At 37.4% G+C, this 288,358-nt stretch overlaps 17 protein-coding genes and 1 pseudogene across 29 annotated transcripts in view; 6 read left to right on the top strand and 12 right to left on the bottom strand.

Moving 5' to 3' along the window:
- LOC306878882 (rho GTPase-activating protein 6-like) overlaps positions 1-7,590 on the bottom strand; it is a 40,105-nt gene extending 32,515 nt beyond the window's left edge. The window contains exons 1-2 of one of the 2 annotated variants that reach the window (XM_079431463.1): positions 7,506-7,590; positions 5,995-6,219 (exon numbers count right to left, since the gene is read on the bottom strand). In XM_079431463.1, the coding sequence (XP_079287589.1) occupies positions 5,995-6,087 (93 nt within the window). In that variant the 5' untranslated portion in view covers positions 6,088-6,219; positions 7,506-7,590. Of the gene's footprint in view, positions 1-5,994; positions 6,453-7,505 lie in introns of those variants that run through there. The other variant, XM_079431462.1, reaches the window with a different exon arrangement.
- Positions 7,591-10,804: 3,214 nt separating this feature from the next.
- LOC306883474 (NHS-like protein 2) lies at positions 10,805-88,065 on the bottom strand (the record flags this gene model as incomplete). Its single annotated transcript, XM_079438759.1, has 8 exons — positions 87,449-88,065; positions 29,192-29,344; positions 21,215-21,357; positions 16,282-16,471; positions 14,679-14,816; positions 11,917-14,397; positions 11,678-11,825; positions 10,805-11,126 (listed from the first exon to the last, which is right to left on the bottom strand). The coding sequence occupies exons 1-8, from the start codon at positions 87,711-87,713 to the stop codon at positions 10,805-10,807; spliced, it is 3,840 nt and encodes a 1,279-aa protein (XP_079294885.1). The 5' UTR covers positions 87,714-88,065.
- A 3,911-nt stretch (positions 88,066-91,976) lies between these two features.
- Positions 91,977-95,657, bottom strand: LOC306877586 (small ribosomal subunit protein eS4). The gene is made up of 7 exons (XM_079429435.1): positions 95,592-95,657; positions 95,052-95,129; positions 94,592-94,772; positions 93,074-93,171; positions 92,816-92,987; positions 92,560-92,717; positions 91,977-92,134 (listed from the first exon to the last, which is right to left on the bottom strand). Exons 1-7 carry the CDS (start codon positions 95,592-95,594, stop codon positions 92,033-92,035), a joined length of 792 nt encoding a protein of 263 aa, XP_079285561.1. The 5' UTR covers positions 95,595-95,657; the 3' UTR covers positions 91,977-92,032.
- Positions 95,658-98,971: 3,314 nt separating this feature from the next.
- On the bottom strand, positions 98,972-102,391 carry LOC306880134 (cbp/p300-interacting transactivator 1-like). Its single transcript, XM_079433461.1, has 2 exons — positions 102,140-102,391; positions 98,972-100,541 (listed from the first exon to the last, which is right to left on the bottom strand). Exon 2 carries the CDS (start codon positions 100,526-100,528, stop codon positions 100,070-100,072), a length of 459 nt encoding a protein of 152 aa, XP_079289587.1. The 5' UTR covers positions 100,529-100,541; positions 102,140-102,391; the 3' UTR covers positions 98,972-100,069.
- Positions 102,392-105,647: 3,256 nt separating this feature from the next.
- On the bottom strand, positions 105,648-129,073 carry LOC306880126 (histone deacetylase 8-like). The gene is made up of 11 exons (XM_079433446.1): positions 128,842-129,073; positions 128,472-128,524; positions 128,235-128,365; positions 126,679-126,820; positions 126,308-126,420; positions 125,496-125,573; positions 123,809-123,917; positions 123,518-123,690; positions 122,231-122,325; positions 113,559-113,664; positions 105,648-106,351 (listed from the first exon to the last, which is right to left on the bottom strand). The coding sequence occupies exons 1-11, from the start codon at positions 128,953-128,955 to the stop codon at positions 106,281-106,283; spliced, it is 1,185 nt and encodes a 394-aa protein (XP_079289572.1). The 5' UTR covers positions 128,956-129,073; the 3' UTR covers positions 105,648-106,280.
- Positions 129,074-129,169: 96 nt separating this feature from the next.
- phka1a (phosphorylase kinase, alpha 1a (muscle)) lies at positions 129,170-169,914 on the bottom strand. 2 transcript variants are annotated; one of them, XM_079433426.1, is made up of 35 exons: positions 169,642-169,806; positions 169,328-169,466; positions 168,383-168,541; positions 167,831-167,878; positions 166,604-166,772; positions 165,952-166,034; positions 165,759-165,839; positions 165,057-165,155; positions 164,769-164,915; positions 164,627-164,680; positions 164,384-164,506; positions 163,802-163,897; positions 163,587-163,694; positions 161,643-161,721; positions 161,409-161,543; positions 161,145-161,254; positions 160,796-160,940; positions 160,633-160,711; positions 160,373-160,536; positions 159,436-159,606; positions 158,675-158,763; positions 158,437-158,582; positions 158,199-158,352; positions 157,949-158,028; positions 157,780-157,858; positions 156,915-157,044; positions 156,711-156,812; positions 156,485-156,600; positions 156,302-156,340; positions 155,914-155,958; positions 154,791-154,952; positions 154,600-154,653; positions 154,308-154,508; positions 153,658-154,212; positions 129,170-129,466 (listed from the first exon to the last, which is right to left on the bottom strand). In XM_079433426.1, the coding sequence occupies exons 2-34, from the start codon at positions 169,403-169,405 to the stop codon at positions 154,039-154,041; spliced, it is 3,699 nt and encodes a 1,232-aa protein (XP_079289552.1). In that variant the 5' UTR covers positions 169,406-169,466; positions 169,642-169,806; the 3' UTR covers positions 129,170-129,466; positions 153,658-154,038. The 2 variants fall into 2 exon arrangements, with proteins under 2 accessions (XP_079289552.1, XP_079289553.1); XM_079433427.1 differs by lacking the exon at positions 156,302-156,340 and having other exon boundaries at positions 169,642-169,914.
- A 2,699-nt stretch (positions 169,915-172,613) lies between these two features.
- leap2 (liver-expressed antimicrobial peptide 2) lies at positions 172,614-174,465 on the bottom strand. The gene is made up of 3 exons (XM_079432943.1): positions 174,328-174,465; positions 173,722-173,891; positions 172,614-173,607 (listed from the first exon to the last, which is right to left on the bottom strand). The coding sequence occupies exons 1-3, from the start codon at positions 174,394-174,396 to the stop codon at positions 173,568-173,570; spliced, it is 279 nt and encodes a 92-aa protein (XP_079289069.1). The 5' UTR covers positions 174,397-174,465; the 3' UTR covers positions 172,614-173,567.
- A 4,720-nt stretch (positions 174,466-179,185) lies between these two features.
- LOC306882627 (bone morphogenetic protein 15-like) lies at positions 179,186-181,977 on the bottom strand. Its single transcript, XM_079437408.1, has 2 exons — positions 181,160-181,977; positions 179,186-180,755 (listed from the first exon to the last, which is right to left on the bottom strand). The coding sequence occupies exons 1-2, from the start codon at positions 181,503-181,505 to the stop codon at positions 179,947-179,949; spliced, it is 1,155 nt and encodes a 384-aa protein (XP_079293534.1). The 5' UTR covers positions 181,506-181,977; the 3' UTR covers positions 179,186-179,946.
- Positions 181,258-189,823, top strand: got2b (glutamic-oxaloacetic transaminase 2b, mitochondrial). The gene is made up of 11 exons (XM_079437393.1): positions 181,258-182,053; positions 184,504-184,678; positions 186,375-186,531; positions 187,013-187,141; positions 187,276-187,335; positions 187,529-187,690; positions 188,002-188,106; positions 188,241-188,391; positions 188,897-189,062; positions 189,143-189,293; positions 189,399-189,823. The coding sequence occupies exons 2-11, from the start codon at positions 184,596-184,598 to the stop codon at positions 189,519-189,521; spliced, it is 1,287 nt and encodes a 428-aa protein (XP_079293519.1). The 5' UTR covers positions 181,258-182,053; positions 184,504-184,595; the 3' UTR covers positions 189,522-189,823.
- A 1,084-nt stretch (positions 189,824-190,907) lies between these two features.
- Positions 190,908-196,701, top strand: LOC306884883 (sodium-coupled neutral amino acid transporter 7-like). The gene is made up of 12 exons (XM_079441114.1): positions 190,908-191,059; positions 192,144-192,608; positions 192,713-192,766; positions 192,983-193,127; positions 193,205-193,349; positions 193,539-193,637; positions 193,728-193,785; positions 193,954-194,068; positions 194,154-194,301; positions 194,393-194,592; positions 194,691-194,742; positions 195,491-196,701. Exons 2-12 carry the CDS (start codon positions 192,345-192,347, stop codon positions 195,606-195,608), a joined length of 1,398 nt encoding a protein of 465 aa, XP_079297240.1. The 5' UTR covers positions 190,908-191,059; positions 192,144-192,344; the 3' UTR covers positions 195,609-196,701.
- A 1,163-nt stretch (positions 196,702-197,864) lies between these two features.
- LOC306888035 (lysosomal protective protein-like) lies at positions 197,865-202,685 on the top strand. Its single transcript, XM_079446132.1, has 12 exons — positions 197,865-198,139; positions 198,837-198,948; positions 199,167-199,304; positions 199,374-199,535; positions 199,672-199,763; positions 199,842-199,926; positions 200,011-200,151; positions 200,246-200,382; positions 200,479-200,641; positions 200,731-200,820; positions 200,971-202,137; positions 202,460-202,685. Exons 1-11 carry the CDS (start codon positions 197,880-197,882, stop codon positions 201,052-201,054), a joined length of 1,464 nt encoding a protein of 487 aa, XP_079302258.1. The 5' UTR covers positions 197,865-197,879; the 3' UTR covers positions 201,055-202,137; positions 202,460-202,685.
- On the bottom strand, positions 202,511-206,972 carry LOC306888026 (cytochrome P450 2B4; the record flags this gene model as incomplete). Its single annotated transcript, XM_079446120.1, has 9 exons — positions 202,511-203,302; positions 203,553-203,694; positions 203,893-204,080; positions 205,162-205,300; positions 205,460-205,633; positions 205,875-206,035; positions 206,148-206,300; positions 206,448-206,610; positions 206,811-206,972. 9 exons carry the CDS (start codon positions 206,970-206,972, stop codon positions 203,094-203,096), a joined length of 1,491 nt encoding a protein of 496 aa, XP_079302246.1. The 3' UTR covers positions 202,511-203,093.
- A 1,085-nt stretch (positions 206,973-208,057) lies between these two features.
- LOC306887168 (transmembrane protein 208-like) lies at positions 208,058-210,791 on the top strand. Of its 2 annotated transcripts, none has more exons than XM_079444720.1 (6): positions 208,058-208,380; positions 208,528-208,623; positions 208,707-208,766; positions 209,363-209,499; positions 209,602-209,686; positions 209,781-210,791. In XM_079444720.1, exons 1-6 carry the CDS (start codon positions 208,375-208,377, stop codon positions 209,922-209,924), a joined length of 528 nt encoding a protein of 175 aa, XP_079300846.1. In that variant the 5' UTR covers positions 208,058-208,374; the 3' UTR covers positions 209,925-210,791. The 2 variants fall into 2 exon arrangements, with proteins under 2 accessions (XP_079300846.1, XP_079300847.1); XM_079444721.1 differs by having other exon boundaries at positions 208,204-208,380; positions 209,382-209,499; positions 209,781-210,784.
- Positions 210,792-211,163: 372 nt separating this feature from the next.
- Positions 211,164-232,692, top strand: LOC306887114 (katanin p80 WD40 repeat-containing subunit B1-like). 8 transcript variants are annotated; one of them, XM_079444640.1, is made up of 19 exons: positions 211,164-211,352; positions 212,789-212,922; positions 213,012-213,142; positions 213,225-213,342; positions 214,013-214,113; positions 214,249-214,290; positions 214,656-214,739; positions 214,856-214,971; positions 215,119-215,190; positions 215,266-215,416; positions 215,678-215,862; positions 224,144-224,325; positions 224,424-224,542; positions 224,617-224,835; positions 227,176-227,325; positions 227,537-227,613; positions 227,702-227,776; positions 229,013-229,129; positions 232,105-232,692. In XM_079444640.1, exons 2-19 carry the CDS (start codon positions 212,883-212,885, stop codon positions 232,238-232,240), a joined length of 2,115 nt encoding a protein of 704 aa, XP_079300766.1. In that variant the 5' UTR covers positions 211,164-211,352; positions 212,789-212,882; the 3' UTR covers positions 232,241-232,692. The 8 variants fall into 8 exon arrangements, with proteins under 8 accessions (XP_079300766.1, XP_079300769.1, XP_079300772.1 ...); XM_079444643.1 differs by having other exon boundaries at positions 211,168-211,352; positions 224,144-224,295; XM_079444646.1 differs by having other exon boundaries at positions 211,187-211,352; positions 212,833-212,922; positions 224,144-224,295.
- A 962-nt stretch (positions 232,693-233,654) lies between these two features.
- slco3a1b (solute carrier organic anion transporter family member 3A1b) lies at positions 233,655-251,082 on the bottom strand (the record flags this gene model as incomplete). Its single annotated transcript, XM_079444702.1, has 10 exons — positions 233,655-236,000; positions 236,471-236,535; positions 236,659-236,831; positions 242,256-242,391; positions 242,618-242,816; positions 242,935-243,099; positions 243,897-244,157; positions 244,316-244,414; positions 248,812-249,271; positions 250,945-251,082. The coding sequence occupies 10 exons, from the start codon at positions 251,080-251,082 to the stop codon at positions 235,624-235,626; spliced, it is 2,073 nt and encodes a 690-aa protein (XP_079300828.1). The 3' UTR covers positions 233,655-235,623.
- Positions 251,083-257,980: 6,898 nt separating this feature from the next.
- On the top strand, positions 257,981-261,137 carry gnrhr2 (gonadotropin releasing hormone receptor 2; the record flags this gene model as incomplete). Its single annotated transcript, XM_079435588.1, has 3 exons — positions 257,981-258,499; positions 260,280-260,484; positions 260,638-261,137. The coding sequence occupies 3 exons, from the start codon at positions 257,981-257,983 to the stop codon at positions 261,135-261,137; spliced, it is 1,224 nt and encodes a 407-aa protein (XP_079291714.1).
- A 1,186-nt stretch (positions 261,138-262,323) lies between these two features.
- Positions 262,324-272,185, bottom strand: LOC306888345 (WD repeat-containing protein 93-like; annotated as a pseudogene). The gene is made up of 14 exons: positions 271,928-272,185; positions 271,600-271,801; positions 271,462-271,526; positions 271,115-271,356; positions 270,756-270,840; positions 270,500-270,689; positions 269,716-269,786; positions 269,497-269,580; positions 269,238-269,369; positions 268,878-269,085; positions 268,524-268,584; positions 268,139-268,295; positions 267,474-267,663; positions 262,324-263,184 (listed from the first exon to the last, which is right to left on the bottom strand). The product of its transcript is annotated as a WD repeat-containing protein 93-like (transcript).
- A 1,255-nt stretch (positions 272,186-273,440) lies between these two features.
- On the bottom strand, positions 273,441-287,983 carry LOC306842959 (myocardial zonula adherens protein-like). 2 transcript variants are annotated; one of them, XM_079374191.1, is made up of 16 exons: positions 287,706-287,983; positions 285,892-285,952; positions 285,359-285,747; positions 284,532-284,606; positions 280,180-280,275; positions 278,540-278,677; positions 278,319-278,411; positions 278,097-278,210; positions 277,852-278,004; positions 276,944-277,069; positions 276,476-276,604; positions 276,301-276,395; positions 275,308-275,413; positions 275,090-275,173; positions 274,690-274,796; positions 273,441-274,600 (listed from the first exon to the last, which is right to left on the bottom strand). In XM_079374191.1, the coding sequence occupies exons 3-16, from the start codon at positions 285,425-285,427 to the stop codon at positions 274,264-274,266; spliced, it is 1,722 nt and encodes a 573-aa protein (XP_079230317.1). In that variant the 5' UTR covers positions 285,428-285,747; positions 285,892-285,952; positions 287,706-287,983; the 3' UTR covers positions 273,441-274,263. The 2 variants fall into 2 exon arrangements, with proteins under 2 accessions (XP_079230317.1, XP_079230318.1); XM_079374192.1 differs by having other exon boundaries at positions 274,690-274,751.
- Positions 287,984-288,358: the final 375 nt, after the last annotated feature.

Raw genomic sequence — 288,358 nt, 5'->3', positions numbered from 1 at the left:
GTCATAGATTATGAACGGGCTTGTTTACACCTGGTCATTTCATGCGTTTTCGCTGATTGGATATCTATCTGATTTGTTAAAACGTTTCAATTTACACATGGCCACAAAGTTGCAAAAAGGATATAAATCCGATCTTCAATTCCTGAGCTATATTTAAATGTAACGAAGTTCACGTCAACGAAATGAAAAGATAAGCGCTGCATTTTATTAATTATCAGCTCATTTCAAGACCAAAGGAGAGCAATAGGAGAGCACGTGGTATCAGCACTGGAAAGATAAGTTTGTCTTATACTTTTAATGAAGAGTATTGTGTTGATCGTCTGCATCTTACTTTCAGTTTCATTCGCAGCAGTTTGCGTGTCTGCTTGCTGAAGAGATACTCAGCTACTCGTTTGCGGCGATGCGTGTTGCATTAGCTCAGTCATATCTGACTATAATGTCATATAGCCTATAACACGGACTCACACGTTTATTTTTATTTTTTACATTTTGGGACAAGTAAAATGTACATATGTGGTTTCAACAACCAGATGCGTTTACACATGTCCAGTTTCGTTTGGAATGCGGCCCAGACCACCTCCTGAAGTGGTTTGAGCGATCGGATTTATATTACAAAACACATGAAGTGTAAACAGCTCCTATATATTTTTTCATGTTATTTTTCATTCAAATGAAGTTGTCTAATAGATTGTGTTTAACACACAAAACAGTGACACAGAAGTATAGAAATTCTACATTGATTTAAAAAAAAAACTGCGCTGGTATCGGATTGGATCGGAATTGGCCGATACTTTTCTGGATCAGATCGGATCGGATCTGAAAAAATGGTATCGTTGCATCCCTACTGCTATATTCATTATTACATCCAACAACAGAACGCCTCAATCGGTTAATCTGAGACATTTTGTTTTCCTCTGCACTGGAGTCGACACAATGGGCGGGTCTAAGGTAAGAAGGTCTTGTCAATCAACTATCGTGGGAGGGGCCTGTGTGCAGAACTACGTCATTCTGAAAGGAATCTCAGAACAGCCTGATTTGAGAAAGGGGATTTTGAAATAGGGATTTAAAAAAAAAAAAAAACACTTGGTGGATGTGTACAGACACTTCCAACACACATTTATGTTCAAACAACTTGTAAAGTGAATTTTGCATCTGATGACCCCTTTAAGGCTCGGATGCATTAAATGATAATGCATTTCCTAAGACAACTTTGATTCATAGTTTGTAACGCAAAGTGACACATATCCAAATTTGAAGAGAGCAGCAGTGCAAAATAAAAGATTCACTTGACTTCTCTCGGTCGTGTCACACAGTAAATCGGAAATTCAAGGTGTGTGTGGGCCAGTGTGGTCTCATTTCACCACTACAGGAGGACAGATTGCGTAACACGAGTCATAACTTGTCTTATTTCCTTTTTCTTTTATCCTTTCAATCCTCTTATCTTTTCTGTGCTTTATTATAACATCAAGCTGTTCTTCAAAAGATCCCTAGAGGTCATGGAGAGGAAATGCCATTTACAAAAACATTCAGCAAAGATGCAATGCTTCTCTAAACAGGACATTCTCCACCCATCGGCACAGCTCTCAACAGTTCTGCTCCATTATGCTGAAGAAACCACCACTGACTGACATCCACAATAAATAATACCCCTGAGTATGGTGGTGCTAGTGTTTTCTCCTTAAACAATAAATACCAGAAAGTACCACAACATTTTCCTAAACACCTGTTTGTCACTATGAACTGTGAATTTTACCTCGAGGTCATCACATGGAACAACTAAATTAAATTTGAGGTAATTTGATCTAACATTTAGCCCAATTTTACCTTACTCGGTTTGCATAAAAAGCATCTACTAAACAACAAGCAAATGGAACCAAATATATCTGTTCATCATGTAACAGATTTATTTATGTCATATGGATGACCAGCCCTTCCAAACAGGAAGAAATAGCAATCAATCTCACCATATAGGCATCGCATTTGGGACAGACATCATAACGATATTGCTATAGGCTGCAATCACTGTATAGTCTGGATTGGCACTATCTGCTTGTTTATTGATCAGTCAATCAATCAGCTATGGCAATTTATACATGCCTAGTTTTCTCTATCAGCTTACAGTGATGTAATACTGATTGTTAGATGTCTGTTAGTTGAGTGCACTCCATTTATGAACAAGTTTACCTCTTGACCCCTGGTCCCATACATTCTAGTTTCAGTTGACTTTCATTATACCTTATCTCTGCTGGTCAAGTAAACTCAATCCTAGCTATCCAATTTACTCCCATCGAGTTTTTTCAATAAAACACATAAAATGATTCCCTTTTAGCTTGCAGAGGCTTGTGACATGAGATGGTGACACATTGTCTGAAGATTTTTTAAAAAGAAGATTGAATTTGCTTTGAGGTTTAAAATTATGCGCAAAACAGTCTATAAAAACACTTGTAAAAAGAAAACCCTCTTTGTCTTTTAGGTCAGAAACTTCAAATACATGCAAGTATGGTCCAAATAGCCATAAACTCTCAAGAGGATACAAGGTTTTAAAGGCTTTCTGGCAACTTTTGACTTGTGTGTGATGCAACTCAAACATCTTAGACCATGCTCTTCAAATTCCAAGAAGATTTAAGCTCTAATTCTCTAACGAAGGCAAGACTTTTCAACACTCACATTCCACAGAATGGCCTTTCCACAAATCCCCCAGATAATACAGTAGTATTATTTCCAATTAAAATCATTATTAAGGCTATTGGTGTCCTTTCAATGGGCTTGACCATTAAATGTACCAGGAAGAGGGGCGGAAAAGGAAGTTCTCGGAATGTCAAACCTCCTTTGTTCTTTCATGTTCATAAATCATATGATAAAAACCTTTCAACATGAAATGTTTTGAGTCATGTGATTGCTCACTGAGGAAACTGGTGACAAGCTTTGAAGTATAGAGTTAAGATGTAACGGAAATAGTGACATTCTTCTGTATTGTGACTTACATCTGACTTTCTTCTTACCCATTAGTTGTTTACTAGATTCAGGCAGATCTGAATGCGAGTTTGTAGTCAGTTGTACTAAATGATTCGAAACTCCACATACATCACCAAAGAGTAGTTGAGAATGAGTTAAAATACTTGAAATAAAATATACAAGGTCAAAAGAAATAAAACATGGAATGTATGCATGGATGAATCCTTCATAATAGGATCAATAACAAGCATTTAAGGTGAATTTTGATTCCATGCTGACTTCCAACCACAGTTTTCAAGCTGTGGGTTACTTAGAGAGGAAAAGTGAGTCTAACAAAGTATGAGAGTGCTGGTGAGTTCATGCAAAGTCATGCCATGATGCCAGTGTTTCCTGCAATGTGTTACATGGCTACAATATAAAAACAAACCACAGCATGAACTGTATAGTTCGATTGAAAAATGCAAAATAAATGACAAAAAAAAATGAATATTCAACTCATATTTATACGTGAGCTTGAACTCTCCAGCTAGCATTAGCGTTAAAATGAATCATGACCTGCCACTATGAATTTTCATGATCATAAACGTTCAAATTAATTTCTTGAAGTGACCATCGCATAGACCATTTGTGAAAGGGTTGACTGTTGCTTAGAACTTTCCTGTAGCTCAAATAGTAGAGCATGGCGCTAGCAACGCCAAGATCATGGGTTCGATTCCCAGTGAAAGCAAGAGCTGATAAAATGTAACAACTGTAGCTTGAATGCAATGTAAGTCGCTTTGGTCTGCTAAATGCATAAATGTAAATGTAAACTTTGTGGCGTACCCTTCATGGGCGCAAAAATGCCATTAAACATTTGGCCACCATCGATCTGATGAATTCTTGACTGAACAAAATCACTGAATCCATCAGAGCAACTGCTGAATCAACATATACTGAGTTCCGTTTCAGTGCATCATTACATTACACTGCAAAGCTGTGACACCAGGCAATAAAAGATAAGGCATATTCTCTCTTTGTCTGTATATCTCACACTCGTGTCTTTGTTAATATTTATCCTTTTTTCTTGGCTTACCATAAGCCTTATGATAATGAAATGAAATTGATAAGCAAGCATGCCCAATCTAATAAAATTATAAGGAAAATAAGAGAACAAAATGGATTTCCCCTCTCATATTTTAATTCATAAAACATTCTAAAGTTTATGTAAATGTAATAGATAAATTACACCTGTCCAGTGGGTCCTAAAAAGGTTTGTGGAACTCTTGCATTAAGACATAGCACATCATCTTTCATCAATGGACCTGTGAAACTAAACCTCCTAGCGTAACACAGGTAGAATTCAGCTGGATAATGCAAGAAATTGCAAGCTTGTGTGGTGTTGTGTTTTTGTGCTACTTTTATTGGTTCAAACTATAAATCAGGACACATGGAGACAATCTAATCCTCATCTGCCTGCCTCCAATCCTTCCAACACCCCAATGCAGAGTTTTCCAATGTTCCAGCACATATTTTGTGTTTTTTCCCCACACAGCCTGTTGGCAAAAATAGTTTTCCAGCACTACCATACCATGGTTTTAAGTATGTTTGACCATATGCATTACTTAAGTTTGACACATCTATAAAACATTATTTGGACATGAGAAGCACCTCATTGATCAAGTACAGACATTAGAGATAGATCTGTTTACCTTGGCTAACACTGCAGGAATGTGCAGCACCAGAGAATGACTCTAATCATTATCCAGAAGCTCTTACGTATGTGAAATCTGGTGGCCCTGTTTTGTCTCCTCTGAGAATAGACTGAGAATTGCGTGTTTTACCTTTGCTAATGATACTTACAATGCAATGCCACAACGTGAATTTTAAAAAAAGTATGTCATGAGAAATGCTGTGGGACATGGTGCTTAAATTAGCACAGATGTCTACAGAAACGCTGGTTTTGCACCTGTCCTATTTCTACTAAAGAACACTGATGGCTATCTGCAAACAGCTGACAGCAGGATGAACCCTTCCCCCACACTCACAGCATATGGTCTTCATTATATTGTACACTGTCCAAGATGTTGGCCAATCCATCAAATCTTTGTACTTTTCCACTGCATGCTGTTTTGAAGCATAAAAGCAACTTAATCTATTTCTACTCAGGCTTTTACCACCAAGAGCAACAAACGATCGGATCAGCTGACGTGAATCCTGAGATTTCAGTACGTGTGTACTCTATATTGGCTCATTAGCTCATGTGACGTCCAATGAGTTTAATTAAATTTGCACTGTTCGGATTGGCTTGACGCAACGGGTGAAGAACCTATTAAATCAGCCTTTAGAAACAAAGCCTTCATTCTGAATTAATCGTCCTTCTAAAACTTCATTACATGTCATTTAGCAGAAACAGTTTGTGGGAATTGCAGGGACAGATCTTGTGGAGAACTTTGGGGTCAAATGTTAACGGAGCATCCACATCCAGAGCTGAACCTGCGATCTCTGCATCGCCAACCACGATTATCATTAGCAGCCAAACTGGAGTACACACGGGCTACTTTGTTACAAACATTTATATACATACTGAAACCTTTTTTGTAAGATTTTAAGATCCTTTAGTTCAAACTTGTAAGTGCAACAAAACAGTAGATATTTGTTTTATAGTAGTTTTGAAAAATTGTTCCTGGATCATGGATCAAAGTGCAGAAGTATACAGCCTACTTTATAGCATGTTTAATAATGCTGCTGACCCCAAAAACGGGTGATTTTAATCCTGGTTTATGCTGATGCTTTTAATGATTAATATGTACCGCCATATCTTAAGAAAAATGAAGAGAGAGAAATAAATATTTCAGTGGTGCAATGCTTATGTAGGTTGCTTAAAATAGGGCACATGGTTGAGAACGTGTTACTGAATATGAGTCTTAGTAGGAAAATATAAGACAGCATCAGAGTAACTTTAGTTTACAATACAATTACGTGTAGGGAATCGTACAGTTTGAGTCAGCGATAAAACCTGTACACATTTTGCATACACCTGTAGGTAATTCCCCTACTCACCACATAGTAGAACTGCATGTCCTGGCGAACAGGGTCCTCAGGCTGCATGACTGTAGATGAGGTTTTATCCGATCCCATGTAGAACAAAACCATAACACTTCCTGGGTAGACACTCAGATCAGGTGAAAACAGACAAAAACAAAAAAGCAGATCCCACTTGTTTTCATCAGTCAAACTCTGGATGGAGTGAGTCAGTCCATCTGTGGAGCAGCTCCTGTTTCTGGGCTGTTGGTAAGAGGTTCAGTGTCAGTGCTTCCTCTGCGTCTGTGTATCTGAGAAGTGATAGCAACTCTTCCTGTGAAAGTGTGCTCTCTGAGTGTGTCTGTGTGCACTCCAGCTGATAAAATGCGTCCTTACACGCAGCTCAGTGCAGCCTCTGCTGTGCTTCTCGCCTGTCAACAACAGGAAATGTGCCACTGCAGCTCAGAGTTTGACAAGCACACAGCCTTCACTCTGATGCAGCACCAGGAAGCACTGGGAATGCATTAGTATGGGCTGTGCCGGTGGCTGGGATCAGGTCTCACTTATCCTCCCATTCCCACCTCCTTAACTGTGCATGCCATAAAACAAAGGTCTGAATGTTCAAATCGGTGCGAGTATGACTATGTTTTATCTGGGTAGTAATTGCAGAACAATAACTGAACTTTGCTCCATGATGTGGATTATATGACTCAAGCAAGTACTATGATGACATTTTTTTATTGTTTATGGAGAGTGTATCATCTGTGTATAATTCATATATTCATATATTCCTTAACTGTCAAATAAATTGCAAGATTAATGGTCAAAATCTTGTGTGAATACATTTAATGCATTTAAAAATAATGCTTTCTTAAAGTCATGTCATTATAATGAAATATGTTTTCGTCAACAAATAGGCTTTTTTCCCAAATCTAATCCCTTATTTTAGTCAGTTATAGCAACTTTGTTTTAATAATCTCAAAACACATCTGAAAATCCCAAGTAGTTCATCTCAAAAATATAGAGATCATTTCAGAGATTCTGGTTAATGCTACCGTTCAAAAGTTTGGGGTCAGTAATTTATTTGTCTTTTAAGTGGATTCTGAAAAGATGCATTAAATTAAATTGTCAAATGTAACATTAAGGACCTTTACATTCATTTATGAAATTTCTATTTCAAAGTATCTAAGAATCGTAAAATATGTATTTGTTTCCGCAAAAAGACTAAGTAGCACTTTCAACCATTTTCAATATTGATGATAATAATAAGAAATATTACTTTAGCGCCAAATCAGCATGATTTCTGGAGGAAATGGAATAGCGTCCGCAGATCAAAGAATCAGCTTTGATCACAGGAATAAAGTAGCTATATTTAAAAATATATTGAAATACAAAACAGTTATTTTACATTTTAAAAATCTTTCACAACATTAGCCTAATGTTTTTACTTTTCATCAAATAAATGCAGCCTTTTTGAGCTTCTTTCAAAAACCGTAGATTACATTAGACTACTCAGCATTAAAAATAAATAAATTTATAGTTCAAAGTACCTCAGTGAGCTTTTGTTATTGCACACGATGGCCTTGTGGATCAGAAACATGTTCCTGTACGCAACGAAAGTGCAGCGGTGGATGTGGTTGCTATTTAGGTGAGCGCTGCACGCGTTTGATCAACAGCAGAAATGAAGGGTAAAAACAAACCCACAAGGGGGCAATATTGTTCAAGAGTTTGGTAAGGGAATGTGATCTAAGCTCTCAATCCTGCGGAGATAAACAAAAAGTTCTCTATAAAAAAAAAGGAAGTGTATAGTGTAAATTAAAGCAGAAAAAACACCACCACAACTGCAAAGGACTGTTATGCAAGAAAAATAATTTATTTTAATGATATACCTTTTACCACATAGGCAAGACATACTTCAGCTGATTAGAGATCTCACAGCAACCGTCTTTTCTGCTGGAGGGCGAGGTCTATAATATGCAAATTTTAAAATATGTCTTTCCAAGGAAAAAATAACAAAAATATAATTCTCATTATTATCTTGCCTTCCCAACCAGTCTTTCTTTTAGTCTCAACGAACAAGGGCAATCTGAACATTTTAAAGCTTTTTCCATTCTGGCAATCTGTCAAAGGACCATTGTGCCGGACTACTAAACTTAATAATGCATGTAAAATGTGACAAAAACTGAAGTCTTGTGTGTAATGCAGGGAGTTGTCTGCTTGTGATGTCAAGAATTGATTAAAAGTCGTTGGTTACTCTTGACAGCAGCCAGATGGTTGTTAACAAACTTGTTCCGGACTCCCTTTTTTCTCCCTTAGTTGGCACGTTTGACTCTCTTCTGTGTACTGAAATGGGATTCAGAATGAATCCCTATTGGCTATGTGAGGAAAGAAAAAACGGCTTGAGTGAAGCCAGTGAAACTCTAGAGAGGATCAGTTTGTCAAACACTTCTAATGTGATTAGAATATATATATATATATATATATATATATATATATGTCTCTCCGATGGATACTTGTCTCCCCTCTCTGGGATTTACATTATTGATGCACAAGGCTCTTAACAGTCCACTAAGGTACATTTCTTGAGTTCCATTTGTTTTGCCCATATAATACCATCTCTTTCCACTGTCCTCCCTCTCTCTTTTACTTGTACCTGTGAGAGTACTGTTGACATTGATAGGGTTAAGCACAGAGTACACAAGAGTAGTGATAAATATTATGGTAGTAAATCCTAAAAAGAGTAAAAGAAACTCTGCATACTTCCACGGAAGTGCAATACCAAGGCATTTAAAAACACAGAGGCTTCACGCCAGAGTACAAGGCAAATAAACACTGTTGTCAGACTTTTTTTCATTCACTAAATATTTAAAACAAGTGTCACACACTATTTTAATGTGGTGGTATTCTGTCTCTTTTTTCACGTTATGGTTTTCATATTGTCGGAATACCTGAACGACTAGTCTGAGAAGATGAACATCAAGACAAGATCCATCTTGATCTTGTTCCAGATTTAGAACAGATTTTTGCCAAGCACTTCCTCTCCTGGACTGCTGAGGGCGTTCCGGCTCAGTAGCACCAGGTTTCTGTCCATTGTCTGATTGGGAGCCAAACGAACAGTCACACGAGGAAGGGGAGCTTCATACGGAATGGTAAGAAGCAGCAGTCTCTTAAATCTCTGCCGCTACCTGCTGTGACCCTCTGTCTGCAGTAGTCTCCAAAATTCCCTTAATGTAGGATGACGATCAGTTTACCACAGGTGACCTGCTCAAGTCCTTGAGTGAATTACCACATTTGATCAAAGTCTACAAAGTCTTTGTGCATTCAAATGTCGATCTACAATCTGGTCTTGCAGTTTCATGGAGGGCAACCATTAAAAAACTACTTTAAAATTATGTTCTTTTTGGTCAAAAATTTAATCTAAACATAACACTTGTTGAGCGCTGCCTCACCCTTTCTTAACATTCACAGGCATTCATTGCCAGTGTCTGATTCATCTTTGATGCATAGTCTGAAATGGACATAAAGTGAGAAGCTTTGCACTTGGATTTGAATGTTCCTATGTCTTGAGAGATGATCTGGAATTGTGGTCACAAGTGTCTGGTTTTTCTGGAAAAAATGTGGAGAGATATATTAATTCGGTCATCATTTTGCCATCCATAAGCCTCAGTAAATCTTCTGCCTGATACTTTGTGTGTAGTCGAGTGAAATCTCTGAGAGATTATATGTACACTTGGACCATGATGGGTTTCCTGAGTTGCAAAGAAACCACTGACAGATTTACACAATGGACAGCCAGAACCAAACCAATGACCCTCTGGTAACACTTACTGGACCCTCTTCTGTAGTCTAATGTCGCCCCCTTTGGACTATCACTTTCTGTGCTATTCCCTCATGTACTGTCCACAAATTTGCTTTTCGAAGGTATGTTTTGTCTAGGACAATTTTGATTTGTTGTACGTTGTGCACAAGCATAACTATGTGCTGTCTGTTTACACTATTGGCAGTGTGGGAAGATCTCTAGATGTGGGTTCAGGTGTATTGCATTATGATGGTTCAATATGATCACTTCAATCCTTTGTGTGCTGTGAGCGTATAAAATAATAGGCAGTTTCCCAAGAATAGTCACAGATATAGACAGCTTTGTGTCTGTTGTGTCTTTGATCAAGCAGTTACATTTTCTTATATATATATATATATATATATATATTGTCTACATAGTTTTTTTACAGATTAAATAAACTCAACAAGACATTTATATGGCATTTCATATTTTTTTTGAAAAAATAAAACAAAAAAGAAAATATGGAAAATAACAAATATAGCTTTTTGTCTTGTAAACTAGTTCCTGTACTGGTGAAAGTGCTTCATTTTAAGGGGTACCAGACCTTGCTTACAACCTTTGTGGAATGTTTCCAACTTGTGTCATACTCTTCTCTCTCTGTGCGAGTTTGTGTGGTCTATTAAAATGCAATTGTCCTACTAAGACACTTTCTAGTCCTCCACTGAAGTGGGCAGAGCAGGCTTTGGCCACAAATATAGGCTGGGCTCCTAAAATAGTGAACAGTCTGAAAATATTTCTTGATGCCAGCTTCCATTAATTTCCAGAATAACAGATTTCTATGCCAGAATTTTGTATCAGTGGTGGGCTCCGTTTCCATTAATACCAACTATAGTCCGCAAAAATCTTACATCATCAGAGTGAGATCCCCTTGTCTTAAAGCAACAACTCAAACCCACTTAATTTCCTTCAACATGAGGTCTTTGTAAATTAAACCGTTTAGATGGGCAGTGGAGTGTAACGGAAAACCAGCCATATTGACATCCAGCATGTGGTTCTCTACAAGTGGAATCACTGGTCCTGTGGAGCTGGTTTTGGTGTGTTCGTTGCACTCCCATCTGGCTGTGACTGAGAGAACTCAGTGACTCGTCGTGCCAAGGGGTTTGTGCTCTTCAGCAACTCCATGGCAGAAACTCGGGTCCCGCTGCTAGCTTTGCTGCTTCTCTTCTGGAGAAGAGCCATAAAGTTCTCATTTCGTGAGCTTGACCTAGGAGTGGTCCCGAGGCCCAGAGTTCGGAGGTCTGTGCTACTGCTTTTCACAGGTGAGACCAGACACTGCCTGCTTCCAAAAGAATCCGTTGGTTCCTTGCGACCAAGAACTTTCCTCTTTGACCTAGGAAATGCAAAACAATGCAAATGTTGTGTAACCGTTTACACCAGGGTTCCTAAACTCTGGACTTGGATGGATCTGGACCCTGCAGATTTTAGCTCCAACCCTAATTAAAGACACCTTAAGAGTTACTGATTTGAAATAAACCACAGAGCAGTGAGACTCCAGGTTTGGATGTAAGAGTTTATAATTAATCCCTTTCCTATTTTTAACCTTATGAGCTACTGTTATTTAGTAAATAAATATATTAAATGTGTATTTTTTGGACAAATAAAGATTATTTAAATTAGAGGGCATCACAGACAGGTTTTCGTAAAGTGGTCAGCAATTAAATTAATGAAAAAAAATTGTAGCAATCAATTTACATGTTATATTGATATTTTTTTCAGTTGGAAAATTAAGTGGCTAATTGGTGACCTCTGAACTGGAAGACATGGTCCCAGATAATACAGTACAAGACCATATTTTTTATGCCAAATTATGCCAGCGTAATTCTAGTTAGAGAGAAACAGACAAATAAAGTGTCAGTATGAATGTTAAAGTACAAATTTTACCTGTGTATGATGGTGAAGAGGTCCTCAGTGGTGTGAGTAGTGGGTGTGTGGACGAAAACATCATCGTCTGTTTCCTCTGTAATGTGTAGTTTAGTCTTGTCAACAGCAGAGTTGTTCTCTTCCAGGATTTCTGTTTCTGCATAAGTTTCTGTGAAGCAGCATAGAAGAATATAAATGAAACCCCGAATTGACTATGGCTAAAAAGATATCTTAACTGAAAATGTAAACATATGTTTAACCTGTTACTGTCTCTGCTGGAGGTGCCTCTCTTTCCGTAATTTGATGAGAATCTGAATCTTTTGAACTGTCCTCTTCAGCTACCACATCATTCTCTTGATTTCCAAAGGTCTCAAAACTTTCAAAATTGTTATGGTTTCCATGACCCCTTGCAAGATCATCTTGATCTTCATCTTTAAGCAAATCATCCTCAATGTCAGATGCTGATGGACCTGTAGGTGACTGGGAAATGCGGTCGCAGAGTAGAGTTTGCCTTTCTGCTCCGCCATTGGTCTGGATGCTTGGAGAGGGCAGAAGAAGGACATTGGGTTTTTTCGGCACCGGAGGAGGTACCTTGGGCTTCCTTTTGTCTAATTCCGCTAAACAGGATATCGTCATTCTACTTGGAAGAGTCTTACTTTTGTCCTCTCTCTCTGGGCTACTTGGGGATGGAAGATCTTCTTCAATAGGAATCCCGTGCTCCAGATCAAACTCAGGGAGAGGAGGTACATGGCTGTGGAGTGGCTCTTGTGGGGCTATTGCAGATGTGCTGAGTGATGACTGAGCTGGTCTCTTAGGTTTGGGCTTTCGTACAACCATATAGATGTTACCCAAAGGCATGGGTCGGTCCACAGGGGAAGATGGAGGACATTCAGGTGCCAGAGGGGAGGATGAGGGAGATTTAAGCATCAAGTTCATGGGTCGTTTAGGTAGAGGCGGCTTCATCGCAACTGGTGGCTTTGACTGTTTTGTGTTCGAGGGAGTAATGGGAGGGCTGAGATCTCGACTTTGCTCTTCCTCTATAATGTCAGAAGAGCCATCAGGACTGTCCTCAAGTTCTGAGCGGCTTACTGAACGAAGTCGGATGTTTCGCAAGTCTGTTGTTGTAACCATAGGCAGTGAAGACTGACTAGGGCTCAGTTTACCTGGTTTGTTGGCTGTAGATGTGTCAGAGTGTCGGCGGCTGGCTTTCGGCTTGGGTTTGACAGAGGACAGATCCAGTTGAGTGTTTGCAGGTAGTTCAAATGAAAGACGTGAACGTGATTTATCCTTTGCAGAAGCTGGGAGGGAAGATTTCCGTTCTGGAATCTTTGGGCGCATCTTGCAGCCAACTGGAGAAGGTCCAGTGATGAGGGTGTTTGATATAGTTGGGGTTGGAGTTTCAGACTGGCTTGAGTAGCCACTGGATGGGGACATGAGACATGGGGGCTTGAAGGGGGATACCTTCGTCTCAGCCTCAATGGAGAGCAGGGATGGAGATGTGGCTCGTGAGGTTGAGGGTGAATTTAAGGATTCTGAGCTACCTCGCACCTTCATGCACTCAATCACTGTGGTACCTGTGGCTGTGCTTGAACCCGACAGTGAGTGGTAGGGATCATTGTTGGGCTTCCACTCGTTGAGCTGCCAGTGAGGAGGAAACCCAAGCTCCGTATCCCTGTCAGTAGGTTGAGAAATATCAGAAGATGTCTCCAAGCTACTGTGGGCCTGATCTGTGTCGTCCTCAGGCTTGACAATTAGGAACTCTGGCTGGAATGAATCTTGAATATGGTGATCCCGAGGGATAAAGAGACTTCTAGGTCTGCCATCTCTGAAGTGCCCTTCCCTGTGGTAGGAGCCCATTCCTCCCATCTCTGATAGGTTCTTCATCAGGGATACACTACGAACTGGAGGTGGTGGCTTTTTCTTAGATTTCTTTAGTGATATACTACGTGAGCGTGACCTCAGTCGACCCTCCGGAAGAAAGTCTGAACCTGTGGTCACAGAAACATTATCAGTGCTTGTGCTATCCTCTGAGCTGTTGCTCGGATATAACAGGGCATAACTCTCACCCTCTGGAACAACAGGGACAGCTTCACCTGGAGAACATATATTATCTGCTGAGCAAAATGATCCAGAGTCTGTTGGTGTTGAAAGTGAACGTTCACGGAACCTAAAGACATTGGACCGGGCTGATCTCTTCTCCTGCTCACTTTTGTTATTTCCTGTGCATACAGTGGAAGCTGCTCCCTCAGTGTCATTCCGTTTCCCTACAGGAACGCCACCCCCCTGTGTGGACACTGTATACACCCGGTGTCCACATGGTTCCGAGATGGAGGTGAAAGAGCTGGAATGTGACCCTGAGCTCATGGAGAGGCCTGAACTGGTCTGGGATGGACAGATAAGACCACCTCCAGGTGTTAGCGTTCCAGTTTTAGATATTGGTTGCTTGGAAGCAGGGCTGGTAACCAAGGCATAGTTGTAAGAGTCATTCCAGGAAGGAGAAAAAGTAGAACCTTTTGGGCCATTCCAGGAGGGGCTCGGGCACATCAGAGTGGCATGATCCATCATGCCTGATGGGGTCTTTGGGGATGGGGGGACACTGTACTCCAGGTCACTCCGGGTCTTCCGAAGGGGAATATGCTGTTGGCCTGTGTTCTCGGTGGTTGGCTCCAAAGATCTGGGTTGAGAGGATCCAGGAGAATAGGCACCTTGTATTAGATCAACAGCAAGAATTTTGCTGTCACCTAAAGACAAAATAGATTTTTTTAAAACATCATTTAAAACAGAAGTTTTCTGTTTATACTTAGATAATTTTTTGTAAAGATTCTAAAAGATATCATTCAGAACATTGTTAACTAAAACAAGTTTGTCAAAGCCTATGTGTGGCTCTAACAAACATTAGATTTTAGATTTACAAATTATTCTAGGTGGAAATCATTGGTCAGTGCCCATTGTCCTTTTCTTGTTTATTTCCTTTTGCACTCTATGACCCTGTCAGTAACTTGCCTAACTTCCTGTTAGTCACCTTGGCAGTGCAGCGTGACATCAGGGCCTGCAACCACACTCCTCGGGCGGCAAACGGTCTTTGGGTTAACCGCTGAATCAGTTCTAAAGGCGGCCCGCAGTTCGCTGCGCTGTGCGGAGTGCTTATCAAAGCACTGGCCTGAGGCAAGATATGAGATACCAGCTGTCAGGCTAACTGACAGTCTTAAGTCATAGATAAATTATGTTACCTTAAAACGGTTATATAAAAGGTAAATTATTAAATACATGTTAGAATTAGGCTGAAAAACATTAGCTATGACTGCCTAATCAGACTTGAGTAAAGGCAATGACAAACATTTTGGTCATTTATGAAAAAAATATTTTATGGATAAAAGCAATAGCCAACATGAGATAGATGGTTAGCTGGAGACTTGATCATGGTGCCTGATTGATCTGGAGAAATGAAATCAGACAGTGGACACTGGATAATACATCAAAACAAGAGCTATTGGATATTGACTAAGCACTACCCAATAGCAGATCTATGTAACTTTCTATCATTTCTGTGGGACAATACAATTCTGATGTGTTTTCAAGAACTGCATTGACTGGATGTTTAATCATTTTAAACACCCGGTGCAGGAGGGAGTGCTGTGTTAAATGGTCCACCATTCCACAATGATGAAAAGAACTGAACATAATGTTCTAATTAAACCCAGTTCTCACTATGTTCTTTACATGGATACCCCTTGTGTCGCTCAGAAAACAGCTCTCCCAACGAAACCTCATTACCTCCCAACATGTGAGCTGGCTTCATTCATGAAAATACCAACAAAAAGGAGGTGAAAGAAAACCTTTCTTTCTCTGGCCCTGTTACTCCCACCCATCCGCTACAGTTCTCTCTCTCTCACTCACTCTCTGTCTGTCTCTCACTCTATGCAGCTTTTTCTGCACCTCCTAGCTAACCGAAGGAGGGAGAGCTGCATGTTGCCATGGCAACAGCTACCTGTTCATTATCTTTCGCTGGTGAAGTGCACCACCACTTTGGGAATCAGACTCCAGGCTGCCTAAGCACAGCATTATTGGTGTTTACAGATCCAGCCACCTCTCTATTATGTTCAGGACAGAGAGGGGAGCAGGAAGGTAGTCAGGAGGAAGATGGGTGTGAGACAGCTGAGACAGAGAGGGAAAGTGATAGCTTGCTTTAAAAAACAGGGTGACAGCTAGAGAGAGGAGCAAATGCTTTAACATTTGAAATACATTCATAAGAATCGTATCTGATCTGTGAACTCTTTGGAAAGAGAGCATGAGAACTGAGAAACAGGGTTGTCTGTGGTAATGATGATGGTGATGATAATGTGAAATCATTTGCAAGATCTAAAACATCCAACACTAGTCCAGGCAACCTAGGACCATTTAGTTTACATTTCTTAGTAAGGAGACTCTATTGTTCAGTCAGTCTATGCTGTATACAGCAAAACATTCTCACCACTTTATATGGACTCATTTCATCAAAAAAGCAAATAGCTAATAAATTGTGGAAAGTTCTTAACATAAATTACACAATGACACCTCCAAACACGCCAAACTCTAAAAAAATCTTTAGAAGTATACAGATACACTCAACATGACAGTATGCCAACCTGTGATCTCAATGGGTACAAGGTGAGCTGGAGTATGTCGGCCCAGGTACCAGCGAGGTTTCTCTGCAACAGGTGGACTCAATGATGCATTCCAGCCTAGAAGTGACTTCTCTGAACCACAGGGGGTTGGGTCCTGTGCCCGGACCCCTAATGTTGTGGTCTCATCCTCACACACCTGCTTATTTGCAGGCTAAAGAGAGAGAGAGATAAAATGAGAGTATGACTATAAAACAATGATTAATTCCTAATTTTGTATTTGTAATGACTTATTACCCAAATGATGTATTCATTTAAACACTTCATTTCTAAATATGGATTTTGAGGTTCGTTCTACAACTACATCTTGGTAAATGTGAATGATTATATAATTAGTTTTAATAATTCATATTCTTTATACTGAAACACTGAATTGAGTTTTTATCTTTTTTAGCAGATGACTTGGCAGGATTTTTAAATTACAGCTTATTTACATGCTCAAAACCACCGACACAGAGAAGCCTGTAGCTGTTTTCACTCAGGGGACAAACCACATCTAATTAGATTTGCAAACTTTACACAAAGCATTAATGCTTTACAGAAAACAAATGAGTTTGTTGGTGGCACCAGTGGCGGCTGGTGAAAAAATGTTGAGGTGGGACTGTGGCACACTGGCACAGCAAACAATTTCACAATAACAATTCACAATAAATCAAAGCAATATGATTTATTGCAATGCAAACAAAGTTAACAAACATCTGGTTACCTGTTTATTCATTAAATCATCTCCGATCAGTTATTTTACCAGTCTGTTAAATTTTGGATACTTCCATGACTGATACAAATCTGAGTATAACCATGTACAAGAAAATCAATGTGGTGAAAAAACCTGCATTTTTTTTTTTTTTTTTTTTACTTATTTGTACAGGAATTTTGCTCTTCTCTCCTTCTGATTGACAAACTTCTCAACTACTTTCTTATTGAAGTCAGGAATGTCTTTGACCAGTTTCTTCTCAATAGAAAGCATTGCCAGAGCATTAAGGCGATCCTGGGTCATTGTATTTCTTAGGAAAGTTTTGATCCTCTTCAAAATAGAAAAGCACCTCTCTGACTCTGCTATTGTCATAGGCGTGGTGATTATGATCTTGAGAAGACTGACAGTCTCTGTGAAAGTACTTTGAAGATTGTTCTCAATGAAAAACTGGTACAGAGGAACTGCACCACTGCCAACCCTAAACTTAGGGTTCTCATAGATGAGGGACAGTTCTGTTTTGAGCTTGGCCTTGTTCAGCATGGGGTATGCCTCCACTGTTGTTTCAAGTGCTGATTCAGGAAACGTCACACTGTGTTGTGGAAACGAATCTCCATGCAGCAATGTTGCACTAACAAGGTGCTGGGTGAAGGAAAGCCGCTCCTTGGAATGAATCAGGATGGTATCACATACCTGTAAAACATTTTTATCAAAGTGATTCTGAGTGAACATAACATGTACATTATATTATTACTAATGTTTAAACTCCAGTATTCCTCATTGCACTTTACTTCTCCTGATCTTGAACTTGCTATAGGTTTCCTAAACAAAACAAGGTCTACAGTAGCATTTCAATAAATAATATCCTTACATGTAGCAAAAAATAGGTGGTTTATGTACTCAATTATTTTCCCATTTGTATGGATGACAGAAACGTCATCATGCTACTTGTGACTGATCAGCACTTTTTTGGTACTGTACATGACATGGCCCATCTGTTTTATAACTGTGATCTATACATTTTATATACTGAGGCCAGGTACATAGCTTTCTTAGATTAGTCTTAAAAGTTAGTGATGTAATTATTTTCTTCTACAGTTCCTATCTTTTTTAGTCAGTTAAATTAAAAGTAGACTTAAGTTTACTGTTTGGCTGACTGCTAGTTGGTCAAACTAGTGCTTAATATCTTAATACAGTGGCTAGGTTTATGCTACTGGACTGGTCTCATATAAATTCCTTTTATTTGTCACCAAAAGATGTTATATCCACTTACCCACAGAGGCAAGATAATGGCATGTGTTATACTATGTTATACTATATTCACAAAATAACACATTTACAAAGAGTCACTGCAAGAATGCTTATGAACAAAAAATTAATTTACATTTTATGGAATAATTATTTACAATATAACGCCCATACTAAACCTCAAACATTATGGATCTTGTTTTTGTTTTTGGGAAAACATAATACTTTTCACTCTTTCCTTGTTGGTATTTAATCATGTTTCTTTATAATTATAATCTATATGCCATCTTTTGTCTGTGTTTTTGTGTGTGTGTGTGTGTTTTACCTCTGTAGCTAGCCTCCGTTGTTCTCCTGGTCCCAGTGTCCTCGGTCACTTGTTGGGCTGGTGCTGCTGGTCAGATGATGCACTGTCCCCACACAGAAAGGGAATTGAGTCCCTGGTCCAGTAGATGTTAATAAATAATAATTAAAATAAATAAATAAATAGATGTGCTCTATGGCAATCATTCCTTTTGATGGCAAGGCACAATTGAGATTTCACAGACAACGAATCTTTCCAACAACAACAGCTTTATCAGCCAATAGTAAAGGGTGTTTACCTGATTGCTTGAATGTTGTTTGTGAATCCCTGGACAGCTGCTTTAATGTAGACAGGGTCGATGTTCCTCTTCTGCAGCTGGTTGAATAGCATGTCTACATTTGGCATGATCTTGTGAAACAATGCCAGGAAAAAACAGAAAGCCTCGTCTTCAAGCATCCTCGCAAAACCCCCTGACTCTCTGACAGTTGAGGAATCAAAGTTCCCTGAGTCTCTGATGATCTGAAAACATTTAAAAAGTTCATCCTTGTGTTCATACACAGTGTTTACAGCACGACTTTGGAAGTTCCACCGTGTTATAGAGGCCCTGGGAAGTCTGTGCGCAATCAAGCACGGCGATTCGCTTAGGTGACCTGGAGAAGGCAGAAAATCCACCAAGGTCAGAAAAAAAGTGCCGATTCTGGGGATGTGTGATGTCGCCTGCTTTATCGTGGCCTGATGTTTTTTTGGCCTAATGGTTAGAGAGTCGGACTTGTCATGGCCTAATGGTTAGAGAGTCGGACTCGTAATCCAAAGTTTGCGGGTTCGAGTCTCGGGCCGGCAGGGATTGTAGGTGGGGGGAGTGAATGTCCAGTGCTCTCTCCACCCTCAATACCACGACTGAGGTGCCCTTGAGCAAGGCACCGAACCCCCAACTGCTCCCCGGGTGCCGCAGCATAAATGGCTGCCCATTGCTCCGGGTGTATGTTCACGGTGTGTGTGTGTTCACTGCTGTGTGTGTGCACGTTGGATGGGTTAAATGCAGAGCACGAATTCCGAGTATGGGTCACCATACTTGGCAGTATGTCACTTCACTTCTTCACTTCACTTTATGATGAGGTTCAGCTGATGCGCGTAGCAGTGAACATAGTGAGCATTTCTGTAGACGTCCATTATCTTATGCTGCACTCCGCCGGTGCTTCCTCTCATCACAGTAGCCCCGTCATAAGTTTGGGCAATTACTTTGTTTTTTTTGTCCATTTGGTAGAATGGTACTTAGACTGTCCAAAAGTGCTGTAGCAATGGAGTCGGCGTTTGCGTTCTGGATGGTAAAGAACTCAAAAAAGTGCTCTTGGATGTTACCATTGGACCCTATGTAACGAAGCACAAGCACCAGCTGACAGCGGGTGGAAACGTCAGTCGTCTCGTCAGCTTGAAATCAGTTTGAAATCAGAGGCAGTTACTTCCTCCAGAATGTAATCCTTTACCACTGATAGCATAGAGTCCAACAGCTCGTTTTGTACCGTCTTTGATGTGCCCTTAAAAACAGTTGCTGTCTTAAGCTGCTCCTCTAGCACATTGTCTAGCGAGGCAACAAAATCCACTAAACCCATAAAAATGCCAGGGTTGTCTGACGAGTCAGTCTCATCGTGCCCACGCAAGGCCAACTCAAAAACCCCACAAAACTTAACACAATCCATTATCTTGGATAAAATATACCTGTTTTTATCCACCTCCTCGTTGTGTTTTCTTATCGCAATCCTGTGGCCATCGTCTAACTGAGTAGCGATGTTTACTCTTCCCAAAATGGCTAGTTTGACGGAATTATCCATGTGTGGCCTGGTGTTCTCATGTTTTCTTACTTTCTCGGACAGGTGCTTCATATCTCACTCCCGCAACTGTCCGTGCTGGATCTGCCCCAGTTGCTTTAAACAGCAATCACGGGAAACAAAATAAGGCATTAGCAAAGCATCCACATAGCCAGGCCTTTTTGGTGTACCAACGGGAAGAGTAGCTTTGTGTGTACTTCTTCCCTTTTTCGCTTGTCTGCTGTCTGATTAAGAGGTCAGGCTGATCTGGACCCAGCTCCTCTACCTTCAGTTTTTCTGCCAAAGTTCTCCTCTCAAACGGACATTGGAGTAGAGGTTGTACAGAGTTAGGTTCGTGTCCGGAATTACTAACACCCGAGTCCGCCATTGTCACATAATTGAAAATTGCGCCACTACAGACCAGCCTTGATTTTAGCAGCTTGGGGCGACAGAAAAATCACCCATTTCAGTTAAGATTTGAGGATGCTGATTGGCTAAATTTTATGTCATATCTTGAATATATTTATATTTTGAATCAGCATTTGACTAAATTCTACAAAGACGATTTCTCGATCGCCCCTCAGCTGAAATTGAGACGTGCTGACAGGCAGAGAGGTCATATGGTGATGGTGAAAACATATTTTTCACAGAAGATTTTCTAATATATCACATCATACAAATATACATTTAAATAATTTATATAATTATTATTTTGTGTGTGTGGTTCAGGGAGGGCGGCGCCCTAGCGCCCTCTATTGGCCAGCCGCCACTGGGTGGCACACAAGTCAGAATAAAAGACAAAGTCTAGTTTCATCAGTGAAAGAGCTAATAAGACAGCATACAAGTAGTTACCACAAAGACGAACTCCGTCTTCTTGTTGTTGAGTGAGGAAGGGGATCGGCTGAGGGTGGTTGACGTGTCCTCTGAGCTCTGAGAGGAAGGGTGTCTGAATGTCTGTCCTGTCACTCTGTTATCATACAACTGCTCCTCAAAATCTGAGTTGACACAGACACAACATGCTAGTTTTAAAGTTAGCAACAGCTCTAAAAGACACTGAAATCAATTAATAAAATCTCTCTCCCTCTTTGTCAGAAATCTTCCCTAGGTCTCTCGTAAACAGAATGATTACATTACATTCATTCCAAGGACTCCCCTCACAAGACCCCACCCCATTCTTGTAGCCATTTTAATCCCCCAAAACATTCTCCCCTCCCACTATATACTCAAAAACACACATACTAAAACACTGGATTTATCCTTTACTGTTCAGTAAGTAGGCACTGATTTGGCTATACTAGTATGTCCTCAAATGTCAAATACTCCCGTGTGAGGACATTTAGGTTGTTGAAAGGCTCATAAATCGGGCAAATCATGTTTAGCTTTAAATCTAAAAATGTCAACAGGATTACTGCTAGTGTTAGGTTAAGTGGAAGTTATTAGTGAATGTCATCTTAGTATATAAAACATTTTTTTTATTAGAGGTCCTCAATAATATGGTCTGTGTGTGGGATGGTGTTTAGGGGGGTTGATCCCTCTTTTTCCGAACTGGGATGCCGCACTCTTAGACTTGGGGTTGCCTAGCAATGGTGGGCTGTCTAAGACAATGGCATACCTCCGGAGTCAACAATAGGCTGTGATTGGATCATGCGATAAAACCCACATTCCCCATCCACGAATCAGTCTGAATGAACAATATAATGGCATTACTTGGAAGACTAATAAAAAAGTAAACAAACAACTACCACTTTATGGCAAAGTAAGACTTAAAATAATTTGTGGGACTTTTTAGTGAGTAATCAGCTTGGTGAAATTTACTCTAAAAAATGCTGGCTTAAATACAACCCAGCGCTGGGTAAAATATGGACGAACCCAGCGACTGGGTTGTTTAGACCCAGCGACTGGTTTACTGAACATTTAACCCAACTGTTGAAAACAACCCAGCATGTGTTCTGTCCAATATTTACCCAGCACTGGGTTGTATTTAACCCAGCATTTTTTTAAGAGTGTAAAGTAAATCTCAGTGTCCGTGACCAATATTTACCGAGCTTTGATGACTGATGATACGAAAAATTCAAAAATACTTCAAAGTTAACTATTAAAAAGAATAGCTGAACAAAAGTTCACAAATAAAATATACTGTTTGAGTTATTACTGCCTTGAGTTATTATTTTGGAATAAATGTAAAATGCTTAAAAATGCTAACTTGATGAGATTCATACTTGGCTTTAATAAACATAATATTGATTACATTGTTAATGTAAATGTATGTATGTGTATATATATATATATATATATATATATATATATATATATATATATATATATATATATATATATATATATATATATATATATATATATATATATATATATAATTTTTCTGATAGTGTAAGTAATGTTTATTTAACAAAGAAAATGTGACTGGGACATGAATTTACATTTGATTAAAAAAAATTTAATTTTGACTTTAAGGAGTCAGTAAAATTAATCAAATAGAAAGTAAAGGCTTCTACATCGTAACAAAAAAAAAAAAAATCAAATAAACACTGTACTGTAAAACTTTTCTATTCATCAAGAAATCCTAAAAAAAAAATTATAATAAAAGTATCACAGATTCCAAAAATTAATCTGCAAAACTATTTTCACCATTGATAATAATAAGACATGTTTCTTAAGCATTAAATCAGCATTTTAGAATGATTTCCGAAGGATCATGTGACAGTGAAGACTGGAGTAATGGCTGCTGAGAATTCAGATTTACCATCAAAGTAATATATTACATTTTAAATTTATTAACATAGAAAAATTATTTTTAATTGTAATAATATTTCGTAACATTACTGTATTTTACATTACAAATACATGAAGCCTTGTTCAGCATAAGAGACTTATTTTAAAAAATCTTACTGACCCCAAACTTTTGAAGGGTAATAAATAAAGCTCAGCCTAGTTGCTTATGATAATTTAAAGACTTGCAAAATCTGAGAATTACAATGGATGCAGCTAAGCATTCTTTGAAATTCATACTTAAGTAAGTTCCAACCAAGAGTGAAGAAAGTAAACTAGATAGAGTCAGAACTCACCAAAACACTGGTTGGTTCATACAAGCCTCTGTGGAAAGGTAGGCTTCAAAGACCAAAACTTCAAAGATGATGCATGGGAGTACCAGAAGCAACAGCAAGACTGAGTAAGTGTGTATATATGTCTATGTGTGTGTGAAGTTATTTCAAACACACTCTCCCCTCCTCCCCTGATCTGATCTTAGGCCAGTCAGTAAAACTAATGGGACTCAAAAATCTCCATTCTTATCAGCCAATCAAATGGCCCGCCTAGACAAGATGCCAACCACTCAAGCATGAATGAGTGGTCATGAATGACCTCAAAGCATCGCCTAACAAGATGCTCTCTGAAAACCACCCATTTATTAAATATGGGTCACTCCTTGTCTTTTGTATGCAGTAGAGGAATGGAAGAGGTCAAGAGCAACAATGCCCCTTTTCTTGTCAATTTGGGCAGTTTTTGTCTGGTCTGTTTTCCATTTGGTCTTTGTTTCTGTGAAGGAGATTTTAAATGTAATAATTTTCAAATTAATCATAAAATCAGTTGATCATAAATGACGACTAACATTTCTCTTTTTAACCTTCAAGTATGTTTTAAGGAACAGAAATGTTCTAACCTTTAGCAGCATTGCAATAATGAAACATGGACAAGATAAGATGGCTAGATGTCTGAAAATACTAATAACGATACAATCTCATGATCTGAGCAACAAGATGATTTGCCATACAATTGAGTATATATAAGTGAAAATATAAGTGAAAATTATGTAACGTGACATGATGTTACCTTAGCTATGTACCTCTCTTATATAAACTGTTTCTCTTTGATTGGTATGAGGTCCCCCAGGCCGCAATTAAACATATTCAAGGGCATTGCTTGGAGTCTGTCTGGTTACTGCTGCACAGCAGGTTAACTGGAGATCTACAGATCTTAGTCCCAAGTGATAGTGTTCAAAAGGGGCAAGACATTGCCTGACTCAGTAGGATGTCACCAGTAGATGCGCTAGAGTATCACTAGACGTTTAGTGTTGCCAGTAGATACTCCCAGCTAGTCAGGTGCATAGGGGAATGTCTACTACATTGCTTGTGCATAACTGAACAGAAATAATTCATAAGCATGGGGGGGGGGTATAAGTACAATGTCACTGATTAGCTTAAGCACTATGGACGCATAATCTCTTTAATGTTGCCGGGCCCCTTAGTTGGCTAACATTACATGAGTATGAAAGTGAAAGATATGGACAAGACACAGTGCTGTTTTCACATTAAATATTGTAATAATTTCACAAAAGAAATAATAATAACAATAATATAGCTTAGAAAATTTTAAATAGATAACCATGCCACAAAAAGATCAACCAGCATCAATATACAAACGTATTGATGTACTATATACAAACATTTTTAGTTAAGATTATTAACATTTTGCAGACAAAATCATTTTAATAGAAATCCATGTGGTCAGGAATTTCATGTGAGGGAAGATTTTCCCATGCAAATTTCACAATTTAAAGGTGCAGTACGCAATTTTTGAGAAACACTATTGGTATTTGAAATCTCTAAAACAAACATGCCCCTACCTGAAAGGACCACACCCTGATCCTGATAGCTCCACCCCCAAATTCACAACTATGCTATGCAACACAGACACCTCCCACAATCACGAGTAGACAAGCCCCTTACAGGTGGTGTATTTTGGTGCCAGATTCACTTTCAACCGTGTTTCTCAGAAATCACTTACTGCACCTTTAATGCTCTGTGTTAACAAATAGAAAACTAGAGTGTTTGAGAGTGACTTCTGTGTGAGCAACAGAGCAATAGTACATTGCTGTACTATTGACATTATACACTGAATCTTATTTGTAGAGATCGACCGATATATCGATTTACCGATATTTTTCCCGATATTTAAGCATTTTTTCATAATCGAATATCGGTTTTGTAATATCGGATTCCCCGATAAACACCGTCATCTTGTGGACGTTTTCAGAATTGCGCACAGGATCGCAATTGCAGCGCATCTGAGGGGAGACCAGACAGCAACGGCGTGCAGGTACTTGATTTGCTGTAGTTAGTAAACTATTTAATATTACAGGCATTAATGCACAAATTAGATGTATTACATAAATCCTTGATATATGGCCGGTTTCACAGACAGGGCTTAGACTAAACAAGGATTAGGCCATAGTTCAATTAGGACATTTAAGTAATTTTTATAAACGTGCCTTAGAAAAAATATTACTGGTGTGCATTTGGAAACAAAATAAAGGCACTGATATATTTTAAGATCAGTCAAAGCAAGTTTCTTTCAGTTGAAACAGCTCAGATTTATATTTTAGTCTGTAATTAGTTTTAAGCCTAATCTGTGAAACCGGGGGATATAGTTTAAATGCAACTTGGCTCTAAGAAATATGATAAATAAGATACTCTGTCAAGCCATGTCCCTATAAAGATAGGCTATAACTTTGCCTGAAATAACACAGCCATGAATTAGCACATGGTGGAAATAAAAGCGCTGAATTTAATTCTCTCTGTGGTCTATTAGTCTCGTGAAGTCGGAGTCACATAGATAATCCGTCAAGTCCTCTCCCAATAAAGACGTAACTTTGCATGAATTAAATAATACAGCCATGAATGATTGCATGTTGGAAAGAAAAGCATTGAATGCAATTCTCTCTCTGTTGTCTATATGCTCATCATTAGTCTCGTGAAGCCGCTTTCATATTGCAGTTCACTCAGCGGGTTGATGCTCAAGAAATGCTCAGCACGGCCACCGCATGTAACTTTTAACAAGATTCACTTTTTTGAAGCACCCTAAATTGTATTAACACTTACTATATAACCATTATTTCGTTTATAAACATCTAAATTAATACAACTCTATGGAAATTAATTATTTATTATCTCCGCGATCGATGGCAGTTTGAGTAGCCTATAGTTCTGTGTAAAGGCATAGATAAACCGCGCTGTCAGCAGCATAATTTAGAGCATGCCAGTTGAGAAATGCAATAAAATACAATGCTTGTTATATTCCAATATTCCAGAGAATATTATTCCGTGAATTAACATTATCCAGTGAATTATTCTTCACTCTTTATCCTATTAAACAGCTTAAAAAACGTTTTTTAAAAATGAAGTTGATATGACTCCTTTCCTTTATTTTCTCCATTTGAAAACATTCGACTTTCTATGTTCATTTTGCGTACTGCTAATATTAGTGTTGCTGCTAAAGCTTTTTATAAATAAAATGTTTTTCATTGTTGTAATACGAAGATTACATTTAACATGACAGGGCTCTAGACTGCGACCAAAATGGTAATTGTTTGCGAGTTAAAATTTGACGTGGTCGCATTTGTACGAGTGCCAGGTCTGCGCTACTCCAAATCGTCTGCTTCATACAGGCGCGCTGCCAGCCGCAGCACATTATAGCAGGAGTCAGATTTCACTGATCACGTGAAGAGAGGTGCTTTCAGCGCGAGCGCTTCGTGGGTAGAGCCTGGTTTATACTCGCCGCGTCAGCACGAGCGTGAAGGTGCGCGTCGCGGATGGAGCGCAACGGATGGATTTGTTTTCAAACTAAAGTAAAAGACCGCTTCTTAAACCAGAGAAGGTGAACGTGGTGGCATTCTTGTAAAAAAAAACATGCAAGTCCTGTCAGCTACAGCCAGTTTAGTTTTACTTTTCTTTTTGTTTTCGTTTTGAGAAGCTTGTTATCTTTGCTGTTTACCTCAGGTTATGCTATGGAGGCTTTCCTTAATTAAAAAAAAAATATATATATTAATATTTATTTGCTTCCTCAGAGTTTGCTAAACATTCTGTAATATACTAGGTATATAGTACAGCATGTGGTGTGTCCTATGCCATGCCTCGTCTTATTCGTTTTTGTTGATAAATGTTATGTAAGAGTTTGTTATTGTCAACGTACTGTTATTGTTGTTGCACTTTTTAATTAAGAATAACAATGAATCCATCTTTTGTTTTAGTCTTAAAAAGTTAAAGGTGTATAGATATAAGCAAAACAGACAATGATCTTTTCTTGTAAAATGTGACACCAAGATCGCAAATTTGAAAGTAAAAAGCACACGAAAAAAGGAATTCCTGTTCACAAAATTTAAATCACAAATAATACAGATGAAAAAGAACGAGTTGAATGTTGAAAACTTTCGTTACCATATAACTATAAACTATGATAAAAGTTCATCAGCATGCATTGATTAATCAAATGTTGTAGCAAAAACAAAAAACAAATTGCAACCAAATTATGTGCTCGTGCACAAAAGTGAGATCAGTGGGAAGAATGAGTCTAGAGCCCTGCATGAAAGACTGCTAATTCTCAAAACATTTTTTGTTAAGATGACTGAAAGGAGGAAAAACCAAAGTGAAGTATGGACTTACTTCACGCAGTCATTTATTTACTTTATAACAGTAAATAAATATCGGTTCTGCATATCGGTTATCGGGCACATAGACATGCAAATAATTGGTATCGGTATCGGTTATAAAAAATCAATATCGGTCGATTACTACTTATTTGCCTATGAAAATCTGATGCAACTAAACCTTTAGACTTTAAATGTTAAATATGTTTACTTTCAATTATTTGAATAAAAAGTTTTTACTAAACAAATACTGCTCTTGTAAACTAAAATTGTAAATGTAACATTGTATATTATTTATATTAATAATGTCAAGAATTGATAGTATTATTAATAACAACTGTGCAAACTGTGATATCAACTGGGGTTTTTTTCTTCAAATTTCAGTGTTCTTAAAGTTGAAAGGAATAAATATGTATGGCAGATATTCTATCAGGCTGTAACTACCATGTCTCCCCAAAATTTTGAATTACATTTACATTTATTCATTTAGCTGACGCTTTTATCCAAAGCGACTTACAATTGCTATATATGTCAGAGGTTGCACGCCTCTGGAGCAACTAGCGGTTAAGTGTCTTGCTCAGGGACACATTGGTGTCTCACAGTGGATTCGAACCCGGGTCTCTCACACCAAAGGCATGTGTCTTATCCACTGCGCCATCACCACCCCGTGTTAATGTTAAATCAGCAGGTTTTCAGCGACAGATTCTTAAACTTTTCTTGCTCCCCCATGTCTTGATATTTGGCTGCAACCTTGAATGGCAGACAGACTTATGCAAAGGCAAATTGCTGTTTATGCACATAGCACAGTGCCACAAATTCGTAAACACTGACCACCCACTCACTGTTGTTTAAGCAACAGCTGCCCAGCCGATCTTATGCGGAGCTTAAACCAGAATAGCATCTCATACCTCACAGATATATATTAATAGCAGACATCAAACAAAAAAGAGATAAAAGAGGGAAATTCAACCATGTACCACTCACAGCGGCAGGAGCCACAAGCATTGGCATATTCATTCAGCGAATAAAAAAGGGATACTCTGTGTATTATCTGCAAATGGAAATGAATCTAATGGATCATAAAGAAGGACAAAGTATGAGCCAGAAATAGAGGGGGAATGATGGGAGGCGAGTGGAGGGAAAACATGAGGATGCTCAGAGGAATAGAAAAACAAATAGTGCCTCTCTTACACGCACTGGGAAACACAGAATGGGAATGATAGTGGAGGATATTCACAGAGAGCCAGCATGCAAGGCGACGCAAAACACACACCCACAAAAACAAAATGAGAACAGATGATAGGCAGATCTAGGCAGGCGGACAATCGGGCTACACAACCTCTAGTGGCACTGAAACACACAGACGAAGCGCCGGCAGCTGACTCTCCTACCTTGCAGCAGACTCTGTAGGTTCAGCTGAGCCTCCTGGTGCAGTTCCTGCACACACTCCGGCCTACTCCACGAGCCGAACACATTCACATGCTGTTGCCATGACGATTGGAAGTGGGCCGTTCGTTTGCTCTCCGAGTCCAAGTTGGTGGTGGCTGGCAGAGAGAGAGATAGAGGGAGGGGAGAAGAACAAGAGATGCAGATAGAAGGAGGAAGTCAGAGCAAGAGAAAAGGAGAGAGAGAGAGAGATGCGGAAAGAAGGGAGGGGAGAGAAAAAGATACATAAATATAAACTGATACAATTTACATATGTTTTTATACATTTGCATACTATGGCAGCAGAGAGGTGGAAACATCCAACAGACCAAATGAACCGCACACTAAATTTGCAATCAAAGGGCTAACAATTAATTCATTACAGCCCTAATATGTTTTTCTATCAGGCAGTTTGAGCTGGACAACCAACAGAAAAGACATGCTGACATGCATTCATAGAACAAACAATGTTTTTTCTCTTGGTTTATGGCAGTGCTAAAGGCCTGCTCACACCAAATACATTAATAATGACAACTATAACTATAAAGTTTTAATAATCACTCCAATTCTAGAGTCCAGGATACAGAGAAACAATATAGTTGGAATTGCTTTCAAAACAAATTTCCAGCTGTGGAACTATAAAAACACTGACAGCCAGTCAGAATCCACCTGACTTTAAAGAGCACAAGCATCTCAAGCAGCATATGACAACTGCAGCACACGTTTATAATAAACAGAACATTACCATCCATTGGTTTGGACGCTAGTTATCATTATAGTTATCTTTACAGTCTTACCAGTTAGATTTGACTACTCAGATATATATTGATTACATATTACATGTGACTGTTGAACTATGAAAAGAATCAGAATAAGAGATGACAGCCCTAGTGAAAAATAAATATAATAACATGTTTTTGAAATACATTTATTTCATTCTAAGTATACTACAATGTACAAAGTATACTACTGCAAAAATATCCTGCAGTTGTACTTTTGGTATACTATACTGGTATGCTTAAAGGGATAGTTCACCCAAAAATGAAAATTTGATGTTTATCTGCTTACCCCAAGGGCATCCAAGATGCAGGTGACTTTGTTTCTTCAGTAGAACACAAACAAAGATTTTTAACTCAAACCGCTGCAGTCTGTCAGTCATCTAATGTCATTCAATGATACTCACGGATTTGAGAGAAAAAAAAACATACACAGACAAAACCAAATTAAACCCTGCGACTCGTTATGATACATTGAGGTCTAAAGACATGAAACGATCAGTCTGTGCAAGAAATTGAACAGTATTTATATTTTTACCTTTGATCTGTCACACCGACCAACTGTCTTGAGCTCGTTCACACAGCTGGCGCATGACCCGTCTTCTTCTTCTTCTTGCTTTACAGCACGTCGCAGACTCATAAGTGCATTGCCACCTATCTCTCAAATGGACCATTGACACTCTATATACAATCTCACTTAGGAGTGTCAATGGTCCATTTGAGAGATAGGTGGTGGTATCTCTCGTCGGCTGTTGTGAACGAGTTCAGTCGAGTTGGACCGTGCGACGAATGAGAGGTAAAAAACTATATAAATACTGTTCAGTTTCTTGCACAGACCGATCGTTTCGTGTCTTTAGACCTCAATGTATCATAACGAGCCGCAGGGTTTAATTTGGTTTTGTCTGTGTATGTTTTTTTTTCTCTCAAATCCGTAAGGACTATTGACTGACATTATATGACTGACAGACTGCAACGGTTTGAGTTAAAAATCTTTGTTTGTGTTCTACTGAAGAAACAAAGTCACCTGCATCTTGGATGCCCTTGGGGTAAGCAGATAAACATCAAATTTTAATTTTTGGGTGAGCTAAAGTCGCTTTAAAGTCTACTAAATTGGAACAACTAATTTTGTACTTAATGCACTTTAATTGTGCAGAAGTCCAACTAGAGATCTACTGAAGTATATTTGATGGTAAAGTGGAACTATTGCAAGTATACTTCAGGTACACTATAAGTATATTACATTTAAAGACCGATATTATTCAAAGATCTTACAATCCTCATCAATAGTGACATTAAAACACATTTTAGGCCTAATATGTGCATTGTGCACAAGTAGTACTCCAAATAAAGTTGAATTATTATTTTATATCAGTAAGTCTTGAGCAATATGTCAGTAAATTATGTTAATAGATTTGTACTATACTTAGTATGAAACAAATGTATTTTAAATATATAAATTTTTACTAGGGTGTTCATTATGACTGATAATCTACATAATGAAAAAATAAAATATTACTCTCTCAGCAAAAACGTCACACGGTGAGGTCTAAATGTAATGGTGTGGGCAAAATGATTCATACATTTTTAAGACTTTTATAATCCTGAACACCAACAACATGTCTTTATTTAAAGCGTACTGCAGAGAGACAGAAAAAGACACTGATGAAAAAGGACGCTCACTTATCTCCCGAGAGGTTAACTGAGCACACTTAATTACAACTTCAGCACTAGTTCTCCTAGAAGAAATTAATATGTTATTTCTTCCTCTTACATAACTCTGCCTGATTTTCAAAGCATAAAGATTGATGGAATTCAAAGCAAAGTCAACATGCTGAGCATCAGGACAAACAGAAGGGGCTTTAAAGGAGGGATGTGTGGGAATGGCTAAATAATATAGGAAAGGTGCAACAACAGTAGTTAGCCACTAGTTAGCCTGTTCTAGAAGTCATTCACACTATAAGTCTTCTGTCAGGATCAGACACAATACTTTTAAAATACAAACTCAATATACCTTATTTCAAACAACCTACATTTGATTTTGGGCCCTTCACCAATACAGGCCGATCAGTGTAATATTCATGTAAATAAAATACAATAAATCCACAGAATAAACTAAGTGACAAACAACACCTAATTACGTATTTAGTGGTGCAACAGTAGTAAGATTATGGAAACTGTCTCATGTCTAAAATCAAATCTTTCCATGTTTTTCATATCATACTCCCCATCTGAACTCCCCTGTACTCAGTCCCATACATGCTACGTTTAATTAGTCCAATGTACTCACCTTCAATAGCGGCTGATTAACTTGCATGAGCTGGATCTTTGAACTACAGGATATTAAACATGGCATGACGTCTCAGCAGCAAGACCCTTACATGACGACTCTAATGATAGAGGCCACTTGAGAAACTACTTGGCTTCTTTACATGCAAGTCTATCATGTCATGCAGGCCATTACGAACAGACTGTGTTGATTAAAAGTATATTTTTATGTTTATATTTTGGTGATACTAGGCCTGTCTCCAGAAACTCTAAATAATGCATTCATTTATCATGTTTGTTTGCTCTTCTAAGTGGCATATCCAGTTAAAAGACAACAACAGCCAAGAGAAAAATGGAGAAACAACCATGCTACTGCTGTTACCCACTTCAACATTTATAGGCATTTTGTTTTAACTCATCTCATTGTCATGGTGGAGCAACAGTCCGGAGGATATTTGTCAGACTTGTCTGCTAGTACAACAACATCACATAAACTGATGAAACTTAAAAAGAACTGGGAACTAAAGTCTCCCCAACAAAATTCGAAATAATCACACATATGCCTCCCTCTAGAGTTTCAGAAGAAGGTCTGTGCTCAGACCTATAAAAAATTTGCTTCAGTCTAAAATATATTCAAACATATTTCAATATGAACTTAAATATTCATCATCAATTTCTTAAACTCTGTAATATGTCATTTTTAATATTTCTACTAGTTATATAAAGGGTAACATCTGATAAAATTGATATTTTGATTAGACATAAATCTCCTGAGGAATATATGTAAATAGCTTTCCCAAAAATGATTGTGTCATCAGTTACTGGATTTTTTGTAATGTAGGTCATGTTTTTATAATTTGAAATGCGTTGCAACTTATATTCCAAAGCAATTTATATAATGCAATTAATGTTAAGCATGCAAAGTGTTGACAAGACAAGTGTACACACAAACGGCAAACATCTACAATTACTAACTTGACAAACAGCCTATCATCATCAATGTAGTCAATCAAAATTTAAGAAGGTACACAGCTCAGTTAGAATTTTCTGTTGTACAGGAGGGCCATGCCGGACAACCACCCCAACACGGTGGTACACCAAACTTATTTTTGAACATGCAAGTTTGCTGTTTTACATGGATATTGGGGCACAAGTGACGTATAAAGCCGTGATTGCATAATAACATAATTAGAAATTACTGATCTGTGAGTTTGTGCAGAAATGTTTTGTCTTGTGGGTTTTAGTTTTTATCTTCCCCACATTCAATTTAACACACTTTGTGTTTGTTAGGCAAGGCAAAGCACATCAAGACATTCGGTTTTGCTTTAAATAAATTTTGGCTTTGTGTTTATAATAAAGGAGGGCTTTTATCTAAACCCATAAGATTTGTGTTCATTTTTGAAATACAAATGAAGATAATTTTTTAATGAAACCTGAGAGATTTCTGTTCCTCTTTTGAAAATTCATTCCACCAAAGCTTTGACACATCTAAAGGTAAGAAAAGACATTGTAAAATGAATGCATATTAGTCAAGCAATTCAAGTCTGATGAGAAATGAGCTTTGACATGTTAAGAATTTGTAAATGATGACAGAGTTTTCATTTTTTGGTTGCGCTAATTTAAATTCACTTAAGATCACACAATATCAGTGGCATGAGGGGGATTTATGAAATCAAGAGGCAAAGTCTACCTCTGTGTTCAGTATTACATTGATAGTGTAATCATCCAATTATAGTGATGATGAAAACATGACAGGTGGGCATTATTAACAAGGTAATCAGCTTTCACAAGGCTTTTCACTAGTATGTTGTCCTTCTTCCCTCATATTCACAACACACTATAGAGGCTTGATAAGAACAGTTAAATTCCCCTCTCAAAGACCCCTCAGTTATATGTACATAAGCTAATAATTAGTGCATAAAATTAACATTCACTTCCATAAAATATTCTTTACTCAGTCGACACTGGGAGCTTTGATGAGGGATTCCCATTTTATTCAGATATTCCCATATTTTTATCCATAGCTTGACATGGGGATTGAAATGTAAGCGCCGTGTTTAGAAACATGGGTAACACTTTATTTCAAGGTCCAGTTCTCACTATTAACTAGTTGCTTATAACTGCTTTGATCATGTGACAATTTGCACTAATCATGTGAAACTGCTTATTAGTATGCATATTACTAGTAAATTGGCTGTTTATTAGCACTTATTGGCTATATATTACTGCCTTATTCTGCATGACCATGTTCTAGATCCCTTAATCCAACCCAATACCTAAACTTAATAGTAAAGTTTCATAGTAAAGTTGTGTTCCCTAATCTAAAGTGTTATGGAAACATGCTGATAAAGCTTGCACAGATCCAATATGAGTGAAGAACACACTTGTAAAATGGTGTCAGTGTCCCTCACCAACCTGTATCGGCTCACACAATTTTCTCACGTACACGCAGGAATCAAATTGTGTTTTTGCTCTGTGATTGTACAGAGAGTGCTGCCAAAACCAATTACTCTCACAGGATAATTATAGTGGCATGAATCCCAATCCAAACTCTTTCTACCCTTCACCCAATCTTTTCCTCTCCTTTCACTGATGTGTGAGATTGAAGCCTTTCCACATCGTCAAGCAGGACTAGAGCCCTTGATGGGTTTTTTACTGGGTGCACATAGAGAACGTACACAGCAGCACCGAACGGAAGGCGATAGTGATCTGTTACTCAAAAATGTCCGATAGAGTTAAGGAAAGGTTCATGACAAAACACACACCTGGACAAGCACCAATAAAAAGCTGCAAAACACTGCAGTGAATGAACGTGATTTACAACAGCAGTATGGTGTGTACGAGGCAAAACCAATCTCAGACCTCACAGTGATCGCATAAAACAGCCGCTCAATTAAGTCGATCAGCTAATGATGAAAACACTAACATCCGCACTCAGCTGCCACATCTACATGGAAATATTCAGCTGAGGGTTGGAACTTACGATCCAAGTGTGAACTCAACACATAAAGTGTAAGGCAGACTCACACCCTACATGGACACAGCTCATATTTATGGAAATAATATGTCTCTCTGTTGTCTTTCTCTCCATGGTAACTGTATAGTCTGATGGAGAAGCTGTGAGCAGTGAAAAAGTCTTATATTTGGAGCATATAGCTTTCTACTTCAGTTAAAGCCTGAGCTCTCTTTTCTTTCCTGTGTTGATGCATTTCCTATTGAAATAGTAAGATGGGTGGGACATGCCATGGACTCTGGCTTGGCCAGTCTTTCCTTTTCCTAGCAAAACTACACTTGACAGCTTTTACAATGGACGCAAGCAATGAAGACACTTTCAAAATGAATGAATTTCTGTCAATGAAAGGACATCATGTGCGAGAGACAAATGAAAACAAAACAAACCATGACTTGCTACTTGCTATTGCTAGGAGGAGGCAGGTGGTATTTACACTCATATAAGACAGTGATTTATTGGACAAAAATGTACAATTCATCAAAGTATCTGTCTATGTTTCCAAAGGAAAACAAGACAGGGTAGTGGAATGGAAAAAAGGCAATTTTTTAAAGGCTAATTCACACTGCATTGACGGATTATGACCAGTGTTAGTTGGATTTAGTTGGGCTTTGTAGTGTGTTTCCCCTGCTGGCATCTGCTGCTGTTGGTCTGTGCATGTTCAGTCATGGTTTGTCGTGGAATGTCTGAGAAGTGACGAAATGTAAGCTGGTAATTGTCAGGGTTGTGGGGAGAAGGGATGAGGCAAGGACTCAGTACTGCAGAGAATGGGCTTTTATTAATAATAAAAATAAACAAAACCAACCAAAACTACCCCGTAGGGGAAAAACAGGACAGCTGGTGGGCTTGGCAAGGCAGGACAGGGCACGACAAGGCAAGGCAGGATCAGAACACGACAGGGGAAGATACGACGACTAACTGGCACAGGCCTACAAACACAAGGAGATTATAAAACAAAACAAAATCACTAGCCATGTGTCAAACAGGACACGAACATGCAGCTAATGAGGAGACTCATAAGCTGCGTGTTCACAAAACATGACAAACAGGAAAGCATGCAGCCAGTGGAAAAAAAAAAAAAACAAGCTGCGTGCAACACAGAACAAGACAAAACAAGAGAAAGCACGCAGCCAAAGAACGAGCTGTGTGCAACAACACAACGAAAAAGCATGCGGCCGAAACTGAACCGCGTGCCGAACAAAACACACACACTCACAGAAGAGTGCACGGTCCGAGCGAACTCGAGACCGCACACTCCTACATCAAGAACAAACCTGGAGTGTGAGTGTCCGAACCCCGACACAAAACCAGAACTGAGCCTGAACAAGACAGGAGTGCCGGGATCCGAACACCACGCCCCAACATGAAACAGAGCACGCAGACGAGAGAGCGCGCAGCTCGAGCACACTTGAAGCTCTGCGCTCACCAAAAAACAAGACAAGAAGGGAGTGTCAGGGCTCTGTCACAAAACCATGAATAAACTAGACCGGAAGTGACAGAACCCTGACAGGTAATTGTCATCATCGGTCGACATATGTCAGTGCAGTGTGAATTAGCCTTTAAAGCGGTCATGATGAATTGAGAAATCTAAATTCCCTTGATCTTTTGACATATAAGAAGTCATTGTACTATAAAAGCATCCTGTAAGTTTCAGAACTCAAAACTTTGTCTTTAGTCTAATAAGAGCTTATAATGAAGCCAGTCTGCCAAAACAACAGCTTGAGGAATGTTCTACTCTATGATGTAATAGTGTGGCTAAACACCGCCTCCGCAGAAGAAGATCAACGCCTGTTTCTACATCGCTGCCTGTTTAGCCCTGCCCACTGATTTGTGCATGTAGTGTAAATAATGAAAGAGGATCCAAAGACATTTGTAAAACATTAGGAAAGAGTGGATGAATTTTTTTTTTATGAAGTTCCAGACCACATCAGTAAGAACTTGGTCCTTTGTTCACTTCATACTGTGGATTTGTTTACAAACAAGGCACAATTCAATGCAGGATTTTCAGAAAGACTGAAACTAAAAGATGGTGCTGTGCCAACTATATTGGATCCAACAGTAATGTTGCACCACACAAGTGTCAGTAATTGTTTTTATTACCTTGTCAATTGCTTTGTCTTTGTCTGTTATTCAGAGATCGTTTGATATGTACTTATTATGCATGTATTTATGCGTTTTTGACCTAAATCACAGCAGCGTCCATCTATGAAGGATGTAGGCTGTCAAACATACACAAATATTGCCAAGCATAGCAGTGGGCGTTTACTTAAGAGTCTACAATCCACCACGTTTATTCAAACAGAGCTTTCTGATGAGGGGAGTCAAAAAAGGACAGGAGCTTATTACTTCTAAATTATATTTTTTGATGTAAAAATCTTTATAATATTATAAGTGGACCTAAGAGAACAGTACACAATAATAAAAAAGGCAGTTCATGACCCCTTTAAAAGCTGAAGTTTGATTGCCCCCATTTTAGAACACTCTTTCTGTCAAGTCACTGGAAAAGACGCAAACACACTAGTCAAATACTTCTGTCTAACACATGCTTACATTGAAAAACTGGAAAAGCACTGCAATGAAACGCAAAAACATGTTCTGTTTGTATGGGCCCTAAGACATTTTTTTAAGGCTTAAATGCTAATCTTCTAAATTTGGTCAAGTAACCTTTATTTATGTAGTGCTCGAATACAGATTGTTTCAAAGAAGCTTCACGAAAACTTGGAAATCAATAAAAAATCGACATGTAAACCAACAGAATCAATAGGCCAAGTGTAAACTTCTTTAAACATGAGATGAAGTCAGTTTAGTGTTGGTGCAGTTCAATAACTCTGTAAATTTGATAAACTCTGAAACTAATTCAATTCAGATATAAGCAGCTCTACATAAGGCAATAGTGTTATTATTCAGTTCAAGTCTGTGTTGATTCAATTCAGTTCAAAATCATTGTCGATTTTGAGAATTTCATCAATTATGAAACAATATACAGTAAAGTGAAAGACATTAACTAAAAGCCACAAAACAACAATTTTGATATCATGGGGCCAGGTCTCGATGTAGAATAGAATAGAATAGAATAGAATAGAATAGAATAGAATAGAAGTGTGTAATACACGTCAGCCTGAGAGTAATAAATCATGTCCATTGTGTAGACTCTAGTTATTCTTACTCACACACACACACACATTAGAGGCATTATTTCTCTCATGACCACAGTCTCCTCTTCCGAAGTCGCATCAGTTAGCATACACAGATTCCTTGACACCTCCTCCATTCCACATGTTTTCCACAGAAACATGGCACTGAGTGTTGGTGAGGCTGTGATGTGTTTGCACATGCTGCAGTGTTGGTCTCAGCAGTGCTGACTGTAGTGACTGCCGCTTCCTCGCGGCCCGTTCTGCACTGCTTCACCCCTCCCCGTCTGTTTCCTCTGGTGCCAGTGAGCGTGTGTGAATGACAAGTGCTGAAAGACAGACTATTAGTGAAAGTGTGTCTATGTGTCAGTATGTCTGATAAACAAACACACACATGCTCGCACACTTCCCATAGAGGAAGTGTGTGGAGGATAGGAAATGTGAACACTGGCCTTCTGGAGTTAATCTTCCCCTGGTCCTCTTCTCATCCTCTCCAATACTCTTAACCTCATATTCCCTTTGGCCTTATCATCTAAGCATGTTCCTCTGAACACAAAGATTTCCTAAGTACAAACTATCCTGCAGATGAGTCCTAAATGTGGTTACATTATTCATAAGAGTGAAGCATTACAAAACACACTGGCAAGAGGCTATAGTGATGCTGTTTCTACATTTATTGACAGAATAATATGCAGTATTTTTTTTTTATAAGGCCTGAACTTTATTAAAAACAACAGTAAAATATATATGTAAATATAATGAGTTTTCAAATATTTTTAAATATAATATTGTGTCGGTCTCAAACAAAAAGAGTCAAAGTGTTTTCAACCTGCAAATGGCCTAAGGCTCTTTCACACTAAGGACAATAACCATAATGATAACTATAAAGTTTTAATAATAATTCTAATTCTATGAGAAAAGAAATGTTGTCCTTCATTGGTATGGAAGCTGAAATAGTTATCATTACAGTTACCATTCTTGGCGTGAATGAGACTTTACTCCTAATATCTCCATATTAAAAGTGCACAATGGCAATTTTTGCAGTAACAAAATTTCAAAAGTTCTATTTTATATATACATATTTTACATTTGAACCACAGATGGCAATAGAGAGGGCAATATTCCCAAGTGCACCTTGAAGCTGAAATATGTATAAATTAAAACTGCACCCTTGATCATTAAATCAGATCTAACAGCTACACATTTCTTACACTGGAATGAAACAAATGAATAGTACTGATTCAGTAAAGACTGAAGGCACGACAGACAAATCAACTGTCCCATATGAATTCTGTGCAGTGTTTGGTGCTAAATGTCTTTACCTTGTAAATAGTCTAATGGCACAGTAGTGGAATCAGATCACACATGCACAGAAAGTGGGATAATGTGTCACTCACAGGTCCATTTCTCAGGGGAAACACATGCTAAACGATGAGAAATTCACTTAAAGGCAAAAGCTGTGTCACTAACAGTAAAATTAATTTAAAGAACAAACTGTACATGCTCTGACAGCCTGTGTAAAGGAAATGGGATATCATTTAAGAAAGATGATAGCAGGATGAAGCAGATGTACAGCGCGTATACAGCTGACACAATGTTTTAAAGTCCCCCCAGAAAATCCACTGATCTGCAGCAGATAGTTAGTGTCCAAGCATGAGTGGGCTAGAAATGACTCAATCAAAAGGAAGGGCAAGAGCCATTTTTCCTCGAAAAACAAAATGAGCTCATGCTACAAATGCTGTGAACTTTTGTCCAATTTCCGGTTTTATGTGTGTTTGGTGGTGGCTGATGGGGATTAATGTGGTACAGTCATACTGTGGTGTCAGAGCCAAAGCTTAATCTGCTGCTTATAGCAGTTAGCACCATTATAACTCTCATTTAGTGAAACTTTTAAATTATGTCCAAATGAGGAATGAATCACACTGGCTACAAGCAGATCTGATGGAGAAAACACTTCAGCATAAGAAAATAAAAACTAAAGAAAACCTTAAAGTCTAAAAAAGTGATACAGGCCCATGTGAAATCAGAAGCTTGCATCGTATGAAAACCATAAAATTTCATGCTTGCTTTTATAAAGCAATCAGTCAGGGTTGTAGACTATGAGTCTAATCGACATTTTGATTGTTGTGATTGGCTGAGGTGGGCTCTATTTTCCGTCCCTTGCTGTGTTGACAAAAATCTTGAACAATCCCACAGGAAAGCATTATATTTGATGTCATTTGTTGCCCTGGTTTATTTTGGCTCCGGGTCCGTAGTATCCACTCAACCTGACTTCAAACTGGGCAAAAAATCCCAGGCTTCTTTGAGCTTTCACAGGCAGCACATTTAAGCAAAATTTACATATGAATATGAACTCAGAGGACTCAGTAGTGTTTGTGTGCATTCTCAGACATAATTACAAAAAATTGTACCATTAGGCTTGCTACTGCAGTACCTCTATCAGGACAACTTTGAAATGCACATTCTTTTCTTTATTTTACTTTTTTTATAAGATTTACTTTATGGAGTTTTTGCCTTTCTTATGATAGGACAGTAACTAGACAGGTAGCAAAGTGGGAGAGAGAGAGGGGGACAGGATTGGGAAAGGTCCGTTGAGCCAGGACTTCTCAGGATACCCTAACACAACAGTGCTATATGTCGGCATGATGCTCACATTTTTTTCTGACAGCCTATATGTTTTCTATGCCACATGTCAAAAATGAACACTATGGCAAACAAGTGTATTGGAAGCTTGAAGAAACCTCTACAATAGCAGCATCTAAAATAAGTTTTGATATCCTGTTCATGCAAAGACACAAGAGTATTTCACTGATTCTTGAGAACTGGGACAAAACAGGGTGCAATATTGAAAAAATAAAACCTTGTATTCAGACAAATGAAACTACATTTATATATCAAGCTACTGCTTTGATTTAAACTCCCAACGTTTCTTTTTTTATCAAAATATCTTACCTTGGACTGTGTAATATAATTTTAACTTTATCTTTAACAGCAATCAAGATGTTTGTAAAATTTCCAAACACAGTCTCATGTTAGCAGACAGATTACACTTTCATATGTGACCAACAATTCCACAACAAATATAAAATATCATAATGTAATATTATCAAAATATTCATCTGATGGAGGTGACAAAAACCTGAATTTTCAGTCTTTTTAACTATCAAATACATTGAATACTTTATAAAGCTTTCATTCAAAAATATTTGATTCACATTTAAGTATTTTGATATATCACTGGAACACAAATGATCTCAGAACAGTATGCTGTGCATCTGCTATAGTAACAAGGTAACTTTTGAAAACAGTTATATGAACAAATAAAAAAAGTTGTTACCTCTATCCATTTACATTCACCATATCTTAACAAATGATCCAAAAATGATCAGAACACATATTATCAGAATACAAACAAACTGTATTATGACTATATATGTTTTATCCAGTGTTTTGTGTTCCCTCAGCCTCATGTTCCCTGAATCTTATGTTCCCTCAACCCTGACTCTGTTAGAAGTGATGACTGTCAGTCCACAAAAGCAATACATGCTGTCAGGTCACATGTTTAGTATTTACACATTTTTAGAAAAATTAAACACAATTTTATATTTAATATAATTAAAAATGACTTGAAAACCACAAAAATATGATGACTTCACATTGAATATCAACTCATCATCATTGGCCCGTCACCACCATCAGACAATCAGAAAATCGGACAAATTTGCCATTTCTTTCACAAAACAAATAGAGTTCATGTAATAGCCATTTAGTTTTCTCTGTATGTTAGAAGCTAATAGAACCTGCTTCAGGAGAATAAAATGATCTAAACATTTCAAATAATTTCCTGGTGTTCACATATGGTTGTGACAGAAAATATTAACATTAGGATTAAAAATATACTAAAACTATCAAACTTGCCAGAGCCTGTCTGACATCGATGAGCTCTGCAGAGGTGGAATGTGGCAAGGGGGTCCTTTAGAGTGACAGCTGCCCCTGATATACACAGATTTTTGTTTACATTTTAATGAATGTCTGATATTGTTGAAAAACACTTGTGTCCTTGAAAAACAACCTTGCTTTGATATGAGATATTATTAAGTGTTGCTTTTGATAAAACAAGCTCTTTTTCATCATTAAAAAAACACTTCTATGCATTTTATAGCATATGAACGATTGAACCCTTCCCTTCTCTTTTTGATTTAGTGAGAAGGCAATGTGTCATAGATTTTATATAATAATGATACAATTAAATTGAAGGGGATAATTGTGTGAAATAAATTCTATTATTTATCCCTCATAACATTTACAACTGAAAATATATTCATTTTTAAACCTAATAGCAGTTACAATTGTTGGACATGTCCCTTGTCTCAAGAATCAGTGATTAAAGACATTTTCAGCAGAACAGAGATAAACAGAAAAAAATGATGATGGTACAGACTAAATTACAACAATCCTAAGTCAGAAAACTTTCTATCTGTCAAATTTAAACACATCTAGAGTTTTTTCTTGGCAAATTGAGATAAAGGAGTAAACATTTAAATAAAATTACAATGTACTCTAGTCCAGACATTAAAGAACACAGTATAATGCGCACACACACACACACACACACACTTTTACTTAGCTATTTAAATGAGGACATTACACAGACTTCTATTTTTATATACAAATAGTTATGGGTTTTGGAAACTAATCCTAACCTTACCCATCACAGAAAACCTTATGCATATTTACAATTAAAACAAAATGTATTTTCATACCAGTTTCACAAATGACGACATTCCCAAAGGGATGTTTTTGGAGATTTTGTCATGTTTAGCTCACATTAGGAATACATTTGTCCCCAAAATATGATTAAGTAGGTACACACTCAAGTAAGGGATAATACAAGCAAGGTGTGCTAATGACAAGCTGACTATATTTTCCCACTTATTACATACCAAATAAATAAATAAATTGAATGAAATAATTTAAACACAATAACTTGAGTTTAAATTATTTCATTATGTGAGAAGAAAGAGACCACAGAGTGATATGAGAGATATGAAGCTAGCACAACTATGTAGCAAATTGGTTGCCTGGGACAACAGTTAATTAACAGTCAGTTTTATAGTAGCCTAATTATACAAAAATATCCAACCCCAGTATGCCACAACTGACCAATTAAAGTAAAGTATTCCAGTGAGCTGTGTAATAATCACTGCTAATGCTTAGACCTACAGTTTATTCTCACATAATCAAGAAGAGTAGACACTAATGCCCTTTAGATAACTTCCATGTTCTATTGTCTCAAAAACATTACTGACAGGAAACTGCACTTCATCCACTTCCTGTCACAGCACACAGACTCTGTGATGAAAAGAGATCTTTGAAGGTGTAGATGAATGAAAGTAACAGGAGAAGTGGATACGGAGGCCGTGAGCTGTCAGCTCGTTCCTCAGGGAATGACTCTCATGGGCATGAACACAGAGGTCAAAGACAGACAAAGTCTGGAGGACGCTGCTCTAATGTGCTGACATCAGGATTTAGGCATCTAAAGTTTGTCCAACACAAAAGGCTACACTAACCTACTGAGGGGCAAATAAATGAACCTCAGTAAAGCATAAAGAAAAAATGACTTCTTCAGAGCTCCTTCCTATTCAGGAAGGAACACATAAGGGTGGATTAAGTGGATCTGACCTCCTTTAGAGATACTAGAGATACACAGACAGAGGGGGTTATGAAGACAGCCTGTGACTTTGGGGGAAAAAGTATCATGGAATTCTCATGGTAATTCCAATGGGTTTTCTACCAAGGCGTGGTAAAAGTAATCAATATGTGAGAAGTGAGCGGTTTAATGCAAGTCTTATAAATGAGACACAGTCTCTTGTGGACACATTTTATTTTAAGAACCAATTCTCATTATTGCTTAACATGCATATTACCAGCATATTGGCTGTTTATTAGTCATTGCAAAGTACATTTTAATACCTTATTCTGCATGACCATATTTTAAATCCCTTAATCCTACTCCTTACCGAAATTTAACAACTATCTTACTATTAATAAGCAGCAAATTATAAATACTTCGGAACCACAACACTCCAGATCAGACCTCATTCAATTCTTACAAATGTAACACACTGATTCTAATTATTTATTTATTTGCATATTATTATACATATTTATACAAGATTTTACTAATACTATGAGTGTTTTCATTACTACTGTTATTATTATTAATATCATAGAAACACTGAGCAATAATAAGATTATGTTGATGGAATGATGTTTTGTATAAGGACGGTAACAGTTTAATGAAGATCATAACACTAAATATACTTAAATATATAAATTTAACTAAATCTGCCCCCAACATATACCACACATGTTTTAATACACCGCATGCTGATTTTAATGCACCACACCCTTCTTTTAATGCACCACCTCAGCTTAGACATACATCCATATAGTTATCTTGAATGGGAGGAGAGAGAAAAAAATAACCCACCACTGACACAGAAGCTAGGATAGGTGTGGTATGTGTTGGGTATATGCTATTATTACATTATTATTACTATTGTTACTATTATTATTACTTTTATTATTATTGATATTACTGTTGCTGTCATCACAGAATATTGTTATCATCACCATCTTTAGTACTATTATTATAATGCATGTTAATACTACTTAAACATTACTATTATTCAGATTGTCATTGCTGTTTGCTTTCATCGCTGTTATAATCATTGCTGTTCTATTGCTGTTTTTGTGTTTTGTGTTCACCGTATGTTGTATGTTTTGCACTCCCAATAAAACAATAAAAAAAAATTAAAAAGCAGCAAATTATGAGTATACTGAGGCAAAAGTTGTAATTAATAGTTAGTTAATGAGAATCGGACATTAAAATAATGCATGACCCAATCTCAGTAACACTATTGACAATTAACCAATTGCACCCAATACCTAAACATACCTACTACAACCACTACCTTACTAAATATCAAAGTAAATTTGGAGTTTATAAGGGAAAAAGTTAATATTGATAGTTAATAGTTAACAGTGAAAATGTGTTGCTAAATCTAAATTGTTACCTGGATCATTGATTGGCACACGTGGAAACTGAAAGAAAATAAGCTGAAAGAGTGAATACTGGTTAAAAAATAAATTATGGGTCTATATCTGCAGAACTGGCAGTGTAGTTTTTGTAAGAGTTTAATTAAGGGTTGACCGATATGTGTTTTTTAGGGTCGATGCAGAGAACGATTATTAAGTAGACCGATAACCGATATTTTTAACCAATATATGTCTGGTCTAAAAATGAAAATGAATGTTAAAATTAAGAATAATCTTTAAATGCTTTTAAATTATTTTATCAGCAAATTGGTTTTGAAAATGACCGATACCGATAACCGATAAAAATGCTTAATATCGGTGCCGATGATCGGTCAACCCCTAGTTTAATTTGTCTTCTTATTAAATGCTTCTCTTTTCTGTCACTCTAGACAAACAAGTATCATTTATAAACTTGTGACAGCTCAAATATGGTTCATTTCCAGCACGGTATACGGGCTCAGGACAGAGGGTACGTGCAATGAGAGACAGAAATGGAAAGATCACGTGCAAGACAAGCTATGTGCAAAGAAGCACAGTGTGAAAAGTCGCAAATTAAAAGAAGAATGTGTTTGTGTGAAAGTGTAACTGGATAGAAAATGAGAAGGAGTTTGTGAGCAGCTGGCTTTTGCTGGAGTGTATGTGTCAGTGGCAGGATCAGTAGATGAATGATAAAGACAGAGGTTTGGCAGAAGTCTCAAAAAACCATGTGTGAACACACACTCGAAAACATACACATACAGACACTGGTTTAACCCTCGCTGCAGCTCTTTTCTCTCAGGCATTTAGACTGTCAGGCAACTGTGTGACCGCCTGGACTCAAAGGCTTCATTTAGAAACTCGTTTGCATAAAAATTCTATGAGGCTTAATTTTCTCTCCCATTCATTTTACATGCATAATTAGCCAGTGAGCTCTAGAAGCCTTCCGTAAGAGTGTGCGTGTAATGTATGAGCAGAGAAAGTGTGTGTTGTCATGAATATATGTGATCAGTGCAGCTTCAGCACATTTGCAGACTGGCCTTATGTGTGTGTCTGTGGGTAAATTAAAGTAAGTTTGTCACTGTTATTATTCTGAATAAGTGGGACTTTAAGCTGGAATTCAGTGCTGAAATATGAACCCAAGGAAGAGTGAAAACTGGAATGGCAAATGGGCAGCAGTCATATCCCAGCAACCCATATCTTGAGCTTCAACATGTTTTGTGTATGTGAGACTGTTATGAATCTCTGTGACCCAGGATCACTTTCACAGAGGTGTGTTATAATTCCATGAGCAAGGTAAACACACACTGCTGCACACACACACAATGGCACACAAAACGGTCCATTTACGTGCAGCACTCATATTACATCAATCCCATTAACTTTGTCAACCCAAACATATTATTTTTAAATCATCAACAGACTTATTCAGTGCAGACTAAAAGCATACACTCTCAAATCTCAAACTCATTATTAAATATGACAGACTACAACCTTTACAACAGAAATGCTGACAGCGTAAGCTCACAAATCCTGCTTCAGGAGAAAAGATGATCTCCCATCTCAAAGAAACCTTCTGACAGACGTCCTCCTGCATTACTGTCTGACCTCAATGCCTCTCTATAGAGCGTCTTTATACTTCCAACAGTCACGGTGGGTCTTTGAGTTTAAAATATTTAAGAAACGATCCTATTACACACTGTTCCAGTCATGGCTCTTGCGGTCTACACAGAACATACAGAACACATAGGATCACTAACCCTACCTGTTTTTCCTCTGAAGACATCTAGCCTCTCCATAATAACATCCATAGATGGAGGGAGAGTTAGAGAAAGAAATGCTCTAGTGGCACAGACCTAGAGTTACCAAAATCTGAGATGGGTGTGAGACACTGAGCGAGAGAGGGAGGGAAGGAGAGAAAGAGGCAGGATACATGAGTACTCAGTGTTTTAGCTTGTCCACCTCCCTGCACTATTGTCAATGCAGCACTGCTTTTTCCTTCCCATGCTCACGAGTGCCTTCCTGTCCTGCTGGAGGTGACAGCAAAACAACCAATGAGACATCTGGAAATGCTCACAGACGATCACAGCAACTATAAAGACCACAAAGTCCAACAGGACACAGCCACACTGAACATTAACCATCCGCTCAAGCAAAACACTTACCGGTGTCCAAAATTAACACTTGCCAAGCATCAACTGATGAGTTCATTGCCCATGGATGGTAACTTTATAAAGAAATGCAATTAAAGGCATAGCTCACCCGAAAATAAAATTAAATTAAAAAAAACTTATCATTCCAAACTTATATAAGTTTCTTTCTTATGTTGAACATAAAAGAAGATATTTTGAAGAATGCTGGTAATCAAACAATTGATGGTCCCCATTGATTTTCATAGTATTTCTCTCCCTAGTATGGAAGTCCATGGGGACCAACAACTGTTTGGTTCTTCATAAATTCATCAAAAAATCTTCTTTTGTGTTCAACATATGAAAGAAACTTATACAGGTTTGGAACAACATGAGGGTGAGTAAATGATGACAAAATGTTCATTTTGGGTGAACCAGCCCTTTAAATATAGGATAAAATGTACATAATTTACATCTGTGGTCGAATGTCCATCCTTTAAGGAGTTTTACATAAAAAAATGTTTATGTAGGATGTTTAATGAAAATAAATGTCTAAAATGAATGTGGTGACATTTATGCTACTGTTCAAAAGTTTGGGGTCTGTATAAGATTTATTTTAAATCAACAGGCTAATTTTAATTGAAGCTGATCAAAAGTGACAGTAAAATTAAAAAAGAAATCTAATAAATTTTTTTATATTCATATAGGAATTCTAAAAATGTATTGTGGTTTGCACAAAAATATTAGGCAGTACTGTTTTCAAGGCTGATAATAAGCACCAAAACAGCATATTACATTGATTTCTGAAGGATTATGTGACACTTCAGACAGGAGTGATGGATGGTGAAAATTCAACTTTGCCATCACAGACGTGAATTACTTTTAAAACATAATATAATAAAAAATATATTTTAAATATTTTATAATATTTAACAATATTTCTGGTTTCACAGTATTTTTTTTATCAAATGAATGCAGCCTTGTGGACCATAGATTATAATACAATAGTGAATGTGATATATTTCTCACATCTAGCTACCTAAACAAAAGTTTAAAAGAGCAAAATTGTGATGTGTCTTTTGCTTAACTGAAAGATGGAGACAGCTAAATAATATTATTGTGAAAAGACAAAATGTAGTGTATATTTTTTAATAAAAATAACTGAAGATATAATTATTTTTTTTTTTGGGGGGGGGGGGGTGAGTAGGGGTCAATCTTCGCAGTTCATTCTTCATTGTAGCAATGTGATGAGAGCATAACCATATTATGATTTCAGCAAAATAAAAGGGTGCAATTTTATTCTCAAAAATACAGATACAACATCAACACACATAAACAGATAACTAATACATAACATGACACAGAAAGTTTCATTATAAGACAGCTGCATTTATGTGTCCAAACTGTGTGACATCCAAGGTTAAAGACACAGATTAGGACCACTATCTCACATACACAAAACCAAAAGCACAAATATTCACACCACATATATCTGTGTTTTTGTACAAAACAGCCAGAACGACTGAACCAGTGGTGAGAAAAACACTCTAAGTATGGCATAGGTTGTACTGGTCAAATACAGGTTTCAAGTATTTTCACACACTAGGAACACCAGGTGTGTCTTACTTGATCGTCTGCTTGAATGTTGACAATTTCTGTTTATACATTGAAGACTACTTATATGCAGTTCTATGAGAAACTAAGACATCTCATAGGTTGACACAGGAACACACAGCCACGCACGCACACACACACACATACAGGCAGCATCGAACAGGCTTTCAATTGACTGGCAATACCACCTGTCCGTTGCCATGACAACAGCTGCCCAGTCTCACACAGTAACACACAGCTCTCTCTCTCTCTCTCTCTCTGTTCATGTCAGGGTACGGCCCTTCTCTGAGAGCATGACGTCAGACTGGGAGAGAAAAGTATGAATGAAAACAATGTGTGTATAGAAAGCAATGTGTGTGCAGAGCACTGTGTACTCCAGACATTACACAAACACACACATACATCACTCCTTGCTTTTGAATATCAGAGGGCTAGAGCTGTGCTCAACCATCAATAACTTGATCTAAAACAGCAGACTGCACACTCAGAGATAGTGGCATGAATCACAATCAGAAATACGAATCAAAATTATAATACAACCACTTTATTCCACATTACTGAAATGACACTTGATCCAGAATCTTCCAGTGATTCAGATTTAGATCATTCCAGTACACTGAAAAAGTATTTTACAGCGAACACTGGATTGAGATTCAGATTCTAAGATGCAAAATAAGAATTAAAAACAGTTCCCTTTATTCTGAATCACTTCTTTAAAAAACATCCAGTACTCCGAAAGACTCTTATTGCTATTTTGTACACTGGATCAAGAACCAGAAGCTACTATCAGTGATTGGAATCAAAAACCAAATCAGAACCACTTTTTCTGATTCACTGATTCAGAATCTTTAAGTACAATGAAAATAATACACTTTACAGCAAACACTGGATTCAGAATCAGATTCTGAATTGGGATCAAAAATCAAATAACATGCAGAATAAAAATCACTTTATTCTGAATCACTGGTTTAAAACACACAGCGCAAAGAACAAATCCTGGATCCAGAACCAGAACTTAGTATTAATAATCAGATTCAAAAACCAAATCAAAACCACTTTTTCTGATTCACTGATTCCAAAACTTCAAATACACTGAAAAACACACTGTTCAGCAAACACTGGATTCAGAATCAGAATTAGAATCAGAAAACAATAAGATTTGGAATAAGAATCCCAAACAGTATCACTTCATTCTGACGATCTGAAACCATCTACTAAAATACATGCCAAACTTAATGCTGGATTCAGAATCAGAAATAAGAAACAGAATCAGACAGATTCGGAAAACCAAACAGATTCAGGAAACCGTCACAATACATTACACAATGGATTCTGAATGAGAGCCAAGCAGCATTTAACAAGCCTACACTAAAAGACAAAGAGACGTGTGCTTGATTCTGATCCGTAAAAATACCATGACGCTACCTTGTTTTAAAAACCATACAGGCTCAGCTGGTGAGCTCTGTTGCCATGAATAGGTTCATCTCTACTTAAGACGTGTATGCTTTTGTGTCTCTAAAGCACTGGAATGTATCTGCATTCTTGTATCTAGGAGATTCTGGAGAGAGTGTGATAGTGTTAAAAGGGAATCGTATGTTTGCTTGTACCCGTTTAGTGTGCATGTGTGTGTCCTCTCTAATTCACAGATAAGAGACAGAGTGACAGCTCCCCATCTCTACACTTCCCTCCTCCTCTATCTCTCTCATCTCCCCATCCTGATCGTCTTCACCAACTGCCATCACTCCTCGTCTGTCTTAAACCTCTCTCCTCCCAATCCATTTCCCACCACCCCTTTCCCCTCTCCTCTCATCTTTTATTTTGTTTCTCATTCTCTCTGATCCTCTCCGACTCCGGCTGTCTTCTGTGTCTGTGTGGGTACACGCATCTTAAGGCTTTCGACTTCTTTGGTCCATTCCTTTTCTCTCTTTTTTGGATAAAGGGAAGAAAGCGCAAGAGGATTCAAAGAGCTCACAGTGATAACGAGAGAGCGAACAGTGATTTTAAACCCAGCGGTGACCCTGACTACAGAAGCAACACTGATTAGCCACATGAAACTAGTCACTGAAATTGATATCCTCTCACACGTGCACATACACACACACACACACAAACACACACACATGATGACATGTACAACACCTGAAGTGATGGTAAAATAAGAGCGTGGCGTTGTGGAGTGCGATGTAGTGCAAGAATGCGCGTGTGATAAATCCGTGCACACGTCTAGGTGCGACACAGGTACATGTGTGTGCGCTTTACCTGTTGCCCCCTTGGTTTTGTGCCTCCCTTTGGCCCGGCGTTGGGAATTGCCCATTGCTCCGTGTTTCCTGTCCCAAAACATCACCTCATCCCAAGGTTGAAGCCACCGGATTGACAATGACTGAGAGTGTGTTGGTGCGTCTATGTGTGTGAGCACGGCAGTGCATGCATGTGCATGTGCCCGCCTGACACGGAGCAGTCGGCGAGACTCTGTTTGTTTGTGTGAACGTGAGTGTGTGAGGGTGCGTGTGTGTGAGTGTGTGAAAGAGAGAGAGAGAGCATGCGCCCAATCCAGTTCGATTCCAGCCAGTCAGAGTACAGGCTCTGCGTTCATTTCATTGAGAGCCTGGGAAGGCTGAACGTATGGATGTAGGGAATACCGAAACAAGGAGAGGGATGGAGAGGGAGAGAGAAAGAGGGAGGGTGTAGCTAGAGGAGGGAGGTGGATGCTTTATCACCGCTGAGTGATTCTGAGGAGAGGTGGAGTCGCTGCAGTTGGAGGGGAAAAGAGAGGGGCGACAGAGGACAGACTCTGTGCACATGAAGAACATTTTCACACGCTGTATTGTAACCATCATCAAACCATTCAATGTTTTCTTCCCAAGAATTTGAAAAAATAACACCACATTTTATGGCAACCAAACTAAACAAAACTGAGTCACAAAACAGGAAAAGAGGGATAGTTTACCCAAAAATGGAAAGGCTGTATGACCTGAATGACTTTCTTCTGTGGACCAAAAAGGAGATATTTTGAAAAATGTCTCAAGTCTTTTATTTTCCATACAATTAAAATCAATGTTGTTTGGTTTCATTATATGGACAAAACAGTTCTTCAATTCAATATGTTCTAAATCAAAATCTCAACTGCTTGTTTATATGGTCACAAAATATTAAATATATTATCAATCAGCTCTTTATATGAAGTTGGATATATGAGTGTATACGCTATATAGCAAAACTCAACTGCTTGGTTGCTTATAGCATAACAAAATGTAAAGTATATTATTGCCTAGCTTTAATCTGCTAAATGTGAAAATACCTTCAAAAAAGTCATGAAGATATTAAGAGATTATTAACATTAACCTTAAGGATTTTCTGTAAAGCTGCTTTTAAACAATGTGTTTTGTTAAAACACATTGTTTAACTTGACTTTTGTAAGGAAAACTTGAATAATTATGCAAAATAATGTGTTAATGAAAATTTAAAAATGCAAAAACATTTGTGTATTATGCTCAATCATGTCTTAAAGTCACAAAATTATGGAGATCTGTAGCAGATCTGTTTTTCTGTATTGTGACATACAACTGAATGATACTGAATATAGATGGATATTCATTGGATGGAGGCAGATCTAAATGCCATCCTGCAAAGAGACAGGAGAGAAATATTTTAATTATTGGAGAGGTCTGGCATACATCACCAAAGTGAAGACTGTTGTTTCAGCACAAGATCGAGTTATGACATTTTGTTTCATTACAATTACAAGGTAAAAAAAACAAACGTATGCATTATGCATTGATGAATCGTTCACAATAAAATCAATAGCATGCATTTAGGAAATAGGGTTAATTTCCCATTAATGTTGACTTTAACCTTGTTTTCATTTTCCAGCATTTTGTGAGACCTCATTGTATTTATTTGATCTGCTTTCACAACACTCTACCACAGTCATGCCAATGAAGACTGCGAGAGACTGAGAGAGCGAGAGAGGGCATGATAGAGAGGAGGACAGAGTAAGGAGCAAAGATGCGGCAAACAGGGAGAGAGTGAGGGAAAAGAGAGGGAGAGAGAGATGAGAATCACAAGAGGCAGAGAGCTGGAGAGGAATATTGAGAGGAGGGGAGGTGGAAGGAGAGAGAGAAGACGTGGTAAGTAAAAACAGACGCTATAGGTGAGAAAGGCAAATAGAGAAAAAGGGTGGCTCTTGGTGAGAAAGGTGTTGTAAGGCAACGGCAGTGATAGTTCACCAATAAATACAAGCACACGAACACAGAGATCTGCTACATAGGAGCTAGTGTGTGTGTACGAGTGTGTTTACTGGAAAAATTTGTGATTGGTAGAGGAAGGATGCTTCCCAAGGACAGATGACTGTCAGCCCACTTTTTCCTGAAAAGGATGAGATAGGAACTGAGGGATGGAGTAATAAATAGCGGAGAATAATAAACGAGTGTAAAATCCTGTTATGAGCCTAGGCTGCTTTATGAGAGCGGCTTGCTGTCCGAGCTTCTGACTGGCTGCACACACACACACACACACACACACTGCAGTGGAGAGGGCAGGTCCCTCCCTCTACTGCAGACTGGAGGTTTAGCATTCAAAGCCACAACACTGTTCTCCATTATCAATTCATCACAGACATCTGTCTGGTAAACATCAAGTGCCCCGCCCCTTCACACACACACACACACACACACACACACACACACAAACACTCACACAGAGGTCACATCTGCAAATATGTACACTCACCTGCTCACACAGACCAAAAGATGCAGTGAGATCGATACACACTCTCATGCCATCATACGTGCACATTTTAACTCACACACACACACACACACAGATGCAACTGCCTTTTTGCAAAATAGATTTAAGACCAGAGGGAGTGAAGAATTTTTAAGAACATATATTTATAAGAACATCACACACAACATCATGTATACTGTGAATGAACACAAAATGTGTTTATAAAATAAAATTTTATAAAATAAAATAATTTATAAAATAAAAAGGCAGGTCCACACACACACACACACACACACACACACATCCCTCTCTCTCTCTCCCTCACACACTGCACACAGCAGCACAATGATTAATCAGCAGAGCACACACTCCAGTGACCAGGCCTGCCTCCTGCATGTTGATAATACACACACACACACACACACACACGTTTATACATTTATTGTTTATATATCAGGTTAAATTATATTAACCCCTACCCTCAAACCTAACCTAACATCATCAGACTGAAATATAAATATGATTCTGCTAATTTATGAGCATTTGTAACATAACATTCAGGTTATCTGATTATATTTTACTGTATTAGTGAGGCCATTTGCCCCTTGGTAGTATAACCGAACCTGTACACACACACACACACACACACACACACAGGTAGTTGACATATCTTTAGCAGTGTGACATTCTACACTTCATTTAAATCAATTGTCAATGACAAATTTGTGGTTGACCGAAAAATCCAGTGGTTGACCAGTTAATTAAATTCATATTTATTTTACATAATATCTGCGAGAATAATCGAAAATAAATCATTTGAAAATTAGCAAATTTGAAAACTTCTACTACTTCTAAAACTTCCTATTATGGTGTTTTCAAAAAATAAAGGCATAAATTAAAAGGATGTAAACATTCTAACTGTGTACTCAGTAATCTGGTAAATCACTGCTAATAATATATTCTCAAATAAAGACCAGGCAAAGCTAAATTTTCATATAGCAAACAGTGAATATAACATCAGCTTGAGACAGCGGGAAACTTCAGGTGACCAGGCATCCCAGGACAGTCCAGTATTTCAGCTCTGATTTCTTTATTGCTGAGTGATAGAGCAAGTAGTAGTCTTCTGATACACAAGAGTAGTCTAATCAAAGGTAGCCAATCACAACACAATTCCTATTGATTAACTTGCAGTTAGTGAAGGGTGGGATCTAGTGTCAATGATAGACACCGCAGAGGAGATCAAGTTGGACATGAAGATATCAAAGAAGCGTGTGTACATTTAACGAGGATCTTTAAAACGTAATTAAACTTAAAATTAAGATATGGCATTTGTGGAGCTCGCTTTTCCACTGCAGAGGCCATTTAAATGACAATATCTAATACACTTCCAATGGATTCAAAATTCAAAATCGCAGACATTTTACAAAACACCCACTCATACCTGTAGGCACTCTCCCCCTCAAACCCAAACACAGACAGGGTTTACTCTTTCACCTCAAATACCGTGTCAATGTTTCCAGGACCCTCTGCAGTGATCAAACAGCCTTCCTTTAAAAACAGGAGAGCGAGGAAGGAAGGGGCAGAGGAAGTGCTCAGGCAAAGACTGGCTCAGTTGTTGATCGCTCTGCACAGGGCAATCTGAGGTCAAACACACACTGACAATAACATTACCTGAGTAAACACTGCACAATTACACACACAAAAGAATGTTCATGTACTATTCATGCACATTCATACCCACTCATGGATACTTATGTTGCTGTTATACAGTGGAGTTCAAAAGACTGAGACCACATTGAAAATCTGTGATTCTAATTTGAGCCTGGAAATCGACAGAATGTTTTAGGATTTTGAAACATTTAAAACTAAGAAACATGAAACAAATTAATAGGAAATATGTGACCATGGATCTTGAAACCAGTCATAAGTAGCACGGGTATATTTGTAGCAATAGCCAACTATACATTGCATGGGTCAAAATTATCAATTTTTCTTTTATGCCGAAAACCATTACGATATTAAGTAAAGATCATGTTCCATGAAGATATTTTGTAAGTTTCCTATCATAAATATATTCAAACTTAATTTTTGATTAGTAATATGCATTGCTAAGAACTTCATTTAGACAACTTTAAAGGCAATTTTTTCAATATTTTGATTTTTGCACCCTCAGATTACAGATTTTCAAATAGATGTATCTCAGCCAAATACTGTCCTATCCTAACAAACCGATACGCCAATGGAAAGCTTATTTATTCAGCTTCAGGTTTCAAAAAATGTACCCTTATGACTGGTTTTGTGGTCCAGGGTCACATATTTCATGTTCTCACATTTCTATAGGCATCTAATCAAATAATCGAATCACATTGATCTTGTGACTGTGTCACATACAGTCAGATTAAAAAGGTCAAGATGCTTTTTGGATCATGCTGGAGAACATGATCATCAGGTTTGACACTAACTTTTGGAACTCATGCAGCTCGAGTGCTGCTGCCATTAAAGAAATGAGGGACAAATCTAAGACAAACAGCAAATTTTTATATCAATTTTACTTTTCACTGTTGAGATCACACTGAATGATATATCAGGTTTTACATGTTACAAAAATACAGTACTAAGGCCTGTTCACAAGAGAAGAATATTCAGTGAAGAATTTGGTCTGATAAACATTTTTATTTGAATGAACGGCTGTTGATTTGTCCGTTCAGGCTAAGCATGAACATTCGCATACTGTCAATCTGACAGTTTTTTTTATGGAGAGGTGTTCTAATCTTTTTTTTCCATTGCACTATGAATAAAGCTGGTCACCCAATGAGATCCAAGCTTTTGGTCACATGCCCAGAGCCACTGCTGTTACATAAAATAAAGGCTTGATGGCGCTTATGAGGAGACTGTTTTGCTAAGTGGCAGTGAATAAAATGTAACCTGGTGTTTGAAAATGACTTCATTTGGGTTTTGCAGAAGAAAGACATACAGGATTGAAGCTAAATGAGGGTGAGTAAATGATAACAGAATTTTCCATTTTGGGTGAGCTATCCCTTTAAAATACATAGTTTTGAGTGTGCAATGATGTGACTAAATGGGAATAACTCAACACTAACTGCAGTACCTGCAACATTAATCAGAAGTCATGTGAACAGCACCTCCATCTCTCAACTCAAGTGAAGCTGAAACATCACACAAAAACACGCTCTCACATCTTACTGATCACAGCTCTCGTCCTCTGTTCTTTTCACCTCATTACATCACATGAAAGCAGATGAATTTCTGAATCCAAAGATATGCAAATGAGCAACATTTAAAAAAGGGTCAAAACCATCCGATGTCAAAAGTCAAAACTGCTTTCCGGCGCTCCTCACTGATGCTGAATCTACTTCTATTGATTTTTATGTCCAAGTGGACAAGTGCTTATACAAGAAGAGGGAAAACAAGCTGATATCTTATATAGACGTTGAGAAACAGTAAGGATGATTGTAGTTGATACAGTAACAGCTGTCTATGACTTATCACTGTACTACAGGGGGTTGTCCTGCTCTCGAGCTGAAAGTGACAGCTGGCTTCACAGCTGCACTGATCCTATTGTTTTGCATCTGGTCCTGGACTGGAGAGAGTGTGAGAGTAAGATGAGATCAGAGCTGCTCTGCTGCTGCCATCTCTTCTTGTCCTTTTCTCAGACCACACACATTGAAGAGTGACCCATGCTAAATATGCACTTTCACTGTAACTCAGTCAGAATACCAGGATTGTTATTGCTAATTAAAACTAGGGTTATGTTCATTAATTGAGCTGAAATTAAATAGAATAAAATATAAACGTTAGATGAAAACCCTAAAAACTTAGAAACGTTGCCTTGCCAACTAACTAAAATTTTAAAAACCTTAAGTTGATGTACTAAAATGACTAAACCTGAACTAAAAATAAAGTTAATGTGTAAAAAATTATTTTTAAAAAATGAATAAAAAATAAAGTATTAAAATTTTAATTAAATAAAAGCTCATTCAAAATAATAAATACAATAACATTATGTAACTGATACTAAAATAACACTGCACAAAACCTGCTAAATATCTCTTCTACTGAGCTTTTCCTCTCATACTGTCCCTCTAAACTCTGAAATCACCTACTGTAGTGTTTTGTTTTCTTATGGAGTTAATAAAAATCAGATAAAAATGATGAGAGCGGCCCCTGGGGTCTATCAGTGGATATGCATGGCATCACATTTCCTCTCTGGAACGTGAACTGTAGTCGGCACGCAAAGTCCACCGGTGTGTGCGAGCACCTCTGCCATCAAATGAAATGAGCTAACCAAATCAGGCCTATTTACCCCACAGAACAAATAAACTACTGTCTTACTATATCTAGATTGGTGGCTCTCTCCACACAAATTGAATCACAGACACGGTGCTGGAAGCAGAGAGCGCGAAAAACGCTGTTTGATGGATCCAGGAAACAGAACAAAGGGGATAAATCGGGTTTTACAGTACCTTAGCGCAGATCCAGAGTGTGCTCAGATCAGTACCGTCAATCCACACTATCATTCAGCACCAATCCTAGTTCCTGTTTTACAGCATGAAATCAGATGCCCTACTGTCACTGAGAGGTGTGTATGTATGTGTGACGGTCCATGCTTTATCATCAGGAAGCTGAATCTGGAGCAGCAGACATCTGGCTGCAGATTGAGATTTGGAATAATTGGCTGTGGATTAATAATCCGACTCAACTGCTGGCAGCATATAGAGCAGCAAGAACATGGCAGATTACAAGCCCTAACTGTCCATCCACCCGCTGGATTACACACATCTAGAGTGCTTCAACTGCACTTCTCCTCTGTGCTCTTTATCGTCTACTTTAGTGCCTTAATCTGGTTTTCATACTCTCTTTCATCTATTTATGTATTTCAAACTCTCATTTCATTCTATTCATTTCATTTGATTATTCTGTGCGTTCATCTCTTTTAAACTCCTCCATGCAACGCTGGATTAGGGGATTGTAATTCCAGCTAAACTGATCAGTTTACTGGAATGAGAAGGAGGAGTGTGTTCTGCATGCAGAGCAGGGGAAGTTTAAGGGACATGGTTTTTTTCGTTCCCGCTCGCGCTATGATAGGATAGAGAGAGTGAGGTGGAGCAGCTCAAATCCTACATCAAAAGTCTCTGTGCAAACAAGGATGGCTGACCTGCTGCCAGAGACGGAAGCACAGGAAGATTTGCTTCTTGCAAGCAAAAACAGATGACAATACAGCAACTGTGTGGCTTGATTGACTGAATAATTGACTATTGTTTATGGGCTGATGATAGATGCTCGAAACTTATGTTTGAAAGGTGGAAATATGGGCTATGACTCATGTCTGTCTGATGCTCAAAATGGGGGATACAGAACACTAATTTTATAAAACAGATACATCGGCAAGAATGGGAATTAATGCAGAGGTTTCTGGAAAAGAGGAGTTCTTCCCAGAAAATCTAGATCAGGGATTCCCAAAGTTTCTTATGCCACAGACCCCAAATATAATGATACCCTTGTGTAAAGGCTCATTTGTGCAAAAGGCTAATTTATACTGGGGGAAAAAAATAAAAAAAATTAAATTAGCAAGAAATTACAGTAACGCTTTACTTAAAGCCTTTATGTATAATGCATTAAAAAAGTAGTTCTAATGCATTAATTATGCCTTGTAATGCACCAATGCATTGTACAATCTCATGAATGAAATCACAATACATAATAACACTTATCAATTCATTGTTACACAATGCATTAATTCTAATGATTTACGACAAGATATAATGTATTACAATGCACATTATGATTAATTATAATGCTTTATACCCTTTAATAACCCTTTATAATGCATTATACATAATTATTATACTTTATATACATAGTATACATTATACTTTAAGTAAAGTGTTACAGATATTACTATTGCATTTAGTAAGGATGCATTAAACGGAGCAAAAGTAACAGTAAAGATAATATTTATAATTAATAATTAATATTTATATTTATAATATTACAAAATCTCAAATAAATGCTGTAGGCTACTTTTGTTTTGATAACTGGAAAAACTATATCACAGGTTCCACAAAAATATTAAGCGGCACAACCGTTTTCAAAATTCAGCCTTGTCATAAAATACATTTTATATAAGATTTTATATATAGAAATAATACTTTTAATTACCTTTTTAGATTATTTTGTATTTTGTATGTTGTGTTTAACTTGAAAACGAAAATCAATATACATAATTAGAAAAAAATAATAATAATACTTTTAAATGATAAATAATATTTCAAATTATAAATCATTATAATTAGAAATAACTCTAATATTATAATTATAATTAAAAATAACAATAATTCACAATGTTAATGTTTTACTATATTTTTGATCAAATAAATGCAGCCTTGGTGAGCATGATAGACTTCTTTCAAAAACATTCAAAAATCTTTCAGATTCCAAGCCTTTGGATTATAGTATAAATAATCATCTCTGTTCTCTATATCTTATAATATCTGAAATAACTACTAAATGTATAATGAATTAACTATCAAATGTATAATATATGGCTATCAACAGAATAACATAATTGTGATTAATCTCATGGTTTCTAACCATTCTTTAGAAAACAAAATTAAACTGTACTAAATTTGTCATTTGGTAGATGATTTTAACCAAATCAGCTCATTCATTCCATGGAAATCAAACCCATGTCCAGATGTTTTAGCTACCGGAACACTGTTGCTCTTATTTAATTTACTTTATTCACTTGCAGCCACCCGAGGGCTCCCAGACACCAGTCTGCAAACCTCTGATCCAGATCTTTAGTTGATATGTTTCATCCACCCAGAAGCAATCCTCCTCACCAATCTGAATGGAGCTCAGACATGATGCTACTAGAAGCTCCTGGCACAATCACTGGGGTTCCCCAGTCATTTAGTTATGTAAGAGGAACCCCGGATCTGTCCCCTCAACTGGCACACTCACATACTCCATTACATAAACCTGTTGGTGACAGAGTGCTGATAAATGTCTTTGCTTTCTCAACTATACCCTTGTGTATGTGTGATCTGTATATTCAGAGAATGGCATGCTCTCACAGAAACGCTCTCGCTCTCTGTATGTCTGAGCCACAGAGGCAAACACACACACATACATTGTTAAAACATGAGTTTATAAGAAGACAAAAGACAGACTGTTCAGCAAGTGACAGAAAACCAAATGCTGCATCTTCACATATTAAAAAAGCCTCATAGAACAGTTTGTCAGTCAGCTTGCAGCCTTATGTTGTCTGGGTTTGAGGAGGTATGTGTGTGTTTTTCAGCATGTAGCTGATTTTGCAGGAATGCTTTCTTCCTCATTTCTGGGAGTCATAGCTCCGCTGTGTATGTTTAGCATTGCCTCTGCAAAAGTAAAGCTCATTTACACTCATTAAATCTATAAATATTTACTGTAATTATTTAGGCTGCGTCTTGAGGCTTGATGCTTTCTTAACTGTTAAATGACTGTGAAATTTTAAATATTTCAACAATAATTGCTCTATGCCACTAGCAGTACGAAATGTAATTGCCAAAATAATTAATGTTCAAAGAAATTTCCCAAACTCCAACCACCTCTTCCTTTCATTGTTTGAAAACATATGCCTGCCTCAAACTCATGCCTACACATCACTTAGCCTGTCACTTTTTACAGTTGCATCTGCATTTTTACTCATGTCCCTGTCTTTGTATAAATACCCATCAAATATGTAATTCCATAAATGGAATTGATGATAGTTTTAAACATGCTTAAAATTAAATTTTTTAACATTGCATCACAGCGCTAAAACACCAAACATCATAAGGAATATGGTAAAAATGTTTCTCACTGTGGGGAGAAATATTATTAATTTCATAAAAAAGGAAAAAAATATGTTGCAAGGTCCACTGTTGTATATTGTTTGTACACAAATTACTGTAAATAAACTAGCAATAGTGTGAAAAGTTTGTTTAAAGACTTGTTGAAAGCTGAAAGTCTGATATAAAGTGAATGTGTTCTTTCAGAAGACTTGGATTAAATTGCTTGATTTATTTGGATTACATTTACTTTGGCTTTATGAACGTTTTGAAGCATCTATGTTTTAATTTTGGGTGATCTATCCCTTTAAGATACTTAATTTTCCAAGGATGCCAATAGTTGAGGAAACACCCGTTGTCTTTATTTCCATATTAATACTTAGGCTAGGTATTCAACGAGGTATAATAAGAAACGGAACCTGTTTTTTAATAAAGCACCGTAAGCAAAAACCATCATAACCATCACTCACAGCGGTGACTGCAGATATAATGTGACCCTGTGCAGCACATCAAACAGCAGTTACCAAGATTAAATGTGACAACAGCAATATTGTTAATCTTCATATAAATGCTTGACTGACATTGACACTAACAGTGAGTGAAATGCAGTTAAAGAGTAAAATGCTTTAGGGAACATCTGTATGCTGAGTTTCTGTGATTGTACCTCCAGCAGAACTGTGCTAATGAAAACAAGGAGAATGATTGGATTTTCCCCATGAGACAAAACTGTATATTAGGATAAGACATGGTTTCGATAAGTCTGGCTCTTCTTCACAGTTGTCTTTTGACCATAACATATTCTGCTCCCTCGATCATTGCAAAAGCTGTGTCAGCATCTTTCGTTTCAGCACCTTCTGCCAAACCTACAGAGTTGCTCAAAAATCATTACTTCATTCCTACATGGGAAACAGAACCAGTAAAGGGAGGAGAAACTCTGATAGCACAGCAGGTTTCATTACTCCAACAGCTTGTGAGATCTCTCACGACATCTCTCTTCCCTTTGGCTCTTACAATACGCTGGCTTTCAGTCATCAGCTCCATACACAAACTTCTCCAAAGGCCTAGATGCTGGGAATTTGCTGTCGCTAGCCAGTCGTTAGTCATAAAAACATAACTGTAAATCTACGCTTCTCTCTCACTGTCATCAATAATTGTAAAAAACAGCTCAAATCCCAGAGACTCGAAATCGAAATCAAAGTTGCATTACAAAACAACAAAACAAAAATTGTCACTGAAAGCAAAACTTTTACTCTTTTATCTCATTCTGACAAGCAAGTTTGTAGTGACATTGGCACAGAAGCGTATACAAAACAAAGTTTACCTGTTTAACACTCACCTGGATCATAGACCAGGAGCCACTTGACCAATTCCTACAGGACAAAAGGAAAAGGAAATGGAGAAGGACACTAGCTTGTGCTGTTCTGCTCTACTGCAACAGAGGGTGAGGGGTGCAGAAGAACGTGGTCACGTTTAGGGGGCTTAGAGAGAGGAGGGATAGAGGGTGGAGTGAAGAGAAAAATGGAAGGAGAAACAGGAGAGAGAGCCCCCCTTCTTTTTAACTCATGACAAACTTTGTGAAAACCCCATGAACCAACCCTTGGAGGAGGAAACGCCTTCTATATCCCTCCTATCCTGGTTTCGCTCCCTCCTTTTTCACTCCGTCTTCTGGAGCTATTTCCAACTATATTGTGGAGAGATTAGTGGGGAGGGGGTTGAGGCCTCCAAAGCTCCTCACCACATAGATGTTATTGAAGAAAAGAAAAAAAGAATATGGAGGACCAGACTTTGCAAAGAAACTATATGTAACTAGCTACTGGAAGATTTGTTTGCAGTAAATAAATAATTCATTCCTTACATTTACAGTCATTCGCATTCCCAACACGGAGGAGGTTTGCAGTTTTAAGTCTTAAAATAATATTGTTTGAACGGGGGGGGAGGGGGGGGGGGGAGGGGGGTGTCATGAGAGGAGGCAAAACCATAGAAACGGATCAGAAAAAGCACAATGTATTTTAAGCAGAAACAGATGCACGAGCAGCAGAGATGGAGGGATGATGGATGAGAAAGAGCCTTTATAGATATGAGCGCAGGATTGCCAATACTATGAAGACCTCAGATTCACACACACATAAACCTTAGCCACACAAACATGCCTACACCATCTGGAGGCAAAACACAAACACAGCATAATGCAGCAGAAGACGATGACCTCCGAGTGAATCGTATGGCTCAGGTAGGAGGAATGGGAAAAGGAGGGAAGAAAGAGAAAACACATTTGAAAGGAGAACGTAAGGCTGGGAATTAGTTCAAGACTAGTGCACTGACTCTGAATGTGTTTGTGACTAAAATATCAGATCAGTCTGAAAGCAGCACATCTGATCTGATTACAGCAGCTTTGTGAGCACTGCACTAGCGTCCTGGGTGGGCACGGTGGGTAGAGAAGCAATCAGGGTGACTTTATACTGTGCAACTTTCCTACAGCACCAGCACCTGGCCCTTCAATCAGCCTCTCAGTTTCTCAACAGGCAGGAAGAAACAGAGTAACACGAGAGGAGAGAAGAGAGGGATGAATAAACTCAAAGAAAGAATGCCCTCAACTTAGCCATCTGAGAGGATTAGAACTGCTCCAGAGGTTAAAGATAGAACTTCTCTTTCTCATACGATCGCTTCTCACCTCCTTCACTTTTACACCCCTTCCTCTAAACTGAGATGATTCTGTGACTCCTGTGACCAAACATTTTGTTGGGCAATCTGAGAACCTGAGAATTATACAAGCAACATATACATTGCTTATGTTTTTAATATATTCATAATGTATTTAAATAAAATGGACCCTATTTACTTTGTTGGCGCACCTCCATAGTCTTGTAATGTGTTTGTCTTTGCAATCTTTAGTCAATATCTGAACATTTTCTTCTCTGATGACATCAGTTTGATGACTTTGACAGAATATCTTTAACCACTGGATATCAGTCTGCTATGAGCTAAAGACAGAGGTGTGCTAAAATCAAGCCCCACCATCAATTTTTTTCTTTCAATATTCTGTTTCACTCTGAAATAGGCCTACGTCACAATACACAATAAATTCAGCCGTAACTTGCAGTTCACACAGACATTAAGCAATATCAGACAAACAGTCCCTTTGTTTAATATCAGCAATTCTGATATTTTATACAACAGTTGGATAAACAAGATGCTTATATTGAATATCTTACATTTTAGACACAACATTTTCAGTTGCTTCATCTTTTCTTGCTTTACCAGTGAAAATAATTCAAACAAGACCAAAGAAGAACCGCTGCGCATCTCAGTTGTAGTGATTTGTTCCTTTTTGTGTGAATGAATCAGCGTGTTTTAACAAATAAGTTTAAGGAATGATTCAGTGAATCTCTCCTAAAGACAGTTGTTCCTGAATGACTGCTTTTGAATGAATTGGCTGAATGAAGGTTTCAATTACTTTCTCTTAAGTCACTTGTGGCCATCTACTGGTGTAATGATGTAACTTGTAGAAAGAAAAATCAAAATTACTCAAAAATTAACTAACATTTTTAGTTTTAGTACGCCAACTATCATGGAATTGAATGCACAGGAGGCAGCGTCTCTCTTGCTTCCCCCGAGCCTGTTGAGTCGGAGGCTTGGTGGGGGGTAATTGAGAATGAATGAGGAAATGTCATCTGCAAACTGATCTGAATTAATAAATAATGGTTAAAGGGAAAACTAATTAAACATACATAAACAGAACATCCACTTAGATATCACCAATTTATGTCATGTCACATTGAAACTTGAAATGACTTGAAAACATAATCTGGGAGGGTTTCTTTAGTGCATAATCAGTTTGGTGAAATTAAAGGTACATAATTACATAATTTTTCCATTAAAATGATCAGCATATATATATAGTACATGAAATGTGAAACTTGTTACAGCATTCATATAGTTATTTTGGAATAAATATAAAACAGCTTAAAAAGTACTTAATTTTAATAAATAATAATTATTAAACAACAATAACTAGATTGCATTGAGAAAATGCAAAAATTGCATTTACTGGAAAAAATGTATTTATTAAGTGTAACTGGAACATGAATTTATATTAAAAATGTGACTTTGCCTCCTCATTTCAGAACACTACTGTACACCACTGGTTTGCACAGACCTTACAAACAGCACAACAGTTATGATGAAGAGCTGGAGGCAGAGCTGCATCAAAGCATTTGATGTAGAACTGCGTCTTATCTTTCCAGATCCCAAGAGTCATAATAGAGGAAACAGAAGAAGGAACAAAAGCAGCATAATATCTCTCATTTCCTGTAATGTTATTGGTATCAAAACATGAATGCATGCTTGCAGACATGTTTTTTCATTCATATACGTAATCATGTGCATGTGATCATGCATGACGTCAGTCTTCTGCATACCCATGGCAAGACTATTAATAGTATTAAAATACACTTTGCATTACAATTTCATGCACAAAACCCCACACTCTGGCATATAATCCCTTAAAAGGAAGGAAATACTCAATCTACTTCAACCTACTAAGGCAAATGCTCTTTGCCTCTTTCTCTCTCTGCCTTACTCTTCATAATGTAAACAGCAGTGTAGACAACATAATCTCTCAGTAAAAAAAAGGCTTCTCTCCAAGGCCTGGGGCCACTGAGTCTGCTGTTCCCCAATCTCTCTGTACATAAGAGCTTTTACAAATGTAGGAGGGTGAACCATCCATCGGTTACGCCAGGTGCTTAATTGTGCTGAGATTTAAAATAAAGACCATAACAAAGTTCAAGGAAGTGATCACACAGTTCAAGGCAGTGATGAATAGTGTTATTCCCTCTAGTGGATGTGAATGGAACTGCACATGCTGCCGCAGTTGCAAATAAAAATATGTATATTTATAGAGTCGGCTCTTAAGAACAGACTTCCAGGTACAGTTTATGCTTATTGTTATTAATTTCAGGAAATCTATTCACAAAGATTTATTTTAATATCATCCATTTTACTCAACATTTTCTATGCAAAATATTCTCTAAAATATTATTTTGAAGGTTTAAGCTTGTTATTTGAAGAAATCGTATAAATGATACATTCTAGAAAATATATTCTCTTATTAATCAAGCAGCTGTTTTGAGGAGGACACCTGTAAAACATTTATTAAGAGATGAATGTACAAAAGCCTACAATTTTAAAACGGAATTGCTCTTATGTGTGTACTGAATGACTTGGTTTATGGTAAGATTTTTTCAATAGAGAAGGAAGGATAAATGGCCAGTAGAATATAACAATTCTACTGGCCATTTATTAAACACGTTCATCCATTTCTCTAATCAATGATGCCGTTCATATCCCAAGAGTCAGTCCCTGTCACTGATTCAAACTGAACCTTTTTTTCCAGAAAGCTAAGCAGTCAGTAACACGCAACACTATCAGTGAATTCTGAAGGGCTTTACAGACAGTAATGTGTGGGGATGACAAGCAGCCACTGAAGGGGTCACACAAAAAGGATGGGAGGCAGAATGGGAAGTAAATGTAGGAGAACAACAGAGTAGGTCATTTAAAAACAAGCACTTATCAACAGTTTTAAAGGTGTTTAGCCCTTAGACACATATACACACACCTGCTGTTTACGTCTCCATTGTCCTTTGCCTCTAGATGTGTGTGCTTATCCCACCCAAACAGACTGACAGATATAGAAAACCGCACTGAAGAAACAACAAACCAAAGACAGTTAAACAGTAATTAATCCATCACTTATGCAACACCTCAACCTAAAACCATTTCTGACTCAAAATCAACAAATCTGAGTTATCCTCAAAATCAATGACTCTTGGACGAGCATCACAAAATCTTAATATAACACCCAAGTGTGCGTATTTGTGTCTGCATTCTGCTTTCAGCACATCTTAGCAAATCAGACCTGCAACGTGGCATGAGTCCATATACCACTGAGAAGAAAGTGAAGGAATACACAAACACATACACATCCATGCAAATGTATACACATATATCACATTTGCAAGCAAATATACTAACCTTTTCACAATGATCAAAAGACGCAGCTAAACAAACAGTCCAACGGTATGTCAAACACATATAGAAACTGAGGCCTGCACACACACATACAGAATTACAGAGAGGAGGAGGAGGAGTTAGGCCTCCACATACACACACAAACACACACACACACACTCTCTGAGGTGGTGTGAATCTTTGACTGAGCTGTGCATAGGCTCCCAGCTGGCCCGTCTTTCAGTTAAGCACTGGGCTGATCTGTTCTCCAGTATATAAAGATGCCACTATCTCCATTCTCAATTGTCTATAAACTCAATTAAGTCTGTCAGACACTCTCCCTCCTCCTATATCCGTCTCCCAAGTCCCAACCACCCAATTTTCTTTCAACCCACCCATAATCTGCTTAATATCTCTGTGCCCTTCAGAATGATTGTGTGTTATTCAGCTTTATTATCTGTAATATTTGGTCACAGAAACATTGATTTTAGTGATTATGACCTGCTCAAGTGCAGACAGAGCTAGGAAATTTTAGTCAGCTGTTTGCAAGAATTCAAACACTGATACATTCGAGACACATTTTGAACACAGAGGCATGTGAGTGAAATGAATCAGTATGTAAGCAGGACTGGGTCAAACTCTTTCTAGATCAGGGGCCTCAAAATAGCTTAAAATGTTTTGAAATAAGACAAAATAAGTGTTTAAACATACTAAAACAACTAGAACCCCAAAAAACTATTACCTAACTTCTGGAATTCAACCATTTAATTATTTGAATTTCAATTGTAATTATTTCAGTTACTTATTTTAATCAATGGAAACACTTAATTTCTCTCAATTTAAAAAAGGGAGTCTTCGAATATTATACATACATACATACATATAAGCTTTCCTTAGTGATCTCAGACTTCTGGAACTCACAATAATTAAAGTGACAGATCACCTAAAAATTAACAATCTGTCATTGCTCATGTAATTGCTAAAACTGTAAGACCTTCTTTATTCTGTGGAATATTAAAAATTGTGCTGTCAATCGATTAAAAAATTGAATCGCGTTAATCACAGTCCTGGACTGTGATTAATCACGATTAATCGCAAATTCAGAATACTAGGATTTACCTGTAAATGTGTTTAAATAAAGGAATGTATGATAGTTTAAGGAAACATAACCTTTCACATCTCCGCCAGGAATGAGACATAATCCTTGTTATTCTTTTGCTAATTTTCCCAAAAATGAACCGAAGCTGAGTGAATACATGCCTCACAGACATGATAAATATATCTATAGAAAGCTTTAAATTATCACTTAACGGAAAAAAAACGAAAACAAACTCTTTTATTATAATCTTAATCATAATCAATAAAGATGCATTTCTCTCTAAAGGCGCGTCTAATGAGGAGACGGCAAGTCAGGATCAGCAACTTCATCCTTGCCACTCAGACTCTATTAGTAAATAATTCAAATATCTCCTTACTATTTCCCGCAGACACATTCATGGTTATGTTTGCTGGGGTTTTGCAGCAAGCTTTAGTCTATTGCGTGCATTTGAACGCAGAACTATTCAGCTGCGCTGAAGTCACTTGCGCACCTGCTGCTGCGGGACACTAAACACCGTCGAGCTGCTCTCAGTCGCGGCACGGTCTCGTGCTGTTTCCACCAGCGCGGCAATTTTTTTCATCATGGATGTCTAAAATACAAAAATAAGAAGAGACCTAAAACAGACCCGAGGCCCGGTCCGTGTCTGAATTCTGACGTGAAAATTGGCCCGAAGCCCGGCCCTAAGGGCGTAAAAAAGTTGGGGTCAAACCTTATCAAACGATTCATTTGCGTTAAAAAAATATTAACGCGTTAAAATTACGTTAACGCTGACAGCCCATCTATGTTTATTAAAAAAAAACATAGATGTCATTGGGCTCCAATGTTAATTGGCTCTCAGTGTTCTTAAGAATAACTTATTTTGTGTTCTGCAGAAGAAAATAAATAAAGTCGGCAGAATATTTTCAGAATATGTTTTGGATGAACTATCCCTTTAATATGATTTAATTTTAATGTACACAATATTTAGTAATTTATATACTTAAAATATTTAGGGGGGGTATGCACTATTAATTTAACAGTCAATGACTAGACGATACCACGAAAGAAGGAACAGAGAAAAGATGTGTTTTGTGTGTATTAAAACTGAGTGCATGAGGATTGAGCTCATGACTGCGGCGCACGCTTTGTGAGATGCATTCTGGGGAATTTAAGATGATAGGTTACATTCCTCTGGTGGTTCTCTAGTATTTATCCAAGCCAGTCAGTTCATTGTTTGTTGTGGTGTGACACACTCATTCTAACAGTTAAATTACTGAGCAACAACACATGTAATATGTACAATTCATCATGGGCCCATATACACACAATCCATACTGATTATTTTATAATACTAAACACTTCACTCAGACCTACAGCTAATGGAGAGCATGCTGAGTGATGCTCTAAAGACCTTATTGTGTGTGTCTCCCTCAAACCAGCCAGAGGGCATACTGACAAAGGCCTTCCCTTCCCATACACCCACTCACATAACCCTCTGTCACCACCATTAAATCTGACACTGATTGGTGTGTGTGTGTGAGTGAGTCAGAAATTCCACAATAAGGATATAATTGAGACAGTGATATTGCACACATGCAAGAGTGACACAAATACACACAACACTCATTTCACACTCAGAGCTTGTGTAAGTTTCAAAAATAATGTACCTTTCTGATCTAGTCTAACATGAGCTCTAACAACCACCTTCCATAACAGGGCCAGGGTTCAGACGGGTCTATATAGCCCATGCTGGTAGTTATCATAACTATATCTTTATGTTTTCTGCACATCATTACCAATCAAATGTTTTAGGTCAGTAATGTTTTATAAAGAACTTTTTTCAAGGATGCATAAAATTTATCAGAAGTGTGATAGTGAAAACATTTATCAAATGTCTGAAAAAAATCACAGTTTCCTCAAAAAATTTATCCGCTCAACAGTTTCAAATGTTGCTAATAAAAAAGAAATGTTTCTTGAGCACCAAATCAGCATATTAGAAAGATTTAAGAAGGATCGTGTGACACTGAAGACTGGACTAATGGCTAATAAACACACCATAGATGAATGCCAGTATGAATCCTTCAGTCCTTTAATGAGTGCACACAATAAAAACTAAAAATTTGGTTTGCCTGCAATGAGGTAAAAGTTGCTCCCATCTGATAGTGTCATATGATGATTGGAGCTGAAGGTCTCTAGGTTTTGGGTAGGATTAGGGATGTAGAATATGGTCATTTAGAATAAGGCATTAATATGTGCTTAATTAGTACTAATAAATGGCTAATATTCTAGTAATATGCATGCTAATAAGCAACTAGTTGAGACCCTAAAATAAAGTGTTACCATGTATATATATCATGTAGTCATGATATAATTTTTTATCATTTTGTCTTACATCACCTGAAATGAACAGTGAATAAACATTTCACAGTGCTTTAACAAAATGCACTGACTCACTGAGTGATGCCATTGTTCGCCTGAAGCCGTGAAAAGATATTTTCCATGGTATAAGAAGCGGAGCTGGGTTAACCAGCAAAAGAGAATAGGGCCACGGCCTCACTGCACCATTGGGAGGTGTGTGTGGTCAGGGAAAAGCTCCTAATGTGGGCCTGCAGCATCCAAGATGAGTCCGTGTGTGCCAGGACAAGCAGCCAACACGAAGATTCAGACTCAAAGGACGAGCGGAATGAAAGGCATGTAGTGAGGCAAAAAACACAGGTTATGAATTCATTCCCTCACAAAGACGAAAACATTTTAAAGAATGAATGGTGTTAAGACAATGACACGTGTCCAATCCAGACCAAATCCCCTAGAGCGTGAAGAAAACATTCCCATAGTCTTCCAGCACTGGTCTGGGTGGTCATCTCTCTCCTTGTAACCCTGAAAATCTCTCAAAATAAACAAAACTTATCTTTGAATAGTATTTAATGAAAAGGGTTTAGCGGGAAAAGCGATTTGGTGCCCTCTGCCTCAAGCCTCTTAGAGAATGTAAACAAAACAAACGGTGAAGAAACCTGACTGACTTGTTAAAAAGGAGAAAAACCCGTAATTCACTACAGACCATACAGATAGTGAGGATCGAAAGGGGTGATTTACCACTGTGTAAACTTCAATAACAATTCGATAGCTGGAGCAGGCTTATATTTAAGAAAATGGAACAATGGAGTGCAGGCATGGAGGGAAGAAAGAGAGTGTGAGAGAAATACGGAGAGAGCGCTATTGCTCTGGAATGGCCGCCTAGCTGAGATAACTATCAGAGCTGTGAATACGGAGCAATGGGTTGTTTTGTGCTGGAAAAGAGAGCGCTGTATTGGAAAAGGTTGCTTCTTTGTTGTCCACATAACTGGATTAATACGAACATGGAAAGTGGAAAACATCTGCTCAGAATTACGAGCCGTCGGGGGACGCCCATGCACCTCTTGCGCCTTGGAGCCTCACAAACACACGTGCAAAAAGACACACGTATGCACGCTCACATTTACACAATCCACACGGTGCTCATTTCCTACTTGGAAAGCAGCGCCAGGCCGTCAGCACCATTTCTTGAGTCTCGCTCGATACCTTCACTCCCATCCCCCCAGATTTCAGAAACTCAAGTGGAAGTTATAGAGGCCTTTCCACATCAGCACTAGAATAAAGTAGCCTAAAACATAAGCATGCCATCTGCACACTTATTCAACCAGATACTTGATCAGTCCTAACTCATTGAGGAATGTAAAACCAATGCAAACAAAACGGAGGGGATGACATCATTGCGAATGGAGGGGAAAGGAAGAGGGGCGGAGATTAAAGTGTTTTAAAGTGCAAGATGATGTAATTACAAGCATGAGTGTTGAGCATCAGTTCACAAGTTGGCTCATGACGGTCGTTAATGTAATTAGACATCATGGGGACATTATGCATGTAATGCGGTTACTAAAACTTTTTCACACCAGGTGATTTCGCATCAGGCTCCCATCCTACTGACTTTCTGAAAGTCATTCTGTCTGTTTCCATGGAGATGATTAGCTGACCAAACTTTCAACAAAGAGCAGATGATTCAGACTCTCTGTAGATGTGTTTTCAGATCTGCCTTCCTGTTAGGATGTTTTTCTTATCTAAATATTAATCACGTAACAGAATCCACAAATCTGCTGTAAGACCCACACTGGGCACATACTATTGAGACTTGTCAGCAGGCCTAGGGATTTAGCTATCCCAGCATGCCCGTGAATGGCGTATCATGGCACTAAGGCTGCAGAACACTCTCAGCGGTTTCCTCTAAAAATAAACAACAACGACAACAACAAACGCTGGGGTTAGCGCTGAGTTGCATCTGCCAAATATGAGCTAATGGCATCAGTCAGGAGGGTAAAAAAAGACAAATGCAACTTATATGTTACCTCAGTACAACAGGAGGAATTCAAGAAGTTGAACAACTGCAATTCCTGGACCACATATTTAATCCAATGCCAAACCATCCCTAGTAATTTAAATACTACCAGAAACATTTAGAGACTGAAAACACTGTTATTCTCTGTAAAACCCTATCAAAGCATTACCACAGATCTGGCCAGACCTCAGTGTTTATAAAGACTTTAACTGAGTAAAGAAATGGTCCCAGACTACATAACCTACTTTCCCTGCAAAACTCAGCGAAGCCAAATTCTGTTTGTTTACTTGAATATAACAGGAATGTATAGCCATTTTTACTTAAATGTTTACTGTACTGACACAGTACTGTTCAGAAGTTTGCTGTCAGTAAAAAAAATGTATGTTTTGAAAGAAGTCTCTTTTACTCACAAAGGCTGAATGAATTTGATACAGTAAAATCAGCAATATTGTAAAATCTGTAACACTTTAGTATAGGGACCAATTCTCATTATTAATTAGTTGCTTATTAGCATGCCTATTAATTACATATTGGCTGTTTATTAGCATATATTCTGCATGACCATATTCTACATCCCTAATCCTTCCCAATACCTAAACTACCTTACAAACTATTAATAAGCAGCAAATAAATTGATTATTAAGGCAAAAGTCATAGATAATGGTTTGTTAATAGTGAGAATTAGACCTTAAAATAAAGTGTGACCATAAAATCTTATTTCAATTTAAAATAACCATTTTCTTCTGTAATATATTTTAAAATCTAATTTATTCCTGTGATGGCAAAGCTGACTTTTCAGCAGTTATTTCACCAGTCTTCAGTGTCACACGATCCTTCAGAAATAATTCTAATGAGCTGATCTGGTGCTCAAGAAATGTTTTATATTATCATCAAAGTGGAAAACATAATATTTTTCTGGAAATCATGATACTTCCATTTAGGATTCTTTGACATTTGAACAGTACATCTGTTTACTCTCTATTGTGGTCCATGGGTAGTCAATTGTGGTTATGTGGTCCAGAATCCAAATGACAGTAGATAAACAGACTCACAAGGTAATAACCTATCAATTCAAATGAAACCTGTCCAATTAATCTTTATTAAAAACATCCAACCAATGTTTAAAAAGGGTCCTTGTAGAAACCACCAATCATGAAACTGTCTGTTCTGAGTTAAAAATAATACAATACAGCACTAACCAGTCGTGAAAGATCTCTTTTAATCTCATCCAGCAACACAAACTGAAAGAATAAAAGAGCATCTCACTCCTCAACATTCTGGACCCGTTGCCTGGACCAGAATCAGAAGACTTTGAGAAACACATTTCATGAAATATGGATTAAATGAAATGCAAGAATCTCACCCAGAATGCCAAAAACGTCTCTTAGTACCTAAAATGAAAACACAAACATCTAAACTGATTAGGTCACATTTCTCAGGCCTCCTATTAAGGCTTAAACCACAGAAATAAACAAATATACTCACTTGTAATTGGATTAAACACACCATAGATGAATGCCAGTATGAATCCTTCAGTCCTTTAATGAGTGCACACAATAAAAACTAAAAATTTGGTTTGCCTGCAATGAGGTAAAAGTTGCTCCCATCTGATAGTGTCATATGATGATTGGAGCTGAAGGTCTCTATGCCCCATGCCCAGAGGGCACAGCTCAATGCTCGGCTTTATTCTGCTGCTTTCTGTCTGTTTTAGCCCACAAAGCAAGTATGAAAAGAATTGCAGATGTTGAGTCAGTGAGCAGAAATCTGAGGCCTGGCTAGTTGATAAACAGTAAACTGATACTGCAGTCATAAGACCAACATATCAGTCCTCATTCACTAGTTAACATGTAAGAGATGGAGAAAAGATGCCAGAAAATCACCACCATTCCACATTTGATAACACATGCAATTAAAAGTGTTAACATTTACTGGCCTTACCATATACTGCATCACTGACTCCTTTTTCAGTATGTGTAAAACTCCCAAGAATTGTGTAAATGGTATAAATTCTTTATTTTTCTTTAATAATAATGTTTTATTTAATAAGAATGTTTTTATTATTATTGTTATTATTATTATTAAATCTAATTAATATATATATTAAGTCATCATACTTTAAATGAAAATATATTATAAAATGTAACATATTTATATGTAAAAAGGTAATTCCTTAGTTTATGTAATTCCTTATGCTTAAACTTTTTGTTTGATCAGTGGGTGTGATGGAATAGAGCGCATGATGAAAGAGCGACCAGTGAATACCTGAGACTGCAGCACATCATATACAGCAGTACTATAAACTACAAGACATACAAACATACTGAAGGTAACAAATCATGCACAGTCTCTACAGAGAGCACACACCTTCACCTAACAGTGTTAAAGAGCAGCGCATAGATGAGCACAGTAAAGCTCCGTTACCTCTGAAGAAGGGCATGGTGAACGCTGCCTCCGATCCCCTCGTTTCCCCCTGCCTGCCCTGTCCCGGAGACCTCCGCCTCCTCCAACGCATCACTGTACAGTCCACTAACCCACACAGCCTGTCTGCCGATCCTCTGTTCCTAAAGTTGTCTGTGCTGAGTAAATGACAATCAGGAATGTGCATTTTCTCTCGTGGACGGCATCATACTCTGAGCACAGACGCACACACACACACCTAACACAGGAGTTCACTGAGAATCAGGACAAGAGGATGCAGCTGCTTTTCCTTTCACACTTTTTCCCTCTCGCTCACTCTCATCAGTTCTGTGTCTTTCCATCCTTACTGCAGCAAATTCTGCAGCGTCAGCCTCAAATCACAGCTTACACACACACACACGCTCACACAAACAAGGCAACACTGTTGAAAATTAGCAACCAGCACATTCACACTGTATCACCACCGGTATGAAACACCTGCTGTTCTCACATTATGTACTGATGGATCTACCGCGTCTATATTAGTGGTTCTCAACTGGTTTTGTTTCAGGGCAGATTTCACTTAGGTGATGCAATACAGTGCCAAAAATTAGGTAGCTTTTTGCTGTTTTTTTCATAGGGGTAGAATATCATGCAATCTGTCCATGCTGGAAATATTTCAGCTACTACCTAATTCGGCTACTTCTACCAAGTGACAGACAAACTAAACTATTAAAATCTCTGGAGTTCAACATTACAGACAGATTTGACATTAACAACAATAAAATATAGGCCTATTATGTACCCAAAATCTATTGATTTGTTATCCTAAGTATTTAGTATGGTAAGCTTTTTATTATTTCCACTTTGCATTGTTTTGCTGCATTGTTTTACTCTATATGACCAGACCTGTGACACATTTTTCACTGTCATCATTTCATTGATCTATATCATCTACTGCACATGAAGAAATATGAATCATTATGTGTGTCCAAAGTCAGACACCTGGAAAAAGTGCAGTTACAACCCACTAATTAAACATCAGCAAACAAAGATCAAAATGTGATGCATTTTTTAAGTTTTTGATTTTTTTTTTTTATGGGTTTTTGTTTAAATGTCTGAGAAAAAAATCTGTGGTCAACACAAGCTCAAGATATTTTCACATTTTATGTTAAAACATAAAATACATCAGTAAAACCCCACTTGTGTTTTTTTAAGCACTGACATGTATGATAGCAAAACTTCAGAGGTTGACATTAAAAGTCATCAGACCAAACAGATACACTCATATACAGGTCCTTTTCAAAAAATTAGCATATTGTGATAAAGTTCATTATTTTCTGTAATGTACTGATAAACATTAGACTTTCATATATTTTAGATTCATTACAACACAACTGAAGTAGTTCAAGCCTTTTATTGTTTTAATATTGATGATTTTGGCATACAGCTCATGAAAAGCTCAAAAAATTAGCATATCATGAAAAGGTTCTCTAAACGAGCTATTAACCTAATCATCTGAATCAACTAATTAACTCTAAACACCTGCAAAAGATTCCTGAGGCTTTTAAAAACTCCCAGCCTGGTTCATTACTCAAAACCGCAATCATGGGTAAGACTGCCGACCTGACTGCTGTCCAGAAGGCCCTCATTGACACCCTCAAGCAAGAGGGTAAGACACAAAGAAATTTCTGAACGAATAGGCTGTTCCCAGAGTGCTGTATCAAGGCACCTCAGTGGGGAGTCTGTGGGAAGGAAAAAGTGTGGCAGAAAACGCAGCACAACGAGAAGAGGTGACCGGACCCTGAGGAAGATTGTGGAGAAGGACCGATTCCAGACCTTGGGGGACCTGCGGAAGCAGTGGACTGAGTCTGGAGTAGAAACATCCAGAGCCACCGTGTACAGGCGTGTGCAGGAAATGGGCTACAGGTGCCGCATTCCCCAGGTCAAGCCACTTTTGAACCAGAAACAGCGGCAGAAGCGCCTGACCTGGGCTACAGAGAAGCAGCACTGGACTGTTGCTCAGTGGTCCAAAGTACCTTTTTCGGATGAAAGCAAATTTTGCATGTCATTCGGAAATCAAGGTGCCAGAGTCTGGAGGAAGACTGGGGAGAGGGAAATGCCAAAATGCCTGAAGTCCAGTGTCAAGTACCCACAGTCAGTGATGCTGGTGTTGGTCCACTGTGTTTTATCAAGGGCAGGGTCAATGCAGCTAGCTATCAGGAGATTTTGGAGCACTTCATGCTTCCATCTGCTGAAAAGCTTTATGGAGATGAAGATTTCATTTTTCAGCACGACCTGGCACCTGCTCACAGTGCCAAAACCACTGGTAAATGGTTTACTGACCATGGTATTACTGTGCTCAATTGGCCTGCCAACTGTCCTGACCTGAACCCCATAGAGAATCTGTGGGATATTGTGAAGAGAAAGTTGAGAGACGCAAGACCCAACACTCTGGATGAGCTTAAGGCCGCTATCGAAGCATCCTGGGCCTCCATAACACCTCAGCAGTGCCACAGGCTGATTGCCTCCATGCCACGCCGCATTGAAGCAGTCATTTCTGCAAAAGGATTCCCGACCAAGTATTGAGTGCATAACTGAACATAATTATTTGAAGGTTGACTTTTTTTGTATTAAAAACACTTTTCTTTTATTGGTCGGATGAAATATGCAAATGTTTTGAGATAGGAATTTTGGGTTTTCATGAGCTGTATGCCAAAATCATCAATATTAAAACAATAAAAGGCTTGAACTACTTCAGTTGTGTTGTAATGAATCTAAAATATATGAAGGTCTAATGTTTATCAGTACATTACAGAAAATAATGAACTTTATCACAATATGCTAATTTTTTTAAAAGGACCTGTACTCACTAGTCTGCTTTTACACACTTGTTACTCCTGCTTTTGCAAACAGTTCTACTCAGACTTAAATAATTTCAATGATCTGTTGAAGGCTTAGTTGCGGTGGCAGTGAAACTGAGTTTGTTTATAGCCTAAGTTTAGATTTTTATTTTTATCTCTTGTATTTATGCTCCATATAAGTTGTGTTCATTTTTGAAGATTATCTTAATGGACAAAACCTGTAAGAATCCATACACTTTTGTTGGACACAGCTTTTTTTCTACAATAATCCAAAAGCCAATGGATATTTAGGGAACCTAACTATAAAAATACGTCATCCTTGTAGTACTCTACTTCTGCACACTATAACAAATCAAAGCTGGTTTACCCCTCTTGACGTTTAGGACAGTAACACAGTAAGAAATATAAAATCATATATTTTATAGTGAGGCACAGTCACTATAACTCACTGCTACACTGGCAGTAAAGTCAAATTTCATACACTTCATGGTGTATGGCTAAAGGAAAGAGCCAGCTACTCTCTTTCACTCTACATCCACAGCAGAATTTGACACCTTGAGTGATGTGATGGCATCCGCCTCTATTGCCCGTGTTTGTGTTATAGTCAGAAGCGCTCCGAAGACTGGAAATTAGTGGCCAGTGGAACCCGTTTACAAGAAACATGCTAGACCCACCAGAGGAATGTGGGTTTGGTGATTTGGCTAGAGATGTGGAATAAAAACCACTAAACGAAATCACTACACTCGCCATGCAGTGCATTTTTGATGCATTTATCAGATGGCTCGGCTACTGTCACGCTGTGATGAGTGTATAATTAAAAGACATATTCCTTGAAATGTTCACACGTATTTGTGTGTATTCACAGTATGAATAGGCAAGTGTATGTGTGTCGACTGGGTGGAGCTCGAGGCCTGTAGCGCTGCACAGCACAGGGGTGCGTTCACACATACGGTCCTCATTATGGCACCAGAATTAAAACTCAGTGTGAGCCTCAGCACTGGTACTGTCTGTTCATATACTGCACTCTAACACCTCTCTCCTCCAGAACAGACTGATCAACCTGCCTGCACAGTGTTAAGATAGGAATAACTCCCAAGAAGACGACACTATGAAGACTAATTTTTGCCCACAATTATGGGCTTTTATGATTTAAATTTTTATGGACCAATTTAATTTTCATTGTACACTTTTGACTTCAAAGTGGTTCTAACACTATTCCAAAAGTTCATGCTCCAGGGTTGAAAGCAAAGCAAATCCACTTTTAAAGGGATAGTTCATCCAAAAAAGAACATTCTGTCATTCATTACTCACCCTCATGTCGTTCCAAACCCTGTAAGACCTTCGTTCATCTCCGGAACACAAATTAGATATTTTTAATGAAATCCGAGAGTACCCGGGGAGCAGTTGGGGGTTCGGTGCCTTGCACAAGGGTCTCACCTCAGGGTGGAGAGAGCGCTGGACATTCACTCCCCCCATCTACAATCCCTGCCAGACCTGAGACTCGAACCCGCAACCTTTTGGTTAAAACTCCGACTCTCTATCCATTAAACGAAATCACTACACTGCCCCATAAGAATCTGTAAAACTATTCAGATGATTGAGGAAGTAGTTAACGGTGTTTACTGGAGATGTGATCTTTATGAACTGATTCAGTCTGATTTCACTGAAAATAACCACTTGAAAAGAAGTAAGAAATTGGATCATCCTTCTAAATCATGTTGTGCATAGTGCATATTGGACAATATAAATAATTTCACTTGATAAACAGTTATCAGGCTAATCATGTATTTGTATGCTACACTAGTACATAAGCTAACTATGTTCATTGTAACATACCTCATATCATAACGTGACTTTGGAGAAATTGTAATCAGGCACTAAAGACGGTATCCATAAAAAGTTCTTTGAATCTATGGGATCGCTTGGAGTTCAAACTGAAAGCCAATTTCGGAGGAGGGCCCAATTTCTTAAGAAACCACACATTACTAGTTTGCTTACTAACTTACATAACAACACCTTTCATCTACTAACAGCCTTGTTTCTGACCTAACCACAGACTCCACTCAATACCACAACGACAAACCCAATTACCACAGTAGGCTACCATCAGACAATGAATGGACTCAAATTCTCTGAGCATTTTATTAAACTTGTTAGGGTTTACAGCAGTGTACTGCACAGCAGTAATCAGTGTAATACAAATCTTGAATAAATACAGATCCTACAACTTTTCTCTTGATTTTGTGCCTTTTCTGCACTTCCTTGTTTCCCTCTGCTATAAGTTACTTCACTTGCTCTCCAACATCTGGAAATCATTTCTCACCTATTACAACACTGCCAGACTCAGGCCATTTGTTAATCTTGACAAGGAGCCATTCTCCAACTAAATATCGATTCTTTTATTGCTAAGTAATTGTGTGCTGATAAAACACTACAGTATCAGGTGTAGATGCAGACAAACTAGAGTTGGTGTGTTAAAAGGCAATGAAACGTTTCGAGTGCTGCTCTGTTTATTCATTCTCATTATCTTATGGTTGTGAGTGGTGGGTCAGCTGAAGTCCCTACAATATAAACAGAGGGATTTTGTTTTCTTTGGCTGCCTGGTGCTCAGACCATGAGCAGAGACTGAGACTTAAAGTGCACAACATGTAAAGCAGCATTCCTTGGAAATATCCTGCCATATTCCTCCAATCAGTTCCCAGTATGAATTCTCTCCGTAGTAATGGCAGCTGCTACATGGATCTATCACAGGTCCCATTACCCAGAATTATTCCCCCTTTGAGGTAACGTGAGGTCACTTCAGTCAAAGCTAATGCTCAGTACTTATATAAGAAGACCTGTTGTCTGGTTGCCATGGTAACAAGCGGATAATAGTTTCAGACTGCTTGTGGATGGTTTTTGAGATGGTATGGATATTTCTGGTGCATCTCCAGCTACCTTCACATAAACAGCTGCTTTTGCACAGCTGTTCACAATAGTTAGGTTTAATCATGCTAAAAGACAACGAGGAAGATGATGAAACATATTACAGTATGATGCAACGGTACACAGCTGCTAAACTTCACACAAACACTTTTCAAAGGTCAGTGGCTGGTCTAAGTCTGTGGGATGTGTTTGTGTGTGTATGTTTGTCAGGGCCCAGAGGAAATGTAGTTCCTCTCTCTCTCTTTCGATAGGAATCTTAAAGGAGAAGACAGAGTAAACACATAACATGATTCATATAGTGTGTGAATGTGCCTGACATTTCCCAACTTCTTCTCAAAACAGATTAATGTCAAGAATGAAAAAAAACGTTTTAAATATGGAGAATTACACTAAAAGCATAGGCTACCTAAAACTTGTAGAAGTAAACTTTAGCATACTTTTAAAAAGAGTACTTATTTGGAAAAAATAGTATTTTAAAGAATAACTGAATGTAATGTTATCAGACACGTGTATGTTATTTACCATAAAATTAAATATATTATAAGTTACATTTATATTATTATATTAAATGCAATTAGTGTGACATAAAATACTTAGGTCTTAAGTACTGTCATGGTTGGTCATGGAGAGCATTTATTAACAAAAAAAAGCATTGGGGTACAAAAATCATCCACATAAAGACAAGATTATATACAGTATACACATATATATATGCACAACACTAAACAAGATGCTAAATAAGACACAGGCTGAATCAAATGAGTAATGGAAATTAATAGGGATATACTTAAGAACTTAGGACACAAAGGGACACATTAACTAAACAGTGATGCCACCGAATGCAATTAACTATAAGTCTCCAAGCAGATGAATAAAAAACTAGATGTAACAATAAGTATATATTTATATGTAATTTCATAATTACTTGGTAAAAGTGTACTGTCAAATGTACTGACAAGCATTTATGGTAAACTAAATTCCAAAGTAGTTTCTATTAAAACTTGTGTCATGTATTTAAAAATATTTGTAATTACACTGTAATTGTGAATGGTGTAATTAAAATGATGAAGTTGCAATTTAGTTCATTTAAAATATATTTACATTAAATGTAATAACGACACACTACAGTTCAAATTAAAAGTGCTTTACATGTGCTTTATTATGTTAGTCAACATATCAAAATGAGTGTACTTTTTAAAGCAAAACAATAGATTATTAACACATAATGATTTAAAATATACTGTAATACTTTGCATTATTTGATATTACAAAATGTGTTAAGTGTGTTAAGACAGCCATGAAAGTGTAAACTCAAGTAGTGTTTTATTTTATTTTAACATTAAATTGTCTGCATTTAAAAAAAAATACTTTTATGCCTATGCATTTTGTAACATATACTAGAACAGTCACATTTAGATTTAGAGAAATTTAGCATTACATCACTTGCTCACCAAATGGATCCTCCGCAGGGAAGGATGCTGTTACTTGTGGATTACTGTGATTTTTATGCTTTTGCTTGAACTCATTAAATCAGTACACTCATTTTGTTGGCACCCATTCACTGGAGAAGAACCAATGGTGAGCAAGTAATGTAAGGGTAAATTAATTTCTCCAAATGTTCAGATGAAGAAACACACTCATCTACACCTTGGATAGCCTTTCCAGCAAATTTTCATTTTGGGGTGAACTATTCCTTTAAGCAAAAGTGTATCTGTTTTTGTAATGTTTCAGTGTGTCTGGGGGCCAAAAGCATGTCGACCTCTGCTACATTACAGCACTATTGGGTCATAGCAAGAGCTGGATGGACTGTAGTGTATTACACACACACACTCGGTCTAGTCTCAGAGCCAAACCCTTTCTTGCCAAGAGTTGCACAACTGCCTAGAGATGGGACGCCAGGACAGGAAAGGCGAGCAGTGACTTACATATGTTCAACATAAAAACATACACAAAATGTCTGCACAGCACAACTCTGACTTGAGAGAGCGTGCTGGAGCTGAGTTTCTCTCCAGATATGTCTGTAGGCATCTGGCAGACAGACGCACAATGTTATAGAATTTATGCGTCAACCCTTCTTAGCCGCAAAAAATAAGCACATTAAAGGAAGAAAGAAATAGAGTTTCTGGAGGTGGAAGCTCTTGGACTTGTTGCACAACTGTTGCATTTAATTTCAGACAAATTCAATATTTTTGTGCTTGGTGTTTTGTCTTTGATAAAAAGGTCAAAGTGAGAAATAATCTAACTTGAGCTGGGAACATGGCATTGTTGTCATACTATAGCGTGATAGGTGACACCTTCTTGTAACTATGGTTGGGTTTATGCAATGAAAAGGTCTGCTTGGGTTTTTTAGTCATTTAAAACAAAATGACCATTACTATGGCAACTCAGGAGCCCAGACCAGAAGAGCTGAAGGAGCAAATGAGGCCAAAAATAAGACAATTTTAAGTTTCTTCTCCATTCAGATGAATACATGTTTGCCACTCTGTCCTTGAACACATTGGCCCACTCACTTTTCTCCTTCCATCCTCCGTTTCTCTGATCTTCTGTCTCACTCATTCCATCTATCCTCTCTTGCTCTCTCTCACACATTCTTATTAAAATTCCAGTTAATCTCGTAGATTTTAAAAGACGCTGAAAAAAGCAATGGCTTCACTCAGTTCTGAGCATTCTTCACACTTTGCCACTAAAAGTCAGGCATATTCTCTCTATATAAATCTTCAAACATTAATATGAAAGTCACTTTAAGATTTACATACATAATCTGCACCAGATTCATGACTCTTTGCACATACCCATTTACAGATATAAGAAACTCTCAGCAAGGGAGACGAACTCAAAAAGATCAGAATATATCAAGTTTATTCATTTAAAAATACATTTCGAGAATTTCCAATTTGCTTATTGGCGGTGCTTGGGAAGAACAGTCTACTAATGGACATTAAACACAATATCATCAACTTACAGAAACTAAACACTTGCCAGCAGGGATACAAAGCAATGCATTTATATAAAATGAATAAATAAATGAAATCATACCAATAAACTGGTGAAATAACAAATGAATAACTAAAATCAATCACTTTAAATGCAATAGGCCTAATTTTTAATGTAAGAGTAGGTGTGGATTCTACCACTTCCAGTTATTTTTGCTGTCTGCTGCTTGATATTGCAAACTGATATTTCTTATCACATTTTAATTTGTTATCGGAAACATAAACACACTAGCTTGGAACACAAATGTTTTGATTGACCAATGAATCATTTACAGAAAATAACTTACTTCTGCACTGCAAAGTAAGATAAAGTACAGTATGAAAACATACATCAGTTATTTCATTTGATTTCCTTTAGACTACATTTGATTGTGTTTTTAAATCATTAGGGTTTTTTTTAGATTTAAGTAAGAGTTAGATGATGGCAAATGTAATCAAAATGTAAAAATAAGGGAAATAGCAATCAGAATCAAATATCCAACATCAGCCAATACTTATAGACTAAAAAATATATATTTTATTGATGGATTCTCGATTTATTATGCATCTCTAATATAAAAATTCAGAGATAAAAAATTTATCTACACCACAGTGTAGGAGAGAAAAGAAAATGTTAAAAAGCTGGAGCCATACCCTCCAGGCAACCCAAGTTTGAGTCCCAGGACTTCCGTCTTTTCCAGATCCCAATCTCTCCTCAACTGTCCTATCAAATTAAGCCCTAAAACTTAACTTAATAACCCACTTCAACCTTCTGTCTTCTGCCTTAACATGCACATACAGTACCTACACTTGGTCTTGTGACTTTCACGTGAATGCCTGAGGAATGAGGCAGTAATCGCTGGAGTTGAATGACATTCAGGAAGAGCTGAATCAACTGTCAGTTTTAATGCAGCTGAAAAACTGTCCCTGGTTCAGTCACTGTAAAAACAAGCCTCCAGTCTGCTCCTTCACCTCCTGTCCCCATCAAACAGTCTCCAGAGGGACCTGACCTCAGTTCCCACACCGCAGTGGGGAAGAGTTCCCAGCCAAAGAATCCGCTGCATACAGAGATTCACGTCATTTATCTTCCACATGTCAAAGCATGGCGGAAGTTCAAGCAGCTAATGCTTCACGATTACCGTATTAAACAAAAACAGTACCAGTGATCTCTTCCTGAACTTAGAGGATAATCTCCATGCTTTGTTTCTACTGTGGTCTGCCACTGTAAAATAATAAGGACAGAGGAAAAGAAGCACTCCAGCACTGCCAAACGTGCCGAGCTCAGGGTTAAGCTAAACAATACAGAGGCTTTCTCTGATAAGACAAAGGAAATGGATGGAAGAAATATTCTGTACATCTTCAGATGGTGAAAGTTGGCAAGGTTTATCTAGTTTCAGTGCACAGAGCAGTGTGGGAGGTGTTAGGGGGAGTAGATGCCAACTGCGTCTCAAATGCAAATGTGAAAGATTTAAAAACAACAGATTATAATGTGAAAGTTAAACACAAAGCCAAATGTGAATGTGTTGTTTATAAACAGTCTTTGTAGAATGGACAATGCATTTGTTTACTGTTCATTAAGAAGTGAAAGTGTCATTACCCTAATACTTGAATAGCTGTCAAATGATTTCTACTGACACGGATTTGTTCTGTTTAAACAAGACCATCTCTTGTTTGTTCACTAGGCCTACACGTTTGTGGCAATAGCAATTTTACGCCATCTTTCTCCCTCGCCAACGCAGCCTAGATTCACTGGCAGTAATAATAGTAAAAACTGACAACACACGTCACAAATGAATCTAAAAAAGATACTACAGCTGATTCTGTTCTCTTACATAAATGCATCATGGTGACCATAGTTTCCCAAACGCCACAGTTACAACAGTTATTGTTAGTACTATAAACCTGGTAACGGTCATAAAATTACATTAAACAAAATGGCAAAAAGACTACAAATGACATCTAAAGACGTCAAATTCATCATGCATTCGAAGAATTAAGTTATGACATTTAATTTTTTGGATAAAAAAATTAATCAAATTTGACAAAAATATTTTCGATTTTATTTAGAAGGTGACACTTTATGACATATTGTTCTTTATGATGGGATACAACGGAGCTGTAGCCTAAATTTCTCCTAAAACACTAAAATGGCAAAAAAAAGAAAAGCAACAGCACTTTCCTAAACACCTGCAGCACTGCAACAAACTGTTTAGCATACGAGGAATGGATTTTTTTGCTATGAGTTCATAAGTAAATGACAGAGTTACACTGGAGGTTAATTCATAAAAACCACATAAAGCTGCAGCTCTGTATACAATGTTTAATAACTAATAGCATAATAATATATAAGTTGACATAAAATATCTGAGCTATTATGAAATACTAAAAGTGATTAACCAGGAAACCTGAGACTTTTTTGAGAAATTGTTCCAAAATTCTTTATCATTTCGGCCTCTTATTTGTCAAATTGTGTTACTGACTGCATCAATATTTCATATTAAAAACATATTTTAATAATATATCGTATCATATTCCTTGGCACCAAATAAAAACACACCTGTTGAATAGTTTTCAATGTGGGTCAAATTTGACCCCTATAGGATCCCTAGAACAAACCTATAGTATGGTAGTATATTTGCAGAAAGCACAATGGTAAAATTCTTGATTGTTATTATTTAGTGACTTTGCACTTCATTTTTTTAGAACTAAAAACTAGGTTCGTGTTTTGAACAAAAAGACATTTGTTGCTTCTTTCCAACAGGACCATCATCCCTCCATCTCTACATATTTACAGCGACAGAAGAAACAGCTACATTTATATCTAAAGAATTAATAAAGACGTTATTGTTCTCAAAATATGCTCCGCAGCCCAAGAATGAAAGTCAAGTGATGTTTTGTTTACATAGTTGCAAAATGCGCGCGCGATGTTTTTCGGTGAACGTAAACACGAGTAAAGAAGACCTTGAACTTGACAATTAGCTAAGTGAGTAAACAAGTCAACCACACACATCTGTAAGTCAGCAAGAGCGTGTAAAGTACTGAAAAGGTCCTACTTTTGACCGGCGGTTTGGTGGCCAGTGCTGCGATGTGCTTCTGCAGGCTGACAAGTTTATTCTCCAGAGCTCCGGAGCGGTAGCAGATGGAGGCGAGCTCTCCCTCCAGCTCCTCCAGGATGCTCACCGACTGACGGGATAAATCCGACAGCTGCCGGAGCACCGCGCACAGAGTCAAGCCGCACACATCCACCAGATCCGTGAACATCGCACCGCGCCTCTTGCACACATCTTTAGGGACTATGGTCCTCTTGCAGAAGGGCATCTTTTCTGCTGTTACGGTAAACTCCCTTTAAAAGTGCGTGTTTCGCCAGCGCTGAAGAGTGTTGGCGGAGACTCTTGCTCGGGATTGCGCGTACAGTGCAGGCATTTTACGCATTGTAATTGACTGTCCACTGTGAGGAGCTCTGCAGCGCTCCAGTTCACACTAGATCACTGCAAATCACAGCTCCAAACTCCCATGAACTGCGCCTGAGACCTCACCCACTCGTGCAACAAGACCCTAGCTGAATCTTTCACGAAAACTCCACTGTGCATTCAGAAAGCAGCCATGCTCTGCGCATGCCTCACACAAATGCGATTTTAAAAGTGACTCCAACAGCACTAAGAACAATGGGAGAGATAAAAACTCTTTCTTGCAGTCTATATTCTAACCTTGCATTTGCCCATCCCTAAATACACATCTGGTCTAGTGTGGGTGGGTGGGTGGGTGTGCACGCTCCCCCACCCTGAACCAGAACTTGGCTCACCTAGATGTTTTGTTCATCCAGTCTTTCCACACTGGACGGCGAGAGAGAGCGTACAGTCACAGTGAAGTCAAAATGATGAGGAGAGGAGGGGAGAGAGAGGCTGAGAGTCCTCCATGTTTTATAATCTTATCAGGCATGTTTCTCCATGGCTTCATATGAAACCTTATCTCATACAGGGAATTGATTGGAAACATCTGGGTCTTGTTTTCCCTCTTGTTATGACTGTCTTCATTGTTCCTGGTTCCCCACCCCACTCCACAAGGCCCAAGTGTATGACAGGAACCACTCCTGGTGAACCTTCTCTTAACGGCAAACCTCCTCCCCCTCATTTCGTTGAAAGGACTATTTTCTACTCTTCTGTTCCTAGTTTCTTTTCATGTCTCCTGCCATAGACTGTTTCTGCCCAGTTTGATATGAGGGAGTGAGGTAGCCTGGCAAGGCTCAGATTTCATTTTCATAATATTATATTTTTGCAGTCAGAACCATGGGATAGCGGTAGCCAGACTCTTATTAACTTACGATAGCAGACCAGATACTGGGTGATAAATGAGGAAATGCTTCAAATCTGACCTAAAGTTTAATGTGATTTAAGTGATTTATTTTCATCATCAAATGTGCGATGACTAACGGAAGCCCAAAAAGTTATGAAATGTCAAAATTATGACATTGTATGTCAATCATTAGATACTAAGTCATAACAAGTTACAAAGTTGAAATTTTGTCATAATTTACTTTTTATCTCATTATTTCAACTCTGTCATAATTTTGACTGTATTCATTTTATTTTGATCTTTCAATGCGGGATGGTGACACAAAGTGAAAAAATCACCCTTTGGTAAATCATAAAAAGTCACAATTATGACATCACCACAATTATGATGGAAAAATATGACATACTATGTCATAATTATGAGACAAAAGGTCAAAATCGTGTGAAACCAATTCAAACAGTCAAACTTTTGTGTGATGATAGACTTCTCATTTTTAATTCACGAGTTGCCCCATCCGGTCCTAATGTTAAACGAATATGACTTCTTGTTCTTAATGAAAGCTCGAACATGGGGCTCGGCTTGAGCAGAGTTCAATGCCCCATTGTGGTACTACCTAAAGGGAGAATAACAGAAATAAGGAGGAGATAGGGAGGTGGAGGGTTTGCCAGAAGAATTGACACTGAGATGGTGCAATGAGAGCTGCTTATATAGGCTCGTAATGATGATTGACAGGACTGAATGTTTAAGCTCCTCCCGAACCTACGTTTGGAACTTAATTTTTTGTCATAATTTTGACTTGTGTCATAAGTGACTTTTTAATCTCATAACATCAACCTTTTATGGCATTATTATGACTTACCAAAGAATTTCTTTTATGTTGCAAAAACAGGCTTCCATAGATAACAGAGATAGAAGTCCATCAGGAGAGGGAGGCGGGTGAGCAGTTTGAGGATGATTATGCTTTCAAATGCAGCAGAATGTTTAAACTCAAGGACACCAGAGCCTGTGTGTTTTTAGTTTGTATTGCGTTCTGGCAGACAGCCCCTGCAATGTGTGTTGAGGTGAGCCGTGCTGTGCTGCTGTGGACCAGCAGGCCAAAGGCTGCAGGAGGAACAGGCTGAAGCTCAGCAGGACCCATATGGCCTTCTGGAGATGAGCCTCAGCTATGTGGCACAAGAGGAAAACATACACACAGGTGTGTTCCAATCTTATCATACCACAGAATCAACTAATCCTAAGGCAGCCTCATATATACAAATATGTTCTGTAGTTTAAAAACACCCACTCATTCAAACACTGCCAAAGCTAAGATATGACTTCAGCTGATGTTTACTGTTGATCTGAAATACGTCCTGCATATTTGATTTAGATAAATCTAATGACCATGTGCAAGCTCACCTTTAATCAAAGATTAAGTTTCTTTCAGTTTTAAAGCAACTTCTCAGATCCAGCTTTTCCTCATCTATGTTTTTACTACATTTTAAACTAAATGTTTGATTACAACAGTGGTACCCAATCCTGTTCCTGGAGATCTATACGCTTGACTAATTGTCTTCTTACTCAACATATTCCCTGTATTTGGCCCAAGAGTTCAATTAGGCATGAAGACAGCAGGTGTGTGTAGAACTTAAAAAATAAGTATATACATAAAATTTAGAGTAAATGACATGTGCATACATTATGTATTTAGAACATAAAAAGGTAGAACGCCAACAGGCCTAGATACACCTGGATTAAAATGTGCATAAAGAAATATTAGGGTGTGTGTGTGTATTTATATACATATATATTCTATTTATATTTCAACGTATATTAAAATAAGAAACCAATATTAGAAATTGAACAATATTAGAAATTGCAATAAGATTTCACAATATTGTTTTTCTGTATTTTTGATCGAATAAATACAGCCTTGAGCAGAAGAGACTCCCTTAAAAAACATTAAAAATCTTACTGATCCCTAATTTTGAGCGGCAGTGTATATATATATATATATTTTCTTTTTTTTTTTTTTTATACAACAGCACCAATAAATGAAGGGCTCACTTTGGAGTGGTACTGCACTCACACCACTAGATGTCAGTACAAGTACAAAAAAGACATCAGTTCAGCCATTCAAACTATTTACAGTACAGCTTACTCTGTGGAATAGATGTATGGTAACCTAGCAGTGCAGTAACAGCCATTAAGATCATAGGCAAACAAACAATTATCTCCAGTCCATGTATAAAAAGTGCTGAGGGAGGCACACGAGATTATACAACAATCTGATCCTAGAATGAGAAATGTTGCCGGTTTAGTAATTCATTCATCTGCAATAAAGATATTAAACAGCATTAACTAAGAGACTTAACTACAACACAAGGGCCCGGTTTCACAAACGAGGCCTAGCTTAAGCCAGGACTAGGCCTTAGTTAAATTATGATAATTAAGCAACTTTTACAAAAATGCCTTAGAAGAAAACATTACAGGTGTGCATCTGGACACAGAACAATGACACTGACATATTTTAAGATATGTCAGAGCAAGATATTTTCAGTTGAGACGGCTCAAACATACATTTTAGTCTGGGACTGGCTTAAAACTGTGTCTGTAAAACCAGGGGATGGTCTTTAAGATTTTTGTGACCATGTTAATTGTGAGTTATGTTATGCATGAACCTCTTCTAAGCCCAAGATAAATTTCTGCCTAGGGTCAATAAAATATACTTTACCTTAAACTATAGGAGCCTATCCCAACACCTACTACATATGTACTAACATGACATGAACACTAGAATTTCAATACTTCTAAATGTCTGTTCAGTAGTCCCTATGTAACAAGATTACACAATTTAGTATTTGTGATGCTTTGAATTAAGTGATAAAAAGCAGTTGTCAAAGTTTCACAAAACCCATCTTTGCACCAATAAAATAAAAAATGCAACACTTCATAATGACAAATTATATAGGATATTTAATTAAATTAACGCAATTCCACAGCACCAGAGTTCCTGAACATGATGAATGATCGGATACACTTGGCCGCAAATAGCGCTATGAAGCAGTATTAGTAATAGCGTGGATTTAGTGTGCTTTTAGCTCTGGCATTTATCAGATCTGGGACAGTCTTGCCCACTTGTCGCATGCACACGCACACACAAGTGGGCAAGACCACAAGTGTGGGTATAGAGACAAGTCCAGTAGATAACTTTTTGAATTTAAAAAATGATCACTAAATATATTTCAGAGTACCTGCAACAGAGTCTCTGAAGTCTTTCCACTTCATACATTTCAACAAAAGACAAGATTTGCTGTAGTTGTAAATAACCTTTTATTTGAAACCAAGGCGTTTCCTAGTCTGATTTAGCTGCTGCTCTGTTTGGCAGCCAGTCTCTTGTCTCTCTCCTCAGCAATGGTTAGGCGGATACCCTTTCCACGAGGCAGGGACACCCATGGCTTGTTGCCCTAATGACAGAGACACAGAATTAGTACTATTAACTTGTAATAAGGTAAAAAGTTGTTCGTCACCAAAAAATAGCACTGAAGAAAGCATGGGCTGAAACATCTGCTCTCTGGTCTGTTTTTAATACACTTGTCACTTTTGCATATGAAAAGTATAATTGGATTTTTGGTAGACCTTTTTTGGTCTGTTTTTTGCAGTGTGCAGACAAATTCAGCTACCTATTGTCACCAAAAAACTAATTTCAATTCTCACTTGACAAACAAAAAAACAAAACAAAAAAAAAGTGAATGTAGAAATGTGTGCAGCTCAATGAGCAGAAAGTTCCCAAATCCTCAAGTCTTAATTTTGAGCACTGTTTGAGCAAATACTGCTTGCTATCAGCCCATATTAAACAACATACAACAAACCGTTTGAATCCTGTACTCACCTTGCCGATGACGAAGATGTTGGACAGCCTGGTGGCAAAGCTGTTGCCAGTGCTGTCTTTAACATGCACCACATCAAAAGAACCAGGATGCTTCTCTCTATTGGTGATCACACCAATACGCCCCAAGTTAGCACCTCCGGTCACCATGCACATGTTGCCTATTTACACAAAGAGAAAAAAAAAAAAAGTCAATTAAGTAATGTGCAACTCAAAACAAAAAAAGTATGACAAAGTTTTAGACAATATGCTCACCAACCTGTCTCAAATTTGATGAAATCTGTGATTTTGCCAGTGTCCAGGTCAATGCGGACAGTGTCGTTGACCTTGATCATAGGATCAGGGTAACGGATGGTGCGGGCGTCATGGGTCACCAGATGTGGGATTCCCTTTGTGCCGATGAGGATTTTCCTCACCTTGCACAATTTGTACTAAAACAGGACAACAGGATTAGCTACAAAAAATCTGTCATAGCATCCATTATTTGTCATGTATTTTACAAGAACATTGAGCTCACCTTGGCCTCCTCGTTCGTGATGCGGTGAACTGTAAAGCGTCCCTTGACGTCATAGATCAGCCTGAAGTTCTCGCTGGTCTTCTCAATGCTAACCACATCTGAAAGAAGGATGGCACAACACATTTCATTAACACGTGACCATCAGATCACCACCTCAGGTATGTTTTATAACATCTTGATAAACAGCCTGCCGCATCACCTGAGGTGGAAAATCAGTCACAGCAGATTAACATCCTGTTGGCACCTACTAGGCAAGTATGGGCGCACAGTGGAAACGCTACGAGAAGGAGAGTGTTATGACAACACTGAGGGATTAGTCACTCAATGTGATGATTGTGGTTCAACCATCTGGTAAGATTCAGCTCGCAGGCTCAATTGTGAACGCCAGTGCAGAGATTTGTAAAGACTAGATCTTATTGTACTGAATGCAATGTACTCGGCAGACAACCATGAGACTGATATTTAAAAGTGTGACTAAATATACCACACATTTCTAATGAATACAATGACATGAGTGATGAAGCAGAAATTTTACATCTCAGATACATTTAATAAAATGGTATTCATAGACTAGAACATATAGGGTTCCACATCCTAAACATTGACTAACGTAAACATCAACCCAATGCCTCAATACTGAGACACTGTTATATGGCAATGGCCTAAACACGTACATGGAAGTGTAGCTGAAATTTTGCAGTTAGCTGAGATTGTTGAAAGTTAAAAAACATGTTGAACGAGCTGAAGAGCAACAAAGTTGTTTGTGAAGCATCTCAGTGTTATGCAGCTGGGGCACTTGGGGATTAGGAATGTTAAAGCACTGAAGGACTTCAGATATCACTGATTAAAGGTTCAGATATACAGTTTCAGAATGCAAAATGCTATTCTTGAATATTTAGGATGCCCACATGCTCCTTATACGGTCATATCTTCCCACCAAGTCTAAACAGTTTCACCACAAAATATCTTTTACAGTTCTCATGTCTTTAACACAGTTTGGAAGCATTGCTGTAGCAAATTATCTAGATTTTGCGCCAAAACTGAAAGCGTGATATGGCTTCGTGCACTTATAAAATCACTAAAGGCTGCAATTTGAAATTTAGTATACTTTGTTGTGCTGCAAGGCACTGCGTTTTTTTATATGCACCCAGCTCATGATGCAACATTCTCAGCATCACAGATCACAGCAAACCATCTCTGCACATGTGGTCAGTTTAACATACATTTAGGAAAGTAATGTGCAGCAGTTACACCATTTGCATAACTTTCAAAATGTTGTGGACACATGACTGCAGCATTTCACTGGATTTGTAATGAGAAACTCAAACTTAAAAGGTCTCCCCGCAGTTTTTCACTTCCAATTGAAGAAAACCGCTCTCATTTTACTATAAAATTAAGAGTTTTATACAGTCTAGCTGCATTACAATGTTAACCTGTAGGTTCGTGGGTGACCGCTAAAATACTAGTCCAGTGAATGTACCCAAACGCATCACTAGAGACGAGCGCAGCAGAACTCACCCATGAAGCCAGTGGGGTAGGTGACATCAGTGCGGACCTTGCCATCGATCTTGATGAACCTCTGCATGCAGATCTTCTTGACCTCATCTCCAGTCAGGGCGTACTTGAGACGGTTCCTCAGGAAGATGATGAGGGGCAGGCACTCCCTCAGTTTGTGGGGACCGGTGGAGGGACGAGGAGCCTATAGAAACCAAACATAAATCAATTCACTTCCATACAGCCTCACGTAACTTAAGTTTAGTGTATTGTCTTAAACATTATTGTTGTTGACTCAGTTAAAGCACATGACACTTTGCATTAAACAGGTCAACATGGTTTCTTACAAACCCTTGACAAGTGTATAAGTGTACATAATCCTACAGATTTATCTCAAAAGCGCGGTTCATTTCTTCAAATCTAAAACTCTTAACAAATACAAAGTAACTGAGGGTTATCTTTAAGAAAGAAGAGCTCCACTTACAAACACTCCCGTGAGTTTGTCCAGCATCCAGTGTTTAGGAGCTGCGACACGCTTCAGGTGCTTCTTCGGTCCTCGGGCCTGAGTAAGAATAGAAACAACTCAATTCAATAACAGAAAATCATTGTGTGCAGCCAAAGCGTGTATAAATGCACCTTATAAAGCTCTGCACCAACAACACAAGCTCGGCCAGGCGCGGCCTTCAGATCAAGTCTTGATATTCAAATACATAGACCACGAAACGCGCTATTTAAACAACGTAAGCTTAATATAAATTCAATTTCATATTTATTAAAACCACAGAACTAGTTTAAAGACTTGCATTACACCATCATGAAACAGCGAGCCGCCTTTACCGCTAAGCGGTGGAGCTAAGCAACATTTTAAACATTACATCTGCGCTTTAACGTGACAATTTGTGTGTGGTTCATCTTTAATGGGGTAAAAGAGCATTATTTGGAACACTAACGGAAGACTGCGCTCTTTAAAACGTTGATGTTTGTGGATTATTTTGGGAGGCTATCACGAATGAATTGCACTCACCATGTTGGAGTCTGCGGAAAAGGACCAGCCACTTCCTGTCAGCGGAAGATAAGCTCAACTACCGGCGCCGACGAGGGACATCGCCGCTACTGCTGGCAGCCGCTGCGAGCGTGTGCCATCCAGTGGGGAGGTCTATAATCACACTTCAAAACAACGTTTAAGATGATTTTGTGCTCTTTTACTGGATGTCTTGAGCCTTCTTCGATTACTTTTAATGTATAATTGTATGTTTCTTCATATACGGGACCTTTTGGGTCATTCCTGGTGCACACATTGTCATAATGACCTGGACCACAAAACCAGTCTTAAGTGTCTATTTTTTCCAAATTGAGATTTCTACATCAAGCTGAATAAATAAGCTGCTGAATAAATAACCATTGATGTATGGTTTGTTAGGATAAGACTATTTGAAAATCTGGAATTTGAGGGTGCAAAAAAATCAAAATACTGAGAAAATCACCTTTAAAGTTGTCTAAATGAAATTCTTAGCAATGCATATTACTAAACAAAAATTAAGTTTTGATATATTTACAGTAGTAATTTACAAAATATCTTCATGGAACGTGATTTTTTACTTAATGTCCTAATGATTTTTGGCATAAAAGAAAACTCAATAATTTTGACCCATAGCCTACAATGTATTTTTGGCTATTGCTACAAAAATACCCCAGCGACTTAAAACTGGTTTTGTGGTCTAGGGTCCCACACTGGCTCATTGTTATTTAGTCTATTGGGAAAAAAAAATCAGCTTACAATTCTCAAGGTATTCAAATCATAGTTTGCATTATTTTCTGACAATGTCACAATTGAGTGAATATCAGAGTGGTTTCTTAACTAATTTTACTACTTAGGTGCTATGCATGAAAATGATTAGGACAATATAGCGGTTTCTTTATTTTGTCCCCTTTCAATTTTTCCAATGAAACATGTTTGTCAATATTATTTGCAGTTAAATATACAGTGGTGTGAAAAAGTGTTGGCCCCCTTCCTGATTTTTTTTTTTTTTTTTTGCATGTTTGTCACACTTTAATGTTTCAGATCAAACTAATTTAAATATTAATCAAAGATAACACAAGTAAACACAACATGCAGTTTTTGAATTAAGTTTTTTATTATGAAGGGGAAACAAAATCCAAACCCACATGGCCCTGTGTGAAAAAGTGCTTGCCCTCTAAACCTAATAACTGTTTGGGCCACCCTTAGCAGCAACAACTGCAATCAAGCGTTTGCGATAACTTCCAATGAGTCTGTTACAGCGCTGTGGAGGAATTTTGGCCCACTCATCTTGGCAGAATTGTTGTAATTCAGCCACATTGGAGGGTTTGAGCATGAACTGCCTTTTTAAGGTCATGCCACAGCATCTCAATAGGATTCAGGTCAGGACTTTGACTAGGCCAAAGTCTTCATTTTGTTTTTCTTCAGCCATTCAGAGGTGGATTTGCAGCTGTGTTTTGGATCATTGTCCTGCTGCAGAACCCAAGTTTGCGTCAGCTTGAGGTCACGAACAGATGGCCGGACATTGTCCTTCAGGATTTGTTGGTAGACTGCTGAATTCATGGTTTCATTTATCACAGCAAGTCTTCCAGGTCCTGAAGCAGCAAAACAGCCCCAGACCATCACACTACCACCACCATATTTTACTGTTGGTATGATGTTCTTTTTCTGAAATGCTGTGTTACTTTTACGCCAGACGTAATGGGACACACACCTTCTAAAAAGTTCAACTTGTGTCTCGTCAGTCCACAGAGTATTTTCCCAAAAGTCTTGGGGATCATCAAGATGTTTTCTGGCAAAACTGAGACGAGCCTTTATGTTCTTTTTGCTCAGCAGCACTTTTCGTCTTGGAACTCTGCCATGCAGGCCATTTTTGCCCAGTCTCTTTCTTATGGTGGAGTCATGAACACTGACCTTAACTGAGGCAAGTGAGGCCTGCAGTTCTTTAGATGTTGTTGTGGGGTCTTTTTGATGAGTCGTCGCTGCGCTCTTGGGGTAAGTTTGGTGGGCCGGCCACTCCTGGGAAGGTTCACCACTGTTCCATGTTTTGGCCATTTGTGGATAATGGCTCTCACTGTGGTTCGCTGGAGTCCCAAAGCTTTAGAAATGGCTTTATAACCTTTTCCAGACTGATAGATCTCAATTACTTTCTCATTTGTTCCTGAATTTCTTTGGATCTCAACATAATGTGTCGCTTTTGAGGATATTTTGGTCTACTTCACTTTATCAGGCAGGTCCTATTTAAGTGATTTCTTGATTGCGAACAGGTGTGGCAGTAATCAGGCCTGAGTGTGACTAGAGAGACTGAACTCAGGTGTGATAAACCACAGTTATGTTTTAACAGGGGGTGGGCAAACACTTTTTCACACAGGGTTTTGATTTTGTTCTTTTGTCCTTCGTAAAAAAAAAAAAAAACCTTCATTTAAAAACTGCATGTTGTGTTTACTTGTGTTATCTTTGATTAATATTGAAATTTGTTTGATTATCTGAAACATTAAAGTGTGACAAACATGCAAAAAAATTAAAAATCAGGAAGGGGGCCAACACTTTCAAACCACTGTATTTTATCATTTTTGCCCTAAAATTTCTTTTTTTTTAGTCAGTTCCTTGACTGGTATGAATGACAGGATTAGCAGTGGATTTAATAAATTATATAATGTTTTGTGATATTAGGTTTGGCTTCAATTTCATCAAAACCAAGAACCAAGGTTTTTTTTTGTTTTGTTTTTTTAAGTTGATGTGCTTGTTTGCCAAGGGGAAAACAGTGTCTGTAGATGAGGGAAAAGTACATTTAAAAACAAATAGTCTTACATCGTTTAAGATAGGGGAAAAGTACTTGTAAATTCCAGGTTGTGAAACAGGGTTGTGTTATTAAGCAGGTTTAGGGCCAGTCATCCACTGGTCACCACACAATCACCAGACACACCTGAACTGCCTTATCTATTCTGTAGCATGTTTGAGTCTAATTAAATGTGCATTTATATGCATTTATATCTTGAGTAATGAATTCCAAGCATAGGTTTGGTATTAAATTGAACTGATCTGAAGATATTTCCGCATTAGCTAGACGGGATGGTGTAGTAAATAAAGTTGGCCACTAGATGGCAGTACTAACCAGTGTCATCTTTCGCGGTCTAGCGTAGGGTCTGACGGTGATGGATCACTGGTTATAATTATGATTTTAAAAAACGTTTTTCCGAGTTTAGCTTTGCCAGCAAGAGGTTTATAGATTATACTCCAGATAATATTAGCTTATTTGTTACTATTTGTTCATTTAAAAGTATATTTTAATAGTAAATACTTAGCTTTTATATTAAGGTTTTGTATTTGTTTGGTCAGTGTTAACCTGAAATCATTAAGGTTTTTTAAAAATGCGTTTATTCATTCATTTAAAGTGTTTTTATTTGAAAGATAAGCCAAAGACCTGTGTTTTGTAACTTTATTTTCTCACATTCAGGAAAAAAATGAAAAGTACACACTTTTAAATATAACAACGCTCTTATGAAGAAAAATAAATGGATGGAAGAAAAGTGCTAAACGAAAAATCTTCGATTAAGTTTCAGTAAGTCACAAATTTCAAAAACAGTAAAAAAAAAAAAAAAAGGAGACAGAAAATATCTGACAAAGTCCTCATTCAATGGGTAAATTGAATGCATATTTGAATGCAAATGTCTAATATACATGACCCAAAAACAAAAAGAGAACTGAATTAGTACATTTAAATTTAGAGGCGGGAAAAAGACAGCAGGCAATACTATTTTTTTTAAATGAACATTGACATTTTTCAGAGCATGAACCAATTATCTCTTGGAAAAAACTAACATATAAACATAAGGCTATCAGACCATGCAGCCTGAATTGTGGGGTAAACAGACACGTCTCATTAATATATTTAGCCATGGAAAACGTTCGGCCTGGTCGAGTTCCTCTGTAACCAGCGAAGCTTGCGATGACACGGCTTCTCGAGGGAATCTCTTGAATGATGGAGGGGCTCCGCTGAGCACACCAATTTCACAAATCACCTTCCATTACATGCTTGTAATACCATCCGACGGTAAGTCCAAATAGGGCTTGGAAGCCAGCAGGCAAGGGCAGCTGAAAACCTTTGTTTTAACCATATTTGCTGTATAGCTCTTCTTCCACTAACCTCACAATGAGGTGGCCTTTCAAATCCATTCCACATATCATGATGTGGATTTTATAAGGGTGTGAATGAGCTTTGGAAAGGCAAGGGGAAATGTCTTAAGGATGGCCATTTTGGTATCTGTGCTTAGTCCTCTGACTTCTGAAGTCTTTTTGAAATTCTTCCTCCACAAACAGCTCAAATAAGAGCAAACCTACATTAGTCTGCCTCCAAAACTGGAATTAACAGCTCTTGACAGTTCATATCTGACAGTTAAATTTTCTCTTCGTAGGCATATTTAGTAGCCATTATTTGGACACTTTGATTTTGAAGACCGAAGGAGATTTAGAACCTGAGAGGGTCAGCAGCCAGCCGGCACATCCGCAATGAAGTCAAACTCGTTCTGACCCAGCCATAGCTCTGGAAGCTCATTGGCACGGTCCAAACCCAGCTCCACCACAAGCGACATCAGTACTTCCTCATCGACCGGATCAGAATCAATGATCCCAGGTGCCTGTGAAGCCCCAGGGGTGGTGATCTGTCCTGGGCCCAGCATGGTGGCGCCGTACCCTCTACCAGGTCCAGTTGTGGCCGCAGAGGACAGATTCTGATAGTGACTGTTGAGTTTCTGGAGCTGCATGGAGGCTATGAGATGCTGGCCGGACTGCAGGCAGAAAGGTTGGGGTTTTCCTAGCACGGGGGAGCTGGGATGGAGGGCAGCGGAGGGGAACTGAGGGCTCGTCTTGCCTGAACCAGAGTAGTGCAGGAGAGAGAGCGAGTCACGATCCTTCATGGTGGCACTAGAACACAGGAGGCTCATTAGATGGACACACCTGAAGGAAAAGAAGACGATAACATGAAAGTCTCTTCAATACATCTTTTGTGTTCCACAGCAGAACGTTTGGAATGACGACTGGAATACATTACATGACTTTTGGAATCGGAATGGATTTTAAAATATTACGTATCATACATATCATAAAATGTTTCCAGAGAGGAACTAGACACCACACACGACTGAGGGTCACACACTATACCAGACTTTCAAGTCACTGCGAACACAAACTCATGCAGAAACTCATGTGTGCCTCATTGCAAGGAGTCGGGTGACAAATGAAAACAGTGCGTTTTAAAATCAGCTCAAACGATAAAACATGTTTGATATCCTCTGACTCTACGCATTCATAGTCTGAAGTTAAAAACATCTGTGTCCATCATACACTACACAATTTACTTTGAAATCTGTCAACTTGCATTGGCTCCTTCAAACTGCAAATCGAAGGCAAACATCTAGTGTATTCCAGCCTTAAATGAAGATTTTTGCCTTTATGCCTTTAACTGAGATCACAAGGCAAGAGTTTATCAATGGATCAGAAGGGCAGCAAGTCATATGACTTTCTGAGACTATTTGTAGAGATGAACCATTCATAATCCCTCAGATGTGGGGTTAATTATGGAGTACGTGACAGCATCCTGTGACTCCATATCCTCCTGCGTCTCACATGTGCTCGCACACACGGAGGACAAGTAATGAGGCACTTAATCATATGTGCTGCTCCACGCTCCTCAATCCCCACTTAAAGCCATTCTTTTGGGGAAAGGCATAATTGCTGAAAGCTGGCATGCAGCTGCAATGGACCTCCAGCAACGAGCAGCACACAGGCTCATCTCAGACATTGACAGCTGTAGGGCATTCATCTCGAGATCTTTGTGTTTAGCTCATTGTATTCATTATTCATGGCCTGGAAGCAGTCACATATAACACCATGAGCTCTACAACTTAATTAGACCAAGACAAATGTAAAAAGCGAACTTTGTGATTATCTGCAAAGCCCAACTTTAAAAATGGACTCTTCAAAATGTCCTGTGAAAAAGCATAATGTTGATCTAGTTACATTATTTTGAAAGCTGCCATTCAAACTGATAACCTTTTTTAGTGTCAATCTTGTGTCACAATCTGTGTGGTGCAGAACGGATCATTTCTCATTTCCTACTATCACTAGTCAGGGAGACGTTGTGGGTTAGTGGTGAACAGTCAATTATGAGACAAACAAGATTAAAACATTAGTTGGTGACAATCAACTAACTGATTTAAACACAGCTGAATTACAACCACTGATTAGAACCAAAACAGAGCTATAAACGTGTTGCATAATATCCATATTTAGTATTCAAGAGAGGATGTGCAATATGTAGTACATTCTAGGAACAAAAATTATAAAAGCTGTTTTTATTGATATCTTTCAATTATTTTCTTGCGTCATTTAAACAACAATATAAGCGTAATAATAACATAGCCTTTAATAACATAGCGTTTAATAACATAGCCTACCCTAGTTTAAACGTTATTGGAATGTGCAGAATGGAAATATAGGAAAGGTTTGTTTTTTTAAGTAAATTAAAAACTGAAATCGTTTACAGGTTAACTTACCTTTATAGGAGAAACGGTCAATTTGGGTTCGTGTTGCGAATCCAGTATGACTAAAGAACAAGACTTTTTATCATTTACAGAAATTACTATATGCGTTGAGAATGCACTGCATGAAAATCAAGCCGTTGAAATAGGGTGCTGTCGTATTTGGCAAAGACAGACACGCAGTCGACTCTGGACGTGAAGTTGCAGAAATGTTTCCCGTCCTGTTGCTGGAGCGCACCCTCAATGAACTGATACCGAATCAAAGGCATTAGCCTAAATACACACACTCGACTCTCTCAAGAGGGATCTGAGTCCGCTCCAAAACATGGCATGGATCATCAGCGAAACTGGACTGAGACAAATCGAGACTGCTGAAGTATAAACGGATTATAATTACAGCATATCAAGGATTACTTGACTCCGGAATTAAGATTACATTAATATTACTCGCCAAAGCCATATTTTTCTTATTTGGGAGACAAAAGTTAAAACTGTACTGGCATCAGGGGCGCCGCTACTGAATATGGGCCCCCTGGACAGCATTCACCCGGGCCCTCCTGCGAGGGGTGTGTGTGGGGTGGGGGTTAGGGTCTCAAATTAGACGCTCGGGCCCTAGACCGGCCCGTGTCCGAGATCTTGACAGAATTACCAGCCCGAGTCTGACCCGAGCCCGTCTTTTTCCCCTTCTCCCAAATCAGATTATACTGCATCAGCTATTAAAGTAGTTCAGTTTTGTATGTAATGGCAAAGTGATTCTATTTCGTTTCTTTTTTTATTAAGTTACTTTAGAAAAACGTTTGGAGCATTTTTTGTTCCTTAAATATTATTTTTTTCTTAAAGTAGCGACCAAGCGGCCAGCGGCAGACCGGCAGGCTGATCATAGCCATGTTTGATCAATTTAGCCTTCTCAAATCATCACGACTTGCCTAAAATAAAATCTATAGATATACTAAAACAGTTCAAGCATATAACAATGTTTAAATGTTAAACTTAAATAAATGTAAATGATAAGATAAAAGTGCTCTGTATCTGTAGTTTGTGCGGAGAGTGGAAGTTAAAGCGCAGGACATGGAGGCGCCAGCGCTACAATTTTTTTTCAATGGAAACAACTTACGCCGTAATTTTTGCTCATAAAGGTAAGAGTAATACATCATTCGGACAGTAAAGGGTCTACTTTTATGTGTGTGCACTAGAGCCCTGCAATGTGGCCCGGGCCCGACGGGCCCCGACTTTTTTCCGCCTCTAGGGCCGGGCTTTGGGCCAATTTCCACCTCATAGTTCAGATGCGGGCCGGGCCTCGGGCCTGTTTTGGGTTTCTCCTTATTTTTATATTGTAGACATCCATCGATTAGTGATGAAAAAAATTGCCGCGCTGGTGGAAACAGCACGAGACGTGCCGCGACTGAGAGCAGCTCCACGGCGTTTAGTGTCCCGCAGCAGCAGGTGCGCAAGTGACTTCAGCGCAGTTCAAATGCACGCAATAGACTAAAGCTTGCTGCAAAACCCCAGCAAACATAACCATGAATGTGTCCGCGGGAAATAGTAAGGAGATATTTGAATTATTTACTAATAGAGTCTGAGTGGCAAGGATGAAGTTGCTGATCCTCACTTGCCGTCTCCTCATTAGACGCGCCTTTAGAGAGAAATGCATCTTTATTGATTATGATTAAGATTATAATAAAAGAGTTTTTGTTTTCGATTTTTTTTATTTCGTTAAGTGATAATTTAAAGCTTTCTATAGATATATTTATCATGTCTGTGAGGCATGTATTCGCTCAGCTTCGGTTCATTTTTGTGAAGCGCTCCTGTTAAAGACGGCAGAAAGCACATCGTGTTTGTTTTCTTTGTTTTATAAAATAACTACCTTTCGTTGGTATTGTGAGTGCACACAAATACAAGTAGACCCTTTACAGATCCGAATGATGTATTACTCTTACCTTTATCAAAAAAAAAAAAAAAAATGACAGCATAGGCTATTTTAATTTGTTTCCACTGAAAACAATGCAAGTGTTTGAGCTGGTGCCTCCATGTCCTGCAGAGCGCGCTTTAGCTTCCACGCTCCGCACAAACTCAGATATAGGCTAGCGCACATTATTATTATAGCGCAGGTTTAACGTTTAAACATTGTTATATGCTTGAACTGTTTTAGTATATAGATATCATTCTTCACCGACTCAGAAATTAAACTGAACCGCATCAATTTAAAAAAAATTGTTTCGACCGAAACCGGTGCAAGCTACGTCTAACAAAACTTGAGCTGCTCATCTCAATATTGATTAAAAACGAGAAGCAGCCAAACGGCTTTCTTTTTCGTTTCAACGGGTTTGAAGGCCGCATCTGTCGTTATTCATGAAGACACTTCAGATGTAGATTAGGAGGGAAGTGACGGGTAAAGGAGCAGGATTTGCTCGACTCCTGTGGGAAACGTTATGCAAATGAAGACAAACGGTTTTGACATGCCCTGTTTGTCACAACTCAATAATTAATGTCATAAAGGACCGTTTTGTATAGAATAATGGCTCCTCAAATCATTCATTTCAGTCCAGTGCTGCAGACAAAAACTCTGTATAAATCTGTTAGCGATCAATGCAGTGAACAGAAGACCAGAGTGAAAGTTTGAACACTTCTCAGGGAAGACAGATGAACACTTTGCATAAAATTCGTTGGGTTGCCAAACATAAGACTATCACTAGATGAGCAGGTGCCAGTATACAAACATACTAATCCAGGTATGAGATTATCTTTTTCAGTTTATGAGTCAACAAAGGTGTAAATAGCCTGCTTGAACACGGAGTTTAAATCTTTCTCTAAAACAATTCCTCATTTTATTCAAGGTAATATATACTTTTTCAGACATTATTTTAAAACTTCTTTAAAAATATTTAATTTTTTTCAAAATGTTATGAATTTTACTTCAAAAATTAAAACAAATTGTAGGATAGCTGTATTCCAGTCATTTTGTGTATTGCATTTTTAATGCATTTGAATAACCTAATCGATCTGGACAGAAGAGTAATTAAAATTGGTATCATGTTATTTACTCAAAATACAGCTGCAAGTATTCAGTATGCATTTTTAATCTATTAAACTTGAAATGAAACATTATATTGTGCCCCTCCCCTCCATCCCTTATTTAGTCTTTCAAAAGCAACCTGCTCCAGAAAGCAGAGGAAAAATCAAAAGCAGCATCATGAAGTATCAAGACTGTTTGGTTCTACACGCATTAAGGTTTTAACAGGGCGAGCCGCTGAAAATCAGTCTGTTTAATTCTGCAAGTTTTACAGCGCTCTTTTGGTAGCATGGATCAGTTTATTGGGCTAAAATGCAATAAGCCCCATCTTTCAAAGCTAATAAATGACTTAATGAATCACACTTGGTGTGCCATTCAGAAAAACCTCTGCAACCAAGAAATCCATAAGGATCATGCTGAAAAGAACAGGACTTCCACATGTGGCAGCCCCCAGTAAAACACAAGGACAACACTCCCTGGAAAAAAAAAAAAAAGCCACACGATTTCTTTTTTGAATTTTAATATATAACAGAAAAGCATTTATACCCAAAAAATTAAAAGTTAACAGACAGCTTGAAAACGTGCCATTTTTGACTCGCTCGTCAAGCACAAGAAAATAAACATTGTGGTAAAAAGCATGCCAACATAAAACAGTTCATGAAGCCAATATGACTTGGAATTTGGTCATTAAATTTCACTTATCCAGTCCATAACAGGACAAGATATTGCAGTTAAATGTTATAAAAGATGGTTTCATTAAGGGGATGAAGCCAAAGCATAAAGATCAGTGACTTGCCATGTAAGCCATGGTTAGACATATTTCTGTGATGCATCTTTGACAAGGCTCTTTCAACCATTTGACAATATCGCATTTTCAATTGATCCCATCGTTAAAAACCGTGACATTTGTGACATACTGCACACACAACATATTGCATTCACGCTTTGCGCTTCATCCGAAAATGGCTTTGGATTTCTGTAAAAAAGTACACCGATTAAAAGTTTGCCCCAGATCCAAGATTGATTAAAACCGTTCATATGTGGTAACACAGGCCCATCTCTGCATTTAAAAAAACGTTCCCTGGAAACATTCAAGTAATGTTTTCCAAGCTCCCCTCTGGCGATGGCTCCGACATACTGTCTTCATTAGAGGAGCAGGGCCTGATTTGGAAACATGAGCTGGGAGCCCACTGCTAAACTACATTCTTCCTGATTCCCTGTAAACAAGCAGGGGAGGGGAGAGAGAGGGGTAAAGACAATTTTAAAAAATGGGTCAAAATGAATTACAGAAAACATAATACAGCGGAGACATCTGGTGTAATGAATGTAACTGTGCAAGATTTACAGATGAAATCAGTGCTGTCAAAAGATCTACAAAAACCCGAGGTGTCCACCTGAAAAAGAACCCACCACACTTTAAAGTCACAATGACAAATTAAAACAAAGAAAAAAGGATGCAAATCTGGGGGAAAAAAACAGGATTTCCTATGACGTCTCTTACAGAAGCACAAGCTATTCAAATATTTCTAAATCAATTTACATGGATTTACAAACCGCAATTTGCATTGGAATTGTGCCTGCCATTCACACCAACACTATACAGTTGAGCTGAAAAAGGACGTCCCCTTTGTTCTCAACCAGCAGCTGGTGTTTTGATAACATTATGGTTGGCTAATGAATTTGAATTTAAGGCACTAAAGGAAATCCTGGTTTTAAAAAAAGGAATCGACAGGAAACCATACTTTACAAAAGGCATCTTTATAATCATTAAAAAAAAAGTAAACTCTTTTAATAGACATTTTAATCCACAGTTTGTCAAAAAATGTAGATGAAGTCATGAATGTGGAGAAAAATCGCTCCCTCGTTTTCAGAGATTTAATCGGAAGTCATACATGTACAGTGACATTTTAACACTATTTTTAAACGCATCATGTCCCTTTGACTTTGAAGGCTGCGGTTCCGAAGCCCTTGGAACTAATTACCTTCAATTCTCATTTGAAATGAGCAAGCTTTTCCTTTCCTAAAACTCAAGTGGTTTCACATTAAGGAAACCCGTAAATGTTTATGAATCTATTTACATGTAGAATTCAGCAGATGTCTGATGATCTCCCGTCTTCATCTTTCCGGCCTACATATGCATGCTCTTTTCAAATATGGACCGTTTTCAGGGATGGAATCAACAAAAATGTCCAGTTTGTTTGTAGTCGGCTACAATATACGGACTCTGTTAACACCCACTGTTTAAAATTATATGGCCTTCACGACGAGATCGATAAACTCTGCAGTATTTGCTGATCAGAACCACTGAAAACAACCATTTATGGTGTTTACTCGTTTTTGCCCCTTTTTTTCTCAGCGTTTTATAACGCAAGGCTGAGTGTCGTAAATGTTACCCAGATGTGCTTGGAAACTCCAGTAATGTGTAACAACTGCAAGCATTTTTATTTATTACCTGCATTAATCAATTGCAGTTCTTCACAGAGAAATGGTTGTGTCAGAACAGCAAATGTTCGGGAAGGCCAGGCAAACAGACTTCAGGTAACTCTCATCAAACAGGTTGGCATTCATCTAGCATTTGCTTTGCTCATCCGCGCGAGTTCCTTTCCCTCATAAATACGCCGCTTATGTGACAAACATCCAACCACTGAGCACAACAGAAAAATCCTAATTAAAGAGTTTAACTGATGTGAGCTGTTCACTTGAGGTACATGGGGCTGTGAAAGCTTGTTGAAAAATGATACAGGAGTCTTTAGAAAACCCTGCACTTAATTTAGTGCCTAATAAAACCTCATCACAAACAATTACTTCCTCCTATTATAAACCCAACCATTTGACCTCTATCAGTGTGCACCACTGACCTATCCAAACAACAACTACAATTACCACAAACAGTGCCAGCTTAGTCCAAACCACTGGCCAGGTATAACACCACATATAATTCACCTGGCAGATACAAGTCTCTTGCCATTTGTCTCTTGCCATTTGTTTATTAAACTTAATTTTTTGCAATTCATTCATTCATACCTGTTCAATTTACTTGATTAAAATGCGCCAAAGCAACACAATGTTGTCCTAACTTAATTTCATTGTTCAATCCACTCATATACACACACACATATACATATACATACACTGTAAAAAAAATAAAAATAAAAATAGTTGAGCCAACTTAAAAATTAAGGCAACCAGCTTCAGCAGATTTTTGAGTTCTCTCAACTTGTTTTAAGTTTATTCAACAAAAAGTTGAGAATCTCCTACAAAAATAAGCTGAGAAAACTCAAAAATCTGCAAAAAGCTGGTTGCCTTAAAATTTTAAGTTAGCTCAACTTTTTTTTTTTTTTTTTTACAGTGTATACACACACACACACACACACACACAAATAGACAAAGTTTTTGACGCATTAACTGAAATTTTGCAGTGTTATTTTAAGATAAAATAAATGTTTTCTATTTTAATACATTTTAAATTGTAATTTATTCCTAATTTATTATAATATTTTAATTGTAATTTATTTTTATTGTAATGTTTTAGTAATCATGTAATTTATTAAATTGTTATTTAATTAGTCATTACAGTGTCACATCATTTATCAAAAACCATTCAAATTAGTTGATTTGGTGCTCAAGAAATATTTTTTCATTATCAATGTTGAAAATGGATGTGCTGCTTAAAATTGTTGTGGAAACCACGATAAACCATGATTTTTAAATTATTCTTTCCTGAATAGAAATTTCTAAATAACTATTTAAAATACACTTTTTGGTAGCATAAAAGTATGTCCATTTTGAATAATTTAATGCATTCTTACTGAATTAAGCTATGACTTTTCAAAGAAAAACAAATCTTCCTGACCCCAAACTTTTGACCTGTTGTAATTCAGAAACTTGTCTTCGTACTTGTTCGATTTCAGGAATCTATACTCTGGATACCTTACATAAGTTGTGCCACGAACAGGTAAAATGACAGATAATTGCTCCATAAAAACGCATTTTAAACTAAAAATACCCAAAAACAATTATATCTGAGACATAGTTAGAGGTTTTACATAGCGCATTTAACATACCACACGTAAATCCTGTGTTTCAACATGGCAGAACAGATGCCACTGAAAAGTCATATATGCCTATATAAACACACTGGTTAACCTAAAGAATCCATACAGAATCTAAGTACAGGAGTTTGTCAGTTCTCATAAAACTAAAGATGTGATGTGTCACATGCAGCACAGGACAATTATCGTGGCTCCAAAAGCTGTCCTCAGTACACTGTTTCACTCACCAATGACCCTCTGTAAGCAGAAGGTCCTGAAAGCCAAACTGATCTGGAATCTGTGCCCATGGGTGATAGCTTTGCACAGTCTTATATAGCAGTCTTAAGAGATGGGTGGAAACCCTAAAATGGAAGTTAAGCAGTCTGTGCCTTAAGCCCTTTTTAATTAGTCCCTAGAACTGCGGGACAGAGCAAACCCGTAGCACATGCATGCCCCATGGGCACACAAAATAAGCATGTTTGCACATATTTGTCATGTACTGTTTAAGGAATAGGCAAAACTCTCTCTAGCAGTAAGAGTAATGCTTGTCTATGAATATATCGTCTGAAAAATGTATAAAAATATCAATTTAGTATGATATGAATAAAATGTGTTTTCATACAAAGAAAACCTTCTCCTGCACAACAGCTCTTAAATCTTTTTCAAGCTTAATGTATGGTCACATAAGCCACATTTCAGTAAAATTTCACAGGAAAAAAGCTCCACTGTCTATTGCAGTGTAACGGTGCATTAAGCACCACTCAGCAAAGTCAATTTCAAATGAAGCAGATTTCTGTTGGGCGAATTCGTGAGACCAACTCTACACAAGTCGACATGGGGAACTTTTTCGCCCTCACAACAAACTCTCAATCTCACAGATTCTCATTTAAATGACTGGATAGCAACATGCCCAGCAAAAATGCACCTATAGAGCTATAGAGAAGGGGAATATTTTCAGCAAGTAACAACTTCAAATTTGGTCTGTTTATTCAGTTGTAGTCCAATTACTATGCATGATGTTGGATAAAGCTGATCCACACTATGGACTATGTCAGTCAGACGAAAGCCTTTGTGGTATTTTACTGAAAACTGTGCATGTTAACATACTTGAGGCCCTAGTATACTTCATAAATCCCAGGTATACATTCATTTTCCACATTTTCCTCTTCCTTTCATATAACAGCACATTCTGCTAAACCCCATCTGTAGTATTTCACAAAAAAGAAAAGATAAATGAGTTTGGAATGATATGAGGGTGTCTAATTGTATATGTGCAAAGCAACAGATCGCTGTGATACGCTAAACAACTTATGCCTAGATTTTTGCCCTACAATTTACAGTCTGGACATTTTGATACTAGTTGACGAAAGTAGTTTTAAAATCTGTTCAGATTGTTAAAGTCATGTAGTGTATTTCAGCCTTAAGTTGAAGTGAAGGTCAGAAATGAGGCTGTCAGACTGTACTGACTGCTTCCTCATACGATGAGGTGGTGACCTCTGAGGGACCTTTAGGTCAGCAGCAAAGATGCCTGTTCTCTAGAAGAGTAAGTGGAGAAGACGTTAAGCAGAGCAGGGGCCAGAGCGAGAGATCAATAAGATGTAAATGGGGAGAGAAATGTTTAGTCGTAATTGAAATGCCACTAAGTAGACTGAAGCTAAGGTGGAGCAGATGTGACTGTCTGTTTCTTCAGCTTGTTGATGAGTATTTAAACTCATGGGCTGCACAAAAGTCAAGGGTGGTTAAACAGGTCAAATGCATCCCATAAGGAGTGAGGTGATAAGAACGGGAGACCACAAACCGCCACCCTTGTCTCTCTCATAAACACCAGTGGTTAAGAGGGATGAACACTCATTTCTTTAAAGAGATAGTTCACCCAAAGATGAACATTCAGTCATCATTACTCATGACTCACAAAAAAGATTTTATCCATATGGAAGTCAGTCATCCAGAGTTGTTTTGGGCCCCTTCAACACTACTGTCTGGCCAAAACAACAAACATTATTTAAAATATCTTTTATTTTTTGGGGTGAACTCATTTAACACATCACACCAGTGGTGTTATTGTAACCTAAAACTAAAGCAATTATTTCGTTATTTGAAATAAAACTGATATAAAATGAATTATTAGATCAAATTAAATTAGAAATGTTGCCTTGGCAAGTAATTAAAATAAGTTATTATAAGTACTATAAATAAGTACTAAAATGACTGAAATCAAATTAAAAAATCTAATTGAATTAAAAATAAACTAAAAATGACAAAAACAACATTACTAAAACTAAAAATATAAAATAACAGATACTAGTCTTAAAATGTCTTTTTCCCCTCAATTATAAATATTTTTGTTGACATTTACTTCACTACATTTTAAAGAGAAAACTGATACTTTTTCTCCAATACATGTCTCCACATTTACAATGGCAAAGCTTAAAAAAAAATAAAATAAAAAGAAAAGAATAAATAAAAACAGCAAAAAAAGCTTTGTGGATCAGTCATAGCAATATCCAGTTTGCAAATTAATCTTTAAGTTCCTTTGAATCTTTACTTTTTTGTGAAGGGCGTTAAACAAACTCTCCCTTCATCATACAGTTGCAGCTTATATATACAGTGGGTACGGAAAGTATTCAGACCCCCTTAAATTTTTCACTCTTTTTCACCAACGTTTACCATCCAACCTGACAGAACTGGAGAGGATCTGCAAGGAGGAATGGCAGAGGATCCCCAAATCCAGGTGTGAAAAACTTATTGCATCTTTCCCAAAAAGACTCATGGCTGTATTAGATCAAAAGGGTGCTTCTACTAAATACTGAGCAAAGGGTCTGAATACTTAGGACCATGTGATATTTCAGTTTTTCTTTTTTAATAAATCTGCAAAAATGTCAACAATTCTGTGTTTTTCTGTCAATATGGGGTGCTGTGCGTACATTAATGAGGAAAAAAAATTAACAAAGGATTTTAGCAAATTGAGCATATTGTGTATATGCACTTTTTTTTAAAAGACAGTAGCATGAAATTTCATTTCAACATCATTTATTGCTGAATTAGGAGTTTATGGCTGTATGAACACAGACACATTATGAATCATTGTCAGCTATTAATTCATTCATTGGTATTGTAACTAGTTTTTTTAGATATAAAAATGTATTCAATAAAATGTGATGTAACATTCTGAACAAGCATGATCCAACAATGATCTACAATGACATGAGGACTTTTCATTTTTGGTGCGAGCAATCTCCTTGTTTGTTAATGTGGATATTTACAGACGGCAGCAACCCAGCACTAAGATGCAATCAGTTATCAGTTATTTTTAACACATTTACTGAAGTATTTTTCTAATGAGCTACTTTAACTTTACCTTAGTCAATATCCATAAATGCATCTTTACTTTTACTTAAATATGACGATTGGATATTTCAAACAACACTATAAAAATAACACGAAAATAACTGCACCGTACCATGAGTAAAGTGAAGGACTTTGTGAGACTTAGGTTGGCTTCTTTAAATCACATTTGTTCTTGCACACAAACAATGCCCATGTGTTAATATTCGGAACACTGCTTTTCCTTTTTTGCTGCCAGGTTTTTGCCCATTCACACAGATGTTAGAATGAGCTCAAAAGGAAAAATCTTGATTTTATTACATCCAAGGGGCATCTGAAATGTTTTTAGCTTAGCTTTGAAACATGTTTTTGAGTCTTAAGTCTATTGTCCCTGGAGAAGGTGAAAAGGCAAGAGTTTGCTGAAACCTCAAATAAACACACACACAGAGAGTTCATGCACAATTGCAGCCATAAACATATACAAAAGTTCTGACATATAAGAACTTAAAAACAAAACCTTGTGTCAAAGGAACAAACCAAACACTCTGTCAAGAAACCTCTCATAAATGTGTGGATAAGTGCGTGTCTGGGGCCCTGCACGTATACATGTGTGCAAATGTTCCTAGTTTAGCCAACTCTCATTCTCATCCCAGTCGCTCTCTTGAGACTCCAGCTTCAAGTTTCTAAGAATGCTTTGCTTATTTGTTTACTGATGACTGGGAACATCAAACAGACATGTTTCTCTTTTCTACAGCTGAGGAGAGCCTGTCACAGGGGACAACTGTGGTTGGTTTAAAGGTCTCCCTGGTCACTGGAGGAGGGTGGGACACAAAGTTCTTGAGGAGGCTGGAGGGACAGCTGGATGAACGAATGACTGACATGCCATCCTACCGACCATCAACGGTTTTCCAAATAAACAGACCATTACTTCAAATATTTTAACCAGCTTTGAAATGGACAAAAGTAATTCCATCTGTGGAAATGGTACTGGATTAAGTGTGGCGAAAGGGTGATATTCAGCGCTGGTGTTTGTGTTTGGTGAGTTTCTGGCTGTTATCATGGTGATTACCTTTGATGGTGCTGATGACCCGCTCCAGATGCTGGCTCTCGTTGCGGTCGGGTCGGCAGCTCGGGCTGATCTCCAGGGAATAATCCGGGCCGTATTCAGTGAAGTACTGGATTAGAGATAAGCAAAACATACTTAGTCACCATCACTTAAAATAATTCTTTACTGAAACGTTTATGATCAATGATTTATGTGAACTTTGGTCTAAATCCATGAAACACAAATGTTATGATGATATTATATAAAAGGATATTTTGAAAAATGTTTTTTGTTTTTGTCCATACAATAAAATCATAGGGGTTACCTTCCACCACACTGTCATATTTGAAATGGTCTTCAAAAGTCTTTTACTACAAGCTTGGATTATTGGTTTGAGGTAACATGAGGGCAAGGTGTATGATGACAGAATGTTTATTTTTGGGCAAATTATCAATTTAATTAAACATTATGCGTAATTATGTGTTCTGTATGTGACTCACACATCTTATGACTTGCACTCAAAGGAAGTGCAAATGACCAGCATGGCGACAAACCAATATTTCTCCAGCTAGAATAGATATCTGCTAAAAATAGTTTCACAATGACCTTTTAATGTGATCTAGGTTTCCTTCAATTAAACAAGTCCTGCTTTTGTGAGTTTTTCTCAGCTATGAAGCAACATATACTTAAATAAAGCTGGGAAGGTTTAGTCATATTCCATTTTCTTCCAAACACACACACAAATGTACATCAGCTTGCTGGATAGCTGTGCTCAGTCTATCACAGTGTTCTGACCCTTGGATTGAGAAGGCAAGCCAAAAACAGTTAAAGTTTTCCCCTATCATGAATTGCATCTGAAATACAATTAGAGATGCATTATGATTTTGAAATGGAAACTACAGGAGCTGGCCAAAAAGAGAGCCAGGCCTTCAAAAACACTCTCTGCATTGTGTTGGTAGGGCATCTAGTGTTTAAATTGGATAGAGATCAGATTTGGTTGTGTGTGTTACATGCATTAGCTCAACTCTGCTTTCAATTACTTGTCTTTTGTTTATCCGGCTTACCTCCGGTCCCAATGTGCTCCAACATGTTAGGGATTATACAACATACGAGTCTGTGAATGTGTGCAGTCTTGCATGTTTTTATGCACACACCTAAGTAATGTGGAAATAGGATGCACTTGGACAATGAAATTTGCACACATAATTAGTTTGATTATGCTGTTAGTAAGCATTCACACACACACGGGACACCACAGCATGCCACTTGTTTTCCCATTAACTCAACTTTTCCCAAGCAGGCTAATCTGAAACAGCACTGTCCACAGCTCTGTTGATTGTTTGGTTTGGACCACACTAAGATCAGGTTGAAACTTTATTTATTTAAAGTGTTACTTCACCCAAAAATAAAAATTCAGTCATCAATTACTCATGTTGATCCAAACCCATAGGACTTATCTTCAAAACACAAATTAAGATATTTTTAATGAAGCCTGAGAGATTTCTGTCACTCCATTAAAAGTCCATTCCACCTTCTCTCTGATGTGCATAAAACAAGCCATTTGAACTGATGACATAACATTTTATTTTGAGTGAACTATCCCTTTAACTTTTGCCGTGATGGACAAAAATTAACTTCAGTTTCAAAAATAGTTAAGTCAGATAAAATTAGACAATACAGAATAAGGTCAGCAGCTCCCTCCTCAACAGAGTCAAAATATGACCTAACACTTCATTGTCTCTAAGCGTCCCATCATAAAGGTGAGTTTAGGTTTTTTTCTCCTGACCTTTTGAACTTTGACCCCTTAACTATCAACACCACCCAGCATCCATTATGGACTTCCCCAAAGCTCATTTCCAGCATTTATTCCACTCCGGAATTCTGGGAGCCAGCTACTTCCCAGACGCAACGGCACAAAAAGTCCCACCCACAGAAGAAGATACAGAGGCCATACTAATTGTTACCATTGTGGCGTCACAAGTTTTCTTCAAGATGGATGAGATTGGAGAGACCTGTTGTCTCCTCTGCTCAAAATTCATAGTTGACGAAAGCTTTATAAAATCATAAGCTCTCAAAACATTCCCTAAATCACTGAACACAGGGTGTTTTTATCATCATCTTAAGTCAATAACATGGGCGGACAAACAGCAACTACTGTCTGAAACGCTTCCCTTCTAGATTGGTCAGTACGTGCGGGCCGTAATGAGCCAAACCCATGCTGACAGTCTGTCTGTCTCGCACTTTACGGTGAGGTACCAGACCTGGTTCAAAGGGCAAAACTACAGACAATGCAAGCATAACACTGCTGGCACTCACCACATCCTGTTGAACTTGCTGTGAAAAAGCTGGCAGCCAATGAGAACTTGCGTACGTGCATCAAAAAAGATTTCACAAATGTAGCAACATTGAGACAAGAAAATAAACCAGCTGAACTGTGACAGCAGACTACCCTGCTGTGCATTATGGGTCAATACAAATCAATTTGCAACTTTCCCGTCTAAATTGGTTCCACATTCACACATCTTTACTTTTCTCAATCAACACTCAGGTTCTCTAAAAGGTCTGTTCTGTCTGTTCCTGGTGGGGTCTTCACCTCCTCCTCAAGTTATTCAGACAGGACAGAAGACCTTACAATCCCTTTAGCACTGCTTGACTAGAGTAACCACAGCCGTCATCTTGAGATTGTGTTCATGTTAGCTGTCTGAGCTCATTAATGAATGATACACCTGTAAACTCTAAGTGGCTAAGTGTTTGAAATCATGGGTGGAGTACTTCAGTTACTCACTGGTATGTTGAAGTTTGTCGGTAAGAGACACTGTTCGTACAATTGGGGGAAGTGATGCAGATTGTCCATTCCTTCTAACCCCCGTCTGAATTCTCATGTGCAATGGAGATAAATAAAAGAACCACCAGAGAGAGAGGATATCTAGTCTATCTAGCTGACTAACTGCAGGGGGGAACAGAGCTCTGGGTGTTTGTTATTTCATTGGGCTGTGCTGAAAATAACTTGGCAGAAACAAGTGAAAAGAAGTTTTTGAAAAAAAGAGAGGATGTACAGATGTTGACTGGCCACAGCGCAGTGAGGGCCGTTTCCACCCGCGGGCTGAGCTGAGTCCCTGACAGCACTCAAACAAAAACACAGCAAATTTCCTACCACTCGCTGATAAGATTTGACCAGAACAAAGCCACACGTTCCCAGTCTAGCCAAACTGGCCATCAACAGGAACTTTTTGTAGATTTAACATTTTCCTGTCCTCTTAACTAATACAGATGAAGTTAAATATACAGTATAGTTTACCCAAATCAATTACTCAACCTCTTGACATTGCAAATTCGTTTTAAAAGATATTTTGAAAAATGTTTGTAACTAAGCTGTTTTGTTGACCATTTACTTAAAAGAAGATGGTCAAACTTTAGTATAGGGTCTAATTCTCACTATTCTTACATGCCTATTAACATATTGGCTATTTATTAGCACTTATAAAGCACATATTCTGCATGACCACATTCCTAATCTTACCCAATACCTACAAACATAACTACCTTAACTGTTAATAAGCAGCAAATTAGAAGTTTATTGAGGCCAAAATCATAGTTAATGGTTTGTTATAATGAGAATTGGACCTTGGAATAAAGTGACCAAGAAGACATTTGAGAATTATTATTTTTTTTTTTTTTTATGTTCCACTGAAGAAAGGAAGGCATACAGGTTTGGATCAACATGAATTTCATTTTTGGGGAAACTATCCCTTTAACATTTTCTATAACAGCTCATTTAGATTTTTGCCAGTAAACAACAATGCCAAGTTGTCAACTGTACAATCTCCATTCTTGTTTTAGAGTTTCACCTCTCTTAGACAAGAATAAAAGCTTTAGTCTCACTGAGAGGGTCTGCAACACTGGTTCACCCTCAGGTAAAATTCTCTCTCTTACAGTAGGTGTTGCTTAAGCAGAAATATCACAGCAACAGTAAACCAGAAGTTTCTATGAAACTAGATTTGATTATCAAACAACAGTAGTCAAAGACTTAATATGTATTTTCATTTCAACATTTTTTTACACCAATACACATTTTCATCTGGAACAAAAGATGTCAACCCAGAAAAGATACTGGTTGAAAGGGTTCAGATTCTTCATTGTTCTTTGGCACTTTAATCCATTTGTTTACTTTAAGCATTTTATTGTGCAGCGTTTTTTTTGTGTTTTATTTTAATGTTCAAGGTTCTTTTTACTTGGAAAAAAAAACCACTTAAACTTTTAATAATGAGCACAACACTGAAGTCTGCTTACCTTCTCAACCTGTATTTGTAATATAATTCAGTACCGTAACTGTGATAGCTTCAGCAGTTATTGAAATCTTTTATACCGTCGTATGCAAAGTTCTACATAAATCAATAGTGTGAGTTTAGGGCAGGAGTGATTTATTGAATAATTACAGTCGTGCACAACAGAAGATGTGCTTGGGAAACCTCTCTGGAATTCCATTTGGTGTTATTAGTGGCACAAAAATTACATACTTCACCTTTACGCAACAGCTTTAATGCCACAGCATGTCAGAGACTTGCATGTCTCATGATGTTAGTCACCCTAAAAGGTAAATAACTCACTGCTTCTGTTGCTAACGGTGTGTCCAGAGATACTATCCCAACATCTCAATCGGCTAAATCTTGTCTAGGTTTGTGCAATGATTTAATCAAAATCTGTTGAGACCGAAGAGAGATGCATTGTTGGTGCAAAAGGATCGTCAAAAAGTATCTGGATTGACACACCGTTGTCTTGCATTAAAAGGAGACGATGGTGCCTATTAATGCCAACAATGGTGTTTACCAATATCAGGGCTGTCTTGGCCCAAGCACAGCACAAGCTTTTCCAATTCATCAGCTTCTTAAAAAGAAACAATTCAGGTCTAAAAAGGCTCTGCATTTTTTCTGGGACTCTCCCTTGTGAGAGGACTGTCTATATTAGCCTCACTTTTTCATCTCTCTGTGTCTGTGACAGGGCCTGAAAGAGCTCGTTGTATGTCTCCACTCCACTCTGTCTTCATTGTTTGCAGTCCTGGCAGGGCAGAACCCAGACTGAGCAGTCTCAGCAGCTGGACCGGCTCGAGGGGAGAGAGAGAGAGAGAGCGCGAGCGAGCGATATTACACAGGTACAAAGTGCTTCTTGTTCCACCTCTCTTTTCCCAGCTTCTTCTATGCTGCAATACGCTTCTATCTTTTTTTATACCCCCATTGGTGGATGCCTCTCTGTCTTTTAACAGCCTTATCGCTCTCTCTGCCTCTCTCTCTCTCTCCCCCATCTTTGTCTTTATGGACTCACACTACAGTTAAATAGTGTTTTGTTTGGCTGGGATGGACACACAATAACAGTGCTGGTAAGGAGATGGGGTTCCTCTCTCTAAGAGGGGAGGAGAGAATGTTTCATGCTTTGAAAAGCCGATGGAGGGAACAATAAAGGAAAAGCAGCTATAGAGAGAAAGAAGAGGAAAGAGAAGGAGATGAGGAGAAGGGGGAGAAGGAGTGGTGGTCCTAAAACTCAAAATATGCTGTGGACCGGCAGAGTTCTTAGGGAGGGTTGGTTATGGCCGTCATATGAAGAACATAATGTTTGGAACCAAAAAATGCTTTCACCATTATAAAGAAAATAATAGAATAGAATAGAATAGAATAGTTAGTTATCAGGGCAAAGACCAAAAGCAGTCCACACCATGTACACTGACTGCATTGTAATGAACTATGAATATCAAAAGTTATAAGGTTTAAATTATAAAAGGTTTTAAACTACAAAAGTTTTCACAAAAAAAATCTGGCAAAAATGTTTTAGCAAAAAGGTGTTGAAGGAGTGAAAGCATTGCCAAGATACAGCATTACTGCCCATTTGTCAATGATTTTGAGGTACTTTTTGTAGGATACTGACTGAAGATTTTCCAACTTGAACTGGGTGAAGTCTGGACAAACACTCTTGGAAGGAATAGTGAACAGTTTTCAATTAAAGTTACAATGGACAATAAGCAGTTTGGCCAACACTGATCTGAATGAACTCTGAATCCCCAAAAATATAAAGAACCAGGAATTTATAACAAGGATTTCTGAAATTACAAAGCACATAATAAAATTACTAACCACGAGGTAATTACTATATAATTTCCCACTTATTTCACAACAATCAATGAATCAATAAGGTAAACATCAAAAATATACACTGTTTAAAAGTTTGGGGTCAGTGAGATAAAGGAAGAAACTAATCCGTTTATTCAGCAAAATGTTTTCAAATTAGGGGTGGGTTGCACCAACAAGAATTAAGATTAAATCTAGATTAAATCAAGGTTTATCTAATAATTCTGTTGCATCAAACTTTAAACCTTGTTTAAAAATAAGCCGATTTACATTTAAACCATCAGTTTGATCCTGGATTTATTTTATATTTAAGATAGATTAACTTTAATCCTGTTGCTCCATAACTTTAAACTCTTTAATTTAAATCTCAATTAAGGATTAACTTTAAGTTTACAGGTGAGGAGGTTTAAATACAATAAAGTGCACTTACAGTTACAGTATGTGTCTGATTGAACAAAGACAGAAACAGTGGGCGTGTCGTCAGGTCTCAGAGAGGTGTTTATTATGAATAAAAATGAAAATTAAAGCGCACTGAGCCTGCAGATCATGAGGGTCGTGGCAGCCTGTAGTAAACTCGCGTCTGCTGTCGAGTCTGGGACGTGAATCCGTCACTTATCTTGCTGCATCTCGTATGACAAAGAAAAGAAGACATGATCGCGGCCGTGCCTCGATAAGTTTTATTGCTTGCTTGATCAGCCATTTGATCAACGGTCTCTCTACGTAACGTTTTATAAAGACGGCGGATCTTTTACAAGTTTATTTCCTTTATCGACAAAAGCAACTTATTTCAGAGATGAATGATAAGGAATATTAACATTGTTGCTGATTAATTACATGACGAATCCATCATGGCGGAGAAAATTAATCGTAGATGGAGGTTTTAATCGCAGATTAGAATTCTAATTCCGATTTGTTAATCTCAGTTTAAAATTAAGTGGTGCAACCCAGATCAACGAATCCTTGATTAGCTCTAAACCTTGCTTAATTTAATCCTTGTTGGTGCAACCCACCCTAAGTTGATCAAAAGTGAGAGTAAACACTTTCAAAATCTTACATAAGATCCTATTTTAAATAAATGCAGTTCTTTTGAACATTCTATTACAGTTTCCAAAAAATAATAAGCAGCACAACCGTTTATAAACTATATGTGAGATAAATTGAGAAATATTTTGGTAACTTTTTAGTATAGGGAACAATTCTCACTATTAACTAGTTGCTTATTAGCATGCCTATTATTAACATGTTGGCTGTTTATTAGTACTTAAAGCACATAATTCTGTATGACCATATTCTACATCGCTAATCCTCCCCAATACTAAACTAACTTACTAACTATTAATAAGCAGCAAATTAGGAGTTTACTGAGGCAAAAGTCATATTTAATGGTTTCTTAATGGTGATAATTGGACCTTAAATAAAATGACCAATATTTCATAAGCAACAAATTAGCGTGACACTGAAGACTGCAGTAATTATGTAATATAATTAAATAATAAAATTGAAAAGTTATTTTACATAGAAATAATATTTTACAATATTGCTGTTTTACTGTATTTTTAAGATTAAATAAATGCAGCCATATGTGACTTCTTTCAAAAACATTTTGAATGGCAGTGTATAAGTCCATTTCATATGTTTAAGAGCCCTCGAAAAAAAAAACTGGCCCTTAGTAAAATATATAACAAACTGTAAAATGTACAAAATATATGTAGCAAAATACATATGCAATTTTGAATGGCTCTCAATGGAGGCGGCGGCTCCCAGTTACTCCCAACAGGGGTTATTGACTTCTAGAGCCAATTACAGGTTGACATCATTACATAATAATATTGTAACGTGTTTTTTTTGTTGTTTTTTTTATAAAAACAAGACAGTACAATATTTTGTAAGCCATCCAACAGAAAAAGAAAATCCCCGATTGACATGTCTCGACGTATTCCAGGAAGCTCAATTGTATTAATCATCACAACCGTCACTGTCATTAACGAACACCCTGGCGGTTATCTACACAGCTTTATTTTGGTTGCTTGCGTTGTGGAGAGGTCAAAGGTCAACATGACACAGAAGGTCATGTCAGCTGAAACAATGGCATCTTTTATTGCGGTGACCATGAAAGCGCTCTCTATAAACATTAAAAGACCTTCTTTGTGAGTTGGAAGAAAAGAGAAATATCAAACTCTCCCAGACCAACCAGAAGGCCTTTGCAGCCCTTCATCTCTCCTCAGAAACTTCTCAAAAAAAAAGCACTTAAAAGGGCTCACTCAACATTGGGTACACACATTCTCTTTCTCTAAGGAAAGAGAAAGAGGAGAGAGGGGCATAAACAGTTGAGGAAAGAAAAGCACAAGTCCCTCTCAGTCAACCGGTAGGGACAGAGTAGTATTGTTAAGACCCCTTCACTGGTGTGCACACGCACACACCCCTCCCTGCTCCTGAATCACATGAAAACAAACCCGGTTATTGAGAGGTGCTTGGACATCTTTGATTAGACCGGGTGACTCAGCAGGCATGGTAGAGGAAGAGGAGGAAAGAGTGGAGTTTTATACAGCTGCTGAAAGAAGAGAGAGAGTGGGGTCTCACCTCGTGGTCTGGGATCTCAGAAGACAGAGTCTGTCCTAGGACGGTCCCCGTCAGATAGGTCCAGCAGCGGGCAGTATTGGCAAGGTTATAGCCGCCTGAGAAGGACAGAGAGAGGCAGATTTGTATATGCAGGGAGCGAAAGAGAGAGAGAAGGGGGATTGAAGTCAGCAAAAGGGCTTCATTGTACTAGTGTAATTACTACCTTTCATCTAGAGCTTGGCTAGGCAGGTCTGCAGCTTAGAGCTCATTTCAAAATGGGCAAAAATCACAAAAGTTCACTTTCTTCTCTCAGCCCAACCCCCCTAGCCGTAACAACACACTAATAAACTTTTTGGCCGAGTCAGAGAGCTGGCAACAAGGACAGAAGATGTAGTTGTCAGTGTTAAAGGCATGGAGGGAGAATAAACCTAGACAACACTGCTGAATACGTCTGTCGACACGTTTTTAAAATGTTAGTTCACCAAAATGAAAACTCAGCCATCATTTACTCACACTCACGGCATTCAAAATGCAAATGGAGATGCATTTAATGTCGTCACATAACTTTTGCCTATCCAGTGAACGTCCATGCAACCAAAACTTGCATGAATAAGTACAAAAGGACAATGTAAAAGTAATCCATGTGAATCAAATGACTAATCACGATTAATACAAAATAAAAGTTTTTGTTTACATAATATATAGGCTGTGTGCACGGTGTATATTTATTTTAGAAGTGCACAGCCATGCATGTATATATTTAAGAAAAATATGCTGTTTATATATTACATGTATTTTTTTATATATATATATATAAATTTAAATTTTTGCATGTAAAAACGTAAATATTTTCAAAACATATACTGTGTGTATTTATATATACATAATAAATATACACAGTACTCACACATATATTATGTAAACAACAACCTATTTTGGATGCGATTAATCGTTTAACAGCACTATTTTATTTCAGCTTTTATTCACATTTAACATTGAACAATGCATGAATAAAAGCAGAAATTAAATCCATTCATCATATAAACCAAACATGTTCAGATAACAGATAAACCAAACTCTTCAGATGACATGGATTAAACAGCTAAACTACTTTTACGTTCTCTTTATAAACTGTGTGAAACTTAAAACTTAATTTGCGTGGACTTTGAATGGATGGATAGAAATTATGAGGGAATATTAAAAGAAAAAAAATCCTCCTTTGTGTCCAAAAGATGAACGCAAGTCTTTGGAATGACATGTGGATGACTAAACGATGATGAATTTTTCAACAAAAACAATGACACAAACCTCCTCCTAGAAGCAGAGTGGGTAACTCCCAGTCCAGTATATAGTTCAGACATTTTCCAACTCCAATGGGAGTCATATTGAAGGAGCACATGGGGTCACCCGCCATGGTGTCCGCTCCAAGTTGCATCACAACTGCTTCAGGGTTAAACAGAGCTTTGACTTCCTGCATCACACTGAAAGAAAATCCCCAAAAAGAAATAATATCTATGTTTAAATGACAATGAACCATGGGGACAAACAAAACATTGCAAAGAACTTGATTAGATGGCTGGTTACTGGATCTTTACAGACCTATTGAAGGTCTGGCAGTACCGATCATCACGGATGCCATCCTCGAGGGGTACGTTAACAGCGTACCAGCGTCCTTTACCCAGCCCAGTGTCAGTCACATCACCTGTGCCTGTGAAACAAATTATAATGACAACCTAAATTTGGTCTCTTTGAAGATCATTCATATGACTGATAGAACTGATGGGCCAGTATTAATTATCTACAAGTTTTACTGAGCATTGATGTTGTCATTTACAGTATTGTTCAAAAGTTTGGGGTCAGTAAGATCTTTAAAAAAAAAAGAAAAAAAAAATTATTAATTTCATTTAGCAAGAATGCATTAATTTGATCAAAAGTGACATGAAAGACATTATAGAAATAATATTTCAAATAATTGCTGTTCTTTAGAACTTTCCATTAATCAAAAAATCCTGAAAAATGTTTCATGGTTTCCAGAAAAAAACAATGAGCAGTTTTCAATTGTTTTCAACACTGATAATAAGAAATAAGACAATAAATCAACATATTAGAATGATTTCTGAAGGATCATGTGACTCTGAAGACTAATTCAGCTTTACCCTCACAGGAATAAATCACGTTAAAATATATTAAAATAGAAAACAGTTATTTTAAATTGTACGAATATTTCACAATATTATTGTTTTAATGTATTTTTATCAAATAAATGCAGCCTTGGTGAATCTAAGAGACTTCTTTCAAAAACATTAAAAATAGCTTACCGACCCCTAACTTTTGAATGGTGGTGTACTTTTCAGATGAAGCTGTTGCAGTGATATTAAGCTGCCTGCTTATTTGCCCAATTATAATTATTGAACAATTTTTAAGCCTAATTTCATGCTGTGTTTACTTAAACCAATTGTACTACATTACATTTTGTTTAATTGGCGTTAGCGCACCACTGCTGAAACTGTGCAGGGGATTTCCAGTTCCCAGCATGCTATGCATGGAAGTGGACTGGGAAAGAAATGTTCAAATGAAGTCTTATTTTTTTGAAGATGAAAAATTGGGGGAACTTGCTAGCGTTTAATGTTCTGTTATATTTGGATTTTTAATAGAGTTTCTGTTATGTTGGACTTTCGGGTATTACCACTGCGGTGAAGAGAAGAGCATGTGCTCAGCAAGTGGACAGGCTAAAATAAAGACTATGCTTTACTCAAACGAAAATTACCATGCAGTTTCCTCTGCTTCTGGCCAAAACCATACATTAATATATATATTTTTTTGCATTGCAATCAATTCAGTCAGGGTTTTGCCACAAGCAACTGAATAGAGTGGAGTTCTTAATTTCATTTTAATGTTAAGAAAATCCACTCCAAGAATGTCCACAAGAATTAATATGAATTCCGAATGTGTCATTTGTGAAGATCACTTATCAACTGTGCTTGGCAAAACCAATCCATTAATAAATCATTACGTAAATAATAATTAAATGGCATTACATCTTGCCTTCATAGAGCATTTGCCCAGTTACCTTTCCAAGCGCTATTGTTAAATTACTGAAGGGGCTCTCAGAGTCTCCAAGAAGCCACAGAGCTCCAGTCTCCGTTATCAGCTGGGTAATCAGACTCTGGGCGCTGGAGTGGAGCCTGCAGCTCCAGCTCTGGCATGGCTTGAAACATGACTGTCAATTAAGGGAATTAAAAGACGTGCTGGTCTTCACTGAGGCGTAGAGGCATGCCGAACTAACCTGGGAAGAAGCCAGGGGAGAACTTGTGCAGAGACACTGTCATGACTTTAGAGGTGAAGCTGAAAGCGTCCTCCACACCTGGAGAGGAAACAATGCAGAAGTCCACTTAAAAGGAAGGATATTAAATTAGGTCTGAGTAAAAGCTTGGAGGAAGTGCCCTTTTTTGTTGATGGATTTGAGAAATAACCTGAATTGATAACAGATAAACAGAAACAAGAAATGTGAGCTACTACTATCTAAATGTCTGGGTCAATCACAAATAAAGGATTCTACAAAATTACCTGGTATAAAATGTTTGAAAAACTTTCTATGCAGAAAAATTATATAATATTTTTAAAGATCTTAACACACAGCCATAAGGGTATAAAGTGGTTCTTTCTATGATAAAATGTCCTGTTGTATGTTGTTTTTTCCGAATGTTGTTTGCACCACATGATTTTAATTTGGTGGACAAAGACGTTTAAATTATTTATAAGCATTTTGTTACAATGTTTGTTTGTTTTTTGAGATATAGATTTTTTTTTACGTTTGTTACGTTTGATGTTTAATTTGGAAATGTGAAAAAACGCTCATCATAGAAAAGATGCATTGTGTGTATGAACTGCATTTTTAAAATAAATTAATTTAAAGTTTCTAATAAAATTAAGTGTCATGTCACTGACCCATCTAACATTTGCTCTTGGTGTTAATGTGAATTTGGAAGCCAGATATAAATCTAAAGCCAATTTGTGGACTATCTGTGGAAAAGCAGCTTGTTAAATGCTATTAACAACAACAGCCTGTTATGGTTATTGTCATGGAAGTGTTATTACCATCTCCATGGTGAAGGTCCACATCCACATAGAGAACTCTCTCATACTTCTCGCGCAGTTTGAGGATTCCAAGAACAGCGTCATTCACATAACAGAACCCAGATGCCTCGTCCCTAATATAACAACACATATTCAATCAGCTGCTCCAGTGACCCACTGAACAACGTCCGACACATACATAAACATTCATCTACAGTAAACAAGCTTGTATAACAAGCTTCAGCAATCAAACTGTAACATCAAAATTTGAACTTGGTTTAAGCCATACAGATCTTCTTAGTACTTATGTTAAAGATGCCACTGGCATCTCAATGATTGATGTGGACGTGAAACACAAGAGGGTGGGCACAAGGCCTGTTGTGCCGAATTACTTCTTGGCGTGATGCCACCCTCCGGCCCAGTTGATGGCCACATCACACTTTCCATCCAGCAGATTCTGGGCAGCAGTCAGAGTGGCTCCTCCAACGGCAGCGGCGTAATCAAAAATACCCTCCACCACCGGACAGTCATAACCTGAACAAAAGCGAGCGACAAGAGGGGGTGGGGGGTTGATAACACAGAGGGACAATGGGATGGTGTGTAGAGAGGAAAGTGAGAGGAAAGATAGTGACGGAGAGGGAGAGTGAGAAAGAACAATAAACACTAAGCAACATTAAAATAGATCCTTTGGCAAGAGCTTTGTTTCGCCCTCAAAAACAATAACACTATTCTCGATCCCTGGAGATTAGTATGAAGTGTCAGTTTGTCAGGCATTTAAATTACACATGGCTGTGATCCAGTACAAAAATTATACACCGATTGTAATAACTGGAAATCTGAGCAAGATTCAAATGTAATACTGCCTACTGCTGTAAGCAAGAGGGAACTGCATGCACTAACACAAGGGACACTACTAGCTTGGCTGCCCAAAAGTGTATAGACACCTATTTCTAACTCAGAGGGTTTCAAACTCGAGTCTAGGACCACCAGTGGGATGAAAAGGAGTGAAAGGTGGTTCCTTGAAAATTTCAAATTTAATTTTTAGGGCTGTCACATTTAACATGTTTACATACGGTAACAACTGTATCATTTAAATCAATTAGATCAATTAAATGATTTCTGAAATCATGAAATTAAATGAGATTGTGTCTATTATCCATAATTTTTAACAGTAAGAAACACCAAAGCCAAATTTGAATAGTATTTTGTAGTTTACTCACTGACAGTGTATGGCAGTAGTTCTCTGAGGCCCCCCACTGTTCAAGATAATATTCAGAGGTCCCCTCATGTACAGTAGGTGCCTCCTACATGTTTTCTTTGGTCCTTCTGCAGTAATTTTTTTAACTTGAAATATCACTTCAGGGTTATTATCATTAATTAAACTGTTATTATATATATTTTTAAACAATTTAATTTTGAACAAAAAAAAAAACATTGTATTTATATCACATTATTTTTTTAATCACAGAGTATAAGTGTTTAATTTTACATGAAAATATATAGCTTTAAAGCTGCTTTTATATTTTAGGAAAGGAGTTTTTTTGCAAGGGGTTTGTTATATTTTAGGGGCCTTGTAATCAAAATATGAAAATTTGAGCAAAAGTCATACAATTGTCTTTCAAGCCAGGCCAATCTGCCCAACATAAGCACCAACTGATGCTTGTGTCTTAATTCCTGCAGCCAGAAACAACGGTTGTCCACATACTGTCCAAACTCGGTCCTGGAGGGCCGGTGTCCTGCAGAGTTTAGCTTCAACCCTAATTAAACACACCTGAAGCAGCTAATCAAGCTCTTACTAGGCATACTAGAAACTTCCATGCAGGTGTGTTGAGGCAAGTTGGAGCTAAATTCTGCAGGACACAGCACTCCAGGACTGAGTTTGGACAGCCCTGCTCTAGGCCATGTAGTGGAGTAATTATGGGCCTAATCATCTGAATTCAGGCCTCACCCAGTCCAAAGTCAACAGACTGAGGATCATCATTGTCCCCGTCCTGGCTGATCTTGTGCAGGTGCTGTAGGTAAGAGTCTGTGTGAAACACCGCCATCTCCTCTATTGAAGCCACACGTGGTTTGACCACCCTAAAACACACACAACAGTTTCATAAACATCAGTTAACATTATTTACATACTAGAAAACACACTTAAATACTGAAAACTGGTCAATAACGCATAATCTTCACACACCTCATGTATTTGAATAAGCCATACGCCTCAATCAATGAATGCACCATACTCGCCTGTGAGAGAAAGAGAGAAGTAAAGAAAACCAACCATATACTCATCTATATTTTATGCGTTCAAACAATTACAATAATACTGTGTCGTACCTCGGTACTGTGATGGTTTCAGAAAATACATTCAAGAATCTTGTAACTTACCATGGTATTTATATGACACCAATACAATTAAAATAATTCCACGGTAACACAAGTGGCGCATGTCGATACACGCAAACACGATTCTTTCCCATGTTCATGTCTCTAATATACAGTGAGAAACATCTGCATGAAGCCAGAGGTGTGTTGTGTTTGGGAGTGTGTGAAGTTCATCTCACCCGGTTTGGCACTTTAGACAGCGAGTCGCATGTCTGGATGTACTCCGGACTGTAAACATACACCACGCTACGATTTCTGCTTTTATCATCATTACTCTCGCTTTTATCACTCATTTAAAACAAACTATTAAAATCAAAGCACCTCATAAACCGATACAGAGCCTCGCTCGTCAGTGCGCGCCGGCTGTTCTCCGACAATGAACGCCACACTAAAGACCTCCTTTTTCAAAATAAAAGTCCGTGGCTGCTCTCATCAAGATACTGTAATGATGTTTGCCGTTTTGGCATCTCTTATCTGATATTAAATAGCAAAAACTCACAAATGTCTGGGTTATTCAATAATTAAAATAATTTTATTTCATTAAGTTGTAAACTATTACATTGTAAGCAAAATAAATAAAAGTTACTATCCCATAACGGCTTCTTGAAGTACATGCAAACATCTACTGCTGGCTTGTAACAAAGACCACAAATGCAAGCCTAAAACACAACTAATGTTAAATACTATACAAAAGTAGTCGCATCTCCATTAGTTGTAGTTGTAAACATAAACTACCTTCTTAGTTTATGCAGGATAGCGCTTCATTTATGTGTTGGCAAACAAAAACCAAAAAGAACAATATAGCTGCGAGCAGCGATGACGGGCCCAAGCCGTCAGCATACGCCACCCCGGTGGCATCGATAAAACGGTGCCCAGCGAGCACAAGCATTACAGTAACCCTCTGGCAGTTTGGTTTTAAGGGATACGGCAATTAAAGGGTTAATCCAAACCATCAACTCTGTGAAACACACACACACAGAACAACATATAAAACTTTAAATTCTGTGAAAATATATTTTTCATTGGTAGTTGATGTTAGTTAATGCATTTACTAATGCTAACAAATGAGAAATTATTATAGTTACCAAAGGTTTTAATGATAAGCATTTTTTAATGATTTATTTTTCCATTAACTAACATGAATAATTTTTACTAACACAAATAAAGTAAAAAATATATTGTTAATATTTAATGTTATTTGTGAATTAACCAATGTTAAAAAACAACATTATTTAACTGTTGTTAATTTACATCATTAATAAATATATACCATTTAATGTTGAAATCAATGTTTTAATGTTTAAAATCAATTCCAAAATGTGTTAATATATTAAATTTTAAAGTTTTATCTTTTGAACATGACTATTTTTCTAACATTAAAAATATTTTGTTCATTGTTAGTTCATTGTAAGTTCATACTATCAATGAAGAATTAACATGCTGTAAAAAATTATATTTTTCATTGTTAGTTCATGTTAATTAATGCATTCCCTACTGTTAACAAATGAGACTTAATTATAAAGTGTTATCAAAACCTTTAATGCTTTATAAGCATTTTTTAAGGATTTTATTGAGAAGTTTAAACAGACTCTCTCTCTCTCTCTCTGTCTCCCTCTCTCTCCCTCTCTGTCTCCCTCTCCCCCCCCCTCCACACTCACTGAACTCACAGTCAGTCACTCACCCAGTCACCTACCGCACACATTAGAAGCACAGTGACAGGATATCTCTGATAAGTTTTAAAATTTTCTTCTCGCCATAGTGTACTGTAAATTCATGGAATTAATCACATATCCTCAGACTGTCTTGTTCTGTGTTTGGTGTGAATTTGTGGTTTCTGCTTGGAGGTGTATGAATTTGTTTACAGCCCGTTTTGAAAAAAAAAACACATTAAAAAAAAAAAGCCGACTTCCTGTTGGTCGTAGCTAATGTCTGTAAATTAGAAAGTTGTCCGGCTTAATGTGAACAATTTATGTACCAAGTTTGGTGTCTGTAGCTATCATTATATATATATAATCATTAATAATTATATTCCATTTAATGTTGATCAATATTAATTCCAAAATGTGTTAATATATTATTAAATTTTAAAGTTTCTCTTTTGAACATGACTATTTTTCTAACATTAAAAATATTTTGTTCATTGTTAGTTCATTGTAAGTTCATACTATCAATGAAGAATTAACATGCTGTAAAAAATTATATTTTTCATTGTTAGTTCATGTTAATTAATGCATTCCCTACTGTTAACAAATGAGACTTAATTATAAAGTGTTATGAAAACCTTTAATGCTTTATAAGCATTTTTTAAAGATTTAAAAAAAACAGACCCTCTCTCTCTTTCTCTCTCTCACCCAGCTCCTCAATCCACACAGTCACTGACAGCCCACCCCACCCCCACCCCTCACTCAGCTGCAGGCTGACAGGGAACTCTCACTCATAGAAGCATTATATCAACTCTCTGATAGTTTTTAAATTTTCTCCTCTGCATAGTGTATTGTAAATTCATGAAATTAATCACATATCCTCAGACTGTATTGTTCTGTGTATGTAATTTTTTATGAAGTGTTTGGAAGCTGCTCTTAAAAGATAAAAAAAAAAAAAAATCTATTTTTTTACTGTAACTTTAATAAATTGCCATTAAATCATCGTTCAAGATATCCTAAATCCGTCTGCAATTTAGCATCTTCAGTATTTTGGCATCATGAGAAAAAATGTTTGGTGTGATTTACGTGTTTCTGCTTTGAGGAGTATGAATTTGTTTACAGCCCGTTTAAAAAAAAAACCACATTAAAATAAATATAGCCGACGTCCTGTTGGTCGTAGCTAATGACTGTAAATGAGAAAGTTGTCCGGATTAATAAGAACAATTTATGTACCGAGTTTGGTGTCTGTAGCTAAAACTAACCCCCCCATTTTTGACAAAAGGTGGCGCTATAGAGTGCCTCTTCCACGCCCGTTTATGAGCTTTTTCCAGTGTCTAACTATCATTAAAATGGATATGTGTGTTGAGTTTTATGACATTCTAAACATGTTATCTGCCTCAAAATCACCAGAAACGAATTTTCAACTTTGACACTTTGCCATGGCAACATAATTTTAGATATCAATATTCCCTTCACAGTTTTACATCGGCCGTGTTTTGACATTATTCTGGTGAAGTTTGAAGCAAATCGAGTAAAAATAAGATGCTGAATTCAAAGCATTTTGAAAACGACACACTTCCTGCAGCCAGTTGGTGGCGCTATAACTTTCAGTCATAATAGTCACATCTATCCGATCGGCATCATACAACGAACAAATCTCTGAAGTTTGATCTACATCATACAATGTATGTGGACGTTATTAGGCATTTCCTGGGTCTCATTTTTCACCATAACTTCATCGCCTCGCCACGGGCAAACCGTTCGACATATCAAAAATATCTTCGCAATTTAGCGTCCCCAATGTCTTGAGATCATGTTCACCTAGTTTGGTGGCAATCGTATGGAAATCCTCAGAGGAGTATATCAAATTCCAGAGCATGTGCTTTTTAAACAGCCCTGAATAGCCGACTTCCTGTTGGGCGGAGCCTATGACATGCTGCATGGAAGTTGTTCAGCTCAATGAGTTCTATATGTGTACCGAGTTTCATATGAATACGTGCAAGTATGTGTGAGCTTTACATCAAGTTTTCTGACAATTTTCCAGGGGGCGCCGTAGAGCCCCTGTGCCACGCCCGGGTCCCAGCCTCAGCGGCGTCCTAATGGCCGCAGGTTCCAATGTGCGTGCCAATTTTCAAGAGTTTTCGGGCACGTTAAGGGCCCCGAAACCCTCCGGATAGTTGAAATAAAAAAAAAATTCTTAGGGGAACAATGATTCAATATAGCTGCGAGCAGCGATGACGGGCCCAAGCCGTCAGCATACGCCACCCCGGTGGCATCGATAAAACGGTGCCCAGCGAGCACAAGCATCACAGTAACCCTCTGGCAGTTTGGTTTTAAGGGATACGGCAATTAAAGGGTTAATCCAAACCATCAACTCTGTGAAACACACACACACAGAACAACATATAAAACTTTAAATTCTATGAAAATATATTTTTCATTGGTAGTTGATGTTAGTTAATGCATTTACTAATGCTAACAAATGAGAAATTATTATAGTTACCAAAGGTTTTAATGATTTATAAGCATTTTTTAATGATTTATTTTTCCATTAACTAAAATGAATAATTTTTTCTAACACAAATGAATAAAGTAAAAAATATATTGTTAATATTTAATGTTATTTGTGAATTAACCAATGTTAAAAAACAACATTATTTAACTGTTGTTAATTTACATCATTAATAAATATATACCATTTAATGTTGAAATCAATGTTTTAATGTTTAAAATCAATTCCAAAATGTGTTAATATATTAAATTTTAAAGTTTTATCTTTTGAACATGACTATTTTTCTAATATTAAAAATATTATGTTCATTGTTAGCTCATTGTAAGTTCATACTATCAATGAAGAATTAACATGCTTTAAAAAATATATTTTTCATTGTTAGTTCATGTTAATTAATGCATTCCCTACTGTTAACAAATGAGACTCAATTATAAAGTGTTATCAAAACCTTTAATGCTTTAAGCATTTTTTAAGGATTTTATTGAGAAGTTTAAACAGACTCTCTCTCTCTCTCTCTCTCTTTCTCTCTCTCTCTCTCTCTCTCTCCCCCTCCACACTCACTGAACTCACACAGTCAGTCACTCACCCAGTCACCTACCGCACACATTAGAAGCACAGTGACAGGATATCTCTGATAAGTTTTAAAATTTTCTTCTCGCCATAGTGTACTGTAAATTCATGGAATTAATCACATATCCTCAGACTGTCTTGTTCTGTGTTTGGTGTGAATTTGTGGTTTCTGCTTGGAGGTGTATGAATTTGTTTACAGCCCGTTTTGAAAAAAAAAAACACATAAAAAAAAAAAAGCCGACTTCCTGTTGGTCGTAGCTAATGTCTGTAAATTAGAAAGTTGTCCGGCTTAATGTGAACAATTTATGTACCAAGTTTGGTGTCTGTAGCTATCATTATATATATATAATCATTAATAATTATATTCCATTTAATGTTGATCAATATTAATTCCAAAATGTGTTAATATATTATTAAATTTTAAAGTTTCTCTTTTGAACATGACTATTTTTCTAACATTAAAAATATTTTGTTCATTGTTAGTTCATTGTAAGTTCATACTATCAATGAAGAATTAACATGCTGTAAAAAATTATATTTTTCATTGTTAGTTCATGTTAATTAATGCATTCCCTACTGTTAACAATTGAGACTTAATTATAAAGTGTTATGAAAACCTTTAATGCTTTATAAGCATTTTTTAAAGATTTAAAAAAAACAGACCCTCTCTCTCTTTCTCTCTCTCACCCAGCTCCTCAATCCACACAGTCACTGACAGCCCACCCCACCCCCACCCCTCACTCAGCTGCAGGCTGACAGGGAACTCTCACTCATAGAAGCATTGTAACAACTGTCTGATAGTTTTTAAATTTTCTCCTCTGCATAGTGTATTGTAAATTCATGAAATTAATCACATATCCTCAGACTGTATTGTTCTGTGTATGTAATTTTTTATGAAGTGTTTGGAAGCTGCTCTTAAAAGATAAAAAAAAAAAAAAAATCTCTTTTTTACTGTAACTTTAATAAATTGCCATTAAATCATCGTTCAAGATATCCTAAATCCGTCCGCAATTTAGCATCTTCAGTATTTTGGCATCATGAGAAAAAATGTTTGGTGTGATTTACGTGTTTCTGCTTTGAGGAGTATGAATTTGTTTACAGCCCGTTTTAAAAAAAAACCCACATTAAAATAAATATAGCCGACGTCCTGTTGGTCGTAGCTAATGACTGTAAATTAGAAAGTTGTCCGGATTAATAAGAACAATTTATGTACCGAGTTTGGTGTCTGTAGCTAAAACTAACCCCCCCATTTTTGACAAAAGGTGGCGCTATAGAGTGCCTCTTCCACGCCCGTTTATGAGGTTTTTCCAGTGTCTAACTATCATTAAAATGGATATGTGTGTTGAGTTTCATGACATTCTAAACATGTTATCTGCCTCAAAATCACCAGAAACGAATTTTCAACTTTGACACGTTGCCATGGCAACATAATTTTAGATATCAATATTCCCTTCACAGTTTTACATCGGCCGTGTTTTGACATTATTCTGGTGAAGTTTGAAGCAAATCGAGTAAAAATAAGATGCTGAATTCAAATAATTTTGAAAACGACACACTTCCTGCAGCCAGTTGGTGGCGCTATAACTTTCAGTCATAATAGTCACATCTATCCGATCGGCATCATACAACGAACAAACCACTGGAGTTTGATCAACATCATACAATGTATGTGGACGTTATTAGGCATTTCCTGGGTCTCATTTTTCGCCATAACTTCATCGCCTCGCCACGGGCAAACCGTTCGACATATCAAAAATATCTTCGCAATTTAGCGTCCCCAATGTCTTGAGATCATGTTCACCGAGTTTGGTGGCAATCGTATGGAAATCCTCAGAGGAGTATATCAAATTCCAGAGCATGCGCTTTTTAAACAGCCCTGAATAGCCGACTTCCTGTTGGGCGGAGCCTATGACATGCTGCGCGAAAGTTGTTCGGCTCAATGAGTTCTATATGTGTACCGAGTTTCATATGAATACGTGCAAGTATGTGTGAGCTATACATCAAGCTTTCTGACAATTTTCCAGGGGGCGCCGTAGAGCCCCTGTGCCACGCCCGGGTCCCAGCCTCAGCGGCGTCCTAATGGCCGCAGGTTCCAACGTGCGTGCCAATTTTCGAGAGTTTTCGGGCACGTTAAGGCCCCCAAAAGTGCCCGGATGATTGAAATAAAAAAAAAAAAAAAAAAAAAAAAAAAAAAAAAAAAAAAAAATATAGCTGCGAGCAGCGATGACGGGCCCAAGCCGTCAGCATACGCCACCCCGGTGGCATCGATAAAACGGTGCCCAGCGAGCACAAGCATTACAGTAACCCTCTGGCAGTTTGGTTTTAAGGGATACGGCAATTAAAGGGTTAATCCAAACCATCAACTCTGTGAAACACACACACACACAGAACAACATATAAAACTTTAAATTCTGTGAAAATATATTTTTCATTGGTAGTTCATGTTAGTTAATGCATTTACTAATGCTAACAAATGAGAAATTATTATAGTTACCAAAGGTTTTAATGATTTATTTTTCCATTAACTAACATGAATATTTTTTTCTAACACAAATGAATAAAGTAAAAAATATATTGTTAATATTTAATGTTATTTGTGAATTAACCAATGTTAAAAAACAACATTATTTAACTGTTGTTAATTTACATCATTAATAAATATATACCATTTAATGTTGATCAAAATCAATTCCAAAATGTGTTAATATATTATTACATTTTAAAGTTTTATCTTTTGAACATGACTATTTTTCTAATATTAAAAATATTTTGTTCATTGTTAGTTCGTTGTAAGTTCATACTATCAATGAAGAATTAACATGCTGTAAAATATATATTTTTCATTGTTAGTTCATGTTAATTAATGCATTCCCTACTGTTAACAAATGAGACTTAATTATAAAGTGTTATCAAAACCTTTAATGCTTTATAAGCATTTTTTAAGGATTTTATTGAGAAGTTTAAACAGACCCTCTCTCTCTCTCTCTCTCCCTCCACACTCACTGAACTCACACAGTCAGTCACTCACCCAGTCACCCACCGCACACATTAGAAGCAGTGACAGGAGAACTCTGATAAGTTTTAAATTTTCTCCTCTCCATAGTGTATTGTAAATTCATGAAATTAATCACATATCCTCAGACTGTATTGTTCTGTGTATGTAATTTTTTATGAAGTGTTTGGAAGCTGCTCTTAAAAGATAAAAAAAAAAAAGTTCTCTTTTTTCTGTAACTTTAATAAATTGCCATTAAATCATCGTTCAAGATATCCTAAATCCGTCCACAATTTAGCATCTTCAGTATTTTGGCATCATGAGAAAAAATGTTTGGTGTGATTTCTGTGTTTCTGCTTGAAGGAGTATGAATTTGTTTACAGCCTGTTTAAAAAAAACCCACATTAAAATAAATATAGCCGACTTCCTGTTGGTCGTAGCTAATGACTGTAAATTAGAAAGTTGTCCGGATTAATAAGAACAATTTATGTACCGAGTTTGGTGTCTGTAGCTATCATTATATATATATATATATAAACATTAATAATTATATACCATTTAATGTTGTTCAATATTAATTCCAAAATGTGTTAATATATTATTAAATTTTAAAGTTTATCTTTTGAACATGACTATTTTTCTAACATTAAAAAGATTAATAAATGCTTTAAAAAAAAATTGTTCTTTGTTAGTTCATACTATCCTGGAAGAATTAACATGATGTAAAAATATATTTTTCATTGTTAGTTCACGTTAATTAATGCATTTCCTAATGTTAAGAAATGAGACCTTATTATAAAGTGTTATCAAAACCTTTAATGCTTTATAAGCATTTTTTAAGGATTTTATTGAGAAGTTTAAACAGACCCTCTCTCTCTCTCTCTTTCTCTCCCCCTCCCCCTCCACACTCACTAAACTCACACAGTCAGTCACCCACCCAGTCACCCACCGCACACATTAGAAGCACAGAGACAGGAGAACTCTGATAAGTTTGAAAATTTTCTTTTCGCCATAGTGTATTGTAAATTCATGAAATAATCACATATCCTCAGACTGTCTTGTTCTGTGTATGTAATTTTTTATGAAGTGTTTGGAAGCTGCTCTTAAAAGATAAAAAAAAAAAGTGTTCTTTTTTACTGTAACTTTAATAAATTGCCATTAAATCATCGTTCAAGATATCCTAAATCCGTCCGCAATTTAGCATCATCAGTATTTTGGCATCATGACAAAAAATGTTTGGTGTGATTTCCGTGTTTCTGATTGGAGGAGTATGAATTTGTTTACAGCCCGTTTAAAAAAAAAAAACACACATTAAAATAAATATAGCCGACTTCCTGTTGGTCGTAGCTAATGACTGTAAATTAGAAAGTTGTCCGGATTAATAAGAACAATTTATATACCGAGTTTGGTGTCTGTAGCTATCATATATATATATATATATATATACAAATTAATAATTATATACCATTTAATGTTGATCAATATTAATTCCAAAATGTGTTAATATATTATTAAATTTTAAAGTTTATCTTTTGAACATGACTATTTTTCTAACATTAAAAAGATTAATAAATGCTTTAAAAAAAATTGCTCTTTGTTAGTTCATACTATCATGGAAGAATTAACATGATGTAAAAATATATTTTTCATTGTTAGTTCACGTTAATTAATGCATTTCCTAATGTTAAGAAATGAGACCTTATTATAAAGTGTTATCAAAATCTTTAATGATTTATAAGCATTTTTTTAAGATTTTAAAAAACAGACCCTCTCTCTCTTTCTCTCTCTCACCCACTGCCTCAATCCACACTCAATCCACACAGTCACTCACACAGTCACTCACAGCCCACCCCCACCCCTCACTCAGCAGCAGTGACAGGGAGCTCTCACTCAGAGGCAGGCTGGCAGGGAGCTCTCACTCAAAAGCAGCTCTGATAGTTTTTAAATTTTCTCCTCCGCATAGTGTATTGTAAATTCATGAAATTAATCCCATAACCTCAGACTGTATTGTTCTGTGTATGTAATTTTTTATGAAGTGTTTGGAAGCTGCTCTTAAAAGATAAAAAAAAAATGTTTTTTCTTGTTTACTGTAACTTTAATAAATTTCCATTAAATCATCGTTCAAGATATCCTAAATCCGTCCGCAATTTAGCATCATCAGTATTTTGGCATCATGAGAAAAAATGTTTGGTGTGATTTCCGTGTTTCTGTTTGGAGGAGTATGAATTTGTTTACAGCCCGTTTAAAAAAAAAACCCACATTAAAATAAATATAGCCGACTTCCTGTTGGTCGTAGCTAATGACTGTAAATTAGAAAGTTGTCCGGATTAATAAGAACAATTTATGTACCGAGTTTGGTGTCTGTAGCTATCATTATATATATATAAACATTAATAATTATATACCATTTAATGTTGATCAATATTAATTCCAAAATGTGTTAATATATTATTACATTTGAAAGTTTATCTTTTGAACATGACTATTTTTCTAACATTAAAAAGATTAATAAATGCTTTAAAAAAATTGTTCTTTGTTAGTTCATACTATCATGGAAGAATTAACATGCTGTAAAAATATATTTTTCATTGTTAGTTCACGTTAATTAATGCATTTCCTAATGTTAAGAATTGAGACCTTATTTAATGATTTATAAGCATTTTTTAAAGATTTTAAAAAACAGACCCTTTCTCTCTCTCACCCAGCTCCTCAATCCACACAGTCACTCACACAGTCACTCACACCCCACCCCACCCCACCCCTCACTCAGCTGCAGGCTGACAGGGATCTCTCACTCAGAAGCAGTCTAAGAGCTCTCTGATAGTTTTTAAATTTTCTCCTAAGCATAGTGTATTGTAAATTCATGAAATTAATCACATATCCTCAGACTGTATTGTTCTGTGTATGTAATTTTTTATGAAGTGTTTGGAAGCTGCTCTTAAAAGATATAAAAAAAAAAAAAATTATCTTTTTTACTGTAACTTTAATAAATTGCCATTAAATCATCGTTCAAGATATCCTAAATCCGTCCGCAATTTAGCATCTTCAGTATTTTGGCATCATGATAAAAAATGTTTGGTGTGATTTCCGTGTTTCTGCTTGGAGGAGTATTAATTTGTTTACAGCCCGTTTTTAAAAAAAACCCACATTAAAATAAATATAGCCGACTTCCTGTTGGTCGTAGCTAATGACTGTAAATTAGAAAATTGTCCGGATTAATAAGAACAATTTATGTACCGAGTTTGGTGTCTGTAGCTAAAACTAACCCCCTCATTTTTGACAAAAGGTGGCGCTATAGAGTGTCTCTTCCACGCCCGTTTATGAGCTTTTTCCAGTGTCTAACTATCATTAATACTGATATGTGTGTTGAGTTTCATGACATTCTAAACATGTTATCTGCCTCAAAATCACCAGAAACGAATTTTCAACTTTGACACGTTGCCATGGCAACATAATTTTAGATATCAATATTCCCTTCACAGTTTTACATCGGCCGTGTTTTGACATTATTCTGGTGAAGTTTGAAGCAAATCGAGGTAAAAGAAGATGCTGAATTCAAAGCATTTTGAAAACGACACACTTCCTGCAGCCAGTTGGTGGCGCTATAACTTTCAGTCATAATAGTCACATCTATCCGATCGGCATCATACAACGAACAAATCACTGAAGTTTGATATACATCATACAATGTATGTGGACGTTATTAGGCATTTCCTGGGTCTCATTTTTCGCCATAACTTCATCGCCTCGCCACGGGCAAACCGTTCGACATATCAAAAATATCTTCGCAATTTAGCGTCCCCAATGTCTTGAGATCATGTTCACCTAGTTTGGTGGCAATCGTATGGAAATCCTCAGAGGAGTATATCAAATTCCAGAGCATGCGCTTTTTAAACAGCCCTGAATAGCCGACTTCCTGTTGGGCGGAGCCTATGACATGCTGCGCGGAAGTTGTTCGGCTCAATGAGTTCTATATGTGTACCGAGTTTCATATGAATACGTGCAAGTATGTGTGAGCTATACATCAAGCTTTCTGACAATTTTCCAGGGGGCGCCGTAGAGCCCCTGTGCCACGCCCGGGTCCCAGCCTCAGCGGCGTCCTAATGGCCGCAGGTTCCAACGTGCGTGCCAATTTTCGAGAGTTTTCGGGCACGTTAAGGCCCCCAAAAGTGCCCGGATGATTGAAATAAAAAAAAAAAAAAAAAAAAAATAAAAAAAAAAAAAAAATAAAATATAGCTGCGAGCAGCGATGACGGGCCCAAGCCGTCAGCATACGCCATCCCGGTGGCATCGATAAAACGGTGCCCAGCGAGCACACACATTACAGTAACCCTCTGGCAGTTTGGTTTTAAGGGATACGGCAATTAAAGGGTTAATCCAAACCATCAACTCTGTGAAACACACACACACAGAACAACATATAAAACTTTAAATTCTGTGAAAATATATTTTTCATTGGTAGTTGATGTTAGTTAATGCATTTACTAATGCTAACAAATGAGAAATTATTATAGTTACCAAAGGTTTTAATGATTTATAAGCATTTTTTAATGATTTATTTTTCCATTAACTAACATGAATAATTTATTCTAACACAAATGAATAAAGTAAAACATATATTGTTAATATTTAATGTTATTTGTGAATTAACCAATGTTAAAAACAACATTATTTAACTGTTGTTAATTTACATCATTAATAAATATATACCATTTAATGTTTATCAAAATCAATTCCAAAATGTGTTAATATATTATTACATTTTAAAGTTTTATCTTTTGAACATGACTATTTTTCTAATATTAAAAATATTTTGTTCATTGTAAGTTCATACTATCAATGAAGAATTAACATGCTGTAAAAAATATATTTTTCATTGTTAGTTCATGTTAATTAATGCATTCCCTACTGTTAACAAAAGAGACTTAATTATAAAGTGTTATCAAAACCTTTAATGCTTTATAAGCATTTTTTAAGGATTTTATTGAGAAGTTTAAACAGACCCTCTCTCTCTCTCTCTCTCTCTCCCCCTCCACACTCACTGAACTCACACAGTCAGTCACCCACCCAGTCACCCACCGCACACATTAGAAGCACAGAGACAGGAGAACTCTGATAGTTTTAATTTTCTGCTCTCCATAGTGTATTGTAAATTCATGAAATTAATCACATATCTCAGACTGTCTTGTTCTGTGTATGTAATTTTTTATGAAGTGTTTGGAAGCTGCTCTTTAAAGATAAAAAAAAAAAGTGTTCTTTTTTACTGTAACTTTAATAAATTGCCATTAAATCACCGTTCAAGATATCCTAAATCAGTCCGCAATGTAGCATCTTCAGTATCTTGGAAGCATGTGAAAAAATGTTTGGTGTGAATTTTTGGTTTCTGCTTGAAGGAGTATGAATTTGTTTACAGCCCGTTTAAAAAAAAAAAAAACACATAAAAAAAAAAAATAGCCGATTTCCTGTTGGTCGTAGCTAATGACTGTAAATTAGAAAGTTGTCCGGATTAATAAGAACAATTTATGTACCGAGTTTGGTGTCTGTAGCTATCATTATATATATATATATATATATATATATATATATATATATATATATATATATATATATATATATATAATCATTAATAATTATATACCATTTAATGTTGATCAATATTAATTCCAAAATGTGTTTATATATTATTACATTTTAAAGTTTATCTTTTGAACATGACTAATTTTCTAACATTAAAAAGATTAATAAATGCTTTAAAAAAATTGTTCTTTGTTAGTTCATACTATCATGGAAAAATTAACATGCTGTAAAAATATATTTTTCATTGTTAGTTCACGTTAATTAATGCATTTCCTAATGTTAAGAATTGAGACCTTATTATAAAGTGTTATCAAAATCTTTAATGATTTATAAGCATTTTTTAAAGATTTAAAAAAACAGACCCTCTCTCTCTCTTTCTCTCTCTCACCCACTGGCTCAATCCACACAGTCACTCACACAGTCACTCACACCCCACCCCACCCCTCACTCAGCTGCAGGCTGACAGGGATCTCTCACTCAGAAGCAGTCTAAGTCTAACTCTCTGATAGTTTTAAAATTTTCTCCTCTGCATAGTGTATTGTAAATTCATAAAATTAATCACATATCCTCAGACTGTATTGTTCTGTGTATGTAATTTTTTATGAAGTGTTTGGAAGCTGCTCTTAAAAGATAAAAAAAAAAAAGAAATGATCTTTTTTACTGTAACTTTAATAAATTGCCATTAAATCATCGTTCAAGATATCCTAAATCCGTCCGCAATTTAGCATCTTCAGTATTTTGGCATCATGATAAAAAATGTTTGGTGTGATTTCTGTGTTTCTGCTTGGAGGAGTATTAATTTGTTTACAGCCCGTTTTTAAAAAAAACCCACATTAAAATAAATATAGCCGACTTCCTGTTGGTCGTAGCTAATGACTGTAAATTAGAAAGTTGTCCGGATTAATTAGAACAATTTATGTACCGAGTTTGGGGTCTGTAGCTAAAACTAACCCCCTCATTTTTGACAAAAGGTGGCGCTATAGAGTGCCTCTTCCACGCCCGTATATGAGCTTTTTCCAGTGTCTAACTATCATTAATACTCATATGTGTGTTGAGTTTCATGACATTCTAAACATGTTATCTGCCTCAAAATCACCAGAAACGAATTTTCAACTTTGACACGTTGCCATGGCAACATAATTTTAGATATCAATCTTCCCTTCACAGTTTTACATCGGCCGTGTTTTGACATTATTCTGGTGAAGTTTGAAGCAAATCGAGTAAAAATAAGATGCTGAATTCAAAGCATTTTGAAAACGACACACTTCCTGCAGCCAGTTGGTGGCGCTATAACTTTCAGTCATAATAGTCACATCTATCCGATCGGCATCATACAAAGAACAAATCACTGAAGTTTGATCTACATCATACAATGTATGTGGACGTTATTAGGCATTTCCTGGGTCTCATTTTTCGCCATAACTTCATCGCCTCGCCACGGGCAAACCGTTCGACATATCAAAAATATCTTCGCAATTTAGCGTCCCCAATGTCTTGAGATCATGTTCACCGAGTTTGGTGGCAATCGTATGGAAATCCTCAGAGGAGTATATCAAATTCCAGAGCATGCGCTTTTTAAACAGCCCTGAATAGCCGACTTCCTGTTGGGCGGAGCCTATGACATGCTGCGCGGAAGTTGTTCAGCTCAATGAGTTCTATATGTGTACCGAGTTTCATATGAATACGTGCAAGTATGTGTGAGCTATACATCAAGTTTTCTGACAATTTTCCAGGGGGCGCCGTAGAGCCCCTGTGCCACGCCCGGGTCCCAGCCTCAGCGGCGTCCTAATGGCCGCAGGTTCCAATGTGCGTGCCAATTTTCGAGAGTTTTCGGGCACGTTAAGGCCCCCAAAAGTGCCCGGATGATTGAAATAAAAAAAAAAAAAAAAAAAAAAAAAAAAAAAAAAAAATAATAATCCTTAGAAGAACAATAGGGCCCTGCGCCTTACTGGCTTGGGCCCTAAATATAGCTGCGAGCAGCGATGACGGGCCCAAGCCGTCAGCATACGCCACCCCGGTGGCATCGATAAAACGGTGCCCAGCGAGCACAAGCGTCACAGTAACCCTCTGGCAGTTTGGTTTTAAGGGATACGGCAATTAAAGGGTTAATCCAAACCATCAACTCTGTGAAACACACACACACAGAACAACATATAAAACTTTAAATTCTGTGAAAATATATTTTTCATTGGTAGTTGATGTTAGTTAATGCATTTACTAATGCTAACAAATGAGAAATTATTATAGTTACCAAAGGTTTTAATGATTTATTTTTCCATTAACTAACATGAATAATTTTTTCTAACACAAATGAATAAAGTAAAAAATATATTGTTAATATTTAATGTTATTTGTGCATTAACCAATGTTAAAAAACAACATTATTTAACTGTTGTTAGTTAACATCATTAATAAATATATACCATTTAATGTTGATCAAAATCAATTCCAAAATGTGTTAATATATTATTACATTTTAAAGTTTTATCTTTTGAACATGACTATTTTTCTAATATTAAAAATATTTTGTTCATTGTTAGTTCGTTGTAAGTTCATTGTAAGTTCATACTATCAATGAAGAATTAACATGCTGTAAAAAATATATTTTTCATTGTTAGTTCATGTTAATTAATGCATTCCCTACTGTTAACAAATGAGACTTAATTATAAAGTGTTATCAAAACCTTTAATGCTTTATAAGCATTTTTTAAGGATTTTATTGAGAAGTTTAAACAGACCCTCTCTCTCTCTCTCTCTCTCTCTCTCTCTCCCCCTCCACACTCACTGAACTCACACAGTCAGTCACCCACCCAGTCACCTACCGCAAACATTAGAAGCACAGAGACAGGAGAACTCTGATAGTTTTTAAATTTTCTCCTCCGCATAGTGTATTGTAAATTCATGAAATTAATCACATATCCTCAGACTGTATTGTTCTGTGTATGTAATTTTTTATGAAGTGTTTGGAAGCTGCTCTTAAAAGAAAAAAAAAACAAAAAGTTTTCTCTTTTTTACTGTAACTTTAATAAATTGCCATTAAATCATCGTTCAAGATATCCTAAATCCGTCCGCAATTTAGCATCTTCAGTATTTTGGCATCATAAGAAAAAATGTTTGGTGTGATTTACGTGTTTCTGTTTGGAGGAGTATGAATTTGTTTACAGCCTGTTTAAAAACAAAACCCACATTAAAATAAATATAGCCGACTTCCTGTTGGTCGTAGCTAATGACTGTAAATTAGAAAGTTGTCCGGATTAATAAGAACAATTTATGTACCGAGTTTGGTGTCTGTAGCTATCATTATATATATATAAACATTAATAATTATATACCATTTAATGTTGATCAATATTAATTCCAAAATGTGTTAATATATTATTACATTTTAAAGTTTATCTTTTGAACATGACTATTTTTCTAACATTAAAAAGATTAATAAATGCTTTAAAAAAATTGTTCTTTGTTAGTTCATACTATCATGGAAGAATTAACATGCTGTAAAAATATATTTTTCATTGTTAGTTCACGTTAATTAATGCATTTCCTAATGTTAAGAATTGAGACCTTATTTAATGATTTATAAGCATTTTTTAAAGATTTTAAAAAACAGACCCTCTCTCTCTCTTTCTCTCTCTCACCCAGCTCCTCAATCCACACAGTCACTCACACAGTCACTCACACCCCACCCCACCCCCACCCCTCACTCAGATGCAGGCTGGCAGGGAGCTCTCACTCAGCAGTCTAACAGCTTTCTGATAGTTTTTAAATTTTCTCCTAAGCATAGTGTATTGTAAATTCATGAAATTAATCACATATCCTCAGACTGTATTGTTCTGTGTATGTAATTTTTTATGAAGTGTTTGGAAGCTTCTCTTAAAAGATAAAAAAAAAAAAAAATTATATTTTTTACTGTAACTTTAATAAATTGCCATTAAATCATCGTTCAAGATATCCTAAATACGTCCGCAATTTAGCATCTTCAGTATTTTGGCATCATGATAAAAAATGTTTGGTGTGATTTCCGTGTTTCTGCTTGGAGGAGTATTAATTTGTTTACAGCCCGTTTTTAAAAAAAACCCACATTAAAATAAATATAGCCGACTTCCTGTTGGTCGTAGCTAATGACTGTAAATTAGAAAGTTGTCCGGATTAATTAGAACAATTTATGTACCGAGTTTGGGGTCTGTAGCTAAAACTAACCCCCTCATTTTTGACAAAAGGTGGCGCTATAGAGTGTCTCTTCCACGCCCGTTTATGAGCTTTTTCCAGTGTCTAACTATCATTAATACTGATATGTGTGTTGAGTTTCATGACATTCTAAACATGTTATCTGCCTCAAAATCACCAGAAACGAATTTTCAACTTTGACACGTTGCCATGGCAACATAATTTTAGATATCAATATTCCCTTCACAGTTTTACATCGGCCGTGTTTTGACATTATTCTGGTGAAGTTTGAAGCAAATCGAGTAAAAAGAAGATGCTGAATTCAAAGCATTTTGAAAACGACACACTTCCTGCAGCCAGTTGGTGGCGCTATAACTTTCAGTCATAATAGTCACATCTATCCGATCGGCATCATACAACGAACAAACCAATGGAGTTTGATCTACATCATACAATGTATGTGGACGTTATTAGGCATTTCCTGGGTCTCATTTTTCGCCATAACTTCATCGCCTCGCCACGGGCAAACCGTTCGACATATCAAAAATATCTTCGCAATTTAGCGTCCCCAATGTCTTGAGATCATGTTCACCGAGTTTGGTGGCAATCGTATGGAAATCCTCAGAGGAGTATATCAAATTCCAGAGCATGCGCTTTTTAAACAGCCCTGAATAGCCGACTTCCTGTTGGGCGGAGCCTAAGACATGCTGTGCGGAAGTTGTTCGGCTCAATGAGTTCTATATGTGTACCGAGTTTCATATGAATACGTGCAAGTATGTGTGAGCTATACATCAAGTTTTCTGACAATTTTCCAGGGGGCGCCGTAGAGCCCCTGTGCCACGCCTGGGTCCCAGCCTCAGCGGCGTCCTAATGGCCGCAGGTTCCAATGTGCGTGCCAATTTTCGAGAGTTTTCGGGCACGTTAAGGCCCCCAAAAGTGCCCGGATGATTGAAATAAAAAATAAAAAAAAAAAAAAAAAAAAAAAAAAATAAATATAGCTGCGAGCAGCGATGACGGGCCCAAGCCGCCAGTGCATATGCCACCCCGGTGGCATCAATAAAACGGTGCCCAGCGAGCACACACAATACAGTAACCCTCTGGCAGTTTGGTTTTAAGGGATACGGCAATTAAAGGGTTAATCCAAACCATCAACTCTGTGAAACACAACACACAGAACAACATATAAAACTTTAAATTCTGTGAAAATATATTTTTCATTGGTAGTTGATGTTAGTTAATGCATTTACTAATGCTAACAAATGAGAAATTATTATAGTTACCAAAGCTTTTAATGATTTATAAGCATTTTTTTTATGATTTATTTTTCCATTAACTAACATGAATAATTTTTACTAACACAAATAAAGTAAAAAATATATTGTTAATATTTAATGTTATTTGTGAATTAACCAATGTTAAAAAACAACATTATTTAACTGTTGTTAGTTAACATCAACAATAATTATATACCATTTAATGGTGATCAATATTAATTCCAAAATGAGTTAATATATTATTACATTTTAAAGTTTTATCTTTTGAGCATGACTATTTTTCTAATATTAAAAATATTATGTTCATTGTTAGCTCATTGTAAGTTCATACTATCAATGAAGAATTAACATGCTGTAAAAAATATATTTTTCATTGTTAGTTCATATTAATTAATGCATTCCCTACTGTTAACAATTGAGACTTAATTATAAAGTGTTATCAAAACCTTTAATGCTTTATAAGCATTTTTTAAGGATTTTATTGAGAAGTTTAAACAGACCCTCTCTCTCTCTCTCTCTCTCTCTCTTTCTTTCTCTCTCTCTCCCCCTCCACACTCACTGAACTCACAGAGTCACTCACACCCCACCCCTCACTCAGAAGCAGTGACAGGGAGCTCTCACTCAGCAGCAGCTCTGATAGTTTTTTAATTTTCTCCTCTGCATAGTGTATTGTAAATTCATGAAATTAATCACATATCCTCAGACTGTATTGTTCTGTGTATGTAATTTTTTATGAAGTGTTTGGAAGCTGCTCTTAAAAAAAAAAAAAAAAAAAAAAGAATTCTCTTTTTTACTGTAACTTTAATAAATTGCCATTAAATCATCGTTCAAGATATCCTAAATCCGTCCGCAATTTAGCATCTTCAGTATTTTGGCATCACTAGAAAAAATGTTTTGGTGTGATTTCTGTGTTTCTGTTTGGAGGAGTATGAATTTGTTTACAGCTCGTTTTAAAAAAAAACCCACATTAAAATAAATATAGCCGACTTCCTGTTGGTCGTAGCTAATGACTGTAAATTAGAAAGTTGTCCGGATTAATAAAAACAATTTATGTACCGAGTTTGGTGTCTGTAGCGATCATTATATATATATATAATCATTAATAATTATATACCATTTAATGTTGATCAATATTAATTCCAAAATGTGTTAATATATTATTAAATTTTAAAGTTTATCTTTTGAACATGACTATTTTTCTAACATTAAAAAGATTAATAAATGCTTTAAAAAAAATTTTTCTTTGTTAGTTCATACTATCATGGAAGAATTAACATCCTGTAAAAATATATTTTTCATTGTTAGTTCATGTTAATGCATTTCCTAATGTTAAGAAATGAGACCTTATTATAATGTGTTATCAAAATCTTTAATGATTTATAAGCATTTTTTAAAGATTTTAAAAAACAGACCCTCTCTCTCTTTTTCTCTCTCTCTCACCCACTGCCTCAATCCACACAGTCACTCACACAGTCACTCACACCCCACCCCACCCCTCACTCAGCTGCAGGCTGACAGGACCTCTCACTCAGAAGCATTATATCAACTCTCTGATAGTTTTTAAATTTTCTCCTAAGCATAGTGTATTGTAAATTCATGAAATTAATCACATATCCTCAGACTGTATTGTTCTGTGTATGTAATTTTTTATGAAGTGTTTGGAAGCTGATCTTAAAAGATAAAAAAAAATAAAAATTATCTTTTTTACTGTAACTTTAATAAATTGCCATTAAATCATCGTTCAAGATATCCTAAATCCGTCCGCAATTTAGCATCTTCAGTATTTTGGCATCATGATAAAAAATGTTTCGTGTGATTTCCGTGTTTCTGCTTGGAGGAGTATTAATTTGTTTACAGCCCGTTTTTAAAAAAAACCCACATTAAAATAAATATAGCCGACTTCCTGTTGGTCGTAGCTAATGACTGTAAATTAGAAAGTTGTCCGGATTAATAAGAACAATTTATGTACCAAGTTTGGTGTCTGTAGCTAAAACTAACCCCCCCATTTTTGACAAAAGGTGGCGCTATAGAGTGCCTCTTCCACGCCCGTTTATGAGCTTTTTCCAGTGTCTAACTATCATTAATACTGATATGTGTGTTGAGTTTCATGACATTCTAAACATGTTATCTGCCTCAAAATCACCAGAAACGAATTTTCAACTTTGACACGTTGCCATGGCAACATAAGTTTAGATATCAATATTCCCTCCACAGTTTTACATCGGCCGTGTTTTGACATTATTCTGGTGAAGTTTGAAGCAAATCGAGTAAAAATAAGATGCTGAATTCAAAGCATTTTGAAAACGACACACTTCCTGCAGCCAGTTGGTGGCGCTATAACTTTCAGTCATAATAGTCACATCTATCCGATCGGCATCATACAACGAACAAATCACTGAAGTTTGATCTGCATCATACAATGTATGTGGACGTTATTACGCATTTCCTGGGTCTCATTTTTCGCCATAACTTCATCGCCTCACCACGGGCAAACCGTTCGACATATCAAAAATATCTTCGCAATTTAGCGTCCCCAATGTCTTGAGATCATGTTCACCGAGTTTGGTGGCAATCGTATGGAAATCCTCAGAGGAGTATATCAAATTCCAGAGCATGCGCTTTTTAAACAGCCCTGAATAGCCGACTTCCTGTTGGGCGGAGCCTAAAACATGCAGCATGAAAGTTGTTCAGCTCAATGAGTTCTATATGTGTACCGAGTTTCATATGAATACGTGCAAGTATGTGTGAGCTATACATCAAGCTTTCTGACAATTTTGCAGGGGGCGCCGTAGAGCCCCTGTGCCACGCCCGGGTCCCAGCCTCAGCGGCGTCCTAATGGCCGCAGGTTCCAATGTGTGTGCCAATTTTCAAGAGTTTTCGGGCACGTTAAGGCCCCCAAAAGTACCCGGATAGTCGAAATAAAAAATAATAATAAAAAAAAAAAAAAAAAAAAAAAAAAAAAAAAAAAAAAATAAATATAGCTGCGAGCAGCGATGACGGGCCCAAGCCGTCAGCATACGCCACCCCGGTGGCATCGATAAAACGGTGCCCAGCGAGCACAAGCATCACAGTAACCCTCTGGCAGTTTGGTTTTAAGGGATACGGCAATTAAAGGGTTAATCCAAACCATCAACTCTGTGAAACACACACACACAGAACATATAAAACTTTAAATTCTGTGAAAATATATTTTTCATTGGTAGTTGATGCTAGTTAATGCATTTACTAATGCTAACAAATGAGAAATTATTATAGTTACCAAAGCTTTTAATGATTTATAAGCATTTTTTAATGATTTATTTTTCCATTAACTAACATGAATAATTTTTTCTAACACAAATTAATAAAGTAAAAAATATATTGTTAATATTTAATGTTATTTGTGAATTAACCAATGTTAAAAAACAACATTATTTAACTGTTGTTAATTTACATCATTAATAAATATATACCATTTAATGTTGATCAAAATCAATTCCAAAATGTGTTAATATATTATTACATTTTAAAGTTTTATCTTTTGAACATGACTATTTTTCTAATATAAAAAATATTTTGTTCATTGTTAGTTCATTGTAAGTTCATACTATCAATGAAGAATTAACATGCTGTAAAAAATATATTTTTCATTGTTAGTTCATGTTAATTAATGCATTCACTACTGTTAACAAATGAGACTTAATTATAAAGTGTTATCAAAACCTTTAATGCTTTATAAGCATTTTTTAAGGATTTTATTGAGATGTTTAAACAGACCCTCTCTCTCTCTCTCTCCCCCTCCACACTCACTGAACTCACACAGTCAGTCACCCACCCAGTCACCTACCGCAAACATTAGAAGCACAGAGACAGGAGAACTCTGATAGTTTTTAAATTTTCTCCTCCGCATAGTGTATTGTAAATTCATGAAATTAATCACATATCCTCAGACTGTATTGTTCTGTGTATGTAATTTTTTATAAAGTGTTTGGAAGCTGCTCTTAAAAGAAAAAAAAAATGAAAAGTTTTCTCTTTTTTACTGTAATTTTAATAAATTGCCATTAAATCATCGTTCAAGATATCCTAAATCCGTCCGCAATTTAGCATCTTCAGTATTTTGGCATCATAAGAAAAAATGTTTGGTGTGATTTACGTGTTTCTGTTTGGAGGAGTATGAATTTGTTTACAGCCTGTTTAAAAACAAAACCCACATTAAAATAAATATAGCCGACTTCCTGTTGGTCGTAGCTAATGACTGTAAATTAGAAAGTTGTCCGGATTAATAAGAACAATTTATGTACCGAGTTTGGTGTCTGTAGCTATCATTATATATATATAAACATTAATAATTATATACCATTTAATGTTGATCAATATTAATTCCAAAATGTGTTAATATATTATTACATTTTAAAGTTTATCTTTTGAACATGACTATTTTTCTAACATTAAAAAGATTAATAAATGCTTTAAAAAAATTGTTCTTTGTTAGTTCATACTATCATGGAAGAATTAACATGCTGTAAAAATATATTTTTCATTGTTAGTTCACGTTAATTAATGCATTTCCTAATGTTAAGAATTGAGACCTTATTTAATGATTTATAAGCATTTTTTAAAGATTTTAAAAAACAGACCCTCTCTCTCTCTTTCTCTCTCTCACCCAGCTCCTCAATCCACACAGTCACTCACACCCCACCCCACCCCCACCCCCACCCCTCACTCAGCTGCAGTGACAGGGATCTCTCACTCAGCAGTCTAACAGCTTTCTGATAGTTTTTAAATTTTCTCCTAAGCATAGTGTATTGTAAATTCATGAAATTAATCACATATCCTCAGACTATATTGTTCTGTGTATGTAATTTTTTATGAAGTGTTTGGAAGCTTCTCTTAAAAGATAAAAAAAAAAAAAAATTATCTTTTTTACTGTAACTTTAATAAATTGCCATTAAATCATCGTTCAAGATATCCTAAATACGTCCGCAATTTAGCATCTTCAGTATTTTGGCATCATGATAAAAAATGTTTGGTGTGATTTCCGTGTTTCTGCTTGGAGGAGTATTAATTTGTTTACAGCCCGTTTTTAAAAAAAACCCACATTAAAATAAATATAGCCGACTTCCTGTTGGTCGTAGCTAATGACTGTAAATTAGAAAGTTGTCCGGATTAATTAGAACAATTTATGTACCGAGTTTGGTGTCTGTAGCTAAAACTAACCCCCCCATTTTTGACAAAAGGTGGCGCTATAGAGTGCCTCTTCCACGCCCGTTTATGAGCTTTTTCCAGTGTCTAACTATCATTAATACTCATATGTGTGTTGAGTTTCATGACATTCTAAACATGTTATCTGCCTCAAAATCACCAGAAACGAATTTTCAACTTTGACACGTTGCCATGGCAACATACTTTTAGATATCAATATTGCCTTCACAGTTTTACATCGGCCGTGTTTTGACATTATTCTGGTGAAGTTTGAAGCAAATCGAGTAAAAAGAAGATGCTGAATTCAAAGCATTTTGAAAACGACACACTTCCTGCAGCCAGTTGGTGGCGCTATAACTTTCAGTCATAATAGTCACATCTATCCGATCGGCATCATACAACGAACAAATCACTGAAGTTTGATCTACATCATACAATGTATGTGGACGTTATTAGGCATTTCCTGGGTCTCATTTTTCGCCATAACTTCATCGCCTCGCCACGGGCAAACCGTTCGACATATCAAAAATATCTTCGCAATTTAGCGTCCCCAATGTCTTGAGATCATGTTCACCGAGTTTGGTGGCAATCGTATGGAAATCCTCAGAGGAGTATATCAAATTCCAGAGCATGCGCTTTTTAAACAGCCCTGAATAGCCGACTTCCTGTTGGGCGGAGCCTATGACATGCTGCGCGGAAGTTGTTCAGCTCAATGAGTTCTATATGTGTACCGAGTTTCATATGAATACGTGCAAGTATGTGTGAGCTATACATCAAGTTTTCTGACAATTTTCCAGGGGGCGCCGTAGAGCCCCTGTGCCACGCCCGGGTCCCAGCCTCAGCGGCGTCCTAATGGCCGCAGGTTCCAATGTGCGTGCCAATTTTCGAGAGTTTTCGGGCACGTTAAGGCCCCCAAAAGTGCCCGGATGATTGAAATAAAAAATAAAAAAAAAAATAAAAAAAAAAAAAATAATAATCCTTAGAAGAACAATAGGGCCCTGCGCCTTACTGGCTTGGGCCCTAATAATCCTTAGAAGAACAATAGGGCCCTGCGCCTTACTGGCTTGGGCCCTAAAAACTGAGTTTCATGCTTAATAGTCCATCGTCAGGATAGACACTACACCGAATTTTACCCAAATGAAAACAAGCCTGTAAAAGGACAGATTTTCACCATGTTGTTAAACATTGAACACACTGCATTTCCATTCCTCAGCCTCATTTTCATTCCTGTCAAATATGTAGCTTCCCTGTCTAAGGCCTATTAAAAACCTATATAAAGGACTACTGAATGACAATATCAAACTGTGAACTACCAAAGAATTTGTTCAACAAGTTTATTCATTCTTGTTTAAAACCGTAGCAGATTTTGCTTTCACACTCAAACACCTAAATAACTGCTCTAAAATAGTGGTCTTTTTCTTTGTACAATAAAAACTATACTATTTAAAAACTTCATGATATCACTGTACAGTACAGGCGCCACTAGGCAGGAAGTCCTGGACGTAGGTAGCCACAGCTTTAGTGAGGTAAGTCATGGTGCCAAAGCGACCGCTGGGTGCAGTGTCATACAGGAGCCGGCAGATGCCCGTAGAGTGATCCTTTTCTAAAATACTGTCCTCTGCACCAAGATCCTTCTGCAGTGACGAGAGAAAGGAAATTAAACAACAACTGATGTTAATATGACAAATTAAATCATGTTACTAAAAACATTTCTGATAAATACCCATACCTGGTCCTTGTAGAACATGTCATTGGCAATGTGAACAATCTTCTCTATGTGAATGATGCTGCCAATGCTTTGAATGTCCACATCTGCCAGCATTGTAAGTACCAGGATCCCCTCGACCAGCAGCTGCCTATATTCAGGCTGAGGGACACGGTTCAGGACCCTTTCCACATGTACCGCAAACTTAATCTCACCCGGGGTCATCTGGAGAGAGGGAGAGATACAGACAATGTTAAAGAAAGCGATGAGAGGAACAGGTGAAATTATTTTTAAGACGCATTTAATGGTCCTAAACCTCTCTTGTAGTAGATGATGGAAGCACAAAGCCTTCTATTGAAAGGCCATGACACTGTGGGCAAAAACAAACAAACAAACAAACAAACAATAAATTAATATAGTCCACCGTTCTGCATATAAAAAAAAACTGTTGCTATTACAGTCTATTTAACATTATTAGCATAACGTTTCCTCTCAAATTCTTCCAACCTTCTGCAGAATCTTCCAGACTTTTTGATAGAAGCCTACAGGAACTCTGTTGAGCGCACCATCAAGCCGCCTTCTGCGCAGCCACTGGCCCTGCCGACTGTCCCGGGACGCACCAACACTGATTGAGCTGTCAAATGCATCAATTGAAGGCATCCGGTACCTCTGTAAGTCACATATTATTAGCACAGGTCAACAATCTGCGAAACTGCTTGGTAGTATGACATACTAGTGCTGCACCTTTAAACAACAACATTATGCCTATTAGGTGACTAATAAAACCAGCTGTTGACTTAAGAACTAAATTACAAGACACCCCTTTCCCTTAAGAGTTGTAATTCTTGTGTAAATGTCATTTAGTTTTGAACAGTGTATTTGTATATCAAGACATGAAGAAAATGTATATCATTGATCTGGTGACTGGGAAGGCATGTGACTTCATTCTGGTGTTTACTGACACCAAATTTGAAATGATTTAATAACATGGTTTCGAGAAAGTAACATCCTGGTATATGGGAACATCATTAAAACAAGGTGGTGGGAATGTGGAGAATCTAGTTTATTATAATAACTTTGTATTTCTTGGCCAAAGAATGTGTGCAGAGATGATGTATTTTTGTAGGCTAACTCAAAAGTTATGATCACAACTTTTATGAATTTTGAAGCCTTAATACAACTGCCAGAAGCAGAAACCTAAACAGAGACCAAAAATTAACTATATCACAGTCACATGACCGGGAATCTTTTCATCTTAATTTAAAATCTACAAGTTTGAATGTTTGAGTTAGAATAGTTTGCAAGGGTGCAAGTATAAACACAGAGGATGTCTCGACTAATAAAATACTGACTAGTAGTAAAGGTCATCGCACACTGCCTCCATCATAAAAAAATTTGGATCGGGTTCGATTTTCTGCATTTTTGCATCCGTAGCAAGCATTTTGATAGGAAAGGATGACGAATACGAAAAAATGCATATGAAAATTCCTTTAAAATTCCGCTAAGTTTTCCTTTTCACTGCTGAACAGGTATAAGTATATATAGGTATAAGTATATACTTACTAGTCTGCCTTTTATTAGTTCACCACACCCGTTTACCTGTTCATTGACTTAAGAACTGAGAACTTACCCCTGACTCCATGTGCTCAGTGTCGAAAGACTGACTTGAAAATGTCTACAAAGGGAAAAGACAGACAGCAATGGGGGTGGTCAGTTTTATGAACTTCCTAAATGACAAAAATCTTTTGAGCCCCATTTAACAATTATGTTCACATCACCCGTGGAATTAAACTGCTTGCCATGCACCTTCAGACCCCATGAAACCTGTATATTCTCCTTCATGTGACACACAGATTCAAACTTCAGATGTACCATGGATTGCCTCCCACAGCATTAAGAAAATGAACCCACCAAATTAAGCAACTAATGTCAGTTTGTATCTTGACTTTGAGTTTCTGAAGTTAATTTGAGATTAGACCAGTACATGAGACTGAGTCACAGCTCATTAGACACATCACCTTACTTTGGATCGACCATGACAGTCGAAGTTCTTCCAGCTGAAAATATTTAAAAACTATTAAACACAGTCATGACATATATGGTCACTATAATATTCACACAAATTTATTTAATTGTGCATTTGTAATATCTGGCCTCTGTATGTTTTTTTTATTTTTTAGTCTGGATGCGCGGTCACCTACCATCTTCATTTCACTCTTCAGTTTGCTGATGCCTGCACGCTCACTCTTGGTAGCACCAACATTGCCGACCTCATGGATGGAGATAACAGGACTGGTGCCGGGCTCAACAGATCGAACTGAACAGCCAGCATACACACATCCAGACAATCAAACCAATCAATATCAATGCTAAACTTATATTTTTACACAAACTACACAACACAGTAATTCTCATGAAATTACTCACCACTTCTCTGAACACCAAATTCTTTGCCACTCAAAATGTGGTGGAGAAGATTCTTCAACTCAGAGGGACTCAGTTTCATCAGACTCTCAGTTGCCTCCTCACCTTTGATAAACATAAGACATATTTTTTACTTAGGAAATTTGAGAACGTGCTTTTCATTTCTAAAATGCTCTTTGAATACACAATGAATGATAAATGCAGTACCTGAGCAGTTTAGAGACTGTGCCAGCTCAGTTGCCATAACTTGAATGATCAGGCCAATCCTCAGGCGAAACATCTCACTGAACAAACTGGGCTGTGTTCTGATGATCATTGCTAGGTACACTATGATCTCCTAATGCATACACAAAAACAAACACTTACTGTATATGGAAAACAAAAATGATCTCACAAATGAAAAGATCAAAAAACATTTGGTAACACTTTAGTATAGGGACCAATTCTCACCTATAACTTGTTGCTTATTAGCATGCCAATCATTAACATGTTGGCTGTTTATTAGTACTTATAAAGCACATATTCTGCATGACCATATTCTACATGCCTAAACCTACCCTATACCTAAACTAACAACTACCTTAATAACTATTAATAAGCAGCAAATTAGGAGTTTGAGGAAAAAGTCATATTTAATGGTTTGTTAATAGCGAGACTTGAGCCTTAAAATACAGTGTGACCAAACATTTTATAAGCAAGGTCTGAATTGAATAAGCAAGCACCGAATTTCATAGAAGGCTTTATAGAATTTGAGATGTTTATGAACTATTTTGGCTAATTTGATGAATCTTTGCACCATCAATATGAACATATTAGTCTCATAAAGTTTACAGATTCTATGTTTGCTTGGTCAAAGAATTTTCAGAAACTACTGTTCGTAAGTTTAGGGTTGTTAAGATTTTTGAAAGAAACCATGATGCATTTCTATGAACTAGAAATCTGTTGTAAGAACATAAATGTCTTTACTGTCACTTCTGAACAATATAATGCATTTTTAATTTGTTAAATGTATATTTTGCAGACCCCAAATGTTTGAATGGTAGTGTCAAATCAGTGTATGCTTGCATGTAACCTGTGTGAGGATGGCAACAGTGATGTTGTTCTCGCTGGCTTGATCAATAAGTAAGGCCAATTGGTCAGGAGGCAAAGGCCTGCAGAGAAACATCCAGATCACCCACATGCTAACAATATTGTGCAGCATTTTGGCGTCATCTGCACTGTGAATGACTATGAAAACTCACGCAGTAATGGTCTTCTCCCTGGGCTCCGGCGGTAAACCCACGGTCAAGTGCTTTTGATGGGCCAGCAAATCTGAGCATGCCTACAAACATGACCATCAGGCAAAATAAAGAACAATTCATGAAGACATCCTGTGTATTTAGTGTGCCAATCTAACAAAAAGATCATATGTAACATTTCTTGGATATGAGGAATGCAAATATCAGCCGATGGTATAGTTTCTTTTCCACAATCTTGCATTTAGAGCTTTACCCAGTCCAGTTCCTCCACTTTCTTGCGTAGCATGCCTGAAATCATACGGATGAGATCCCAGCAACGCAGATCTCCTGCCTTTTCATAGAGCTCCACCAGCAAACTCTTGACAGTGGTGACATTCCCATGCAGCTGAGTATCCCAGTCCATTCCCCTGTGAGAACACACATTAGAAATGAATACAAAAAAAGCACAGACAACTCTTATAACTTTGATTCAAATATGGCATTGGACTTACTTGTCTTTGAAAAGGATGTAGAGGATGTCGGCCTGGTCATGAAGGCTCTGAGCATCTTTAAGCGCCTGGACTAGACCACTGTAGTCAATGCCGCCATGAGTGTCCCGAGGCAGGTTACTCTCAGAGGACACGAGCACCTCGGGACTCTACAGAGAGAAATGAAAGATATTAAAAAATTGTGTGTCATCTCAGTTTTGCATTTTTAAAAGATCCTTTGTCTGTGTGTGCATATACACACATGACTTGTACGTTGTCCAGGGAAATCTTTTAGATTAAGTGCAGGCTGAGGGGAGTGGAAAAGTTTATTGGGAAGATACATGTTCACATCTGAAATTGGACAAGAAACAGAAAAAGACAGGAAAAAATGAATGTTAATGTATAAAGACAAATGGTGTACTCTTTGCCTTGTTAGACAGATGAATAATTGGTTTGTGTTGCTATCAAACTACAGTTTCTTTGTATTTTTATTAGGCCTCTATTGTTTTTTTAAAGGGACAGTTCACACAAAAATGACAATTCTGTCATCATTTACTCACCATCATATCATTCTAAACCTGTACAAATTTCTTTCCTCTAGAAAAAAAAATATATATTTTGAGAAATGTTCTGTGTTGTGTTGGTCCATTCAGTGGAAGTGAATGGTAATGAAAAAACAGTATCGTCTTTAGTGACAAGGGGTATTTACATGATGACAGAATTTTTATTTTTTGTTGAACTATCCCATTCAAGTTAAAAAAGCTACAGGTATCTCGAACTGCTAATCTGTCAAAGCACTTGATGTAACATGGCCACATAAAACTACACAGTTAAGCTTTTTAACTATTTTAATGTAACATCCTCCCATGCTTGCATTTTTACTATTGCAATGATTTACGAGCAAAAAGTAATTCATTGTTGATCAATTCCATTGAAGACTAGTTGTTGCACCCCTAAATATTACCCTTCAACAAGTAAGATTTCAGTTTGAGCACAGTAGTTGTTGATATTGAGTCCACTCACTGTGGATTTGGAGATCCTTGGCTTTGTTCATGAGAGAAACCATCTCACGTGTCTTAGTGGCTGCAGCCTTGAAGCGACTCAGTCCTTTTGCCCGTCCCTCGACTCTAAGCCCCCGCTGAGGCACCGCTGCAGTCAACAGTTGGTCTAGGTATTGTGCTAGATCATCTGTATCTGAGAAAAAGGGGTTAGGAGTCAGGATTTGAAAGAAATGCATGAGAAAAAAAAAAAAAGAGGTTGCTAGATTGTAGGCGACAATAAGCAGCAAGACATTCGAGAAAAACATTTTGCAATTCACCAAACTAAAAGTGCTTTTGTGACATTACAGTCTACAGCCCAAGTGTAAATGCATTCCTTAGAGAATAATTCAAGCTGTTCATTTCTAATCAATCCTCCATTTCATTCCTCACTAGAAATGCCACAGATCCTTGAATAAAATGCAAAATTAATATAAGAAAAATGCACAAATCTTGAGCAACATAATGCGGTTTTCACACTGCAAGTGCTCAATGGAAATGATCAACAACAAAAATAATCACAATGAGAACACAACTTGCAATGATGGCAGAGAAAAAAGGCTGAGAAGCCAAAGTAAACCAGAAGAGTCAAAGGTCAGAGATGAGTACATGTTTCCTGAAGAATATTCTTCATTGTGCAAACTGTTTAGAATAGATCATTTAGTTAGCAGGTCTCCCTAAAGACTGGATTCAAAGAGATCAAAATAAATAAAATGTGACAACTTTTACACCAAAAAAATGTAGTCTATACCTAAAAGTAAAGTAAAGTGAAAGAGGAAACTAAGAGTTTATCAATGTGAGCTATTCAAATCACAACCCTACATCAAGGACTTGTCCTACATCAATTACCAAAATGAGTATTTGACCATTTCAGAAGTCAGCGTCAAACAAAATCTCTTCATCAGGATATTATTTCCCCTTACCATCATTGAAGCTCAGGTCATGCACAGCACCTCTAAAGTAGCCGTCCTCAACATCATCATCTTCATCCCAGACCCTATTGGAGCGTGTCTTACCACTATCAAGGAAGCTCAGATGAGCGCAACAAGATGTGGTCAGGAACTCAGATAACTTGCCGGTCTGGATTCTAGCAAAATTGAGAGCAGCGAGCAAGTAAGCTGAGACTGCCCTTGAATATGTAATGTTGATGACATAAAATTTATTTATAGCCTCATTTTCTGACCTTGCCCCTCCAAAGTAGCCATCCTGTAGTTTCTTAAGGGTAGCCAGCACAGCAGGGTCCAAGTCTGTGTGTTCATGGTCTAAGAAGTAACACAAATTTCACACCTCACATTTAACATTTTTGAGATGAGTCCACATTATCAGAGGTGCCAGTTTTCACTCACCAAGCATGGTCTGGGAAATGGGAAAGGTGACGGTAGGACGGCCAGTCATCCTCCAGCGAGAGGAGAGGTAGGACAGGTCTGTCCGCAACATTTCTACGATCATCTTGTTGTCCAGAGCCAGATAGAACTGCTGATGATCTATGAACTATAGGAAAGTAACAAACACAGAATGTGAAAAGACGGAGAGAATATGAAAAACATTTGGCATTTATATTAAAAGCTGTGACCATCTTTCTCTGGCTTTCTGCCTCACCAACTTATTTTATTTAACTTTTGCTGGATGACAATCAGTGGCTGTCTAAGTCAGCATAAGGCTATAACATGCCTATTTCAGCACATTATGAAGAACCTGAGGTGTGAAGCTAAAGATGGTGTTGCGGACAATGTAAAGCTTGGAGGTTCCTAACACGCCAATCCTACGGTAAGGTCTGCCGGTCAGCCCCAGTCTCTCATTACGCCCTTAGAGAATGATAAACACACACATATATCCTAATTACATTTTCTTCTGCAAAATAAAAAACAATTAACAGCATTGAGTTAAAAAAAATAATAGCGTGTTTTGTATTACTTCATACAAGTGTCAAGTGAGACCTTATGATGTACCACTTCCTACCTAGTCTAGCATAAATATGGCTGAGAACTCGAGATGGTTGCACTCTGATAGGGTGGATGTCTGCCACGGTCTCCACAGCAATCCCATTCTTCTGCAGGAGTGCCTTAATATCATCATTCTCAGCAAGGATGGACACTTGTCAGAACAAAATGAAAACATCAGGGTAAATTTCAAACATGCAATACATAACGTGGAATAAAGTGTAAATGGTTAAAAAAAAATGTTGAAACATACCTTGTACAACAACATCTGGTTTAGGGATGGTAGAGAACCTACGGTTTAAAGGGTCTATCTCTCCAGGAGCCAAAAAACCCTGAAATGGAAAGGAAAAGAGAATTTTGAGATTTTTATCATACTTTTACAAATAGAACTTGGCACAAAGACTTCAAAGAAGAGGTATAGCAAATACATTGGGTAAAATAAGTATTGAACACCTCACCATTATTCCCAGTAAATATATTTCTAAAGGTGCTGTTGACAAAATTTTCCATTTTCAGTTAGGTGTAATAAAATGGATTGACAAGCAAAAAGTATTGAACTACTGAAATTTATTAATGCTAATAATATTTAATACTAAAAGCCTTTGTTGGTAATGATAGCTTCAAGACGCCTCCTGTATGGAGAAACTAGTCGCATACATTGCTCAGGTGTGATTTTGGCCCACTCTTCCACAGAGTCTTCAAATCTTGAAGGTTTTGTGGGCCTCTTCTTTGAACTCTGATCTTTAGTTCTTATTTTCTATTGGATTCAAGTCATGTGATTGGTTGGGCCATTCTAGGAGCTTCATTTTCTTTTTCTGAAACCAATCGAGAGTTTCCTTGGCTGTGTTTCGGATCATTGTCTTGCTGAAATGTTGACCCTTGTTTCACCTTCATCATCCTGGTACTGTCGGTGTTGGTACTGAACCAGCTAATATTAATTTCCACTGACTAGGGGCAGGATTGATTTCTAATTACTAATAGATTTCAACTGGTGTCTTGGCTTTCTGTGCCTTTTTTGCACCTCCCTCTCTTCAGGTGTTCAATACTTTTTCCCTGTGTCGTTCCATTTTATTGCACAACTTAATTTCTGAACTTATTTGTTTTGTTTTCTTTGTAGCCACCTACGATGTTCTCCCCACACCCAAGAACCTAAACCAGTGGATTGGAGAAGATCCATCATGTCCTCTCTGTCAAACCCCAGCAAGGCTAAGGCATATCCTCGTCGGCTGCAAAACCAGTCTTTTCCAAGGACGTTACACCTGGAGGCACAATCAGGTTCTGAGGCAACTGGCGATTATCTTGGAAGGAAGGAGAACCACCACCAATGCCCTCCCTCCTCCAACACCTGGATTCTCAAAAGCCACCACCTTCGTACGAGCAGGACAGCTTCCAGTAAAACCAACTACAAAAATGGAAACAACCCTGTTGGACACTGCCCGGAACTGCAAAATGCATGTTGATCTGGACCAGAAGCTCAGCTTTCCACCTGAGATAATTACAACTAACCTCAGGCCAGACCTAATACTGTGGTCAACCTCACAAAAGTCCTTGTTCATCGTGGAACTAACTGTGCCATGGGAGGCTGCAATTGGTGAAACAAATGAACGAAAAAGACTGAAGTATTCAGACCTAGTGGCCAAAGCAGTACAACGGGGATGGCAAACCCAGTTGCTCCCCGTAGAGGTTGGGTGCAGAGGTTTTGTAGCCATGGCAACAACCAGGCTACTGAAAGGGTTGGGAGTCAGAGGACAGGCCTAACAACAAGCCATTAGGTCACTGTCAGAGGCTGCGGAGCGAAGCAGCAACTGGCTGTGGATAAAAAGGAAGGATCCCAAATGGGCTTCAAGATGACCTAGAGGGGAGCGCACCTGGGATGCCAGGTGTTGCTGTTGAGCCCTTTGGAGGTGTCGTGGGCCTATCAACGAAACACCAAGGAAAGAGGGTACCCACCTGATGACCCCAATAAAGTGATTACCCCTACTCTCCACTCAAGATGTTAGCAAAGTGCCGATTATTCTAAGGGATTGTACTATCAAGTCCTATACGCTCTACTGTATGTATGGATTACTTACATAATTTGTACCGACATCTGGTGAAAATTTCAAGTCAACAGCACCTTTAGAAATATATTTACTGAGAAAATGGTGACGTGTTCAATACTTATTTTACCCGCTATACATGACCTGTAACTTCTCACCTCTGCTAAAAGATTGCCAAGGATATAAAGGGACTGGCCCCACTTCAGAGGGCACTTTCCCATTGGGATTCTCTCCACCGTGTGTGGATTAACATACTCTTCATCCACCTAAAATCATTTAAAAGGTTGAATTCACATTAATCCAGTGATATTCATTGCTATTCAGATTTTTTAAAATGATCATCAGTTTAATTGGTTATTTAGGAATGTCTCACCTTATCTGGAGGAACGCTATAGAGTTCAGGCAACAGCCGTATTCCATCCTTCTGTTTGATCATGGTACCTTCCAGGGCTTCCCGATACTCCTGAACCTGAGAGGACAGAAATGTGGAACTATAACCTGCCTGCTTCTGCAGCACAAACATATTTTTAACCTCTTGAAAGACTCTCTCAAGCTTCGTCTTTGCTGAAATCCCTAGACTAGCTGCCAGAAGGCACCAGCATTCTAAACTACATGGGTTTTACAATCTGAACAGACTCCCAAGTTATTACAAAACTCTGAATCATACAGTAAACTCATGCAGAACCAAATGAAAACAATGTGTTCTAAAAGCAGTTCAAAAGTATTAAACATGCGACTGGATGGAATTATAGTTTAATACAAGACCATTTTCTGTGAAATCTGCCCCAAATCTGTATATTTTGTGACAGTATCTTTATCCACATTTTGAAGCAAATAAAAATTAAACATCATATGCAAAATATATTGTAATAGGTTTGATAAGAAAACATCTTATCACATTTACATCACTCATGTTTCCAGAACGAGACTGGCTAAAAATTCTGAATGAAATTACCTGCTCTGGACTGTTGATAAAGATGCCATCCAAGATCAGATAGGTCCAGAAAAGTGGCCACTCACATTCAATGTTTTCAAAAAGCTTCAGCTCAGCAGATTCATAGTACAGCCTGTTGGGGTCCTATAGGAAAAAATTAGGACATGTATTTTTAAAAAGTAAATAAAAAAAAATAATATATATATATTAATTTAGGTTATTACAATTTGTCTATGTATTAAATATACTGTGTGATATACTGACCTCTTTAGGAGTTTTGTGGCCATCTCTAAGGAAACGACAACAGCCATATCTTCCCTACAGACAAAAAGAGTGAGAGTGAGAGTGAGAGTGAGAGAGAGACAGCTGTTAAACAAGTTCCTCATGTCTGAGATCAAGTTCTGACCTGGAGTTTGGAGATGATTTCCTCCTTAGTGATATTGACTAACTCCATGTCTTCCACAGCAAAAGCTGGATATGAAATGATGGACAGGAGGCCAGCATCCACCTCTTTAGACATTGAAGCTCTGGGCAACATGGAGCTCAGAATGGACTTGAGAGGAATATGTGGTAGTAAGGAAATGGTTTCAAGGAAAGGAAATGGTAATCATTTTAATCTTTTTTTATCAAGTCAGTTGATGACGAACACGCATGCATAGGAAAATTCAGAGCACTACAACCTCTATAGCCTCACCTGACAGTGCTGGATATCATCTGCTAAGATATGAACCACAGAGTCAGGTCCCCCTTTGGCCCCAAATAGGTTTAAGTCATCTAGGGCTTCGAGTGCTGCCTGCAGTTACAAAGGGTCCATTGTGGGGCTGTTACAGTATTCTGTCTTGGCAAGAATCTCAATTCAATGGTCACAACAAAGCCGATATTCATTCAGTGTGTACTGAAATCCAGGGCCACAGACAACAAATCAGGCATAACCTTCTCTGCCAGACATGACCTTTACTCTTGTGTTTAGTGTTGAGATCATTGAGGCTGCCACATTTTTTACAGATTTTCTAAATTCAAACCAGTACAATGTATTAAAAGGGCTAGTTCCCTGACCTTAGAATCGTACTCAGTCTTCTAGGACAGAGAAAGAACAACTAGAATCTTTCTGCTCTGAGCAAAGTGTCACAATAGGAACAAACAGAAATGACACACGCTGGAAGGGAAAGCTGGGAAGGAACATTAATACCAGAGAGGCCATGTTGAGGTTATATTGAGTCACGGTAATATGCAGTGTTCACAAGCACATAACATGAACACCCCCTCCCCATCAAGCCAGTCTGAGAATTCTCAGCTGCTCAGAAGAGGACTGACAGCATTAGGTGGAAGTGTGGAGAGAAAGAGTGTGACAAAAAGAAGGACAATTCTTTTGTCTATTTTGTTTCATCAAACTCACTTTAGCCATCCCGATTGAGCTGGCATTGAGCTCGGGGATCCCCTGATTGGTTTTATCTCCTCTCTCCCACATCCCATAGTCCTGAGCAATCATAGGAGAAAATGCCATTTAGAGACACAGTGTCAATTACACACTAAAATGACTAAAATACACAAACATATAAGGCCTATGTGATCGATACTAAGTGACTTACAGCCACTTTGTAAGCAGATTCAACGTAAAACAGCAGATTTTGGACCACATCCACCTCGTCCTGAGTGTACACAATGTGCAGCCCTAAAAGGACACAAGACATAGCAAAGGATATGTGGGAGAAGATCCATTAATGCTAGGCTCAGTAAACTAACAGTGTCCAATCAGATTCCAGTATTTCTCCCCTAGCAGGTTTTCTATGACTAATTGGACATAGGTAGTTTAGGGCTGTACAATAACAACAATAATCATAATTGTAGGTTACTTCCTTTAAATATGAATTGATTTTGATCGTTAACAGAATTAACAATACAGGTAACTCAAAAATTTAAAGTCTGTCATCAGCCTGTCAATCTGTTTGATTAATCCAAAAAGTAATCCATGTGAATCGAGTGGATTAATTCGATTGCATTGCGTTTACTTGTTCTCATGCATCAAGCAAGCACATTCGCGCCTCAGTTCACCATATTTGATGGGCTCCATGCATGCGTGTTGATCAAAGTCTGTATAATCTTTATTATTTATTCAATTACTTGTGCAAGCCTACTAAAGACTATATTATGTGGACAAAAAGAGGAACAGAAAGAAAACTTTTTTTAGAGGAAGATGTGAGTGCCTTTAAGAGGCGAGCTCTAAAGCGAGACCTGGAGTACCTGAGGCAGTCATCTGAGCCAGGAAGAGAAGAAAGACCGAGGTAGCGTCGAGCTGGAGATGCCCCCATTCCCCGTCACCCACCACAGTGGCACAGGTCTTAGTGTTGTACTTGGCATGGAGGCTGTCCAAAGTGCTCTTACTGTATTTGAACTTCTCCACTTTGTCCAGCTGCATTGATAAAATGTTAGAGGACAAGCGAGAGCACTTCAGAGCACAAAAATTAACACTTCAAACAATATATAATAGACAAAGCAGGGCTCGACATTAACGCTTGTCCGGGACAAGTGAATGTTTTGGACGGGCAAGTGAAAGAGAAATGTACTTGACCAACTACTTAAAGGCAGTTATTATTGTTTTTGGTATTGACTTTGTTTATGATTTAGCCTTTGTTATAGGGGTGTGCGATATATATCGTTTGCGATAATTTCGTAATTGTTGTTTTAACGAGTGTATTGCAAGAATCAAACAAAACACACATACAGAGTGCACACGTAAAATCGTCTAGGTTAGACTAGCTCACGTGCAAGAGCGTTCTTTCGCCGCATGATTCAGTATTACAATGCATGAAGAATGATCAGAAAATTCAAGATGGGAGCAGAAAATGTATATTTATATAATTTCACACGAAAGTGGGTGCATGTGAGATTCAGACAGATTGCATGTACGTGCATTTGTATATTTGTGTGCACATCTTCATGTACACTACAGTTCAAACGTTTGGGGTATGTAATCTCGTATGCTCACCAAGGCTGCATTTATTTGATTAAAAAAAACACAGTACAAACAGTAAAACATTATTATAATTTAAAATAAATCAATAAAATATCAGTGTTAAAAATAGTTAACTGTTTAATATTTTTGTGGAAAGTAAAATATATATTTTCAGGATTCTTCAATAAATTTTAAAAGAACAGCATTTATTTGAAATAGACAAAAATACAGAATAAAACTATTAATTTTATTTTTTTTTGTTTTTTTAATCTTACTGACCCCAAACTTCAGAAGGGTAGTCAGTGTATAGTGTATGCATGCATGTTTATTGGCTTATGGCCTAAATTACAGGCAGATAAACAGAATGGTAAATAAAACATAAATAAAAAGGAAGGTGCTATAAATGCATGCTTTGGAATGTACAGACAAGTCTGGCTGTTGTATATCTTACTACTGTATCTTTTTTATTTTTTAAGCATGTAGTGTGGAGGCCAAGGGTTAATGGCGGGCAGTACCTGTCGCATGATGCACTGAAGAATTCCCCTCATTAATTTCACCACACTCTGAAAGAAGAAGAAAAAAAAAAAAAAGAGATCAAGACACACAGACTGACTACAAAAACAACACTTGGACACAGGCTCAACTGTGACCTTTCAGCTCTTCATTTAATAGCACAGGCAAGAGTAACATGACACATCAGAGCCACTGTAAAGAGACAGCTTAGATACACTGACACATACACACAGTCATGAAAAGACAACTGACCTTTCTTTAAAAAAAAACATGCATGGAAGTAAATAATACGTGAATATTTTGGTATGATTTTAATGTAAAATCATTCAAATGAAACAACAGTTGCCACAAGTGCTCATGTGATCATAAATATTCATCCAGCAGACCATAATGAGTCTGTGGGTTCTTTCTGGGTTCTGTATTATACGTTCTCATGAACAAATGTTATTACTTAATAAATATATTCATAGCTGAACTGGATTAATAAGAGTACTCAATCAATTGATCCTAGCAGAATCAATAACCAACGCACTGCTAAAACTCCCAGTTTGTACCTGCTCAAGCTCATAGGCTTTAGCCTTGTCTTCATCACGGTCTGCGTTCTTCCTGTAAGCCAAACTGAGAGCCCAGACAGACAGGATGCTGTAGACATTGTCCCTCACCCAGGCATCAGGCTGCTCTTTGCTGGCTGGTAACAGACCTGTCACTGGGTCCTACAAGTTATCAATACATTTAGTTAAAAATATCCAGTGCTCAAGGTACTACACTAAATGTGTAATAAATACGCAAGCATTACTTTTACCACATAAAACACAAACACATACTATATATATTATAAGCATATATTACATAAACTATATGTATTATAACTGTATATAAAACAATATATAAAGTAATGTACCATTCAAAAGTTTGAGGCTTAGTTTGAAAATTAAGCTTTATCATCACAGGATTAAGTTATATTTTAAAATATTTATTTAAATTGTAATAATATTTCACTATATTCCTTGTTTTATTGTAGTTTGCATCCAATAAATGCTGCATTGGTGAGCATAAGAGGCATTTTAAATGATACTGTATATACACCTGTGTAAGACATTCCTGGGCAGTTTTCCCTTGTGAAGGTACATTATTTATACACATAAAAACAGGCAACATGTCTGCTACTTAAGTCTAATACTTGAAATGAATTTAAATTAATTTAATAGTTAATTAAATACACTATACCCCGGTTTCACAGACAAATCTTTCTAATTTTGCTGGCAAAAGCCCTGCCCCTGATATCGCATACATGTGTAGACTTGATCTTTTTATTCATAAAAATAGAAAGCTTTTAACCCAACACTAAACTGCACTACTCTTCTCTCTGCATGAATAGAAATCCAAGACAGACCGAAAATATCTCCATATAAGGAATGCAGACATGTTTAGTAAAAACACAAACTATTAAGCGAAGCATCAACAGTTGAAGGAGTCCGTGTAGAAAGGCAGACACTCACTTGGTGACGCAGAATAGTCTGATGAACTATCCGCGCGTAGTTGTCAAGTTTAACTCCAGAATTGCTGCGACTCCTCATTTTAGTTCCTCCTAGCAAGTTTGCGAAAAACCTTTATGCTTCAAAAACCACCAACATTCTCCTGCAACAAACCAATATGAATATTAAGAAGAGGAGGTGAGCTGGATGAACTTGAAACCGAGTTGTCAAACGGCTGCATGCATGGTGTTTAGAAACGCTCGCGCTGCATAACACAGTGTTTACAATGCGTGCTTTTTCCGACAAAGCTCGCGCAGATTCGGTAAATATAAACAAACCTGATCACTAAAAGGCAAAATCCGGAAGGAAAGTAAATTACTCGCACACTCGCACTTATACTGAAGCCAGTTACAGTCTGCTGGGAGGATCTTCCTACTTTTCAAAATAACACCAGTGAGCTCAACTTATATAATGTGGCATAGCCGACAATTTTTTTTAAAGGGAAACAGTTTATGAACTAGTCTGAAAAAGCTTAGGTTGATGGAGTAAGGTAGTAAAAACTTTCACCTCAGAGATTAAACCACATCTTGTTAAAATAGAGGGGACATCTCGTTCCTGACGTCATCTGCGTGCACATTTGAATCCGTGAATCCATGTTTCTTTTGCATTGACATGAGTATGATATTAGGACAAACTAAAATAAAGATTTGCTTTTTTTATACCGTTTAAAAACGAGATTGAAAAATTCACAAACATATTTAAAGTTTAAAAATTCAGTTTAAAATTTAACTGATGCTAGAAAGAAAAAAAAAACAATAGGCCTATATATAAAAAATAACATAAAAATATAAAATAATTAAAATCCCTTGTTAATTCATTTTAATAAATCATCCCCCGACAACTTGTTTGTTTTGATTTATGTCTCTTAATAAATTAGTTATTTTCTTGCTATTATGATTGTAACACACTTTGCAAATCATCAGGCCTATGTATAATTCTTTGTCATAGTTTTCTTGTTTTGAGAAATATATATATATATATATATATATGAATCTGTTTTGTTACATGCATAACATTTAGACGAATCCTCAATTATTTTCCTTTGCATGAAAGTCACCAAAAGCACTATATATTTCCTTTTTTTACATCAGTAATATCATAAGGATGTGTCTCGCATGTGTCCACTTAGTGGCAGTATACTCACATCTTAACATGTGTCTGAGACAGATTTCCAATCATTAAATTTACTTGAAGGAATAGTTTATTTGTTCATTTCTTTGATTGCTTACATCTCATCTTGTATCCTCTGAGTTTCAAGAATAATTATCTGATTTTGTTCTGTCTGCTCCATTCATCATTTTTCACGCCTCCTCTCTCTCAGCTCTAGTTCTGAATGGTGATTTGTATCAAAATCTTATCTTTGCTCTATCACAGCTAATCTTGACTTGTTATTTTGATATAGCCTACCTAATAGGCTATATAGTTATTTCTGAAAAGTTATAATTACGTTGGGATGTTTAAGATGGTTCATTTTTAAAAATCCTTGCCTTTTTACAGAAAAAAATGCAGATGTGGTTTTAAAAAGGTAGAGCAAAATGTATTCTATATTTACAGAACAATCTGTAAATTTTTCAGTTTAAAACTATCATTTACAAAACTTTAACATAGGCTACTTACATCCTCATAAGGTGGTAAAAAGAAAGCCACAAGACAAATCAAAGTAGCATTTCCACAAACTGAAGTAAATAAGGTACGCATGTCATACACACAAATACAAAACACCATCATGGTAAAACATGACATTAAAATTATGCAATAAACATTCATTTAACAACATAAATTGTAATCAACTACATGAAAATAGTAAGGGAACTTACCATTAGCCAATTAACAGTTTTTGCTGAGACATTTTTACAGTTTTCAAAATTGCAAATATATTTTTCAGTGCTCTTCTTTATTATGGTATGGGTCATCTACTAGTGTTTAGAGTTTTTGTAATGAATGCTCATAATAAAAGAGTTTTTGTTTTCGATGTGATTTATTTAGTCAAGTAGTAATTTAAAGCTTTCTATATATATTTATCATGTCTGTGAGGCATGTATTCACTGACTTTCAGTTCATTTTTGTGAAGCGCTCCTGTTCAAGACGAGACGGCAGAAAGCGCATCGTTGTTTTCTTTATTTTATACAATTATTTTATAACTATTCTGGCATGACAGTACCCAAATAAACCACAACATTAACACTGATGCATGTGTGTGAAAGAATGTGAGCATGTGTATGAATGACAGCGTGTAAACTCCATTTCTACTAAACACATTTTACATTTTGTTTTTACAAATTTTGCACTTACAGTTTGTTTCATATGCCATGAATACTGATCATGCATCACTGTCAATTTTCATGATCTCTTTAGCATAATTGATGTAGTCATGAAGAAGCCCCATCAGCACAGCAAGTGATATCTTTTACAACATCCAGGGCAGAGTCCTTCTTTAATATCACTGTTGCATCAGTTTGGGGGAAGTGTCATTCTCCTATATTTTATAAAAAGTTTTGTTGATATTGTGAGTGCACACACATAAAAGTAGACCCTTTACTGTCCAAATGATGTATTACTCTTACCTTTATGAGCAAAAATTACGGCGTAAGTTGTTTCCGTTGAAAAAAATGCAATTGATTGCACTGGTGCCTCCATGTCCTGCGCTTTAACTTCCACTCTCCGCACAAACTACAGATGCAGAGCACATTTATCTAGGTTTAACATTTAAACATTGTTATATGCTTGAACTGTTTTGGTATATCTATAGATTTTATTTTAGGCAAGTCGTGATGATTTGAGAAGGCTAAATTGATCAAACATGGCTATGATCAGCCTGCCGGTCTGCCGCTGGCTGCTTGGTCGTTACTTTAAGAAAGAAAGAAAAATATTTTAGAAGGGGGAAAAAGACAGCCTCGGGTCAGACTCGGGCTGGTAATTCTGTCAACCTCTCGGACACGGGCCGGGCTAGGGCCTGAGCATCTAATTTGAGACCCTAGCCACCCCCCACCCCACACACACCCCTTGCAGCAGGGCCCAGTGAATGCTGTCCAGGGGGCCCAGAATCCGTAGCGGCGCCCCTGATCACACCACAGTCTTGCATGACAAATCTATAACAGTGATTGATGTCCAGCTATTCAGGCCCAATTCACGAATATTTACATTTTTAAATGCTCTGACAGAATTAAGGTTTTCCTGGAACTGCAACAAAGTGCATTGAACTGTGCAACTGTATGCAATAAATGGAGTTCATGATAAAAAAGCCATTTTCTCAGAACGTTTTTATTTCAGAACCCCAAAGTTCACTCATATGAGACATGCACATATAAAGTTACAGTACAGTAAATATAACGTATAAACCTTATAGTCTTATATAGTCAGATACATAAAAATGGAGCTTTAAATGAACTGTTGAGTCATACAAAATGAAAAGAGAAATACAATAAATAGTAGTCCCATACTGAAATGATGCTTGTAAATCCTGATCTATGAGATGAGGTGGAGATACTTGAATATAACAACATAAATAGTGACAGGTAAATGAGACTAAAATTAAATAACACAAACGTGAGCACACAGATAAAGGCAAAGGATGGAGGCAAATGGTTAATAATATCTAGGCACAATCAATAATGGCAACCTTTGCACTTTCTCTGTCCCCTTTTCTCCAGACTAGCTTTGGTTCAACGACATTTGGGTTGAGCTAAGGCACTAGCTGACACATTTGCCTACACTTGCATATAGCTTACAAGTAACATGATCTAATACAACAGACCAGTTTCCATGTTTGGACTAAGCTTAGTCCTGAGATGAGCTATTTGTGCCAAAGGCTATTCTCTGCTCTATGGTCATCCAGGGAAATCTGGTTCAGGGAAACTGACCCAAAACACGATAATTTATCACCTTCCCAGCACCACCTGAAATACGTCTATCGAAAATCCCACTCATAATGCTTCTTGTATATAGCAATACCATTGTGCAAGTGAATTATGAGGTTTATGTTGATTTTCTTTGCTCTCTCAAAAGAGTCCACATGTTACATGTACCTTAGGATAAGCACAATCTTGCAGAACATTACCTATTGCCTCCTTTGTGGCTTACTATATGTCTAACTGATGATTAACTGCATTGCACATTCGGTTGCCTCCTGTTGCTCACTGAATCAAGCTCTCGTCATGCATGATGGTGTGAAAACGTCAGATCAGAGAAGGAAGGAGTCTTCATTTTAGGAATTGATCGGTTGGCTGTAGGAACAGTGGCCTTTTCTGTGGAACAAAATAAAACTTGAGAATCGGTAAAACTTACATTTCTTGTTTAAAAATATATGTTTGAAAGTATTGTTAGCAGGACAAAAATACTTGATGAAAAAATGCATTCACCTGCATATTCCTGTCGAACACTCATAGTTGTTTTGGCAGTAGGCGCCGTGAGGTTTAGTACCCATGATCCTCCATAACGGGGTCATTCGAGCCGTTCTCTTCAGTGACCTTTGAACTTCCTGCACAGAAGTTGAAGGTGTATCCGACTTTGGCACAGGATTGCAGGTCACCTGAAACATACAATGCATCATGAGCTCTACTATAATAAAAGGTAATATCTGTTTAATAAAAAAGATACAATTCTACAACTGTTTCTTCATAGTTTACGTAGTTATGTTTTGTGAGTTTGGACTATTAGGTTAATAATATATCATTTTAATTTTTCAACAAAATCTAAATGAATGAATACAAGTAAAACAAAATTATATTTGACAGCATCATGGCTCCTTTAAAATAGCTCCACCTTTAAAATATAATATAAAAAAAAAATAAGCAATAATATTAAATACTTATTATTTAAATAGTACAGGTTAATAATTAAAATAAAATTAGTATTTTAGGTGATCTAAAAAAAAAAAAAAAAAAAAAGATTCCCAAGTGAACACAATAACATATCAAAAGTCAACAGTTTACGGAGCTATGAACAATGGAATTTTTCAAATTTACCTGCTGGACAAGTACCAAAAACACAAGGCACCAGGCGAGAAGAGCCCCTCTGTGATTGTGATCCTGCATGCTGAATGAGAAACGTTTCAGTTGCTGTCACAGTGATCTCACAGCGACACTGACGACCGAGACGATGCACTGTCTTATATACCCTCCAGTCAGCAGAAGAGAGACTCTCTCTCATCCCTTTCTCTCTCTCTCTCTCTCTCTCTCTCTTTCTCTGTCTCTGTCTCTCTGCTTTTTCTTTACCAGATGTGGCACATGTTTGCTTAATGTTTGTGATTTGGATAAGCTGTCCTCTGGGGCTCTGGGTGAGAATGCAGCCAGAGTTGAGAGAAGCAAGTCATATTTTTGACTTGCTTGTCAGCATTTTAGAGTTCAGTGATGTTTTACCAGAGTTTATTGAACTAGACAGTTATGCAGTGGTATTTACTAATATAAAAACAGGTTTAAATATGTAGATGAGATGATACATGTCAGATAGATTCTAAGGCTTCTGAATCAACATTTACCATCCTGTTTCTTCAAAGTTCCTTTGACATAGTTCTTCTGTCTGCCTTTTATCATATCCACATGCACAGGGGCCTTGAAAAAGAACAATGGCTGATTAGAGGATCTGCTGTCTTTTAATGAAGAATAACAAATGGACAAAAGCACAATGGAAAAAAAGTCGCAGCAAAAGTGGCAGCGGGTCAGACATGAGTCGAACCACTGATCCAGCTCATCACAAAGGTTCCACACTGCATCATGGTGTTTACTGGAAATGATGTTGCTTATCATCTTGGGATTGTCAGCTCACATAAATAATACCCAGCACTGTTTCATAAGCTGGTGGCCTTGTTTTACATATTTCTAGCATGCTCGCTGTATTGGTCATAGTATTGTGATAGAGCTCAAGGTTGGAATTATCAAGGTTCTGCAGGTTTCTTCTTGAGCGAGAGGCAAACACGATTTGTTCAGATCAATGTTGCATCTAAAACTATATTGGTTAAGTGTTTATTGAGGTCAAGCTCAGTATACTACCTGACTAGGACTGGCCTTTCTTCTTTATGCTTGTGGTGTTTACACTTCTGTTCAAAATTTGTTGTTTTTTTAAGTAATTAATACTTTTATTCAGAAATGACAAAGGTTAATTGATCAAAGGTGACAGTAAAAACATTTATAATGTTACAAAAGTTTTTATATTTCAAGTAAAGGCCATTTTTTTAGCTTTCTGTTCATCAAAGAATCCTAGAAAAAAAAGTACCAGGGTTTTCACAATATTAAAATATTAAGTGCAACTGTTTTCTTCATTGAAAATAATATGAATTGTTTCTTTATTTTGTCTTGTTTATCATTTATTTTAAATGATTTATTTGCATTTATGATACAGGGAGAGAAAAACAACAAACAGACAAAAGGGTAGTGATGCTGAATAATAAAATAAATAAATATATACTCATATTAATAGGCCTACATAAAAGTAAAACACTGAAATAAGATATCACCAAATTAGCTTTTTGGAATGATTACTGAAGGATCATGTGACACTGAGGACTGGAGTAATGCTGCTGAAATTTCAGCTTTGCCATCACAGGAATGAACGGCATTTTCAAATATATTCAAATAGAAAACAATTATTTTAAATTGTAATCATATTTTACAATATTATGGTTTTTCCTATATTTTCAAGCATAAGAGATTAATATTAAAAAGTCTTTGAACAGTAGTGTATAGTTAATAACTCTGAACTCTTTTTTTATTATTATTCACAAAGTCAGAAATGCTGGCTAAGACATTACTTGAATAGTCAAACTTGTGATATAAGGTGTGCGATTCAGGCCACTGTAAACATATACGTTACAGCTTTTGAAATGTAAATCTAGCTTGACGAAAAATAACCTTTGAGACATTAAGCAGGGTTGGTTGAGTAATCAGCATGAAATGAGGTGAACAGAAAACCACCAATCATGTGTTATAATGATCAGGAAACTTTTCTGTCAAGAAATCTGTATCTAGCTCTATCTGCACAGACATGACTCTTCTCAGATCACTGTTAGTATGATTGGGGGAAAAAATTATTTTTTGGGATTAACACGAATTTGCAGTGTAAAATGCAAATGAGTTCACTTTACATAGATTTGATGAACAAACCCGGAGGGTTTTTTGGAGATAATTCTGTGAAATGAACTACAGATGATGGAGCAATACTGGAAAATTCTATCATTTGAAAAAGATAAGAAACTAAATTCCTTCCATCAGTATAAGAAAACCTTTCAGGGGTTCAGCTGCAGGGGAAGAACTACCGTAGGTCTATATATTCATTATCCTAACAATCTCTCTATATGAATCAAATGATGACAACTCTTCAGGGTGTTCCTTCAGTGCTCCAGGGTCAAGGTCAGCAATCGTTGTCCCCGTTTGACATGTTTGTCAGTTTTGGCACTTAGTCAAAAGATTGCAGACAAAGTACACCATCCCGCCGGGAAGTGAAACAATTATCAGTTGCCAAAGAGGAGAAAAGGGCCTTGGCAGATTCATCCAGTTTTATTCCATCCAGTTTATAGAATATAGTCTACCTGCGCTTACATCTGTGCATCTAAAGAGCTTTAACTTTGACTCATGTAGTTCAGTTCTAACTTCTCTGCTCCTTTGTGACAGAAAAACGAGGGAAAAAGTGATATAATACAGATTACCTTTGTTGATAGGCTTCTCTATTCGATAACATCAAGTTTATATAAAGGTAAGCCTGACCTATGACCTTCTGATTAACATAAAATGACCAATACAGTTTGTTTTTCTTGGAGATAGATAAATTGGCCTCAACATAAAGCAGAATGTTAAACAATATACAGACTTAGATTTATGAGGTTTCATTTGTGCCAAAAAGGACTTGATTGCTTTGTACTATGCATTTTTCCACGTCTACAATCATTTTGCATTTGTAAAGGTTAATGAATAAATGATAATGTGTATGTTCTTTGTTTATGCCATCTTGTTCTGTCATTTATGGGAAACTATTTCCAAAAGTTATGCCATATGTTTGCACCAAAACACAATCTGTTTGTTTCTAAACATATTATGACAAAGTACAAAGATTAAACCTAAGGTCTGTAAATTCAAGTTTATAGAACAGAAAGAAAAAAATGCTTTAAAAGTTTTAGAAAACGAATTATTTAAAAAAAATAAAAATAAATCTATTTGTTTACATGGATATCTGTTAAAATGTGTTTAAGAAAGCTCACTGAGAGCAGTAATATATAAAGCAACAGGTAGGACGACACAAGAAGACAAACACAAATAGACCACAGAGATAAAACAGTAGATATAAATGTACTGTACAAAGTCAGTTTTTTTGGGACAAATGGAATGGCATAGAGACTTTTGACTCCTCTGTTCTTATAGGAGATTTATGTGATTTAAGGGGTTATGTTGTAAGACACTACAGTATGGTTTGGCTTAAGATCCCAGACCTTCTCTACAAAGTCCATAGACAATAATCCATATTTCTTATCGTACTGCTCAAAGTGTTGCTAGGTGTTTAGCAATGTTGTACATGCTGTGTTTCACACTGTTAAAGGGATGTAAATGAAAAAGATCGATTGTATGGACATAAAACACTGAGACATTGCTCAAGTTATCTTCTTTTATGGTCCACAAAAGAATGAAGTTCATACAGGTTTGGAATAACATAGAACAAGTAAATGACAGAATGTATATTTTTGGGTGAACTGTAAACTCTAAGAGCTGCTCTATAAAAACAGGTTTTGGCTGATGGCTTTTTCCAGCTCAAATTGTTGAGGACAATCCACAACCTTTTAAGTTTCTCTCATGTCTTCTTGCCTTTGTGTCTTTATCTGACTGACCATCTTCGGACAGAGATGTTCTAATTGGCCTCTGACTGCTATTGTTTTGTGGTTGTAATCAGTTCTGCCATTGAGACGCTGCTGAATTTATTTCTTACGTCCTTCTCAGTTTACCTGAGCTCACAAGTTCTTCAGTATTCATTGTTCTGTGGTGCACTGTTGTCGCCCCCTTCTTCCAGGTTAGTTTTTCTGATTCAGTGTTTGCTAGAGTAAAGCAGTGTAGAACTTTCTTTAGTTTATTGTTCTATTATTGTGTTGAGAAAGTTATGCCTGTTCTGTGAATTGTCACCTTGTTCCTCTTTTCGATAACAGGCCACGGACTGTGTGTGCTCCTCCTGACAACGCTCGACAGGCACATTTGTAAATACACTTTGAGAGAATCTTTACATTACATTGTGGGGTATTTAGAACCATCACGAATGGTGGCTTCCTCATTTTTATAGAGTTGGCAAACTTTCACTCTAACTGTGTGTGTGTGTGCGTGCATATATATGAACCAGAAAAATCTGAACCATTTTAAGGAGCTATAGATATGACAAATCACATTAATTTTCAAACAAACTGCAAAATAAAGAGCACTTTTTTAAAGGTACTGTATATACATTGTCCACAGCAATTAAAAAATATATTTTCCATGTCCAAAATGCCATAGAGCAAATGTTTGCTAGTATTCCTCATTCGTTTAAATGTGTTTGGTAGCCTACGCAATAGGCATAACATTAAGACTGACACAAGGATGTTCAAAACATTCTTCCAGCATGTCAACATCTTGCCCTGATATTGCAAAGAGACTGAGCATTTGCATAAGGTTCTGAATGCACTTTTACCCACATTTACACCAGCTCTATAACATCAAAAGAAGCCAGTTCAGACCAGCATTCCTGCACTCATGATATTGACTAGAGCTGAAGCACAGCTGGGGAAGAGCGTCCTCTACTGACCAAATCTAAGCATAACCAAACAAAAGAGAGGCAAATGACCACACAAGCATATGTAAGTTTGCTTTCTTTTTTATACAAAATAACTATTTTATTTAATCATATTTCATCATGGGATTAAAACAATTTTAAGTTCATTGATTTTAATTTCTCCTCTAAGAAATACATCTATGCAAGTCTCTCTTTCGTATACTTAGAGGATGTCTTCTTTGAGGTAGTGCAAATTTGGCATTTGCTCCTTTTCTCCGCTTGCTTTCAAATGCTGTGCCCTTTGTCAAAGATGGACAAAATCTGTGCTTTCAGAAAGAGAGTACAAATGCAACAGACCACAATATTAAAGCCTATAAGTCAACAGATAGGGCTTTCATGCTTCGTTATTTTTTTCTTATCCATTTTCCTATTTTCTTTAGACAGATTTTCAGTACAGTGTTTTCAATAAAGTGCCAAAATTTTCCATCTCCCTCCATAAATACATTATGAAAGATGTCACATTAATACACACTACACAGAAACCAAAGAACATACATAGACAAAGAGTAAATAGAAAAGAAAAATTACATGATATTAGCTCATTCATTTAACAATCAGAATCCACTTATTAATACCTACATCCCCAAAAAGTCAGGTACTGCGAGAGATGAGACTGAATTGACCACTCTCCACAATTCCAGTCTTACAGAAACCTCTCTGTGTGAGTGATGTTAGTACTGCACACGAAAAGGCAACAGGCAAATCAAACCCAATATAGCCATTCCTTCTCCAACTGTGCTGGTACAAATTCACATCGTCCTTTAGGACCATTCAGTTCTTGTCCTTATCTGACCCTGAGCCCAAAGTCATCTGCAGGTGCAGGAATCTGCAATCATATCTTCATATTCTTTATAAACTATGTTTCCGTTCCTCTCCATCATCAGCACACTGACAGGTTTGTATTTATAAGGAACACAAGAGGGCAACGGGATATCTGCCACACCAAGCTCGCTGATGAACGTCTGCATGATCGCGTGGTTGGGTGAATTGTAGCCGTAATGCAGGATACGAGGGCAGTCTCCCATACAGTAACGAGGATTGTACTTGTGGGGTGCAATGATCCAGTGGTCCCATCCCAAATCTTTGAAGGCCACACGGTAGGAGTGTAGCTTGCACTGGTTTTTGGCCACGCTGTTCGGCCCTTGCTTGTAGTTGGGGATGTCAGAAACGATGCTCCCAGGTTCCTTAGACCGACGGGTCCTGGGGCGGGAAAGGGGTGTGAAGTACTTCCCCCACTCCACAGGCTGCTTGTTCTCCTCCAAGAAGAGCAGCAAAACAGGAGCTCGAAGGTGGTGTTGAGGTGGGAAGTGTTTTCGATGTGTAATGGACCTGGCATGTTCTTGTTGTGTGCATTGATAATGGGCAAAGAGGGATACATGGCCATCTTTCGACTCAGACACGTGGCTTGTGACATTAGATTCGGTCCACAGGCTTCGAGGACCCATAATGACATGGTCACCTGCAGGAAGATCTTCAAGAGACGTGACTCTTGCCTCACAGATAAAAGGAAGATGCGATGACACAGGCGACCTTAGGTGCATAAAAGACGCCCTCACCAATTTGTCCAAAGAGAGGTTTTTCAGTTCATATTTCACTGTGTAGGTGTACTGAAGGTCTAGTCCAGTAGTGGTTACAGATAGGAGAGAGACAAAGAAAATAAATAATCAGACAATAGGCCTAAATGTTTAAAAATACACCTCTAGTAGTTATTAAGACCTCTTAATAATAAAGGTTACAACAGGAGTTTTCATTACAGCAATGCCATAAAAGAACCATTTTGGGCTTCCAAAAGACCCTTTAAGTAAACAGTTTTTAAAATAACTTTTTTTGTGAAGATAATATTTTAATCATCTGAAACGGATTTTTCCACTATATTTGTACAATGGAAAGACCCATAGATGTTAAAAGTTCTTTGTGGAACATTAGAACGTATGATTAAGCATCTTTTGTAACACATAACATAAGGCATCATGCGCTCTAGATGTACTTGTGTATATGAGATGAGACAGAGTGATTTACCACTTGAGGTTGGGATGAAGTGCTTTTCAGTGGTGGACGCTTGAAGCAGCCTTACAGTGTTGGAGCCAAATAACTTGTGCTGTTTTGGTCGTCCATCTGCATCCGCCGCCATCCTGTATAGACTTAACATGAGTCGCATAGCTTCATCTTCAGTTTGGCTTTCTAGGAAAGGTCTAAAATTAGAGTTCCTCTGTTTGGGGTGTCGATGTGGGCGAACTTCTGTACTGGCGACGCCAAAATGTGACGGAGAGGCCATGTTTCCGGCCACGCGGGCAGATAAGTGCAGCACAAACAACCAGAACAGTGCGCAGAGTCTCAGACAGGTGTGACTGCTGCTAGCCTTCATGATCTGCCCCTCGTACGGACGAGTGCCACCTGAAAGGCTACCATCGTCTAAGACAATCAGCGGGCGGAATTCAACCTAAACATCACCTGAGCTCGACAACCTTTCTGCTGCACCGCTAATCGTGTGACGTCATGCCCAATTACCTGTCAGACGTCAGCGCTGATCTCTTTTGCTCGTGCGCCACATGGTCTTTAAAGGGGACCTCTTATGCTTTTTTCACTTTAAACTTCCATTAGTTCATAATGTTGCTGTTTGAGCATTACATGGATGTGCAAATTTACAAAGCACAATGTCCTCAGGGAGTAAGCGCTGTTTTCTGAGTTTTCTCCTCCGTTGAAGTCGCGTTCCGGGGCGGAGAGGGGATCTCTTTAAACAGTGGACTAAAAACAACTCCTGGCGACAGTGTAAAGCAAGCAACCCAATTTAGCGGAGTAACGGAGGCGCGAGCATAAAGGCAGACCTCTTCTGTTCTGGAGCAGCTCATTTGCATTTAAAGAGACACAAACAAAAACACACGTGACGCGTGGGATTCAACCAGCAAGAAAAAAGTAAGATATATGAAATTACAAAAATAGCCTATTGTTTTATTTTGAAGAGAAAAGAGATGCTATGTCCCTCTTACTTGTTATATTGTGTAAGTTATTATGATGTATCCAAATAATCAATGTTGTTATATTTTCCTTGATTTTTATATCCATGTATTTATGATTTATTCTTTATTGACTTTCTAAAATTTATTTTGTGTTTATGCTTATCTTAATCCTCATCATAAATTTATATTCAAACAATGTTACTCGTTATCTTTTATTTTTGTTTGATGTATGTTCATATGTAATAGTATTCTCCAAAAATATGAATGTTATGCACATTTTATATGGGTATGAAAAATATGTCTTTCTTTACAGGTGTTTTATTAGATATCTTTCCACTACTGCCTGGGTAATAATGTTTCTCAGAATTAGTCATTAAGGGTACTAGATGTAGAAACTGTGTTATTGTAAAATTTGATATTTAAACCTGGTGATTTGCTGTATTTGTTCTAAAGGTGTGAAAACCACACATCTATTTTAACCTCAACATTTGACTGGTCACGAGGTCCTAGCCTAACCTGACCTACTGTAGTCAATATTACTACAACAACAAATGACATTATGGATGAGTAATTCCATTCGAATTCACATTGCTGCTATTATGACATAAATAAATTTGTGGGCAAATACATATGAATACGTCTAGGCCTGTAGTCATGGAATAAATTTACCTTTCAGATGAATCTCTTGTACTGGGAATGCGATTTCAAATTTATTACTTTGACACTTTAAATATGGGTGTGTGTCCTGGTATTCAATTCATTATGAGGACCAAATGTCCCCACAAAGATAGTATTTCCAGTAAAAAATGACCTAGTGTGCACATTTGGTCCTTATGAGGAAAATGTATTTTATTTATTTATTGAAAATCTAAAATGGCAGAAAAATGTAGGTAGGGTTAAGGTATGGGGATAGAAAATACAGTTTGTGCAGTGTAAAAATCAACATGGAAAGCACAACGTGTGTGTGTGTGTGTGTGTGTCTGTGTGTGTGTGTGTGTGTGTGTTGTGATATGACTGATGAATCACCCTGTATATGCTACACTTATCTAAATATATTACGATTTAAAAGTAAATGCAAATTGTTTTTAAGGGGGACATCTTCCCTTATCTTATCCTAGTATTTCTAACTTTCAAACTAATAATTTAAGCATAAAATAGTGTGGTAATGTTCTAAAAATGAATGTTATAAAATATTACAAACAATGTTATCCATTATCTTAACAAAATACTAAGTAGTGGCATACATGCTAATAGTATAATACATGCTATATACAAACAATAAGGCATAACAATCTAAATAATGCATACATAATTGTGTATTTCTTTATGGAGCTTTGACACACTGGCTTTCAAAGGAGCAAAATTAAATTTACATTTTAGATGTCATTCAAGATATGCTTTTATCTAGGGTCACTTAAAAATTAGGAACATCGCATGCCATTCAACCATACAATTGAGCAATGTAGTTAAATGAAACCTCTCTAGCCATGTAATGCACACGTGAAATCAACAGTCTGCACTCATTTGACAATTGTGTGTTAAAACAATAACTCTTTTTGGGCCCTTTATTTTTCATGTATTGATTCAAATCACTATTAGAAGTAATGACTATTAATTAGTATATGGGCAAAATCAGTGTTGGGGGTAATGCATTACAAGTAACGCGAGTTACGTAATAATATTACTTTTTTCAAGTAACTAGTAAAGTAACGCATTACTTTTCAATTTACAAGAAAATATCTGAGTTACTTTTAAAAAAAAGTAACGCCAGTTACTTTTGTCCCGTTTATTGACTGACAGTGCGCTGTGTCATGCTGTTACTGTAGTTCTAGACTAAATGTGAATGCATTAATTCATCTCACTCGCAAAAAACTGATTTAGTATTCATCAAAATTAATTAAAACAAATGCAGAGATTAATATAGAATATGATCCAGTTCAACCATACTAAGCAGCAAAAATGACTTTAGATAAACTAACAATTGTGCTTTGTTGTTTTTTTTTATTGCTGAAGAGTGTTGAACCTTCTTCTCCTGCATTCTACTGCACAGACGTGAATTTACTCTTCCTTCAGCCTGAGGTCTATTCATTACACTTTTTAGTGTGAAAGGGCTTTTACATTTGCTATGATTAGAACTTCTTGTATTAAAAACAAGCCCTGCTCATATTTTAAAAGTAACGCAAAAGTAACGTAACACATTACTTTCCATAAAAAGTAACGAAGTAACATAATTAGTTACTTTTTTAGGGAGTAATGCAATATTGTAACGCATTACTTTTAAAAGTAACTTTCCCCAACACTGGGCAAAATACCCCAAAGCGAACCCTACAATAATTCAGTGTCAGAAACACAACTGAAATCTCGGTTTTAATCACGATCCTGTATTAATCATCCACCTTCCTCTAGATGGAGCTGTCACTCGGCACAGTGTTGCTCGCTGACAGCCGCGTGTCTGTTTCCACTCAGTCTGTGCTTCAGCAGCAGCAGCAGCAGCAGCGATGGCTCTCCTCAAAACCTCCAGGTTCATATCCTCTGCTGGCAGTTTTACACCGTCTTTGGCTTCCCTACCCATTCGAGCCAGGTAAGGGAACTTCAAATAACCCGTCTTTAGTTTTCTGTGACCAGTATGTACGTTTTTAAGAGACTGAATTACTTTAAATGGAATTTTAATACATACGGAATGAAGCATGTTTTTGTTATTTTATCTTAATAATATTAATGCACAAAATTCATTCTTACAGTTCACGCCATGAGATTTGTGCTCAACATCACACACACATGCTGTCAAATGAAGCACTGCAGCTCATGTGGGTGTCGCCAGATATCTGTGGCATAGGCTGCCTTTATTATCTTTAACATCTTCAAGCCCATTTCTAGCAGCTAATGGATGATAGAACTAATAAAGTACAGCGCATCTCCGTGAAACGAGCACTCCGCATCCTTCTGACCTTCATTTAGCATAAGTCAAGAAGTTCAGCATTGCTTTTCGTATTCTGCATTAATTCTTGGTAAGAGCTCTATACTAACGGATTTAGGAGAATACCTAGTATCTCGTGTACTGAACAAATGAATGACTCGCACGCGAACGCTATAGCGTGCTTTTTGGTCTCACTAGGTGTCCTGTGCGCTCATTGGGTGAAACGAGCAGGTTAGCTTCCTGATTGGCCCAGCTTCTTCCGGGTTCCTCCGTCGAGAAATCATGGTAATCTGTGTCCTTTTGCACCACGTTTGGAGGGCAAAGCAAAGCAAAATGACGAACAGAAGACCAGTAACCTTTATTTAGTACATTACGAAGTTTTTCTGAAGTAACACAGCCACTTATGCCACACCAAAAGCCATCATCTCTACATATATTGTAGTTAACACAAAAGGGTTATAGATTCACAACCAAAGCCCTCTTCCATTTTTATTAACAGATTTAATAAACGTTACTCTGCTACTTGTTCATATAAACTGATCGATTGTACAGATTGTGTTTTTAAATTTTCTGTGTAATTTATGCAACAAACAAAAGCTCCTAAGTATTGTCAGCTACTAAGTCAATAGGTTGTATTAAAAACACATAGGATAAATAGCACTGTGACACACAAGCTATGCAGTAGGAGTTTTTGTAACTTGATTCCAGAGCTGACCTTTGACTCCACAGGAGTGCACAGCCTCAAATGCATACTTTGCTGAACGTACAACCATATAGAAGAGCATACTGATAGTATCATGAATGGTATTAGCATCAATAGTAGTTGTTGTTGCTTAGCAGCAAGGTAGTGAATTGTTTGTACTTGTTTGTCTGTGTGTAAGTGTAAGTATGCAGAAAGTCACTTATGCATTGCTCATTAATGTAGCCGTTAATGTGCATGTTTTATTGCAAGGCCTTGTCTTGAACATTGGAGGGGAACAATGCATTTTTTTATTGTTGGGAAGATGGATAGTAATGGTCTCTTTTATTTAAGAGAATTAATTTTAAGTTTGGATTATCTGATTTACCATGCTTGATTATTTTCTGGGACCTGGGTGATTATTTTATTTATTTTTATTTATATATATATATATATATAAATATAGATCTAAATGTATGTTGAAAATATACATACATATATATTTTTAAATATACACACACACATATATACACTATATATATATATATATGTGTGTGTGTATATTTAAAAATATATATGTATGTATATTTTCAACATACATTTTGATCTCCAAAGATTGAATAGTTGGTAGCATTATTTTCAGTAAAAAATTGATTGTCATTTATTTTTTTATTTTTGTAGCTCATGGTGGACTGAGGTGCAGATGGGACCCCCTGATCCCATCCTGGGGGTGACAGAAGCCTACAAACGGGACACAAACTCTAAGAAAATGAACCTGGGTGTGGGGGCATACAGGGACGACAATGGCAAGCCGTATGTTCTTAGTTGTGTCCGCAAGGTATGTACCTTTTCTGTGCCAGCACACATCTAAGTCTTTGCGAAATAGTTCTGTGAGTTTAAACCTGGTGACTGCTTTTCAGAGTAGTAGTGATTTTGGGGGAAAATAATACTCGCAGTGGTGTTCTTTGTAAGATGGTTTATTAAGGTCTTAGGGGGCATGTCTGTGACTGACCAATAGTTTTCAAGGGTACAGATGTTTTTGCATTAGGGTTAGTCTGCTCCAGTGGCATTGGCAAAATTCAGGGGGTGGTGTGTCTGTGTTAACATGCTTTTGTTTTTCTCTATTTCTGCAAAGTCACCCTGAGTTGAGTGATTTGAGAGGCTGCCTCTGTTTAAGCAGTATCCACCAATAACATTCATGACCCTCAGCTTTGTAACTGTGGAGAAGTCATCGTAAACATTCTGTGGAAATGTTTAATCAGTAAAAATGTAGTGAGTATTTATTTTAAATTTTTTTAATGAAGCATGTTTTTGTTTAGGCTGAGGCTCTGATTGGCTCTAAGATGCTGGATAAAGAGTATCTGCCCATTGGAGGTCTGGGTGACTTTAGTAAGGCTTGTGCTGAGCTCGCACTGGGGCCAGACAATGAGGTTCTTAAAAGCAAGAGGGTGAGTAAGTTTCTCTTTGACCTATTGGTTCTTTCATTATTGTATTAACTTTAACACCTTTGACTGTTTTTTTTTTTTTTTATTAATGTTTATTTAGCATAACACTTAAATTTGATTTTCTTTGTCTTTCTTAGAGCATTACTGTCCAGACAATCTCAGGCACTGGTTCTCTGAGTATCGGAGCCAACTTTCTGGTGTGTATTTCATTCATTCTGTTCATTCCTTCAACAAACAAGCTTTGCAGCTGTTTATCATCTCCACATTGAGAAGAAGGACATTTTCTTTGCCTTATATAGTATTACCTTAGAATATGTTAGAAGAAGCAAACACGAATATAGTAATTATATGTCATGTGGTAATTGTTTATCATGTTTTTTTCTCCATTAGTCACAGTTCCACACAGTGGCAAAGGATGTCTATTTGCCGAAGCCATCCTGGGGAAATCACACCCCTATTTTCCGTGATGCTGATATGCAGCTGAAAGCATACCGTTACTATGATCCTGCTACCTGTGGCTTTGACTTTACTGGAGCACTCGATGACATCTCGGTGAGCCAGCATCACACAGTACACTTTCCTATACAGTCTTATGAGCCAGTAAAAACTTGTGTAAAGTTACAAATTCTATTTTAAATAAATGCTGTTCTCTTGAATTATTTGAATTCATTAAAGAATCTGGGAAAAAATGGATCAGTTTCCACAAAAATATTAAGCAGCACCTCTGTTTTTAATGTTGATAATAATAAGAAATGTTTCTTGTACACCAAATCAGCATATTAGAGTGATCTAGTGACACAGAACTAGAGATGTTTGTCTGTCTGAGATGCATTGAATGTTTATCATCTTTTCTTGACCTACAGAAAATTCCAGAGCATGGTGTAATCATGTTTCATGCTTGTGCTCATAACCCCACTGGTGTCGACCCTCAACCAGAGCAGTGGAAGGAGCTCTCAGCTCTCATCAAGGTGCGTGTGTTTGTTGGGGGGGGGGTTATCCCTCATGCCTCCTTCATTTCACATAGGCATTATTTGTAATAGCAAAAATAATGAAGTTGAATGTTGAATGTTGCTTCACCAACTTGTCCACTCTCTCTCTGCAGAAGAGGAAACTTCTAGTGTTCTTCGACATGGCCTACCAGGGCTTTGCTAGTGGAGATATTGATCGCGATGCCTGGGCTGTGAGATACTTCATTGAGGAGGGGCACAATGTCCTCCTGTCTCAGTCCTTTGCCAAGAACATGGGTCTCTATGGTGAGTATATTGTGTTGGACACTGCATTTACACTGTAAACCATTTCCTTTTTTTTTTTTTTTTCTACCAATATCCAGCCCAGATTGGGTCTTGATGTATGTTTAAATAGCAAAAAAAAAAGAAAAACATGACTCGCATGTATCTGAAATCTGGTTATCTGACCTATGAAGTCAGTGACCAAAAAGCAATACACACCTTAGATACACTACCGCTCAGAAGTTTTAATGGATTGAAAGAAATCAGCAATATTGTGAAATATTTTTGCTATTTAAAATTTCATTTCTTTTGTATTTTATTTTCTAATATATTTTATGTTTGTCACAGAAAAAGTTTGCTTTGATGAATAGAGATATTTTGTAACAGTGTAAGTCGTATTTGATCAATGTAAACCTTGCTGACTAAAAGTAAAATATTTAAAAAAGCAAAAAACATATTGACCAAAAACTCTTTAACTCTTCTAATAGTTTTATACACCACCATAATCATACGACTGTGTTTGTCGTAGGTGAGCGTGTTGGAGGGTTCACAGTGGTGTGTGCTGATGCTGAGGAGGCAAAGAGGGTGGAGTCTCAGCTGAAGATCCTGATTCGCCCCATTTACTCCAATCCACCCATGAATGGAGCACGCATCGCCTCCACGATACTCAACACACCAGAGCTGCGTTCTACATGGTGAGACTTGCTTGCATATTCCTTAATAACTTGCTTTTATAAAAGTTCATGCCTTTTTTGACATGCGTGTGTTTCTGTAGGCTGGAGGAGGTGAAGGGTATGGCCGACCGTATCATTAAAATGAGAGAAATGCTTGTGACTAATCTGAAGAAGGAGGGCTCTACTCACAGCTGGCAACACGTGATCGACCAAATTGGCATGTTCTGCTTCACTGGACTCAAACCTGAGCAGGTACAACTCTTTCATACTCAAAAATTTGAATATTTATGCATATGTATAATTAAATGTTGTAAATTGGTACAAGCTCTAACAGTAAGAGATGCTATTGTGTTTCAGGTGGAGCGTCTGACAAAGGAGTTTTCTGTTTACATGACTAAAGATGGCCGTATCAGTGTTGCCGGTGTGACCTCTGGAAATGTGGGATACCTTGCACATGCCATTCATCAGGTGACTAAGTAGATCAAACTTATGTTGAGACAAGAGATTGGTCTACTGGTCCTGTTTCTGTTAGTCCGCCCCACTATTCCTCTTTGGACTCAGATCTCAGCTTCACTTCATTTGGCTGTTTTACTAGGTCAACATGAATCCCGAACATGTTCAGGATGTCTAGTGGTAACCATCTCACAGGATCTCTTGTAGTTCTGTTACTAATAAGCACATTTGAGAACATTTTTCATCCTGTTAAAATTCTGTATGAACTTTATTTATTGTGTGAGTGAAGTAAAATGAACAACAATAATAAAGGGTATTGTGTCCATTTAATGATGTTTTGTTAATTTCATTGTTAGGGGACAGAATAAAACGCACACACACACTGTAAACCACACTGATACTCAGTAAAATTACAGTCCCTTTTTTCTTTAATGAAAATTAATTTTAGATCTAACCTTTGTACTTATACAAAAAAAACGTTTTAAGAATTTGAAAGTTTTTAAAATGTAAATTTCAAGGATTCTGCCCTGTTTAGGTTTCTAATCAAAGTCATATTTTGCAAGCTAATTGATAAACTTACATTTGCCCTAAATTAAAGAAAGATTTTTATTTGAAGATTATTTTATTTGGTGATGGATGAATGGACAACATGCATTCAACACTACAGTTTATGTTTAATAAAATTGACAAATCTTATGTTTTTAGTGTCAATTTAAATTGGAGAAAATTATGTGGTAATGGGATTGTGCACAAAATGCGACTGCTTGATATTACGTATAATTAAAATTTGTAAACAAATTATTATTTTTACAAACACACAGTGCAATCATTTAATAATACATTAAAAGAATGCAAAAATATTATATTCTCTACACAGTATGATAGGTTTTCATGCTTCAGAGTTCCTAGTGGTATAGGTATCCAAGTAATATAAATCTGAAATTAGTCCAAAGGGGCATTAAAGACAAAAAAAAAAAAAAAAAAAATGACACTTATTAAAGGAAACCTTATCTATAAATAACTAAATTTATCAGAAAATATTTAAAATGTTATACTTTAAATATTTAAAATGTTAATACTCTTATCAAATAATAATAAAAAAAAACATTTTATATAACAAAAAGGACTGTCCAAAAGGGAAACACGTATGTTACACAGAAGATTTTCTCCAAAATATTGCAACGTGGACATATTCCCAAAAAAAAGTGTGTGCAGATTGATCCACAACATTATAGATGGTGCAAAGTGGAGCCTTATCAGAAATGTTAAACTAGATATTACATATCGGTGAATAAAATACAATGGACTACATTACCCATAAGCTGGTGCTGCGCCGATTGATCGGTGTATGACATCAAAGTATCGCGAGAGCGAAAACCGTATGCGTTCGCATCGCTCTCGCGATACTTTGATGTCATACACCGATCGATCTGAGTCGAACACACCTATAGCTGCTGTGTAAGCAAAACACAGATCTCAGCTGAGGCGGCAGACACATCTTTATTCCTCTTACTCACTGGAAAATATCAGTACAGGACAAGATCAGCGAATAACATACACATGAGGTTAGACACTTTTGCTTTATCACATCGGGAGAGTTTATCATCTAAACAAATGCAGTGTTGCTATGAGTCATGTGATTGTTCGGGGTTTGCCATTGCATGTTTTGTTTACCCTCCTAGAGCAGTGAATATAGAGCCTATGATAGTTATGAATTAAATAAATTGCCCAGTAGTTTTTGATCATGACTGTCAGTTGCCTATTGGCCTGATGTCTTGATTGAATCTTGAGTTAATTCATTGTTATTGAGCAAGATAGTTAGGATAATCCCATTAAGTTACATTGCTATAATACTGACAAACTTCTACCACTATCTTCTGTGCGTCCTAGGACATTTAAGATAGAGATTTCAGGAAATATTCGATACTCAATACACTATTGACCAGGTTTTATTCTAAAGACAAGGTTCAGACAATGCTGCGTTGTTTCTCCTGTGGACAGCATATTTCATTTCCTCATCACTTGTCTGAAATTTCTGCTTACTGATCAGCTGAGAAATACAATGTGTCCCGTGACTCCCAGACATGTCCTAAAGTGCAAACCACACTGGTTGTCGTTTTATGATGCTGAACAACCGTTTTAGTCAGTTTGTGAAAACATCTTACAGACAAGTCAGTAGCAAATACATTACTCTTCAAAAATAGTTTTGAAAGAGATTAATACTTTTAACCAACAAGGATGCATTCAATCAAAAGTGACAGTAAAGACATTCTATTTTTAAAAAAGCTGTCCTTTAGAAATTTATGATCATCAGATCATCCTAAAAAAAATTATCATGGTTTGCATAAAAATATACAGCACAACTCTTTTTAACAGTCATAATGTTTTGAATTTGAACATTGAATTGTTATTTGAGCACCAAATTGGCATATTAGAATGATCTCTGAAGGATGATGTGACACTGAAGACTTTTGAAATCTATTAAAATAGAAAGCAGTTATTTTAAATTGTAAAAATATTTGTTTGATCAGCGGAGTAATACAGTTATGTCCTGTGAAATCAAATTTGTCATATTTCATTTCATGATACTCATAAACCCTGTCCATTTGTTAAAAACTGAAGTGATATTTGTCCCCTCTTTTTTCACAGGTGACGCTGATCACGAAACACAACAGCCTCTCTGTAACTGTGGACCGCGTGGATGTGTGTTAGCCTAGGTGTGCGCTTGCACCTTTGCCCCCTCAATGGTGGCAGGCAGCTCTGACTGACAGCACAAGTGTGTTTGCCTCTACTTTTGCCTTATGGTGTCCTTGTAAGTTTATCTGAGAGTGTGTGAGAAAAGCAAGCGTCATGTCGAGGGCAGACAGGGCGATTAACAGTGAAGCGGGTGACTGGGGCTACAGTGAGGATGCTGGTGAAAGAGCATGGCTCCTGCAGAGCCCCAGTGTGGACTCCATCCAACCACCTAATCAATCAGACGACAGAAGGGGAGGGATGTCATTACTTGGGGCTGTGTTTATAGTGGTGAATGCTGCTCTGGGAGCCGGACTTCTTAATTTTCCTGCTGCTTTCAACATGGCGGGAGGCGTCACAGCCGGAGTGACCCTTCAAATGGTGAGATGCACTTAAGATACCATACAGTGTTCACTTGAAGTAGAGGTCTCTGTTCTTTGAAGTTAAATTCCAAATGAGCCTTATTCAACTTTAAACTTTCACAGTGTATGATGACCTTTATCATCACTGGGCTGGTGATCTTGGCTTATTGTTCTCAGGTAAGCAATTATCTGTTTCAGACACATCAAAAGCTTTCAAAGGCACAATGTAGTAAATCACTATTTACAAAAATCTTGAGATTAATCATCATATAAGTTAATTTTTTATATATTGACAGCTCTAGCTTCTTTAAAAAAAATCATTGAATATTGACTTTGTTGACCAAAGAATTGCAAAGGCAGAAGTCCACTGCTTTAAACTCCACATTTTTTTAGGTGAGCAATGAAACAACATATCAGGAGGTGATTCGCGCCGTGTGTGGGAAGGTTCTTGGTGTCGTATGTGAGCTGGCCATTGTCGTTTACACATTTGGCACCTGCATAGCCTTCCTTATTATTATTGGAGATCAGTTAGACAAACGTAAGTATGCTCACTTATATATAGATATGTCAAAATAGTCTAGAGAGTTGTCTGATATCCTGTCGTTCTTCCTACAGTAATTGGCGCAATATATCATGAGTCAGAGAAAATGATTAGTTCGCAATGGTACACAGATCGCAAGTTCACCATCACTTTGACCTCAGTGCTGATCATACTTCCTCTGTCCATACCCAAAGAGATTGGCTTCCAGAAGTATGCCAGGTAGAAACCAGGTCTTGTTTTTTTTCTCATGTTGTTTAACTGAGTTATTGATTTATGCAGTGCAGTGTTATGTCACAGCTGTGATTAGTGCAGATGCTTTTGCTTAAATTGCACTTTTGATTATCCAAGATGTTTCTGAGTATTTGCTGGTTAAATTATTCATGCACATTTGTACTGATTAATCTGTAGCACCCTGAGTGTTATCGGCACCTGGTATGTGACAATCATAATCATCGTCAAATACATCTGGCCCGACAAAAACGTTTCTCCAGGAATCATCCCAGTCAGGTCAGCAGTACATTTGAAATAGTTATTTGAGTTACATATTACAGAAGAGACTGTGATCACTACTGTAATGTGATGTTTGTTATCCTTCAGCCCTGCATCCTGGACCGATGTGTTCAATGCCATGCCCACAATCTGCTTTGGTTTCCAGGTGTGTGAACTTTACAATTCAAAATTTTGGGGTTGGTGAGATTTTTTTTTAAATGATTTTAAAAGTCTCTTATGCTCACCAAGGCTTCATTTATTTGTTCAAGTGCCAGTGACATGTCTGAATTCACTACTTGCGATTTGATCATTTTCCTCACTTTCATGTTCCCAGTGTCATGTCAGCAGCGTTCCTGTTTTCAACAGCATGAAGAAGCCAGAAATCCGGCCTTGGTGGGGAGTTGTTACAATCAGCATGATCATCTGCCTCTTTGTGTATACAGGCACAGGTGTGTGAACTTCAATTTGCTGAAATATTCTAATGGTAAAGTGGGCAGCGGGCGTTGTAATGTTTGGGCTTATTTTTCTCCGCAGGTGTCTGTGGCTTCCTGTCATTTGGCTCAAGCGTAAGCCAGGATGTTTTGATGTCGTATCCATCTGATGACATTGCGGTGGCCATTGCTCGAGCCTTCATCATCATCTGTGTTGTTACCTCATATCCAATCCTGCACTTCTGTGGAAGGTAACAGGCTTTTGTGGTCTATAGATGTGTGTTTATGAAAGATGCATATTCATAGTCAAATCTAAAGAAAACGAGTCTATTTGTGCTTTAGGGCAGTGCTGGAAGGTTTGTGGTTGCGTTTTAAAGGAGAGGAGGTGGAGACAGATGTGGCCAGGGAACGGAGACGGAGAATACTGCAGACACTCGTCTGGTTTTTTCTCACATTAATTCTTGCTCTCTTCATTCCTGATATCGGACGAGTCATTTCACTAATTGGTGGTTTGGCTGCATGCTTCATTTTTGTTTTTCCAGGTATTACAGTTAAATTGTTCTCAGACTTTACTTTTTGCTTATATCACATCAGTGTTTTTACCAACAGTGACTGCATTTATTCTCCTGTTTGTCTGTAGGGTTGTGCTTGATTCAGGCAAAGCTTTCAGAGCATGATGTCAGATCAGCCAGGTAAACTCATGTTTTACTTATTAAAGGGAAAGTTCACCCAAAAATAATCATTAATGAATCACCCTCATGTCAGTTTAAACCCATAAGATACATTTGTTCATGTCCAAAATGCAAAGGAAAAAATTTATGAAACTTGAGAGATTTCTGTCTTTAAGACCATTTCACCAAATGATGCTTCAAAGAGACGTTGTAAAAAAGGAATTCACTTTAATTAAGCAACTCTTCTGAAGAGACACCATCTTTATTTTGATAAATAGAATTAATTTAGGCTTCTAAACATCTACACATATAAACATTAAACAACGCACATACATACAGCACATCAAAAATGTTGATTGATGTTTGAGCTTCTGCTGTATGTTTTTTGATGAATAGTAATAAGTGAACAAAAGACTAAACAAAATTGGTTCATTATATATAGCAGTGATGTCTCTTCAGAAGCCTTGGATTAAACTGATTGATTCACATGGATTGCATTTACATTAACTTTTTGAAGTGTCAGTTTCGGTGGAATGGTCTTTCAGTGGAGGGACAGAAATCTCTCAGGTTTCATTAACAATACCTTCATTTGTGTTTCGAGGATGAAAGAAAGTCTTGTGGGTTTGAAATGATGTGAAGGTGAGTAAATGATGACAAAATTGTCATTTTTGGGTGAACTTTTGGGTGATCTTTTATCAACAATATTCAGCAATGCCTAAAGTTTTGTGTATTCAAAGATGAAACTGATAACCTATTTATTTCTCTATAGTTGGAAGGGAATGGTGGCCTATGGGGTTGTTATGGTTACGATTGGTGCTTTCATCTTTGGCCAGACGACCACAAATGCCATCTACCAAGATATCATCAATCATCCCAGCAGCCCATAGGCGGCTTGTTGTGACCTCATGAATATTAGGCTATGAACCAATAAAGACAAATTAAAAACAAGGGAATGAAGCCTGTCCAAATCGTGTCTATCACTGACCTCTTTGAAATTTCTCATATTGTAAAGCGCAGCAGTGCCACAGAAGTCTGTACCTCTTGATGTAGTGGATCATCCACCTGCATGCAGCATCAAACTCTCTGCTCTGGCTGTTTGTGAATGGAGGACCCCTGTGAAGCACACTATACTTCACTATTTTCTGAATGGATGTGGACATTGTTTAAATCCTCCAATGTTAGATCTTCCAAATATAGCCTCTTTTAAAATGTATGTTTGTTTTTTGTCCATTCTCTTTTTTTAATTTTTATATATATATTTTTTAAGAGACTGATTTTACAAAGGCCTTATATACTTGACATTGCAAATGTGGTCAGTGTTCATAATGTTTACCCTTAGAAACTTTTTTTTCTTGATGACTTGCACGGCCAAACATGTAATTCTACAGTTCCATAAGATCTGAGAAGACTAATTTTGTGTGTGTGTGTGTGTACCACTTTAGATCAGAAGTGACAATTATTTAAACTGTATTTCAGAAAATACTTGATGAATGGTTTTTATTTTCATTTAATGCATTGTTGTTTTAGCCACATCTTCTGAATGTTTTTTTCATGAAATTGTTGCTTAGGCCAGTGGTGCAATAATCTCTGATTTTATTAGTTCACTGATACTTCAGTGAGTATAATTAAGACTAGATGGCTAACTGAAAATGAAAAAATTATTTTGTGTTTATTTAGTTTTAGGGGAGAAATTCTGGTACTGACGTGTAAGAATGAGTATTTATAGGTTCCATTAAACCATTCTCCTAACAGTTTAATTGTGCAAGTCACAACTGTGGTGTGCTGCTGACCCCTTTTGTACCACATGCTCCAATTCTCAATAATGCCTATATATGAAAATTCCTCATGGATTTAATCAGTAACACTAGATGCATGTTTGCTTTTCCACAATCATGTATTATTGTATGTTTTACTGTTTCAGTGCAATCACTAAAGGGATGTTCCACGATAAATCTGCAAACTGTTTTTGTGCTCCATTGTGAACGTTTTTTGTTGTTGTTGTTCTTCAACTCTCATGCATGCAACTTAAAAGTACAAAAAATATTGAAATACACAGAACAAGTAAATGGCTGGCCACATACTAAAGGAAAAGTTTAAAGTAGTAACATTAAGTACATTTAAAGACTAATGCATGTAATTGGGACAGGGGCATGATGGGTTTTTCCAAATATCTTCTACAGCACTTCTTGAGGATGAATTAGATTTATTGTGTTTTACTGATAACTTCATTATGAACGGAATTCATCCAACTACCTAATTACTAACTACCAACTAAAAGTCTGAAATGCCTTTTTTGGTGTAAGTATCCTATCCATTCATGCTTGGTCAGTTTGGATGTCTGAATTATAAATATTGTTCATCTTGTTCAACTATACAATATTGTACTAAAAAAGCAATTTAAACATTGCTGTTGACAAAAATTGCACTGCGTTTTATTAACAGATGATTTCTTTGGGGATGCATTGGAATTTGAAAGGAGGGACTATTAAAAAAAAGACTTAGCTTAGTAACATATTTCAGGTTTTATTTTAATTAAAAGAGTAAACCTTTGATAAAAAAAATATATATATAAGTAAAAACATGCTGTGTATGAAGAAACCATCATGCATAATTATACCTGTTCATTTTCATTTGCATATTTTGGATAACTGCAATAACATATCTGCAATTAAAGTACTGTTTTAAGCTACGAGTACATCAATCAATATTATTCTATAACAATTCTTCAAAAAGTAGCAAGTTCACAAAATGTGTTGTAAGACATGTTTAACTTATTTTTCAGCATAAACCTTTTTAAAATCTCTGGTTTTGTTAATGAGGGTTAGATAGCCTATTGTAGTCTGTCTGCTCATTTGAGCATTTGTTAAATAAAATATTAAGTAATTTTAAAAAGCAATTATATTTTATACTAGGCCTATTTGCATAACATTGCTCTTCTGTATTTATTCTGCCTACATTAGCTGATTCAGTAAAGTAATTTGTATGAATCTGCTATTTGCTATGATAATCCTTAATCTGATCAGAAGGAAAAGCAGGACAAGAAGGTGACAGTTTGCACACATTTACACACGGATTCAGCGATAACTACTTGTGAGGGTCTGGTTATTTGGGCGGAGTCTAGGGGTTTGTCAGCATCACCTGACGACTGTTAAAGTCATATGACAGTCAGAGGAAGGGAAACGCATACCGCTGGGTCGCAGGAGTCTTCAAGCCTTGTGTACAGGTCGGTGTCCATCAGGCTGTGTGAAATGTTTTCTCTGCGTGTCTTCTTCTGTCTTCTGTCCGTGTCTGTGCATGTCGCGAACGGCATGTATGATCCAGATGAGGTGCTGGATCTGCCGGGCATGTCTTTCAAACCCAATTACCGCCAGTGGTCAGGATATCTAAAGGCCAGCTCTGGCAAGTTTTTGCATTATTGGTGAGTTTTATTAGTACTTTCTCTTAAAGTTATCAGCATGAGAATATATGTAGCATGTTTTGTTTGTGAGGATAACGATACTATTTTTAGGCAAATGGCGTTTCCGCATTCACGCCGAATGAAACATTTTAAGCTTTATTTTTATTTATCTTTTCAATATTTTGGTGCTATCATGGTCCTTTGAGGTACTGTGATGACACTGTAGTGTATATTACAATATTCATATATGGTTTGGTTCCTGTCCAGAAAAGTGTAAATATATATATATGTGTGTGTGTGTGCATGTTTATGAGGGCACAAATTTGTATAATGACATGGGTATGACAGAGGTATTACAATATGAAGGTGGTTTATGAGGACACTGCCTATGTCCCCGTAATTCAAAAGGCTTAAAAAACATACTAAATGGTGTTTTTTTGAAAATCTAAAAATGCACAAAGTCTCCTGTGAGGGCTAAGTTTAGGTGTAGGGTTGGTGTAGGGCAATAGCACACACAGTTTGTTCAGTATAAAAACCATTACGCCTATGGAGAGTCCCCATAAGCCAACGTGTGTGTGTGTGTGTGTGTGTGTGTATATGTATACTGAATTGTTATTGTGAGTACTAGTAGTAGTGTGTAAATAGACCTTCCTCTCATTTGAATGTTCTTAGTTTGAGTCTCTTCATTATTGCATTAAAGAGAGAGTGTATGTTATAGGTTTGTGACGTCTCAGAGGGACCCGCTCAAGGATCCAGTCGTGCTGTGGCTGAACGGAGGGCCAGGCTGCAGCTCTCTGGATGGGTTTCTATCAGAGAATGGCCCCTTTCATGTATGTTGATATTGTCTCTTTTTTTAAGGAATACGTATTTACAATGCACTGCTCATAAGCTCGTTGAATCTAAAAGAGCTAAGAACAAAAGAGATGTAAAGATTACAGAGTGAAAAACATTCATGTAATTTCAAGCATTGAAGTTCTAAATTGCGTTTCTGTACAACACAAAACCATATATATCTCAATAAACATTTGTGTCTGTTCTGTGTTCATAGGTCAATGATAATGGAGCCACACTTTATGAGAACGAATTCAGCTGGAATAAAATTGCCAATGTTCTTTATCTTGAGTCGCCTGCTGGAGTGGGTTATTCTTACTCAGATGACCAAAAATATCAAACAGATGATGATGAGGTAAGTGTCTAAACATTCATAGACATTCATAGCCTATAAAGACAGGCTTAAATGTGTATTTTTCGTTAGGTGGCAAATAACAACTACCTGGCTCTGCAAAGTTTTTTCATCAAGTTCCCAAATTTCACCCAGAATGAGTTTTTCATTTTTGGTGAGAGTTATGGAGGCATCTACGCACCAACACTCAGTCTGAGAGTTGCCACTGGAGGTCAACTTAAAGTGAACTTTAAGGTAGGTTTATTATGCTTATTTCATTTTTAAAATGTAGTGTATAAATGTAACTTATGTTGAGTACTTGTTTACTAATATTTGAAGATCTGTTATATCTATTATGTTTTTTTTATTGTTTATTTTGTTTCTTTTGGAGGGCTTTGCTGTGGGAAATGGCATTAGTAGCTTTGCACTAAATGACCAATCACTAATCTACTTTGGCAACTATCATGGCCTGTTTGGAGAACAGTAAGCTCATGTTTAATGCAATACTGAATGTATATTTTGATAAATGTTTTTTGATTTTAAACACTATTTTGCTTGTAGGCTGTGGAAGGATCTGAATGACAACTGCTGTCAAAATGGAGTCTGTAATTTCTACAACAATTCTAAAGAGTCCTGCTCGCATGTGGTAACGTGAATGCATCCACACATGCTCACAACTCTTGTACAGCCTTGCCATTATTTAAGGTGACTAGTCTTCTGTCTATTGCAGGTGTCACATGCATTTAATATAGTCTATAACTCTGGGTTGAATACATACGCGCTGTATCTTGACTGTGCTGGTGGCATCACACCTCGGAGAGCCATGATGCATCTTTTCAGAAACTTCAGGAAGCATTGGGAAGCTAATAAGGTGAGTTTTGTTCGATCTAATCATGCAGCCTTCCAGTCCACTTTGATAAACTTGATAGAACAAAGGAGAAATGTACTTTCTTTTAATTGTTCAGTTAGTAGGAAGTACTCCAAATGTTCAAGGAGTGCCTCCATGCATCAACAGTACTGCTCAGATGAACTGGCTTAACCGAGGGGATGTGAGGAAGGCACTGCACATTCCTGATGTACTACCCCCATGGGACATCTGCAGGTAAACAGACACCTGTTCTCACTTATGGTTTCAGTGTGTGTGCGCGTGCATGAACGCATGTGTGCAGCTCATCCTGAGTTCTTCCGTTTTATGCAGTGACGCTGTGGGAGACCAGTATCACACCATTTACGAAACTGTGAAGGATGTCTATGAGAAGCTGCTGGCTTTGGGTCTGAGAGCTTTGGTCTATAATGGAGACACTGATATGGCTTGTAACTTCCTTGGGGACCAGTGGTTTGTTGAGCAGCTTGGACAGAAGGTAAGATCTACTGTATGTTCTGTGAGATGTGATGTTCTGCAGAATTTATAGCGCCTTCTAAGTTTAAAGTTGGGTTTTTCTTCTTCAAGGCGAGCACACAATACCAACCCTGGATTTATGATAAACAGATTGCTGGATTCTACCAGCAATTTGGTAACATCACTTTCCTCACAGTCAAGGTAAGTTTCAGGCATCCATGTAGCCTGTCTTGCTCCTTTCCTAGGTGTAGTTATACTTTTCTTAATTGCAGCTTCCGTAAGATCCATTGATGTGCAGCTGCTGTTTGTGAACGCTTACATGTACTAAAGCACACAACTCTGCTCTTCCAGGGTGCAGGTCACATGGTTCCTCAGTGGGCTCCTGGTCCATCTCTCCAGATGCTACAGAGTTTCCTGTCCAATAAGCCTTATTAAACTTCCTCCTGACCATGCCCTGTCTTAAATCGCCAAATCAAATTTTTTTTTAGAAGTGGTCTGGAATGGATTTTAAGAAAGTGTGATTTTAAGGAAACTGTTGAAATGTGGCATGAAGTTGCACATTAATTTTCTCAGGGACTTTTGTGTGTTTGGGAATTTCGAAATGCTTTTTGTATTAATTGTTTGAATTGTTTCAAATCATTTTTTCTTTGAACACTAGAGGTAGTTTTCATAGTCATGTTTATTATAGCAAAATCCCAATTGTAGAAACACTTTTTAAAATGGTATTAGTGGATATCACATGGTTTTGAAATGATTATGTCCTCAAATCATGGGTTACTGTTATGGGATCTGTTAATTGAATAATAGGTGAGATGCTCTTTTATTTTTTTTACTGTACTGAGGACAAATATTTATAGTCTTCATTTTGTTCCTGCCCTTGATACACTCAACACTGAAACAAAGTTATACTATCCTTAATGATCTTGATCTATGGTTATAAATGGTTTACGATCGTATCTGATTGTCAAATCGTCTAATAAGGATTATATGGATGAGCAAGTAACACTCGATCAAAGATACTCCTTCAGCTATGTGGAAATCCAACCCAAGAAAAGTAGAAAATTAAAGTTATTCACCTGGAATCAGTATAAACCATGAAATAAAAGGCTGTTTTTAGAGTAATTTGTCGGTGTATATCTGAATTGATTAAGCTTAATTGACTAATGATATAACCACAATAACAAGTATTGACACAAGAAATGAAAACGAACTGATTTGAGTCATTTCCCTGTTGTGTGTAAAACCTAAATGAGGATATGGACACACATACAGTAACATATGTGTGGTAGAGTAAAAACAGAGACAGGAAATAGATTATAGATATCAAATGTGATGCTGGGCAATAGAGCTCCCAATAGAGGACAGTTCAACATGTTATCAGTTTAAGTTGTACAGTAGGTGGCAGTATATGACACTTTCGCTTGGTCGTATCTGAAGAAGAAAAGGCGTGAAGTCAGCATTCACTCGAGCCTGGTTGAAACACGTGGTGAAATATTGTACGAAGAGGAGAATTATCAGGTAACGCAAATGTTAGTGTTTGTCAAAGAGTTACTTTTTGCACTGCATGTTTTTACTGATCTCTGTTGAGTGTAGAAAACTGTTATTTTTAGTTCTTGTGTTGAACTGCACCGTGTTTAAATTTCCGTGTCTGTGTGACTCTGGGAGCTACGCCGCGGTGCAACAGTATCTCTCTTTCTCTACTGTTTGGGCTTTATCTTACTGCTGCTTCTGCCCTCGTGAAAGGAGAAACAAGATATAGTCTGTTCTTAATATGAGCTTGATATACAAGCTTCTTTGTTGCTCGAAATGTCAAAACTTTCACCGTTTCTTTGTTTAACAGCAGCTGGAAGAACACATGAATGTAAAAGAAGAGGAATCGTGCTCTTGGATGTTTTGTACTAAGGAGAGATATCTTTTTCATTTTATAAAAAAAATACATTTACAATAATTCACATTAATTCACAGCCAGTCTTTTGTAGTCATATATGTACATATTCCGTATGCTGAGCTTTGTAGCAGCTTGCAATATTGTAAGTGGTATTAACTTTTTGTATTAAAATGGTTTTAAAAACAAATGAAAAATGATTATTTAAAACACTACCTGTGGAAGTCTCATGATTGCATAATAGTTCTGCTGAACAGTTGTAAATAATTGTTAAAAGAGGCTAAATGCAATAAAGCTTTCAAGCTGTGATCAAAGTTTCATCAGTAACATGAATATAAAGAGACTGGGGCTAGTTGGCACAAGAGCTACAATCTCAGTAACTACATTTCCTGGCAGAGATTTTGTATTTTTACAACTTAAATTACTTGCATATTTAATGTCTTGTGCGTCATAAATTTTCACTCTTGCAGAAAAGCTGACAATAGTATATGTTTAATAGCAGATGTCATAGTTTACCCTGTGTGATATATAGTGTGACAACATAGCCCACTATTGGCTTATATTGTTGTCACTGAAGGGCAATATTTGTTCAGTAAACAGATTTACTAGTCTGCCCCGGTGTACGTAGTTGTACAGTCAGACGGTAAGGTTTCACTGACTGTGTCCCACCAAATATTAATTTGAAGTCCGGTTCTCCTGCATCCTCTGGCCAGACCAGACGAAATCGCCGCAGCACCGTGACCAGGATGAGGAAGAGCTCCATGCGAGCTAGATTTTCTCCTAAACACACACGAGATCCTAGAAAACAAAGTGAATGGACATTATACAAACACACCATTTGTTCTCATTCTACCACACGGATATTGATTTTTTTTTTTTTTTTATGTATCGTTATAGTGATACTAATGTCTCTGTGTGTGAAATTAAACAGCTCAGGGACTGCCACCACTGACACTAGGCTAAATGAGTTGCTATTGATAAATATCCACTGTGTTTCATCATTTAAAGGCCTCAAAACACTGTTTAATAAAACATATGTAGAACATACCTGCAGAGAAAGGCATGAATGCATCGGGCTTCACAAATTCCCCCTTCTCATTCAAGAAGTTTTGAGGGTTGAATTCATGGGGAAACTTCCACTGACTTTCCTCTCTGAGAGCAGATGACAGATAGGGGATGATAACTGTCCCCTGGAAGAACAAATGTTTCGTTTTTTTTAAACAAAATTAGCAATCCTCCCTTGCTGTTTAGGTGTTGCAATAATAGTTTGGTAATGGATTGATTAGTTAGGAATAAATAATGGTTTGTTGTTTTTTTTTATATTGTAACTCTACAACTGTGATACAAAGAAACTGCAACTGCCATACAGTAATTATAGTAAATGTCACCTTTGGGATGTTGTAGCCCTGGAGCTGAGTGTTGGTTGTGGCGGTGTGAAACACACTAAGAGGAACAATGTCACCAACACGCTGACCCTCATGAATCACTGCTTGAACATAAGGCATAGCGTTTCTGTCCTCAAATGTGACATGTTCACGATCACCAAGGACTTCATCAATCTCACGCTGGCATTGTTCTGAAAATGTATAAATAGATGTTAAAAGACACAAGTACACTAATGCTATGAACAATACACAGAATCCAGATGCTTATTTTGCTGCACATTATGCATAACCCATTAAGAAATCCAAAACCCAGCAAGGGAACATTTTTGCTTTTTCATTTTTAGAAACACACATTTGCAATTTAAAAACAAACAAAACACATTACCCCATTGCTATAATTTTGGGAAAATTTAAATATTCAAATAATTCACAAGTAATCTTTAGCCAAAAAAGGGAACATGGGTTTAATACGTGGCAGTTCAAATCCGTCATAATAAAAACCTGAAAAGTCCCTTTTTCAAGATACTGTTTTTATTTTAAAGGTAACTTCAAATACGTAAAATTGAAATATGCATTACAGATCTCGAGAACAATGTATTTCTTGCATGTTCAATTAATCATAAACATTATTTTGCATCCACCTGTGGGACAGGCCTTAAGAAACTAACAGTACAGGCAGTAGGCAATTAAGATCACAGTTATAATAACTTAGGGCAGTAAAAGGTTGACTCTGAAAAACACCAGAAGAAAGATGCCTATACTTGTGTGAACATGCCATAGTCGTGCTCCAAGAAGGCATGAGAACTGCAGATGTGGCCAGTGGCCACAGCAATAGACTGCAATATCTGTATATAAAGACGCCAATGACAGTGCTACAGGGAGACAGGAAGAACAGCTGATAGTCCTTGCAGTGGCAAACCGCATGTAACCATGTGTCCCCCCAGAAATGTTCGGGAATGTGAAAATGCCATTGTGGGAGGGTGGAGTAAGATCTCACAGCAAGAACTGGCAAATCTGGTGCAATCCATGAGGATGAGAAGCTCTGCACTACTTTAAGCAGCTGAGGGACACACAGAATACTGACTGCTACTTTTAATATTGACCCGCTCTTTGTTCCAGAAACTGAATAATGTTTACTCATTATTACATTTCTGTTTGTAAAATGCTGGAAATAAAAGCACTTTTTGTATGTAAATAATTTATTTTGACACAAAAAAGTTTTTTATATCCCTTAATTAGAGGGGGTCGACACATCTTACCCACATTCCTTACCCTGTATATGAGTGCGAGTCATCAAATAGAGCGTTAAAGTGCGGAGTGTGTTAGAAGTTGTTTCAGTTCCAGCCGCAAACAGGTCAAACAGCAAAGTGACCATCTGTGCGTCATCAAATGTGGTGCCTTGATCTGCTCTCTGAAAACAAAATGATCCACTAACAAATCACTGTAAATCAAAGAATATTCAACTCATATTGTGCTGATAAATTAAAAATAAATAAATATATGTATATATATATATATATATATATATATATATATAATGCACACACAAACACTTATGGGTATATCTTACTTTCTCCATCTCCTCCAGGTAACAGTCAATCAGGTCTCTGGGCTCCGCAGTAACACGTGACTTCTTGTGCTCATCCACAACTTTAAGAATGTGATTTTTGATTCCCCCAAAATACTGAAAAGCCTTGCAGAATGGCAGTGGGAAATTCCTTAATATTGGGGCTATTTCGTAGAGCTGCAATTTAAAACAAAACATTAAAAAAGTCAAATCATATGTCTATCAACATTCGGTCCATTACTGTAAGTGTAAAGACAAATGTATAAACAGCAGCGAAGTACAAAAAGCATCTTGTTTACAGAAAATGTAAATAGAAGTAATACAGTGGGCGGAGTTTGTGTAGATACCCTTTAGCAACAAGGCTGCATATTTGCATTCAGTGTAAATAAACAGTGTCTAAACTTTTCATTGTATTTACCATTGCCCATTGTCCAATGACAATCTTAATAAGTTTTTCAAGGTTTGTGATCAATGTCTGGAAATATTCATCCTGATAATTGAAACGTGACCCAAAAATGATTGAGGCAATGATGTTTGAAGCAGCTCGGTGGTACATATGTTCAGGGTCAATTGACTTTCCTGGAAGAGATGTAGAGATAAAAGAGATGTGGGATCTCCCACTGAACATGTGATTGCATAAATGAACTATGTTGATATAAAGATTAAAGGTGTCACAGATGATTGTATATACCAGCAGATTCCTCCAAATGTGAGCAGATATATTTGACCTCCTCCAGAATCCTCTGCTCCATACTTCTCTTTCCAAGACCAAAGTTCCTCAGTGTGGTCAGAGCAAAGCGTCGATGTTCCCGCCAACCTTCTCCGTAATTTGCCATGATCACCCCTAAATAAACAAAGTAATCAGTTAGGAAGCCTTTAAGCCCAGCAGGGAGATTTTCAATCTAAATTTTTTATATTCTCTTCAAGTGCTGTGCACTTGTCTGTGTTATACGAGTAGTATGCTGGCTGCATTTTGTTTAAACTGCATTACCTTTGCTATTTGTTACATGACTGACCATCATGTTGTCTGATCTGCCAGCAAACTCCGCCGCTTGTGTGATCAGTGCCTGTCTGATCATTTTCTGACCTGTCAACACCACTGCCGGCTGGCTACCAATGAAAATCCCATAGATTGACCCATAGCGCTGAGCAAACTGCACAAAAATATTCATGTTGAATACCACAGACTCACAGCAGCATGTTTTTGCTGTCATATTGTATGAATGAAGTCTGATTTCCTTTCATCAATTGTTTCCAGTAACCCATTCAATGATTTCAGTGCAAGTTTCCTACCTCTAATTATGTATTTTCAATGCAGCAGTCTCTAGTGTGTGTTTGAGACTGATGTGCTTACCTTGTCAAAGTCCTTTAATGGGTTTGTGGGGTCCAGCTGAAGCAAATTTCCAAAAAATGGAACAGGAGTGGGTCCAGGGGGGAAGTTTTTGGGTCGCTGAATTCTGAACCGCAAGCACAGAAGAAAGACTCCGAGACACAACAGAATCAATACAGTCAACATGGTTACTGATCTACTGGACGGCCCATCTGAAACCTGCTATTTAAGGCAGACAGAGAACTGATACGCATGCACACAAAAGTCCTTCTTTAAACTCTGCTGAACTTTTTAAACTTTGTTGAACTGGAGTCAGAAAACAGACTATGTAGGTGAAAAGGTAAACAATAATTAACAATATGGTAATATAGCAAGGTAATGATACCTCCATCAGAGGTCAATATCACCATGTACTCTTGATAAAGTTGTTCCTATAGGTTCATTATGTAAACATGCAGAATCACACTGTCCACACACTGTTTTTGCAGCATTAAAAACTTTTTTTTCCAGTCCAAAATAGTTTTTTAGATATAATTTAGGAAGTAAACACTAAATGTGTCTTTGACTTGATTTAGTGTTTTATCACACGGTGAGGCTTTATGATCACGTGCTCTTTGAAATGCAAAAGAGAGTTTAAAATGAATTGTATTCTAAAAATGAATTGTATTCTGTAAATTATGTTTAATTGGTATCTTTTCAATTTTATCCACCGTGACTCAACATTGCCTGTACCTATTCCAGCGAGGCACAACCTCAGGCAAACTGAGATTAAGCCAATGTTCAGATTTCAGCATCAGGTATCCTGAAAATAAAATGAACTGACAACATTTTTCAGAGTATTTTCACGCTATTCAGTTGTGAGCCAATGTAAAGTCAAACTTTGCACATTGTTCACAACAAATTGTTTTTAGACTTTGCTCTTGGTCTTTGGCTTATCATGGGGAGATGGTAATAGTATGTCCTTCAGCATGGGGACTTTGTTTAAACCTAAAACCCTTTTACTTACTGGGCAGTGACTTGAAAAAAATATTGATTTAATCATATCATATCAAGTCTGTTGTGTTATTTAGTCTTTGGTCATTTCAAGAATTTTCGTTCTAGTTTTTAAAATGTGTTAAACTTTTAAAAATTTACGTTACCTCAAAAACAATCTGACTAATGACCTCTAACACTTATATAATATATAGTGATAAGGAGAAACAAAGTCTTTTTTTTTCTTCAACCCGAGGGGGCTTCCTGTTGTACCCTATACCTTTGGTATCTGTAAGGCAGTTTTGGAGGAAAACTAAAAATACATTTAAGAACATTGTTCTCGAGTCTAAACGTTGAATACTGTACAGACATATTTATTCAAAATGGAAATCGTTAAGTTTGTCTTAAGTTATCACGAGGTGGCGTGAAGTCCAGGTTTTTTTAAGGATCTGACTGTGACGCATTTTCCAAGCGCCGGAAACGTGCTCGCGAATGCTGATGTGTTATTAGTTTTGAAGATTATTCTTTATAAGATAATCAGATCCGTTAGTTTTTTAGATGCCTGAAGAGAAAGGCGTTATCGGGTGAAATAGTCGAGAAGGAGAACTCAGGCGAGATGGCGGTATGAGACAGTCCTGACTAGCTATTAAACCAGAAACATTATTAATAACTGTGTCTTTAAATGTATTCATGTGATCGCTGTATACTCTAACTAGCGAGATTTTCTGCGTGTCAGTGCTGTCCTGTTAAGTAATATGTGTCTCTTTAGCCGAAAGGAAAAGTTGGAACTAAAGGCAAAAAACAAATTCATGACGAAAACCAGGATACTCTCAAGTTCTACTGCAGAATCATCCTGGGAGCAAACGTAAGGCATGCATCTGAGCTTCAGTCTGCCTTTATAAATGTGTTTCATGTTTTTAATTGATTTATTTGTTGTGTTCTTTTCAGGCTATTTGTGTAGCAGTCAATCTCTTGCTCTTTTACAACTCATCTACATTTTGGACATGGGTGAGTCAGAGTGTGATGTGAATAAGAGCATCATTCAGCATATGTATATTTAGTGCTTTTGCATTCTTTGGCGTGTGTGAGCAAATCTTGCAGATGTTGCATGCATATCTGCTCGTGGTAAATAGACCAGAGGTTTAACATCTTTTAGATGCCATGGACCCCCATAATTATACGTATGTGAGGGGCCCCCATTCTAAAATGTATGAGGCAGCTGTATTTTGTATGTATAAAGACCCAATTTATACTGTGAAAAAAAAATTTATATTGTTACATTATACATTTTTTCTACTCACTATAATATGGTAATGTTAGGTGTATTACTTATTTAAATGTTTATTTGCATCTTGTTTTTTGTATTTTATTATTATTATCTCTTAACTTCTCTATGGCCCCTCTAGCACTTCTTTGCAGACCCCAGTTTGAAAAACGCTTAAAAGACAATAATGCCCATCTCTCCACCTCTAGAGCTTTGGTAGAAGTTTTATGTAGACCACTGTATACGTTTTTTTTGGTCAACAGTGAGATGATAAACTTTTGGTAGTTTCCAATCTTTTGGAAAATGTTATTCACTTCTCTCTTTGTCTCCCTTGTACCAGTTCTTTCTTCTGTTCGCAGTGGCGGTCTACATTGGCAGTTACAGATCTATGTCAGCAATGGCCAAACCTGCATTTGCCGAAGATGGTAGCTTGCTGGATGGAGGGATCGACCTTAACATGGAACAGGGAATGGCGGAGTGAGTTGGCTGTTTAATCTTTAATTTTTATATGGTGTATATTTCCAGACAATGATTAATACTCCTCATGACCATGACTAATTTTTTTATATTCACATGCAGACACCTGAAGGATGTGATTCTTCTTACTGCTATTGTTCAGGTCCTCAGCACTCTGTCATCTTACTTCTGGTACTTCTGGCTCTTGGTGAGACTGCATAATTGCACTGAGTGTAATTACTTTGAGGTTTCACAATTCCATTTTTACTGAATTCGTATTGTTTGCTTTCTCTTCACATCAGGCACCTGCAAGGGCTTTGCATTTATTGTGGGTGAACTTCCTGGGCCCCTGGTTTTCTGCTGAATCTCAGGGAGCCCCTGAAGAGAACGAGAAGAATGACAAGAAACAGAGGCGACAGGAACGACGACAGATGAAGAGATTCTAGACTTGTTTGTGTTTCATTTTTTTACATGTATTATACAATTACAAATCATGCAATCTAAATTATTCTGAGATATTTGAAATGACAGGTTAGTCCAGACAATAGATGGGCATTGTAAAGTGTCTTTGACTTTCTCTCACTTGTTATCTGCTGCTCCGTCCTTTTCAGCCCTTTGGTTCCTTTCTCTCACTTTATGTCCATCTTAAAATCTCTAGCTCAGGTGTGCCTCTGAGTGGGGCTCCACATATTTTTTTCAATCATAAAGTGAGTGAAACTCACACAGAATGCCTTTGCTTACTATAGTGAGCTTTCATATCGTTAGTTTCAGTTGCTAATGAGTACTTTTTAACAGGTGCAGCTAGATGATCCATTGACCTCAGCAATTTAGACCTGAGGCTGTACGAGCTTCACCAACCACATGACGTTTCAAAGCACTTGGCCTTTCAGAAAATATTGCTGTGATTGTTCAGTACGGGGGAAATCATGTGCCGATTCTGTATCAAAGTTAATCGTCTGTGTGATGTGGTATTCTGTTGAAGCTATAGGTGCTGCCTTGATGCAACGCCAAAGTAGATAAAGATAAAAAATAATTGACCTTGAGTGGCAATAAAGGACTGTCTGGTTACATATTTTTACCTGTTCAAATGAAACTATACTGCTTTATGAAAGTTGGATGGGTTAGTATCAAGAATAACTTTTAATAAGCATGACCTCAGTATTGACCAGCCCAAAATCAATTTAACGTTTCAATGGACTAAAGAAATGAGCAAAGGGAGATATAAACTCTGTCTTGACAACCTGATTAAAATAAGTTGTTTCAGCTGAAATTTATGGAGACTCACTGATTATAAATAAACTCTTATAAAATGAGTTGATGCAAATTTTCTTCTAAATTGATAGAATAATTTCTCAGTTCCTGGTTCATTCGGACCCAGTCCTGGATGAGCGAAGGACAGCGGAATGGTTTTTTGGGCAGTGTTCCTGGGGGCTGTCCCAATAGTACATGCTTTGGATGTCAAACACACCTGATTCAATTCATGAGCTTTTTAGTAGTGTATTTAAAGACCTAAAATATATTAGATGATTACTATTGAGAGGCCCACAGAATTTGGCAAGAAGTTGTTTTCCGTTGTGATAGCCCCTTGTGCTGCACAATTTGAATGTTTTCCTTGGCTGACCTTCAGATTGGATTCTCTTCTAAATGACTTATTAAATCAAGTGGTAAATGAAGCCTGCTGCGGTACCAGAATCGAGAACCACTGTAATGTGGCTAGTGGCCATAGTTCTACTGCGCATGCGCACTCGGATCTTTTCTCGTCCTAAACTAATCTTTTTTCTTATTAGAGCTGATCTGATCTGTGTATCTATCGGCAGACTGCAGCCATGAGAGCCCCTATTTAACCCAGACTGACCGTCACCAGCACAAGGAAGGTAAGGGGAACTGTTGCTAAGCTACCGCTAACGTTAGTTAGCAACCAATCAGAAACAACATGACAACAGCAAAATTTAAGTGAGTAAAGTGGGTCGATGCTTGTCGGTCGAGTGTGTTGTCGTCAACTTTTATCTCATAAATATACGCCAACGGTTTCTGGACTTTAACAGCATCACAGAACAGATAAGGCAATCAGGTAAATGCAGGATAAGTTATTTGTTTACAGTTCAGATTAGTTCGTTAGCCACGTTGTGAAGCTAACTTAGCGGAAAGTTATCCAACAAAACAGGGTTGAGTCTCTAACCAGTTAACTTACGACGTTTATTAGAATGACTTGTTAGTAAGGCTTTTAACAGAGTTAAATAGATAATGATCGAAAGTAGATTGCTCGCTTTCAAATTGCTAATTTTCACATAAATTGCAACTGCTCTGATACAGTCTCGCGTGGCAAAGTGACTTCAACTGGATATGCGTCGATGATTTATTGAATCTTGCAACAGTTTCGGACTTTGTGTAAGTGGTAGAATATGTTTGTGTTCGTAAATGTTTTGTTAGACTAATAAGGTTAAGTTTCAGCGTGAAAGAGCATAGTTTGAAATGGCGATACCTGGCTGCTCTTTGTCTATAAACGCCTTGCATTTGTCCGCTATGTCGCGATAAACATGATTTTGCATCAAATGACTGCTTTAATCGGTGTTATTAACTCTAAAGAACAATGTGAATTTACTATTGGGGTAAGTAACCTGGCATGAGAATAAACTAATGTGTAGTTGCCAATGTTATAATTAAATGGCATAATAAAATAATTAAAATAAAGTCATAATAGCAACACTATGATTTTTATTATTTCACTCCAAAAATAAAAACGATTTACTCAGCAAAGAAAAAAAACATTAGTGTCTACAAGTTATTCATTAACATAGGCACAAAAACGTTGATGTTCAAAATAATACATTGTCCCAAATCACTATTTTCCAGATACACAATATTATATTAGTTAACCTCAAAGACTTTTCGACTAAGATGCATATCTGTTGATATTCAGAAGAAATTTTGAAACTAAGAATAACAGCCATTCATTAAATGTTTTGAGATGTTTTCGAGAGAAAAAAAAAATGGATTTGTAATTAAACAAAATCTTGCATCTATAACAAATTGGACCCATATTTGACCAAATCTGACATGTTTTAAAATCCAGTAAAATAAAGTTGTATGCATCAATTTTTTTTCTTATAGATTCTCTACAGGCAACTGGACATAATACAACTATAATTTAAGATGCATTCATGCATTAACAATTAGCAGAATGGGATGTGATTGAAAAGGGACACCTTTTAGCATAGTGGTGTGTCCTGAAGTTTAGAGTGATCGTTATGCACAGCATATTTACTCAGTCCTTTGTCTGTCTTTTGAATAAATTATATAATTTTAACAGATGGACAGAGAAGATAAAGCAATACCATCCCATCCCTGACATAGGTGTTGGTGAAATGAGCAGAGTGAGTTGACTCAATCACACAATCATCACGATGGCTCTCACCAGCACTACTATAACATCATGGAAACTGCGTGAGTACACAGCAGGATGTTTTAAATGGTCAGGACCTCCATTTGAAGTTCTGGTAAATGTCACTGGCTTATTCATGTGTGTTGTTCAGAGGAGATTGTGGCTCACTCCAGCAATGTCTCTTCACTGGTTTTGGGGAAATCGTCTGGTCGTTTGCTGGCCACTGGTGGCGAGGACTGCAGAGTCAATATCTGGGCTGTCAGCAAACCAAACTGCATTATGGTAAAATCCTCTGTTATTTGTTCATAGGAGAGAATTAAGTGTCTCACAGCTCTTTGATGCAGTGTTTGTCTGTGTTCTGTAGAGTCTGACGGGCCACACCAGCCCAGTGGAGTGTATCCAGTTCAACAGTTCTGAAGAGCGTGTGGTGGCCGGTTCTCAGTCTGGCTCTCTCCGGCTTTGGGATTTGGAGGCTGCTAAAAGTAAGTGGCTTTTGCACTTTCGTTAACAATCAATAAGAAACCGGGGGATTCTCTTGAAACCAATAAAGAAAATGTGGAGCTTATGTTGATGTCCAAAATAAGGAAATTAGGGTCCCACTTTATATTGGGAGTCCGCTGTGTATGTCAAATTAAGAAACGCACTTCAAAATTCAAAGTGGGTCTGTAAAATATTGTAATGGTCCTAAATATAGACTTCATTTCATTTATGGAAAAAATTTAGTTTTTCTTTAGGGAAATGAGGCAGACATTTCTTGACCGGCTTTGAGATTGATTTGTCAATTAAGGTTGATTGGGTCATTGTTAAAAATGTGTCTGCCTATTTTATTTTTTAAATTAATTGATGTTCTGTGCACTGATGGGGCACCAGGTCAACATTTGCTGTAGAGATGATGTAGAAAAACAAAATGAAAACAATGCTATTTCACAAAGATGTAGTGAAATGGCATTCCTTTCACTTTCTGGGATGATTAAATTAACCTGTTTGGTGGAAGAGGTCCCGTAGTGATCCTTCCACTCTGATCCTTGAAGACACACAGGGGCCATCTGACCAGAAACACTTTAAGCAAATTGTTCAGAGTATGTTTACCTATTGCTAAGTTAATTTCTTTGTGTGGTGGTGTTTTTTTTTTTTTTTTTTTAATATATGAAGTTCTGCGCACTTTGATGGGGCACAAAGCCAGTATCTGCAGTCTGGACTTCCACCCCATGGGAGAATACCTGGCGTCTGGCTCTGTGGATAGCAATATTAAGGTGTGTTAAATGCATTTGCCTTGAGTGTTGTATAGAAAATTTTATTCTCTCTCATTTACTGATATAAGTTGATATATCGTTGTGTGTATTTTTTTGAAAGATTAACTTTCATGTCTTATCATCTTTCTTGTTTAGTTGTGGGATGTGAGAAGGAAAGGATGTGTATTCAGATATAAGGCAAGTACAAGGCTGATGGTGTGTGTGTGTGTACAATCAGAAGCCAGGCTAATCACCCTTAACGCTCAGTTGTGTCTGAACACATGATTAATCTGTGGATTAGTGAGGCGCTCTCCATCTATCTTGCTCTACTGTTTTGCACAATTGTCTGTTTTGTGCTTGTTGCAAGATTTAGCCTTTTGTTTATGCACTTTAGCTTTAAAAGTCTTGAATATTTTGTTTAAAATGCATTAATGGCACTTATGAAGAGGTTTTGTGTTTAAAGCACTTTAGTTTAGAAAGTTTCTCTTATCTGTTACATATGCACAAACTCTTAATGAATGTGATGATGACCTTATGTGGTTAATATGAATGTCTCTTGGCAGGGTCACACTCAGGCTGTGCGCTGTCTTGCCTTCAGTCCTGATGGGAAATGGCTTGCTTCAGCCAGTGATGACAGCACAGTAAAGGTGAGAACTGTGCTGTCCATCTTGCTTTTGGAAGTGATCTTGCCTGGATGAATGAAGAGGGCTTTTTTTTTTATTTATTTTTTTTTATGTGTATGCATATTCTGTTCCCCATCTAGCTGTGGGATCTGATAGCAGGCAAGATGATCACTGAATTCACATCACACACATCAGCAGTCAGTGTTGTGCAATTCCACCCCAATGAGTACCTGCTCGCCTCTGGGAGTGCAGATCGGTACTAAGTGTTTTTGTGTGTCTGTGTGTGAGGTTGTGTTTGTCCTTCTATAAATAATGCGGCTTAAATTAAATGTGTTCTGTGCTGCTTTTGCCCATGTTTGTTATCTCTGGCACCCTCTTTATGGGTTTTGTATATTTGCTGCAGGACTGTTAAGCTGTGGGACCTGGAGAAATTCAACATGATTGGCTCGTCAGAGGGCGAGACGGGAGTTGTGAGGTGGTTATCTGTTTTCCAGTGGATATGTTTGTTTTTCTGTTTGACGCCCTAGCTGAATTCTCTGCCTTTTTGCAGGAGTATATTGTTTAATCCTGATGGTAGCTGCTTGTACAGCGGCTCTGAGAACACACTACGAGTGGTTGGCTGGGAGCCTGACCGTTGTTTTGACGTAGTGCTTGTAGGCTGGGGCAAAGTATCTGACCTGGCCATCAGCAACAACCAAATGGTTTGTACTTTTATACATAATCTTTCTTTTTCATTTTACATGCAGACATGAGTGGGAGCTGTACTATTTTGTGAACTTGTTCCTCTTGCTTTCTGGGATGATTAAATTAACCTGTTTGGTGGGAGAGGTCCGTCGTGACCATTTCCACTCTGATCTCTGAAGACGTGTACAGGGGCCATCTGACCAGAAACGCTTTGAGAAACTCTTTTGGAGGAAAGCTTTAAAAGGCATTTTAACAGTTTATATCTGTCTCTTGAATAGATTGCGGTGTCCTACAGTCAAAATAATGTGAGCTGGTACATTGTTGATCTCAATCGAGTGAAGAAGTCAGGATCTGTGATCCAAGGGCTGATTGAGGACAAGCCGATCCCAGCACCCACATCTGCAATGGGAACAACATTAAGGCGGAATTACGAGCGACCCACTACATCCTGCACTGGACAGGAGTGAGATTTCTCTTTTTTTTCTTTGTCTGATGTATGTTACATCCACTCATGTAGACCTTGGAATGTTACTTCTCAAAGAAAGTCAGCATGGTGTTTTTATACTCGCTGTAGTTTAAACATGAACTGAACTGAAACTTTCAAGATTTTTATTTGTCACATACACAATTATACAGGGTATAACCAGCAGTGAAATGTAGGTCAGGTCCGTTCCAAGGACAGTGCAATTATATAGAATACAAATATTAAGGAAAAGTAGAAAAAAATTAAAGAATAAAATAACATAAAAGATAAAAATATAATATAAATCTAAATGTGCAGGTCAGTATGTTGACTTAAATAGTAATAAAGAGGAATGTGCAAAAAAAAAAAAAAAGTTGTACAGGGTATGTAAATAGCAGCAATATGAGTTAGAAAAATTATGAATAGCTTATTGATATTTACATGGAGTCAAGTTATGTTAGAGTTTAGGAGCCTGATGGCCTGGGGGAAGAAGCTCCTCCTAAGTCTCTCAGTTTTTGCCATCAGGCTACGGAAGCGCTTACCAGATAGAAGCAAAGTGAATAGTCGGTTAGCAGGGTGATTTGGGTCCTTGAAGATTTTAACAGCTCTGTTTTTGCAGCATTTGAGGTAGATGTCCTACAGAGAGGGGAGAGCAGACCCTGAGATGCGCTCAGCTAAGCGCACAACTCTCTGTAGTGCTTTGCAGTCCTGATTGGAGCTGTTTCCATACCACACTGAGATGCACTGAGTCAATACATTTTCTATGGTCCCTGAATAGAAAGTTTTCAGGATTGCTGGTGAGACCCTGAATTTCCTCAGCTGTCGCAGATGGTACAGTCTTTGCCTGGCTTTCTTAACCTGTGTTTGGATGTGTGTAGTCCAAGTCAGGTTCTCAGAGATGTTTACACCGAGGTACTTGAAGCTACTCACCCTCTCCACAGGGGTCCCACTGATCATTAGAGGAGTGTAGGGCTGCTGCTGTCTCTTCCTAAAGTCCACGATCAGCTCTTTAGTTTCTCTCACATTCAGAGAGAAACAGTTGTCCTGGCACCATGATGTGAGTCTGTCTACCTCGTCCAAGTATGCGGTCTCATCGTTGTTGGAGATGAGGCCCAGAACCACAGTATCATCAGCGAATTTGACAATGGATGTGGAGCTGTGAGAGGACACGCAGTCATGCGTGTAGAGAGAGTAGAGCAGGGGACTCAGGACACAGCCCTGTGGGGCTCCTACGTTCAGAGTGATGGAGTTTGAGGTGAACTGGCCAACTTTCACCACTTGAGGTCTGCCGGTGAGGAAGTCTTGAATCCAGTCACAGAGTGAGGAGTTTAGGCCGAGGTCTGTGAGTTTAGAAGCCAGTTTGATGGGGACTATAGTGTTGAAAGCTGAGCTATAGTCAATGAATAGCAGCCTTACATAATTCCCATTGTTGCTGTCCAGGGAAGAGTGTGTGAGGGAAGAGTGGAGGACGTGAGAGATGGCATCGTCAGTGGATCTATTTGGGCGGTAGGCAAACTGAAGAGGGTCCAAAGTATCAGGGATGGAGGAGCAGATGCGGCTCTTTACAAGTCTCTCAAAAACCTTCATGACTATAGATGTGAGGGCAACTGGGCGATAGTCATTCAGGCAAGAGGGTTTATTGTTCTTTGGCACAGGGATAATGATGGATTTTTTGAATGAGGTGGGAACCACGGAGGCATTAAAGATAGAAGTGAACAAACCAGCGAGCTGATCGGCGCAGGACCTCAGAACACGGCCCATCAGGTCCGGCTGCTTTCCTGACGTTAACTTTCTTTAGCGCCCTCCGAACCTCATCCTCAGACACAGTGATTACAGGATTATCGCTGCTGAGCAATTCCATGGAAATGTCAACCTTGCCATGAGATTTTTTTTCTACCAAAATAACAAAACCCTTTCAAAGTTGTCCTTTAAGGTCTATATTTTATAGTATTGATGTGCTGTCATGGAAATTAAGAACATTGCTTTGTTTATTCACCACATATGTGGTTTTCACAAATAGAAAAGGTAAATTTTCAGTCAACCATATTTCATGCTTTCAAAAGAGGTATCAAATACTCCCTTTTTTTATACTGTTAACGGTAAGCATTTTGCTGAAAGATGGGGGGATGCATGAGAAATACTCTCACTTTACGACAGCACTGCCTTGTACATTTATAAGCGATTATATTTAGGGAGTCATGACGTCACGCTGTGCTGTCTCGACCGTAACGATTTAAATATAAAGTTTATACTGTATAATAAATATTAATACAAATAATGTCAATCTTCATATACAAAGCCAAAATGTCCATGCTAATTATGATGGACAGTTCATATCACTTACTTGCTCTAAACAACCTTAATTATGCGTTACGGACGTGACCGTCACGGACGCTTCATATTAAATCATGCCAGCTCATATTTGTTCACCATGCTGTTGATATTAAAATCACTGGCTCACATTAAATTGATCTCGGTTACTGTAGGCTATATCAGAACATTTCAGAAACCAATTAATTCTAGTAACATAAAAAAAAAAAAAATTTAATAAAGAGAACATTGAGATTTACATATCGCCATAATTAAATTATTATAAATATAATTATTACAGTTTTTAATAGAGAGGGACGAATAGACGTGCGCAAATGTTTACTCAGCTGATCGCCTATGTCCTACTGTACCTTAAACTAAAGGACACGCCTCTCATGATGGCGCGTTTTCCCTCATTTTCTTTCCCGCGCGCGCGCCCTCTGTTGACCAAGAGGAGTTATTTCTGAGGTTAATGCAGATCTTCTATTTCTGGATAAATCTACTTTATTTGAAGTAAATGGTAAGTAATTTGATATTTACATGTACATTTTAATTTAGAGAAAAGTGTATAAATTACAATAATAAATAAAATATCTTGAACACTGGCCTGTGCATAATGAAAGAATCAGTTCAGTTTTAACTTTTTTTTTAATTTATTTTTTTTATTATTATACTATCAATGTTAATAAAAGTAATTAATATAATACAACAACCAATAAAACTATATGCAATAACCAACAAAGAAACAACAACAAAATGTAATTTTACTATATAACTCTCATCCTATAGCACAATGGCAAAAACTAATACTGAAAGACAAAGGGAATTCAGAGAAAGGAAGAGGAATAATGAAAATTTCAAGGAAAAGGAGAAGAAAAGAAAAAAAGCAGAAAGAAAAAGAAAGAAAGAAACACAATCAAAACAAGAGGCAGAGAGAGTCAGGGAGCTTGCTAGAGAAAGACAGAGGAAAAGGCGTTTGCTGAAGAGGTCACAGATTCCTGCTTTACTCCAGGAGTCACCACAGAATTCACAGTTTAAAAGGCAAGGGACTAAAACGAGCACTCGGAGCTTTACCTAGCAGCCCTCGAAAAAAATTTACAATTATAAAAAAGATTGCAACATCACTGTGCCTTCTTCCAGAGAAAAACAAAATGAAGCATGTGACCGCCACCACTACTACATATGATCATGTCAGAGAATTCTATGGGAGAGATGACATCTCAAGGCAAGCACCAGGAATGAGGCATGTGGTAACAGTCAGAGAGGGAGGAATGAAAAAGAAAATCCAGAAACGGCATTTAACAATGTCTATTCTAGAGGCATACCGCTACTTCAAAAATGAACATCCGGAGTCTATAATTGGAAAATCTCAATTTGCTGAGCTTCGACCATCTCATGTGCTCCGGTCTTCAGACACTCCAAGAAATGTGTGTCTTTGCCGATATTACAAATATTAAGTTAGCCCTGGACTGTCTGCAACATGTCATCCCAAGGCAGGCATTCCAGAGCACACAGGATTTTGTTGAACCTGTGGCCTGCGATACAGATAGTCCCCTCTGCATGTTAGGACAGTGTGCTGAATGCAGGAATGGCAAGCTCTTGGAAATGTGTACCCTCTGTAACATCCCAGAAGAAGATAAACAAATTAAGGTAACCTGGTACGCATGGGAAACCACAGAAGGGCTGCCAAATAAGGTCCAAAGGAGTGGCACACTAGGTGATGTACTTAATTTTCTGAAGACAGCGGCTACAAAATCTGTGCATCACTGTTTTGTTAAAAAACAGCAAAGTGGATTTTTCCAGGCCAAAAAACTGCAGGCAAAAACAGACCAGGAAACTGTAGTGCTGCAAGTACATTTTGCCGAAAATGACTCCGCTGCCTACCAAGACCAAATCCAGTCAGCACACTGGCATCAGAAGCAGGTCACAGTGTTTCCCTCAGTCCTGTGGTCTGATGGAGATCCTGAGTCATATGCTATAGTGAGTGACAGTATGGAACACGACAAGAGGTCTGTGGCAACCTTCCTCTCCAAGATTGTGGAGGATATTAAAATGAAACATCCTGCAATGAAAGAGATTAACATATTTAGTGATGGAGCTGCTTCTCAGTTTAAGAACAAGTTCATCTGGTGTTTCATGTCAACTACATTCAAGGAGCTGTTTCCAGCTTTAAAAGTACAGTGGCACTTCTTTGCCACAAGCCATGGCAAAGGTGCAGTGGATGGCGTGGGAGCAACAGTGAAGCGTGCAGTTAACACTGATGTCCTCTGCAGACAGGCAGTCCTTGTGACAGATGCTGCTTCGTTTGTAGCTTCTGCAAGAAAGAGTTGCCCAAACATCAACATCAAACTCATTACATCCAAGGAAATCACAGATTTTATACAGCATCATAAGCTAAATGAGAGATGGGCCATTACCTCAGCTGTTCCAGGCACTCAATCAGTACATCACATGGAGCCAGTCTCCTGGGGAGAAGTGCGGCACAAAGTCTACTCCGAGGCAGAACAGTCAGGTGTCCATACATTTCTGTTCTCGGAAGTCACATCTGCTGAAAGCCCCGTACACCAGTCCTCTGAGCATCAGTCAACAGCTGCAAAGAACATCAAAACCGGAGACTGTGTCTTGGTCCAATTCAAGGCAAACAAGTCATTCAGGCAGTTTGTGGGACTTGTTAATAACCGAGAGCAGGAGGCACTGGAAATAAGTTTCTTAAGAAGGAATGACAGTGCTGGATTACTGTACATCTTACCTGTGATGGAAGATAAAGCTTGGGTGACACCTGACCAAGTGATTGAGACTTTCAACCCAAAAGTAGACAACAGAGGGAGGTATCACTTTGCAGAGGCAGTCTTTGCAGTATTGAAAGAGAAAAAAAAATAGAAGTCATCCAATTAATCACATTTGTATGTTTGTTTTGCCTTGATTGACATTAGCTTTTACATTTGATAATTTCATCTTTACAATATTTAATAGCATGTAAAAAGTAAAGACTGACTACAATTATTTTTTCTTTTTGTCTACAGTGAATTAACTTATTTTTTTTTTTTGTAAGTTTCTTATTCACAATTCATGCTCATAACAGTGATCGATATACTGTATGCTCACCTTTTTTGGACATCTGTTTTACAGAGCTCTTGTTGCTACAAAATCCTCAACGCTAGTGAGTTACAAATGTTGACCTATGTAAAAAAAGTTCATGTTTATTTATCTTTCAAGTATTTCTTAAAGATGTTCACATTAAACAATAAATAAATACTTTTATGCTCACCTTTTTTTGGACATCTGATTCACACAGATCGTTTTGCTGCATCTTAATCTTCTTAACATCCAAATGCCAGCCATTAAACTTAGTAAAACATAACTACTAATTAAGTAGTCTTTAGAGACGATAAATAACATGTAGATTGCTCTAAAGCATTGGCTTACACTGCAATTATTTTAACAAACATAATGCAGCTATTTTGAATCACGATTGGGCATTTAGCAACGCAAACTGGGAATAAACATTACCATCAAACATAATATTGCCATCATTGTGACACGACTGTATTTTGCATACCATTCTTCACACAGTTTGACGAGAATGGGTTGCACAGACACAGGCCTACACAGTACACATATTTCAATTCACTGAAGCTTGTTCTGAGTGTTAACCGCGGCGACCTCCGGGACTTGGCAAACATTTATTATAGCTGATTATGTATATTAGCAAATTCTATATTATTCGGGGTCTAAAGTAAACACCACATTAGCAAATAATCATGTCCAAATTCAGTTTTGAACACATCCGCACTGGTTACATTTTAACAGCTCACTCGCGCGAACACAAGCTAGGTGATTTCAGTTTAAATGTTATTAATTGCGCAATCTCACCATACAGATGTCTCGGAGGGAAATGTTTGATGGTTTAAATACCCAACCGAGACCCAGAAATAGATCTCGGTTAAAGTTTTTAAAGCATTTTATCTGATTTTCCAGAGTCAGACAAGTGACAATTTCAGATCTGTCACGTCCGTAACAATGGTTTTTCCTCATAAATGCAAAAATAAAATAAATAATTTGTGTTCCTTTCGGCTGGTTTTATTTCTTTTGGCTTGTGCACTTGAATTCGCAGAATTTCTACAAAGTATTTAGACTCCCAAAAACTCAAGTCCTTTTTTGTCACGTCCGTAACGCATGCATATTTGCCTGATTTAAAATATAAAACGCGTGCATAGACGCTTAAACTCTATGGTTAGGGGTTTAGAAAAATATAAACCGATGTTTCAGTATATTGAAATATAAATTCTCTGAGAATGTAAATGTTAACAAGTTTTTACTGCAAATGTCACGTCCATAACGCTGGAATTGCTCTGATCTGCCTGCTGCTTCCTGACGCGCTGGACGACAGAGTCGCGCCACCGCCGTTGCAATCGAAATTGTTTCCGAAGGCACAGATGGTCCTCAGTACCTGCCACATCCGTCGAGAGTCATTGAGCTGGAAATGAGACTCAATTCTCTCCCTGTATCTGTGTTTAGCGGCTCTTACTGCGCGTCGGAGAGCATAGCACGATGCTTTGTACTCGCTCATATTCCCGGTCAGAAGAGCCTCATTGTAAGCGGCAGTGCGTGTGTTAACCGCAGCACGGATTGTTCTGTCCACCCACGGTTTCTGATTGGAGAATGTCCTTAAAGTTATTGTTTCTGTAGCTTGCTCGGTTAGCGTGTTTACAAAGCTTAATGCTACATCCGTGAACTCGCTGACGTCAGAAGAACTCTCCCGGAACATGTCCCAGTCGACGTCATCAAGAGCCGCCTGCAGCATAGCCTCTGAGTGGGAGGACCAGCGCATCACTACTCTCTGCACCGGAGGATCCTGAACGAGCCTTTGTTTGTATTCCGGTGTGAGGAAAATGGCGGCATGGTCCGATTTGCCAAAAGCCGGTAGTGAGCGGGCTTTGTAGGCATTCTTGAACGGAGTGTAGCAATGATCCAGTGTATTTGGTCCTCCAGTTGGACAGGATACATGTTGATGGAGGTTCGGCATGACCTGCTTGAGGTTGGCTTTGTTAAAGTCCCCCGTGATGATAAAGGCAGCGTCAGGATGTTTGTTAATGTAGCCGCTGAGCACATCGTGAAGCTTAAACAAAGCCAAGCCAGTGTCTGCCTGTGGTGGAATGTACACAGCAGTAACAATGATCGATGAAAACTCCCGGGGCAGATAAAGTGGGCGGCAAATAATGGAAAGATGTTCCAGATGAGGCGAGCAGGAACGCGACAGAATGGAGATATTCCTGGGGTCACACCATTTCTTGTTGATCATGAAACGCACACCTCCACCCCTGGATTTACCGGCCTCTGCTGTTCTGTCCGTCCGAAAAACAGAGAAGTTATCACTTGGCATAACCGCAGTGTCCGGGACCGAGGACTAAAGCCACGTTTCTGACAAACAAAGGATGTTACAGTCCCTAATGTCCCGTTGGAAACTAATCCTGGCTCTAAGATCGTCCATCTTATTCTCCAAGGATTGGACATTTGCGAGCAGAATGCTTGGAAGAGGAGGACTGTGAGCCCTTTTCCGGAGTCTATCTCGAATTCCAGCACGTTTCCCGCAGCGTTTCTTGATCCTTTGCCTCGGGGGGTTATTGTTTATCTCTGCGTTCCGAAGAATCTCCAGTGGCCACTCTGGGTTCGTGGCTAAAGTGTCCTGGAACAGGTTAGTGTAGCGGTTTTCCAATGTGTTTCTTTGTTATAGGTGATCAGTGCCGACGTGAAATGTGTAAAAAGAGAAGGTAAAAGTAAGTAAAGTAAATAAAAACACAATCTTAGCGGAGGGACCTGGACGGCGTCTGAACTCAGCGGCGCCATCTTGTATTCCTTGAATAGTATCTATATCTTCACATTAACAATCCAAAAAAAGAAAGCTTGTGAGTAGGGTTGTCTGATATTTTTTAAAAGCGTTTAAGAATTCTGATCTTCTGTGCTTGTGTAGGATGAAGCAGAGTTCAGAGGCTGATCGCCGGAGTCCAGAAGGAGAGAGGAGAAGTCCTAGCAGTGAGGATGAGAAAGAAGACAAAGAGAGCAGTGCAGAAATCACCAACCCAGAATATTATAAAGAGATCTTTCAGCCGCGCAGTGTCATCTGTGAGTTTTTAGATGCACAAAATACAATAGGTTAGGCAATTTTCACACATGCTGCTTTACATGTGCCATGGTATATAATCTAATTCTCTTTTGTTTCTTGGTCATTCCTGTTCTGATTTTCCTTGCAGCACGTACACCACCTAAAAGAACTGAACCCTTCCCAGCTCCCCTAGACCACTCTTTCTCAGAGAGTGTACTAGAGAAACCTGGCCCGGCAGTTAAGATTGTAACTCCAGTAATTGACAGGGTAGGTTTTCAATTTCTTAAATGTCTCTTGATAGTCATAAGTGTAGGTTATTTATGATGATTATGTATTTTCAGGCAGGACAGTTGAAAGGTCCCATTATCTCCTCTACTCCAGTACAAAGAGTTGAACCAACTGTGATCGCTGCTGCTCCCCGTCCAGTAGCTGTGGTTACCACATCAGTGACCTCTCCCTCTCGTCCTGTTGTTACGACCACCAAACCTAAACCTTCTACAGGAATCATCCTCTCGTCACGTAATGAGCCAATTGGCCTCAGTGCAGGGGAGTTCCTTTCTGTGAGTTCATTGGATGTTTAATGTTACTGTCTAGCACTATTGTTCCCTTAAGATGATTCTTTTTGTATTATGCTGCATTCATGTCGTGTCTGAATTGCTGTAATTATTAGAGATTATTGGAGCTACTGGAGCTGTTCCCATCCTTTTGATAATTTTCTGTTTCTGTGGTAATGTTCATAACCCTAAATGGATCCATGTGTGGCTTTGTTGATAAAGATAGCAAAATACTTCATCACTCCCAATTTGTCTCATGAAAAAAAACTAAAGAACAAAGTGCGCTAGGGTATACGGTGTGTGTTCGTTATTATAGCCAGAGTCAGCTGTCACCAGTCCAGGGTGCTTTTGCACCAGAGGAACCTTTTCATAGTTCCTAGAACTGTTGGCAGTAGTTCCCGCTTTTTGGCATGTTCTCACCACAGGAACTAGGAATGTAGTTCTAGCAACTCTATTTGGAGGAACTAAATTAAAGTAACTCCTACTTCAGAGTAGGGTCTAAAACCGTTCTATAGGAACTACCAGTGAGGTAAGTGTACGCTGATTGGGCAAACGCATGTGAAACACCACCTACCCGGCTTTAATTTTCTTTTTAAAGATTTGTTTTAATTTTTTTATGCCTTTATTTGGAAAGGACAGTGTGGAGTAGACAGGAAAGCATTGGGTGAAGAGCGAGGGGAGTGGGATTGGCAAAGGACCACAAGCCGGGATTCGAACTCGGGTCGCCGTGAGCACACTTGTGCTGTATGTTGGTGCACTAATGCGAGGCTATTGGTCCCGACTTACCCGGCATTTTTAAAAAGCAGTGTAAATATTTACTCCACAAACATGGAAAACGGCAATAACTGCATACTGTTTTCTCAGCATCGATATATTCTGCAATTTGTCATAGGAGATTTAGTCAGTTTTTCATGCTCTTTCAATCGCGTAAATTTGCGTGAAAATTCTCCTTTATCACAAAAGCAACAAACAACTCTGGTCACTGCATTCTCCATTCATGGTTGTTGATGTTCGTAAATGCTGCGAATAAAGACGTCGTTGACTGCCGCTTCAGAGTTCCTGCTACAGGTGCGAATGTAATCAGGAAAACGGCCTGAGGAAGAAATTGGTTCTCTAGGAACCACCTAGAACCTTCCTAGAACTATGCAGTGCAAAAGCACCTTTATATACAGTTGGGCAAAAAAGTATTTAGTCAGCCACCAATTGTGCAAGTTCTCCCACTTAAAAAGATGAGAGAGGCCTGTAATTTATCATCATAGGTACACTTCAACTATGCGAGACAGAATGGGGGGAAAGAATCCAGGATATCACATTCTGATATTTAAAGAATTTATTTGCAAATTATGGTGGAAAATAAGTATTTGGTCAATAACAAAAGTTCATCTCAATACTTTGTTATATACCCTTTGTTGGCAATGACAGAGGTCAAATGTTTTCTGTAAGTCTTCACAAGGTTTTCACACACTGTTACTGGTATTTTGGGCCATTCCTCCATGCAGACCTCCTCTAGAGCAGTGATGTTTTGGGGCTGTTGCTGGGCAACACGGACTTTCAACTCCCTCCAAAGATTTTCTATGGGGTTGAGATCTGGAGACTGGCTAGGCAACTCCAGGACTTTGAAATGCTTCTTACGAAGCCACTCCTTCGTTGCCCGGGCGGTGTGTTTGGGATCATTGTCATGCTGAAAAACCCAGCCATGTTTCATCTTCAATGCCCTTGCTGATGGAAGGAGGTTTTCACTCAAAATCTCACGATACATGGCCCCATTCATTCTTTCCTTTACACGGATCAGTCATCCTGGTCCCTTTGCAGAAAAACAGCCCCAAAGCATGATGTTTCCTCCCCCATGCTTCACAGTAGGTATGGTGGTCTTTGGATGCAACTCAGCATTCTTTCTCCTCCAAACACAAGTTGAGTTTTTACCAAAAAGTTCTATTTTGGTTTCATCTGACCATATGACATTCTCCCAATCCTCTTCTGGATCATCCAAATGCTCTCTAGCAAACTTCAGATGGGCCAGGACATGTACTGGCTTAAGCAGGGGGACACGTCTGGTACAATGTGATTTCCTGGATTCTTTCCCCCCATTCTGTCTCTCATAGTTGAAGTGTACCTATGATGAAAATTACAGGCCTCTCATCTTAAGTGGGAGAACTTGCACAATTGATGGCTGACTAAATACATTTTTGCCCAACTGTATCCCTAAAGAGTCCATGTTCGTACATTAAGGGATCATAATACTTAAAATGGACATTGGTACCTTTTTAAAAGGGCACTGTACTGACTGATTTTGTACCAGTATATAAAATGCTGTGTGATTTCGGAGTAATGTGTCCATTTTAACAGCATGCACGAAACGCCAAAGCCGGCGTGATGGGAGATGATGAGGCACTAGCACAGATCCGAAAAGGCCATGACACCATGTGCGTTATGCTGACCAGTCGATATAAAAACCTGGACACGGTACGCTCCGTCTGGGCCAGTGGTGATGTCAAGGTAAGTGCTACAGCACTCAAGCTGATGAGCTTTGATAAACTGTGGGACAGACAGATCGTAATGAGAGCTCTGTTACTGGCTGATGGATAAATTTTACTGCTACACATCGAAAATGTATTTCTAATGTAATCTAGTAAATGCTGTAATGAGCTATTATTGAAAGCAGCAGTACACTAAAAGCAGTGTTTGCATTTCCCTTCATGTTGCCCAGACTTCCCTGGATTCAGCGGTATCTATGAATGATCTTTCTATTGTGGTGGACATCCTTAACATAATCAACCTCAAACCGTAAGCCATCCATACACTTTATCGCTCACTTCTCCTGTCCCACCATCATTTTTAGCAGAAGTTATAATAAAAAGTTATTCTTTTTCAGATCACTGTGGAAATTGGACCTCTGCACGTCCATCTTGCCACAGATTGAGGAATTACTGCAGAGCAAATATGAAAGGTGACTTATTAATGGTTATGACCTGTCTATTTTAATTAAAGTCTCTAAAGTAGGGCTGGGTGACTAAAACGATAACGTTAATTATCGTGATATAATCTTCCTCCATAAAACAATATCAACAGTTGTATATAATATTACATAATACAGATAATGTTTATGCGCCGAAAGCAGAATTAAATGGCACCACTCATTTCAACCACACCACACTGACCATTTATCCACTTGGCTCAAAGCTCGACAGAGCAAGTTTACTAGCTTACATATGCGTTTAATTTTAAAGTGTCGGTCAGATGACCACTAAACAACGCTGTGAGATCCGGTGTAAAGCTCTTGAATTCCGCGAAGAACACGAATGACTCGCTGATTTAAACTAGTTTAAATCCAGATGAAACTGCTCTGACAAACAGGAGAAACGCTGTGCAACGATGATGCAGTCAGAAAGCTTTTCAATCTACAAATCGCCATTTACCATGGATTTACTTACTGCACCATGTATTTGTGGCAGAAACATGGGATATTCTTATAGAATTGTATCACATTATTGATAGACATGTATTAAAGGAGTAATGGAATATAATCAGTATTTTCGGATTAAGCTATAGCGTTTGTGCATTTACACAATGTATTTAGACGATTGTTTTTAGACTCAAGCTACTATTGCGGTCAACTCAAGCTACTGTCAAATGTGCATATCTAGTAGACAATGTAATTAATAGTGCAGCCTGTTGAAGATGCACGTCATCAAAGTCGGGCGACACAAACCTGTTTCATGACTTGAACGATCTAAGCTAAGAGAGAAAAAGATATATATATAAGGAAAAATGACTGGGAGTGTTAAATTAAAGTGTTTGTCATTTACACAATTAACAGTCTGGTTTCTACAACTTTCACTTTGGAGCAAAAATCTGCCTTTAAACTTGAAAGAAAAAAAGATTTGAAATGTGATAATTCTCATCATCGACTGATATTAAAAATTATCGTGTCTTGTGTTTTTTTTTTTTTTTTTTTTTGTGGGCCATATTGCCCAGCCCTACTCTGAAGGGTATTTTGATGGAGTGTGATGTGTTTTAACACCTTTAGGACCATAGATTTTTATATCTATAATTTGTATTTATATACATATTGACAGTACGTTTATGGAAATAAATGAACAGTGCAAGGTTTTGTGAGAGCCATTTATCAGAGTCCTGTGCAAATACAGTGATCAAGTAACACATTCTCCTTGTCCTTCAACAGTTATGTACAGACTGGTTGTATGTCTTTAAAACTGATTCTGAAGCGGTTTTGGCCATTAATCTCGGACACGTTGACTGCTCCTCCATCAGTAGGAGTGGACATTACTCGAGAGGAGAGGTTAGTACCTAACAAATGCCCATGCTGTGTGGTGTTTTATTTTTTTTAAATAAATGGCCTTAGTCTCTGTGTTAGTTTACATTCCTTGAATACAGCACACAACAGTGGCTGTTTATTTAAAGGGGCACTACACTATTTTTGAAAAAAGGATCATTTTTCCAACTCCCCTAGAGTTAAACATGAGTTTTACCGTTTTTTGAATCCATTCAGCCGATCTCCAGGTCTGGCGGTAGCACTTTTAGAGTAGCTTAGCATAGATCATTGAATCTGATTAGACCGTTAGCATCTTGCTCAAATGACCAAAGAGTCTCCATTTTTCTGCAATGATATTACACGGCTCCTGAATATATCATAACTAGTTACCTAGCTGGGGACTATTTTCAGACGCTGCGTAATATCATTGCGCCTGCTGCACCCTTAGCACGGCAGCAAAGTTACTTGATTATTACACCAGAATGAGAGTATAGTTCCTAGCCATATCGGCCTAGAAAATCGCTACTCTTCATTTTCCGTCAGTCTTTGTACATGATGTAACTACAGAAGAGTCAAATTTTAAATAGGAAAACTATCAAAACTCTTTCAGGGTTCCCACGCGTCCTGGAAAACCTGGAAATCCTGGAAAATGAATGACCAATTTTCCAGTCCTGGAAAACACATGGAAAATGAGAGAAAACATAAATTGTCCTGGAAAAAAATCTTGTTGTCCTGGAAAATTATTATTATTATTTTAATGTCCTTGGTCATTGCAGAACAGTTTACAAATGGTCTAAAACAATTAACGTTAGTAACAGAAAGCGCTCTGTTCAGGGACGCAGAGTTTTGACACGTGAGTAATCTAGCTGTGACGTAGTGACGCTGTCTTGTGTTGGCGTGGCAGGTGCTTGTTAGAAATTAAGTGCTCGAACGTTTTCAGCAAATGTTGTCTGGTAAGTACGTAGCTAATCTTGTTAATGGGGGTTAAATGGATCGTAGTTCCGTGATCCATACGGAAACAGTCCGCACCAGTTTGCGGATTAGTTATAAAATTTAACCATCACAGAGTAAAAGTTTATCAGTTGTACATGTTTTGTCTTGCTCGTTTACACGCTCAAGCAATTTCAAACGATTCCATCGTGAGAAGTGGTGAAATAATTCGGTAACATTACTTGCTCAATGTTTTCTTTGGACACACACACAGAGAGGCATTTCAGACAGCGCGCGAAGAACAAACTCCTTCCTCTTTCACATCGTTTATTTATTTCTTATGTGAATGAAAACCGCTTACTTAGTGTTTCGTTGCCCAATGAATCATTTGAGAAAGCGATTCAATGAACCATTCATTAAGACCGTGATTTGCTGCCACCTACTGGTGATTTTAGTGTAATTTTTAAAGTGTTCTTTTCTCTTACTATTCAAAATTGTATTTTATTTTAAAACATTAAATTCATGATAAATATGGATTACTGATCAACTACGATCCATTTAACCCCTAATGACTGAATACTGTCAATAACATATACAGTAAATTAAGACAAATTAAGAACAAGGAGGGATGTAAAAAGAGATGGTAATAAAAATAAAGATACTAGAGCATGTAATGGCTATTCATTGCATCTGTAACATTTCTGATCTTGAGTTACAGAAATAAGCAACACAAATGTCAGGGAGACAGTGCAAGTTTAAGAAGGAATGGAAAGAAGATCCCCAGTTCAGGGAATGGCTAGGAGAAGTATCGAGACGGGGGTAGCTGCAGCCTGGAGCAATGGGCGTGCTGAAAGGAGGCGTTCCGAAAGGTGAATCAGTACAACAAAATCTACCCCTAACCCTACCCCCACACCCTGACAGACAGCTTTGTCGACCAATCATTAAGACCTTTCTCCACGCCCCTACCTTTTGGCACGCCCTAACCTTTCGCCACGCCCATTGCTCAAGCCTGCAGTTATCCCTACTTGGAAGTATCAGGAGATGTGCAAAGGGCATATTGCAAGTTTTGCAGGAAATCCTTTGATGTCGGTAACATGGGTCTGTCAGCACTAAAGAGTCATGAACGAGGGCAAGGCCATATAAAAGTTGCTGCACAAATGAAAAAAGAGATAAAAATTACAAATTTTCTCAGGGAAGGGGCTTCTGAAAACAAAGGACAGGACATTTGCGGACAAACTAACAAAGACCTACAAGCAACCACTGTAGATGTAGAAAGTGTCAGTCAGCTTTTCAAGTGTCAAATACAAATGAAGAGGCAATGTGCTCAGGCAGCTCAGTGTGTGTGTTCAGTGCAGTTCTGATTTTATAGTTAAGTCATAGCCATAATGTGTATGTTTTTTAAAGACTTCTGGAGGGAAGAATGTATTACTTTAGGCCATGAATATGTGATCCATGTCTTTTATTCCCGTCGTAATGAAATTTGAAATGTCCTGGAAAAGTCCTGGAATATGAACTCTGAAAAAGAGTGGGAACCCTGTCTTTGGTCATTTGAGTGAAATGCTAACGGTCTAATCCGATTCAATGATCTATGCTAAGCTACTCTAAAAGTGCTACCGCCAGACCCGGAGATCGGCTGAATGGATTCAAAAAACTGTAAAACTCATGTTTAACTCTAGGGGAGTTGGTGTTTTTTGGAGTTATTTTTTTCAAAAATAGTGTAGTGCCCCCTGTAAATAAACAGCTACTGTTGTGTGCTGTATTCAAGGAATGTAAACTAACACAGAGACTCTTGAGTTGGAAAATGAGCCTATTTTAAAATTAGTGGATTGTTCCTTTTTAAACGAGAACTTGAACCATGTATCAGTTTTATTGTGTGCTGGCTGATCTACTGGTGACCCTGAGTTTAATCCAATTTTAGTTGCGTTGTTGGCCATGGGCAGAGTACATTTTAATTAAATTGTTAATGTTAAATTTAGCTTCTTAATGAGACCATAGATGCAGATTAAGCAGGTTTTAATTTTTTCATGGGACTTGAATAGGTTTTTATGGGACTGTTGTACTGTGTTTTTCAGGCATCAGAAATGCAAAGCGTGCTATAAGCAGCTGAAGAGCCTCAGTAATGTAGTGAAGAAACGGGCAGAGCAGGTTGGTCGTCATGGCAGCACTTTCAAAGAGCTACAACTTCTTATGGCCCCATTGGACTACTGACACACGTGTGCGCACACACACTCCTCAATCTCCAAACATGAAGCTCAGTCAAAGACTCCATAATGTGGCAAAGCACGGAGCTTCATGACTGAACTTGAATGGACTTTTCACTTGGCACTTAAGTATGTGTGCTCACACAAGCACACTTTGGAGTGAAGTATTTGTGTAGGCTTCAGGTGCTTATTTTCCTAGTGGCTAAATTTTGAATTTCTTTTTCATTACTTTGAAATGCACTACTTGTTTTTGTAAACACTTGTCAATAATAAAGGACAAATTTCATTTGAAATTCCCAAAAATATTTAGTAGTCTAGTGACTTTTTAAAAAAAGAAACGTATGCTTGGTATGCTTTATTCCCTTTTTTTATTATTATTATTATTATTATTCAAAGATTTACCATGGAAGTCAATCACTTAAAACTGCAAAAACAATGATATAAATCTGGTCAAATTTCATGGGTGAAATCCAGTCTTTTTTGAAATAGGAATCCATGTGATCAAGAGTTGTGAGGGACAAAAGTTCTCTAAGCAGACCTTGCTCCTTTTCAAATATACCACATTGACCAACTGAAAATAGCTTGGTCTGACACTGACTTCTGTGTAAGTGGTCCTTCAATACTGCACAATATAGGTATTTGCGTGAACACTGCAATAAATGCAACACATTTTTACACAAGCACATAATGTATTATTAGTAAGAACACAATGAAGTCATGAATAACTGCAAGGTGTTAGACTCTATATGTGTCTTTTTAAAGCAATTTTAAATTCCTTGCATGCTACTGTGAAATCTATGTAAAGCCTTTTAGATTTTTAGATGCTACAGACATAGGAGATCATGCTTGTAAAACTGAATGCAAAGAAATCAGATTTAAAGCAAATGTGTGTGTATATAGTTGCGTGTATTTTTAGAGCCCCCTACACTCAAAGGGAGTTCACTGTCAAAATTAGGGGATTACAGTATGGTTTTGAAACTTTTTAAGGTGAAAACTTAAAGGTAGTACATAATGGATTGAAAACATTAAACCATTTATTTATTATAAAGAGGCTAATGTTTTCAGCTGTGTAAATGAGAACAACCTACTAATGCTGCATTTATTCAGTACATTTGTATGGCATGATATTAGCAAAAAACTGATACTGACTTTGGGGTTTAAAAAAAGAATGCAGAAACGGTCCTGTTTGCCTTAAGTTAGAAAACAAGTGCAAGATACATTTAGACATGTTGTGAAGCATATTCCATAATCTGAAACAACTTTCCGTAAAGCACAAGGTGCTTGTAAATAATTCAGTTTCATATTCATTTGCTATAATCCTGTTCTGTGATAAATGCTTTGTGCAGAGACCTTTGCTTGGTCAACAGAGAAATTTTATAATAATAAAATAAATAATAATAAAAATGCAGAGTCCATGTTTTAGTGCAGATAGTTGTTCATGTAATTTTTTTAAACTCGTACACCTTTTATGGTCATTACACATAAGCTTCATAATACAGACATGGGTAGAAAAATATACCACAACATTCCTCTGTAAGCATAACAATCTCCATCTGCAATTAACAATAATATATATTTTGTCCAAAGTTAAGACTTGTAACATCACCTGTAAAAGCCTAAAGCATCGCTATGTTCTACATTCTGGAAAGAATAGACTTAAATGTCACTATGTACAAGGTGTAATGGTTGCTTAATATATCACATATGTCTACATACAATACAATAAAGCATCTCGCGGTAATATACAATTCCAGCATTATGAAAAACTGCCTCTCGGAGAGAACTCAGAACACTTAAATGGCATCACTTTGGCACTTTTACGGCAATGAATTATCTATAGAGAGGAATGATTATATAAACAATGACATCATTCTTATATCATCTCATTTGTATTGACACCGGCCTCAACATTCAAGCAATCAAGCGTTTTGGCGTATATTGCAGTGCATTAAAATAATGTGCTTGGGAAGCCATTTACATGAAGGGTGATAATGGGTTTGGGTTTTGCCCTATGTGGGTCTCTTCAGTGTACTTGCATCCAGTAAACCATCTTTGAAAAGCAGCAGAAAAACAAATCATTTTCCTCTATAAAGAGCATTTAGCTTTATTACATTACCATATATCCACCACCGTCCTGTCCTTTTTTTTTTTAACATGTCTTTTTTTTTATATATAAAAACATAGAAAATAATTCATAAGTATATTAAACAAATCCATAGGTCCGATGTCATACAAAAATGTTTTAATTTTTGTTCATTATTATTTTATGTAACTCAGATTAATATTTTAGTAGTTCATAAATCATTTCTTTGTTTATTTCTTGCTTCATATATTGCAACATTAAAGAACAAAAAAAAGGTTTTGCTACTTACTGTTGTAAAACCTTGTTAATTCTAGCATTTGGTCTTCCAAGCGAATTTCCTTGAACATATTGATGACAGATTGGAAGAAAAAAGTACGTAAGGTGCCGTAATACTATTATAAAACACCACTTAAGAAGATGCTGGAGTAATAGAAGGGAAATGTCTACCTTCACCAAAACAATTTCTCTCTTTAATTTCCATGCGCCTGCTCTGATGCATCAACATGCAATACCTGCATGCATTGAAATAAATCCATCCTTCCATCCTTCAATGTCCTCTGCTTGATAACAACTATTGATTAATGTTGCATGTTGCTTTAGTTTAAATCACTGCAGGTGACAAATAACGAGGCATCACAAAACTAATGAGCCTTTTGTCTATTCAAGCTATACATTTTCACAGACATGGGCCTAAAATGTTCACTATTATGTTTTTAGGTTGATTAATAGGTTACATGACGTGTGTGATCTCTGCACTTGTATCTACGTTTTTAAGTCTAATGCCTGTACAGAGGAGATATCGAGTAATAACATCAAGCTTTCTAAGACCCTCCATAAAAATAGACATAAATTTCCATAGCCTCACAATATTCAAGTAAACGTATTAGCTAATATCTCATAGAACTTATATGCTAACGTTCTTTACATTTCTTAAAAAAATACTAAAAAGACCATTCAAAATGAAACCTAAAAAGGTGCTTGTATATGTAAACTGGGGCTAGTTTTGACTTATGGAAGATTAATTGTTCAGTTTTGGAACTGCAGCCTAGCACATCCCCTAATTTGATGGATGTGTTTCATCTCCTTATCATACATCCAGCATATACAAGTCCTGACTACAGTAACAGTCAAATTCATTTGGCTCTGTTTAGTCAAAACACCCTGGATATGCTAAAAGAGTGCCTATTTCTCCCAGGCAGCGGGAATGTGCAGAAATTGGCTTATATATGGACTTTCTTTTGAATAAAAGCGATATGAGACTGAATTAGCATGTGCATATAGGCTGGCTGGCCCTCTTTGGGGTGGGACTATATGGCTGACTCCATGTTCTCGCTCCATGCGTGGTCATCTAGGTTGTAAATGAACTTGGTGCGGTTGGAAGGGTTCTGCACAATGTCCTTGCCCAGATTGTCCAGGGTGAGGTTGGAGGCGAACAGCTGGCTTGGGGTCAGGTAGTCCTCACAGTTCTTAATGTACCTGGAGTAGTTCTGACGCAGACACTGCCAGGTGACGGCATAGAGAATGAAGGCGCTGGATTTGAGAACGATAGCGATGCTGACATAAATGTAACGGTAGGTTATGTTGTCATAAAGCATGCAGGCCCCTTTAATGCCGCATACGGAGCTCCATAGTAGGCAGGTGGAGTCAATCCCAATGCCAAAAATCAGAGGTGGAGGAATGAAACCTGGAACATGGAAAACATGGCTCAGTGTGACTGTATTGTACTTGTTTCCAATGTCCTGATAAGATTTTTGCTTTAATGTAAAAATGTGCTTTTATGAGCTTTACAAATTTGTTACCATTCTAGAGTTTTTCATTTTGAAGAAAACATCATGTCATTTTTAATGTTACAAAAGATTTATGTTCTTTTGAACTTTCTATTCGAAGAATCCTTATGAAATGTATCCCAGTTTCCACAAAAATATTAAGCTCCAATGTTTTTCAATGCTGAAAATAAAAATGTTTCTTGAGCACCAAATCTTACAGACTCAAAAACTATTGTAAAAATTATTTTAAATGGTAGTGTATACTGTGTATGTGTAGTGTAACCGAACTATATAATTATAAAGATGCATGCTTAAAATAATTGTAAACAAATTGTAAAATTATCCTGCAGAGACACTGTAGGTGTTACTTGTTATTCAAATATCTTACCCAGCAGCCGGAGCAACAGGAAGAGAACTCCAAGGGCATATGACTTCAGCTCTGGGCTCACAGTTCTACAGACAACAACAACTGATTGTTTATTACATTGTAGTTCATTATGATGTGCAGATGACAATTTGATTGATTAAGACTCATTAACATTTTTTTTTTAATTCAAAGGATGTCAGCAGCATTACCTGATAAGGATGATGACGGATGGAGTCTGGGCCATGGCTCCGATCATGCTGCATGCGCACACAACTGCTAAGAACGTGAGGAAGGCCTGCTGACAGCCTGGGCTGGAGCACTTTCCCGGCATGGCTGTACCAGGCCCGTCGCCATGGGCGATGCACTTACAGCCTGTCAGATTCTGAGAGAGAGGAGGGAGAGCAGATCTGAGTGCATATTTCATGATGGATCTTGAGCGCTGCTCTGGGGATTTCCAGGCGACCATCAAGAGAAAAAAACAACCTAAGATTTGAGACAAAGGGGACCATGGAAGCCCATTTCCACCACTGAACAAAAAAAGAAAAAAATGGTAATTCTGACTTTTTATCTTGCAATTCTGACTTTTTTTCGTAGAACTGTGTTATATAAACTGACGAATGTGAGATATAAACACACAATTGCGAGAAAGACAGAACTGATGGATAAAAACTCAGTAGTGCACAACACAATGAAATCTCCACAACACAGTGAAATCATCACATCACAATGCATAGGACTAATTTCATTGTGTTGCGGCATGTTTCCATTGTGTTGTGCCAATTTCGTTATGTTGTGGCTTGTTTCTGTTGTGTTGCAACTTGTTTCCGTTGTGTTGTGCCAATTTTGTTATTTTGGGACTTGTTTCCATTGTGTTGTGCCAATTTCATTATGTTGCAACTTGTTTCCGTTGTGTTGCGACTTTTTTCTGTTGTGTTGTGGCCTGTTTCCATTGTGTTGTGCCAATTTCGTTATGTTGCGGCTTGTTTCTGTTGTGTTGCAACTTGTTTCCGTTGTGTTGTGCCAATTTTGTGACTTGTTTCCATTGTGTTGTGCCAATTTCATTATGTTGCAACTTGTTTCCGTCGTATTGCGACTTTTTTCCATCGTGTTGTGCCAATTTCATTATGTTGCAACTTGTTTCCGTTGCGCTGCGGCTTGTTTCCATTGTGTTGTGACTTGTTTCCATTGTGCTGTGCCAATTTCATTATGTTGCAACTTGTTTCCGTTGTGTTGCGGCTTGTTTCCATTGTGTTGTGCCAATTTCGTTATGTTGCGGCTTGTTTCTGTTGTGTTGCAACTTGTTTCCGTTGTGTTGTGCCAATTTTGTGACCTGTTTCCATTGTGCTGTGCCAATTTCATTATGTTGCAACTTGTTTCCGTTGTGTTGCGGCTTGTTTCCATTGTGTTGTGCCAATTTCGTTATGTTGCGGCTTGTTTCTGTTGTGTTGCAACTTGTTTCCGTTGTGTTGTGCCAATTTTGTGACCTGTTTCCATTGTGTTGTGCCAATTTCATTATGTTGCAACTTTTTTCCGTTGTGTTGCGGCTTGTTTCCATTGTGTTGTGCCGATTTTGTTATGTTGTGACTTCTTTCCATTGTGTTGTGCCAATTTCATTATGTTGCAACTTGTTTCCGTTGTGTTGCGGCTTGTTTCCATTATGTTGTGACTTGTTTCCATTGTGTTGTGCCAATTTCATTATATTGCAACTTGTTTCTGTTGTGTTGCGACTTGTTTCCATTGTGTTGTGCCAATTTTGTTGTGTTGCGCCTTGTTTCCATTGTGTTGTGCCAATTTTGTTATATTGCCACTTGTTTCTGTTATATTGCGACTTGTTTCCATTGTGTTGTGCCAGTTTCGTTGTTATGACTTGTTTCCATTGTGTTGTGCCAATTTCATTATGTTGCAACTTGTTTCCGTTGCACTGCAGCTTGTTTCCATTGTGTTGTGACTTGTTTCCATTGTGTTGTGCCAATTTTATGTTGCGACTTGTTTCCATTGTGTTGTGGCAATTTTATGTTGCGACTTGTTTCCATTGTGTTGTGGCAATTTTATGTTGCGACTTGTTTCCGTTGTGTTGCAATTTGTTTCTGTCGTGTTGTGCAAATTTTATGTCATGTCGTGACTTGTTTCCATTGTGTTGTGCCAATTTCATTATGTTGCAACTTGTTTCTGTTTTGTTGTGGCTTGTTTCCATTGTGTTGTGACTTGTTTCCATTGTGTTGAGACAATTTTATGTTGCGACTTGTGTCCGTTGTGTTGCATCTTGTTTCCGTTGTGTTGTGCCAATTTCGTTATGTTGCGACTTGTTTCTGTTGTGTTGCAACATGTTTCCGTTGTGTTGTGCAAATTTGGTTATGTTGCGACTTGTTTCCGTTGCCAATTTCGTTATGTTGCGACTTGTTTCTGTTGTGTTGCAACATGTTTCCGTTGTGTTGTGCAAATTTGGTTATGTTGCGACTTGTTTCCGTTGCCAATTTCGTTATGTGGCAACTTTTTTCCGTTGTGTTGCATCTTGTTTCTGTTGTGTTGTGCAAATTTGGTTATGTTGCGACTTGTTTCCGTTGCCAATTTGGTTATGTTGCGACTTGTTTCCGTTGCCAATTTCGTTATGTTACGAATTGTTTCCGTTGTGTTGTGCAAATTTGGTTATGTTGCGACTTGTTTCCGTTGCCAATTTCGTTATGTTGTGACTTGTTTCCACTGTGTTGTGCAAATTTGGTTATGTTGCGACTTGTTTCCGTTGCCAATTTCGTTATGTGGCAACTTGTTTCCGTTGTGTTGCATCTTGTTTCTGTTGTGTTGTGCAAATTTGGTTATGTGGCGACTTGTTTCCGTTGCCAATTTCGTTATGTTACGAATTGTTTCCATTGTGTTGTGCAAATTTGGTTATGTTGCGACTTGTTTCCGTTGCCAATTTCGTTATGTTATGACTTGTTTCCACTGTGTTGTGTAAATTTGGTTATGTTGCGACTTGTTTCCGTTGCCAATTTCGTTATGTTGCGACTTGTTTCCGTTGCCAATTTCGTTATGTTGCGACTTGTTTCCGTTGTGTAGTGCAAATTTGGTTATGTTGCGACTTGTTTCCGTTGCCAATTTGGTTATGTTACAACTTGTTTCCGTTGTGTTGCAACAAGTGTTGCTTTCGTAAACGAAAATTATGACTAAATATTGTCGTCAACGAACCTTTATCACGTGACGAAAACAAGACGAGACGCAACGTAAATGCTGGTCAAGTGACGATGACTATAATTAAATATATAATGCAATATTGTTGACGAATAAAAACAAGACTAAATGTGGTTTACAAAATAAAAACTATGCTAAAATGTCTCTTCATTTTCGTTGACCAAAATATGACGAAACAAAATGTTATAACGTTATTTCGTCTCGTTTAGTTGTGTTATTATTATTATTTTGCAGTATTTCTGTTTCCCGTGTCTCTTCTGGGGCTGCATCAGGTTGCACTGCGCAGATGCAGGCAACGTCACTTCCTCAAGCCCCACTCAAGCATTATTTAGAAGATGACAACAAATTTGTTAACATGTTTGGTTGGTAAAATAAATGTTGTAAATTCAAATCAGAACGTCTTCGTTGTCTGGAATGGATGTATTCTTAAGTCTATAAGGTAACAATAATATAATAAGATAACCTTGTTTGAAATGGGTTTGGCTAAAAGAAAATTTTGGTTTCGTCTGTACTACTAGCCGCGCAGTGTGGGCCGTCAGGGGAAGCAGGGCCTTCTCTGCTGGACCTATAAAAAATTAAATTGTGTGATAAATGTTTTTATTGATTATTTAGGTATCATTTTCATTTGTTAGTTTAGTTGAGGTTGATTGAACTGGAATATCCTACATAAAAAAAGTCAGAGGCCAGCACTACAGATAGTGCCACCCTTTTGTTGAAAGACGTCGCATCTGATTTGTTACAAGCATTAGTGACAGAATCATCAGCTAATCAAATTTTGACTTTCAATGACAGCCCGCCCTCTGGGTCCAGCTATGTGCCCAGTGCTATCACCAACGTTAGACCGTCCCTTTAATCAGGGATTTCCAAGGTATGAACATGAAAGTAAACGAAAAGAAAATGACAGCTGCAGTCATCGGCGCCTACACCAGATCTTGTTGCCGATCTACTAAAATCGTCTTTTTCAAGGCGCTCTTTTGCAGACAAAAGAGAATAACTGAGAAAGGAAGACCTACACCCAAAGTGAATTCGCTAACAAAGGCCTGCAAAGGTTTTATGCGCCATTTCAAAGATTGCAACTATGAGTGGCTAACAGATTGCACCGAGCACAAGTTATTTTGTTATGCCGTGTTTACTTTTAAATCCGAGTAAAGGGGCATGGAATGACAGACCCATGGACTTTATTTACAAGTGACAGGTGAGTGCTTTATAATTTGATGAGTATTGTATCATGCACATTGTTATGGAGGTGTAGGTGGTATGTTGATAATACTGTGGTGTGGTGTGTGGATGTCCAGAGTTTGTACAGTTTTGCTGCTTTGGGTGCGTCGTCATTTTAGAGTGACATGAATGTGCATAGTGACCCGTGTATTGGCGGATTACTTTTACTGACCATGTAGGGAAATTTACTCTGCATTTAACCCACCCCAATCTAGCCTACTATTAAAATAGTTGATCAGCCGTCATTGTTTGTTGAGAGCCTGTGTGCGGCGTTAGCTGTAACAGAGCTGTGTAAGATGTGTAACTTGCATGTAGTTTACAGTTGCTTACTGAAGGCCCTGACTAAAACCCCACGGTATGCCACTGCTACTAGGTTCTTATACTATATTTACTGGGTTAAATAGAATTGCATTACTATAAAGAGACTAAAATGCAGTTTTCATTGACTAAAACTAGACTAAATGTCATCGGTTTTCATCGACCAAAACTAGACGAAAATAGTCTAATAATTCTGACTAAAATGCTCAGACTTTTAGTTGACTGAAACTTGACTAGACTAAAAAGAGTATGAACGTGACTAAAACTAATAAAAACTAAAATGACAGCTTCACACAAAGACTAGACTAAAACTAAAATTAAAACAGGCCGCCAAAAACAACACTAGTTGCAACTTGTTTCCGTCGTGTTGTGCAAATTCGGTTATGTCGCGACTTGTTTCCGTCGTGTTGTGCCAATTTCGTTGTTGCAACTTATTTCCATTGTTTTGCAACTTGCTTCCGTTGTGTTGCAGCTTGTTTCTATTGTGTTGTGCTAATTTCGTTGTGTTGAGACTTGTTTCCATTGTGTAGTGGAGATTTCATTGTATTGCGCACTACTGAGCCACCATACTTTCCTGCAATTCTGACTTTCTTCTCACATTTGCAAGTTCATATCTCATAATTTTGACTTCTTTTCTCTGAACTGAACACAGAACACAATAAATTCACTATTGCTAGTTATAAAATCCAATTCTGAGAGAAAAAAATATTATTTTTTTTACAATTGTGAGTTTAATTCAATAATATAATGCATTTGAAATTGCAATTCTGCCTTTTTTCTCAGAATTGTGTGATAGAAACTCGCAATCGCAAGTTTTAAAGTCAGAATTGCATGATATAAAGTCTCAAACGTGTTATAAAGTCAGAATTACAAGATATAAACTTGCAATTGTGAGATAAAATGTCGCAATTACCTTTTTTATTTTTATTCAGTGGTGGAAACAGGATTTATAGGGAACTTATGTATCTAAAAGAGGAAAAAATGAGCATGCTCAAAAGCTCTTATTTCAATGACCCCTGGAGGCAGATGTATGTCTGAGTTTACTGATCTGTATGAATATGAATAGATGTGGGAGGAGACTCACGGTTTTAGTGCAGCCAGCCAAGCAAGCAGAGAGGTAGGTAATGCCGTTGGAGCCACAGACGGGGCTTAGAGAAGACGTGTAACAATTACAGCCTGACAGGCATGCGGCCTCCATCCGCTCCCATGAACCTAGACTCCTAAATGGAGAGAATGAATACGGGATGAAAGAAGGACCACATGTTCCCCTTCAAATTCATAGTTTAGTGAGTCTGATCCTCTGTAAAATTAATGCTGCAATTCAGCTTAGTGCTTTTGTGATTTGAACACTAAAGTCTTTATACTCTGAGTGTCTGAATTTATTGTCAATTGTTGTGGATCATTAAAAATTTGTGTGAGGCTTTTATGGTGAAGCGCTCTACTCACTCGTTGCCATAGGCAACAGTAACCCCAGCGACTGGGCCCGTATCACAGCCAAGGAAGAGGAAGGAGACGTAGCAGGCCGTAGAGATGATATTGACTAGCATAGCCAGACGAATAGCCCCTAACGCAGACAGATTCAACTTCTTCACCAGGAGTCCACCCAGGAAAATGCCCAGACAAGCACAGGGGATTGCTGTCATACCTGAAAACTCACAGATTTGATAGGCAGCTTTCAGTTACTTGCAGGGATTTCATATGAAACAGCATTTTATGAGTTGGATGTTTTTGTGCAGTTTTGAAAATATTCAGTATTTGTCTACCTAGGAGCTGATTAGCGGAGGACGTTGAGAGGTTGAACTGCTGTTCGAGATATTTCCCTAGGAAGGCAGCAAATCCAGCCACCACAGCGATTTCCATGCAGGCAGCGAGAATGACACAGGTGAAAACCGGGTTGGACAGCAGATGCTTAGTCACCTTAGGGATAACTGAGAAGAAATTAGACTCATATTAGTGGATGATCAGGAAAATATGACATTTTTAAATTCCCATAGAGAATTATGTAATCCAGGGGTTTAAAAATGTTCATGTCAAGGATCTGCACATTTGATGCCCCCTTTTAAGGGGTCCTTTTATTAAAATATGATGACAGCTACTGATTTTTATATTTAAAGAACCATTTAAATTGTGTAAGAAAACATTAAGCATGATACAATAAAGACAACACTTCCCAAAATTGAATTACTGGCCTTATAGTATTATAAAGAACTTTATAAATATGTACTTTAGTTTATATATTTGTATTAGAATTTCATAAACCATTTTAGCATAAGGTTACAACATAAAACTATTTTAATTTAATTTTAATTTAATTTTAATTTATTTATATAGAGCAAAAAAAAGAAAGAAGTGTCTTTAAAACTGGTCTACAATTAATTGTGATAAAAAAATAGGAATATAAAATTAATGTGTTAAAAATATTGCATTAAACATATTAAAGTCTTTAACATGCTCTGTTTGACAAATTTTATATAAATGTTACATTATAATACAATACGTTTTATTTTTTCTCTCTGGGGGGTCCCCAGACCCCTGTTTAAAAATCCTTTTTGCAATCTATTTACAGCATTTGGAGAAACGAGTCTTGTTCTAAAACTACTATAAATAATGAACTGACAACAATGATAAATCAAACAAAATGATTATTTTATGTACGATTGCCTATAAAACACTAATGCATGATCTGTGTGTGTTTAGACTCTCTTTGTCTTGTCCTCTCTCTCACCCTGCAGGTGCTGGCAGCAGGTGAGGCCAGTGTTGATCTCTGGGTCATCTGAGGCTTTGACTCCTTCATACCCCTGCACCAGCTCAGCAGGCAGCATGGCCTGTTCACTCTCACCCCCCGGGCCCTCCCCAGGCTCGTTCAGCGACTGCGGGAACCCAAACATGAAAAACGAGGCGAGGAAGAGGAAAAGGCCACAGATGATAAAGCCGCCCCACCAGGCACCGATCCAGCGCGGATCGTCAGGAGTGATGTCCAGCGTGGCTGTTAGGAGCGAACAGAGATCTGATGAGATATTTACTGAGACACCATGTTTCATTACATGTATTGATTTAACAGCGTGCCTTTATGTAAAACCACTTACAAAAAATAACAAAAGTCAATCATATTTCAGTGTATCCATTTTTGATGCCAGCACTCACTTGTGTCAATGAAGGCTGCATCAACATAAACTTTGGTGCACAGAGAGCCAAGAATAAAACCACAGGCTGGTCCAAACACCAGTGTAGAGAATAAGATACCTGTAATGCAATACCAAAGACTAGAGTTATACTAGACAAAGAAGTTATTCAAGAAAAGTAAATTCATTCATGCAAAGTCTTTGCTAAACTATTGTCATTTCACTTAAATTAAATTTGTTCAAGCCCTTGACTCAAACCCTTCAGTTAACAAGGCGTTAGCACTAACCATCTAGCTGCTTATGTAAATAGCCTCTTTTTAGGGCAAAATTTTAGAATTTATTATTATTATTAGAATTATTACAGAAGGAGAATTATATCATATTCTATTCAGAGAGAACCTTAAGTAAAAGTAAAAGAGCTATTCATTTAGTTATTTTGTACATTTTAAATATTCTCTGCGTGAAACAGTTAATTTACATAATCTACTACATCATCATTGCAATAACCGGCACCTGATGCGTTTATGTAAAATCTGATAAATACACACATTTCTGTTGATTATCATATCTCTACTAAAAGAGTAGAGGCCAATATATAGATTGTACATGTGTTGGTACATGTTGTACCATCAGCTGTATACCCTTCAGCGAGTAATTATCTGTCCAGTCACAGAAGCAGCACAGCATAATCATTAACAGAGAACACTGAAGTACACAAACAGCCATATACTACTATAAATTAACGTGAGAGATAATGAGACAAAGCCGATGGGATAATCTTGTTTCATCCTGAAGGGGATTATTTTGGGATAATGACAGACTGTTCATTCTCTTATGCATTACATGCCTATTTACCAAATAAATACACTACCATTCATAAGTTTAGGCTTGGTAATGTTTTTGAAAAAAGTCTCTTATGCTCACCATTTGCATTTGCACCAATTATGCACCATACAATCAAATCAGTGAAATATTAATTTTAAAATAACTATTTTCTGTTTTAAGATAAATTTAGAAGTAATTTATTCCTGAGATTCTGAATTGGTGCTCAAAAAACATTTCTTACGATATCAATGTTAAAAACAGCCGTGCTATTAAGATTTCTCTGGAAACTGTGATACATATTTTTTTCAGGATTCTTTAAAAGTTTAAAAGAACAATATAAGATTATAAAAGCCTTTGTCCCTTTTGATCAATTTAATGCATATTTGCTGAATAAAAGTATTACTTTCTTTAAAAAAAAAACACACTGACGCCATCAAATTTCAGACTGAGCTAAAATTATTTTATAATTAAAAAAATTCTGCATACTGCATACACCCATCGGTTTAGACAAACACTACAATAATATTACTGTAATGCTAATACTGAGATCCTCAAAGGCCATTTTCACTCTATTCAATAACTGAGATGCAAAATGTTGTCAGTTGTGTTTGTATGAACAAGAATAAGTGAGTCTGTGATGTGATACAAGAGACATGAACATAGCACCGGTTTCAGTTACCCGGAAGAACGGTCTGTTTTGTTTGTCATAAGTGTGCTGCAGTTCTCGGACGTTTCTCAAACGGAAGGCTGCATCCTCCGGAGATCGCATTTGTAGGCTGCATACGTCACAAAGATCATCTTATTTTAGAATATTAACAGTTATACATTTGACCATTATTCTTAGTTATACATTAAGTGTAAATTGTTGTAATATGCTTTTGACTTGTAATGCTCAGTTAACTGAAATAAACCAGGCTTGATGACGTATGCAGCCTACAAATGTGACCTCCGGAGGATGCAGCCTTCCCTTTGAGAAACGGCGCTCGTTTGCCACTTTAAATGCTTGAGCGCTTTAAAACAGTATTCTGATTGGCTGTTATTGTTTTTATCATTCTTCAGCTGGAAAGAATAATTTTGAAAGTGATTCCAATGATATCGTTCTTGTGTCATTATTGTGTAGTTGTGGTGTGGACTTAACTATTCTCATTGAATTAGAATGATTATTAAAACTTTTTAGTTACCATTATAGTAATCATCCTTGGCCTTAACTATGGAAAGAATGAACCTCACCTCCTTGCTGTAAAGTTAAGTGCAGAAAGGTCTGTAACAAGACCTTTAATGGTATATTTGCTCTGATCTTTAAAAAGTGGTTTAGTTTTATCCATTAGCCTGGATGAAATTGATTAAGCACCTTAGATCATGTATGTCAGTCCTAATGTTACCCCTCACAAGAGAATGTAATCCTAGACCAGTTCTCTTACTCTGGTATTCAGTATGAATACAGATGCTGGATAATTCACTTAAAACAGATAGGCCTTTCTGCTTGTGCCTTTACGAAAGACCCAGAGCCTCTGTGATCAAACAGCTAAATAACTTGATTCCACCATGCCCACCAGCAAAGACTGTCTCCAAAGAGGATGTTCATGTTTGTGCTAGTTTATATTTTGCTTAAATGGGAGATAGGTCCAGTTTAAAGGCTAAAAAGTATTAAAAGAAGTAAAATGAAGAGAGAAAGAAGCTTGCATGGGTTACACAGACAAGTCAGCTCAATGCTAAAGACATCAGAAACACTGCAGGAAAGGAGATAAAGCAGAAATGCTGTAAAAAGCACACATGGAAACCCCCAGACATTCACAACTATCTTCTGGGCCTTTGAACGCTACTCATCTATGATAGTCATATATTGATCAATTTCCATGCTAGGGTTTTATATCAGGATATTTTTAAGACATTAAAGTCTGGGGTTGATCTGTTCCTTATTTGTATCAAATGTATGGAGAATCATTGTAGTCATGCGAGAGAAAGAGAGTGAGAAGAATAGAGAGAGAGGGAGAGTGAGCTGCCTGGGGGTTGACAGAGCAGCCAGCACACATTAGCTTCATAGCAGAAGTAACAGGCACCGAAGGCCATTATTGCTTCTTGTTTACTCCTTAACAACATGGCAACAGGAGATTAAGACAGTGGCGCACAACACTAAACCAATGGGTTTAAGCTTGATACTTGGAAATTTCCCAAGTGAGTTCCCTGCAAACCTAAATTACTATAGCTATTCCAGCCATATACAATATCTATGCTCTTTGTGTATCTTCATACAATAGCTTTCTGCCAGAGAGTCCTCCAAGATTCAGGATGCACTAAGGATACAACCTTTTGTGGCTTATAAATCATTAATAATAGTAAGTGCTGTAATTGCTGCAACGGCAGGATATTGACGGTACTGCTACATGATATACCCTAAAACAACAACAGTACTTTGTAGTGTTTCTTTTAGTGTCTGACCAGCACATTTACAGACACTTTTGCAGGGGTTCAAGTAGTGCCATTTGAGGGCCTTTAAAATACAGCTTCTAAAATATACTGAGTGAGATATCCAAAGAGTCTTTCTCGGGCTACTGTGGTAACAAACACAAACTCTCTAGGTCCAACATATTACACCACTAGTTCACTGTTTCCTATTGTTTGGTGTAGATGCTGGTGATTACCATGGCACCTGGTTCAAGTGCAAAAGGGGAGCTTTTTAAGCAGGTGCTATTGGTCTCTCCTAAAATGGAGTAAACCAGATTAAGGCAAATATGTCTGTTCAGAACAATCTGTAACATTTTACAATAATGTTCTATATATTAGGTGTTGTGAACCAACAGTGTACAATACTTTTTTTATTTTAGGTAAAACTTTACATTTGTTAACATTAGATAATATAATCTAAGCATGTTAATCATAGTTTGTGTTAAAAATTTACTTTATTGTTAATTATTATATTATTATTTACATTATTAAAATCAAAAGTTGTATCTGATCATATTATTTAATAAATACATTTATAACTCAATACATTTTTACTTTACTAATTTTCTATAATAGACAAAACTGAACAATTTACAACAATCAAAATTAATAATACTAATGATAATTTATTATTATTATCATTATTACTGCAATAATTATCATTGTTTTAATTATTTTCATAAAGGTTTTTAATAATAGATTTAATAAAGTATATTATCTCTGTTTCTTATTAAAGTAAAAGAACAAAATATAATGTGTGCATGTTTCATATTGTAGTAGGCCTAGTGAAAAATGAAGTAGTGCTGAAGTCCAACTAAAGATCTACTGAAGTATATTTGATTGTGCTAAAGTGGAACTACTGCAAGTATACTTTAGGTACACTTGCATTTAAAGACCGATATTATTAAGATCATACAATCCACATCAATAGTGACATTAAAACACATTTTAGTTTAAGAAATGTGCATCATACATGAGTAGTAAGTAGTACTCCACATAAAGTTTAATTATCATTTTATATTAGTAAGTCTCAAGCGATATGTCAGTAAATATGGTAATAGATTTGAACTATACTTAATATGAAAAAAATATATTACTTTTTTCACTGGGGAGAATATAGCAGTAAAATAAATGAGCTACTGGCTAAGTTTGTCATCTACAATACCGATGATGTCAGGGTACTTTAGCCTTACTGATGGGGCTGAGGGGGTGTACATAACACAAAAAGGTTGTGCAGATCACTCTCACCAATATAAAGGGAAGAGTCTTCTCGTCTGACGTGATCATCGATGTAAGACACTCCCAGAGGCTGCAGGGGTGTCGCTCCAATCCCCAGAAGCATTTGAGCTCCGATCAGCAGAAGGTACATCATGTTGGTATTGGTTCTATTCCCACAGATGTAACTAGGATCCGAGAGCCCTGCTCGACTAGTGTTGGAGCACACATCCTTTCCCTGTCCCACAGGTCGTGACTCTCCAGACTGATATTCATACTGGTGGGTCAAGAACTCAGGCAGCGCTGACAGTAACGCTCCCAGAGCCATCACGATGCCCCCACAACCAATCAACCGCGGCCGATGGGCCCTGGCCCCAAAGTAGCTGACGAATAGGATGAGGGCAAGGTTGCCAATCTCAAAGCTGCTGGCGATCACACCCACGTCAGCGCTCTGCAAGTTGAAACGTCGCTCTAGCGTGGTGAGGACACTGACCTAAAATATAAAGAAACATACAATGTTACAAAGCTGTATGCACATTTGAACTGACACCAAATCACTAATTGTCTTTAAACTGAAAAATCTATATTCAAAACTAACAATAATTCATTCATGGCTTAAGGATCTTAAACAACATAATAGATTGGTGAGATTTTGTTGAGAACACAAATGCAGTATTGAAGGTATAAATCAAATGTAAACATCCATATGAGTGTTGACAAATTGTAATTATTATGGACTTGGACTTTGAGTATTTTATACAATTATTTAAACAATTTAATAGTGTGCCATTCAAGTCACCTTTCATACATAACATATTAAATACCTCAGATAAAGCACAAGGTAGGGCAGAATTGTTCATCAGGCAATTTCATAAGTCATCGCTAGGGAAAATGATAAATCAATCATATCGCTTTAACCCAACCCTACAGAGCAGATGCATTCATGTAGTGATGTAATGTGTGCATCTTTCTCTTGTACTGAAAGCTAACATGAAGTCTAGGGCAGATTGTTTAAACATTTATTCCCATTAAACTAACTAGTTTCTATGTTTATGTTAGTAACAAATCAATATTGTTACTGGCAACAAATTGCTAATTTTTGTTACTGAATTCTGTTGTTTGGCACCGTTTTTTCAGAGTACTTATGCTAATTGTTATTAGTGACATTTCTTACCAAGTTGCATTTTCTTTTTCCTTGTTGTACAGTATGTAATGACTAGTCAGAATCACTATTTATGTCTTTAGTTCAGTTTATACTTTAGTTCAATTAAAAAGGTTAGTAATAATATACTAAGAAAACTAGAATATATAGCCTAATGTTAGCAAATGTTTTTTTTTTTTTTACTAAAGAACAAACCAAAATAAGTACCAACAACAACTGGAAACACTGGAATCCAAAACACTTTGATTCCAAATAGTTGGAATCAAAGACCCCCAATAAAATTTAATAGCAAACATTTCCTTTTTTTTATCAGAGATGATCCACATTAATAAACATTACTGTAAATGCACTAGTAAGCAAAATATTTTCCATTAGCCCTACCAAATTTCAACCAAAAAGTCACAAAAAATGACAAATTGATTAAAATGGTTATAAGCATGCAAAAAAGGTAAGTAATTTATATTGTAATATTGTCCCTATATAGTGACCAGTCACCGATAGGGCCTACTAGACACTGAATATTAATTGTAAAGTTAATGGTGAAATTGAAAAAAAGTACTGGTCAATATCAGACTACGTCTAGTAATTAGAAAATGAGTACAACAGTAATATATTTTAAGGAATAAATGCCAAAACGGCTTGCCATATCTGATCATTCTGACATTTTTATGTGCATAAGTGGCTCAAAGACTAAATAAGGTAATCGTTCGGTGAGATTACCTTGGAGCCGCTGATGCACATAATGTTGGATTGGATAGGAGAGAGAGAGGTGTTTGACCACTGGGCCACTCACTGGACCGATGACCATTTTTCATTATAGCGCCTCTAAATCAAAAGGAAATAAAGCAGTCGCGGTACACACGCAAGAAGCCCTATACCTCACGATGCAGTTTATTTCTATCGCTTTAGGGAAAAGATAAGCGATGCGCACCGGACACCATTCAATGTCATCCACATACAGTGCGTACGCAGTATGAGCTGCGTCTGTTAATGGCTCGACTCACCAGATAGGCTCCTACAGTGCCCTGTGCCAACATTAAGGCACATTCTGATATGAGGAATATTTTGATGTTGGAGAAGCATGATGTCTTCTTCTGGCACTCGTCTGGCTCAGTGTCTGGCGTGCTTCCCTCCGCGTACATCCTCTGATGCGGACTGCAGCAAGCAGAAAGATAGGCTCGGACAGAAGGTGACCATTGAGGACGAGTGCAGATGGATCCTCAACAAGACGTGCGCGGCTCCATTAACATCGCCTCCGGTTCCGGTCCGCGTTAGAATTGAATCTTATGAAATGAATCTTGAGCGTCCTTAGTGCTGTCACCTCAAAAACTGCGCACTCGCGTCTGATCCGGTGCTCTGAATGGTCCAAATGAACCGACGGAAGACCACAGCAGCCTATTAATAACCATGAACATCACCGACACACGGAAACTGCGATTCGGTATTGCGTGAGACGGTTACCGTGAGGAGATTTTGCCGGTGTGTGTGGAGGACTCAGCTCATGAGTGTCCTCATCTCACCAAAGCCTGCACCAAATGATGACCTCGCTCTCCTTTCCCTTTCTACTGGCTCTCTTTATTTCCTCCTCCTCCCGCAAACACATCTATTAGATAGATAGATAGATAGATAGATAGATAGATAGATAGATAGATAGATAGATAGATAGATAGATAGATATTATTAATAATTTAATTATCAATAATCAATAATAAATTATCAATAATAAAAGGGCTCAATCAAGAGTAACTTAAGTATTTAAAATAAGTGCAGTTTCTACATTGTCAAAGTGATTATTATTACCAGATAAAAAATAACCCTCAGTATGTGTCCCCTGAGAGCAATGTGCCAAACTAGGGATGTATGAGCTGCTGACCAAATGATCACACAGGCCTATATTAAAGGTACAGTTCACCCTGAAATACAACCTCTGTCAGCATTTACTTGCCTGATGTTGTTCCAAAACCATATGAATTTATTCCATGTGACAGAAAATATCAAGCAGAATGTCAACTTCAGTCATTCACTTTCAGTGTAAGGAAGCAAAAAGGTGCAAAATGTGAGATAGATGATAACAGGGCTGTTATATTGATGTTCTTCCTCAATATTTTTGTCTTCCGGTACAAATATATAAACATTCTTAAAGCAATATACATTTAGCCTAATAAACATGCAAATGATATAAGATAGTCTTGTTTTCCGATAAATGCAAAATTAAGAGTTTTTTATTTTTATTTTGCTTAAAACAGAAAACAATATCTGTCAATAGGGTCAGAAAAATATTTTTACCCCCTTTGAATTATTTTTCTGGCATATATCATATCATCACTAGTTTTTCATCACTAGTTTGATCATTTTTTCTTTCAGAAAACAAGACATATATTCAGTCATGTTGCATTTCAAGTAAATGTATTTTGATTTAACAGTATTGAGGTAGCCTATTATACCTGGAAACAAGATGAAAAGAAAACATCTTGCAGTGTATATGATGTTTGATATATATAGATTTGTAAGTTCTTAGTCAGCAATTGAACAGTAACATTCTCCCCTAATCAAAGTGAAGGTAAATATTAATCATGTATCATGGATTCATTGTAAGTCAGCACTTTTTAAAGTGTGGTTCTGTAATTAATGTGCTTAATTGTTCTTACTGTCTATAAACATTTGGAATGACTAAAATGTTCCAAATGCAAACAGAAGTAATCTTCTTAGTCATTTAGATAAAAGACAATAGTGTAGACTGCATCACACAGCAGTCATTTAGTGTGGCTATATTCACAGCAAGTGTGATTGTTGGTAATCACTGGTTTTGCGCTGAAGGTCTCTGTGCTTCAATACTCTGAGGCAAAGACAATTTACTGCTGCCTGGAGAATGGACTCAGCAATAGCATAACAGTATATCTCAGACTGTCTTTGGAGGCAGAGTTGATTTACACACACACGCACACACACGCACACACAGTATTGACTGGTTATTTTTTCTTTTTTTATCCACCCTACAGAGCAAGACTCACCACTCCTTGTGTTTTCCCATCTGTCTATGGCTCTGCTGGGCCTTTACAGTGATTCATATTGAGCCAAACGGCGCTGTACTCAATTATAGCATCATACACCCCTCTCTTTTTCCAGCACTTGCATCATTCCACCATCTTCTTGTCTTTTAAAATGAAATTATACAATCCAGCTAGTACGTAAAAGCACTAGTTGAAATGTATCTGGTGATTCTAGTTATAACTCAGTCTTGTAAGTTCAACCAAGGCCATATACTGAATTAAAGCATACGTTGTTTTTTTCTTGCTTGATGTTTTAGTTTTAAATAATACCATATATTCATCGGTTGATATGATTTAATTCATAATTAATTTGCTGTAGTGGGCTGATCCACTGACTTCAGGCAGTAGATATGAAATTGTTGCTGCAGGAACAGCCTGACTCTGAATGTCAATAAAACAGACAGTTTGCACTATTGTACTTAAAGAGACCCAAGGGAGCTCCAAACATCACCTTTTACACAACACATAATTTTATATGCACAAAATTCATGCATGGAACATTTTATAAAATGAACTATCCAACAAAACTAAAAACAAAAAGGCAGCATGCTGGTTATGGTATACTGTTTATATAGTAAGAAAGCATGTTTATACATGAGTATTGGTCACTGCAATGTATTAATGTAATGGCCATACATTGGTCTTGGTCTTGTCTTGACTACAATGTTCAGTAACCTTTAATCCTTAAAACCAGAGGTGTCAAATAGATGCTTCCAATAATCTTTTTGTAAACTACATGAAGAAAAATAGAGATTGACACTTAAATACTGCTACTTTGTGCAAGTTTGCATTTACATTCAAAATATTCAATGAATATGAATGTGCACAGTATAATGAACGATAGGTAAATTAAAAGGCGAAAACAAACAGCTTGGTGCACTAGTACTGAGGTTAGAGAAGTATGGATAAAATGCTCTCAGGATGGAGCTAGGGGGCATCTAGTGGTCTAATGATGTAGTACACTGCACTGAGAGAAACCACAACAGAAGAGTCAAATTACTTATCTTTATTCAGTTTCTATAAATGTGTCATACGATAATTTAGTTCATTCATAGTTTACAACCACTTACATTGACTTACATTTTACTGCTGTAAGCTTTCACAGGATTTTAAAGTAAAATGATCATAAAAAATAATCTGTTTATCAGTATCACTTTTGGACCTTTTACCAGGATATCGGTATAACATTAGTGCCGCTTTTATGCTGTTATACTGTATGGATGCTATTTTCAAAACATCTATTTTTACATTTATATTTATTTAATATGTTCAATGTAAAAAATAGTTTATATTGCTAATGTGAGGATGAACTGTTTTTAAGATTCTCACTGCTCGTGCCTACAGGAGGGAAAGACAAAGAGAGGGAGGGAGATGTAACTGGAATATATGCCACATCCAAGGATGCAGTCATTAGATCCAAGGATGCAGTGATTACTGAGGAACAGGCGATCTCTCTATTAGATCAAGTGTTTATGGGTTTCTGCGGGAGGAAAACGCTTAACGAGAAACTTTGCGCATTGCGTTCATATTCTGCTGTTCTGTAGCCACGGATTTGCAGGTCTTGTCTTTTTCTCCTACAGATGACTTGCAGGACCCTGTTCGTTATTGTATTAAATTAGTTTTAATTGTTTAAGCACCAGAGCGTCTTTGTCTCCATTGGCAACGAAGTGATCGTCGCAGATAGCGGAGATCGCAAGTGACATTGTAATTTAGTTTCTTTTTTTCTGGTCTTCACCACCTGGCTACTGTTGTAAAATGTCGAGAGATTCAAACAAAAAAATAATCAATAAATAGAACAAAATAAAAAAATGAAAAAGACTGCAAGTGACGTCACCCGCGGAAGCCGTGCTGGTAGACTGCGTGCATGCGTGCGGGATCTGCCACTTGTCTGTTGCCTGGCTGCTAGTTTCTCCGTAGCGCGCTATTTTGACCAATGTAAACACAAATTAGAAATAAAATCTAAAGACATTTCTGATCATCCATAACACGGTGGTTATTTACACCTCATATCATATGTAAACACTCGTGTTTAACTTTACCACGGCAACGACTGACATTTGAATTGCATTCCAAAGAGATCCCTTATCAGCCCCGCAGCGGAAACTAACTTACCGGCCGGCTCGGATCAGCTCGGCTCGATCGGCTCGGATCAGCTCGGATCGGCTCGGCTCGGATCAGCTCGGATCAGCTCGATCGGATCGGCTCGGCTCGGATCAGCTCGGATCAACTCGATCGGCTCGGCTCGGATCAGCTCGGATCAGCTCGATCGGCTCGGATCGGCTCAAAATGATGAACAATATTAAATGTTTAGATAATGAAAGCAACTGAAGCCTGAGTATGTTCAGGTATAATCAGTTTCAAGATTCCTGTTGGGAGAAAAAAAAAAATCCCCCAAAAATTCTATATTTCATTGTTATCAGTATTTGTTTTTCCTACAGTAAATGTCAGGGTGATAGAGCTGGAAGCTGATGAAAACCATTCATATTTTTGAATGAGGCAGGCTTTACCCTGGCCATGACACATAGAGGAGAAGTTGAGCGCCCAGCGCTTGAGAGGGGCCCAGAACAATGTTCGCTGCAGGGCCCATCCACCCCCCATTGGATTTTGAGGAGCCCCATAGCAAAATCAGTGCAATGGGACCAGAATTCCTCACAACTGACAGCAATCATAGTTTCAGGCCCTTACACAGTTTATCACCTTGTATTTACCCTACTCCCATTTCCTTACTTTAACCCGACTGAGGAGTTTTTCTCCACATGGAGCTGTAAGGTTCACAATAGGCCCCCTCACAAACAAGTCTCTCTTCTCCAGGCCATAGGATGATGCATGCAATGACATCACAGGAGGAGACCAATTTCAGGCCTGGATTTGCCATGCCAGAAGATTTTTTCCCCAAGATGTTTAACTAATGAAAACATCCATTATGATGTGGATGAGAACCTGCATGTGGCCAAACCCACAGGTTGAAAAAAACATAAAAGAGCAGTGAGGAACTGTGACTTTCCAAATCTATTTTTTCTTATTTCAAGTTTTTTTTTTAACCTGTTGTGAGTTGATTATTTCATCAATAATTTTCAAATGTTTAATGATTCCAGTGTCTGTACTTTTCTCTCTAGTCTATTACAATGATGTATGAATGTGTAGAACCATAAAGAAAGCTGCATCATGTGTTTTGAACAACTATATTTAATGATTGTACTAACAACTAAACAGTGTAACTATGGGTATCCTGTGTGTGAGTGATCTAAAGTAATGTCCCTATGATATTTCATAATAAATTAGTATTTTTAAGAAATGCTTCTGCAAATGCAAGGCTTCATGAAAGATAGGAACGCAATATGCAAAGTTTTGAACATGGGATAGCCTGTGTTACAAATAATGACTGTTTTGGGTTTTGTGTCTAGAGTTTTGAAAAATGACATGAAGGTTCTGTTATTAGTGCAAAAATGATTATAAAAAACTGTAAATCATTCAATGACTCAGTCATAAAGACAGTCACTTGTTGGCAGAGACTGGCGATGATGTAACCTACAGAAAGAGTCACTGAATAATCTCCATGTTTATAGCACACAGTGACATCCTTTTTACAAACGGTGCAAAGTCCCAGTAACAGTATATAGTCATAGGAACCAACACATTCTATAAACCCCTATGGAATATTTGTCTAAAAATTAAGTGCATTACATGTACATACAATATGGATTTATGTATATTAAACATTTAGGCCTGTTAATATTTATGCTTATGAGTGATGTATTGTCACATCTCTTTCAGGTTAAATTAATTTTATGTTTACAATTAATAAATAAAGGTGACAAAAGGAGACATGATAAAACCAGTGCTGGAACATTTGGATAAAAATAAAGGACTTGGATTTCATAAAGATGCTTAATGTTCTCGTCCCTGAAACTGAAACCGTTTAAAGGCTACAAGGCTTTCAGAGTGGAATCAGTAGCTCGTCTGAGCTCAGCGTTTGTCCTGCTGTGGGACACTCTGACCTTCCTGACAACACTCTTTCACATTACATGTGTCTCTATTGCCTCCGAGCATGATACTTACTAAGCACATCACAAACCAAAAACAAAATCTCTCTCTCACACACACACACACACACACACACACACACACACACACACACATTTACTTAGCTATCTAAATGGGGACATTCCATAGGCGTAATAGTTTTTATACTGTACAAACTGTACGTGCTATTGACCTACACCTAATCTTAGCCTTCTTTTTTCACTTAGTGAGGACATTGTATAGACTTCCATTGATATTATATCAGGTTAATATTTTCTGCCTCATTACCAAACCAAATAAAAACATGTTTTGGCCAATTCATAAGCCTTTTTAACTAGCCAGGACCAGTAAAAATGTCCTCACTACTGGGTTCTTATATTGTTTCACTATAAGTTAGTACATTTGACACATACTGACTTTACGATGCAAGTGACTGAAAGGACACACGTTTTTCAGAGAAGCATCAATTAAACTACCAAACTCTGCCAGGCTTTTCTTGCACAGTTTATAGACTTTTCAAGGACATGCTTTTATTTTACCTCAATCCCTTCTATAAAATGCATTAGCAAACTAACCATAAGCCTCCACTAGCTACGAAAGGAGAGGTCCTTTGATCACATTTAGCTATCATCTTAATTAACCACGCCTCCAGTGATGCTGCGATTAGTTTAGACACTTAGGACTGATGTCCAGCTCATCCAAAGGACCACACATCTCTGGGGTCACCAAGGAGCCATGGCCAGCTAAAACAAGAGAGCTTTAAGGTGTTTTTGCACGTTTAAGGATATTTATTTTACGTTTCCTGTAGCCAAATAAAAAAATATAGAAAACAAATAGTTTATTACCTGTCATTTAAAATAAGTAAAGTTTTTAAATCCCCCTTGGGATTAGTTTTCAGCGTCCACGTGTTCACCAGCTCTTCACATTGCTTTAAGTGACCGGCGCACTGAAGCGCTAAAAACGAAGCATGAACTCATCAGCTTATAACATCGAGGATGTTTCTCAGAAGAACTCCACCTGTAAGTATGACTTTAACTCGAGCAGCGCGGAGGATCTTCCTCATCTTCCGCGCTTCACCGCCGCGGCTCAGGTCCGAGTGACGCTCACGCTCCTCCTGTGCGCGCTGTCCGCGTGTTGCAATCTCGCCGTGCTTTATTCAGCCAAACACAACCACAGAAAGCGGTCCCACGTCCGGCTCCTCATCACCAACCTGGCGGTGGCGGATTTGTTGGTGACGTTCGTCGTCATGCCGCTGGACGCGGGGTGGAATATAACGGTGCAGTGGCTCGCGGGGGACCTCGCGTGCAGGACGCTGATGTTCCTCAAACTCATGGCCATGTACTCGTGCGCTTTCGTGACCGTGGTGATAAGTCTGGACCGACAGGCTGCTATTCTCAACCCTCTGTCCATCAACCAAGCGAGGAAGAGAAATAAAGTTTTGCTGAGTGTAGCATGGACCATGAGTGTCGTGTTATCCATACCACAGGTAAGAGACATTTTGAGGTAGTGTAAGGTGCCCCTTCCATCTTAAAAAAAGACATGGGTGGCATATTGTTGCTATTGTTTATGCATTAATTATAGAATAATTCTATGAGTTTTGTGAATTACATGAATCTTTGTTAGTGAGCACTTCTCCTTTGCCGAGATAATCCATCCACCTCACAGATGTGGCATATCAAGATGCTGATTAGACAGCATGATTATTGCACAGGTGTGCCTTAGACTGGCCACAATAAAAGGCCACTCTAAAATGTGCAGTTTTACTGTATTGTGGGGGTCCGAAAACCAGTCAGTATCTGGTGTGACCACCATTGGCCTCACGCAGTGCAACACATCTCCTTACTAGCATAGAGTTGATCAGGTTGTTGATTGTGGCCTGTGGAATGTTGGTCCACTCCTCTTCAATGGCTGTGCGAAATTGCTGGATATTGGCAGGAACTGGAACACGCTGTCGTATAGGCCAATCCAGAGCATCCCAAACATGCTCAACTGGCCATGCAAGAACTGGGATGTTTTCAGCTTCCTGGAATTGTGTACAGATCCTTGCAACATGGGGCCATGCATTATCATGCTGCAACATGAGGTGATGGTCGTGGATGAATGGCACAAAAATGGGCCTCATGATCTCATCACGGTATCTCTGTGCGTTCAAAATGCCATCAATAAAATGCACCTGTTCGTTGTCCGTAACATACGCCTGCCCATACCATAACCCCACCGCCACCATGGGCCACTCGATCCACAACGTTGACATCAGCAGCCATCTGCCCTGTACAGTGAAAACCGGGATTCATCCGTGAAGAGAACACCTCTCCAAAGTGCCAGACGCCATCGAATGTGAGCATTTGCCCACTCAAGTCGGTTACGACAACAAACTGCAGTCAGGTCGAGACCCCTATGAGGACGACGAGCATGCAGCTTCCCTGAGAGTTTCTGACAGTTTGTGCAGAAATGATTTGGTTATGCAAACGGATTGTTGCAGCAGCTGTCCGGGTGGCTGGTCTCAGACGATCTTGGAGGTGAAGATGCTGGATGTGGAGGTCCTGGGCTGGTGTGGTTACATGTGGTCTGCGGTTGTGAGGCCGGTTGGATGTACTGCCAAATTCTCTGAAGCGCCTTTAGAGACTGCTTATGGTAGAGAAATGAACATTCAATTCACGAGCAACAGCTCTGGTGGACATTCCTGCAGTCAGCATGCCAATTGCACGCTCCCTCAAAACTTGCGACATCTGTGGCATTGTGCTGTGTGATAAAACTGCACATTTTAGAGTGGCCTTTTATTGCGGCCAGCCTAAGGCACACCTGTGCAATAATTATGCTGTCTAATCAGCATCTTGATATGCCACACCTGTGAGGTTTATGGATTATCTCGGCAAAGGAGAAGTGCTCACTAACACCGATTTAGACAGATTTGTGTACATAGAAAAAGTCTTGAGTTCAGCTCATGAAAAATGGGGCAAAAACAAAAGTGTTGCATTTAGAATTTTGTTCAGTGTATGTTCATACAAATTTTTTACCTTTCAGATGAATGAATCTCTTTTACTGGGATTGTGCTTTGTCCATTGTTGGTTATTCAATTATTTAACTAAATTGTTAAAATAAATGTTAACATTTTTGTTAGCTTATATAGTTTTTAGTAATCATTTCAGTTTTAGTTTAAGTGGATCAAAAAATTTGATTTAGTTGACTATAGCCATGGCCTGTTAGTGGATGGCTTGCATCAGTATATCTGGAATGTCTGTGCCTGTAGTATGCTTTTTGTCCAGGTGTTTGTATTCCACGTTGTGGTGATTGATTCCCCCAAGCGGTTTATCCAGTGTACAACCTATGGCAGCTTTAGCTCACGCTGGCAAGAGACACTTTACAACATGCTTACCTTCACCTTCCTCTTCCTCTTACCACTCTTCATCATGCTCTCCTGCTACAGCAGGATATTGTTTGAGATCTCCAAGAAAATGACAGAAGACAGCTGTAAGTTTTTTTTTTTTGACATAAACATTTCTAATGGTAACTTCTTGATCAGTTTGCAAGTAACATGACCCTGCGGTGTGTTTGCCCTAACTTTATTACGTGTCATCTGTCACGCTAATGTCTTGCTTCCGTTCTGATCTTTGTCACATCTAGTGCTGTCCAACAAAGTGCAGCTGCGCAGGTCGAAAAACAATATCCCTAGGGCACGCATGCGCACGCTGAAGATGACTGTGGTCATTGTGCTGTCATTCATGGTTTGTTGGACACCCTACTACATGCTTGGCCTCTGGTACTGGTTCTGTCCCACTGGCCTGGAGGAAACCGTGTCCCAGTCCCTCTCACACATCCTTTTTATATTCGGCCTGTTAAATGCTTGTTTGGACCCCATCATCTACGGTCTCTTCACTATTCCACTATGCATGAGGCACAGACAGCGTGAACATAATATTGTAGCCTTTGAGCTGGAGAATACTAATAACTCTTTGATGACTTCCATCAGAACTTCTACCTCCTCGCTCACTTTAAAGAGACTGACAGTTCAGCAGACTTCAAGAGAAAAGCTAGAATGGGATGGAGAGTATGTGCACAGGATTGGAGATAATGGGGCAAAGAATGGTGTTGCCTTTGCAAGTCATTCCACCTGTATGGACTAAAAGCCAAAACACATGAGTTGTCTATATGTATGATAGCTTTCCATTTAATTTCCATGATAGCCATTAAGGGCACTTTAATCTTATCTGAAATGAATAAAGGTTTCACATGTAATGTTTCAAAAAGCTTTTATTTATTGTAATCAGTTCATTCATATTGGCTAATGAGGTAAATCTTTTGCACACTGATCCTTGAGATGACCAGACAATGAAAGTCAGTAGGGTCCAGCAATGTTTGGCAGTTTTATTATACATTAACAGATTTTTTAAAGAAGTTGCCAGTTTTATTTAGCAAGGACATATTAATTAATATAAATGCAGTAAGTACTTTTTCATTGTTACAAAAAAGTCTATTTCAAATAAAGGCTGTTCTGAACTTTCTATTCATCAAAGAATCCTGAAAAAGATGTATCATGGTTTCCACAGAAATGTTTCCTTAGCAGCAAATCAGCATATTGGAATAATTTCTAAAGAATCATGTGACATTGAAGACTCAATATTGACTGCGAAATTTCAGCTTTGCCACAGGAATTTATTGCAATTTATATATAAAAATAGAAAACAGCTATTTTAAATTATAATGGTATTTCACAATATTACTGTTTTTATTGTATTTTTGATCAAATAAATGCAACCTTGTTGAGAAAAAGAGACTTATTTCAAAAAGATTTCAAAAAGCTGCTGAGCCATAACCTTTGAATAATAGTGTATCATCCACTTTTTTTTTTTTTTGCATTTTAGGAGATACACCGCATCTTTTCACACTGCCCTTTGAAATTCTCTTCATGTACTTTGTGAACTAGGGTTTGACAGATATTTTAACACACATTAAATGCATTTCTTCTGGCAGCAGCAAAATGAGCAGGAATCTTTTTATGTGTACAGTGATTTAAAATGATAGATATAAGGGCTGATATTAAGTATTGTTTTATGCTTATTGTGACCCTGTTTTGTCTTGTAGTTTAAAAGTTGAAATTACAATAAAAAAAAATTGGAAACTGAAGGCTTGAAGGCTTTGGCACATATCATTAAATTCATACAGCTCATGAGTATACAGACTGTGACTCATTCAATGTTCCATAACCTCACAAAAATCATGACACAGCCTCTCAACTAACCATGGGCAGTCCAATTAAAGAAGAACAAATAAAAAATTAAATAAAAACTGTATAAATAAAATGACATGAATAACTTGGAATGGTAGAGTTTTTTAATAACCCTGAGGAAGGAAAAACTAGATACATTGATTAATATTGCAGCTCAAATTCAATTAAATTGATGTTCAGCACAAACGGTACTAATGTACTAATCGTGAAAAGATCCGCTTGCTGGAAAAGACTTAAGTGGAGCAAATCTGAAAACCAGTGCCTATGGCCTGTCTTATGAAATACATAAGACCAATAAAACCAGAAAAATTGTATTGACATTCGGTATAATGTGTGGGAGACATGATTAGCTGTTATATTATATGAACATTTTCTGACTTCAGAACAGACCATGAGACTGCATAACAGATATACTAACAAATATACTGATTTTTGTTTACTTGTCCTCTGTTAAGAAGATAACTACTACTTACTGGAACTGAGCTGTAAATTTTGGAAAAACGCTAGAATCAAGTCACAATAATCTTAATCAAATGCATGGATTACTCATGTAAATATAAACATATATTAGGACATGTACATATATAAACACAATTGCATTGGCCTGGCTTCATGAAGAATAGCTTCTTGTGAAAAATTACATGTAACCTACCCATAAACCCAAACTGAAATGAGCTTTCATTTGAATTTTAAATGTACAGTATTCAATGGTATTTTTTTTTAAATATGACAAAAGTTAAATCGTCCAATTTTCTCTGGTTGATTGATGAATGAATGCATGCATTTTATCCACATTAATATGGGGGGGGGGGGGGGGGGGGGACCTGTCAGCATGGCATGTCTGGATCTCTTTGTAGTATGTGAAGCTTCATTTAATATCACGCTTCGAAAGCTGCTCCCATTGGAAAGGCAAATTTCTGTTCCTCTCTTTCCAAGAATCAGCTCTGCACACACATAGACATTACACATGTAAAGTGTTTTAAGTGACAGGCCAAATCATTGTAAAGGCCTATTAACACCAAGAACGATAACTATGAACATCAAGTAAAAAAAATCATTCTTCTAGAATAGGAATGCGATGGAAATGTATACATTTTTCTTTATTTTCTATTTTTCATATTGTATATTCTCGATTTTCCATATATTCTATTTGCAGAGGTGTTGACCTTCAGTATTTTCTCTGTGTACGTGACTAAAACTTCTGTCAGCATTCCTCTAAAAGGGGCATGGCTATGACCAGTTAGAACTAATATGAGAAGATACTGTTGAAGGTCACAGTCGATCCTTGGACAGCCTTTATCAGTATAAAAGAGACTACGGAATTGCATTCTGTCTTTCTAACTACAGAGCTTCTGTGTGTTGGATTGACCATTCTTGTGAGAATTAAACAGCCAAAGACAAATACTATGACTGGTTTTTCACTCTCAGTCTCACATTTAATAAAAGATTTAGAATTTTTTCAAGACAAACTGCTGAAGAGGATGGGATCCCGTGTGTGATTCGTCTGGACCTGAAACGTTGGTGACTGATCATCCTGATATAAAAAAAGAGGATTATAGCCCCTACCCCAACAAAGCCTTCAGGGACAAGGGGACCAACGTCAGAGGGCCCGGACCTTTACCATCGGGGTCTCAATGGATTAAAGAAGCATGCAAAGCGGTGAGACTGATTTTGAAATTCCAATTCATATCTTCAAATTTATTTAAAGGATTGAGTGAAAAGAGTTTGATATTTCCAGACTTCAGAAAGTAGATCTAATCCTCCCACTGATTCCAAAAGTTAGTGAGACAGTCTTGTAAGTCAGCGGGACAAGGTGGTAAAGCCACATAGTGGTGACAAGCAGAGTTTGAAGGGTTTGAAGGGCACATCTGGGGTAAAGTCTTGGATTAAAAGTATGGGATCTGGAAATAGCAAACCTAGGGTTAACTTAGAGGATCTGGACAGTCCAATTTATGAAAAAATGAAAAAGAAATATGGGGAAACAATTGTAGGTGTGGTACCAGAATGGATAGAAAATCATGGGTTCCCTAAAAGCGGCACATTCAGTGTAATAACCTTAAATAGAGTGAAAAACAGTTCGGAGAAACATGAACATAGGGTGAGAAGTACAGGAAAGCTGAAGAATAAACACAAAGATAAGTTTCAAATGCATAACAGAGTTATGAGTCTGTGGCTGGAAGAAGCAGAACGAAGGAAAAGAAAACGCATTCAAGCAAATGTTCAACTCCTGGCCTCACCAACCACCTCCATCGTATAGTCCACCAGCAATGCTGCCACAAGACCAAGATCAAACCCAAGAACTCGGACATCTAAGTCCGGAAACAACAACCCCCTCTGCAGTGTCCGCATCATTGTCCACTCCAATCAAAATCACCATGCACTCTCAGAAGATCCCAACGGTGGAAAGAGGAACTGAAACAACTCATAAGAGACAAGACATGACAACCGAGTCCATGATCAAGGAAGAACAAAAGATTGAACCAGATGATTTGGATGAGGAAGGCCCAAGGGACAGGGAGGTCCAAACTGCAGGACCCAAAGGACCAATCATGGTGTTCTGTCCATGGTCATTGAAAGACTTAAAAGAAGCCATGACTCATCTGCCCCATCCCAAAGACTCTGGAGACAAATTCGCTGCCGAATTACTGGTCTTCTGTCAGGAATTTAGCCCCACCATGCAGGCCCTCAAACGTCTTCTCATGCTCAAATTGGGCGCAAAGGACTGGCAAAAAGTTAGACCACACTTTCCAATAAACAATGCCACCAGAATACATGTGGAATGGGCTCACAATGACAACAGACCATATCGAAATGCAGTGGAACTTTTGTGTCAGCGTGTTAAAACTGCATTTCCAGTGAGAGTGGACATCGCAAAGATTAACTCTTGCATACAGGGTAAGGATGAGCTTGTGATGGACTATTATGTGCGACTGTATGAGACCTTCAAGAAGTACAGCGGAATAGCAGAACCAGCGAACAGAGGTGACTGACCTGACATTTGGGAGTCATACATGAACAGCGGTTTTCTGAATGGACTGAGACCTAAACTGAGTGCTGCAGTAAAACAGAGCTGCATTGGATGGCACGAGGCCAGAGTGGAAATCATCAGAAAGCATGCAGTCCATGCAGAGGAACAACACAAGGAGAAACAGAAGAAGAAAAAGGAAAAGGCTGGCAAAGAATTGCACAAGGCCATGTATGAAGCTGTGCAGATGAGTTCAGGCCAACCGAGAGGCAGAGGAACCAACAACAGAGGGCGAGGATGTGGACATGGGAGAGGCAGAGGATATGGAATGTGGAAAACTGATCCGAATATCTGTTTCCGCTGTGGAGAGAAAGGACATTGGAAGAATGAATGCCCTAACAACTGAATGGTGACTGAGGTGACTAAAACCAAGACAGACTGGAGGAGCTGGAGGAGAGGGGGTGACCGCCAGCAGCCCTGCAGGAGTGAGGAATGAGAGACATGCATATGCAAGTTCACTTACTAACCCACCCGCTAACAACAGCAATGAAGACCTGCTTGCTTGCTTGAATCATTGTATTTCCAAAGGTAGGCACATATGTTCATTTAGTTTAGCATAAAGACAACTGCCACAAGTCTATCCCTCACAAAAACAGCTGAATGCTTTCTTGCCCTATGAGAGTGATGGAATGTTTTGAATCTTAGCGAATTAACATACTTGAAGTCAAACGTAGGGAATGTACATACTGATGTGATAAAAAAAAAATGATCGAGAGGGGAGAGAATGTGATGGAAATTTCTATTTTTTCTTTATTTTCTATTTTCTATATTGTATATTTTCTATTTCCCATTTGTTCTGTTCACACAGGGGTTGGCCTTTAGTATTTTCTCTGTGTATGTGACTAAAACTTCTGTCAGCATTCCTCTAACAGGGGAATGGCTATGACCAGTTAGAAATAATCTGAGAAGATACTGCTGAAGATCAAAGTTGATGCTTGGACAGCATTCTTGCAAAAATTAAAGGGCCAAAGACAAATCCTATTACTGGTTTTTCACTCTCGTTCTGACATTTAAAAACAGATTTAGAATTTTTCCACAACTGAAATAACATGGTAGTCCCATTTACAATGTGGTTATGCTTTCTTATTTTTCATATTCATTCATACATTATATTCATTACGAAATATTCTTTTAATGGTTTTTTTTATATAAGCACGGATGTTGCTCGATTTGTCTTTAATTTTCTTGGTATTAAGCACTCCCTTCTAAGTTGATGTGATATTTAGCCTAGTGGAGATTGAAGATTTTCAGAGCTTGCTGTTTCTGCTCAAAGAGTGTAAAAACCACAACAACCTCCTCCGACAAGTCAAGTTGACATTGCACTGACATTATCTAAATAAGGGGGAGGGAAAGGAAATAGTAGGTAAATATTTTTTACATTTTGCTGATCAGCCGAGAACATTCTCGATCAGATAAGAATATTCTATGACCTATGAAGACGTAGGTCTCTAGCCTATATAATGCCCCTTCAATTGGCATCTTTAATCTTTCCTTCTCTTTGCATGCTCTGAAGATCTTCATCTCTCTGCTTTTGAATATTGCTATACGCAGATCAGATTACTCAGATTGTTCGAATTTTATCTTAGTTTTAACAGAATCTGTTCAGCTTGGATATTGTATCCATTATTAAACTTTTTCTTAAATTTTCATATTTTAACACTTAATCATCTGTAATCAGTATCACTTATGATAATTGACTTTTAATAAACTACACTTTTACGGAAAGACTTCGTCCGCCTGGATCTCTTCTCAGTGCATCACAATAATAACGACACAGAGGAGCAATATCATTTGAATCAATTTCAAATAACTTTTTCCAGGAAATGAATGATAAAAGCCATTCAAAATGGCTTCCCATTTTAAAACATATGCTGCAAATATGCTCACATAATCACTCTTAGAAAAAACATTATAAAAACGTTATAGTTCATTGGTGTGGACACTAATATATCTATTATCACAGAGTATATAGTTGTATATAGATATAATTAGCATTATCATTCTTGGTGTAAACGTGCCTTTACACAATTCATCATATATCTTTTTTGTGATCACTTACCATACACATTTAATCCTATCTAATAATTTAACATTTGCTGAACAGCTTGCATGTCACATTTTGTCTCATTTACTAAAAACTTCGTACAAAAAGATTCCCAAAATTTGTTCTTACTTCTACTGTTCAATACTGAACTACATTTCACCAACCTTTCCTGAAGGTAAAGATTGCAGGCCTCCTCCAAATCTGAGAGAGTGGCTCTTGGCTCTTTTTCACTTACAGCTGAACTTGGGACACGATATAGATCCATCAATAAGCATTCTGAAAAGCTGAAGATGAAGAGCGAGCTCTCATCCTCTTTCCTATCAGTCATCTTTACCAAAGGTGTTTTTCTGTCACCTAAAAAAATCAAGTGCATCACCATGAACGCAATCCTTCTGTAACTGGCACTCAGTAAATAATGAATATTAATTAAAATGTCACTTTTGATGCATTGCATCATAACTTGTATTAATACTTGCGTAAGACATCATTCACACAGAACAATGAAAAAATGCAATTCAATTCTTTTTTTTTTTAAAGGTGTAGAAATGTTTTAAAAGGTTTTTATGTTAACTTGACCTCTGGGAATTTTTAGAAAAAGCTGTGTAAAGCATGAGACATTGCAAAAGTTGTGAGATGCAAATGCAACAGTCAAACATGTCCGTCTGCATGTTTACATCAAAAACAATGGAAAAGCAGCACAGTGGAATGCAAAAAGGTGTTCTGTGTGAATGTCCCCTACAACAGGAAAAGGTGTTAATCATCTAATAACTAACATGACAGAACTCATTTGTTGTTTTTCAGCTAAATTATTCATTTGTCTGAAGTTTACCTGTAATATATAGTTTTTGTTGGACTGGCTCAAGCAGACACACAGGTTCCCTGAGTGAGCCCGGCACATGAGTTGGAGGCAGATTTAAGATAAATACTGGTGCCTCATCCTCCGTTTCCCATATGGATACTTGCCCATTTCTCTGCATCAACAAAATCTATAAACAATTCCAGGAATTAATACTGATGCATTTACATGTAAGTTCTTGACAGATACTTTCTTAATAAAGTGACTTAAGATCTAAAGCTAACTACAACTGCACATGTCACAACCATATACAGTATATATATATATATAGATATAAAAAAACAAGCAATCTGAAAGAATTAAATCCAGAAGCTAACATCTGTCAAACAGAATATTATGCTGCAAAAATGTTCTATACCAGATGCTTCAGGAAGGGCACAGGTTCAGCAACAGTGACAGAACTGCCTTGGCCTGCAGGTCTGATTAGAGACAGTCATTATATTTATTTCAATCATGTCAAGTTTTAGCATGTTAATGGATATGATGTTAACATATTTGGTCTAAATAAATACTGCTGCTACAAGATATGCTGCTGCTACATTTATTGGCATACATAAATCACGTAGCAGATTTAGATATGTGGAACTGGGGGAGGCAGAGGGTTTTAGAGGAACTGCAGGACCAGCTTACAGCAAACACTGAACCAGACTATTATTTATACACCAAATTCTGTATTTTTAAACCCATTTTAATAACTGTGTTTATTTTGTACCTTTCAAAATGAGCAACAGTACATGTGTCTCCTCCTCTGCCCGCTGTCACACTGTAGCATGCCCCATTTCTGCAAGTGATCACTAACTGTAGTGTGGGTAAAAAAGCACCCTGAAAGAGTGGAGTGACTGGCAATTGACTCTGCAAAAGGAGTTTCATCATGCAAATGGCGCCGTCTCCTGGGATCAAAATATTGGCATATGGACACCCTGTAGAAGACATTCAATGGTAAGTTTCCTTCTTTCAGTATGATCAGTAAGACATTGTATTGTGCCATTATATCATGGTTTATTCTTATCATTGAGAAACACACAATATATCATAAATAATCTTAAATAACTAAATACTGAAGCAGACTTACCAAACCGTCGGTCCCATATAGTAACCAGCTGACCGTCAAGCCCTAAAACAATGAACCGTGTGCAGGCACTGACGGCAGAGCAGAGGATTTCTTGAGAATTGGGCCACAAAACATCTGGTCTGGGTTCACTGTCTGATCCAGGAACAAATTAAAATATAATTAATAAACATAACTAACAAATGTGTCCTTGTAATGTTAATATACTGTATTTTCTTTCTTATCTATGCAGTATAAATGTATGAGTTAATGGCTGGAGTACCCTTCTCTTTAGGGGTCTTCAACAGAAGATAATGTAAGAGATTATGACTGCCATTCCACCACAGACACACAGCAATAGGAATATCTTCAATGATGATTTGAAGAAATATTATAAATGCATATTTAGAGAACTGACTGTACTGTAAATTTTGATCACACACTGTTACAGGCTATATTAATCACTGGAAAACATACATCATCCCTTGAGTTCATGACTCACCTCTAGCTGCCTTCGCTTCCCCAGGCGCTGAATGAAACCCCTCACGCAGTAAGAAGTGACAAGTACAGTTGCTGTAAGGAAAAACAAATTGTAGTGTGAAAAAGTAAGCCTCTAGTGGTGTGGTTCTAGTGTTTCAATGTACAATTTGCCAAATATTTCACATTTGAACAGTTCACTTCATTCCATCGTTTTAGTTTAGTCGTAGCTGCAACTTAACTAAATTACAAGAAGGCAATGAATTAGAACAACATAGCGACAATTTAAATAAAACAAGAGAACAAATTAATCAAACATTACCATGAATTAATAAAACATGGCCAAATACGTTATGAGAGCAATTTCATAATTTGTGGTCACGATATCTATTTTTGTTCTGCATGTCATGGGACTCCCTACTGATTTATTGTTTACGTATAATCTCAACAATTAGTCATTTATAAAGGGTTTGTTTGTCTTTCTGGCAAACATTTTTTTGCATCGCAAGTTGTACGTATAACTCTAACTGTAACAGCTCATGTTACATTCTGGACATCAATGATTTGGAACACAATTTTTTATATTAACAATTTTTATCATCAATATTATTTGATTAAACTTTTTACTTTGGGGTGAAATAGCACCTATATTAGATATATTCCTAGAGGTATTGACACCTTCTGTTGGATGTAATGATGGATTGGTTTTTATGTCTATATAATGCAAAGATATTCATAGAATTAAAGTGTCAAAATACTTTTTGGGATGACTGTACAGTATACCATATTACAGTATTAATCAAGCCTACCTTGGACCTTCTGCTTTTTGCAGTGGTGGTCTCACAGAGCTGGAGCTGAGGTACTTAATGAAAATTTTCCTGAATGCTGCATCCTGGTTTTCCCATTGATGACTACTAATGAGGTGATTTTGGCCTGAGCCTATTATAGTGCCTTCCTCTGTCTTCTGCAGGACCTCAGATGGACTTTTCAGAGAGGTTCCTTGAAGACATGAACAGTAAAAGAAAGACATAAACTTATTTTGCAGCAGTGCTTAAAATTAAATACCTGCTGGGATTTCTGGAGGTTTGATCTTCATGAGTAAGACTATTGGTGACAATTTGGCTTCTGTGGTCTGTGAAGTTTGTGTAGCCTATGGAAGAGACAGAAAAATATGATCATCTCATTACAGTAATTTAGCAAACAATTCCAGAAAAACAAATCAAACATACATATATGAACAAAAATACAGTCATTTTTATTCTGAAAAAACACATAACAGTTAAAAATGTGCCTCCAAAGAAATTGTTCATTTTGAACTGACATCAACAAATGCACCATGTTAAGAATAGTTTAAAACAAAAAAATACAGTAAACAAGAATAGAAGGTTTACCAGATAACTTTCCAGTGTAACTATAGCAATTACCTGTTTGGTTTCCAGCTCTTTGATCCACACATCTTGTGGGAAGCGATAGACATCCAGCCAAACAGATCCACTGGCTTCATTGAAAATACACCACAACAGCATTAATGAATCAGTAGCAGTTTTAGTTTTATATTACATTTCCATATTTTAATAGGAAATTTACATGTCAAGACTGCAGCTCCAAAGTCCCCACTTCTAGACACTTCAAATTTTGCACAGATGTTTCTTTGGTTTATATCTTCCTGTGAGAAAAGTAACACAATGTAATTCTAACTGTAAGTCCATTTTTAATAGAAAATCAACAGCATACATAAAAATAAGCTCTAAAAACAGTATTATGAACTCACAGTTTCGTTGATGACTTTAATTAAATAAATATACTCCATGTGATGCACAAAAAGCCGCGCAATACCTTATGTGACAGAGAATAAAATTAATATGCATAATTAAATACAGAAAATATAAAATGACTCTCAGGAAATTACCCATGTCATCTACTGTGCATAAGAGGTGTGTGGCATTCCCCAGAGAGGCACAAGAGATGCTGGTAAGCTCCACTCTTTCATCCTGCCACGTTCTTAAACAGGTGAGCGTGGATGTACTGATGATTGACAGACCATTAATGTGACCCAGAAACAGATAAAGTCCATCCTCAGAGCACACAATGCTATTAGTTCTGCCTGGAAGCTAAGAACCAACAAACGGGGAAGAAAAAAAAATCATGTGTAAATTGAACATTTTGGAACAAATGCATTCAAAGCTCATGTGCAAAAGAATATGCTGAGGCCATATGGTTGTACATGTTAAACATACCTTCATTTCTTTAGTAGCACTCAGCACAGGAATGTGTCTTGCTGCTTGTTCATCCCTCTTGATCTTCTCCTGCTCTGATATAACTTCACATGCCTTGTCAACAAGGTTATTTAACAGCTTATTGATCACTCTAGCAGACTCAGGAAGATTATTATCCGGCTGCTGATGGTCTGTGAAATAAATCACATCATCATCTTCACAGCTGCTGTAATCTGATGGCTCTGGGATCTCCAAACCTCTTCTGACATTCACAGCCATCTTGTCTTATCTCTGGAGCGGAAAGAAGAATATAAAACTGAATTGCAGAATGAATTTTTGGCAGACCATATTTATACACACACATCATATAGTTATCTAAATATAAATATGTCAGCATATACAAAACGGACCTGAGAAAAACATGGCGTTTTTTTTATATGGTACTAAAGTAATATTATGTAACGTACCACCATAATACCATGATATTGTTGGAATTACCTTCCCAGTTAGTATTAGATAAATACAAATGGTGTATACGGTAATCAAACAGCACCATGGTATATAAAAAAGTGATGCACCATCCACATCTCTATTAGAAGAGGAAATTCACAATAAATAAATAAAAAATAGTTTACATTACATGCGAGTTCTCTTGACCTCCCTAGAAAGTGCTAATAAAAAAGTTGAAATCTGATTATTTAATATGTATTAGAGATATTTTTTGAATACTTAAGATATAATCCTACTGTAACACGGCAGTGATCTGAATTAATAATAGTATCAAAACCGCTCACCGATGACGCTAGTGCTCTTCTTCCGGTATGTTAGGTTGTCATGACGACAGCCCTCCATGACGAGTGGGGCGGCGCGTGCACACTCTTCCAGTGATAAAGTAAAGACTAATATATTTAAAATATATTAATTTCATACTAAGTATAGTTAAACTCTATTAACATATTTACTGACATATTGCTTGTGTATTACTTGTGCACAATGCACATTTCTTAATATTAAGCCTAAAAGGTGTTTTAATGTCACTCTTGATGAGGATTGTATGATCTTTGAATAATATATGCAAGATCTTTAAAGTGTACCTGAAGTATACTTGCAATAGTTCCACTTTAACAAAATCAAATATACTTAAGTACATATTTAGTTGGACTTCAGCACTACTTCCACACAATCAAAGTGCATTAAGTACAAAATTAGTTATTCAATTTAGCAGACTTTAAATACACCAGTTCAGTTCAGTATACTAAAAGTACAATTGCAAGAAATAAATGTATTTTAAATACATTTTAGTATATTTATTTCCACTAGGGAAACCGCCTATTTTGTTTAATAATATTGACTGATTCAGATATAAGAATAATAAATAATAAGTGTATGTCCTAGCATCTTACAAAATACATTTTAAATTAAAATAATGAGATTTTTTTTCATGTCAATCATTTAACACATAAAAATAACATTCGTACTTGTAATGGGCCTTTTCTTAGCTATAATAACCTTAGTTCAAAAAATTAACCAAGTTGTAGGTTTGGACATTTTATTTTTCAAACAATATACCCGGTAATGTTTAAATACAGTGCTCAGAGAGTGAAAAAATATTAATACCAAATGTAGTCTATAAACCTTCATTTGCAGTCATCATAAATGATGATGTGATCTTTGGCAACTGAAGCGAGTCTTCAGAAAAGTGCATAAACACATTAATCCACAGAGGCCTGCTTCCTCTCAGCAGTCTTCACTCTGTGCTAGAGTAATGCACTCTGGTCTAGAACAATGGCATTCGGACTGTTTCGAGTCATAAAAATCAGGTCAATTGGAGTCTTTGCATCAGTAACTCCGGGGGGAAAGTGCTACTGAGAGTGTGAGACCACTAATGTCAACAACTCTCTTAGTACAAATAAAAACAACCATTTAAACACATCAATACACATTGAAGCAAAAAAGTACTGAGCTGTGATCCCAGTTGATAGCTACCATCATTCCTTTTCTGAAAGAAACCCACATATATAGAGCCTATTTTTGAGATTTTTGTATATAACAAAATATTTGGTGTAATACACTTTAGAAAATAATCTAAATACGGTCTCAGAAAATGGAAATATGGTCTCAGAAAATGGAAACATAAATAGATAACTGTAAAATATAGAAAGCTATCACTTAAAATCACTAGATTTTTGGTAAACAAAGCAACACAGAGTGCAAAAGTATACAGTATACTACCAAAATAAGTTATTCACAGATCAATAGGTTATTTACATATACTGTAATGTTACATAAACTGTAACAAAACAACAATACTTCATGTTCCATAAGCTTCTGCTGCTGCCATTTCAGTAAAACTCCATTCAGTCCATGTTTATTTTAGCGCTTATCTCCATCAGCTTCATAAAAGGAGTGTAGATCTGTGACGGGCTGGTCCTCGCTCTAGGACTGGTGGTAGAGGACAGTTCTGAGGCTGCTGGAGATTTGGAGTCCCCGTCTTCATGGCTGGTCTGAACATAACTTGAAGTTTGTGTGGGACTGGTCGCAGTTTCTTGTGTATTTACTGCACTGGAGCGCAGCATTGAGCTGTACTGACCAGGAGTGTATTTAAGAAGGCTATAGTTCAGTCTGCTAGGGGATCTTGGGGCCGATGGGATGGGGCTGGGTTGGACAGGAGCGACATGTGGCGGCTCCTCAGATCTATGAACACAGGAAGAGCATGTGTGTAAAGCCGAGGCCTCAAAAGCAGTTTTAAATTTCTTATGGCAAGGTGATCTTGTGCTCATTACCTAATGGAGAGGTCACAACCAACTCCAATGTCCCTGGTGGCAACTTTAGTCTCAGATGCACTCTGTATAGACATAAAATACTTCAACTTGTCTCCTAACTCATTATTCTAGGAAAAGAAGCAAAGCAAAGGACAGAGTCAGACCATAGGCATGGGAAATTAAGTAGAGAATTAATTTCACATATAAAGAGGACACTGGACAAAGACCGATTCGGTTTAGATGTGTGAGAAATCTGAATGACAACCAAAAGGACTCGAAGAGCCCAGCTGACAGAATAGCAATCAGGAATAGTCACATTCAGCGTGCTTATTCCAACCAATTTGTGTCTTTTTAGATTGGTAAAGATGAGGGGCATGCAAAAATCACATCCGGCTGGCTACATGGAAACAGTAGCTCTTACCTCACACTCCACAATGGCAATCCTGTCCAGCAGCTCAGCGATTAACATATCCTTCTGTGCAACTTTTGTTCTCAGTGTTTCAACCTGCAAAATTGTTTGTTTGTTTTATAATTAAAAAGATTAAATTACAATAATTGTGTCATGTCTTCTTGAAAGGACATTTTGTGTACATGGTATTCTCTTTATGAGCAGAACAAACAGTCTCTGTAAATCGTCACCTCCTCTATCATGGCCTTGACCTTCCTCTGTTGAGAGAACACCATGTCGTTGAGATGCTTAATTCGCTCTTTCAGTTCTGCTGCTTCAGCATTCAGCTGCTCAGACCTGAGAAAGAACATTTTGCTTAGGAGAGATATAATATATGCAAAACAATGCTGAAATACAATGCAGTATTATTGGCCATCAGTATTACTGGGAGCTTTTTTTTCTGAGGGGACAAAATTAAGACTTTTGAGAGGGAAAAACAAACCTAAAAACAAATTCATTGCAGAAGTTTGTGTAATTAATCATGATTAAACTTACCATTAGAATTTGTAAACATAAATGTATTTTCTCACTGAATCTCCAAATTAATGTATAAACAACAGAGAGACAGTATTTTAAAACAATATTTTAAATATTCATTATATTAAATACTATGAATGAAGGTCAGTATCACTTACTGATACCAAAACTGATGATTTATTTATTTATTTGTTTGAACAAAATCAATAATTATAGCCATTCATCATTACAGTATAATTAAAGACAAGGCCTAAACTACAAATTGTTAGACCATTTTTTATTTATCATTTATTTACAATTACATAACATTGAAAATAGAACAACTACTAATTTAAGTGAACCTTAAACAATATTCGCACAAACCCATTATAATAAATGTTTCTGCCTCTTTCAATAAGGTATCAAGGATGTAAGGAACATGAAGATGAAGATGTTCAAGTAGCATAGCAACTTCAGAAAATGAAAAAGGAATGTTCCATTAACTTAAGTTTCTTCTAATGCATCAAAAAGCAAATATTAATCACAGAAATTCATGCATTCTTTTTCTTAGTCCTACTTCTATATTTATACTTATACTTAGTTATGGTATCTGGTTGTTACAGATTTTAAGCTGTCCACTGAAACCATCCTGAATTACAGAAATATGACATCACAATTGGTTTCAACTGCTAACTTATTATACTGTAGGTATACAATAAATGTCTTACTGTTTGGCCACAGCTTTATCTGCATGATCAGTTTCGTCCAAACCACGTAAGCGTTGTTCACATTCACAAAGCTTTTTTATCAGGTCACCCTTTTCCTGTTATAAAGAGACATGTGTTGAATAAAAAGTTTCCTTCAAGGTAACAGGCAAAGGTTGAGCCCACTGATATTATTTACCTGAGCCATACAGTTTAGTAGCCTCTCCACCTCTGTAATTCTTTGATCCCTTTCAGCGATCTTTGCCTCAGCTATCTGAGCATTCCTCTCTGCCTCCTCAAGCCTCCTCATGTAGTCATCAAGCTGTGCCTGCAGACACACAGGTCAAAACCATTCATCAGTCATTATCATCATTCTCTCAGAAATCTTCACTATTACCACAAGGTGGCACCCTTACTTCGAAAACGTTTTTTTTCTCTTCCCTTGTGAATAACTACAGATGTTTCCTGTTATGAGATTGGAATCCTTACACCCTGCTTGTGAAGTATAATACAAATGTAGTCTTTTTACAGCACGACTATAGAGGCTTTCAAAAGTCACACACATTAAAACTAATGCATTTGTCACATTATCATGCAGTGCAGTTCTTGCTGAACTTGTTGGACAGTAAAGCATTGTGAGTGTCTGTTTGTTTGGTTATATCTGTACCTGCAGAGCCTCTATCTCCTCTCTGTATTTCCTCTGCTGTTCCTGCAGCTGTTCCTCATATTGCTTTTGTAGTTTTGCACTCAGCTCTTTCAATGCTCGAGTCTTGGCCTCCTGAGAAGTCTCCACCTACATACAAAAAACTATTTAGTTGTCACATGTTAATAACCATGTTATTTATGTAAAAAAGTGACATTTTTAACTTCAAACAAATTCACTGAAATCCATTGTTTCCTCCTTGGATGTTTAGATCTCAATACATGCTGGAGAACAAAAGCATCGGGTTTTAGAAAGAATGGATATTCTGAAAATGACAACTATCCTTTTAATCAAGTTATTGTTCTGATATTATAATTTGATTACAATATGTGTATTAAATAAAACAAATCAATAAGAAAATGTTTATGTATTTCTGAATCACCTTTTAGCAGTAAAGATTACATAAATAGCTCTGGTGTATGACAAATTATTTTCTACTTTTGAAATTTTAACTACTATTAACTTTTAAGTACAAATATTCTGTGTACAGTACAGTCTTAAAAATAAAGGTTTCAAAGGAGTAAGGTTTTCACAGTGATGCCATAGATGAACCCCAATACCCTTTCAGTGAACATTTTTTAAAAGATCCAGATCATTTAATAATTTAAAGAACCTTTTTGTGCAATGGAAAGGTTCCATGGATGTTGAAGGCTCTTCATGGAACCATAGATGCCAATAAAGAACCTTTATTTTAAATAGTGTAGTAGTCTCTCAATTAATATGAGGTTTAAAAACTGTACATACAATAATTAGAAAAAATTATAAGAAAAAGGGGGGAAATTTAGTCCAAAGTACCATGGTATTAGGATGTCTGTAATATGAAGGGTTGAATGATAATAATAGTGTTGTGTAACAGCTGTTTGTGTGTGCACCTGATTTTTGAGAGAGCGGTTTTCAGCCTGTGCTGATGCTAGTTGTCTTTCCGTTTCCTTGAGTTTCTCCTCTGTCTTCTCCAATGAGCTGCGCAGAGATCTCATATCATCTCTGTTCCCCACACGATTTTGACAGCTTTCCAGCAATGATTTCTAAAGACACATTTACATTCAAAAGTTGACTAAAAAATTTCAAAAATTAACCTGGTTTAAAAAATGGACAGAACAAGCTTTTGTCAGCTGACCTGTAGATCAATGTTTGCTGATATGAGGGAGCTGTTCATCTGGTCAAAACTATCCATTGCTGCCGTTCTCGTCCTCACCTCTGATTCAAGGTAATGCTTATTAGAGTTGGCTGCCTGGGACAAACACAGTCAGCACATTGAGAACTTGTCATACCACTATAAAATGCAAAATGACAGGGTAAGGTTTGGTGGCAGATAATATTCTGGCTGTATTTTGCTCACCTTTAATTCCTGGGATAATTTTTGCACTGATTGTTGCATCCCTCCAAACTGGCCATACATGCGCTCTCTGACTTTTTCCAACGAGTCACGTACCTATGAGAAAAGAAAGATGTTTTTTAGTTCTCTACTTGGATGTACATTCCTGAATAACATGCTAACTAGTTAAGCAATAACTAGTCTTCTAGTTAGCTAGGTACCAAAAGAAAAGTCTCTGCGTTTACCTCTCTGATGTACTTCATCTCATCCCTCAGGTGACTGACAGACAACTCGCGTGCCATCACTTCCTGTTGGTGGCTGGTGCCTGTGCTCTGCACCACGCCATAAACTCGTTCCCGACTGATGCCATTGGTCACAGGGTGCTGGGGGAATAGGACCACAGGGCTCAGATTTCAGCTTGTCAATGTGTTTAAAGGGAGAGTGTGACACTGTTGTGTTAACAGCTGTGAAGACCAATGTCACCGCTGTGTGTGTACACCTATTGGAACATCATGGCTGATAAATAAGATTGACAGACTATATTTGCATGCCCTGGTATTAGATGCATTGCTGCTGAGTGTTCACAATGAGAGGTTGGGATACAGACACTCAGAATAGTCCTCAGCGAGGGTATCATATTTCTGCATGTCAGTCGGAAAGAATGAAAAAAAAAACACTTTTATTTCTACAGGTTCACCATGAATATATAAAAGGGAACTTGAAACTTGGAATGCTGCTGTGTTAACATTATATAGTGAAAGTAAACAGAGAAAATATTTCTTTCTTGACAACGCCAAAGGGAAAGTAAAGTAAAGTGAAAAAGGTGTTATAATAGCAAACCCCAAGAGCAACTACAGCTGAGAAGATCTCGCTCAAGGGCACAGCGATGAGGACCAATGGCCTTACAATTTATTCTGATTCTGCTGCAGGATTCTGGGACCTTTTTACACTAGGTCACTTATGTCTTTAAGATTTAGTGTCTAAAGGAGTCATATTTCATGTTTTGCATGGTTTAAGAAAGCTCTTTTGTGACATGTTTAATAAGTGAACAAGCATTTTACTGTGCAAAGAAGCCCTGCAGCCATATTGTGCTGATACACCTCAGCTCATGCTTGCTTTGCAAACAATAACATACTGAACTCAAATATCTTTTGGGAAACTGGCACCTGTGTTTTAAACTCCATCACTATCATAGATAAAATTACTCTGATAATATTACCGGGTGACACAAAAACATTCAAACATATACTGAAAACATATGTAGTCTATTATGTTCCAAAAGTACAGCATTATATAATGGATCCAATGGAAAAATACAGTGTCGTCTATCATTCAAAATTTTAGGTCAGTAAGATTTTTTTTTATGTTTTTTATGTCTCATATGCTCACCAAGGCTACATTTATTGATCAGTAAATCAGCAATATTATTATTTTGTTTCTATTTTAATTTATTTTTAAAATGTATTCCTGAGATTGTAAAGCTGAACATTACTCCAGTCTTCAATGTCACATGATCCTTCAGAAATTATTCTAATATGCTGATTTGGTGCTCAAGAAACATTTCTTGTTATTATAAATGTTAAAGACAGTTATGCTGCTTAATATTTTTGATACTTTTTTCAGGATTCTCTGATGAATAGAAAGTTCCAAAGAATAGCATTTATTTTAAATAGAAAGAATTTGTAACATTATACATACCTTTACTGTCACTTTCTATTATTTTATGTGTCCTTGCTGAATAAAAGTATTAATTTCTTTCTTTCAAAAATATATTTTTTTTACCAACTCCAAATTTTTGTCAGGTAAATATTAGAAGAATCAGATTATTAATCTTGACATAGGTAATGGTATTCGGGTTTGCTTGTGTTCTCAGAGGCCGTCATACCTTATCTTCTTGTCGAGGGGATTCTCTCCCAGGTGGTCTTTCTCTCTGCATGAGCCCATTTTTCTTTTTCCAGGAACCATTGAGCATTTTCTCACCCTGTGATGTAAAATATATTATTTTCATAGGTCAAATGAAATTTTTCAGACATGTTGATGCTTGGGGTGATACTTGGACAACCGATGTTGTGTTCACAGATTGCTGAGGTGAAGGCGTTATCAGAGGTTTTGCCCTTGCCAAATATCTTTATGCAACAATTAAATATTACTTCTAAAAAGCTTTCCTGTTTATGAAAAACCATATTCCATCTTTTCCATGTGTGCTATTTTCACATTGTACTGAGGTGGAACAACACTGATGAAGTCCAGCTGTGATCACACTCAGGATGCGGTATTCCCCTTTCTCTTCTCAGGACATAGTTTCTCAGAACTGTAATCTCATTCATGTCATGACCACACCTCCTCAGAACTCTTAAACAAAACACAGAGCTTCAGCTTCCTTCATTAAAATAGAGAATTAGATGTTGAGAAAACATGATTAATGTTTCTCTCTGATTCTGACTGAAGGGGAGCAATGTGTGGGAGTGGGTGGAGATAAGACAGAACAATGATGCCAGTGTTGTTCATGGCCTTCTGCGCTGGACTTCACTGAACTTGACAGATAACCCACAAAAACACAAGCCCATGAGATTAAATTTGAGGCAGTCAAACAGGGGAGACCTATTTAAAATGTTGAAAACAGTTCTGTCATCATTTATTTCAAAATCATTAAAACTTTAGTTCATCTTCTGAGCACAAATTAAGATATTTTTGATGAAACCTGAAAGAATTCTGTCCATAAAGTTACTTTTTAACTTCAAAATAAAATTGTGGAAAAAACTGTAAAGACATTCTATAATTCAAAAAGAAATCTTAAAATAAAGACATCTTCATTTGTTTCAAAGATGAACAAAAGTATTATGGATCTGAAACAACATGAAGGTGAGTAAAAAGTTTGGGTAAACTTTAAATTAAATATCAAAAATCTTTTCTCGAGTAAATTCGCTATATGCACCATCCATATGCTAGAAGATACAGTTGCTGTTGTAAACAACGTGAGAAATGTATTCTCTGCATACAATGTACTTCCATTAAAAGTGCCTAAACAGACAACATTAACAAAGTGCAGCTGCATTAAACTCATGCTCATTTTGACAATATTTCTGTGCACGATATTAATATACTAATATAGAACTACATATCTGTCATCTTAGCCCAAGTAATAAAAGCATGTGTTTTCCCCGTTTCATATTGTACCTCGCTCACATAATCTTACTGGCAGAACTGAACACTATTCAATGAGCTCTATTGTTGTTGTATAAAGATGTGTTCGAGGGTGTAAACTCAAGTCTAGCATCTGTGTACAGAACAGTATATCTGTTTGCATGCAGTGGGTGGTGTTGTCACCGCTACCCACTCCAGCTTTGCTGAGACCAGTTACGTTGTCATTCTGTGCCATTTAGCACAGATGCTTTTATGAGAAAAACTGGCCCTGGGTCAACGTGAATTTCAGGCCTTCCTGTAATCCAACAGGTGTAACTCGGGCAATTCAGACCACAGGTAGACTAGTATCCCATAGAGGATAGGATTACACATACACCCATCTTAATTTTGCAATGGTTTCTTGTCTTAGGTCTTTATGGCAGTAATAGAATATCTCAGTTAAATTAAATGCTCTCTAGATTTTTTTCACTTAACTATCCGGACTGTACTTTTCCCTCTTATTATTTTGTTTTCCTTTGACCTGGTTTCAACTTTTGAACAGTTACAGTATGCCACTAATTATGATGCAAAGGACGACATATGAAAAGCCTCTATATTCAAAATCAATGCAAAAATCCTGACATCACCCAGATATTAGATATCCATGCCTGGAAGGTTTTCCTATGCATAGCCAACTAATTAATATTAACATAAAGGCTAAAAAGTTATATTCCCAAATATTCTCAAAGCTCCATGGAAGCTCATCTTTGTTGTTAAATGTGCAGTTACATTAGCAAATTTTCAGTAAAATTTCACAAGGAGAAAAAGTCCATAGTCCATTGTCAATTATGAAGCAATGTATGAAGTACCACTAACTTTCAAACCAAGCAGCTTTCTGTTGGGGTGTGTGGCAAATTTGTGTGACCAGCTTGAACCGACTGCAAAATCTGTGTGGGGAAATCTTTGCCCTCACTTGATATGCCCAATCGCCAAATTCCAGATAGAACTGGCCACTGGCAGCTCATCAAGCAGGCCTGGGTTTTGTGTATTGATGCTTCACACAGCAAAATGCCTACAGCTGGCCCTTCCCATGAGATAGACACTGATAAGGCAATCAACAGTTTTGTGTTGGCAGAGCTCCTGGATTTCTACTTCTCATTAGTATCTGGCTTATGAAAGTGCCTGATGTTCCCAAAGCAGCTCCTACCGGAGACCAAACAGGGCGTATATCAGTTGAACTTCAAGGACTAAGAGCTGCAGGGTGCAAGTTCCAGGCCAAGGTACAGATCAAATCATTCATGTACTGTACATGCAGACACACCTCTCTTGATTTCTTTCCCAGCACACCACTGTCTGTAGAAGACTTGCAGCAACTACTGTCAAATATACAAATTAATTTGTCACACAGACTAAGCTGTATATGCAAACAAGCTTAAAATTAACTTTACCTCCCTTGGTAAATAGGTGACTCAAATTCATGAGCTTTGTTTCATGTGACTCTGAACTTTGGGGGCCGCTCAAGAATACTTATCTGCATGAAGCCTAACTTGTTTCTAAACATATTGGCTTTGTAATTAAAGTGACATAATTAAACTATGAAATCTTTGCATGTAGTTCTAAGAATGCATGCTTATCTGCACATTTTTTATCAGTAAAGGTGTGTGGCATGTTACGGGCTGGCGGTATGGATCCATGACACTCAAACGAAGTGACAGAGCAAAGTGAAGCACACAGACTCTGATTTATCTTTCTGAAACACTGACCCAAAATTCACAGACTTAAATTCCATCTTTCACATCCTTAAAAATTAAGCCTCAAGGTAAATCCTTTAATTAAAGCCAATAATTATTTTTTGTTTTATTTTTTTGTCAGTCGTCTTGTCATATATATACACAATATAAATAAATATAAAATATAAATATGCAGGGGCAGACTTAGTGATTTGGAGGCCCTACGCAAATTCCAGGTATGGGGCCCAAACACAGTAACTAGGCCCTACGTGCTCTTTTACGCCTAACCTTGCTCGCTTGCTAGTTTATAGTTTAGGCTATTTATTGCTTCACAACCAGTAATTTAGTCAACCTGAAGTTGTTCTAAAGCTATATTTCCGGATCACAAAAGAAGTCATCAAAAGAAAAATCATAATAATTATAATAATAATAAATGCTTGCACTTGTCTATTTAATAAATTGCTAAATTTTTCAATCTTTTTACAAACATAAAATTATCCCATGCAACTCATTCTATATTCCAAGTGTTCTGAAGGCATACGGTAGGGAAAATGTAATCTATTATTAAGCAAAAATATATCATATCATATATCATATCTACATTTAAATCATATCTACACATAATGAGAGGATTCCCGAGCTCGCAGAACTTAGCACTTGACAAAAAACTCGCCATTTTGTGCGGTGAGTGGATTCTAACTTAAACACTTCTGGTCATTGCTTTCAAGAAATCAACAGATATGTCTATGATTGGCTACATTTGCTCAATACTGCAAATATGTTTCACCAATCAGATGTGGCCCCCTGATTCTCCAGGGCCCTAAGCGGCCACTTACTTAGCTTAAATGTTGTCTACCCCTGTAAATATTCACACTACCACACAAAAGTTTTAATGTTTTTGACTTTTATGCTCACCAAGGCTTGCATTTATTTGATCTAAAACCATCTTAAAAAATGGTAAAATATTAAAACAAAAAATCCAAAAAAGTGAAAAATGCAAAAACTTTTTTTTTTTTTAAATAAAAAGCTCAATATATTTAAATGAAATTGAAAATGTCATATAGATTCAAGAAAATGTTTTCTACATCTTTTCCACTGACCCTAAGGAGTGTTTTCAGGGACCAGTGACGCCAATTATAACCTTAATAACCTTGGATCAAGAGCCTGATGTGTCATATCCTTAAGAAATCAGTCATTTATGTTATCTTATCGAGCTTATCCTGTTATCAGAGCATCGTGTCATTTGTGGTGCTAGTCAAACAGATTGGGGACTGAGTGAAGTCAGTGAAAAGAGGAAGTTTGTTTATTATGACGTGAAAAGATGGCTAGCGCCAGTCTGTCTGACAGCAAGGAGTCTATTGAAAGATGCTAAAATGATACTTACAGAGTTGACGGATTCATTCTGGGATTTTGGACTGTCCTCAGACCGGAGGGTTAATCTGAGACGCCTGATTCTCCTCTGATAGACATCACACATACACACAGAGAAACAAGCAAACAACAATTAGCCACAATCAAAAAGGTTTAATTAGGCAGACAATCTGATGATTGTTATCTCAAGATAAAATGGAAGCAATTTCACTGAAACCAAAACAAAAACTTTAAGTCCTGTCAAAGATAACACTTATCTATTAAGAGAAATGTCAAAAGAAAAAAACATGCTACTCTAAGTGATTTTTATCACTGAGACAGTTAGAATAACAAAACTGTATTAAAATATGACTGCCCATAAAGGCTTCAATGATTAACCACTTCCGATGTGGCCATCTATTTGATTCAAATCAATAACTACTAGTCAAAAATGTGTTTCTCAGCGGTTTGATGCCCTTTCCGCCAGTTAGCGCCATCTGAGAGGGTGTCAGTTGATTAGCTGTATGAATGTCTCTGAATGGCAGCTGACCACAGCAACAGTGGCTGTGCGCCAGGCCCTGATAAAATAAACATGACAGGGCCCTGCCTTCCCGGACAGTGACTCTTATTACAGGCCCCTCTCTGAACAACACAACGCTGCCTCACACACTTCAACAGCGCTCGATCAGCCTGGATATGGACGAGCCATTAGGGCACAGTCCAATGCGTAAGTCACAGCCGAGAGACACAGAGGACAGAAACCGAACCAAACAAAGGCAAACAAACGCCTCTCTGACAATCACTTATAGTCAGGAAAACAAAGTTCAAAAGAGCAAGAAAACATGAATGAGTGTTTCCTACCTCATTGAGGTCTGGTATCTCAGTGGTGGCTGTGGTGCTGATGGCACCGGCCATGCCATTTTGCAGCATGTCTCCTTTTCACTGTCCACGCCACACGTCCACACAAACACTATCAACCACTGCAGGCTACACACCAAAGGAGAAGAGACGTGGTATGTGTGTGTGTGTGTGTGTGTGTGTGTGTGTGTAAAAGAGGGGAACAATGAAAAAAAGTTCCCTTCAACAGCTCTGCCAGAATTCCTTCCCCCGGATGAGACCGGAGACAGAGAGAGAGAGAGATAGGGAAAAAAATAGGCTCAGTATTCCAATGTGCAGAGGTCAGTAGAAACACAGCCCTCCAGTGTGCAGACAACTCCAGAGTGACAGCGTCCCATATAGACTCCTCCTGACTGAGAGAGAGATAGAGAGAGCGATAGAGAGAGAGAAAGAGAGCTGTCAGTCTTTCAGTATCTGTGCTGGCTACGTAAGCTTTGTTTCCCATCAGACCCGTCAAGCAACATTTCACCTGTGTGTGTTCTCCAGCTCCCACCTACCTGTAGCCGGCTGCTTTCGTGGGGTGGGGTTGATAGCGCTGGGGTGGAGTCCTATCCATTTCTACATGGGAAGGCGTCACACCTTAGGCGGGTTACGCCACTTTTGACTGTAGTGTGGCTTGAGTTATTATGCTTACAATAGTGGTGGATTTGAATTTAATTTAATTTAGTAATTGGATCATATCAGTGACTAACAACGAGAAGCAGGAACTAAAAGAAAAAAAGCACGGTATAATTGACATCATTTGTTGTTATTGTGATTTGTGGAGTCATAACTAAGAACTTTTAAAAGTAATAATTTACCCAAAAACAAAAATTCTGTCGTCATTTACTCATACACAAGTCATTCCAAACCTGTTTGACTTTTGTTCTCCTGTGGTTATTTTGGGGAAATGTCTCAAAATAAATGTTTTTTGTCCAAACAGTGGAAGTCAACAGTCATTAATGTGTTTGGTTTCCAATATTCTTCAAAATATTCTCTTTTGATTTCTGCAGAAGAAAGTCATACAAGTATGGAACTGATGACAGTCACAGTAAATGATGAAAGTCTAGTAGGTACTACATTTGCGACCATTAAAAAAGTATGTTCTAGTAAAAATAGTAGTTCATGTGGGTACTTGAATTTGGACATACTTTGGGTGAACTATCCCTTTAATCATTGTAATTATAATAAATTACCATTTTAAAAACCATTACCATTTTTGGTGTTGTGCTAAAAACAATTGTCACAGTCAGACAAACTGCACTGCAGATGCCTTGAACTTGCTTGAAGAAATCTTTAATCTGCGTGATTTTGTTTGCTTAACATATTTCAAAGTGCGCAAGTTGTAGGTCAATCATTAATCTAGGGAGCAGATAGTCTACTACATGACTCAGTGTAATCATTAACCCTCCATATTTGTGAGATTCACCCCTTGGAAAACACATACAGGCTGTAAATCGCACTTCTTATAGTTTTTTCCCCTCATCGCAATTAAACCTTGAGGCAATTTAATCAATCATGAAAGGGATAAATGGGCCATTTGAGTGATTATCAATTTTTGTATGACAAGAGTCTTGACTATCTAGATATCCATGAGCATGACGAACAGCTAAAGCAGCATGTGAAAGGTCACAGGGATTATGTTTCCAGCCTTACATGATGGAAAACAGGATCCCATTGGAGTGGTCCTACTGGAGAAGCTGTGCTAGTCCCATTCAATCCAATATAGTGATCAATATGAGGCTACAAAGCGGTACTTAAATAACAACCGTTCAGCACTATGTTCATCACTTTCTGCAAGTGCCTACATTTTTTTTTTTTTTTGGTCTATTAAATGCATATTTATCACTTGGTCTATGAAATGCACACATAGGTTGTCTTCTAGGAAGTTTAGTTTTACATATACAAATATACAAGTGCACCTGGAGCACAAAACCTCTCATAAGCAGCAACCGTCAATATATAAAAACTTAATTTCTGATTATGCATTGCTATAAGAACTTCATTTGGCCAAATTTTAAGGCGATTTTCTCAATATTTTGATTTTTTGCACCCTCAGATTCCAGATTTTCCAAGGTCACATATGAGTTACTTCCTTACTACAAATAAACAGATGTATCTTAGAAAAGGTGAGTCGACTCGTGTGACTAACAAGTAGGAGGATCGACTCTCCTGTTCTCACGCAAACCTTTTCTGAGTTGGGCTAACTTAGACTTGACTTTCTATTATATTTTATTTCACAGATAGCATCCCCGAAATTGGTGGTTCGCTTACGAAGGTGTTTTTGGAGTGATAGTATTTTGAAAAAAACAGTTTACTCATATTCACTTACATGAGATGACAGGTCATATCTCCAGTCATATCAGAAGAAATAAACGCTGAATTATTTTACGGGCTGCTCAAGTGCGTCGTGGGGGGCCTCCGTGTTGAGATGACATGACTAGACTAATATTCATCTTTAACTAAAAATAATACATTTTGGCAGCCATCTTGCGTGTGAACGTCCCTATGCTATCAGAGTAACTGAAATCGACTGAAAACAATTGTGGAGTCAACTCCAAAAGATTCTCTATAAATCTAGTAGTTACTTATCAGAATCGACTCCACTATAAAACTCGATTCTTTTTTGTTAGTGACTCGTTCTTATATAGAACGTTGTGATTGGCTAAAATTGTGAACTGGCGTTCCAATAACCAATCACATGGATTGTTGCCTAGCCCAGTTTTGTAGTTTTTGTATCGGACTATGAATTTTTTCCCTGGCCCAGCCTGTTTCTTTTGACAAATTCCAATAGTGTATTGTTAATGCTATAACGATCCAAATCAGTACTGCATAAACAATTTGTAATATGGTCCTTAGTGTGTTTATTTTTTTGTGAGCCTTTATGGACCTTCAATATTTATGTTTCATGTTAATAGTGCAATTGTTATGGATGTAATTTGGCAGGAACTGTATTTACACCACTGTATGCAGCCTACAGACTTG

The sequence above is a fragment of the Barbus barbus genome (assembly GCF_936440315.1).
Source record: "Barbus barbus genome assembly, chromosome: 2".
In the NCBI taxonomy this organism is placed as follows: domain Eukaryota; kingdom Metazoa; phylum Chordata; class Actinopteri; order Cypriniformes; family Cyprinidae; genus Barbus; species Barbus barbus.
The sequence above is the reverse complement of the archived record's forward strand: the minus strand, read 5'-3'. Positions and strand labels throughout refer to the sequence as shown.

Bases quoted from the DNA above. Each gene is read 5' to 3' on its own strand.
- LOC306877586 (XM_079429435.1), bottom strand. The intron at 93,172-94,591 runs GTGAGTTCTGCT...TCCTTCTTTCAG, and splicing joins CTACCCCACTGGCTTCATGG to ATGTGGTTAGCATTGAGAAG. The intron at 92,988-93,073 runs GTGAGCTCAATG...GTCCTGTTTTAG, and splicing joins TCACGAACGAGGAGGCCAAG to TACAAATTGTGCAAGGTGAG.
- LOC306880134 (XM_079433461.1), bottom strand. From the start codon at position 100,528: ATGAGCCTCCTGTGTTCTAGTGCCACCATGAAGGATCGTGACTCGCTC.
- LOC306880126 (XM_079433446.1), bottom strand. From the start codon at position 128,955: ATGAGTGATAAAAGCGAGAGTAATGATGATAAAAGCAGAAATCGTAGC. The intron at 125,574-126,307 runs GTAATAACACTT...TTTCCTCTCCAG, and splicing joins GGACCTTCACCATGGAGATG to GTGTGGAGGACGCTTTCAGC. The intron at 123,918-125,495 runs GTTAGTTCGGCA...TTTGTTTCACAG, and splicing joins CTCCCCTGGCTTCTTCCCAG to GCACAGGTGATGTGACTGAC.
- phka1a (XM_079433426.1), bottom strand. From the start codon at position 169,405: ATGAGGAGTCGCAGCAATTCTGGAGTTAAACTTGACAACTACGCGCGG. The intron at 161,722-163,586 runs GTGAGAAGTTAC...TTTCCATTTCAG, and splicing joins TTGGCAATCTTTTAGCAGAG to GGTTTTTTGGCTCCTGGAGA. The intron at 157,859-157,948 runs GTGAGTTTTCAT...GTTTCTCTGCAG, and splicing joins AGGGAGAAGACCATTACTGC to GCCTTTGCCTCCTGACCAAT.
- leap2 (XM_079432943.1), bottom strand. From the start codon at position 174,396: ATGCAGGATCACAATCACAGAGGGGCTCTTCTCGCCTGGTGCCTTGTG. The intron at 173,892-174,327 runs GTAAATTTGAAA...TGTATGTTTCAG, and splicing joins TTTTGGTACTTGTCCAGCAG to GTGACCTGCAATCCTGTGCC. The intron at 173,608-173,721 runs GTGAATGCATTT...TTTGTTCCACAG, and splicing joins TGTTCGACAGGAATATGCAG to AAAAGGCCACTGTTCCTACA.
- LOC306882627 (XM_079437408.1), bottom strand. From the start codon at position 181,505: ATGAAGGCTAGCAGCAGTCACACCTGTCTGAGACTCTGCGCACTGTTC. The intron at 180,756-181,159 runs GTAAATCACTCT...CTACTGGACTAG, and splicing joins CTTCATCCCAACCTCAAGTG to ACCTTCAGTACACCTACACA.
- got2b (XM_079437393.1), top strand. From the start codon at position 184,596: ATGGCTCTCCTCAAAACCTCCAGGTTCATATCCTCTGCTGGCAGTTTT. The intron at 184,679-186,374 runs GTAAGGGAACTT...TTATTTTTGTAG, and splicing joins TCCCTACCCATTCGAGCCAG to CTCATGGTGGACTGAGGTGC. The intron at 187,142-187,275 runs GTGAGTAAGTTT...TGTCTTTCTTAG, and splicing joins AGGTTCTTAAAAGCAAGAGG to AGCATTACTGTCCAGACAAT.
- LOC306884883 (XM_079441114.1), top strand. From the start codon at position 192,345: ATGTCGAGGGCAGACAGGGCGATTAACAGTGAAGCGGGTGACTGGGGC. The intron at 193,128-193,204 runs GTAAGTATGCTC...TTCTTCCTACAG, and splicing joins TGGAGATCAGTTAGACAAAC to TAATTGGCGCAATATATCAT. The intron at 193,638-193,727 runs GTCAGCAGTACA...GTTATCCTTCAG, and splicing joins CCAGGAATCATCCCAGTCAG to CCCTGCATCCTGGACCGATG.
- LOC306888035 (XM_079446132.1), top strand. From the start codon at position 197,880: ATGACAGTCAGAGGAAGGGAAACGCATACCGCTGGGTCGCAGGAGTCT. The intron at 198,949-199,166 runs GTATGTTGATAT...CTGTGTTCATAG, and splicing joins CAGAGAATGGCCCCTTTCAT to GTCAATGATAATGGAGCCAC. The intron at 199,927-200,010 runs GTAACGTGAATG...TGTCTATTGCAG, and splicing joins AAGAGTCCTGCTCGCATGTG to GTGTCACATGCATTTAATAT.
- LOC306887168 (XM_079444720.1), top strand. The intron at 208,624-208,706 runs GTAAGGCATGCA...TGTTCTTTTCAG, and splicing joins GAATCATCCTGGGAGCAAAC to GCTATTTGTGTAGCAGTCAA. The intron at 209,687-209,780 runs GTGAGACTGCAT...TCTTCACATCAG, and splicing joins TCTGGTACTTCTGGCTCTTG to GCACCTGCAAGGGCTTTGCA.
- LOC306887114 (XM_079444640.1), top strand. From the start codon at position 212,883: ATGGCTCTCACCAGCACTACTATAACATCATGGAAACTGC. The intron at 214,972-215,118 runs GTACTAAGTGTT...TATTTGCTGCAG, and splicing joins GCCTCTGGGAGTGCAGATCG to GACTGTTAAGCTGTGGGACC. The intron at 227,614-227,701 runs GTAAGCCATCCA...ATTCTTTTTCAG, and splicing joins AACATAATCAACCTCAAACC to ATCACTGTGGAAATTGGACC.
- LOC306842959 (XM_079374191.1), bottom strand. From the start codon at position 285,427: ATGCTGCAAAATGGCATGGCCGGTGCCATCAGCACCACAGCCACCACT. The intron at 278,412-278,539 runs GTAAACGCAGAG...CTTTTCTCATAG, and splicing joins AGATGAAGTACATCAGAGAG to GTACGTGACTCGTTGGAAAA. The intron at 278,211-278,318 runs GTGAGCAAAATA...TGTTTGTCCCAG, and splicing joins AATTATCCCAGGAATTAAAG to GCAGCCAACTCTAATAAGCA.